The sequence below is a fragment of the Pinus tabuliformis genome, chromosome 8 (genome assembly GCF_031772625.1).
Source record: "Pinus tabuliformis cultivar Carrire ecotype Pingquan chromosome 8, CPIR1, whole genome shotgun sequence".
Taxonomy (NCBI): domain Eukaryota; kingdom Viridiplantae; phylum Streptophyta; class Pinopsida; order Pinales; family Pinaceae; genus Pinus; species Pinus tabuliformis.
The window spans coordinates 1,843,420,996-1,843,659,124 of NC_142294.1; the positions used below are offsets into that span (position 1 = coordinate 1,843,420,996).

At 39.9% G+C, this 238,129-nt stretch overlaps 1 protein-coding gene and 1 pseudogene across 1 annotated transcript; both read left to right on the plus strand.

Annotated features, from left to right (window-relative positions):
• Positions 1 to 567: 567 nt before the first annotated feature.
• Positions 568 to 122,001, plus strand: LOC149243633 (uncharacterized). Its single transcript, XM_089371265.1, has 3 exons — positions 568 to 781; positions 115,393 to 115,486; positions 121,290 to 122,001. The coding sequence occupies exons 1-3, from the start codon at positions 568 to 570 to the stop codon at positions 121,999 to 122,001; spliced, it is 1,020 nt and encodes a 339-aa protein (XP_089227391.1).
• LOC149243634 (SNARE-interacting protein KEULE pseudogene) lies at positions 119,069 to 121,088 on the plus strand (annotated as a pseudogene).
• Positions 122,002 to 238,129: the final 116,128 nt, after the last annotated feature.

Genomic DNA, 238,129 nt, shown 5'->3' on the forward strand with positions numbered 1-238,129 from the left:
GATCTTTTAACTTTATTTTTTCATCCTTATGATGGTCATCAATCTTATCTTGCTGAGATATGCCTATGGTTGAAGCCCTAGAATCTAACATGCAATTGTGCAATAACCGATCATTAACCATTGAATTCAATAAGAAAGGATGATTATCTTCATTCCTCATGTAACAATTTATATCTTTTAATTTTATTTTTTCATCCTTATGATGGCCATCAATCTTATCTGGTCCAAAATGGATTTTGGATAGATTCCTAAGTCAAGGTGTTCCTCACAGAGGAAAAATTAAAGTCCAAGGAAGTTCCTGGAACTAGCCCCATTGCAAATATCATCTCATTCTGAATCTGCTGCAACTCAAATGGGAAAAAATAGACTTAGGATGCAAAAGTTATTGCAGAAAGAAGATTCCTTTTTCCTTTGGAAAAGAGAGGCAAAATCCCCTAAGAATGGGTCCTAAAAACCCTCTAAGTCTTCAAAATCTTCTAAAAATCCAAAAGCAATCGCCAAAGGAGAAGCTTTGGAAATATCAGATTACACTATCGGAAGGCAAAACCATAGAGAAAACATTGAAAAATGGGCTTATCGGCAGTCAACAGAGCAATGAATAGGAGCCGTCGGATCTGGCTGATCAACAGTCCAGATCCGATTGGAAAATCACAATCGGCAGTGGCAGGCGGAGGATATTGGAATGGGTTATATGATTATTGCGATCATAATCGACGATTACAACAGAGTGATATTGCAATCAACGATAACAGTGGAGCACACCTTAAACGGTCTGGGGCATGTGCAATATGCAATTGCGACAAGTCACATTACAATATCGCACCGGAGCTATGCAACGACACAGGGCTATATGTTATATATGTGTGTGTGTGTGTGTGTGTGTGTGTGTGTGTGTGTGTGTGTGTGTGTGTGTGTATGTGTGTGTGTGTGTGTGATGCGATGGCCGAACCCGACGGGGCTATAAACAATAGTTGATATATTTTAAAATCCACCCAAAAGCATTTTCTATGTAATTTCACATATTTCGTTTAATAAACGAAAAGCGAAGGAATGCGCCGATGCAATGAATCCAGACCCGAAGGGGTTCCAAAATGCAAATGAATAATATTTCAAATCTGCCATAAGGTCGTTTTGCGAGAATTTTCAATGTTTTAATGTATTTTAAAATACAAAGGGGAAACCGTGAAACATGGGCATTGGGACTTGCGATAAACGATTTCAGGCAGACCCGATAGGGATATAGTGCGCATTTATGAAGGTTTGAAGCCTAGTGAATAGTGTTCTCTACATATTTTTCCTGTGTTTAGTGTATTTTCCTGTGTAAGCTGAGAATGCCAAAATTTGGGGATTTCAACGGCCCGATGGCCCCTTCGATTACAACATAGGTGGCCACCATCCCCGAGGGCATTTAGCAATGATGGCTAACGCTCAGAGAAGGGATTTGAGCGAATCAAAGCAGGAAGACAGAGAGCCCGAAAGGGAAAATGAATAGGCAGTGCTGATTGGCTTAAAAAGCCATGAATGTCAGAGACAGAGGGTTGCTGAGTTGCTGTTGTTGTTGAAGGTTGTTGGGGGTTGTTGCTGAAAGCGAAGCCAAAGCAGGAAGCTAAGGTGAAAAAGAGCTGAAAGAGGCAGCATAGAAGGAAAAAGAACAACTAAGGGAGTCACTTGGAAGTCAATTGAAAAGCCAAGAGAGTTGTAAATTGATAGAGGGCCAAAGGAGCCAGAGCCGAAGAGCTAGAGTTAGAGCCAAGAGCCAGAACCAAGAGCCAAGAGCCAGAGCTTCAAGAGCCAAGGAATGACATGGTGTCTGAACCCACTGTTTCTGTGTAAAACAGTAGGAGTTGAGCCAAGAGCTTGTAAAAGGACTTGCCATAATCCCAGAGAGCCTATTCAAGTTGACTAGAGCTCAAGGAGACGTAGCCCAAGAGTTTTGGGTGAACTCCAGATTAAATTGTTGTCTTATGTGCTTGTTTTGTTGCTGCATTATTTACTGTTGTATGTATTTATATATCAGTTTCAGCACATTAATTTACAGCACCTGAACAGTTTAAAACAAATACCAGCATACACCTTAATGTCAAGCACTTATTAATTCTACATTGGTTAATCAATAAATCTTGGGAATATTTAAAGCTTTGGAAGTGGGAGAAGTTCTTGTAAGTTAGACAAGAAGCCTAAGTGCCCCATTTGCAGATCAGGTGGTATCATAGCTTAAGTTTGGTTAAACCCACCTTCAAAGGATGTTATATCAGAATGCTTGATTGACAGAGCAAACACTGCTTGTCTAAAAGGTGTTTGAACAGCAAGAGGCTGATTGTATGCTTGTTTTGCAGACTGACTATTTTCTGAGTTTGCAGAGGTAAAGGGAAAGCTACTGATAGCTCAGTCCAGGAAGGACAAAGAGGAAGAAGGGCTAAAGGCATTCTTCTATCCCAAAGGACCTTGAGGCAGTCCTTAAAGCACAAGAGGTTTGTTGCAAAAGGTTGATGAAATAAGCTCTTTATTAATCTTGTTTGAAGTTCTTTGTTCATTGGCATAATGACAACTTCTTCAAGTGTATCCTCGAATTCGTCCTTCTTCATAACAAGACTCTTTGATGGAGACTTGAAGCAGGAATTGTTCATCATGATGGACAAGGTGAGAGAAATGTATGAGGATGGAAAAAAGAGCAACATACTTAGAGAGTAGTTGAACTCCATGAAGGAAGAGAAGCAGATGCTTTTTGACAAATTGCAGGAAATGGAGAGGCAACTTCATATTGCAAATATTAACCTGAAGAGGATGCATGATTTGGAGTCACAGCTCTTTGTTTCCCAAGAAGCCTTAGTCAAGTATCAGCTTGAAGAAGAGGTAAACCATTCCAGTTTGTCTTCAAATTCTTCTAAGAATGTTTATATTGGTTCTTTTGGAAAACATACTAGAGGCATAGGTTCCAAGCTAATGTCCAAGATGGGCTATGAAGGAAAGGGCTTGGGAAAGCATGCACACGGTATTGTTGAACCAATAATGGTTGAAGAAAGGCCTAAGTATTTGGGTCTTGGCTATGGACAATCTTATGGAGAGAGTTCCAAAGCTGCCATGAATGCCATTGAAATAGTCCCAAGAAGGAGTTTCATTTCATGTCCTCTACCTCGGGAGTGTGAAGGTTGTATTCAAGAGGAATGCAATGGCTTGAAACATCATTTGCAGGATGCAGGTGTTCAGAAGCAGACACTTGAACCAGAGAGTTGTGGAAACTCTGACAACCTTAAAGAGAGTGATGGTTTTCCAAAGGGAGCCACTTCTTCATTTGCTTCACCTCCTCATGAAGGCAATAAAGGTGAAAGAGGTAGGTATAAATCTAGTTCTAATCATATTCCTTTTGATTTTGTAAAGCATGATAAATTTCCACATAAGTATGGGGAAAGATTTGCATGTTCCTTTTGCGGTTTGGATAACCATAATGTTTCTAGATGTTGGAAGAGAATGTCCACATACAGGAAAATTTTGAAGGGTAAGAAGCAAGCAGCCAAAGGTCCCTTGGACAAGGAAAATCATGCTATCAAGAGGATGCACATGTGCTGCACTTACTACCATAAGCAAGGGCATCTTGTTGAAAGGTGTTGGACTCTGAATCCAACAATTCTTCCACAAAAGCTGAAGAAAGTGGAAAGAGAAGATGGCAGAAATGGAAAGGAAGTTTCCATGAATGATGTGCTTCAGAATGATTCACATGTTGATGCTGATGTGCAGACAAAGGAAAAAGATTTGAACTGGATTGGTAAGAAATGGTTAGAGTTCTTTTCCAATTAAGGATTACATGTCTATTGATGCATCTATTTGCATTTCTTGTTGATGAGATGCAAGTTGCATGTTTCTACCAAGATGATGAATGGAAAAAGGTTGAGTAGGAGACGCACTTTGTTGTTGCAACATTATATTTCATTTCATATTCAAAAGTACAGTGTGCTTAAGCGAAAGTTGAAGGATGAAATGCATCCATGAGCTTGCTGTGCATGAACACAGGGATACTGATGTTTTCCTTGTATTTGAACATGTGTGTGTAATTAACTTGAAGGGTTGATTTCTTTAAACATACATGTAATATTGACTTGAGAAAAGTTGATTTGGTCTCCAAGATGGAGATAGCGATGAAATTTTCATCTTTTGAAAAGAGTCCTAATGGTCTTTCTCTACATGCCTGACTTAAAGGGTCATTTGTTTTATAGGCATGTTTTGTGGGCTTGTTGTCTAGTCCATCCAATTGTTGTCTGTATTTCTGTTGAAACAGGTACAAATGAAAGTTTTGTGGAGCAGATGTACTTCACATTTGTTTGAGCCACCTTGGATCAATGATCAGGGCAGGGAAATTCAAACTACTTTCTGTGACCATTTCAGCAAAAGTTCTGTAGGAAGGCAAGGAGGAAGACAATTCTTCCCGGGAAGACCAACCCATCCAAGAAGGGAAGTGGTCAGAAACTTTGGTTCAGAGGCACTATGCATGGCAAGTGTAGGGAGGTTGAAAGAAGAGGGTGAGTCACTCTCATTCACTATTCAGATCAGTATATCAGTCTTTTGGAGACCAAAAGTTCTTTAGTGGGAAGGCGTGATCCAAAATGGATTTTGGATAGATTCCTAAGTCAAAATGTTCCTCACAGAGGAAAAATGAAATTCCAAGGAAGTCTTGGAACTAGCCCCATTGTAGAGATCGTCTCATTCTGAATCTGCTGCAACTCGAATGGGCAAAAATAGACTTAGGATGCAAAAGTTATTGCAGAAAGAAGATGCCTTTTTCCTTTGGAAAAGAGAGGCAAAATCCCCTAAGAATGGGTCCTAAAAACCCTCTAAGTCTTCAAAATCTTCTAAAAATCCAAAAACCATCGCCAAAGGAGAAGCTTTGGAAATATCGGATTACACTATCGGAAGGAAAAACCATAGGGAAAACATTGAAAAATGGGCTATCGGTGGTCAACAGAGCAATGAATAGGAGCCATCAGATCTGGCCGATCAACGGTCTAGATCCGAACAGAAAATCGCAATCGGCCATTTTGAAGGGGTTCTGAAATGCAAATGAATAATATTTCAAATATGCCATAAGGTCGTTTTACGAGAATTTGTAGTGTTTTAATGTATTTTAAAATACAAAGGGGAAATTGTGAAACATGGGCATTGCGACTTGCGATAAACGATTTTAGGTGGACTCGATAGGGATATAGTGTGAATTTATGAAGATTTGAAGTCCGATGAATAGTGTTCTCTACGGAGTTTTCCTGTGTTTAGTGTATTTTCATATGTAGGCCGAGAATGCCAAAATTTGGGGATTTCAAAGGCCCGATGGCCCCTTCCGTTACAACACAAGTGGCCACCATCCCCGAGGTTGTTTAGCAATGATGGCTAACGCTCAAAGAAGGGATTTGAGCATACCAAAGCAGGAAGATAGAGAGCCCGAAAGGGAAAATGAATAGGCAGTGCCGATTGGCTTAAAAAGCCATGAATGTCAGAGACAGAGGGTTGCTGAGTTGCTGTTGTTGTTGAAGGTTGTTGGGGGTTGTTACTGCAAGCGAAGCCAAAGCAGGAAGCTAAGGTGAAAAAGAGCCAAAAGAGGCAGCGCAAAAGGAAAAAGAACAGCCAAGGGAGTCACTTGGAAGTCAAGTGTAAAGCCAAGAGAGCTATAAACTAATAGAGGGCCAAAGAAGCTAGAGCTGAAGAGCCAGAGCCGAAGAGACAGAGTCAGAGCCAAGAGTTAGAACCAAGAGCCAAGAGCTAGAGCTTCAATAGCCAAGGAATGACATGGTGTCTAAACTCACTTTTTTTGTGTAAAATAGTAGGAGTTGAGCCAAGAGCTTATAAAAGGACCTGCCATAATCCCAGAGAGCCTAGTCAAGTTGATTAGAGCTCAAGGAGACGTAGCCCAAGAGTTTTGGGTGAACTCCAGATTAAATTGTTGTCTTATGTGCTTGTTTTATTGCTGCATTATTTACTGTTGTATGTATTTATATATCAGTTTTAGCACATTAATTTACAACACCTAAACAGTTTAAAACAAATACCAACATACATCTTAATATCAAGCACTTATTAATTCTACATTGGTCAATCAATAAGACTTGAGAATATTTAAAGCTTTGGAAGTGGGAGAGGTTCTTGTAAGTTAGACAAGAAGCATAAGTGCCCCATTTCTAGATCATTATCCTGCTGAGATATACCTATGGCTTTTAGGAATGCTACTCTTGGAGATAGAATCTTTAATATCTCAAGGATGGGGACAGAGATTTTTGCATTATTTATCCATGTGATGCCAATCAATCTTCAATCCTGACTGATACGTTTTGGATGCAACTTGTTGCTTATTCTGATCTTTACCTTTCTTTTGATAAGTATATCCCTTATTTCGAGCAATCTCTAAGATTTGTTCCTAATACGACTTCTCTCCATATATATGCATAATTGGATCCTATTCTTCACTGAAATTTTTTGATGGTAAAGGATGATGGGATCATTTCCATTCAAAAATCTTCTTCTTCTATAGACAAGTGAATCTCTTGACTAATTATATTTATTTGCTCACTTGTTCCCTCATCTAGGATTCTTCTGGAAAAGGCACAAGAGATTTCTTCGTGAAAACTCTCACATGGTATACATAATGGCATAGATGGATCAACAATATTGGTAGATTCCAGTGGATTAGGATGCCTTTGCTCATTTGGAGGATTCTTCTTTGGCCATGCAATATTATTACCCCTATTATTATTATTTCTAGGGTGAATATTCTGAGCTTGGGATCTTTACATCTAAATTAGCCTAGCTTGCATGGAATTCATTTCTTTAGCATGTTCAATCTCCATGTCATTAATCAACTGAGTTAACTCATTGATAGGATCATGGTCCACTTCCTTAACTTATTTTTCCTTAGCCTTAGTTGGACCTCTTTCAAAACCAAGAATTTCAGACTTCCCAAATGCTTTCTTACCTTTTTACAACTCTTTAGCTAAAGTTTGAGCAACCTTTAAATCATTCGGTTTAGCACACCTTAATTCATAAGAAGTATCAACCCTGAATGCATCTAGATAATATTCTAGCAGAAATTTATTAGTCGGTTTATAATCTTGATGCATTTCCTTGACAATGCCATTAAACTTCTTATTAAATTCATCAACAGTCTCATTTTCATTCTTCTTTATGTTGTTGATGGTTCTAAGAAAATACCTTCCTTCCCTTTTATCTCCATACTTATCTTTGAAAGCATTGATAATGGCTTGCAGAGAATCAAAGGAGTTGTTAGGCTTATCCAAAAACCAGTCCATTGCATCTTCTTCTAGAGAAAGAAGAAATAACTTCATCTTGATATCCTCATGTTTGTAGGCAACTTTGGTAGTATGCTTCACTAAGAAGGTTGCAAATGCTTTGACATGAGATTCAACACTAATTGCATTATTAACCTAGAAAGTAGGCATATTATCCATTAGGCCAACCTTGAATGTTGCCAAAGTTGCAAGGAGTGAACAAGTCCATGATGTCTTGCCTAAGAGGGCTAGGAAAAAGCAGATGGATATCAAGGAGGGATTCCTATTCGAGAAAAAATAAATTCTTACTAGAATGTAATTTATTTAACTGAGCTCTAAGAACCTTTTCAGGATCAAGTGTGGGGTTAACCAAGCCACCAAGATTTTTTCTAGTATAAGATCTTGTGAATGGATGAATAAGTGAAGTGGGCACCCAAACAGGAAACTAACCCAAATGTCCAAGTGCTAGAAAGAGTTGTGATAGTGAAGATGAAAAGATGAGATAAACTTATACTTGGCAACAACACCAAAAAATGTTATCGCCCAAATTGTACACTAGATTGTGACAACGCTTAGGGTAGGGGTTGTCACCCTGATCCCTGCCCTCTCCATTTAAGTTGTCTCCTAACTACAGACTAAGGGGGGTAATCCCTATGGATAAGATGATGAGCAACCCATTGGGAGTAAACAGGTTAAGGAGACACAACTAAATGGCCTAGAAACTTGTATGGTATTAAGAAGCAAGTATGATTATTAAGCACACTTTGATTAGATTTCTTAAGATTTTAAGTTAGAGACTAGTGCCTTAGGAGATTGATTACTTGCTCAATTAAAATTAGAGTCTAAGCTACTAGATGAACAATTGCTGCAGTATGCAATTTATATCCTATATGAAATGTAACACTTAAAGTTATGTGAGATGCAAGCTCTTGGTTATTTTTAATTATAGGCATAATCTAAGTGATTCCTTTTTCTAAATTCTTTTGAAGTTAGTCTGGAACACAAGTTGTAGAGATAATTCCAAAGGAAGGAGGCTAAGGCCTCATTAACAATACTGTCTAGTCAATTTAACGTCTTAAATTGCTCTACATAAATTATCAATCCGGGTATCGTAAACTGATGAAGTGTGGTGCACTGTATGTGCTTAGTTAACCTTCCTCTTACTTCATTGTTTTATAGTTTATGTTGTTTTTGGGGTTTTGTTCTTGTTTCTTTTCTAAAGTGTTTAATGCAACTAATTCAATCGAAATAAAATGCAATAATCAAATAATGAGAGAATGACCATGAGACCCAGTATCCTTGTTGCTTCAGCAAAAGGACAAGATGATTCTATCACGTCATTAGTTCATTAAAAGGCTATGTGCATCACTAATCTACAATCGACTTGAAAGAAATTTATGTACAATAATATACATGTTAAAAAGAAAATAAAATGCAGTAATTCAAACTGTACATTAATATACATGAAAATCAGAAAAAGAAATACAAGAAATTAAAGTGACAACTATACAAGGCAGGGGCCCCCTTCCACCTATGAAATCAAATGCTTAAAGGAAAATAAAAACATCAAATAAAGGACTAAATGACATCGGCCCAATATCTCTGTTGCTGATTTAAAATGAAAATGAAATGTGAAATCTAAGTGACACTACATAAAGGAGACAAATCACACTACTTTAACCTTTTCTTAACCTTTTTGCCTTTCAGCTAGTTATGAACAAGTCAGCAATGTGAGTCTTAAAGCAAACTAAACCAAGCTGTACTAAGTGATATTTTGGCTCCAATAAAGTTATTTGATTATGGAGAAAGAACCATCAATAGATGAACAACTTGATATCTAAGAGCAAAAAGTGAAGTGCAAGTTAAAGAAATGATACTAATGAAAATCAAACTACAGAAAAATAAAGGTCAGCAACATAGACAAGATGATCACACATGCCACTAGTCATGAAATCAAAGTAAAATTAAACACACTTGCATGAATGAAAAATCTAATCTACCTTACATTCTACAAAGCAATATTTACAAAATGAAATCTACTCTACTTACATCCTAATATGCTCCATGACATCTACTTCACATCTCCTTCCATGTTGAGAACATCAAAGCTTTATTCAATTTCTTCAAAAGTGCAAAGTACAACAAAGCTCTCCAAAGCTTTCAAAAGCCATGGGACTAACAAGCTAAAAGGACTAAAAAGACTAAAAAGAAAGACTAGCAAATGAAGGAGAGAGATCTCCTATTTATACAAAAAGATGAGAGCCATCTCATTAATGAGAATCCATGAATCTCTCCCTCTACCTCTAGAGTCCTAATCAAAATAGGAACTGATAAGACACATGTCTTCTTAGAGTTACAATACAATTAGGAGATGTGACACATATCCTCATGATCCCATGATTCTTTCCAACCAAATTCGAATTTGGCCTTGGGGTGCCACATAAGGGTCTTCTAGAAGTCTCCTTTCAACCTACACATGTCAACAACCTCAACCCATTTGTTAGGTATAAGCATATGCACATTATTTTCTAATGTTTAACCACAAATTCACTTAAAAGGCTTAGAAATAATAAATATTGGAAAAACATAAAGGTGGCCCGATGATAATGAAAGTGGGATGAATGTGGTGACATAGTAGTGAAATGGAGGTGAAATGGAAGTGATATAATGGACATAATAGTGAAAGTGTAATGCAAATGAATGACATTTTCAAGACTCAAAAAATACCTCCCTTGGAGTTCTAACCCCTCGAGTGCCTTTGTTCCTACAAGGGATTTCCCACAAGAGAATGCAAGGTCACCGTTTTGATTGTGAATGAGAGTCTAGACTTCACAAATTGTTTGAATAAGGTGGTTCTATCTTCTTACAACCCAACTTATGCTTGGAGTTATATTTTATATATGTTCAATTCTAACCTTGGATGAAATGAAAGATATGAGTGGTAGCTTCAATGATACTATTAAGATGATTAGGTACTCCAACTCGAAATCAAAATACTCACAATGATATTCAACGCAAGATAACAGAAAAGTAAATGAAGCACTTTAGAGAAACTTAGAAATGATTTCAATGAAGCAACCCAAGATTAAAAAATCCAATTATTAACAAGATTAACTCGAGAACAACATTTAGAGCACTTTATCACAATGAAATAAGGCTAACAATTTCAAATACTCATGATGATTATTAGATGTTCTCGATTTATTACTTATGATTAAATTTGATTATGCATTAGGCACAAGAAACAACGCTATATCACAATGATGATAACAACATCTATTTTCCACTTAGATCATAAATCAATTAGGCATAACATGACAAAATAGAGACAAGCACAATGAGAGATGAGATTGCTAACAATTATATGAAAGTGACAAGTGCATCTAATTAACAATGGATGTCAAAGAAAAACAATGCAATGATCCAAGATTTTATAGACAAGTTAATGAAAGACTTATATGGTCAATTCACTAATGGATCTCCCACAATGTCATCACTTTAAAAATGCACCAGACTTAAGCAAATCAGATCAACAAACTATATTTGTGAAGCAATCCCAAAAATGAAAATAAAACAATAGAGATTAAGCCCTTAAGAGACGAATATTACCTCTTATAGTTATTAGGATTATTTAGAATTGTTTTTAGGGTTCTTTAGAACAATTATTACTTGATTATGCCACTGCAATAGATTAGCTTCAAATCTGATATGTCATGACAATTAAAGGAATAGATGATGGGATGGAGGATCAAACTCTTAAGGCCTAGAGGCCTTCCTTCACTAGGAAGTTTGACAAGTTTAGGTAAACTTGAGGCACCAAATGAAGAGCCTTGATAATGATTCAACCTTTGAATACCTACAGCCACAAATTGTTAGCTTGTAAAGAAGGAAGAGGGTCGCCAAAACCCCACAACCAAGACAAGATGATCCTCTTAGGCTAGTCGCTAAACCAAATGATTTGAAAAAATGGTGACGTGAAACCTCCAACAAGTGGAATACTCTTGCAATCACAAGGATTACCCTCAAAAATATTTCAAATGCCAAGTTAAAAAAATGGCTAGGCATTAGAGGCCCTATATGACTGCGGCTAGGGCTAAGAGCCCTAGAAACCCTTGCAGCCAAGCCTGGTAGTATTAACGCTGACGACTAGGCTTTCAAGGCCTTTGGATGGTAAAATAAACAAACTTTGAGCCCTTGAAACCCTTTTTCTCTAGATAATAAGCTTTCAAAACCAAGATTAGTCCACTGGATGAAAAAAATACAATGAGAAATCACTATAAACCCTTGCCAAAAATTGTTTCAAACTCGTAAAACAAAGAATTAGCTCTAAAAATAACTTGCAAAGAAGGGAATATGCTACTTTAGGGTTGCGGCTAGGCCGATATAACTTCAAAACACCAAAAAATGCCCAAAGATTACCTCAAACTTGAAAATCCATGTGCAAAACTACTTCAGAAATCAATTTCTCAAAAAAAACCCCAGTTGCAGCAACAAAAAAGCCCTCTAGGGCTAGCGTCCTCTCTTATAGTCCAAGTGTCCAATTTTGGGTACTTGAGTCTTGTAGATCAATCCACCCTAAAATATCCAACACACTCCCTTGATAGGCTGGATGCCTTCTTCTAAGGTTGACGTTGGCCCTAAAACCCTAATATTTTGGGTTGAATGATGGCTAATCACTTTTGCTTCATATTTTCGTTTGAAATTTTGAGGTAAAGTACCTGGAAGTCAAATAAATAGAGCCAAAGAAACAAGATCTATAATATTTTCAAACAAAACCCCATAATTATTATTTACAGATTAGAAAAAATAATTTACAAGGGTTAGAAATAATCTACAAAAATATTTACAAATTATTTACAATAATCTAGAAGGAAAATTTAGCTCTAATTAGAAAATAATTCATTAATATCCCAAGGATAGATTTTGCAAGATAATTTGATGGAAATATTTACTTAATTTTAATGTACAAACCCAAACTCTACGAAACAGATTCATTAGATAAGCTCAGGGTCCAAACAAAATGTTGAGAAATCTAGGCGTAGCTATATTGGGTGATGTCTCTTACTTTGATAACTATTTGTAATGTTCTTTTATTGAACTTGATGTACTTTGTAGTTAGCTTCTTCTTTACTTGATTATCATTAGTTTTCTTATCATCAAACAACTACCAAATTATGGAGATCAATGAGACAATGTGGAAATTCCTACATTGTAGCAACTGGTGTTATTTCTCCTAATTGTTAGCTATTTAACAGTTTATCTGCTACGATAAATATCAAAATAAACACACTGTAACCTTCAAAAATAAATTATGTGGAAAAATAAAATGTTGGAAGATGATAAATGCTAGCACACCCACATACAATTAACAAAATTATATTTGGACAAATGTCCCTGGAAAAACCCAATGCGGGAAAACCGGTGCAATGGTAAAATTCTGAGTACAATCTGGATGCCTGAAACTAGCAATCCACAATAAGAAAATCTGGGAAAAATATTGAATTGATTTACCCTTTCTCCACAAGAAATCTCGACACAACTTGCCTTTACAAAACTCAGCCCTTTGAAGATTTCGTGTCACCCTTTACGCTGGACTACGCAGTCAATATGACATCAAGCCTCTGACTAGTCTCCAATGAAGTCGTTCTGCCTCCTGCTACTAAGGAATTCATCTCTCCGACCTTCTGGAACCTCTACCCGACCCCTGGATCTGAGAACGAATTTTCTCTCCAGCAAATCGAACTTCCCTCTGTGAAGCTACTGTGTAGAGCTCTACACTACCTCACTGGGATAACTTGACCCTCTTACTGCTGCATCTATGGATCTAGAAAACTTCCTCTGAATCAGTGTCCATACCCCTCACTCACTGCTTCGATCTCTGTCTCTCTCCGACAACTAATTTTTGCTACTCTAGGAATTGATCTACCAAGAAATCGAACTGCTCAAGTGTTTCTCCATCACCACATCGGTCTCCTCTTATAATCCTCTATTGGAGCACCAATGACAAAGATTAAAACATAATCGATGGATAGGATCATCTCTGGATTGATTTGTGTGAGTTTCCATTCTATTATCGCCTTATCTCAATTAATATTGATTAACTAACCGTATTCCCTAAGTTTAGAGATAAGAAACATTTAAAAATTCAGGTTAATAATCTAATTGAGACACTTCTAGCTGAATTTATAGAAACGATTTCTAGGTTTTGAAGATCTCAAGTATTTTAGCCTCTCCACCAAATTTCAAGGATAGAGCACATATGATGCTACAAAAACTAAGACTTCCTCTTAGAGAGGAATGTGTTCTAGTGTTGCACACCTTGCCACAACACCCTATCTCTACATCATCGCTTGGCACGTTGTTGATGTCTGGTTGTTGTTTCCCACCAACTATTGCACAACTCTGATATACGTTGCATATGTGCTACTGCTGATACTACCATATTACTGCCAACACAGCATCTGCACTGCAACTTTGTTGTTGTTGCTAATGCAACACCTGCAACTGAAAACTTCATAAATTATGAATCATCTGTGATTAGTATGATGCATTTGTCTCCTTGAGTCCTGACTGCTGCTAGCTACTACTCTGTCTACTGAAGACTCGCGCTACTGCTCAATATGCAATGTTAGTTTTTGTATAATCTGATGTGTTCTAACCTTGAAATTTTGTGGAGAGGCTAGAATACATGAGATCTCCAAAACCTAGAAATTATTTAAGGAAATTTCGCCTACAAATGACTTAATTAAATTATTAACTAGTTTTTAAATATTTCCTAAGTCTAAACTTGGGGAATATGGTTAATTAATTAGTATTAATTAATTCAAGGTGAGAATCATCTAGAAACTCACACGGATTGATCCAAAGATGATCCCAGCCATTGATTAAGTTTTAATCTTGGTCGTTGGTGCTCCAATAAAGGATTATAAAAGGAGGTTAATGTGGTGATGGAGAAGACACTTAAGAGGTTCTATTTCTAAGTAGATCGATTTCCAGAGTAGCAGAAGTTAGTTGTCAGAGAGAGAGCTAGATATTGAAGTAGTGTGAGAGGGGTAAGGACAATGATTTGGAGGAAATATTTCTAGATCTAGAGAGGCAGCAACAAGAGGGCCGAGTTATCCCAGAGAGGTAGCGTAGAGGCTCTGCGCAGTAGCTTCAGCATGCGGATCGAATTGCTGGTGAGAAAAAATGTTCTCAGTTCCAAAGGTTGGGCAAAGGTCCCAGAAGACCGGAGAGGTGATTTCCTCAACAGATGGAGAAAGAACAACTTCATCTGTGGTATTTTTGAGCCACACGTGTGGCATACAATGCAAAGGCAACGTAGGAGAGGCTCATGCTCAGGTTTGGAGGCTGTGTTTTCTGAAAGCAAGTCATGCTAGAGATTGCTTGTGGGAGAAGGGACATTCCCTTCAGTATTTTTCCTAGATTTTCTTATTGTGGATTTCAAGTTTGATGCATCTAGATTGTACTCATATTTTTCATTGCTACATAATATTAAAATCCTCATCTAGTGCATCAGTTTTCCCAAGTTGGGTTTTTTCAAGGGACTTTTGTCCAAAAAAATTTGTGTTATTTTTATTTGTGTGTGCTACCATTTTTTCTAGCTTTTATTCTTCTGCAGTTTTATTTGTGTAGATTGCAGTGTGTTTTATTCAGTATTTTCTGTAGAAAACAACAAATAAATTGTTAAATTAAATTAACAATTAGGAGAATAATTTCCAGTTACTGCATTAGGATTCCAGTTTGGAACTTTTACATGGTATCAGAGCATAGTTTATCAGCCAAAGAGCTTAGAGGAAAAGAGAGAAGGAATTTAATTTCTCTTTTTGGGAAGCATGCTGAAATTCCCAAGGGTAGCGCAGTTGTTCCGCCAGGAGGCTAAATTACCTATGGAGGTTCAATTTTTCTAAGTGAGGGACAAAAAAATTCAATATTTCTAGATCAAATGATTCCATAGGTAGAGGGAGCAACTCAGATTTTTTTCATTGAGCAGATCTCTAGCTAGACGTAGTGGTTTATGGAAAAATCACTAGAGCAGAGCCAACATTAGGTGGAAGGAAGAAGAGAGAACACACAGGGAAAATTTTCCTCAAGGAACCTCTAGTCTCAAGAAGTTCATTTCTCCCTTGCAGACTAACAGTCATTGTGAGAAGATCTTCTCACTCCAGAAAGCGAGTGCAAACAACAGAGCAACAACTAAGTAGAAGGAAAGAGGAGATTTTTGACATTTTGTTGAGATGGCCACCGCCTGGCTCTGTGATCAGGATAGGTTGGATGGGGCTTCCAACTACGTCATTTGGAAGGCAAGAATGTCCTTCCTTCTAGATGAGTTTGGCCTAAAAACATATATTTATGTAGTGGTAGAAGTTCCCCAAGATGGAGATTAGCTGAAGGAGTACAAAAAGGAGATGTCATGGGAAAAATGATTGATCCTAGATGGAGCCCAGGATCATTCTGTTTCACATATAGTTGGAAAATATACTGCCAAGTAGATTTGGGATGCTCTCGCCACATTGTATCAGGATACTTCTGAGCAGCGAAAGATGTACCTTGAGGAGAAGTTGAAGTTCATACAGATGCAGAAGGGGAAAGGTATAGACCCCTTCCTCACCAGGATTCAGGAGGTCTGGGACCAATTGTTAGTTTTTGGGGTAGCACCTCAACCAACAGAGCTTGTGAGATTGGCACTCAACAATGTCTCTGAGGACTGGTAGGTTTTTGTCCAAAGCATATTGGGAAGAGACAAGCTACCAGATTGGGATAGGATATGGGATGGCTTGCAACAGAAGGAATTGAGTTGAGCTCTTCTAAATAGCTCCATTAGTGGCACTAGCAGCGGACAGAAGCATGTGAAGGAGGAGGAGAATGTGGCCCTCACATCTAAGGGTCCCAATCAAGGACAGGGGGAGTAGAGGAAGAAGAACAAGGACATATCAAAGGTCAAGTTCTTTAGGTTTCGTGAAATCGATCACTACAGTATCCATTGTCCTCTCAAAAAGAAGGATAAAGAGGAGAAGCTGGACTAGGTTGCAACACATGCTGAGATCGATACGCTTTCCTCCAAGTTGGAGGAAGATTTCGCTATGATCATTGACATAACTCGAGGAGTGAAGTGGGGTGATTTGGAGTTGTAGCCCCAGAGTGCTACAGATGGGAAGGATCCTTGAGATGTCCACCTCTTGGATCAATACCTTGCTATGGGAGCCCACAATATTCAGTATCAGGATGGGCCAGTGATAGTTGATGCAGTCAGATGCCAGAGTGACAGTTTTAGAGACTAGTAGCAGTCAAATGCTAGGGAGCACAATGCATAGTTGGCAACCATGCAATTGGCACAGTGCAGAGTCAACAGTAGTGCAAATTCTTTAGTGACAGTGGAAATACTAGCAACAAATTGAGACTTGGATGACAGATGCATTATACTAATCACAATTGATTTAGTATTATGGATTCTTTTTAGTTGCCGATGTTTTAGTAGAAAAAACAACAAATGGGAGGGAGTTGTAGTGTTGGAAATAGTACAACAGGGTTAGTAGCAACACAAATGCAACATATATCATAGTTGAGCAGTAGTTGGTGGGCAGATGGCCAAACATCAACAGCTTGACAAGAGATGATACATAGATAGGGTGTTGCTATAGGGTGTGTAGTAGCACTAGAATACATTCCTTGCTAAGAGGGAGTGTTAGTTTTTGTAGCATAGGATGTGTTATAGCCTTGAAATTTTGTGGAGAGGCTAGAATACATGAGACCTCCAAAAGTGAGAAATCGTTTCTAGAAATTCTACCTGGAAATGACTTAATTACATTATTAACCAGTTTTTAAATATTTCCTAAGTCCAAACTTAGAGAATATGGTTAATTAATCAATATTAATTAAGTCAAGGTGAGAATCATCTAGAAACTCACACAGATCGATCCAAATATGATCCTAGCCATTGATTAAGTTCTAATCTTGGTTGTTGGTGCTCCAATAGAGGATTATAAGACGATGTCGATATAGTGATGGAGAAGACACTTGAGAGGTTTGATTTATGAGTAGATCGATTTCTAGAGTAGCAACAATCAATTTTCAGAGAGAGAGCTAGAGATCGAAGCAATGTGAGAGGGGCAGGGACAGTGATTCGGAGGAAAGATTTCCAGATTCGGAGAGGCAGCAGAAAGACAGTTGAGATATCCCAAAGAGGCAGCGTAGAGGCTCTGCACAGTAGCTTCAATAGGAAGATCAAATTGTTGGTGAGAAAAATCATTCTCAGTTCTAGAGGTTGGTCATAGGTTCTAGAAGGTGAGAGATATGATTTCCTCAGTAGATGGAGGACGAAAGACTTCATCAGTGGCAGTTTTGAGCCACATGTGTGGTAGACAGTACAGAGGCACCATAGGAGAGGCTCACGCTAGGGTTTGGAGGCCGAGTCTTCTGAAAGCGATCCGTGCCAGAGATTTCCTGTGGGAGAAGGGAAATGCCCTTCAATATTTTGCCCAAATTTTCTTGATGTGGATTTCCAATTTTAGGCATCCAGATTGTACTTATATTTTTCACCACTGCATAATATTAAAACCCTCATCCGTTGCACTGGTTTTCCCAAGTTTGGTTTTTTTGGGCACTTTTGTCCAAAAACAATTGTGTTATTTGTATGTGTGTGTGCTAGCATTTCTTCCAATGTTTATTATTCTGCAGTTTTATTTTTGTTTCTTGCAGTGTGATTTATTCAGTATTTGTCGTAGAAAACAACAAATAAATTGTTAAATTAAATTAAAAATTAGGAGAATAATTTCCAGTTGCTGCAATAGGATTCCAGTTTGGAATTTTCACATGCACTGTGACAACTGCACTGTTGTCAACTTTGCACTGCGCTCCCCAACGAAATTGTGCCAAGTCGGCCCACATCTTGTCCCACTCTGGTAACTTGTCTCTACCCAATATTCTTTGGACAAACACTTTCTAGTCCTTTGAGACATAGTTGAGTGCCAATGTCACTAGCTCCGTGGGTTGAGGTGCTGCCCAACAACTGACAAATGGTCCCGGACCTCCTAAATTCTGATAAGGAATGGATTTATACCTTAGCCTTTCTGCATCCGGATGCATCTCAACTTCTCCTCTAGGAACATCTTCCGCTGCTCGAAAGTTCTTTGGTATAACGTGGAGAGAGAATCCCACTTCTATTTGGTAGTATCTTTTCTAGCTATATGTGAGACTATATGATCCTAGACTCCATCCAGGATCAACCACTTCGCCCGCGCCATCTCCTTCCTATATTCCTTCAGCTAATCTGCATCCTGAGGAACTCCCACTACATTATTAATGTAGGCTTTCAGGCCATATTCATCTAGAAGGAAGGACATCCTAGCCTTCTAGATGACATAGTTGGAAGCTCCATCCAACTTATCCTAATCACGAAGCCCTGTGGTAGCCATCTTAAAGAACTGTCAAAAATTTCCTCTTTCCTTCTGCTTGACTACTGCTCTGCTACTCACACTCCTTTCTGGAGTGAGAAGATCTGCTCACAACTACTGCCAATCTGCAAGGAAAATTCAAAATTCTTGAGACTATAAGTTCCTTGGGAGATTTTTTCCCTTTGCTATGTGTGCTCTCCTCTCTTCCACCCAACACTAACTCTGCTCAAGAAAAATGTTGCAAAACCCTCTACATCTAGTTAGAGATTTGCCCAATGAAAAAATATGAGCTGCTCCCTTTGCCTATGGAATTACTCGACCTGGAAAATAAAATTTGTCTGCTCTGAAAAATGAGTTTCCTCAAGTAACTTCTTGGAAAAATACTGCGCTGCCCCTGGGAATTTTGACCTACTCCTCTTACTGAAAAATGATTCAGTTGTTGAAGTTTCTAAGTCTACCAATTAGAAACCCTCCATGCACTTTACTGATTTATTCCTACCTACCTGTTCTGTTACTTAACAAGTTATTTACAATGTAAATACTGAAATTAAACACTAGTGCATGCTCAACATATTACAAATCATCAACTGAAGGAAATAGATACAAGCACACAAAACGACACTGTTATTTTTGGAACAATGTCCCTAGAAAAGCCCAATGCGGGAAAATCGGTGCAGCTATTTGAGGGTTTTCTTATTAAGCAATTTCAGAGTACAATATAGGTGACAAATCCAGATTACCCAACAGAGAATGCCCTTGGCAGTAGTACCTCTTAGTCAGAGATAGATGTCTCAGCTGAAACTGTAGATAAACCCTCTAGCAGCGCCTCAGCTCCAATCTGCCACAGAAACCCCAGCATCTGCCTCTTCCTGGACTGCATCATCCTCTCTCTGCCCAGCGCTGGCCCTGCATCACCCTAAATGGGTCTATGTCAGACTCACGAGACCCTGCGTCAACCTTCTGGTTCTCTGGATCAGCAACACTGGCCTCTCTGAAGCATTGCCAGCTCTTGGCTGCCTCTGCGTGGCCCTGCGTGAGCCCTAGCTGCTACTGCATCACTCTCTCTAGATCCTGCGCTGATCTCCCAACACTATCTTTGCCTCTATTTCTATTTGTACTCACTACCCCTTAGCTGCAACTCCGATCACTAATTCTATCTCTCTTAGCAAACCCCGCTCTAGAGAATAGAATGACTGATCATCTGGTGTGTCCTCCAAGTGACCCTCAAGTCTCCTCTTATACTTTTCTCGTTGACATATCAACAGCTGAGATTAAGTCCATAACCGATGGCTAAGATTAGATCTGGCTTGATCCATGTCTTTTGGACCATTCTAACACATTTTTATATTAATCCACATTAATATTTTAATTTCCCTAAATTTAGACTTAGGGACTCCATTAAAAAATATTAATTATTTTAATATCTCCTAAACTATTTAGAATCTGTCCAAACCTTTTCTGAGTATTGGAGATCTCATTAGCCCCAACCTCTCCACCAAATTTCGTGGCTAGAGCACATCCGATGCTACCACAAATCAACACTCCCACTTAGCGAGAACTATGCTCTCGCAATACTCCTCACTAAGTATTTCTTTGATCATCTACCATCGGTCCCTGTGTTGATGCTAGGATTGCTACCAACCATCCTCTGCACTGCTTTATCCTATACTGCTGCCCATGGTTCTTCCAATGCCACTGTTGCATCTGTATGACATCTCCCTCTGCATCCATGTTGTTGTTGGTCCTTTCTCCCAACACTGCATCCGCACTGCAACTCCTCTCATCATGTTGCATTGTGCTGCACACTGCTGCGCTGCAACTCAGTTACTGAGAAGTAAGTAACTGATCTCCCAACACTGACCTCTCTATTGGGCTAGATACCCTCCTGATGTTGAAGCTCTCTCTACCACTGATAAGTGCTCCCTCTCTAACCTCTGCGTTGCTACAACAACTCTATGCATCTCGCATTGTTGCACACCTCTCTGTGCCATCCTTCACTGGTGAAACATTCTCTTGCCTCTTGCACTGCTATAGCCTGCTAGCCTCACTGTGTCTCAGGACTCCTGCATTGTAGCTCTCTCTACTGCTTCATCTGTGTCCGTCTCTACCCACATCAGCTAGTCCTGCTACTCCTCTTCGGGGCTCCCGTAGCAAGGTTTAATCCAAGAGGCTGGGTACCTCGAGGATACTTCCCCTCATCGCCTATAGTCCGTCAGACTACAACTCGATGTCTCCCCACTTCCGCTTAAGTCGTGTGTGTGCACTCATGGCACAATCATCGTCTGTCTCCACTTCCTTCTTTGCCCTTGTTGGTGCTACCTTAGTCTCGGAAGACTCTCCCTTACTCTTCTTCCTTGGATAGTGGGTCACATAATGACCTAGCTCCCCACAGTGGAAGAACTTGATCTTGGAGAGATCCTTCTTCTTTCGCTTTTCTTTCTTTCCCTCAGATGCTAGGGCAAAATCTTCCTCCTCTTCCTTTTTTACTCTAATCCCCTTACTGCTGCTTCCCAGCTCTTACTGCTGTTTGATCTCTTCTTCGCGAAGAGCGCCCACATCTCATCCCAAGGTGGAAGTGTCCCTCTGCCCAGTATACTTTGGAAAAATACCTCCCAGTCTTCTAAGACTACATTCAGGTTTGTCCTCACCATCAATTCCTGATCCTACGTAGCTTCTATGGCAGTCAACTAATCTCAGATCTTATTCAGTCCTCCGAGGAAGGTATCAATCAGTTCTCCCTTCTTCATCTGATATGACATCATTTGATTTTCTAGTAACATCCTTCTCTACACGGAAGTATGCTGGTACAATTTCTTTAGGGCCTCCCACATCTCATTTACCGCTTCCTTCTCGGTAATGTGTGGTACTACATGGTCCTTGACCCTGTCAAGGATGATGCTCTTGGCCCTTGCCATTGCCTCCTCGTACTTGTCGTTCTCAGCTAGGTCAACTCGGATAGCTATTGTCTTCAAGGCGAAGTGCTTGACACGATTTCTGTCAAGTACGAATAATATTTTGGCCTTCCACACTACAAAGTTTGACGCTCCATCCGGTCTGTCTTGGTCTCTTACTCTGTGTAGTGCCATGATGCTCTTCTACTTCCCTCCTGGAAGTTCTCGATGTGACTCCCTCTGTGTCTCGATTTCCCTCCTGGAAATCCTTCTGCCGATGTCGAGATGCCCCCTATTCTGATCGTCTGTGCAACCGCACCATTGATCTGGATTTCTCGGCTAGAAACCCTTGGTAGAAACTCCCTCCTCTTGGCCCTGCCCTGTCAGGTATTGTTCTGACTACAATACCTCACCAGCTCCACTCTGCAACTTTCCCATAGCCTCCTAAACCCCAACAACCTGAAGGTGAGAGCTCCTAGGCTCTACGCAATCCCGACACCAGCAACCCGGCCTCCTCAGCCAACTATGTCAACCCTCCTAGCTTCTGCGTGAGTCTCCCTTTTCCTCCCTTAGCCTCTGTGCTACCTCTTCTTAGCTCACCCTTGATGATGCAGGCACTGCATCACCCTTCCCTTGTTTATGCTCTGTTAGAAATAACTTCTGTCACTCGGGACAATTGTTTTCTGCTGCTATTGTTCCGTTCGGCTGATGTCCTTAGTTCTCTTGTGATCTGCAACCACCCTCTGATACCATGTTGAAGTTTCTAAGTATACCAGTGAGAAACCCTCCATGCACTTTACTAATTTATTCCTACCTACTTGCTCCATTACTAACAAGTTATTTACAATGTAAATACTGAAAATAAACACTAGTGCATGCTCAACATATTACAAATCATCAACTAAAGGAAACAGATATAAGCACACAAAATGACACCATTATTTTTGAACCAATGTCCTTGGAAAAACCCAATGCGGGAAAATCGGTGTAGCTATCTGAGGGTTTTCTTATTAAGCAATTTCATAGTACAATTTGGGTGCCAAATCTAGCTTTCCCAACAAAGAATGCCCTTGGCAGTAGTACCTCTCAGTCTAAGAAAGATGTCCTGGCTGAAACCCAAAATAAACCCTCCGGTAGCTCCTCAGCTCCAATCTGCCCCAGAAACCCCAACGTCTGCTTCTTCCTGGATTGGATCAACCTCTCTCTGCCCAGCGCTGGGCCTGCGTTAGCCTCAAGAGGCCCTGCATCAGCCATATGGCTCTCTGCGTCAACAACGCTGGCTTCTCTGAAGCACTGTGCAACTCCTGGCTACCTCTGCGTGGCCCTGTGTGAGCCCTGGCTGCTACTACGTCACTCTCTCTGGCTCTTACATTGATCTCTCGACACTATCTCTACCTCTCTGTCTCTCTTTACTCACTACCCCTTAGCTGCAACTCTGATCACTGATTCTATCTCTCTTAACAAACCTTGCTTTAGAGAATAGAATGACTGATCATCTGGTGTGTCCTTCAAGTGACCCTCAAGTCTCCTCTTATACTTTTTTCGTTGACATATCAACAACCAAGATTAAGTCCGTAATCGATGGCTAAGATTAGATCTGGCTTGATCCATGCCTTTTGGACCATTCTAACTCAATTTTATATTAATCCACATTAATATTTTAATTTCCCTAAGTTTATACTTAGGGACTCCATTAAAAATATTAATTATTTTAATATCTTCTAAAATGTTTAGAATCTGCCCAAACCCTTTCTCGGTATTGGATATCTCATGTGCCCCAAAGTCTCCACCAAATTTCGTGGCTAGAGCACATCCGATGCTACCACAAATCAACACTCCCTCTTAGCGAGGACTGTGCTCTAGCAATACTCCTCACTGAGTATTACTTTGATCATCCGGCATCAGTCCCTATGCTAATGCTAGGCCCAATACCCACCATCCTCTGCATTGCATTATCTTGTACTACTACCCATGGTTCTGCCACTGCCACTGTTGCATCTGTACAATAGCTCCCTCTACATCCGTGCTTCTGCTGGTCCTTTCTCCTAACACTGCATCCGCAACGCAACTCCTCTCATCATGATGCATCGTGCTCCCCACTATTGCACTGCAACTCAGTTATTGAGAAGTAAGTAACTGATCTCCCAACTCTGACCTCTTTGTTGGGCTAGAGACCCTCCTGATGTTGAAGCTCCCTCTGCCACTGATAAGTGCTCCCTCCCTGACCTCTGCACTGCTGCAACAACTCCTTGCATCTCACACCGTTGCACACCTCTCCGTGTCATCCTGCATTGGTGCAACACTCGCGTGCCTCTCGCATTGCTATAGCCTGCTAGCCTCGCGCTGTCTTGGGACTCTATCACTGTAGCTCTCTCTGTCGCTTCATCCACATCCGTCTCTACCCACATTAGCCAGTCCTACTACTCCTCTTCGGGGTTCCCGTAGAAAGGTCTAATCCAGGAGGTTGGGTACCTCAAGGATCCTACCGCTCATCGCCTGTAGTCCGTCAGACTACAACTCGATGTATCCCCACTTCCGCTCAAGTGGTGTGTGTGCACTCATGGCACAGTCATCATTTGTCTCCACTTCCTTCTTTGCCCTTGCTAGCGTTGCCTTAGTCTCGGAAGACTCTCTCTTACTCTTCTTCCTTGTACACTGGGTCACATAATGACCCAACTCCCCACAGTGGAAGCACTTGATCTTGGAGAGATCCTTCTTCTTCTGCTTTTCTTGATTTCCCTCATATGCTAGGGAAACATCTTCCTCCTCTTCCTTTTTGACTCTGATCCCCTTATTGCTGCTTCCCGTCTTTGACTTCCATTTGGTCACTTCCTGGTGAAGAGCGCCCACATCTCATCCCAAGTTGGAAGTGTCCCTCTACCCAGTATCAATTCCTGATCCGACGTGGCTTCCATGGTAGTCAATGGATCTCAGATCTTATTTAGCCCTTCGAGGAAGGTGTCAATCAGTTCTCCCTTCTTCATCTGATATGGCCTCAGCTGATTTTCTAGTAACATCCTTCTCTGCACAGAAGTATGCTAGTACAATTTCTTTAGGGCCACCCACATCTCATTTTTCATTTCCTTCTCGGCAATGTGTGGTACTACATGGTCCTTGACCCTGTCAAGGATGATGCTCTTAGCCCTTGCCATTGCGTCCTTGTACTTGTCGTTCTCAGCTGGGTCAACTAGGATAGCTATCGTCTTCAAGGCGAAGTGCTTAACATGATTTCTATCAAGTGCGGATAAGATTTTGACCTTCCACATCGTGAAGTTTGACACTCCATCTAGTCTGTCCTAGTCTCTTACTCCATGTAGTGCCATGATGCTCTTCTACTTCCCTCCTGGAAGTTCTCAATGTGACTCCCTCTCTATCCCCATTTCCATCCTGGAAATCCTTCTGTCGATGTCGAAATGCCCCCTACTCTGATTGTATGTGCAACTGCACCATTGATTCGGATTTCTTGGCTAGAAACCCTCGGTAGGAACTCCCACCTCTTGGCCTTGCCCTGTCAGGTAATGTTCTAACTACAGTACCTCATCAACTCCACTCTGCAACTTTCCTACAGCCTCCTAAACCCTAGCAACCTGAAGGTGAGAGCTCCTAGGCTTCACGCAATCCCAACACCAATAACCTAGCCTTCTCAGCCAACTGCGTCAGCCCTCCTAGCTTCTACGTGGCTCTGCGTGAGTCTCCCTTTGCCTTGTTGAGAATAGCAACAAGAAATGCTAAAAATAGCATTCAAAATATTCCAATTTTAATTTGTCCTTGAATTAAAATTGTGGATTAAAATTTGGATTTAGTCTCACCAGTGGCTTGGAAAATAATTAATTAATTCATCTTAAGTTAATTAGTTGGTGAAATTCAAGCTAGAAGTCTTTGTGAAGTCATGCAACAGTTATCCCTTAAACTAAGGAGATTAGCACTTAATTAAGGAGATAAGATTGAGTCATATTTGAGTTGTAATTAGTTAGCTCAGTTAACTGAGTTAAGTCTAGTTAAATTAGTTCCAAACTATTTGAGGAACTAATCGTGAGTCCAGTTAGTTAATGCATGCATGCATGCAACTAGTGTACTCCAGATAACTAAAGATTCTCTCATAAATAACTCATGCATGTCCGTTTAGACAAAGACCCAGTTGAGATTAAAGACAGGGACATTGTACTATCAGTTGGAGGAATTTTCCTATAAAGGAAACTCATTCATGCAGAAGGAATAAAGTTCCTTGAGGATTGTGCAGTTTTACAGGGTGTGAGATCAGTGTTACACTTGGTAACAGCTGGATCACCCAAGAGAAACTGCGCAAGGAAATAGGAGGCTTGGATGGCAGAGAAGAAGGTTTGTGAGAAGCCTTGTTTGCCTGTGAGCATCTAGGAGGATTGTACTGAGAGCTAGCTACCTGTGAGAGCTAAGGCTTTGTGTAATCTTTATGTATTTCCACCTTGTATGATAATACAGATAGCAGGTTTTTTAGCTAAGGCTTTCCCCAGAGTATTCTTCTGTGTTTCATGTGTATTGTTTCCTCTTCTGATTATATGTGTTATGTTTGATCTTGCTCAAATTGATTAAGCTTCTGCAAGTTTGATTGTAGAAGTAGATTATGTATTTTGCTTTAGTTATATTGCATAATCAGATTGATCTACAGTGAGATTTTTAGCATGGTATCAAAGCTAGGTTTATCGGAGCAAAGTTATCGGAGCTGTGAACAATATATAGAGAAAGGAAATTTGAAGTTTTGAAGTTCTTGGTTGCATGTGCAAAATCGAATTCTTATCATACTTCAAAGTTAATGAATGGCGTTCAATGGCTTGAGACTCAAGTATGCTCTGGATGGCAGCTTGAATTACATAGCATGGAAAGATTGCATGGAACCAGTATTAGAAGACAATGGTTTGCAGCGAATGCACAAGAATTGGTTGAATGGAAGAAGTGTGTGGCGAAGGCGAGATGGATTCTTCTGAAGGGAGTTTGAGACCATATTGTCTCGAGTCTCCATGGGAAGGAGAATCTGTTTTCAATGTAGAAGACATTGAAGGACCTATACCAAAACAGTAGTGACCAGAGGAAATTGGTGCTCAAGGACAAGCTTCGAAGAATCAATATGGAGAATGATGATACTATTTCCACATATCTGAACAAGCTCACCACTTGTAGAGATGAGCTTGGAAGTGTGGGAATAACTATTGTCGATGATGATATGGTGAGCCTTGCTCTCCTTGGCCTTCCAAAGAGCTGGCATAACTACCAGGACTCTGTGAATGGAAGGGAGAAACTGTCGGATTGGGAGCGACTATGGTCGGATCTCGTGCAGGAGGAGATTAGGAGGAGCACACGAGATGGTTCTTCATCCAAGGTTGATGATGAAGAAAATCTGGCCTTAGCAAGTAAGGCAGGGAAAGGGAAGGAGAAGGATTCTCATTCCAAATCGAATTCTTCTCATGGAGGGAAGAAGGTTGACAAATCTAAAGTGAGATGCTTTAATTTTCATTATGCGACTAATTGCCCATCGAAGAAGTCCAAGAAGGGATCCTCAGTTGGATCAAAAGGTGAGTCATTAGCCTCTCAGTTCGAGATGGAATTTACTGTTATGAAACCAGCTCAAGAAAAGATAGAAAAGATAGATCAACGCCTTAGAATTCAGCCTCTTCGAGGGGGCAACCTCCTTTACATTACATAAATGAACAATTCTTGGATGATACAAATGACAAAATCTCCTTTCTATATATAGGAGTCTAAGGAGTCACAATATAATCCAACCGACCTAACAATAATAATATAAAGCCACAAAAATAACAATAGAGGGATTCTATGGGGCACAAAAATAACAATATGGGGGTAATAGGGGCACAACAATATAAATAAGGGGTATAACTACAATAGTAATGGGGTAATCACTAGTATTATAGGGACCCAACATGCCCCTCTCCTTCAAAAAAGTGTTATCCTCAACGCTTGAGTAGTTTTGGATACTTCTGCATAAAATTCTCATCCTCCCATGTGGAATCTTCAGCGGATAAGTTCTTCCACTTGATAAGATACTCTGAAATTGATCGATTTCGTAGCTGTCGAGTTCTTGTTTCTGTGACTGCTTCCGGTTCCAATATAATTTTTCCTTCCTCGTCAAGTTCTGGCAATATTGTTTGAATTGGGAGCTTGTCACCTATAACCTTCTTTAAACATGAAACATGGAAAACTGGGTGCAATCGAGAAGCTGCAGGAAGCTCCAATTTGTATGCCATAGTACCAATCTTTTGCAACACCTTGTACGGACCATAATACTTTGGTGATAATTTATTATCCTTCTTAGCTTGCTTTAGGGACATTTGCTTATATGGTTGTAGCCGTAGGAATACCCAATCACCTACATCAAAACTTCTTTCACTGCGATGTTGATCTGCCTGTTGTTTCATTCTATTTTGTGCCAACACGAGGTTATCCTTTAAGAGTTGGAGGACTTGTTGTTGATGTTCGATGTGATGTTCCACTGCCTGAACCTTAGAATTTTCTCTTAAATATGATGTGATGGATGGTGGTTGATACCCATAAAGTGCCATAAATGGGGTCATTTTTGTTGCTGTATGGAAGGAAGTGTTATACCACCATTCAGCCAGAGGCAACCATTTGACCCATTGTGTCTGTTTATCAGATACAAAGCAACGAAGATATCCTTCCAAACATTTGTTTACTATCTCAGTTTGCCCATCAGATTGAGGATGATAAGATGAGCTATGAGCTAACTGAGTACCAAGACAAGAAAATAATTCTGTCCAAAAATTTCCAGTGAAAATGGGATCTCTGTCACTTACAATAATCTTTGGGTTTCCATGTAGCTTTTGAACTGTTTCCATAAATGCAGTAGAAACTGTACTGGCTTTAAATGGATGTGATAATGCACAAAAGTGTGCATACTTGGTAAGTCTGTCAACTACCACCATGATGACACTCTTTCCCTCAGACTTGGGTAAACCTGTGATAAAATCCATTGAAACCTCCTCCCAACGTTGGCTTGGAATGGATAAAGGTTGTAATAGACCCGGTGTCTTAATTGTTTCAACTTTATTTTGCTGGCAAACCAAACATTCCGCCACAAACTTTTGAATATCTGATTTAAGGCCATCCCAAAAAAATTCCTTCTTAACCCTGTGGTAAGTTTTTAAAAATCCTGAGTGCCCTCCTAAGGGAGAAGTGTGCAATTCCATAAGAATCTTTTGTTTTAGCTGGGAATTCTTACAGAGGTATAAGCGATCTTTGTACCATAACGAATCATTTTGCCAGCTAAATGTATCAGAAGTACTGGAATCTTGTTGTAGCTTTCGAATAAGTGCCCACACTTCTTCGTCATTCTTCCATTCCTCCCTTGCTTCGTTTATCCAATCTGGTTGGATAATAGAAATGGCACACAACAATGCTTCCACATCCTCATCCTTTCTTGAGAGTGCATCTGCCACCACATTTTGCTTCCCTTTTTTGTAGATGATTTCAAAGTCATAACCCAACATCTTTGTGACCCACTTTTGTTGCTCTTCAGAGGATAATCTTTGTTCTAAAAAGTATTTAAGGCTATCATGATCCGTTTTTACCTTGAAGTGTCTTCCCATTAGGTAGGGTCGCCATTTCTTAAGTGCATGGAGTATTGCCAACATTTCCTTCTCATAAATAGCTTTGCTTAAAAACTTTCCCTTGATTGGACGACTTTCAAAAGCAATGGGTCTTTCATCTTGCATTAGAACAGCACCAATTCCATTTCCTGAAGCATCACATTCCACAATAAAGGTTTTTGTGAAGTCCGGTGTAGCTAAGACCGGTGCTTGGCACATTGCCTCTTTAAGATGTTCAAAGGCCTTTGTTGCTTCCGGAGTCCATGAAAATGAATCTTTCTTCAATAATGTTGTTAGAGGTGCTGCTATTCTCCCATAATTCTTAACAAACTTGCGATAATACCCTGTCAACCCAAGAAATCCTCGCAGATGCTTTATGGATGTGGGGATTTTCCATTCCTTAATGGCTTTAATTTTGCTAGGGTCTACCTTAACTCCTTCATGAGATACAATATGACCCAAATATTCCACCTCCTGGACTCCAAAGAAACATTTGGATCTTTTTGCATATAATTGTTTCTCCTCCAATAGTTGTAGCACCCTGTCAACATGTTCAACATGATCCTTCCAAGACTTGCTGTAGATTAGTATATCATCAAAAAATACTAACACAAATTTTCTAAGGAATGGTTTGAAAATTGAATTCATCAAACCTTGAAATGTTGAAGGTGCATTGGTAAGGCCAAAAGGCATGACCAAAAATTCATAATGACCCTCATGAGTTCTAAATGCCGTTTTCGGAATGTCTTCAATCTTCATTCTGATTTGATGATATCCCGAACGAAGATCCAACTTGGTGAAGTAAATTGATCCATGCAATTCATCCAGTAATTCATCAATAACAGGAATGGGGAACTTATCTTTAATAGTGAGCTTGTTGAGCTCCCTATAATCTGGACACATGCGCCATGATCCATCCTTCTTGTGCACCAATACTACTGGAGCTGAGAAAGAACTTTGACTCGGTTGAATTATACCAGCCTCTAGCATTTCTGCAACCATACGTTCAATTTCACTTTTTTGGACATAGGGATATCTGTACGGCCTGATGTTTGGAGGAACACTTCCTGGAATCAGATGAATAGCATGATCATGATCACGCATAGGTGGGAGACCTTTGGGAGTCTCAAATACCTTGGAATGATTGTCCAGGACTTTTTGGAGATCTGGAGAAATAGATGATTCCAATGTGGAAACATCTAGCGAACATAATTGTGCAATTACACCTCTTTGCTCCTTTTTTAGAAGCTTTGTCATACCATTAGAGCTGATTATCTTTCCTGGTTTCCCTGCAATACCCCTTAATTCAACTTCCTTTCCTTCCGTAGAAAATTTGATGAAAAGTTCTTGAAAATTAAAAGCTATTGTACCCAAGGATTGTAGCCATTGGACTCCTAGTACAACATCAGCACCTCCCATTGGAATGGAAAGCATTGGGCTAGTCAATACATATTCTCCCATGGATAGCTTGATATTATGGCACTTTCCAGAGCAATTTATTGTTCCTCCATTTGCAATCATCACTTGACACTCTGGTGCTGGATATAGGAAGCAATTCAATTCTTTTGCTACCCTACAATGAATAAAATTGTGGGTGCTTCCTGAATCAATCAACACTATTACCTTTTTCTTCTTGATTTGTCCTTCTATCTTGATGGTTTGAGGAGTGGTAATTCCCGCCAATGCATTACAAGATATGGTCGGATTTATTTGTTCTTCATCTAGGCTTTGTTCCTGGAGTATATCTTCTTCTTTTGACCTTTCTTGCTCCTTTTCTTCTTCCTCTTCACAATCTATGTAGAATAATTTCTTCTCAGCACACTTATGACCTTTAGTGTATTTGCTATCACAACTGTAACAAAGCCCTTTTGCTCTTTTTTCTTCCAATTGTTGTGGTGTCAACCTTATAGGTTGTGGAAGACTAGGGGCAACAACACTTCCGTCTTTATAGTTGTGAGTGGTATGCTTCCTGGTTGCCATAATTTTGCTTTCCATTTTTCTTGCTAACCTGAATGCCTTCTCTAATGAATCAGGTTCCCAAAGGCGAACATCATGTTGGATATTATCCTTTAAAGACCCTATGAACACATCAATCCTATGCTCCTCTGGAATATCTTTTACCCTTATGTTCAATTTTTGGAACTCCTCAATGTGCTCCATTATTGAACCCTTTTGTTTGAGACTTATCAATTGGCTAAAAAAAGTGTTGCTTTTTGTATCTTCATAATGTGCTATCAATTCTTCCGTAAAAATTGCCCAAGTAATAAATTGTTTACGAGAACAAAGCCATTGATACCATACAAACTGATTTGGTTCCAAATATACAGTTGCCATACGTACCTTTTGTGTGTTTTGCACATTATTGAGATCGAAGAATTGCTCCATCTGTAATATCCATGTGGCGGGATCCTTGCCATCAAACTTCCTCATATCGATTTTTGGAATATGGTGATTCTTTGATCCAACATTAGCGTCTATGGAATCATGATTAACATTTCTTTTGTTCTCATCATGAGTTTCCTTTACTACCTTTTCACCATTAGTGACCCTTTCTTGTAGCAACTTCTTCAATTCTTCCATGTCTGTCTTCAAATCTATCTTCAAATCTGCCATGTCTCTCTTCAAATCTGTCTTCGAATCATCCATCTTAGCTTCCATGCCCTTTATCTTAGATTCCACGCCATTTACCTTAGATTCCACACCACTTATCTTAGCTTCCACGCCATTTATCTTAGCATCTGTTAACTTTTGTGAGCGTGACATTTGTTGCACTTGTTCTTGTAATTTTGATATATCATGTAGCATTTCTTCCTCTTCTTCATGAGTCATGCTAGAGCTTTCAGGTTCCTTACTAGGTGTTTGCATTTTCTTTCCTCGGGGCATCAGTTACCGATAATAATGCTTTACTATGCCCTTTGAATTCCGTTAAACCAAGCTTACACAAAAAAAAAAAAAAAAAAAAAAAAAAAACTACACACCTTTTTTCACTTTATAGAAGCCTGATATTGAATCTGATGTATCTCTGTAATTTCGGATCATCTAGTTCTGAAATTTCTACCTGTAGTAGCCTTCTGCGTCCTCTTTCCAATGCCACAAGTCTGAGCCAAATTGGATTCTCCAAGGAAGAGTTATGTGAAATCTCCCACAGTGACTTGCTTTTAGACTGGTTCAGTAGAGCGAACTTGTACGACGTGCCACGAGTCACTGTTTCAACCTTTGAATCTGAAACACACACAAAAGAAACTACAGTCCATCCTCTTTCTGTACCTTCTTATGAAATTTCAATCCGATCCCCAGAGAGAAAGTTATGACGATTTTCCCCAGGTCACCTGTTTTGAATGTAATTCAGGAGTCTGCAAAAAGACCAACTTCCTCAGATCATATCTCCACAAATATCGCGCGAAAAGCTCTGAAATTCGGACCCAAGGTTCAACGCGATTTCTTCTCAAATGGGTTTTTTTTGCGACTTCTGAAACGTCACAGAAAAAAATTTATAGCGAAAATTCCACGATGACCTGTTTGGAGCAGCGAAACCCTAGAATCCAAAGCTCTGATACCAAATGTTATGAAACCAGCTCAAGAAAAGATAGAAAAGATAGATCAACGCCTTAGAATTCAGCCTCTTCGAGGGGGCAACCTCCTTTACATTACATAAATGAACAATTCTTGGATGATACAAATGACAAAACCTCCTTTCTATATATAGGAGTCTAAGGAGTCACAATATAATCCAGCCGACCTAACAATAATAATATAAAGCCACAAAAATAACAATAGAGGGATTCTATGGGGCACAGAAATAACAATATGGGGGTAATAAGGGCACAACAATATAAATAAGGGGTATAACTACAATAGTAATGGGGTGATCACTAGTATTATAGGGACCCAACATTTACTCTCATCGCATGCATGGTGTCATCAATGATGGGTTGTGGTTGGTATCTTGACAGTGGAGCCTCATTCCACATGACCGACGATAAAAGTTTATTCAGTACCTTGGAGGAGAAATACCTCAAGATGCGCATAGAGATGGGTAATGATGAAAATTATAGTGTTTTAGGAGTTGGCACAGTTGCTTTTTAGAGGGAGCATGGAGCTCTTATTACCTTGATAGATGTGAAGTATGTGCCTGGACTGAAGAAGAACTTGGTATCGACCGCGGTGCTGGAGGACAAAGGCTATGATGTTATCTTTAGTAAGGGAAAGGTTTTCCTTAGACACATCACCACGAGATAGGTGAAGCAGACTGGTTCACAAGTCAAGAACTTATATGCTCTTGAGTTTCAAGATGCATGCAAAGCCTTGAGGAGCAAGGCAAATGTTGGAGACTTGGTGGTTGAGAGGGAGAGTACCTCTCAACATGCAGCCACAAAAGAAGTCTTAGAAAATTGTGGAGGAACCAAAATTGGAGATGCTGAGAGGAGACTGAGTGGAGGCATCCACTCATGCAGAGACCTCTAGTAGGGGGGAATTTCGAGCCAAGTGGGTAGAAGGATCACATGCAGCCATACTTCCAGGTGTGAGGTGGGGCGATGTGAAGTGATAGTCCCAAGAAGGCTGAAATTGGATAGAGTCCATTGGTAGGTTTTATCTCATGGATCGTACCTTGCTATGGGAGCCCAAAGTACAAATTAATGGGAGGAATCAGTGGGATTAATGCAATCAAAGATAAAAGTGATAGAGGCTAGAGCAGTCAGATACTAAAGAGTGCAGAGAAGGATTGAAAACGGTGCAGAAAGGATGAGTCAGCAGAAGCACAGAGTTTTTAGTTGATAGAGGCACTAACAGTCAGAGACTTTGATGACAGATGCATCATACTGATTCAAGTTGGATGTTTTTTTTTGTTTCTGGTGCTGCTAAAGAAACAACACCTAAGAGAAGTGTTGCATGCAAAACATTCCAAAGGTTCAGGATCGGGATCGAGTTGAATGCATTTCTTGTTGAGAGGGAGTGTTGAGAATAGAACCAAGAAATGCTAAAAATAAAATTCAGAATATTCCAATTTTAATTTGTCCTTAAATTAAAATTCGAATTTAGTCTCACCAGTTACTTGGAAAATGATTAATTAATTTGTCCTAAGTTAATTAGTTGGATAAATTCAAGCTAGAAGTCTTTTTGAAGTCATGCAACAGTTACCCTTAAATTAAGGAGATTATCCCCTAATTAAGGAGATAAGATTGATTTATATTTGAGTTGTAATTAGTTAGCTCAATTAACTAAGTTAAATCTAGTTAAATTAGTTCCAAACTGTTTGAGGAACTAATTGTGAGTCCAGTTAGTTAATGCATGCAAGCATGCAACTAGTGTACTCCAGATAACTGAAGATTCTCTCATAAATAACTCATGCATGTCAGTTCAGACAAAGACCCAGTTGAGATTAAAGACAAGGACAGTGTACTATCAGTTGGAGGAAATTTCCTATAAAGAAAACTCATTCATGCAGAAGGAATAAATTTCCTTAAGGATTGCGTAGTTTTACAGGTTGTGAGACCAGTGTTACACTTGGTAACATCTGGATCACCCAAGAGAAACTGTGAAAGGAAATAGGAGGCTTCGAGGGCAGAGGAGAAGGTTTGTGAGAAGTCGTGTTTGCCTGTGAGCATCTAGGAGGATTGTACTGAGAGCTAGCTAGTTGTGAGAGCTAAGGCTTTGTGTAATCTTGATGTATTTCCACCTTATATGATAATACAGATAGCGTTGTTTTTAGCTGAGGCTTTCCCCAGAGTATTCTTCTGTGTTTCATGTGTATTGTTTCCTCTTCTGGTTATATGTGCTCGATTTGATCTTTCTCAAATTGATTAAGCTTCCACAAGTTTGATTGTAGAAGTAGATTAAGTATTTTTCTTTAGTTATATTGCATAATCAGATTGATCTACAGTGAGAATTTCTACATGCCTCCCTTAGCCTCTGCGTTGCCTCTTCCTGGCTCACCCTTGATGACACAGGCACTACGTCACCCTTCCCTTGTTGCTGCTCTGCTAGAAACAGCTTCTATCACTGAGAAAACTGTTTTTTGCTACTATTGCTCCGCTCGGCTAATGTCCTTAGTTCTCCTCTGATCTGCAACCACCCTTCGAGACCATGTTGAAGTTTCTAAGTCTACCAGTTAGAAACCATCCATGCACTTTGTTATACTCCTATAGTAATAGGTGTCATATTTCATGCTTGACTGGTTGAGCTCTATAATATGTTCATACCTTTCCTTGCTGTAAAGGTTTCCATATTATTAAAAAAATATATATATATGTAAAGGGGGAATACCCTAAAAGAAAATTCAAGGGGTGAAAAAAATAAATGGTCAAAAGAAAAAATGAAAAGAAATGAACCCCAAATAAAAAAGACCAGAAAAGTGTGCAAGTCCAAATGCCACTACGATTTCATTTCCTATAAATAAAGCATCATGTATAGCTTGTTGAACTTCATGCCACAATTGATGAATGGCCAAGCAGCTTAATCTTGGCCAGTTCATGTTTGAATTTCATGTTTTAGAGACAGAGAATAAAATCTTTCCAAACTGTTTAAACTTGGCAGATAAGTAGATAGGTAGAGAAGCAAAGGAGCTCAACTGTTTAATCTGATCCCTTGGAAGAGATAAGTGCAGAATTAGATAGGCTTGTCATGCAAAGAAAAGAAAATTTGAAAAGGGTTTGCCAGTCCAAGTGCACCTAAAGAAAGAGAAGGAGAAAATGTTAGGCGAAATAGGCTGGGTAGGTAGATGATGTTGCAGAATGAGACTTGTGATGGATTCTGTTTTTCAAAATGTGTGTTAACTTACACTTCTATCACAAAGTACTATGGCAGACATTACTCTTGAAGCAGCTCAAGCGAGGCATGACTAACTCCCCTCATACTGTTTCCCAAATCATTTACTAATTTCCCCCAGAGATATTAAGATCTGCTTAATATGACCAAGCAACTCCTTCCATCCATTTCATTTCATAAAAATGCCTAAGTAAAACCCCTTTTACTTAGGAAAATGTACAAATATCACATATCCCTCAAAACCTCTTTTCCCCTTTAAGCCTAAGTTTCCTAACATTATGCTTAGCACTATCATTTGCATTTCTTCCATATTAACTTTAACATGTATTATATAACTCCCATGTAAAATTTACCCATTCCCATATTGTATAAATATATATAAAAACCCTAAATAATACATAGTTCCCGCCCCGGTTAATATATAAGCATAAATGCTTTTTTGGGAATTTACAAGGTTAATTGAAACTTGTTAAATAACCCTCTCCATTGCGTGCAAAATCATAGGATTAATTAACCCCTGATTAATTAATAACAAAGCCCCGCAACCAATAACATTGCGCCTGATGCCATTATAGAATACTGTTTAAATGCATCCCCCGCTCATTAACCTCCCACCGCCTCTGCTAAGCACCCACCGTCAGATCAATTGTCGCTCATTGGACGGCGGAGATCCATTTCGCAACCCATCTTTCTGCCGAACTTTACCTCTCGGGAAACGGTGATTTTTGGTCCCATACCAGGGAAACGTGTCGACTGCCTGTCGTATTCGCTGCCCCTCCGCCCGAAACCGCCTAAGCCCAAAAGTGGTGTGAGAAAAATAGCTTACCGCCCTCCCCCCACTGACGTCATCTGCTGACGTCAACTGTCCTTTGCTGATGTCACTTGCCATGTCACCATCCGTACTGCCATGTCACTTGCCACGTCATCTATCCCGTACCCCTCCGCTAACATCATCCGTTCTTCAAACCAAAATTTCCCGCCAAAAATCATTTTTGTTCAATAAAGGGTAAAAAGTCATTTTTTTGTTATGTTTTCGCTGCAAACAGTGTTCCGGGCGTAAAAGCATATGAGCTCTCAATTCAGGTTTTCGACCGCCACTGACTAGAAAAAAGCTCCATCGACGAGCTCAGCCTCAACAAACCCGCCAGTTACAGTTTTCTTCCTCTTTTTAACACAGTTGAACCAGCACAAAGGGTTTTTCAAAGCTTGCAGAAGAGAGAAACCGACATATACAGAGATATTTTGGGCTAAACACTAGACAGATATGAACAAAGAAAATAGGGTACGCAACAAGTCAAAGAGTATCAGATCAAGCTTTAAAGAGTATCAGGGCAGAATTAAAGACAAGTCAAGTTAGAATTTATGAATATCGAAGCCGACTAATAGAAGCAGATCAGAAGTTAAAGAACAGTTAATACAAACAGTCGGCACAGAGCTACAAAGGACACCTGCAAGCCGAACCCTAAAGAGCCAGCCTCCAACACAGCATAAGTTAGTTGTTTCTACTTTGCTTGTAAATTACTTTAGGTTAAAATCTAGATATTGTCTCACAGCTTTGATAAGATGCCTATTGTACATATTTTATTGTATAAATACCCCCTTCATCAGAGTTTTGTGAGGTTGGGTATGTGTAGATTTCCTTAGACTTTGCTATAATCTTGAACTTTTGGAATAAAAAAGCTGTTGGAAACAAACTGTTGTCTAGTCTACTGGATGAAGAATTGATGCAGAGGAATTGTTACAGAATTCTTGAATCAAATTCCGAATCAATAAGTCCCTTATACCTTGTGTTTTACAGTTTTGTTGTCTATTATGTCATCTATGTTTCATGATATGAATGATAAAGAGAAAGATTAATTCAGAATTTGCTTAATTGCACTCTATTTTCAGTCTTTATTATTCTATGTGTTTTCTTCAGAATTAGTATAAACAGTGAATTCTTAATTGCTCATGTTTCCTATTCTCTCATGTTGTTTATTGCTAAGGAATTTTTAACTGCTCCTTGTCAGTAAGCATCCAATTTCCCTTTTTCAATATGATGAAGGATTCTTAACTTCCCTTCACCCATTTGAGTCCATTCCATCTGATTCCAGCCTTTGAATTGTTCCATTTTTTACTACCTTGCTCTGTGATGCCATCCTCTGTTAGAAACTGAATCCAGGAAGCCTGTTTCTTTTGACTCCATCATACCCAATGGACTGAACTCTTCAGTTTTACCTCACTGTTCTATTCAATTTGACCACCCAAACTCAAAACAAAACCCTTGAACTTCATAACTAGCCTAATAACTTAAAAAAACAAAGCTAAATTATAAAGAGAGAGCCCTCTCTAGATGCAGATTGGCTAGAATCTGTATCTAAAAGATTGGTTTGTGGTTACCTCCTCCGTATTCCCTTTCTTACAACTTTTGGGAACAACCTGAGTGATAACATCATTGGCGACTCAACTGGGGATCTGAAAAATTGTCTGTTACTGTTGTTTATTTCATAAGCTACAGATGGAGCCTGAAGTTAGCCAGGTATCCTTTGAAACTACTTTTGCTTTGCAATTGCAGAAGTAAATAAAAGGTGCTTCAGTCTATCTCCGGTCTAGTTTATGTATTGAACAGTTGGTTTCAAATCTTTGTTTAGTTTCTCTTTTCAATAAATCTATAGGAAAGTTCAAAACTAACATATCCAAAACTTCCTAGAAGAGATTGTTAAAGTTGTACTGTTAAAACTGTTCCAAGAAAAAACCAAAAACATATCTAGAAACTGGCTCCAAAAAAGATTCATTACACCAGATCGAATCCTGATCCTTATCCTCCACCTGTGTTTGAAAATCCTAATTTGATTCCTAGGATCTTAGAAGCCAAGAAGCCAAGAAAATTTTGCTAGTTCACACCTTGACAGAAATTTGCAGAACTCCATTCAATCTGAGCTTACCTCTAAGAAAATACCAAACCTTTCTGTGATTACAACAGCTTCTCCAAGTTCCCCATCAACACCTCAAACCACCCTTTCCACTCCTCCATCTACAACATGCATTTCCATTGTTATCCCTACTCTTCCAGCTGTTACATTTATCTCTACAATCATGGCAAACCGATATACTCCCCTAAACTTACCTGCAAATCCAAGGGCTATGCCTCAAGACTATCAAAGCAAAATCACCTATTTTGACGGTACTGGCACTTACACAGCTCAACAACATACCAAGAAAATGACCGACTATTTTGAAAACTATGAGATTGATGATGATGATGTCAAGATGAAAGTATTTGTTCAAAGTTTAACTAGAGATATTAGAACCTGGTTTAGAGCCCTCCTTGCAAACAGTATCAATGACCCAAAAGCTCTTTATTAGACCTTCTTGAACAGATGGGAAAAGAAGAAAGATCATCTCCACATTTTATCAGAGTATGAAAACCTGAGTAGGGGCACACAAGAAACTGTCCAAGATTACTGTACCAGATTCAATAATATCTACAACGCTATTCCTCAGAATCTCAGACCTCCTCCAGATTTTTCCTTGATCAAATTCTTTGATGCATTTGATTCTAATATGGCATACCAACTTAGGGAAAGAGCTCCTAGAAAGTTAGAAGAAATACAGAGCATAGCTGTAAGCATTGAGGCCAACCTGATATCCAAACGGTTTAGAGCCAGCGCTGAAAGAAGGATACCTTTCAAAGAAGAACCATCTGCCTTTGAACAAAAATTAGATGCAATCATCAGAGGAATGGACAGACTTGGAGATAGAGTGGAAACAATTGAGAGAAAATCCCCGTGGGATGGTCAACCAAGTAACATTGGGAGAAATCCAAATTCCAGGAAGAATCAAAATCCTATCACTAGAAAGACAAGGCTTGACCAAAATATTAGGCCCCCATTTCAACAAAATTATGATGAAGCCTCAACATCTGATGGATCAGAAGAAGACACTCAAATTAATCTAATGGGACTCAACAATGAACAACAAGTTTTCTTGACCCATGAAGATCAAGAAGCTAACATCCTTTAACAATTCCGAACTCAGTCAGGTGAATCATTTGACTTTAGGGAGGGATATGATACATCCATTTATGACGTCCACAAACAATACAATCTGAGGAGCAAAAGGATAGATGTCCCTGAAATCAGAAAACTGAAAGACACCAAGCAGCCGAACAAAGGTAAGATCAATAACCCCCTTGTACATATTCTTGCTAAAACAGATCCTAACCTAAATAATCCAATTGTTGAAGATATATCAGACAATCAGCCACCTAACAGACAACCTTCCATTGCTATTCCTGCTAAAGAAAAAGAAGAACAACCTCTAGAACATGATTTGGAAAACAGTTCAGCACATAATCCCACACCTGAAGAAGAGAAAAACGAAGAAAGTTCAGCTGCCCGAAATACAAGAAGTTAGACTGAAAAACCTTTCAATCTTGAGACGGAAGTAGGGAAACTAAAGACAGTTGTTCCATTATAAAAATTAGCTAAACATAATGTCTACAGAAGTCAAATCAGCAGAACACTCAAAATTTCTGTGAACGAAGATTCAGTAAACGTTTTTGATGACCAACCTGAATTGATATTCGGCCCTGAAATAAATGGAAAAACAACAGAGGGACAAGTTCCTACTTTTTATGTGGCTTTAAAAATACATGATAAAATACTCCATAACACCATGTTCGATTTTGGTGCTTCCCATAACTTAATGCCTAAATCTATAATGGAGAAACTTGACCTTGACATCACCAGGCCATATAAAGATGTTTTCTCTTTTGATTCAAGTTAGGTCAAATGTTTGGCTTTAATCAAAGATCTATGTGTGTCACTAGTCCAATATCCTGCCAAAACCATTTTAATGGACATAGTAGTAGCTGATATTCCACCAAAGTATGGTATGTTATTGTCTAGATCTTGGGGTGCAAAGCTTCAAGGATATCTATAGTTAGACATGTCTTATACTACTATTTCAGTGTTTGGTCAACCATAGAGACTATATAGAGAAACCTTAATGAAGTATGTAGTAAGTAGTCAAGAGAAACCTCAAAATTTCCCTATCTACTGAGTGCATTCAGATATGGACTATTTTATCCTTTACAATGCTAAAATTGGTTCCCCACTTACAATAAAGGTTCTGGCAGTTGAAACAGAAAAAATTTCAAATGAAAAGATTAGTGTTTGAATCCAAGAAATTGCTGAAAATCATGAAAAATCAGAAGAAACTGAAAAACCAGACCTCCCTGCTAAACAAATCCTTGAAAGGCCAGATGCTAATCATAAACATGAAATCTTGTAGTACTTAGACTTTGATGGTTCTGTCAACAAGTTAGGAGCAGGGGTAGGGGTCTGGGTGCACAACCTTGAAAACAATCATGCTGAAGGTCATGCCTACAGGTTAAACTTTAGATGCACTAATAATATGGCTGAATATGAAGCTCTGTTGCTAGGTCTTAAACTGCTGAAGAAATTGGGAGCAACTAGAGTGTCAGTCTTGGGAGATTCTGATTTAATCATTCAACAAATAAAATGGAAGTTCTTGACAAATGGTCCTAGATTAAAAGAATACAAAGGAACAACCATAGAAATCCTCAACACATTTCGAGAAACTCAGCGTGCCAAAATCCCAAGAAAACAGAACTTGCAAGCTCATAGCCTAGCAATGTTTGCCAGCACCTGCAAATTTCCATTTGAACCAAATCATCAATTCACATCAGAACTCAGACACAGGCCAGCCATACCTGATAATTTGAAGAACTAGCAAGTCTTTGACAGTGATGCTCAGATCAACAATTTTCTAACCCTAGCAGAGGAATTTTCCAGCACTAACGCAGACGAAGACACAGTTAGTGAGTTTGATCCAGTAAATCAGACACAAACAGACATTTCAGCAGAAAACGCGACTCAAATGCTTCATCCAACAAAATTCACCAAAGAGGAAATACAAGAGCTTAAAGAAACAAATATTAATGAGATCATTGAAGGAGAATCTGAAATTATCAATCTGAAAGACAATCATTTACCCAAAGGATTAACTCCTTTGGAAGATCTCTTTTATTTTAACGACATTCCAAAGAAACCCCAGATGGAACCTCCAAAAGCAGAGATTGAAGACTACAACATAGGAACCAAAGACAATCAAAAAATGATAAACCTATCCAAATCTTTGCCCCCTGATAAAAAGCTTAAATATGTTGAATTGATCAAATAATTCTAGGATGTTTTTGCCAGGAGCTATGAAGACCTGAAATCTTATGACACCTCTGTAATTCAGCATACAATACCTCTCAAAGAAAATAAAAAACAATTCAAACAAAAACTCAGACGAATCAACCCTGTACTGCTTCCTTTAATTGAAAAAGAAATCAGAGGAATGCATGATGCAGGGATAATTGCCCCAATCAGATTTTCAGAGTGGGTGTCTAATTTAGTGCCTACCAGGAAGAAAATGGGAGAAATTAGATTATGTGTTGACTTAAGAAATTTAAACAAGGTTTCTTTGAAGGACAACTACCCTTTACCCAAGATGGATCATATTTTACAAAGGGTAGTAGGTGCTTCTAGGATCTCACTTCTGGATGGGTTTTTAGGTTTCAATCAGATTCTAGTTCACCCTGATGACCAAGAAAAGACTGCATTTACAACACCATGGGGTACATTCTAATATGTTAAAATGCATTTCAGACTTAAGAACGCGGGGGAAACCTTTCAACGAGCAATGGACATAGCATTTGCAAAAGAAATTCACGATTTTCTGGTTGTATACCTAGATGACCTCACTATATTTTCCAAATCAGATTAGCAACATTTAGATCATTTGAGACAAGTGTTTTTAAAATGCAGAAAATATGGTATTTCATTGAATCCTAAAAAATCTTTGTTTGGTCTAGAAGAAGGCAAACTCTTAGGCCATATCATCTCCAAATATGGCATCAGAATTGATCCTGCTAGAATTGAAGCTATTTTGCAAATAACCCACCCCAGAAATGTCAAAGAACTTCAAGCTTTCCTAGGGAAGATTAACTTTTTGAGGAGATTCATATATAATCTGGCTGAATTGATTAGATTGCTGAACAATATGTTGAGAAAAGATTCAAAGGTTAAATGGACAGTAGAAGTCAAACAAGCATTTGAAGAAATTAAATTGGCTTTGATCAGAACACCAGTCGTCACAAGTCCGAAATTCGACAGAGACTTCATAATTTTCTCATTTGCATCAAAACACACCATAGCAACTGTTTTACTTCAAAAAGATGATCAAGGATGTGAAAAACCCATAGCCTTTTTTAGTAAAGCACTTAGAGATGCACCTCTGAATTACAGAATCATGGAAAAACAGGCCTTTGCACTTGTGAAAGCCATTCAAGACTTCAGAATCTACATATTGTACTCACGTGTAAAAGCTTATGTACCAAATGTTGTCGTCAAAGACATCTTAACTCAGGACGGAATTGAAGGCAAACAAGGTAAATGGATAGCTAAAATATTGGAGTATGACATTGAGATAAAATCTACAAAGCTGATAAAAGGACATGAATTGGCTAAACTCATGACTGAAACAAACTTTCAAGCCCTAGACATTAATGAACTTGATAACGAACAGGAGATGGTGACTCCACAAATTAGCCAAGCATTTTTAGAATCACCTTGGTATGCTGACATAATTCATGTATTATTAAACCTGCAGGCTCCTATAGGGTTATCCAAAACAAAGAAAAGGTTTTTAAAGATGAAAGCTTCAAAATTCTGTATTTTAGATAATGCTCTTTTTTGGAAAAATCATGAATGTATTTTATTGAATTGTTTGATAAAATAGGAAGCTGACAAATTTCTCAAAGAATTTCATGCACGGGACTATGGTGGACACCTCTATTGGAAATCAACTGTAGATAAAATCCTAAAGGCTGGATTTTACTGGCCAACCTTGTTCGTTGATGTAAAGAAATTTGTCACTACTTGCCACAAATGCCAAATTTTTGAAGGAAAAAGGAAACTGTTGCCCTTACCCTTGAGACCAATTTCCACTGAAAGACCTATTAGCGCTTGAAATTTCACCTCAGGCTGAGAAAGGCAAACTCCAAGGCAACATCAAACCACTTAGCCTCGTAGCTAGCCCTACGGGGCAGGAGAGGGCTCTCTCAGGTATATCTCGGCAAAGATCTTCTGAGGGCGGAGATAACCAATAAAGAACACTGATTTTAGGCTAGTAAACTGATAAAAGGTTTGATTTTGGATTTTTAGGGTTTTGGTGGAAAATTGGGGAAAGGCAATTTTGGGTGTGGGGATTGGACACAGTTTTCACAGGGGGTTCTTTGGGGCAAGGTAGGAGACTGTATTGATGCCTTTGAAAGAGTCGGATGGATGAGAATGACTGGTGAGGAGCTAAGGAGAGCAAGTAATTCACCTTGATTTCTCCTTAAACAGATGAAAACATTGATATTAAGCAAACTTAAAAGCAGAGCATGGCAATCATGAATTCTACTTTAACACTTCATTTGCCTAATTTGCAGAAGGAAAAGTAAGAATATGATTCACATAACAAACTTACAAGTACAAAGAGAAACACACCATCAATACATGTAACCACAGGAATCCCAAAAAGGACTGCAAAACCCTGGTCTTTCTTCCTTTGCCAAAATTGCATAGATACAATGAGTAATACAATAGAAGCTTCTCCCTCAAGAGTCCAACCATGAAAATGACCAAGAAAGTACATAATATAGGAAATCTAACATCTTTCCTTGCCTCTAGGGGTCGAGCTCACTATCCTAGGAGCTGTTTCAACCAATTCCAAACTAAGCACTAAAATCTAGGCAGTCAAAACAACTTGCCTCTATAAGCTAGGAAACCAATTCATTCATTAAATTTTTGCCTATCTCATGAATGAATCTTCTAGAAGAGATAAATAAGTGTCAAAGTATCAAAAAATTACATCATTTACATCAAGGAGGATCAAAATTCACTCCAAAAAGTCAAATCCAGTCAAAACTGCGTTTTGCTGAGCTGTAGGTACATTTCTGTGAAAATTGCCCAACGCGTAGCGCCCTGATTCTGAACGCGTAGTGCGACTTTGGAGCCACTTTTGAGGCACTTCTAGGCGTCCAAATGAAGCAAAAGTGGGCTTGTTGGAAAGGCCTGGATGTCGACTTTCCAACCCAAGTCTAATTTCTGAATTTGGTGGTCATTTGCCCTTCCAAAATTGCAATCTCCCAAGACTGCTTCCTGTGTGTCAAAAAGGTGGCAGAAAGTCATTTTTTGCTTGTTTTTTGACCTTCTGGAGGCTCAAAACTTGATGAAATCTCTTGGTAATTGCTGAGAAGGTGTATATTTGCATGAAAAATCCAAAATTCTGAGTTTTCCTAAAATGGAGTTGCCCATCGAAAGGGTCGCGCGCGGTGCGCTACGCGTTGGTGAAGAAAACCTGTTTTTTGCCCAAAAATTCACAAGTGACCAAAAATGCTCAAATTTTTTTGAAATTTGTGCTGGAGTTGAGTCATTTAGCATCATGCTCCTTCAAGGAAGCCTCAGCCAAGATGTGGAGGGGATCGGGCCTTTTTCTTCGTTTTAGTGCTTTGGCCAACCGCCCTTGGAGCACCTTCATTTTCGCCTTGCATACGTGCATTCGGGCCCAATAGTGGTTCTTCATGTTCCGGAGTAGGTCCTTATCTTTATTGGCCTTGGCCAGCAACCTCTCCAAATGAGCATTGACCTGGAGAAGCATAGCCTCTCGCTCAACGGGTACCAAATCACCGGGTCTCTTGCGCGCCAAGTTGCGGTCTTCATGGATCCTCCGCAACTCATCAAGAGTGTGCTCATCTTCCAATTGCTTGTTGCGCTGCTCTAAGTAGGTGATTGTCCAATTTTCCATTTCCAACCTTTGCTGCAACGAGTCATTTTCAGCCCTTAGGTGCTGGATGATCTCCTTTGGCTCTAGGCTAGGAGAACTGATATCGAGGTCAACAACATCTATGCCTGGATCACCTGATGGCCCCTCATCAATTTTGGGCTGCTTGCCTCTCTCTGATACCTGTGCTGCTGTCGGAAACGAGGCCCCTTCCACCTGATGTGGAGATAACACTCGCGGTGCTGATGAAGAAGGCGAGACCCCTTCCACCTGGTGTGGAGAAAATACTCGCCTAGCTGATGCAAATAAGGCCCTGTGGCCTTTCTGATATGTGACCAATGGAGGAGAGCTGACATGTCTGGTCTCGGGGATATCATGCTGCTGTGAAGGTCCTCCCTCCTCATGAACAACCTCAGGGGGTGGTGATGCTGGCGCTGTGAAAAAATCTCGAGAGATAAAATCCTCCCATGGGATACCCTGCTGAGCCAACTAATGCATGACCACAAGCTTAATCAAACCATAATGAAAGATGCTCTGGTGTTGTTGTGCTGGGCTCTTTCTCTGCACCAAGGGCACCATCTTCTCAATATTCCGGCACATGAAAAATGGTATGTTCATCATCCGTACCCGTGTGAAATGCATCAACAAGCGAATATGGTACGAATACAAACGTGAAAATCTGCCCTCACAGGTGAAATAGCGAATGATGAGCCTCATCAAGGGAGCATACTCATCCCTCAAAAATCTGAAAGGAAATACACCAGTCATATACCTCATGTATGCAGGTTTAATGTAGGGCTCATACTGAAATCTGTCCAATAGTTTGCGCTTGTTCCACTCTTCTCCAACATTGGGTATCCCTGTTGCTTGAGCAACCATCTCAGGTGACAATATAAAATCCACCCCTGCCAGATTCACATGCCCGTCATGCAAATGCAAAACAAACAAGCGGACCAATTCCCTATGGTGCTGAATTTGAGAAATCCTCTCGCAAAATTCATAACATGACAGGTGGCGGAAACATGTGACTGCAAGTGGACAAGCCTGTAAATAGGTCAAAGAGGTGGGCTCCTCTCTCACATGGTGACCACCCTTACCACCCCTGTGAGGCCTCCTCTGTACCTCAACCTCTGGTGTTGACTCACGGTCATCACTTTGCTCATAGTCGGTTTCGGTTTCTGACATGGTTTCAAGAGCAAAGTGGCTGAAATGTACTGTTGCTTCTACTCAAATGACCTGCTGTTTTCACTGTTGAAATGCTGCTTCAAGGGGACAAATAACACAAGGGAGATGTTAGAGAAGGGAGACTTTAAGGGGAATTAGGGAAAATACATGAAAAAGGGAATTAAGGGAAGGAATCATGACATATACAACATCATACCATTATAATTTGCAAAGGTTTTATGGGAAGTAGAGTTTGAGGTTATATTATTGGATTTTAGGGATAGGGGTAGGGTTTTGGGCCTTTGATATTTTTGGTAGGGAGATTAGGTAAAAATGATAAGGGAGATGGTTGGGATGTCGGGGAAAAAATGGGAATGAAAGGGATGACCTTGAGAGCAGCAAAACAAAACCCTATCTCTACTTGCACTTTGACATTTTTTAAGCAAATATACATGAACTTCTCATTTCAACTTGATGGCATTAAAACACATTTCCCATGCTCATTTTTCTTTATCAAGCAAAATACTTTGATGATCAGAGGCCTACCTGCAATCTTGAAGAAATTTGGGGTCGTTTGAAGCTTTGAAGGTAATTTTTTCTTGTGTAAACCCCAACGCGTAGCGCGCGGGTCCTGACACGTAGCGCGCGCCCAACGCGTAGCGCCCGTGCCTTTTTCCACTGTGCTGACCGCCCCGATGCGTAGCGCTTGCCCAACGCGTAGCGCGTAGGTCCTGATGCGTAGCGCGCGGGCTCTGTCCACCAACTTGCACGGTTTTCTCACTAAATCGCCTTTTGCTCTTGCTTTGGAGTCTTGGAGGCAAATAATGATAAAATGAAGGGAGGGAGGGCTTTTATAAACTTGATTTGAATTAATTTCCCCTCAAACCCACTTTCTAATGTTTATAAAATGACACTTTTCAAAATTTAAATGCTGCTGATTTATGGTTTCCTTTTTGTCTTGAAATTGGTTGAAATGATGCTTTTTCTTGAAAATTTTTGCAGAGGTAGCTTCTGAAGAGTCTTGGCAAAGGAGACCAAGGCTGCATGCCAATTTTTGGAGAGTTTGAATTTTTACAAATTTTTACAAAACATGAGAAAACCTTGCCTTCAAAAACAGGGTTTTTGAACTCATGGTAGAAAAAATAGCTGTACAATATGAAATCCTCTGAAGTGATGCTTTGATAGACATCCCTCTGGCCTGTTGGGCATTTATTGACTTTTAAAGACATGACCTCAAAGACAAATTGGACCTGTTAGCGCTTGAAATTTCACCTCAGGCTGAGAAAGGTAAACCTCAAGGCTACATCAAACCATTTAGCCTCGTAGCTAGCCCTACGGGGCAGGAGAAGGCTCTCTCTGGTCAATCTCGGCAGATCTTCAAATGGGATGAGATGACCAACTAGGTAACACTGATATTAGGCTAGTAAACTGATAAAAAAGGTTGATTTGGGGTTTTTTGGGGTTTTGGTGGCAAATTGAGGAATTGCAATTTTGGGTGCGGGGATTTGACACAGTTTCTGCAGGGGTTCTTTGGGTCGAGGTAGGAGACCGTATTGATGCCTATGATTGAGGTGAGTGGATGGACAAGACCAGTGAGGAGCTAAGGAGAGAAAATAATACTTTTAATTCTCCTTCAACAGTAGAAAACATAGAAATTAAACAAATTTAAAAGTAGAGCATGGCAAGCATGAATTCTTACTTTAACACTTCATTTGTTTAATATGCAGAAGGAAAGAAAGGAGATGATCACATAAACACACTTACAAGAACATTTAGAAACACACCATCAACACATGAGTCCATAAGAATCCCAAAGATGACTGCAAAACCCTGGTCTTCCTTAGCCAAAAATTGCAGAGATACAGTGAAAATATACAATGATAGCTTCTCCCTCAAGAGTCCAACCATGAAAATGAGCAAGAAAGTACATAATATAGATGATCTAACCTTTTTCCCTGCCTCCATGGGTCGAACTCACTATCCTAGGAGCTGTTTCAACAACTTCTAAACTAGACAGTAGAAAATAGGCAGTCAAAACAACTTGCCTCTATAAACTTCGAAACCAGTTCATACATTCAATTTTTACCCTCTACATAAATGAATATTCTAGAAGTGTTAAACAAGAGTAAAAGTATCTAAAAAGTGTCACAATTACATCCAAGAGGACCATCATTAACCTCAAAAAGTCAAAAAGAGTCAAATCTGCGTTTTCTGGGCTGAACAAGTCAATTCTGGCAAAATCTGCTCAACGGGTCGCGCCCCCCTGCTCAAAGGGTCGTGCACCTTTGGAGCTCTGTTTGAGGCACTTGCAGGTGTCAGAATTGGGTGTAGGATAGCTCGTTGGAAAGCTATGTGAGTCTAATTTCCAACCCAACCGGAATTTTTGAATTTGGAGGTCCTTTGCCCTATCAAAACTTAGATCTCCCAAGACTGGTTTCTGCAACTCAAAAAAGGGGCAGAAAGTCAAATTTTGCATGTATTTTGACCTTTTGGAGGCCCAAAACTCCATAAAAACTCAAGTCCATCCATAGGCATATGTAATTTTGCATGAAAAATCTAGAAATGTCGAGTTTTTTCAAAAAGGAGTTGCCATGACAAAGGGTCTCACCGGGGGTGAGACCCGTTGAGGAGCTAAAACCTGTAAATTTCCAAAAAATGCCAAAATTACCCAAAATTCTCAAAAAAAATTTGGGATTTGTGCTGTGGCTGAGCTAGTGAGTGCCATGATCTTTGAGGGATGCCTTAGCCAAGATACGGAGTGGATTTGTCTTCTTCTTCCGCCTAAGAGCCTCGGACAACCTCCTTTGGAACATTTTCATTTTGGCCTTGCATACATGCATCCTTGCCCAATAGTGATTCTTCATGTTTCTCAGCAGTTTTTTCTGTTGGTTGGCCTTAGCCAACAGCCTCTCTAAGTGTGCATTCACCTGAATGAGCATAGACTCTCGGTCTGCAGGCAATGGATCACCGGGTCTTCTTCGGTTCAAGACTCGGTCACTACGAATCCTCCATAGCTCATCAAGTGCTTTCTCCTCCTCCAGCTGTTTGTTCCGCTACTCCAGGTAAGTGATAGCCCATTGGGCACCATCAAGTCTCCTCTGCAAAACATCATTTTCAGCCCTAAGATGCTGAATGATCTCGTTCGCCTCTTGGCTAGGAGAACTGGCCTCAAGATCAATCACCGGCCCCGCATGAATCATGAGCTCTTTGCCCCTCTGTAGTACCTGTGCTGGTGAAGAAAGCGAGGCCCCTTCCACCTGATGTGGAGATAACACTCGCTGAGCTGAAGATGAAGGCGAGACCCCTTCCACCTGCTGTGGAGATAGTACTCGCCTAGCTGCTGCAAATAAGGCCCTCGGGCCTTTCTGATATGTGAGCTGAGGTGAAGAAACAACATGTCTAGTGACCGAAATATCAGGCTGCTGAGATGGTCCACCCTCCTCATGAATGACCTCGGGATGTGGCTGGGGCGGTGCTGTGAAAAACTCACAGGAAATGAACTCCTCCCATGAGATGCCCTGCTGAGTCAACTGATGTGAGACTATGAGCTGAATCAAACCATAATGACATAAGCTCCTGTACTACTGGGCCGGGGTCTTCTTCTGCAACATGGGCACCATCCTCTGAATGTTATGAAAGAAGAAGACCGGGATGTTCATCATCCTCACTCGGGTGAAATGCATCAAAAGACGAATGTGATATGAGTACACCTGTGAAAATCTGCCCTCACAGGTAAAATAATGCATAATAAGCCTCATGATGGGAGCATACTCGCTCCGGAGAAATCTGAATGGAAAAACACCCGCCAAATGTCTCACGAATGGTGGCCGGACATAGGGCTCAAAGTGAACAAAATCTAGCAACCTGCGCTTAGGCCACACCTCACCCACATTTGGTATCCCTGTAGCCTGTGAGATCACCTCGGGTGTCAATGTAAAGTTCACCCCTGCCAGAGTGACATGTCCATCATGGAGGTGTAAAACAAACAAGCGGGCCAACTCTCTATGGTGCTGAATCCGAGAAATCCTCTCACAGAACTCATAACAAGACATGTATTGAAAACAAGTCACTGCCATGGGACAAGCCTGTAATTCTGCCAAAGAGGTGGGCTCCTCTCGCTTATGATGTCCACCCTTACCTCCCCTACGGGGCCTCCTCTGTACCTCAGCCTCTGTAGATGATGAATGGTCATCTCTTTGCTCATAAGTTTCAGTTTCTGACATGGTTTAGGAGCAAAGTGGACAAATTGAACTGCTGTCTCTACCTGCAAAAAGTGCTGAACTCTATGCTGTTTCAAGGGGAAAATGACATGAGGGAAATGTTAGGGGAGGGATCTTTTAACAAGGAATGGGAATATATAAATATTACAGGGAAATTTTAAGGGAAATTTTGCAAATCATTATGCATATAGGAACACATATTTGTAATTGGGAAATCATTTGCAAAGATCATTACATATGGGAAAAAACATGTATGAAAGTGAACGTGGGAATATGCATACATGTATAAATAGGGGAAATAGGGAAACCATACACAAAACCTGCTGATATATTCATCAACATTTTCTTTTGTTTTCACATGAATTTTTACACATGTATATGGTAGAGGGAAAATAGGGTTTTGTATGCTTTGGGAAAGGGGTAGGGTTTACATTTTTAGTCATTAAGGATGGGGAAAGATTTGCATTTTATTTGTAAAATACAATGGGAAAAGAGAAGAACATATAAATGTGAGTGAAAGGGAAAGGAGGGAAACAAACCAAAGGGAAAAATAACTTGAAACAACATAAACCCTAGCACCATTTGCTCATTAACATTTTAGCCATATAAGGAGTTCCACTTGCAAAATTTTAATCATTTTAACATGTTCATGACACCCACCATCATAACCAGCAATCAATCCATGTCTAGAGCACCTACCTCGAGCAAATTGATAGCTTGGAAAGAGTTTGAGGTAATTGGTTTCAAGTTTGCAGCAAGGCGGTTCAACGGGTCGCGCAGGTCGCCCAACGGGTCGCGCACCTGGTTCGACGGGTCGCGCCCCTCTCTGCTGCCCGAAATTGCTCCTTTTTCGCTCCTTTCTCTCAATCACTCTCTCTATCTCTCTTGCAAGCGTTAGAATGCACAATGAGAGTGAAAGGAGGGAATTTGGGCTTTTATAAGTCTCATTTGAAAAAATTTCATTTACAAACCCACTTTCTAATGTTTTTCTTTTGACACTTTATAACACTGATTTTTGGTTTCCTTTATCCTGAATTTGACTCATTGAGTGCTTTGACTTGATTCTTTTTGCAGGTAGATCATCTGAGGGACTTTGGCAAGGGGACCAGGGTTACTGCTGCCCTTTTGAAGACTTTTTGGAATTTCATTCTTTTTACAAAAAATTTAACATGACCTTGGCTTTAAAAACAGAGTTTTTAAATCCAAGGTTTAAAATGAACTGTACATGATGAAAATATCAAAGAAACATGTTTACAATCCTCCCTCTGGCTTGCTGGGCGCTCAAGGACTTTCAAAGACATGACCTTGCAGAGATAAATGACCAAAACCCTAGACCTAGGACCTTTGACCTCAAGACAAAACAAGACAAGCTTGAAAGAGAACTGATATGACCTGATCCAGCAAAACCAAGAGGGGTATAAATAAACCAGCTCCTCCATCAGGGTTATGGCATGCCTAACGGGATGCAAAATTTGACACTGATGAGACACCTACCTTTGCAAATGAAAAGAGCTTTGATCACTGATGGAGGGCTTCAAGACCGACACTAACATTGGCTCCAATGTGGATGGTAGCTCCTTGGAGGTACCAAGAACCTCAGGCCTCTGGGAGAGCAGACCAGTGCTTTTGACCATTGGGCGATGGAGTCATTATTTACACCTTTGACACAAAACTTTGACACATTTATTGAATGAAAACTTGACTGAAACTTAACCGACTCGATGGCAAACTGAAATAACTTGAAAAAACTCACTCAATAGACCAAACACAAATGACTCATGACCGACTTAAAATAAAACTTTACAAAGCTTTTGGAAAAACGGCAGCAATCCATCAAGATTTGGAATCATGATGACAACCACCTGCATACTAATGAAATATGTACAATCATGTATAATGAGCTTTCCAATGTAGCCAATCCAGCAGATGGCTACATACCAAATTTCTGCTCTTGCTTATCTCGAGCAGGTGAAACGATGAACCTGTAGGCAACTCAAAATAACCACTGAAACCAAAGCTTATGATAATGAAATAGGCAACATTTATCTTTTCTAATGCTTGCAGAAGAATGCCAAAGGGATCTTGATAATCCTGAAGCACTACCTTGTTTGGAGATCTAGCTGCAAAAATATAAGTACTCGCTTCATTCTGATCTGAAAGAACAGTGATTTGCTGATTGACAGGAAGGCACAGAGAAGTATAAGCTTCTGCCATATGAGTGTTGGCTGTAAATTCCTTGACCGTGAGAAATTTTGACATATTGTCTCTCTCAAGCTTATATTCCTCAATTTCATTGTCTAAGTCATTCTTAAACAGAAAACAATCCTCAAGATCATCAAACATGACAGCCTCATCATCTTCATGAAAGAAAATATTATCTGTTTGCTGATCTATAAAACTAATTACAAGACTGTCATCATTTTCAAAAGAGGAAGAAGTTTCACCAACACTTTCGTGACCATGTGCACACTGCCGATTTGCTTTAGCTTGGGTTGTAGCATGACATTTCAAAAGCTGATCTATCTCCTCTTCAGACAAAGGAGATAAGACTTTCTATTTCCCTTTGCTCAAACAAGTCTTGTCTTCTTGAAATAACATTTCAAAACATGAAAAATTTGAATGACAGTCCTGATCTTCTGAAACTTGGAAACATTGCTGATCATCTTCATATGACATGGCAATCAAACTATCCAAATTATGATTGAAAGAAGAGTTTTCACTTACTTGAACAAAGATCTCATCTTGATGTTCATGAGCTGGCTGAATTACCTCCTCATGCAGGCTTTGTTCTGATGGCATAAGGACATTTGGATCAAGAACTTTGTCCATGATCTCAACAACAAAACTCTCCTTTTCAGGATTCGGCACAAGGTATTCTTGGTCACCATGATCTGAATTTTGATCTGAAATAGCTGAGTTGACTACATTACATTCTAAAATTGAATCTTGGCTATCTTGCACGCTGTCTTCTTCTATAGGCAGATCTGAAACAAGCTCTTCTCTTTCATCAATTACAGCCATATGGCCATCTTCAACCTGCTGGTCTTGACAAGTATCCTCTAAGATTTCTATGTGCTGTGGAAACGGCTTTTCATACAGGGCTTCCATGATCTCTTCATCCATGAAATTATCATCTTCATAAAACTTCTCAAGGCTTTCAATAAAACTATAGGCATGCTTGCAACAGTCTTGAACTAAATTCAATGATGGATAAGAGTCCTTATATCATTCAATGAACATAGCATGAAAATCCTTTAAACAGTAAATACAAGCAAGCGGCAAACTTTCATACCATGATTGAGCTGTACCTTCCATAGTGGCCAAGAATATCTTCATCAAGCAATCTTCAGGAAAATCGACCTTGAATTTGCGAATATGCATATGAAATCTAACTAGATGTAAAGCAGCATCCTTCTTACCATCATCATTAAATATAGGCAGATTCCTTGACCAATATACCTTTGGAATTTTATTTGGAAAACCTGGAATGTGATCTCGGCTCAAGGGAGCATATCTTCTTGTGATTCGATCCATCTTGAAAATCTCACAGCTACTGATCTCTCTGTAGTGAAGTCACCATGAAGCATTGATCTCTGGAGTTTCCAGTGAAGGAGTTGCCAGTGAATGATTTCAGCCTTGTCAGTGTCTGATCGTTGTACACTATCAACAATCAGATCTGAACTTGATACATGTACTGGGGTAAAATGCAATCGAAGTGCTGTATTCACAAGCTCACGGAGATTGATTGAAGCAGCGTTTATCTACTAACGCTGATGTAAAACAAGAGCGTTTTCGAAGGCTACCTGGCGTAACTTCAGGCTCCGTCTAAGACTTATGAAATAACACGTCAATGAGCAAACGATTAGTTTTTTCTCCCCAGTATGGTCGCCAGTATGTTAGCGCTTGAAATTTCACCTCAGGCTGAGAAAGGTAAACCTCAAGGCTACATCAAACCATTTAGCCTCGTAGCTAGCCCTACGGGGCAGGAGAAGGCTCTCTCCGGTCAATCTCGGCAGATCTTCAAATGGGATGAGATGACCAACTAGGTAACACTGATATTAGGCTATTAAACTGATAAAAAAGGTTGATTTGGGGTTTTTTGGGGTTTTGGTGGCAAATTGAGGAATTGTAATTTTGGGTGCGGGGATTTGACACAGTTTCTACAGGGGGTTCTTTAGGGCGAGGTAGGAGACCGTATTGATGCCTATGACTGAGGTGAGTGGATGGAAAAGACCGGTGAGGAGCTAAGGAGAGAAAATAATACTTTGAATTCTCCTTCAACAGTAGAAAACATAGAAATTAAACAAATTTAAAAGCAGAGCATGGCAAGCATGAATTCTTACTTTAACACTTCATTTGTTTAATATGCAGAAGGAAAGAAAGGAGATGATCACATAAACACACTTACAAGAACATTTAGAAACACACCATCAACACATGAGTCCACAAGAATCCCAAAGATGACTGCAAAACCCGGTCTTCCTTAGCCAAAAATTGCAGAGATACAGTGAAAATATACAATGATAACTTCTCCCTCAAGAGTCCAACCATGAAAATGAGCAAGAAAGTACATAATATAGATTATCTAACCTCTTTCCCTGCCTCCATGGGTCGAGCTCACTATCCTAGGAGCTGTTTCAGCAACTTCTAAACTAGACAGTAGAAAATAGGCAGTCAAAACAACTTGCCTCTATAAACTTGTAAACCAGTTCATACATTCAATTTTTACCCTTTACATAAATGAATCTTCTAGAAGTGTTAAACAAGAGTAAAAGTATCTAAAAAGTGTCACAATTACATCCAAGAGGACCATCATTAACCTCAAAAAGTCAAAAAGAGTCAAATCTGCGTTTTCTGGGCTGAACAAGTCAATTCTAGCAAAATCTGCTCAACGGGTCGCGCCCCCCTGCTCAACGGGTCGCGCACCTTTGGATCTCTGTTTGAGGCACTTGCAGGTGTCAGAATTGAGTGCAGGATAGCTCATTGGAAAGGTCTGTGAGTCTACTTTCCAACCCAACCAGAATTTTTGAATTTGGAGGTCCTTTGCCCTGTCAAAACTTAATTCTCCCAAGACTATTTTCTGCAACTCAAAAAAGGGGCAGAAAGTCAAATTTTGCATGTATTTTGACCTTTTGGAGGCCCAAAACTCCATAAAAACTCAAGTCCATCCATAGGCATATGTAATTTTGCATGAAAAATCTAGAAATGTTGAGTTTTTGCAAAAAGGAGTTGCCATGACAAAGGGTCTCACCGGGGGTGAGACCCGTTGAGGAGACAAAACCTGTAAATTTCCAAAAAATGCCAAAATTACCCAAAATTCTCAAAAAATATTTGGGATTTGTGCTGTGGCTGAGCTAGTGAGTGCCATGATCTTTGAGGGATGCCTCAGCCAAGATACGGAGTGGATTGGTCTTCTTCCTCCGCCTAAGAGCCTCGGACAACCTCCTTTGGAACATTTTCATTTTGGCCTTGCATACATGCATCCTTGCCCAATAGTGATTCTTCATGTTTCTCAGCAGCTTTTTCTCTTGGTTGGCCTTAGCCAACAGCCTCTCTAAGTGTGCATTCACCTGAATGAGCATAGACTCTCGGTCTGCAGGCAATGGATCACCGGGTCTTCTTCGGTTCAAGACTCGGTCACTACGAATCCTCCATAGCTCATCAAGTGCTTTCTCCTCCTCCAGCTGTTTGTTCCGCTGCTCCAGGTAAGTGATAGTCCATTGGGCACCATCAAGTCTCCTCTGCAAAACATCATTTTCAGCCCTAAGATGCTGAATGATCTCCTTCGCCTCTTGGCTAGGAGAACTGGCCTCAAGATCAATCACCGACCCCTCATGAATCATGGGCTCTTTGCCCCTCTGTAGTACCTGTGCTGGTGAAGAAAGCGAGGCCCCTTCCACCCGATGTGGAGATAACACTCGCTGAGCTGAAGATGAAGGCGAGACCCCTTCCACCTGCTGTGGAGATAGTACTCGCCTAGCTGCTGCAAATAAGGCCCTCGGGCCTTTCTGATATGTGAGCTGAGGTGAAGAAACAACATGTCTAGTGACCGGAATATCAGGTTGCTGAGACGGTCCACCCTCCTCATGAATGACCTCGGGATGTGGCTGGGGTGGTGCTGTGAAAAACTCACGGGAAATGAACTCCTCCCATGAGATGCCCTGCTGAGTCAACTGATGTGAGACTATGAGTTGAATCAAACCATAATGACATAAGCTCCTGTACTGCTGGGCCAGGGTCTTCTTCTGCAACATGGGCACCATCCTCTGAATGTTATGAAAGAAGAAGACCGGGATGTTCATCATCCTCACTCGGGTGAAATGCATCAAAAGGCGAATGTGATATGAGTACACCTGTGAAAATCTGCCCTCACAGGTAAAATAATGCATAATAAGCCTCATGATGGGAGCATACTCGCTCCGGAGAAATCTGAATGGAAAAAACACCCGCCAAATGTCTCACGAATGGTGGCCGGACATAGGGCTCAAAGTGAACAAAATCTAGCAACCTGCACTTAGGCCACACCTCACCCACATTTGGTATCCCTGTAGCCTGTGAGATCACCTCGGGTGTCAATGTAAAGTTCACCCCTGCCAGAGTGACATGTCCATCATGGAGGTGTAAAACAAACAAGCGGGCCAACTCTCTATGGTGCTGAATCCGAGAAATCCTCTCACAGAACTCATAACAAGACATGTACTGAAAACAAGTCACTGCCATGGGACAAGCCTGTAATTCTGCCAAAGAGGTGGGCTCCTCTCGCTTATGATGTCCACCCTTACCTCCCCTACAGGGCCTCCTCTATACCTCAGCCTCTGTAGATGATGAATGGTCATCACTTTGCTCATAAGTTTCAGTTTCTGACATGGTTTAGGAGCAAAGTGGACAAATTGAACTGCTGTCTCTGCCTGGAAAAAGTGCTGAACTCTATGCTGTTTCAAGGGGAAAATGACATGAGGGAAATGTTAGGGGAGGGATCTTTTAACAAGGAATGGGAATATATAAATATTACAGGGAATTTTTAAGGGAAAATTTTCAAATCATTATGCATATAGGAACTCATATTTGTAATTGGGAAATCATTTGCAAAGATCATTACATATGGGAAAAAACATGTATGAAAGTGAACGTGGGAATATGCATACATGTATAAATAGGGGAAATAAGGAAACCATACACAAAACCTGTTGATATATTCATCAACATTTTCTTTTGTTTTCACATGAATTTTTACACATGTATATGGTAGAGGGAAATTAGGGTTTTGTATGCTTTGGGAAAGGGGTAGGGTTTACATTTTTAGTCATTAAGGATGGGGAAAGATTTGCATTTTATTTGTAAAATACAATGGGAAAAGAGAAGAACATATAAATGTGAGTGAAAGGGAAAGGAGGGAAACAAACCAAAGGGAAAAATAACTTGAAACAACATAAACCCTAGCACCATTTGCTCATTAACATTGTAGCCATATAAGGAGTTCCACTTGCAAAATTTTAATCATTTTAACATGTTCATGACACCCACCATCATAACCAGCAATCAATCCATGTCTAGAGCACCTACCTCGAGCAAATTGATAACTTGGAAAGAGTTTGAGGTAATTGGTTTGAAGTTTGCAGCAAGGCGGTTCAACGGGTCGTGCAGGTCACCCAATGGGTCGCGCACCACCCAACGGGTCGCGCACATTGCTTTTTTGAACTGCAGAAGAGCTCTCAACGGGTCGCGCACCACCCAACGGGTCGCGCACCTGGTTTGACGGGTCGCGCCCCTCTCTGCTGCCCGAAATTGCTCCTTTTTCACTCCTTTCTCTCAATCACTCTCTCTATCTCTCTTGCAAGCGTTAGAATGCACAATGAGAGTGAAAGGAGGGAATTTGGGCTTTTATAAGTCTCATTTGAAAAAATTTCATTTACAAACCCACTTTCTAATGTTTTTCTTTTGACACTTTATAACACTGATTTTTGGTTTCCTTTATCCTGAATTTGACTCATTGAGTGCTTTGACTTGATTCTTTTTGCAGGTAGATCATCTGAGGGACTTTGGCAAGGGGACCAGGGTTACTGCTGCCCTTTTGAAGACTTTTTGGAATTTCATTCTTTTTACAAAAAATTTAACATGACCTTGCCTTTAAAAACAGAGTTTTTAAATCCAAGGTTTAAAATGAACTGTACATGATGAAAATATCAAAGAAACATGTTTACAATCCTCCCTCTGGCTTGCTGGGAGCTCAAGGACTTTCAAAGACATGACCTTGCAGAGATAAACGACCAAAACCCTAGACCTAGGACCTTTGACCTCAAGACAAAACAAGACAAGCTTGAAAGAGAGCTGATATGACCTGATCCAGCAAAACCAAGAGGGGTATAAATAAACCAGCTCCTCCATCAGGGTTATGGCATGCCTAACGGGATGCAAAATTTGACACTGATGAGACACCTACCTATGCAAATGCAAAGAGCTTTGATCATTGATGGAGGGCTTCAAGACCGACACTAACAGGACCTAAACCCTAGACCTAGGACTTTTGACCTCAAGACAAGACAAGTAACCTTGAAAGAGTTTATTGACTGAAACAACTTGATCCAGCAGTGCCAAGAGGGTAATAAAGACACCAGCTCCTCCATCAGGGTTATGGCATGCCTAATGGAATGCAATGAGATGACACTGATGAGACACCTACTTATGCAAATGCAAAGAGCTTTGATCGCTGATGGAGGGCTACTAGATCGACTCTAACATTGGCTCCAATGGGGATGGTAGCTCCTTGGAGGTACCAATAAACTTAGACCTCTGGGAGAGCAGACCAGTGCTTTTCAATCATTGGGAAATGGAGTCATTATTTACATATGTGACCCAAACCGAGACAGATTTATTGACTTTAAAAACTGACTGAAAATTGGACTAACTTTGACCCAAACTAACTCAACTTTTGGACAGAAAATGGACTGATAAAAACAACATGAAAAACTCACACCAACTAATCTCCATCTTCAGAATTATAGCCTTCACCGCGGGCCCCAGACTAAAGATGAAAGATCAGTGCACACTTGCAGTGAAATAAAAGTAAAATGGTAATTACAATGATAATGGCTAGAGCAGAAAATGCTCAGACATGGTACCTTTTAAGCAGCCGGCCATTGACCGACCCTCCAAGACAATCATCACCATTCATTTCTTTGAGAAGAAAGGCATTTGGACCACGGTATGCTGCAATTTTGTAAGGACCTTTCCATAAGTTGTCAAATTTTCCATGTTTCCCTTTGTCTTCATTTCGGGCATCCCACCTCAAAACAACATCATCTATCTGGAAATCATCCGGCTTTGATTTTCTGTCATACATTTTCTTTATGCGCTCTTGCAACTTAAGAGTATTTTGAAGAACCTCCTCCCGTGTCTGCTGTAAATGAATCATTTGACTAATCTGCCTTTGCATTGGATCCTCCTCGCCACTAGTTTCTTGAAGCAACTTTGCCACCGGAATACTAAGTGAAGTAGGAAACACCGCATCTGTCCCATAAACTAGTTCAAAAGGTGACATACCAAGTGACTTTTCTTACTTACACGATCAACCCATAATGCATTTACTAACTTTGTGTGCCAACTCTTCTTATTGTTTTCCAGTAATTTCTTTATGATGTTTACCAAAGATTTATTCGAAGATTCAACCAGCCCATTTCCTTGCAGATGATAGGTGGTTGAATGCCCCAAGTTGATGTTATATTTGTAGCAAAAATCAACCATCCTTTTTTATTTAAATGCTGCTGCATTATCTGTAATCAACTTATGTGGACAGCCGAAACGTGACAATATGTTATTTTCAAGGAAAGAAATAATTACCAAGTTCGTGGCCTGCCGGGTGGGAATGGCTTCAATCCATTTCATGAAGTAATCGGTGGCTGTCAATATCCATCGATGCTGTCCGGAAGATGTTGGATGAATTTCGCCGATGAAATCTAAGCCCCACTGCCGAAATGGTACGCTGACTTCAATGGGCTTGAGAGGCAAGGGCTGTAATTTCTACTTTCCTTGAAAAATTTGACATTCATGACAACTCTTGACTGCTTTATATACATCTGAAAACAACGAAGGCCAATAGAAACCTGTGCTTAGGATCTTGTTTGCCGTGGTCTTCCAAAACAAGTGACCCCTGCAGTCACCTTTGTGAAAATCCTCTACAACTCTCTTAGCTTCCTCCTCGACCAAACAATTCAGCAATATGCCACTGGGGTCTTTCCAATATAGTGCAGATTTGATGATGCAAAATTTAGCAGCCTTTAACTTCAATGTCCTAGCTTTGTTTCGAGGCATCCCGGGAGGTGAAGACAAATTTTGAAGCACATATACAATATCAACATACCAAGGAGAAGAAATAAAGATGTCAGATACCTGTAGCGCTGAATTTTCTTCATCTTCGTCGGACAAGGCAGCAATCAAATTAATGTCTAGGACATGGAGATTTGTTTCAACCATCAATTTAGCGAGACCTTGGCCCTTGATCAGCTTGGTAGGCTTAATTTCCACATCATACTCCAATAGTGCAGCAATCCACTTACCCCGCTTTCCTTCCGATTCCGCTTGTACCAAAACATCTTTAACAGCCGCGTTAGGAACATATGCCAAAATGTGGGAATTCAGTATGTACACACCGAAATCTTTCAAGGCTTTTACCAGCGCCAATGCTTGTTTTTCAATGATATTATACTCCAGCACTCCATCCCTTATAATACGACTGAAAAAATAAATGGGCTTCTCAACTCCATCTCTCTTTTGCATCAGCACAGCTGCCAATGTATGCTCAGAAGCAAATGAAAATAAAATAAAATCTTGTGTATAATCCGGGCTGATTAGAGTTGGGGCTGAAGATAAAATTAACTTTACCAAATTGAAAGACTTTACCGCCTCTTCGGTCCACTTGAGCTGGCTGTCCTTTTTAAGCATGTTAGTGATTTATCTAAGGTGTTCGGCAAGATTCGGAATAAAGCGACGCAGAAAATTCAACTTGCCATTAAAGGACTGAATCTCTTTCTTGTTTCAGGGCTGCTCTAATTGCTGAATGGCTTCCACACGTGCAGGATCTATACAAATGCCATCTTTGGAAATGATGTGGCCCAACAACTTGCCTTCACTCATGGCGAAAAGGCTCTTCTTCGGATTCAATGAGATACCATATTTTCTGCACTTTTGAAACACCATTGTTAAATGATACAAATGTTCTTCATCAGATTTAGAAAACACAGTTAAATCATCAAGATAAACTACCAAAAAGACATCCTTCTCGTTAGCAAAGTCCATGTCCATCGCCCGCTGAAAGGTGGCACCTGCATTTTTCAATCCAAATGGCATCTTTGCATAATGAAATGTTCCCCATGGAGTAGTGAATGCATTCTTGTCGTGGTCATCCTCTTGCACCAAAATCTGATTATACCCGGAATAACCATCAAGTAGCGACATCCTTGATGCCCCAACTACCCGCTGCAATATATGATCCATCTTGGGCAGCGGATAATTGTCCTTTAGCGACACCTTATTCAGATTTCTAAAGTCTATACACAAGCGGATCTCACCGGTCTTCTTTCTCACGGGCACCAAGTTGGAAATCCAATCGGAAAATCTGATTGGCACTATAATTCCAAATTTGTACAACCGGTTAACTTCCTTCTCGATCAATGGCAGCAACTTAGGATTAATTCTTCTCAACTTTTGTCGGAAAGGCTTTTGATTTGGCTTTATGGGAATGGTATGCTGAATGATACTTGTGTCATAAGTTTTCAAATCTGAATAATCCCATGCAAAAACATTAGAAAATGAAGACAACAATCTGATATACTCTTTCTTTACCTTTGGCGACAATGCTTTCGATAGTTTCACCATCTTTGGATTTTCAGCTGTTCCGAGATTCACTTCTTCGACACCTTCTTCCGTTGGCCTCAAGGTTGGTTTGCGGGCCACATCATCTTGATCGAACAGCTCTTCCAAAGGAATTAATCCTTTAGGAATGAAATTGTCTTTAAGCTGCAATACATCCATTTGATTTACTTCCTCAGGTTCTGTGTCTATGGAGATGTCTTTAAACTCACCTTCAATTTGCAGAAAATCCTTGATTTCCTCATCATCTTGGAAAACTTGCCAACATCTTTGATTGTCTAGGACTGTAGGACGGTGCTTCACATAAATCTCAAACTTATTGCTGGAATTCATGGGGATTTTTAGATTACTTGCTGCCTTAGCCAATGCATCCGCAACACCATTTTGGATACGGGGCACACATGTCAAAGTATGTTCAGAAAACAGCTTCAAGATATCTAGGACAACATTTCGATATGCTCGCATACAAGGATGCTTGGCCTGAAACTCACCTTTCACTTGCTTTATAACCAGCTCGGAGTCGCCATATACTACTATCTTCTTTGCCTTCAACTTCCGAAGGATTTTCAGGCCAGCAATGAGAGCCTCATATTCCGCCTCATTGTTTGAACAATTGAATGACAATTTGTAAGAACATACTCGTACCTTACTTGGGACTTTGTTTCGGACAGAAAATGGACTTCGAATCCACACACCTATACCAGCACCATCGCTGCCCACAGCGCCATCAAAATCCATGGTCCAAAGACCATCCTCATCGTCTTCTAAGTGCTGAAAATGTGATGTCTCTGCATTTTCTGTTTGTTGTCCATTGATGTCAGCTGTTGGCTCCATGACAGCGGTCCTTTCTTCACTTTCTTTTCTCAAAATTTCTCTAAAATTTTCTGTAATGTCTGGTATATCTTCTACTTGAACTAACTGACTACTTATCTCGTTAAAATTATCAGCAAACAAAACAAACGATTCCAAATCTGTATGTACATAATTTACAGGATGATTAACTAGCTTTTCCTTACTAGTGATCATGTATTTCATCTTTTGCTCCCTATATAACTTCCTCATCTGACCAAAGACCGGGATTGTAGCATAAGAAAAATCAAGCTGAAGTGTACCTTTGAGCTTGGCTCCCCAAGATCTCGAAAGCAACATGCCGAACCGCGGAGGAATATCCGCCACCACCACATCCATCAAAACATTCTTTGCTGGGATTTGATCTAGGCTCACCACCAAGTCCTTGATCAAACCAATACATTTCAACCGGCTGGAATCAAACGAATACAAATCATGATATTTCCTTATGATGTCTAGTCCCAACTTTTCCATAATTGCTTTCGGCATCAAATTATGCGAAGCTCCCGAGTCAAACATGGCATTATGTAAAACATACTCATGCAATCGCAAATTGATATAGAATGGAGGAACATCACTTTCGGGAGACTCACCATTTAAAGCAGGCCCAAAAATCAATTCCGGCTGATCATCTTCTACATTCACCGTGTCTAGCATTGGATCAAAATTCAGCATCTTGGAGATTTGGCCTCGGTAAGTGCTGTTCTTCATGATTTCCGTCAAAGGAATGGACACTTTCAACTTTGAAATTTCATTCTCCAAACTGAAAGCTGAAACCTTCTCACCTTCTTTGACCGAAACTTCTCTTTTTTCCACTTTATCTCTCGGTGTACTTGCTGGCTGATCTAACTTGCTTGCTGATGATGATTGACCTGCTGAAGGATCGCTTATGTCTTTTCCTTTTGTCTGTGGGGAAGCTGAATCATGTTTTACTGAAGCATCTCTCCTTTTCTGAATGGGATTTATGGGAACAGCTCGGTTTCTTAATTGCCTCTGCTAAGCGGACAAAGCATTGAGATATCCTCTTTGGTATTCCTCCGATTCTTCCTCAAGTACTGCCTCATTTGATAAGATATAGTTCTCATCCTGATGTATGACTGAATTTCTCACAAATTCTTCTTCTTCTGTAATATAGGTAGGCAGATCATCAGGAGTGAAAAAGTGATTTTCCTCTCCCACCGTATCACCTTCATCCTCGGATTCTTGGCTAACAAAATTCTGCTGAAAAGGAGGTTTAATTTGCTGCTGAACTGCTGCCTCTTGTGCTCTTGTTTCACGTTGTTTGATTCTATATTGCGGCTGTTGTGGACCTCGGAAATTAGGATTACGGATCTGAGGTTCCGGCTTGCTGAGATGAGTTTGTTCAAGTGCCCTTTCAATCTTTTCAACCTTACGGAGGAGCTGATCTGATGTAGAAGCTTCCTCTTTGATTGTGACTCGCTTTTCCGCCTTCATCCTTGCTCTTTTATCATTCAAATTCGCTTCAACACTAACAGCAATTTTCTGCATATCCTCCAAGGTAGGCGGATCTCTATCTCACAATGAATAAGCCATCTCCGGATCGAAACCATCCGGGAATTTGAGAAGTGCTGATTTTCTTGACGGTCTCAAATCATCGGGAATAGCATTGTAAACTGTATTAAATCTGATTATGTAATCTTGAATGGACTCACCATGATTACGCTTGAGGTTGTTGTATTCGGCATTAATCTGAAGTGGATCCTTTCTGATTTCCCATCGATCTAGAAACTGCCTCTGAAGTGCTTCCAAGGTAGGTATGCTTCTAGCTGTCAAACCTCTGAACCACTTTCTTACTTCTCCATCAAATATTTGTACAAACAAACGCATAGTTACATCCTCTTCATCTATTTCATATAGATCAAAGAAAGTCGTCATTTTGTCTATATGTTGCTGAGCAGAGATACTTTGTGGAGTGCCATCAAACATGGGAATTTTACTCTGATAATCTGCTGGCATATCATGCAGATTTTGGGGAAGAGCAAGAGGAGCAAATCGGGCAGCCATTGCTTTAGGTAGATTGGGTCTAGGAGTAGCAGGTGGAGTAAGTGTAGCTGTAGTATGAGGAGTATGAGGAGGAGAAGTGGTATTGGATGTAGAGGGCGAACCAACTGTAGATTCTGGATAAGTGATTATAGGAGAAACAGAAATAAAAGGAGGATTGGACTGCTCATGCGTCGTGATAGTGGATCCAATATGAACGGATATAGTTTCAACGAACTCAGCAAGATTAGTAGTGTGAATATCTGACTGAAGAGATCTTAGGATGAAATTTTCAACCAATTTATTGTGTCTCTCAACTTCAAGGGCAGCTGCAAAATCAGGGTTGGGAACTAGAAAATCAAGTGCACTTTCAGATTTAGTTTTGAACAAGGACAACTCAAAACTCTCGACAAAATCAATGTCTTCAAGATACTCAAAAACAGCTGGACATGAATGAGATTTGATGTATGTACCTAGGGGGGATAATATGGGGTACCAAGGGAGGTACCCAAGGTAATAATGTAATAATGGGATGGGCCATAGTAATAAATAAGGTGGTTAACCCATGTCATGTAAGGGACCACAAGTAGTTAATAATAACGTAAGGGGCCCATGGTATTAGTTGATGGTATGAGGAAACCATGGTAATGATACATGGTATTGTATATATGAGGCCTATATAAAGGCTAGAGACTCCACATGAAGAGGAAGAGAAGTATTATTGTATGAACAAGCATATGGCTTGTGGAGTGCCCGAAATCCTGCAAAAAATAAAAAAAAAAATCTCCACTTTTGTGCCCAAGAAAGTGCTCTGATTCCGCTTGTTGTAGATCTAACCCAGAATATTATAGATCTGATAAGAAAATATAAGATAATGCAAAGAAACCCAGAAATAATATGAAATGATTCTTTATTGATCAAACCCTTAAGGTAGGGCAACACCATACATTCACTCCTTAAGGAAGGAGAGCACTCCACAAGCCATATGCTTGTTCATACAATAATACTTCTCTTCATATCTTCCATGTGGAGTCTCTAGCCTCTATATAGGCCTCATACATACAATACCATGGGTCATTACCATGGTTCCCTCATACCATCAACTAATACCATGGGCCCATTACATTATTATTAACTACTTGTGGTCCCTTACATGACATGGGTTAACCACCTTATTTATTACTATGGCCCATCCCATTATTACATTATTACCTTGAGTACCTCCCTTGGTACCCCATATTATCCCCCCTAGATATATAACATTCCACCCCCCTAAGCATGTTTTGTCCCCGAAACATGGGAAGAACATAAATAATAAGATCTACTCAAAAGAGTAGTCCACTGATACCATGCACGTGCATCTAGCCATCCAAGAGAAAGGTGAACCCTCGATCTCGCTGGTGCCTCGCTCGCTTGAAATGGAAGTTGACCGTGGCAGCTCTTTTGTGTGTAGTAGGTGGATCGTCTCTCCTTTCTATCCGTCATGTGACTACTTGGTTTCCATCTTGATGGTTGTCTTGCGGGGTGATGTGGGTGATGATATGTTGAAGTTTTAGCCCACGATGGCTTTTGCTTGACTTCACCCTGCTGTGGTGCCTGTTGTGGTGCCTTATTTTTTAATATGACTTCAACCACTGAGCCCTCCTCTGATGTATCATCACCTGTAACCTTTTCTTCTGCAGCCTCTGTTTGTGTTTGATTGTCGATCATCAAAGGCTCATCATCTGATATGTCAGTCTCTTGAACATCTTCTGCTTCAGCCTCCATGTGCTCTACCTGTTTATGGATGGAAATATCCTGTAATGTAATTTTCTTCTTTTTATACCATAGCTTTAGGAATTTCTTCTGCACATTAATATTGATAGTACCCACGGATTCCATCCAAGGATATCCCAAAACAACATCCATATTATCCATCTCTAAAGCATAAAAATCACCATGCAACACATATTTATCCATAGAAATCTTCAAATCCTTGTACACTTGAACATCCTCATTATCAACCTGTGTATGTTCAATTTGTTTTGGTGGGACTTGCAATTTTTTTGCCAAACTAACACTGATAAAATTATGTTTACAACTAGGATTGATAGAAACAATGATTTTCTCTTTCTGAATCAATCCATGAACCTGCAATAAGGAGACACCCGTAGCAATTAACCCTTTATGTGTCTTATTCTCCTTTTTTCTAGTCCGAGACCATTTGTCCAGAAAGACTTTTTCATATTCTGCATCTGAAAGTTTGGTCATCTGCTGGTGGTCAAGTGATAACCACCAATTTTTAGCCTCATCTCTCACATTACATATTACTGGAATCCTCCAATATTTCCCATGTGTAGACTTGGATCTTTGTATAAATTCTTCAATAGTAGGACCATCATCTTTCCCTGTAAAATATAGTATCTCCATGAAGAGGGTTTGAGAAAAATTCCTCACTTGGCGAAAATTTAAAGTGGCCACAGTTTAGTCAATATTGCTCAGAATCTTTATTATGACATATTTTCGGAAATGGAGTGACCATTCTGCATCTACCCATGTGATAGAAATCCTGATCCAGGCACTAGAATTCCAGATCTGCGCTGCAACTCTCTCGCCATCACCAAAATTTCTCCAAAAATAGCTGATTTTAAATCAGCGATATCTCCCTCATCCGGACTCCGATTCGACTGATTTTTTTTTTGAAATTGGGTAATTTTTCTCAAAAAATTCAGATCTACAATTATATTTTGTAGATATTGCACCAGGACGTCTAGATCTGCGCCGCAAACTCGCTGCCCTGAAAATTGTCTGCAACCCCACTGATTTTTAAATCAGCAATATCTCCATCCGAACTCCGATTCGACCGATATTTTTTTTGAAATCGGGTATTTTTTCCCAAAGAATACAGATCTACAATTAGATTTTTCAGATCTTGTGCCAAGACGTCCAGATCTGATCTGCAAACTCGCCGCCCCAGAAACCCTGCAAAAATGAAAAAAAAAATCTCCACTTTTGTGCCCAAGAAAGTGCTCTGATTCCACTTGTTGTAGATCTAACCCAGAATATTATAGATCTGATAAGAAAATATAAGATAATGCAAAGAAACCCAGAAATAATATGAAATGATTCTTTATTGATCAAACCCTTAAGGTAGGGCAACACCATACATTCACTCCTTAAGGAAGGAGAGCACTCCACAAGCCATATGCTTGTTCATACAATAATACTTCTCTTCCTCTTCATGTGGAGTCTCTAGCCTTTATATAGGCCTCATACATACAATACCATGTATCATTACCATGGTTTCCTCATACCATCAACTAATACCATGGGCCCCTTACATTATTATTAACTACTTGTGGTCCCTTACATGACATGGGTTAACCACCTTATTTATTACTATGGCCCATCCCATTATTACATTATTACCTTGGGTACCTCCCTTGGTACCCCATATTAAAAAAAAAAAAATCTCCACTTTTGTGCCCAAGAAAGTGCTCTGATTCCACTTGTTGTAGATCTAACCCAGAATATTATAGATCTGATAAGAAAATATAAGATAATGCAAAGAAACCTAGAAATAATATGAAATGATTCTTTATTGATCAAACCCTTAAGGTAGGGCAACACCACATATTCACTCCTTAAGGAAGGAGAGCACTCCACAAGCCATATGCTTGTTCATACAATAATACTTCTCTTCCTCTTCATGTGGAGTCTCTAGCCTTTATATAGGCCTCATACATACAATACCATGTATCATTACCATGGTTTCCTCATACCATCAACTAATACCATGGGCCCCTTACATTATTATTAACTACTTGTGGTCCCTTACATGACATGGGTTAACCACCTTATTTATTACTATGGCCCATCCCATTATTACATTATTACCTTGGGTACCTCCCTTGGTACCCCATATTATCCCCCCTAGGTACATAACATTTGAATATATGACCAGAATCTGAAGCCAGTTTGGATATCAAGGAACAAATAACGAATCAGCCTGTGAAAACTCTTAACCAATCATCCAAAAGTTCAGAGTTTGCAAATATACTGGGGTGAAATGCACATGAAGTGTTACATTCACTAGCTCACGGAGGTCAACTGAAGCAACGTTTATCTACTTGCGCTGATGCAAAGCAAGAGCGTTTTCGAAGGCTACCTGGCGTATCTTCAGACTCCATCTAAGACTTATGAAATAAACACATCAATTGGCAAATAATTTGTTCTCCCCAGTATGGTCGCCAATATGTTAGCGCTTGAAATTTCACCTCAGGCTGAGAAAGGCAAACTCCAAGGCAACATCAAACCACTTAGCCTCGTAGCTAGCCCTACGGGGCAGGAGAGGGCTCTCTCTGGTATATCTCAGCAAAGATCTTCTGAGGGCGGAGATAACCAATAAATAACACTGATTTTAGGCTAGTAAACTGATAAAAGGTTTGATTTGGGATTTTTAGGGTTTTGGTGGAAAATTGGGGAAAGGCAATTTTGGGTGCGGGGATTGGACATAGTTTTCGCAGGGGGTTCTTTGAGGCAAGGTAGGAGACTATATTGATGCCTTTGAAAGAGTCGTATGGATGAGAATGACTGGTGAGGAGCTAAGGAGAGCAAGCAATTCACCTTGAGTTCTCCTTAAACAGACTCCCTCCTCATGAACAACCTCAGGGGGTGGTGATGCTGGCGCTGTGAAAAAATCTCGAGAGATAAAATCCTCCCATGGGATACCCTGCTGAGCCAATTGATGCATGACCACAAGCTTAATCAAACCATAATGAAAGATGCTCTGGTGTTGTTGTTCTGGGCTCTTTCTCTGCACCAAGGGCACCATCTTCTCAATATTCCGGCACATGAAAAATGGTATGTTCATCATCTGTACCCGTGTGAAATGCATCAACAAGCGGATATGGTACGAATACAAACGTGAAAATCTGCCCTCACAGGTGAAATAGCGAATGATGAGCCTCATCAAGGGAGCATACTCATCCCTCAAAAATCTGAAAGGAAATACACCAGTCATATACCTCATGTATGTAGGTTTAATGTAGGGCTCATACTGAAATATGTCCAATAGTTTGCGCTTCTTCCACTCTTCTCCAACATTGGGTATCCCTGTTGCTTGAGCAACCATCTCAGGTGACAATATAAAATCCACCCCTGCCAGATTCACATGCCCGTCATGCAAATGCAAAACAAACAAGCGGACCAATTCCCTATGGTGCTGAATTTGAGAAATCCTCTCGCAAAATTCATAACATGACAGGTGGCGGAAACATGTGACTTCAAGTGGACAAGCCTGTAAAAAGGTCAAAGAGGTGGGCTCCTCTCTCACATGGTGACCACCCTTACCACCCCTGTGAGGCCTCCTCTGTACCTCAACCTCTGGTGTTGACTCACGGTCATCACTTTGCTCATAGTCGGTTTCGGTTTCTGACATGGTTTCAAGAGCAAAGTGGCTGAAATGTATTGCTGCTTCTGCTCAAATGACCTGCTGTTTTCACTGTTGAAATTCTGCTTCAAGGGGACAAATAACACAAGGGAGATGTTAGGGAAGGGAGACTTTAAGGGGAATTAGGGAAAATACATGAAAAAGGGAATTAAGGGAAGGAATCTTGACATATACAACATCATACCATTATAATTTGCAAAGGTTTTATGGGAAGTAGGGTTTAAGGTTATATTATTAGATTTTAGGGATAGGGGTAGGGTTTTGGGCCTTTGATATTTTTGGTAGGGAGATTAGGTAAAAATGATAAGGGAGATGGTTGGGATGTGGGGGAAAAAATGGGAGTGAAAGGGATGACCTTGAGAGCAGCAAAACAAAACCCTATCTCTACTTGCACTTTGACATTTTTTAAGCAAATATACATGAACTTCTCATTTCAACTTGATGGCATTAAAACACATTTCCCATGCTCATTTTTCTTTATCAAGCAAAATACTTTGATGATCAGAGGCCTACCTGCAATCTTGAAGAAATTTGGGGTCGTTTGAAGCTTTGAAGGTAATTTTTTCTTGTGTAAACCCCAACGCGTAGCGCGCGGGTCCTGACGCATAGCGCGCGCCCAACGCGTAGCGCCCGTGCCTTTTTCCCACTGTGCTGACCGCCCCGACGCGTAGCGCCTGCCCAACGCGTAGTGCGCAGGTCCTGATGCGTAGCGCGCGGGCTCTGTCCACCAACTTGCATGGTTTTCTCACTAAATCGCCTTTTGCTCTTGCTTTGGAGTCTTGGAGGCAAATAATGATAAAATGAAGGGAGGGAGGGCTTTTATAAACTTGATTTGAATTAATTTCCCCTCAAACCGACTTTCTAATGTTTATAAAATGACAATTTTCAAAATTTAAATGCTGCTGATTTATGGTTTCCTTTTTGTCATGAAATTGGTTGAAATGATGCTTTTTCTCGAAAATTTTTGCAGAGGTAGCTTCTGAAGAGTCTTGGCAAAGGAGACGAGGGCTGCATGCCAATTTCTGGAGAGTTTGAATTTTTACAAATTTTTACAAAACATGAGAAAACCTTGCCTTCAAAAACAGGGTTTTTGAACTCAAGGTAGAAAAAATAGCTGTACAATATGAAATCCTCTGAAGTGATGCTTTGATAGACATCCCTCTAGCCTGCTAGGCATTTATTGACTTTTAAAGACATGACCTCAAAGACAAATTGGACCTAAACCCTAGACCTAGGACTTTTGACCTCAAGACAAGACAAGTAACCTTGAAAGAGTTTATTGACTGAAACAACTTGATCTAGCAGTGCCAAGAGGGGAATAAAGACACCAGCTCCTCCATCAGGGTTATGGCATGCCTAATGGAATGCAATGAGATGACACTGATGAGACACCTACTTATGCAAATGCAAAGAGCTTTGATCGCTGATGGAGGGCTACTAGACCGACTCTAACAAGACCTTTTCAACAATGGGTTTAGAATTCATTGGAGAAATACATCCTCCCTCTTCTGGCCAACATAAATGGATCCTTACTACCACAGACTATTTTACCAAATGGATAGAAGCCATCCCTGCTAGACAAACCAATGATACAGTGATCATAAGATTCTTAGAGACCAACATCTTGTCTAGATTTGGCTGTCCTGAAAAGATCATAACTGAAAATGTTGCTGCCTTCAAATCCAAGAAACTGATAAATTTCTACAGCAAATACCATATCACTTTAGGCCATTCCACAGCCTATTACCCCCAAGGTAATGGTCTAGCTGAGTCCTCCAATAAAAGCCTGATCAATATCATTAAGAAACTACTGGAAGATAACAAGAAAAACTGGCACAAGAAATTCACGAATGCACTATGGGCAGACAGACTTACTACAAAAAGATCAATTGGAACCAGCCCTTATGAGTTAGTTTATGGCATGGAGGCTGTGTTTCCTTCATCTTTAGGAATTCCTGTGATGAAATTGCTGCAAGAAGCTCAGGTGGAACCCAATGCCACTCAAAGAAGAATAAATCAGACCATCCATTTGCAGCAGACCAAAGAAGAAGTGCACCAAAGATCCCAAGTGTTATAAGAAAAACTCAAGAAAATATTTGATAAAAGGACCAAAGCTGAAGATTTCTACATTGGAGAAAAATTTCTAAGGTGGGATTCTAGGAGAGAAGACAAAGGAAAACATGGGAAGTTTGACTTCCTGTGGAAATGGCCATTTATCATCCAACCATTGCAAGGGAACAATACTTACTTTCTGAAGAGCCTGGATGGTACAAAAACAGAAGAAGGACCAGGGAATGGTTGAATGCTGAAACATTACTTTGATCTTGTTTTTTGGTGAATTCTGACTTTAACATGTACATAAGAAAATTCAGGTTCAAATAGCTTGAAGGAAGGGATCAGCTTGTTCATTTCAGCCAAGAGAATGAGGAGGAAAGTGCAGAAAATTTTGGAAACAGTGAAGTAACTTCATCATTTTTGTTTAGCCTCATTTCAGTTTATCAAAGATTGCAGAAGAAGACTTGGGAGTAGGAACATAAGATCAAATAATCCAAGCAGACTATCTAATACAGATATGTAGCTGTTTGAATCAACTCTAGAATAGTGTATGTATTTTACAACATCCTTTTATACAGTTTCTACATTCAGCAAAGGAATATTTCAGAGCACAGTAAAAGGTATTCATAAGGCCATATGACCTACTGTTCTTGACTTTCCACAAGGGAAAGCCATCCCCAAGTGGAGCCAGTGTTATACTCCTATAGTAATAGGTGTCATATTTCATGATTGACTGGTTGAGATTTGTAATATGTTCATACCTTTCCTTGCAGTAAAGGTTTCCATATTATCAAAAAAAAAAAATGTAAAGAGGGTATACCCTAAAAGAAAGTCAAAGGGTGAAAAAAATAAATGGTCAAAAGAAAAAATGAAAAGAAATGAACCCCAAATAAAAAAGACCAGAAAAGTGTGCAAGTCCAAATGCCACTACTATTTCATTTTCTATAAATAAATCATCATGTACAGCTTGTTGAACTTCATGCCACAATTGATGAATGGCCAAACAGCTTAATCTTGGCTAGTTCATGTTTGAATTTCATGTTTTAGAGATAGAGAATAAAATCTGTCCAAACTATTTAAACTTGGCAGATAAGTAGATAGGTAGAGAAGCACAGGAGCTCAACTATTTAATTTAAGCCCTTAGAAGAGATAAGTGCATACTTAGATAGGCTTGTCATGCAAAGGAAAGAAAAGTTGAAAAGGGTTTGCTAGTCCAAGTGCACCCAAAGAAAGAGAAGGAAAAAATGTTAGGCAAAATAGGCTGGGTAGGTAGATGATGTTTCAGAATGAGACTTGTGATGGCTTCTGTTTTTCAAAATGTGTGTTAACTTACACTTCTATCACAAAGTACTATGGCGGACATTACTCTTGAAGCAGCTCAAGTGAGGCATGACTAACTCTCCTCATACTATTTCCCAAATCATTTACTAATTTACCCCAAAGATATTAAGATATGCTTAATATCACCAAGCAACTCCTTCCATCCATTTCATTTCATAAAAAAGCCTAAGTAAAACCCCTTTTACTTAGGAAAAGGTACAAATATCACATATCCCTCAAAACCTCTTTTCCCCTTTAAGCCTAAGTTTCTTAACATTATGCTTAGCGCTATCATTTGCATTTCTTCCATATTAAATTTAACATGTATTATATAACTCCCATGTAAAAGTTACCCATTCCCATATTGTATAAATATATATAAAAGTCCCAAATAATACATAATTCCCACCCCAGTTAGTATATAAGCATAAACGTGTTTTTGGGAATTTACAAGGTTAATTGAAACTTGTTAAATAACCCTTTCCACCGCACGCAAAATCATAGGATTAATTAACCCATGGTTAATTAATAACAAAGCCCCGCAACCAATAACATTGCACCCGATGCCATTATAAAACACTGTTTAAATGCATCCCCCGTGCATTAGCCTCCCACCGCCTCCGCTAAGTGCCCATCGTTAGATCAACTGTCGCTCAATGGACGGCAGAGATCCATTTCGCAACCCATCTTTCTGCCGAACTTTACCTCCTGGGAAACGGTGGTTTTTTGTCCCGTACCAGGGACACGTGTCGATCGCCCGCCGTGTTCGCTGCCCCTCCACCCGAAACCGCCTAAGCCCAAAAGCGGTGCGGGCAAAACAGCTTACCACCCTCCCCTCGCTGATGTCATTTGTTACCTTAGTTGTCCTTTGCTGACATCACTTGCCATGTCACCATCCATACTGCCATGTCACTTGCCACATCATCCATCCCGTACCCCCTACTGACGTCATGCTAACGTCATACATCCTTCAAACCAAAATTTCCTGCCAAAAATCATTTTTGTTCAATAAAGGGTAAAAAGTCATTTTTTGTTATGTTTTCGCTACAAACAACGTTCCGGGCGTAAAAGCGTCTGAGCTCTCAGTTCAGAGGGTTTTTCAAAGCTTGCAGAAGAGAAAACCGACATATACAGAGATATTTTGGGCTAAACACCGAACATATATGAATAAAGAAAACAGGGTACGCAACAAGTCAAAGAGTATCAGATCAAGCTTTAAAGAGTATCAGAGCAGAATTAAAGACAAGTCAAGTCAGAATTTATGAATATTGGAGCCGACTAAGAGAAGCAGATCAGAAGTTAAAGAACAATTAATACAAACAGTCGGCACAGAGCTACAAAGGACACCTGCAAGCTGAACCCTAAAGAGCCAGCCTCCAACACAGCATAAGTTAGTTGTTTCTACTTTGCTTGTAAATTACTTTAGGTTAAAATCTAGATATTATCTCACAGCTTCGATAATACGCCTGTTGTACATATTTTATTGTATAAATACCCCCTTCATCAGAGTTTTGTGAGGTTGGGTATGTGTAGATTTCCTTAGACTTTGTTGTAATCTTGAACTTTTGGAATAAAAAAACTGTTGGAAACAAATTTTTGTCTGGTCTACTAGATGAAGAATTGATGCAGAGAACTTGTTATAGAATTCTTGAATCAAACTCCAGATCAATAAGTCCCTTATACCTTGTGTTTTACAGTTTTCTTGTCTATTATGTCATCTATGTTTTTTTGAAAAGTGTGCAACAAGAAATGCTTGTTAAGAATGCAACAAGATGATGGAGCTTAGTGAAAAGAGTTGCCTTCACTAAGTGGGCCCACAGGCAAATTATGGCGCAAGTTCTATTTTTGATCCCATCAGGGATGATCACAGTATGGGTGATCATAGTATGGGTGACCACAGTATGGGTGACCACAGTATGGGTGACCACGGTATGAGTGATCACAGTATGAGTGATCAAAGTCTATTTTTAGACAGGCTGTCAAAAATAGAAAAGTCAAATATTATTGTCTCATAATAATATTTGGACTATAAACTTGATCTTATTCTCTTAGAGCACTTCAGGATGAGCTATGGATGTGGTACATGCAGATCCCAGAAGGAAATACGTGGTTACCTATGGGATGACTAATATTTTCATGCAGGACTTCAGTTAGAACTCAAGTGAGTTGAGTTTAGTGGACTGGAGGTGCAGTTGATGGAGTTGTGTTCAGTTTAACTTTGTTAAACTAGTTTTATTTAGTCTAACTGATCAATAGACTAGAGATGAGTTGGGTGAATTAGTTATTAATTAATTCACAAGTTATTAACTCATAATGCAACTATAGAATACATCAGTTAACTTAGTTGCATGTTAGTGCATGTTTAGTTCAGCAGGGACAGGTGTTAGAGGATTAGATTGCTATCAGTTGTGACTATAGCTGTGCATGATGATTTGCACAATCAGAGGGATTGAGTATGCCAATGAATTGGCCAATACCAAGAATTGTAGCCTGTGCTCACGTCCAACACAGTGTGAGTGATTATTTTCAGGTCAAATACGAGTTTGGTAAACCATTCTCATCAAAATTCTTGAGCAGGTATTGAGCTGGAGAGGCAAGAAAGCAGCGGGGGAGATTTGAAGATCAAATCTGAGCTGTATTGTGTGTAACAGGTGGAGCTGGTACTAGATTGCTTGTGATAAGCATTATACTTTGTATTGTTACATGATTCAATCAATATAATATACAGATAGTTGGGGTTTTTAGTGAGATGCTTTCCCTGGGATACATACTGTGTTAATGAGTTTGATTGATGCTTCTATGTGCGCCTGTGAATGTTTCTGCTTCTGTAAATTGATGATCAACGTAGAGGAGGTTATGTATTATGCATGTTCTGCTTATAAGTGTATAATCAGGATAATCTCTGTGAATATGTGTCATATTATTCAAAATTTCTACATGTGTCATGATCTGAATAATAAAGAGAAAGATTAATTCAGAATTTGCTTAACTGCACTCTGTTTTCAGTCTTTATTATTCTCTGTGTTTTCTTCAGAATTAGTATAAACAGTGAATTCTTAATTGCTCCTATTTCCTGATTCTCTCATGTTGTTTATTTGCTAAGGAATTCTTAACTGCTCCTTGTCGGTAAGCATCCATTTTCCGTCTTTCAATATGATGAAGGATTCTTAACTGCCTTTCACCCATTTAAGTCCATTCTATCTGATTCCAACCTTTGAATTGTTCCATGTTTGACTACCTTGCTCTATGATGCCATCCTTTGTTAGAAACCGAATCGAGGAAGCCTATTTCTTTTGACTCCATCATGCCCAATGGATTGAACTCTTTAGTTTTACCTCACTGTTCTATTGAATCTCACCACCCAAACTCAAAACAAAACCCTTGAACTTCATAACTAGCCTAATACCTTTAAAAAAAAAAGCTAAATCATAAAGAGAGATCCCTCTCTGGATGCAGATTGGCTAGAATCTGTATCTAAAAGATTGTTCTATGGTTACCTCAGTCGTATTCCCTTTCTTACAACTTTTGGGAACAACCTGAGTGATAACACACTTTACTGATTTATTCCTACCTACTTGTTCCGTTACTTAACAAGTTATTTACAATGTAAATACTGAAAATAAACACTAGTGCATGCTCGACATATTACAAATCATCAACTGAAGGAAACAGATACAAGCACACAAAACAACACTGTTATTTTTGGACCAATGTCCATGGAAAAACCTAATGAGGGAAAACCGGTGCAACTATCTGAGGGTTTTCTTATTAAGCAATTTCAGAGTACAATCTAGGTGCCAAATCCAGCTTACCCAACGGAGAATTCCCTTGGCAATAGTACCTCTTAGTCTGAGACAAATGTCCCGATTGAAACCCCGGATAAACCCTCTGGCAGCTCCTCAGCTCCAATCTTCCCCAGAAACCCTAGCGTCCTCCTCTTCCTGGACTGTGTTAGCCTCTCTCTTCCCAGCGCTGGCCTTGCATCACCTTGAATGGGTCTGCGTCATCCTAAGGAGGTCCTACATCATCCTTCTGGCCCTCTGTGTCATAAACGCTAGCCTCTTTGAAGCACTGCCAGCTCCTGGATGCCTCTGCGTGGCACTGCATGAGCCCTGGTTGCTACTGCATCACTCTCTCTGGCTCCTGCTTTAATCTACCAACACTATCTTTGCCTCTTTGTCTCTCTGTACTCATTGCCCCTTAGCTGCAACTCCAATCACTAATTCTATCTCTCTTAGCAAACCCTGCTCTAGATAATAGAATGACTGATCATCTGGTGTGTCCTTTAAGTGACCCTCAAGCCTCCTCTTATACTTTTCTTGTTGACATATCAACGATCGAGATTAAATCCGTAATCGATGGCTAAGATTAGATTTGGATTGATCCATGTCTTTTGAACCATTCTAACACAGTTTTACATTAATCCACATTAATATTTTAATTTTCCTAAGTTTAGACTTAGGGACTCCATTAAAATATTAATTATTTTAATATCTCCTAAACTGTTTAGAATCTTTCCAAACCCTTTCTAGGTATTGGAGATCTCGTTTTCCCTAACCTCTCCTTCAAATTTCATGGCTAGAGTACATCCGATGCTACCACAAATCAACACTCCCTCTTAGCGAGAATTGTGATCTAGCAATACTCCTCACTAAGTATTACTCTGATCATCTGGCATCGGTCCCTGTGTTGATGCTAGGCTTGCTACCCACCATCCTCTGCACTGCTTTATCCTTTACTAATTCCCAATGTTCTACCACTGCCACTGTTGCATCTATACGACATCTCCCTCTGCATCCATGCTACTGCTGGTCCTTTCTCCCAACACTACATCTGCACTGCAACTCCTCTCATCATGCTGCATCGTGCTGCACACCGCTGCACTGAAACTCAGTTACTGAGAAGTAAGTAACTCATCTCCCAACACTGACCTCTTGTTTCTGGAAAAATAGTGTCTTTTCAATCTGCTAGTCCCACTATGATTGGTAGCTATCCTAGAAACAAACAATCAAAGAAATTTGTGATTTCCTTTATGTATGATAGATAAGACAAGAGCAAAGGGACCAACCTGGATCTTCCTCTTGACTCCTTAGTTGATTTCTCTCTCCCTTGATAGAGCTTGCACCTCTTCTCCCACTTATCCTGCTCAATGAATACCTATAGAGACAAAGTGACAAAACACCATTAAAGCATCTCGATCTATTATATCATAAACAATGCAGAATCAGAAATACATTGATCATACAATGCTATTCACAAATAACAACATTTACAAATACACGATTGTATGGAGGAAAATTCAAAGAACTTTATTAATAGTAAAAGGGAGAATTACAACCCAGCTGTCTGATCCACCATCATCCTCCCAGCATCAAAGCCCTCTTCACCTCATGAAAAGCAAGATCACCCAACAATACAATGTCTTTTCTCAAAGACAAGCTATCAACACTTCCTTGCAAATTACCAAATTCCAGCCTCTAGATCTCTCAGATGAGGGATCCATTTATAGATGTCTGCAAAGGTGTGAGTCATCTCTGGGTTTTTGATTAGTGTCATTCCACTTGTTGTTTATGGTTCCACTTGGAGATTTATTGGATCTCTTACTCATCCCTGGGCGAATTCAGAGAGGAAAGTGTCATAGGAGAAGTTTATGGATTATTCCATGAACATCCACTTAGAAAACTGTCTCTGAAATTTGTCCATTCTCACTCATTGCACCCCACAGAAGGCCTCTTCATTATGCATCACACCTGGCTAGTGTAGGAGTCAATATGTATCGCACCTTGACAGTGGAGCAGTCAGTATGGTCCAGTTTTGGCCAGTTCTGAGTGGTTTTTCAGGTGGAACTTTTTGGGAATGATGTAATCAATTGACCATTATATTTTAGGGGTTAAAGAGGCCTTGGTTTATCAACATATAAGATTGGGGTTGCAGTGCCCAAATATGTCTATAACACCTCTTTTTTGGGCTAGATACCCTCCTGATGTTGAAGCTCTCTTTGCCACTGATAAGTGCTCCCTCTGTGATCTCTGCGCTTCTGCAACAACTCTGTGCATCTCGCACTGTTGCACACCTCTCTGTGTCATCCTGCACTGGTGCAACACTTTGGTGCCTCTCGCACTGTTGTAGCCTGCTAGCCTTGTAGTGTCTCGGGACTCCTGCATTGTAGCTCTCTCTACCGCTTCATCTGCATTCGTCTCTACCCACATCAGCCAGTCCTGCTACTCCTCTTCAGGGCTTCCGTTGCAAGGTCTAATCCAAGAGGCTGGGTACCTCAAGGATGTTGTCCCTCATCGCCTGTAGTCCGTCAGATTACAGCTTGATGTCTCACCACTTCCGCTCAAGTGGTGTGTGTGCACTCATGGCACAGTCATCGTCTGTCTCCACTTCCTTCTTTGCCCTTGCTGGCGCTGCTTTAGTCTCGGAAGACTCTCCCTTACTCTTCTTCCTTGGACACTGGGTCGCATAATGACCCAGATCCCTACAGTGGAAGCACTTGATCTTGGAGAGATCCTTCTTCTTCTGCTTTTCTTGCCTTCCCTTAGATGCTAGGGCAACATCTTCCTCCTCTTCCTTTTTGACTTTGATACCCTTACAGTTGCTTCCTATCTTTGACTATCGTTTGGTCTCTTCTTGGCGAAGAATGCCCACATCTCATCCCAAGGTGGAAGTGTCCCTTTTCCTAGTATACTTTGGACAAATACCTCCCAGTCTTCTAGGACTGCATTCAAGGTTGTCCTCACCATCAATTCCTGATTCGGCGTCGCTTCTATGGAAATCAACTAATCTCATATCTTATTCAGTCCTCTAAGGAAGGTGTCAACCAGTTCTCCCTTCTTCATCTGATATGACCTCGATTGATTTTCTAGTAACATCCTTCTCTGCACAGAAGTATGCTGGTACAATTTCTCTAGGGTCTCCCACATCTCATTTGTCGTTTCCTTCTCGGCAATGTGTGGTACTACATGGTCCTTGACCCCGTCAAGGATGATGCTCTTGGCCCTTGCCATTTCCTCCTCGTACATGGTGTTCTCGGCTGGGATAACTATTGTCTTCAAGGCAAAGTGCTTGACATGATTTCTGTCAAGTACGGATAATATTTTGGCCTTCCAGACTGTGGAGTTTGACACTTCGTCCAGTATGTCCTAGTCTCTTACTCCGTGTAGTGCCATGATGCTCTTCTACTTCCCTCCTGGAAGTTCTTGATGTGACTCCCTTTGTGTCTCGATTTCCCTCCTGGAAATCCTTCTGCCAATGTCGAGATGCCCCCTACTCTGATCGTTTGTGCAACTGCACCATTGATCCGGATTTCTCAGCTAGAAATCCTCGGTAGCAACTCCCTCCTCTTGGCCTTGCCTTGTCAGGTACTGTTCTGACTACAGTACCTCACCAAATCCACTCTGCAATTTTCCCATAGCCTCCTAAACCCCAGCAACCTGAAGGTGAGAGCTCCTAGGCTCTGCGCAATCCCAACACCAACAACCTGGCCTCCTCAACCAACTACATCAGCCCTCCTAGCTTCTTCGTGGCTGTGCATGAGTCTCCCTTTACCTCCCTTAGCCTTTGCACTGCCTCTTCCTGGCTCACCCTTGATGAAGTAAGCACTGCGTCACCCTTCCCTTATTGCTTCTTTGCTAGAAATAGCTTTTGTCACTCGGGACAGCTGTTTTCTGTTGCTATTGCTCCACTCGGCTGATGTCCTTAGTTCTCCTATGATATGCAACCACCCTTTGATACCATGTTGAAGTTTCTAAGTCTACCAGTTAGAAACCCTCCATGCACTTTACTGATTTATTCCTACCTACTTGTTCCGTTACGTAACAAGTTATTTACAATGTAAATACTAAAAATAAACACTAGTGCATGCTCAACATATTACAAATCATCAATTGAAGGAAATAGATATAAGAACACAAAACGACACCTTTATTTTTGGACCAATGTCCCTGGGAAAACCCAATGCGGGAAAATCGGTGCAGCTATTTTAGGGTTTTCTTATTAAGCAATTTCAGAGTACAATCTGGGTGCCAAATCCAGCTTACCCAACAGAGAATGCCCTTGGTAGTAGTACCTTTTAGTCTGAGATAGATGTCCCGGTTGAAACCCTGGACAAACACTCTGGTAATTTCTCAGCTCCAATATGCCCCAAAAACCCCAGCTTCTACCTCTTCTTGGACTGCGTCAGCCTTCTAGCCATTTGCGTCAACAACGCTGACCTCTCTGAAGCCTACACAGCTCTTAGCTGCCTCTGCATGGCCCTGCGTGAGCCTTGGCTACTACTGCATCACTCTCTCTGGCTCCTGCGCTGATCTCCCAACACTATCTCTGCCTCTCTATCTCTCTGTACTCACTGCTCATCAGCTGCAACTCCGATCACTGATTCTATCTCTCTTAGCAAACCTTGCTCTAGAGAATAGAGTGGCTGATCATCTGGTGTGTCCTCCAAGTTACCCTCAAGCCTCCTCTTATGCTTTTCTCATTGACATATCAACGGCCGAGATTAAGTCTGTAATCGATGGCTAAGATTAGATCTGGCTTGATCCATGTCTTTTGGACCATTCTAACATAGTTTTATATTAATCCACATTAATATTTTAATTTCCCTAAGTTTAGACTTAGGGACTCCATTAAAAATATTAATTATTTTAATATCTCCTAAACTGTTTAGAATCTGTGCAAATCCTTTCCGGGTATTGGATATCTCATGTGCCCCAACCTCTCCACCAAATTTCATGGCTAGAGCACATCCGATGCTACCACAAATCAACATCAGTGAAGTTATTTCTTTTGCTTCTGAGCTCTCTGACTAATCAAATGTGCTCTGATACCATATGAAAATTCCTATTGTAGCAACTGGTATTATTTCTCCTAATTGTTAACTATTTAACAATTTATCTGCTATGACAAATATTGAAATAAACACATTGTAACCTTCACAACTAAATTCTACGAGAAAATAAAACATTGGAAGCTGAGAAATGCTAGCACACACATAAAGTTAACACAATTATTTTTGGACAAATGTCCCTGGAAAAACCCAATGCGAGAAAACTGATGCAACAATGAGGGTTTTTATTATTATGCAGCATTGAAATTCTGAGTACAATCTAGATGCCTAAAACTGGAAATCCACAACAAGAAAATCTGGGAAAAATTATTGAAGGGATTTACCCTTCCTCCACAAGCAATCCTGACACAACTTGCCTTCAGAAAACTTGGCCCTCTGAAGCTTTTGCGTCACCCTTTGCACTGGATTGCATAGTCACTATGATGTTAAGCCTCTGACTGCTCTTTGATGAAGTCGTTCTGCCTTCTGCTACTATGGAATTCATCTCTCTAGCCTTATGGAACCTCTACCCGACCTCTGGATCTGAGAACGAATTTTCTCTCCAGCAAATCAAATTTCCCTCTCTGAAGCTACTGCGCAGAGCTTTGCGCTACCTCACTAGGATAAATCAGCCCTCTTACTACTATCTCTCCAGATCTTGAAAACTTCCTCCGGATAATTGTCCCTGCCCCTCACTCTCTGCTTTGATCTTTGGCTCTCTCTGACAATTGATTGTTGCTACCCTAGAAATTGATCTGCCAAGAAATCAAACTGCTCAAGTGTTTCTCCATCACCACATCGATCTCCTCTTATAATATATTGTTGGAGCATCAGTGACCAAGATTAAAACATAATCTATGTCTAGGATCATCTCTGGATCAATCTATGTGAGTTTCTAGACTAGTATCGCCTTATCTCAATTAATACTAATTAATTAATCACATTACCTAAGTTTAGAGTTAGGAAATATTTAAAAATTGGTTAATAATCTAATTAAGACACTTCTAAATGAAATTTCCATAAAAAATTTATGGGTTTTGGATATCTCATGTATTCTAGCCTCTCCACCAAATTTCAAGGCTATAACACATCTGATGCTACAAAAACTCACACTCCCTCTTAGTGAGGAATGTGTTCTAGTGTTGCACACCCTGCCGTAACAACCTGTCTCTACATTATCTCCTGTCACGTTGTTTTTGCCCACCAAATATTGCACAACTCTGATATATGTTGTGTTTGTGCTATTGTTGACACTGCATTTACAGTACAATTTTGTTGTTACTGCTACTGCAGGATCTGCAACTGAAAAACATCCAACATACTGAATCATATGTGATCAGTATGCTGCATTTTTCTCCCAAGTCCTGACTTCTACTAGCTATTTCTCTGTCTACTGAAGACTTTGCACTGCTACTGACTCTGCACTATGCTCCCCAACATTTGACTGCTACTAGCCTTTGCAACTGTCACTATGGTATCTCACTGAATCAATTGTCACTGATCCATCCTACTACTGAATATTGTGGGCCCTCGTAGCCAGGTAATGATCCATGAGTTGGACTCCTCAAGGACCTTGCTCATCTGTAGCTCTCTAGGGCTATAACTCCAAATCATCCCACCTCACCCTTATGTGAAAATTCGAAAACCCTGAATCCTACTACAACAACTAATTAAGTTTTTTCTTTTTGTTAAATAAACTGAACAAATTATTTACTGCATCCTACAGTAAATATCGAAACTAATACATTGTGGCCTTCACAAATAAAATATTGCGGAAGAAAAATAATGTTGGAAGAATAGATGCACACAAACAATAATACACCGTTATTTTTGGACCAATGTCCCTGAGAAACCCAACTTGGGAAAACAGGTGAAACAGTCGAGGGTTGTATTGTTCTGCAGTAGTAAATATGAGTACAAATCTATGGAATCTCAAATTTATCTTTCCATACAGAGGAATAACTGACAGGGGATCTAGTGAGAAAAATCTCACTCCCACCAGTGATCCGACACTGATCTTGGATCAAGATGAGCTACCTCTTACTGCCTCTGCGTCAGCTTACACAGATTTGCGTCACCTAGCTTAGACCAGTGTCTCTCTTGCTAACTGATCAACTGCTATCTGGAAAATTGATCTTCTTGGCCTCCGGGCTCCCACTATGGCTTCTAGCACTGAATTTCAACTTCTCCTTAGCAAAATGAAAATCACCCTCTGAAGCTCTGCACTGCCTCTTTGCGGCACTCACTGTCTCTATGCTATGCACTCACCAGACTAGAGAAAATTCCTTCCAACCTTACTATCCCTACCCCTCTCTGACTACTTCAACTTCACTGAATTACTTCCAACAACACATAACTTCTACTCTGGAAATCAATTTCCGAGCGAAATCAAACGACACAAGTGTGTTCTCCAACCCTCATCAAATTTCTTCTTATAAGCTCTCATTGAGGCTTCGACGACGAAGATTAAAACATAATCGATGGGTAATATTAACTATAACTCGATCCATGTCTTCTTCTAGAAGATTCTCACCATGAATTAATTAATAACCTTTAATTAATCAGTTTTCCTAAGTTTACATTTAGGTACCATTAAAAAAATATTAATTATTTTAATTAAGTCGTCTCTATGTGGAATTTCTAGAAACGATTTTTGGGTTTTGGAGAATACATGTATTCTAGTCTCTTCACAAAGTTTCGTGGCTAGAACACATCCAATGCTACAAAAATAAACACTCCCTCTTAGCGAGGAATGTGTTCTAGCATTGCAACCCACTGAAGCAAAACCCTGTCTTTGCACCACCTTTTGTTACTCTGTTGATGTCTGGTTGTTGCTGCCCACCAACTAATGTGCAAATTTGAAAAAAAAATTGCATTTGTGCTGCTGCTGGCCCTGCTGAACTACTGCCAACACTGCATCTGCACTGCAACTCCCTTTCCAGCTGTTGTTGCTGAAACTGCAACAACTACAACTGAAAAGCATCCAAAATACTAAATAAACTGTGATTAGTATGATGCATTTGTCACCTGAGTTATAACTATTGCTAGACTCTACATTGTCACTAAGGCCTCTGTGCTGATGTTGACTTTGCTCTGTGCCAACTGCATTGCTACCAAATCTGCATGACGCTACCTAGTATCTGACCTACTACTAGCTACAACATCTGTCACTTGACTACACTACTGCAATCTCTACACGACGCTGCCTAGTATCTAACCTGCTACTAGCTACTGCATCTGCCACTTTGGCACCTGACTGCACCAATTGCCATTGATCCATCCTACTACTGCATGTTATGGGATCTCATAGTAGGTATTGATTCATGAGGTGCTCCTCCTCAATATTCTTTCCCATCTTGTAGCTCTTTGGGGCTACAAAGCCAAATCATCCCAACTCACTCCTAGAGGTATCTCGATGATCATGGCAAAATATTCCTCCAATCTGGAGGACAACTTGTCAATCTCTGCAAATGTAGCCTAGTGATCCTACTTCTCCTCCTTGTCCTTCTTTCTGAGAGGACAGTGAGTGTTGTAGTGGCCAAGCTCACCACATCTAAAGCATTTCACCTTGGAAATTTCCTTCTTCCTCCTGCGATGCTCTTGTTGCCCCTTTGATGCAAGTGCCACATCTTCCTCTTCCTTTACTTGATTCGTCCCATTGCTGCTGCTTCTGCCAGTGATGGTGGTATTCACCAAATCTCACCTCATCTCCTCCTGCTGTAGATCAGCCCACATACGATCCCAGTCTGGCAATTTTTCTCTTCCCATTATACTCTAGATGAAGACATCCCACTCTTCGGAAACATTTTTTAGAGAAAACTACACCAACTCAGTAGGTCAAGGCACCGACCCTACTTTATACAACTAATCCTAGATATCCTAAAGCCTAGTAAGGAAGGGGTCTATGCGCTCCCCTTTCTACATCCTCGCGCATCTCAGCTTCTCCTCAAGATACATTTTTTGTTGCTCGTAAGATCCCTCGTATAGCGTAACAAGTGATTCCCACATTTTTCGGGTAATATCTTTGCCAACTATGTGAGACACTACGTGATCTCAAACCCCATTGAGAATCAATCTCTTTGCCTTTGCCATCCCCTTCTTGTAGGCCTTAAGTTGATCTACATTTGCAGATATAGCTACCACACCATTGATATAATATTTGAGATTGTACTCATCTAGAAGACAAGAAATTCTTGCCTTCTATATCACGCAATTAAAGGTTCCATCCAATCGATCCTGTTCTCTTAACCCCGTTGATGCCATCTCTACAAAAATTTTAGATTCCTCCTCTTCTCCTCTATGTAGCTGCTGACTGGATTTTCACACTCCCTGCTGGAGTGATCAAATCTGCTCACAACTATTGCTACTATGCTAGGAAAATTTTAACTTTTGGGCTAGAAGTCCCCTGAGGAGAGAATTCCCTCAGTGTGTGCTCTTCCTTCCTCCCAACGTTGTTTGCACTAGTACATTGTTGCAAAATCCGTGTCCCAACTGAAGATATGCTCTGCAAGAAAAATTACTGTGTCTCCCTCTGCCTCTGGTAACCTATGATCTTGGAAAATCTATTCTCTGCCAACTCTCTCAGAGAAATAAATTTTCCTCAGAAACTGACCCTCTTGGCGCAAGGACTCTGCTTCCTCTTGAGGGTTTCAAACTGCTGCCTACGTAGAAATTCAAACTCCTTCTCCTCTTCTGCTACTGAGCTCTTCGGTTTCTATATGTGCTTTGATACCATGTGAAAATTTAAAAACCCTAAATCCTACTACAACAACTGATTAAATTTCTTCTATTTGTTAAATAAAATCAACAAACTATTTACTGCATCCCACAGTAAATATCGAAACTAATACACTACAAGCTTCACAAATACAATATTGCGGAAAAAAAATAATTTTGGAATAATAGATGCACTCACACAATAATATACCATTATTTTTGGACCATTGTCCCCGAAAAAACCCAACTTGGGAAAATCGGTGCAACAACTGAGGGTTTTATTATTATACAGTAGTAAATATGAGTACAAGTCTATGGAAGCTCAAATGTAGCTTTCCTTATAGATAAATAATTGACAGGATATCGAGTGGAAAAAATCTCACTCCCACCGATCATCTGACACTGACCTTGGCTCTAGATGAGTTGCCTTTTGCTGCCTCTACACTACCTCTGCATTAGCCTACATAGATCTACGTCACCCAACTCAGACCAACGTCTCTCGTGCTAACTGATCAGTTGTTATCTAGAAAATCGATCTTCCTAGCCTTCGGGCTCCCACTCCGGCTTCTGACACTGAATATCCCTTTGAATCTCTGTGCTGCCTCTCTGTGGCACTCATTGCCTCCATGCTATGCACTCACCAGACTGGAGAAACTTCCTTTTGGCCTTACTATCCCTGCCCCTCTCTCATTGCTTCGACTTCACTGAATCACTTTCGGAAACACACAAATGCTACTCTGGAAATCGATTTCCCAACAAAATCGAATTACACAAGTGTGTTCTCCAACCCCCATTGAATTTCTTCTTATAATGTCTCATTGAGGCTTCAACGACCAAGATTAAAATGTAATCAATGGTTGAGATTAACTAGAATTCAAAACATGTCTTCTTCTAGAAGATTCTCACCATGACTTAATTAATACACTTTAATTAATTAGTTTTCCTAAGTTTAGACTTAGGTACCATTAAAAACAAATTAATTATTTTAATTAAGTCATCTCTAGGTGGAATTTCAAAAAACAATTTCTGGGTTTTTTAGAATAGATGTATTTTATCCTTTCCACAAAGTTTCATGGCTAGAGCACATCCGATGCTACAAAAATCAACACCCTAGAAGTATATGGGAAGTCATAGTGGAGTCTTCCTCCAACCTGGAGGACAGCCAATCAATCTCTGTTGAAGCTGCCTGTTGATCCTGCTTCTCCTCCTTGTCCTTCTTCTTCAGAGGACACTGGTACTGTAGTGACTGAGTTCACCACAGCAGAAGCATTTGACCTTTGATAGGGCCTTATTTTTCTTTATTTTCTCCCCATTCCCCTGACTGACACCCTTAGATGTGAGGGCCACATTCTCCTCCTCCTTCACCATCTTCGATCCGCTGTTGTTGCCGCTGCCGCTGATGGAGCTCTCTAATAGAGCTCGCCTAAATTCCTCCTGCCACAAGTCGACCCACATCCTATCCCACTATGGTAACTTGTCTTTGCCCAATATGCTTTTGACAAAGACCTAGCAATCCTCTGAGACACTGTTGAGTGTCAATCTCACTATCTCTATGGGTTGAGGCACTGCCCCAACAACTGACAACGGGTCTTAGGCCTTTTGAATTCTGGTAAGGAATGGATGTATGACTTCCCCTTTTTGCATCCAGATGCATCTTAACTTCTCCTCTAGTAACATCTTCCATTGCTCGGAAGTTCCTTTGTATAACATGGAGAGAGCATCCCACATCTATTTGGCAGTATATTTTCTAGCTATATGTGAGACTAGTTGATCTCTGACTCCATCCAGGATCAACTGCTTCGCTCGCTCCATCTCCTTCTTATATTTCTTCAGCTGATCTTAATCATGAGGAAATGCCACTACATTATCAATGTAAGCTTTTAGGCCATATTCATCTAGAAGGAAGGATGTCCTAGCCTTCTAGATGTAGAAATTTTGAATAATATAACACTTATTCACAGAGATTGTCCTGATTATACACTATTTGCGGAATGCATGCATAATACATAACCTCCTCTACATTGATCATCAATTTGCGGAATCAAAAACAATCGCATGTGCACATTGAAACATCAACACAAGTACTTAGTACTATCTCCACCTGCTACACACAAACTAGCTCAGATCTGAATCAAGTCACAGGTTCAAATCTCCTCCGCTGTCTGCCTGCCTCTACTGTGCAATCCAATGTGAGAATAGGAATGATCCAAGCTCGTTTTCCTTGGCTTGTACTACGAAATCCTCATTGGCAATCTCAATCACTGATTGTGCAAATCTCATGCACAGCTATAGTCACAACTGATAGTAGTCTCCACCTCTAACACCTGTCTCCACTGAACTGTCCATGCACTGAGTTAACTGATTTATTATTTAGTTGATTTATGAGTTAATAATTAGTGAATTAATTAATAATTAATTCACATCACTCATCACTAGTGTATTTGGCAGTTAGACTAAATACAACTAGTTCAACTAAGTCAAACTGAACACAACTCCATCAACTCCTCAATCAACTCCACCAAACTCAATCACTTGAGTTCTAACTGAAGTCCATCATGCAGTAGCTCAACTAACCCATAAGAAAAGCGTATTTATTTCTCGCAGTTGCATGTGCCACATCCGTAGCTCGAACTAAAGTGCTCCAAGAGGATAATATAATGTTTATAGTCCAAATATTATTAAGAGCTAATAATATTCGACTGTTATATTTTTAGCCTGGCAGTCTAAAAATAGACTCCACCCATATGTCTAAAAATAGAAGTCCATCTATTTTTACCAACATGACCAATCATCCACAAATAGCATCCTGCAACTCATAGACCATGATCCATATGTCTAAAAGACTTTGTGCCAAAAATAGCCTGCGAGCCCATTTAGTGAAGGCAACTTCTTTTCACTAAGCTCCATCATCTTGTTGCATTTTCAACACTCCCTCTCAACAATATATGGATTATCTGCAACCCCTATCCTGCAACTCTGGAATGTTCTGCATGCAACGCATTTGCCTGGTCCACTTGCTCCAACAACACTTGGAACAAAAACACTCCCAACCGACAACTCTGTTGGGCTAGGAACATACTCTGATGCTGAAGCTCTACCTGTTGCTGACAAGTGCTCCCTCTTTGACATCTACGCTACTGCAACATCTCCATGCATCTCGCACCATTGCATACTTCTCTGTGCCACCTAGCACTGTGCAAAACACTTGTGCCTCTCGCATTGCTGCAGCCTACTAGCTATGCATTGTCCTGGGATTCCCTACACTGTCGCTCTCTCTTCTGCTCCATCCGCATCTGTCTCTACCCAATCAGTCAGTTCGTTCTACTCTACATCGGGGCTTCCATAGCAAGGTCTCATCCAAGAGGTTGGGTACCTCAAGGATCATGCCCCTCCTCCTTGGGACGATCACTCTATATCGCCCCACCTCCTACCTGGAGGTATGGATGCATGTGATCCCTCAGCCCACCTGGCTCGAAGTTTCCCCCTATTGGAGGTCTCTGCATGAGTAGATGTCTCTACTTGATCTCCTCTCAGCTTCCCCTGTTGTGGCTGCTCCAAAACCTCCTGAAGTTCTTGCACCAATCGTGGCTCCTCCACAGTCGTCTGAGACTTCTTCTGGCTCTGCATGTTGAGAGGTAATATACGCTCCCTCTCAAACACCAAGTCTCCATCAGTTTCCTCGCTGCTCAAGGCTTTGCATGCATCTTGAAACTCAAGAGCATACAGGTTCTTGACCTGTGAACCAATCTGCTTCACCTGTCTAGTGATGATGTGTCGAAGTAAAACCTTTCCCTTACTAAAGACTACATCATAGCCTCTATCTTCCAGCATTGCGATCGAAACCAAGTTTCTCTTCAGTCCTGGTACATACATGACATTGGTCAAGGTAAGGTGAGCTCCATGCTACCTTTGAAAAATAACCATGCCTACACCTGAGACACTATACTTCTCATCATTACCCATTGCTATGAGTATCTGGAGATCTTTCTCCTCCAAAGTACTGAAAAAACTCTTGTCACCGGTCATGTGGAAAGAAACTCCACTGTCAAGAAACCAACCACTTCCCACCATGGATGAAACCATGCATGCAAAGAGTGTGAAATCCAACTCAAACTATGATGCAAGTGCCTCACCTTCAGAACCTTCCCCGGATCCCTTCTTGGATTTCCTCCATGGACAATTTGCAACATAATGGCCCACCTCATGACAACGAAAGCATCGCACTTTCGATTTGTCAACCTTCTTCCCATCATTGGAATAACTGGATTCGGAAAGAGAACCCTTCTCCTTCCCTTTCTTTGCTTTGGTAGCCAAAGCGCAATTTTCTTCATCAGATGCCTTTGATGAAGATCCGTCCTTGGTATTCCGCCTGATCTCCTCTTGCACAAGATCCGACCAAAGTCTCTCCCATCCTGGAAATTTCTCCTGACCATTGACAGAGTCCTGATAGGAATGCCAACTATTCAGAAGACCAAGGAGAGCCAAGCTCACCAAGTCCTCATCATCGACAGTCACCCCCACACTTCCCAGCTCATCTCGGCATTGGGTGAACTTCGTGAGATACTTGGGCATATTGTCTCCTTTCTCACACTTAATGTTTTTGAGTTTATCCTTGAGCGCCAACTTCCTTTGGTCACTCTTGCTTTGGAATAAATCTGTCAACGCTTTCTACATCAAGTATGGAGAAGCCTTTCCATGTAGGTTGGATACAATGTGATCCTTCACGCCCTCCAACAGAATCTTTCAACACTTTGCTATCTTCTTTTGCCAAGCCTCAATGTGAGCAGCATTAGTAGGCTTTGGGACCTCAGCCTCTATGAACTCCTTCAACCCATTTTCATCTAACACCGCCTCCATCCTGTCTTTCCATGCAATATAATTCGAGTTACCTTCAAGGGCATACTCCAATCGCAATCCGTTGAAAGACATTTCAACTTCGACACCAAGAAAACACTGCTGCAAATTCGAATTCCACCAGCTCAAAACTCAACCACTTCTGATCTAAAATTCGTGAGAACAAAGTATTTCTCTTATAGAGATTGACTATATGGGCATTTATCGGATATCTCACCTTCCAAAAGAAGGATGAATCCAGAAGCTACCTGGCCCGATTACAGACTCTAGCTGAAGAAATAAAATGTAATCACTTTCTGAATAACATATCTGATGATCAACTTCTCTCCGATACCATGTAGAAATTTTGAATAATATAACACTTATTCACAGAGATTATCCTGATTATACACTATTTGCGGAATGCATGCATAATACATAACCTCCTCTACGCTGATCATCAATTTGTGGAATCAAAAACAATCGCATGCGCACATTGAAACATCAATCACACATATCAACACAGTATGTACTGGGGAAAGAATATAGCTGAAAACCCCCAACTATTTGTATATTATAATGATAGAGAACATGTAACAATACATAGTACAATACTCCTCACAAGTACTCAGTACTATCTCCACCTGCTACACAAAAAATAGCTCAGATCTAAATCAACTCACAGGTTCAAATCTCCTCCGCTGTCTGCCTGCCTCTACTGCGCAATCCAATGTGAGATAGGAATGACCCAAGCTCGTTTTCCTTGGCTTGTACTGCGCAATCCTCATTGGCAATCTCAATCACTGATTGTGAAAATCTCATGCACAACTATAGTCACAACTGATAGTAGTCTCCACCTCTAACACCTGTCTCCACTGAACTGTCCATGCATTGAGTTAACTGATGTATTCTTTAGTTGATTTATGAGTTAATAATTAGTGAATTAACTAATAATTAATTCACATCACTCATCACTAGTGTATTTGGCAATTAGACTAAAAACAACTAGTTCAACTAAGTCAAACTGAACACAACTCCATCAACTCCTCAATCAACTCCACCAAACTCAATCACTTGAGTTCTAACTGAAGTCCATCATGCAATAGCTCAACTAACCCATAAGAAAAGCGTATTTCCTTCTGGCAGTTGCATGTGCCACATCCGTAGCTCGAACTGAAGTGCTCCAAGAGGATAAGATAATGTTTATAGTCCAAATATTATTAAGAGCTAATAATATTCGACTGTTCTATTTTTAGCCTGGCAGTCTAAAAATAGACTCCGCCCATATGTCTAAAAATAGAAGTCCATCTATTTTTACCAACATGACCAATCATCCACAAATAGCATCCTGCAACTCATAGACCATGATCCATATGTCTAAAAATAGACATAGTCTAAAAATAGACTTTGCGCCAAAAATAGCCTATGAGCCCACTTAGTGAAGGCGACTTCTTTTCACTAAGCTCCATCATCTTGTTGCATTTTCAACACTAGATGAGACAATTGGAAGCTTTATCCAACCTATCTTGATCATGAAGCCCTGCAGTGGTCATCTCAAAGAACTATTGAAGACTCCCTCTTTCCTTCTGCTTGGATGCTACTCTGCTACTCACACTCCCTTCTATAGTGACAATATATGATCACAATTACTGCCAATATGAAAGGAAAAATTGAACTTCTTAAGACTAGAAGTTCCTTGAGAGAAGTTTTCTCTCTATTGCATGTGCTCTTCTCTCTTCTACCCGACGTTGGCTCTACTCTAGCAAGCTACTACAAAACCCTCTTTGTCTAGCTAGAGATATTCCCAACGAAAAAATCTGAGCTTCTTCCTCTGCCTCTAGAATCACTCAATCTAGAAAATAAAAATGTTATGCTCTGAAAAATTGAGTGTCCTTAAGTAACTCGACTTCCTAGCAAATGATTGCATTTCCCCTGGGAATTTTGGTCTGCTACTCTTACTGAAGAATGAAATTCTTTCTTTTGCTTCTGAGCCCTCTAGTTGATCAACTGCGCTTTGATACCATGTGAAAATTCCTACACTGGAATCCTATTGTAGCAACTGGTATTATTTCTCCAAATTGCTAACTATTTAGCAATTTATCTTCTACGACAAATATCGAAATAAACACGCTTCCACCTTCACAAATAAATTTTGTGGAAAAAAAAAACGCTGGAAGCTGAGAAATGCTAGCACACACACATAAAATTAACACAATTATTTTTGGACAAATGTCCCCATAAAAACCCAATGTGGGAAAACCAGTGCAGCTGTGAGTGTTTTTATTATTATGCAGCGGTGAAATTCTGAGTACAATCTGGATGCCTAAAAATGGTAATCCATAACAAGAAAAGCTGGGAAAAATTATTAAAGGGATTTGCCCTTCCTCCAAAAGCAATCCCTACAGAACTTGCCTTCAGAATACTCGGCCCTCGAGGTTTCTTCGTCACCCTTTGTGCTGGATTGCACAGTCACTATGAGGTCAAGCCTCTCATTGGTCTCTGATGAAGTCGTTATGCCTTCTGTTGCTGAAGAATTCATCTCTCTAGCCTTCTAGAACCTTTGCCCGTCTTCAGGATCTGAGAACGTATTTTCTCTCCACCAAATCGAACTACCCTTTCTGAAGCTACTGCGTAGAGCTATCGCTGCCTCACTGGGATAACTCGTGCCTCTTGCTGCTACCTCTCCGAATCTGGAAAACTTCCTCCGGATCACTATCCCTACCCCTCACTCATGGCTTCGATCTCTAGCTCTCTCTGGCAACTGACTGCTACTACTCTGGAAATCGATTTGCCAAGAAATCAAACTACTCAAGTGTTTCTCCATCACCACACTGATCTCCTCTTATAATCCTCTGTTGGAGCAAAAACAACCAAGATTAAAACATAATCAATGGCTAGGATCATCTCTGGATCGATCCGTGTGAGTTTCTAGACTATTCTCGCTTTATCTCAATTAATATTGATTAATTAACCATATTCCCTAAGTTTAGAGTTAGGAAATATTTAAAAATCGGTTAATAATGTAATTGAGACACTTCTAGGTAGAATTTCAAAAACGATTTATGAGTTTTGGAGATCTCATGTATTCTAGCATATCCACCAAATTTCAAGGCTAGAACACATTTGATGCTACAAAACAACCCGACAGAGGACACAAAATGTAGGTTGCAAGCTGTTGATTTGTGGTAGCATCGGATGTGTTCTAGTCATGCAAATTGGTGGAGAGGCTAAGGCACATAAGATCTCCAAGACCCAAAAATGGTTTGGGGAAGTTCCACCCGGTTGGAGAGATATTAAAATAATTAATATTTTTAATGGGGTTCCTAAGTCTAAACTTACGAAAAATAAAATATTAATGGGTATTAATATAAAACTAGGTGAGAATGTTCTAAATGACATGGATCAAGCCAAATCTAATCTTAGCCATTGATTAGGGACTTAATATCGATTTTTGAAGACTTAACAGGAAAAGTATAAGAGGAGGCTTGAGGGTCAGTTGGAGATACACCAAAATTGATCAGTCAGTTCGATTTTTTAGAGTGGAGTTTGCTGAGAGAATCGAACCAGTGATTGATTGCAGTGAGGGCAAGTTTGGCACGAGGCCATGAATACATAGAAGAGAGGTAGAAATAGTGCTAGAGAGACAACGCAGAGCCTGAAGAGGCTGACATAGATGCAGTTGGGACTTACGCAGAGGCTGAGGAGGCTAGCATGGGTGATGCAGAGGGCCAAAGGGTTGACGCAGAGAGCCAAGGGGTTGACGCAGAGAGCCAAGGGGCTGACGCAGAGGCATCGGTAGCTGTGTAGAGGCTAGCAGAGCTGACACAGGGCCAAGAGGCAACGCTAGGTGATTTCTCGTGGGGCAGATTGAGTGCTGGTGAGCTGAGAGGGTGACGCAGTCCCTAGAAGAGTGACACAGAGCAGTGGAGAAGCTTGGAGTAGCTTTCGCTGTCCAACTAAGGAGCTACCATAGTTGTTGTGGGATCATTCATCCGGTGATAGATCAAATGGAATATCTGTCTCTGAGGAGAGGTATTATTGTCGAGGACATTCTCTGTTGGGTGAGCCATTTCTAGCACACTAGTTGTATTCAGAAACTGCATAATAATAAAACCCTCATATCTATTGCACTGGTTTTCCCGCATTGGTTTTTCTAGGGACAATTGTCCAAAAATAACGGTGTCCTTGTGTGTTTGTCTCGGTTATTTCAGTTTTTGATATGTATATGTGTTAAGGTTGCATTTGTGTTTATTTGCGTTATTTATATTTATAAATAACTTGCTAATGAAAAGAACAAGTAGGAGAAAATAAACCAGATAATGCAGTAGGGATTTGTGACATGTGAGACTTAGAAATTTCAACATGGTATCAGAGGATTGCAAACCATAGGAGAACTGAAGGCACCAGTAGGAGAAATATGAATAATTTGCAGCAGTAGTAACTATCTCGAGAAGACAACATTGCTCCAGAGCGGAAGCAACAGAGAAGAAGTGACGTAGAGGGTCTGCGTCATCATTTTGAGCTAGGAGGAAGGTCAGCGCAAAAGCAGAGAGGGGAAGATTAGACCTACACAGTGCCCAATCATCTTTCTCAGCCAGGAAGGATCGATGCTATGGCTAGGAGGAGCAGATTTTGTCGTTGTTGGGATTGTGTAGAGCCTGAAAGGATCAGTTTCTTCAGTTGATAGAGCTTGGGGAGTTGTGGGAATATTGTGATTAAGAAGTTGGTGGGGTGTTGGTTATGTCAGAATAGAACAATACCTAAGGAGATAGAACCAAAGTAGAGGGAGTCACTACCTTGACGGATTTCTAGCCAAGAAATCCAAATTTGAGTTGCAGTTGCAAGGAGGATTGGAGAGGAGTGGTTCGACAGCTAGCCATAGGATTTCCAGGAGGGAAATCAGGACCTAGAGGGAGATTTCCAAGAGGGAATTTGAATCTTAGAGGGAGTCTAGAAGAGAAGCTGAAATGGCAGTGAACGGACTGAGGGATCAAGATAGGTTGGATGGGGCTTCCAACTTTGTCATCTGAAGGCCAGGATCCTAGCAGTCTTGGATCAACATCACATCAAGAACTTTGCCGTGACATTCGTGGCTATCCTAGTCGACCTAGCTGAGAATGAGAAGTATGAGGATGAAATGGCGAGGGAGAAGTGCATGATCCTAGACGAGGTCAAAGATCATGTCATACCAAATATTGTTGAAACGAACATAACAAAAATGATGTGGGATATTTTGATGACCTTTTATCAGGGCACTTCCGTGCAGTAGAAGATGTTATTGGAAAATCAGTTGCAATTGTATAAGATGTAGAAGGGAGAGCAGATAGATCCATTCCTTCTCAGGTTGAAGGAGATTCACGACCAACTTACTTACATGGGGTCTACACTAGATCTAGAATTTATGGTCAAGACTGCGCTGAATGCAGTCTCCTAGGAATGGGAGACATTTGTCCAAGGTATTTTGGGTAGGGCTACTCTTCTAGGTTGGGAGGAGATGTGGGCATCTCTTCACCAAGAAGAGATAAGGAGGTTGACCAAGGCGGGGAGTTGTGGCAAGGGAAGTCGAATCAAGAAAGAGGAGGAGGAGGATGCGGCTCTAGCATCTGTGGGACAACAAGGGAAGAGGAAGAAGAAGGAAATCTCCAAGGTGAAGTGCTTCCATTGTGGGGATCTGGGAAATTATGCATCCTAGTGTCCCAAGAAGAAAAATAAGGGAGAGGATTCTGATTCTAAGTCATCTCTAGCTAAGGCGAAGAAAGAAGTCGAGACTGATGACGACTGTGCCATGAGTGCTCATGCACCTCTAGAGAAGAGGTGGGGAGACATCGAGTTGTAGTCAGGAGGACTACATACTATGGGCAGGATCCTTGAGATGCCCAAACTCTTGGATCATATCTGACTATGCGAGCCATTAATGAAAATAGCAGAATGATAGATGTTGGGTGGAGCAAGGTGTAGTGCAGTAGTGAGGCAGTGCTTGGGTGTAGAAATATGAGGCAGCGAAATGGAGGTTGCAACAGTGCGAGAGGCACAAAGGTGTATGCAACAACATAGTAGCAGCAGAGGCAACTTCAGTTTCATGAGGCTTCTAGACTGACTGGGATGTCAATATTTGGGAGAAGTCAGTTACTTACCTCTCAGTAAATGAGTTGCAGTGCAAAAATTAGCAGTGGAAGTGTTAGGGGCAACATGGGAACCATATTGAGAGAGAGCTGCAGTAAAAATGTGGTAATGACAGTGATAGTGTCATGGGAAACAATACAGGGAGCAGCAGTGTAGATGATGTGAGGTAGTAGGCCAAGCATCAACACAGGTACTGGTGTGGAGGATCTGTGTGATGTTTCCATGGTGGAGTATTACTAGAGAACATTCCTCTCTAAGAGGGAGTGTTAATTTGTGGTAGCATCAGATATGATCTAGCCATGAAAATGGGTGGAGAGGCTAAGACACATAATATCTCCAAGACCCAGAAATAGTTTGGGGAAATTCCACCCGGTTGGAGAGATATTAAAATAATTAATATTTTTAATGGGGTTCCTAAATCTAAACTTAGGAAAATTAAAATATTAATGGGTATTACTATAAAACTAGGTGAGAATGTTCTAAATGGAATGGATCAAGACAAATCTAATCTTATCCATATATTAGGGTCTTAATCTCCATCATTGAGGACTCAATAGGAAAAGTATAAGAGGGGGCTTGAGGGTCAGTTAGAGATACACCAAAATTGATCAGCTAGTTCAATTTTATTGAGGGGAGTTTGCCGAGAGAATCGAACCAATGATCTGTTGCAGTGAGGGGAAGTTCGACATGAGGCCAAGAACACATAGGAGAGAGGCAGAGATAGTGCCAGAGAGACAACGCAGAGCCTAGAGAGGCTGAAGCAAAGGTAGTTGGGACTTACATAGAGGCTGAGGAGGCTAGCGTGGGTGATGCAAAGGGCTAGAGGGATGACGAAGAGAGCCAAGGGGCTGATGCAGATGCAACAGTAGCTGCGTAGAGGTTAGGAGAGATGATGCAGGGCCAAGAGGCAGTGCTGGGTGATTTTTCATGGGGCAGACTGAGTGTTGGTGAGCTGAGAGGGTGACGCAGTCCCTAGTAGAGTGACACAAAGTAGTGGAGAAGCTTGGAGAAACTTTCACTGTCCAACTAAGGAGCTACCGTAGTTACTGTGGGATCATTCATCCAGTGACTAATCAACTGCAATATCTGTCTCCGAGGAGAGGTATTACTTTCGAGGACATTCTTTGTTGGGTGATTCATTTCTAGCACCCTAGTTGTATTCATAAACAACATAAAATAAAACCCTCATATCTGTTGCACCGATTTTCCCACATTGGGTTTTTTTGGGGACGATTGTCCAAAAATAATGGTGTCGCTTGTGTGTTTGTCTCTGATCCAAAATGGATCTTGTATCAAACCTCTAAGTCTACAGTCTTCATATATATTAACTATCAGAAAACACTATCACAGAAGAAAAACACTAAGAATGGCGGAAAACAGAGCTAAGTGGAACGTAAAGTCTTGTTGCATAGGAGCAGTCAAATCGGACAGATCAATGGTCCAGATTAAATCGAGATATCGCATTGGGAGAGGCCAGTGGAGTATATCAGAGGCAGCCCTAAGGGAAATGCGACTACGATTGATGACTTAACGTGGACCATTGATCGAGCGCGCAGATCAACGACGGAGATTACAGATATCACATCGCAGATTCCTAAAGGGAGGACTTAACACAGGCGGACCGGGAGGAGTTATGAATTAAAAAACGAAGGATTTGAGTTCTGTGGTAAATGGTAATTCGGGTAGGCTACAGGTGATAAGTGGTATTGGAAGGGCTTCACTCGATTCCATACACTGGCCAACACGTAGCACGCCGTAGGAGAGAGAAAACCGCTTTTCGGGCAGGTAATCTCCGTGCAAGTGGGCCACCCGAAATGGCTGATAGTTGTTGGATTGGAGATCGTGGATCAACGATGGAGATTAAGCAAACTAATTGATGTTTCGGGTTGGATGCGAATCGTCGGATCGAAGGCAGATCAACAGTGTGGAATTCAAAGGGATTATGACCTGTAGCCAATACGACTTGCGATTGTGATCAAGGCGGACCTGAGAGGATTATAGGGCAGACTTTATATCGTTTGAAGTCCGGCTTTGGAATTTTGGTCAAATTTTCCATTGTTTTAGTGTATTTCTCTGTGTAAACGAAAATTGTATTTTCGGGGATTTTCACCCGTGCCCAAAGATCCTTCCATTTGTAAACAGCTACCCTGTGCCTTAAGCATTTTACAATGATCGTTTAAACGCTTAGCAGGGAGATGAAGGGACAACGCCAGGAGACAGAAAGCCTGAAATGGAGGCAAACAGACAGCACCAAAAGGCTTAAAAGCCATCCAATGGCAGAATAGAGGAAGAGAAGTCAGTTGAAGACAGTCACAGAAAGATAGTCAGTCAGTCAGATTGAGGCAGATTGAATAGAGGAACATGACAGAGGGAGAGTCTGTGCACTCTTTTAGACTCGAGGTTTTCGAGCAGATCCCTCTTTGATGTCACTATTGGTTGAGACTCCGTTTTTTAGCTCACTCTTGAAATAATCTGTTCTTGAAGACTTAATATAGAGGTCGACACTAAAAGCTGGACTAGGAGACGTAGCCAGGGAGTCTGGTGAACTCCTTGATTATTTGTTGTGTTGATGTGTGTTTCTATTATGTTTTCTAACTACTAATTTTCTATATTATTTGCAATCTTTTCGATCCATTGCACTAAGTAATATAGGAATTTTCCTGTACATGAGTTTGTGATACCTTTTCTTCTTGATTTAGTATCCATTTCAGATCAAGTGGTATCAAAGCTTTCGGTTTTGGTTTTGTTAAGGTTAGACAAGATTGTGTTGGATTTTGAATGTTAACTAGATTAAATCTCAGACTAGGAGAAGGAGAACTTTTTGAGGCTAATCCAGAGATTGGAAGAGTCTTTTCTTAGAGGAGAATGATAGAAGAAGCTCCATTTGGATTAGAATCTCAATTTATAGAAATTTTTAAGACACTCCAAGCCATGGTGGAAGAGATGTATCTGGATTTTAAGAAGGGTCGAGGTGAAAGCATTACAACACCCAAACTAGACAAAGGAGCAGATGAACCTTTTCTAGTTGCCTCTCCAGAAGGCAAAGGAAAAGGAGGAATGACTCCTCCACCATCTCCTCCATCGTCATCCTCGTCATCATCTTCTTCGGATAACACTAGCTCTTCTAAGAAGAAGAAGAAAACTTCCTTAATCAAATTAGATGTGAAGTTTGATTTGCTAATTTATGATGGAGAGCTCAATGCAGAAAAGCTAGATAATTGGATAAGAAAAATTGATGTATATTGCAGGGTATAGAGCATTGATTCAGAAAGGAAGAAGATTCATCTAGCTAGCCTTCGACTTGGTGGAACTGCACTAGTATGGTGGGAAGGAAAGACGCAAGCTGATCTGCAAAAACATGGTAAATCATTTCTACCTTGAATGAATTTGTTTTTGCTATCAAAAAGCAATTCTATCCTTTAGCTTACATGCAGTAGGCAATGATGAGTTGGCAAACTCTTTGTCAATTAAAGGGTCAAAGTGTACAAAGTTATACTCAGGAATTCAGGAAAAGAGCTTTAACTCTAGGTATATCATTAGATTCTCCTGAGACTTTATTAAAGTATATAGGTGGTCTTCGTAGCTATTTAAAGCATACTATTCTCATGTTTAATCCCACTAGCTTAGATGATGTATCAATTCAAGCCACACATCTAGAAGCTAGAGGTAAGAATGTAAACCCAGAGGTTGGGAAATCATATAAATATTCTGTAGGAAAGAATAAGGAAAAGAAGAAACTGAAATGGAAGGAGAGGAAAGCAAACACAGTAAAGAAGGATAAACCTTCATGCACTCATTGTCAGAAAGAAGGACATGATGAGGCACACTACTGGTCTTTGCATCCAGAATGAAAACCTAAGAAGTTCGGTGGAAAGGAGAGAAAGAATGTTGTTGCTATTCAGGAGGTCTTGGGATCATATTCAAGCGATGAAACAACAGTTACAGCCACAGGTTATCAGCTTTAGAGAATATAGAGATAAAGAAGCAGGTATAGGAGTTGCTCGATAAAGGGTTTATACTACCAAGCACATCACCATGTGGATCTCCAATCATGTTGGTGAGAAAGAAAGATGGTTCATGGAGAATGTGCATTGATTATAGAGCACTAAATAAAATAACGATCAAGAATTGTTATCCTCTTCCCCGTATTTATGATTTATTAGATCAATTGAAAGAAGCAGTTTACTTTTCTAAGTTAGACTTGCGAAGTGGTTATCATCAGGTCAGAGTTGCAGAACAGGATGCATGGAAGACTACTTTCAAGACAAATCAAGGACTGTATGAATGGTTGGTTATGCCTTTTGGCTTAACTAATGCTCCTGCTACATTTATGAGAGTTATGAATGATGTACTCAGAACATTTATTGATGATTTTGTCATTGTTTATTTAGATGACATTCTTGTTTTTAGTAAGACATGGGAAGACCATGTAAAGCATGTGAAGTAGACTTTAGATGTTTTAAAAAGAGAAAATATCTATGTAAAATTGTCAAAATGTGAATTTGGCAGAACATCTTTAAATTATTTGGGTTATATTGTAGGGGGTGGTGAATTGAAGATAGATCCCTCTAAGGTTGAAGTCATTGTGAACTGGCCTAAACCCAAATCTGCTACAGAGGTTAGGAGTTTCCTAGGGGCAACACAATACTAGAGAAAGTTTATTGCTAACTTTTCTTTGATTGCAGCTCCATTACATGCTTTAACAGGATTGAAACATGTGTTTAAGTGGGGAGGCAAACAACAGAAAGCCTTCGACACCTTAAAGAAAAAAATTAGTACAACACCAGTACTAGCACTGCCAGATCTTCAACATCCATTTGAAATTGAGATAGATGCTAGTGACTATGCCATGGGAGCAGTGTTGATGCAACATGGAAAACCCATACGCATTCTGAGACCTTTACTTCTACAGTAGTTAATTATCCCACATATGATAAAGAATTGTATGCATTAGTACAAAGTGTGAAAAAGTGGAAACATTACCTAATGGGTAAAGAAACAATCATACATACAGATCATCAAACACTTCAATATTTGCACTCACAAACTAAATTGCAGCGATTAAGACATTATAGGTGGATGGGTTTTCTACAAAATTTCATCTTGTCATCAGATATAAGAAGGGCATACACAATAAGGTTGCAGACATGTTATCTAGACCAATCATAAATGCATCTACTATACTTAAGCATAACTCAGTGATGCATGAAAGTTACATTGAACAATATGCTCAAGATGTAGATTTTAAAGATGTATATGCAACTTTAAGTCATGGAAAGCCAGTAGAATTGGATTATTATGTAAAGGACCAACTCTTATATCATTTTGGAAGGTTATGCATTCCACAAACTGAAAGAGTTAACATAATCCGAGAAGCACATACTTCTCTCATATCATGTCATTTTGGTGTAAGTAAAACAGTTGCACAATTGCAAAGGTTCTGTTATTGGCCAAGAATGCATGAGACAATTTCTAGATATATCAAAATATGTACTATGTGTGCTACAAGCAAGCCCAATAATAGGAAATTAGGCTTGTACACACCACTTCCAATTCCTTCTTGTCCTTGGGAAAGTGTTTCCATGGATTTTGTTGGGGGATTGCCAAAATCTAGGAAAGGTCATGATTATTTGTATGTTGTTGTGGATAGGTTTAGTAAAATGTGTATTTTGATACCATGTAACAAGCAGGTTACATCTGAACAAACAGCAAAGTTGTTCTTTCAGAATGTATGGGTTCATTTTGGGTTACCCACTTCTATTATATTTGATCAATATTCTTGATTTCTTGGGAAGTTTTGGTCAAATCTATGGGAGTTAATGGACACCAGATTGAAGAAAAGCACAACATTTCATCCACAAACAGATGGTTAGAGATAAGTGGTCAACAGGACAGTGATCAAGTTGCTCAAAGGCTATTGCAGCAAGCATCCCAAGCTTTGGGATGAGCATTTGTGTTATGTGCAGCATGCTTACAACCGTACTAAGCACTCTTCTACTCAGAGATCTCCTTTTGAGACTTGTTTTGGTTTTATACCAAAACCTCCCTTGGATTTTGTCTTTGGTAAAGACATAGCAGTTGATGGACACAGTGATGCGGACAAAGCAACCAAGTTCATTGAACAAATCCAGGAAATTCACCAGGTAGTACAGGAACAGTTGGAAAGAAGTCAAGCCAAGTACAAGGCAAGACATGACAAGCATCGAGCTAAACATAGTTTTCAAGTTGGTGATCAAGTCTGGCTGTACATCAACAAAGACAGAATGCAAGGGGAAGTCGTTAATGCAAAAAACTTGAGATTGTATGAACCTTCATTGATTGAAGATCCTAAAGAGAAAAGTCAGTTGCCTTCTATTGGGGATTTGTTGCCTAAGTATCTCAATGAGTTACAGGAGGACACAGTTCTGGACAGGAAGGTAATAACTACGCGTCAAGGGGATGTTGAGTATATGAGAGTGGGACTCAAAGGTTCAAATCCAAGCAAAGCATGATGGATAGAAGTTAGACAGGTGAAGGAGTAGTATCCTCACTTGATCGATGCTGAAAACCAACTTTTGGTGGTCCAAAAGCTTTTCAGTGGGAAGGCGTGATCCAAAATGGATCTTGTATCAAACCTATAAGTCTATAGTCTTCATATATAGTAACTATCAGAAAACACTATTGCAGAAGAAAAACACTAAGAATGGCAAAAAACAGAGCTAAGCGGAACGTAAAGTCTCATTTCATAGGAGCCGTCGGATCGGACAGATAAACGACCCAGATTAAATCAGGATATCGCATCGGGAGAGGCCAGTAGAGTATATCGGAGGTGGCCCTAAGGGAAATGCGACTACGATCAGTGACTTAACATGGACCGTTGATCGAGCGCGTAGATCAATGGTGGAGATTATAGATATTTCATCACAGATTCCTAAAGGGAGGACTTAACACAGGTGGACCCGAAGGAGTTATGAATTAAATAGCAAAGGATTTGAGTTTTGTGGTAAACAGTAATTTAGGCATGCTACAAGCGGTAAGTGGTATTGGAAGGGCTTCACCTGATTCCATACACTGGCTGACACGTAGCACGTCGTAGGAGAGAGAAAACTGCTTTTTCGAGCGGGTAATCTCCATGCAAGTGGGCCACTTGAAATGGCTGACAACCGTTGGATTGGAGATTGTGGATCAACTGTGGAGATTGAGTAAACTACTTGATGTTTCGGGTTGGATGCGAACTGTCGGATCGAAGGCAAATCAATGGTGTGGAATACAAAGAGATTATGACCCGTAGCCAATACGACTTGTGATTGCGATCAAGGCAGACCTGAGAGGATTATAGGGCGGAATTTATATTGTTTAAAGTCTAGCTTTGGCATTTCGGTCGAATTTTCCACTGTTTAAGTGTATTTCTCTATGTAAACGAAAATTGTATCTTCGGGGATTTTCACCCGCACCCAAAGATCCTTCCGTTTTTAAACAGTTTCCCTGTGCCTTAAGTGTTTGACAATGATCATTTGAACGCTCAACAGGAGATGAAGGTACAATGCTAGGAGCTAGAAAGCCCGAAATGGAGGCGAACAGACAACGCCAAAAGGCTTAAAAGCCATCCAATGGCATAAAAAATGAAGAGAAGTTAGTTGAAGATAGTCACAAAAGGGCAGTCAATCAGTCAGATTGAGGCAAATTGAATAGAGGAACAGGACAGAGGGAGAGTTTGTGCACTCTCTTAGACTTGAGTTTTTCAAGAAGATCCCTCTTTGATGTGGTTGAGACTCTGTTTTTGAGCTCACTCTTGTAATAATCTGTTCTTGAAGACTTAATATAGAGGTCGACACTAAAAGCTGGACCAGGAGACGTAGCCAGGAATTTTGGTGAACTCCTTGATTATTTGCTATGTTGATGTGTGTGTCTGTTATGTTTTCTGAATGTTAATTGTCTATATTATTTACAATTTTTTTGATATGTTGCACTAAGTAATATAGGCATTTTCCTACACATGAGTCTGTAATACCTTTTCTTCTTAATTTAGTATCCATTCCGGATCAGTCTCAGTATTTTAGTTGCTGATATGTATATGTGTTAAGGTTGCATTTGTGTTTATTTTCGGTATTTATATTTATAAATAACTTGTTAATGAAAAGAACAAGTAGGAGAAAATAAACCAGATAATGGAGTAGGGATTTTTGACGTGTCAGACTTAGAAATTTCAACACAAGCAAGGGCCAAAACCTCTCCTTTTGAGAGGAAGACCCACAAGAAATTTTCTCTTTTATAGAATGTTCAAGTGAATAATTCCAAGACCTATGACCCTTTTCAAAGACCCCTCCAGGTCCAAGTCAATCTCTCCTTTGATCAACATTTCCTTCACAAAGTACACCCAATTCAATGTTGCTTCAAACCTTCTAATTTCAGCCTCACTTTAGGATTTCAGTCGCTACAACAAGTCTGAAATTTTCGGCCCTTCTACACTCATTGTAATTTCACACTGACTATTTTGGTGCAGAATTTTAACCTTTTTCTCCTTCACTTGGGGTGCTTCCACTTCCTTAGCAACTCCACCTCTTTCCTTGATTCGTTGGATCCAAACTTTGAATTCACTTTGGTAGGTTTGAAATCTGATCTTGCTGCAACAATAATGATGCCCTAGATCTCGCACGTGTGGGAAGATATAGCCCAAAATAGTTCTTCAAAATTTGGTTTCTTTCTCTCCTTTTTATCCTCTTCTTCACTCACATTCTAGGTCTTTTTCTTCTTTTCAATGAACTTGGATGTTTTTCAAATGAGTTCAAACATCTTATATATATAAGCTTCTTGTCACTGTTTGTAGGTCGACTTGCCATTGCTTATAGGCCAACCTGTTTTGGAGGGATCTTTGACATATTGTATGACTCAAATAAATTTATTTTACATAATACAAAATGCCCAAATAAGGTCTTTACATATGACAATGACTTATTTGACTCCTAGACTTTATGATAAATCCCTGGAAGCACTCAATGGGTTCTTGACCTACTAAATAAAATAAACTTAAGCATGAAACCCATGCTACAAAATATTAATTATAAAATTTATTTTTCTATTTACATAAAATACATAAAATCATGATTATATTATGAATACCGAACCTAGTTACACATTTCAACACTCCCTCTTAACTAGGGAGGTATTCATAATCATACAAGGTACTTGGACATTCTGATATTAAATAATTCTCATAAGAAGAGTCAGGTTGGTAAGCCATCTCATAAGATATTTATTCATCTTATATCAGTGCATCTCATCATATCGACCAACATTGTCATATAGCAAGGCCTTGACTAACAACTATATCTCTCCACAAGAATAGAGCACATTGCTAGGGATACAAATGATTTATGGACACCATCATTCTCTCAAGGCACATACCCCATCCATATGTTCAATATATGTACTTCTAGGACCATTCCCATCTTGGATTAACACATCTTCATGGAATTTTCCTCTTTGACTAATCTTATCTAGGATTCCCTACCTCCCTCAAAGAGTATCAAAAGCAATCTCAGATGCTTACCCAATCCTCCATTCTTTCTTCATAACATGAACAAAAGAATGTTGTGTCTATCTCTGCCTCTCAACTAGGGAGGGTCTACTTATTCCTATGAAACAAATATACCCAAGCACCCTCTTAACAAGGGACTTGTTACCAATAGTAGCTCTCTTTGGTGGAGATCATTGTACTATCAGCTGCCTGTAGGGATCCTTCTTTTGGCATCATTTCATGAACTTCAACTTTTTCATTATGGAGCCTTCTTCTTCGTAGGGCATCAACCATCTCCTTCATCACTTCCATTCAATGAAACAACATGTTGAACTAATAGTCATGTCATCCCTCTCTTCATCTGGAATTGATCTTCTAGTCCACATCTAGTTATCTTTCATACAACTATCTCTTCCAAGTCATGCTTCTTTCAAGATATTCCATATAATCTCATGAATACTAGTTGTAGGTGAAATTCTACAACCCTCTTTTGGTAGCCTTGTTACAACCCAAACAGATGTTTTCGAAAACCAAAATGAACATCAAATCAAAGTTACCTTTTTATGATGGCCTTTCATCATGACATCAACTTCCTACAAGATCAACATCATTTCTCTACTATATGAATTCATCTTCAAGTCATGCATTACCAAGGTTCTCCTTCTCCAACATACATATCAGGCTCTTCGTACCTTCTTCATGGAGATGTTATAGCTATTCCTTTCTTTCATTAGATTTTGATCATTTGTCTTATGTGACTATAGATGCATCTTTCATGAACTCTTCCTTCACCTCCTTCACATATTTCTTCCTCAAGATCGTTTATACATAGTTCTTTCATCATAGTAACCATAGTTGCTAACCACCTCATATTCTCCATGAGGTCATATTATGTTGATTTCACCTTGTCAATATGTAGAAGAGTTCAGGGCACATTGTCTACATGCCCTCATGCATCATTTTAATGGAAGATTTTATTATTCTTTCATCATTCTCATGAGATAGAGAATTTTACCCATTCTATCAATAATCATACAATGACACAACTTAACCTATCTATTACCAGATACATACATACCTCATCCTTCTTTTGGTCATCTATACTTCATTTGGAAGCTTCCTTTTCTTGCTTGAAGATGAGAGTACTTCAACCAACTCGACATGCTATATATCTTTGTCACCATACCTTTGTCCTTCTTAACCAGTGGATCCCACATAAGGTGGAATGTAGACTATCAAATAGACACTTGCTTCTTCTAAGTAGTGGTGAACCTTCTAATGAATATTCCAATGGAGGATCTCGATGATCCTCATTCTGCAAATTCTTCTTCCTAATGATGATTATGATATAAGATGATCTCTTTATCTTCTATCTTTCTAGATGACTTTTTCCAACCATATATACTGCTACTTCGATTATCCTAATATGCTTTCAATGAAGATTCCATGAGCTACTTCCTGTCTATCATGATGACCGATTCAACCATGTAGACTTTTACTTTATCTATCCTTCCATGATTGTATGATCATGTCATCTGTTAAGTTATGGTATGTTCTATGCTTATAGCAGTTTACTTATCTTTCTTATTATTATCCACAGATTAGTAATCACATGTTCATAAAGTAAAGTGCAGATAGAACATTAAACGATCGATAGAAAACAAGCCAAGACAAGAGACACAAGATGTGGTGGCTAGCGAGGGACAAACCCCAATGTGGGGAAACCCTTTGATCAAATCTTCCTTTATCTTCAATAATTCAGCAAAGAGAAATAGTACATAAATCTGATTTACATCAGCAGCAACAAACCCTAGATCAGCAGCATCAGCATCAGCATCATTGGCATCGCCAGCATCATCGGCATCACCGACATCATCGAAATTATCGGCATCATCAGCATCACCAGCATCATCGGCATCATCGGCATCACTGGCATCATCAGCACCATCGGCATCACTGGCATCATCGGCATCACCGGCTTCAGCATTAAACTAGGGCAGACAATATCTTGCAAACCGATCGTCAGATCGGCTTGATTCCTTCACAAAAAAATGTGGTCTTCTGAGGAGAGTCAGATCCCCCTACAGCATAGTTTAGAGAGGGAGAAAGATGGTCAATGCTCGTCAAACTTCCGATCTGCAGTTGCAACCTTAAATCTGTGTCCTTCCTTCCACACATGTGAGAGAAGAGTCTCTTTCTGCGCAGTAGGAGAAGAGCCTCTTTTCTGCGCAGGAGAGAGAGAGAGATGTGATGAGATAAGTGAGTCCAAATGAGGAAAAGGCCTCCTGTATTTATAAACAACTGTTGATGATTGAATAGATGCGACTGTTGGGCTTCTGAGCCTACATGAGTTGCTAGTCGGCTTGATAATTATTCCATAATCAAAATAAATTCATATCTCCATAAATACTTATCGAGGTCAGATGATCTTTAGATCAATCCTACACCTCTTGATGAGAGGAATCTAATAAAAATATTATCAGCCATGAATAAGATGACCCACATGGAGTTTGGCCCTAGTTTCCAATTTTAACACTCCCTTTGAACTAGGGAGAACTCCATCTGTAATCTGTCTGTCGGTCGCTACTATTCATCCATCAAATGCACTACCCTGTACAGCTTAACCCCTGCTCTACTTTGCTCTATCCTACTTGCTTTTCTCTGTTCTGTTCTGCCCTATTCTGATCTGCCCTATTCTACTCTGCTCTGTTCTGCTCTACTCTGCTTTGTCCAAATTATGAAGAAGAAGAAATGATCGAGTATGTATCATACTGACTCAAAGTCAGTCTCAGAGTGTGTACCACTGGTCCCAGACCAGTATCAACCAACCTGAAGTCAGTGTCATAGTGGGTACAACTCCTACCATTGGTCTCAGGCCAGTATCATCCTCCACTGACTCAAAGTCAGTCTTAGAGTGTGTACCACTAGTCCCAGGTCAGTATCATCCTCCACTGACTCAAAGTCAGTCTCAGAGTGTGTACCACTGGTCCCAGACCAGTCTCAACCAACCTGAAGTTAGTGTCATAGTAGGTACCACTCCTACCACTGGTCCCGAACTAGTCCTCCACTGACCCAAAGTTAGTCTCAGAGTGTGTACGACTGGTCCTAGACCAGTCTCAACCGACCTGAAGTCAGCGTCATAGTAGGTTCCAGTCCTACCATTGGTCCCAAACCAATCCTCCACTGACCCGAAGTCAGTCTCAGAGTATGTACCACTGGTCCCAGACCAATCTCAACTGACCCGAAGTCAGCATCATAGTGGGTACAACTCCTACCACTGGTCCCAGACCAGTATCATTGATCCCAGATCAATGAAGGTCATCCTAACATAGGGAGTACGGTAGATACAACGATGCATCCATCGGTACTACTATGGTCCTTATCCTCATTTCCCTACTCATTGATCAGATGGGAGGTACTTCCCATGAGTCCTAGACTGCATGGGTAGGATGCCTCGACAGGAGAACTAATCAATCCTGTCCACAGGAGAGCGAATCATCCTATCCCACAAGAGATCGAATCATCTTGTCCCACAAGAGAGCGAATCATCTTGTCCACGGGAGAGCGAATCATCCTATCCATAGGAGAGCAAATCATCTTGTCCACAATCACCATGGAGGACACATCATCCAGGCCTTATAGGAGAACTAATCATCCTGCTACACAACTGTCATGGAGAACACATTATCTAGACCTCACAAGAGAACTAATCATCCTGTTACATAATCGTCATAGAAAACACATCACCCAGACCTCACAGGAGAACTAATCATCTTGCTACATAATCGTCATGGAGAACACATCATCCAGACCTCACAGGAGAACTAATCATCCTGCTACATAATCGCCACGGGGTATCATAGGAAAAGTTTGATTCTTTTTCCCTGTACACGTACACCACCAGGGGATGGTGAGTCACCTTATGGTCATATGTCGCTCTAAGAAGTACCTCGTGCCCCCCAGAGCTCCCAGAGCTCAATACATCATACAGGACCCTCATCAAAGGGTCTTTGAACAACACTAAGTCGTTCTCAGAAAGTCAGGAATTTGACTTTTCCTATGGGATTTGTCAGAATGTCGGTGATCTGTTCACCTATATCGATATGATGGAGCCTTATAGCTCCCCGCTACACCATATCTTGAATATAATGGCACCTGATATCAATATGCTTGGATCAATCATGAATTATGGTATTCTCTGATAAACGAATCCCACATTGGTTATCACACAGGATCACAGTGGTATCCAATGTAAAGCCAAACAGCTCACTGAAGAGCTTTTGTTACTAGACTACCTCACAGGTGGTCATGCTAGTAGCAATATACTCTGCCTCGGCGGTGCTCAAAACCACCAACTTCTGCTTCCTACTCATCCAGGATATCAAAGCAGATCCCAAGGAGAAACAACACCCGAAAGTGCTCTTACGATACACCACACTGCCTGCCCAATAAGCATCAGTATATCCAACAAGTCTCACATTTTCGGCAGTGTATCTTAATCCATGAGTGATTGTGCCACGAAGATCTCTCAGCAGATTCTTGGCACCAATCCAATGTGAGTGACGAGGCTTAACCATATGTTGTCTCAAAGTGTTGACTGCAAATCATATATCCGGACAGGAGTTCACCAAGAAAATCAATGCTCCAACGAGCTGTCAATACTCGGTAGAATTTTGTAAAACGGGTCCAACAACACTACTGCTTAAATTCTTAAAGTTAAGCTCCATCGGGGTTGTTACGGGTTTGCAGTCCACATACCGAATCTTTCCAGTATCTTCACCACATATTTTCCTTGAGATAGGAAAATTTCCCTTGGCTTCTGCCAGACTTCAAGTCCTACGAAATAGTGCATTAGTCCTAGGTCCTTCATTTCAAATTCAGAAGCCAACTCCCTCTTACATTTGTGAATGAGAGGGTCTGCACCTGTTAGAAAGAGGTTGTCAACATACAACACCAGTATGAGAGGTTTGTCATCTTCAACCTTAAAGTAAAGGTTGGGATTGGCTTCACTCCTAATGAATCCAGACTTCATCAAGTAGCTATCGATCCTCTCATACCATGCTCAGGGTGCTTGCTTTAGCCCATAGAGGGCCTTCTTCAACCTTCACACATGAGATTTTTTATCATAAATCTCAAATCCTTCGGGTTGCTCCATGTAGACCTCTTCTTTTATCGAACCATGCAATAATGCGCCCTTAACATCCATCTGATGTAGTTTCCATCCTAGTGAAGCCGCAAGGGCTATGATCGATCGGATGGTGGTATATCTGGCAACAGGTGCAAATATATCGTCATACTCTTTTTCTTTCGGTTCCCTGGTGTCAGCTTCTTGAGATTGCCTCACTGTAGGAAGATTGTTCATCTTGCTAAGAGCCATACCTTCGTCAAAGGTGACATCATGACTAATCACGACTTCTCTTTGATCTGCTACATAGATTCTATAGCCCTTAGTATTTTCACCATAGCCCACGAAGATTCCTTTCTTTCCAGATGCACCCAATTTATTCCTTTTCTCTTTTAGGACATAAAAATATATATGGCTTCCAAAAATTCTAAAATGAGATATGTCAGGTTTCTTACTGGTGAACATTTCTTCAGGAGTCTTGGAACCCAATGCTTGAGGAGGACATCAGTTTTGTACATATACGGTGGTGTTTGCAGCTTCGGCCCATAGAAACTTCAGAAGTCTTTGATCATGGAGCATGGCACAGACAACTTCCACAATCGTACAGTTCTTCCTTTCCGCCACACCATTATGTTTAGGAGTATATAGTGTAGTAGTCTCCCTCTTAATGCCAACCTATTTACAAAATTCATGAAACTCGTTAGATTCATATTCAGTCCCATTATCAGTCTTTAAGATCTTGATCTTATTTTTGGTTTGATTCTCGATCAAGGCTTTGAAGTGTTGAAACCAAGAGAACACTTCATCCTTCTTTTTCAAGAAGTATATCCAAGTCTTTCGAGAATAGTCATCTGTAAAAGTATAATATGACTATCCTCCCAAGGAGTTCACAGGCATCATACCAGATATCTCTGAGCGAACCAACTGTAAATATCGGAGGTCTTGCTTTTGCTTGAGGGGAATGATCCCCTTTTGAGCTTTCCTTTGGCACATCCCAGACATACACCTTCTTTCTCTACGCAGAATTCGAGCATCCCTGTCACCCTTTGTCTTACATCGGGTAGAGATTTATAATGAAGGTGGGCAAACTTCTAATGCCAAAGTTCGGACTGAAGAGATGTGTCACAAGACATTACACCTAGCAGACTTCCACCGACCTAATATAATGAATCAACTTGAAACCCAAGAGTAAAGGCATCTTTAACATTGTTTTTCCATACACGTACCTTGCCATCACTGAAGGTCACCTTGTAGCCTTTGTCTTCCATTGCCAAGATGAACACAAAGTTCTTTTAGGATAGCCTTGCCAATCTTCTCTTCGGTTATTTCTCTTGCTCTTTCTCGGGCTTTGTCTTCACCTCAACTCTAATACCATGTTAAGTTATGGTATGTTCTATGCTTATAGCAATTTACTTATCTTTCTTATTATTATCCACAGATTAGCAATCACATGTACATAAAGTAAAGTGCAGATAGAACATTAAACGATCGACAGAAAACAAGCCAAGACAAGAGACACAAGATGTGGTGGCTAGCCAGGGACAAACCCCAATGTGGGGAAACCCTTTGATCAAATCTTCCTTTATCTTCAATAATTCAGCAGAGAGAAATAGTACATAAATCTGATTTACATCAGCGACAGCAAACCCTAGATCAGCAGCATCAGCATCATCGGCATCACCAGAATCATCAACATCATCGACATCATCAGCATCACCGGAATCATCGACATCACCACCATCATCAGCATCATCAACATCACTGGCATCAACACTAAACTAGGGCAGACAATATCTTACAAACCGACTGTCGGATCGGCTTGATTCCTTCACCAAAAAATGCAGCCTTCTAAGGAGAGTCAAATCCACCTACAACACAGTTCAGAGAGGGAGAAAGATGGTCAATGCTGGTCAAACTTCTGATCTACAGTTGCAGCCTTAAATCTATGTCCTTCCTTCCACACATGTGAGAGAAGAGTCTCTTTCTGTGCAGTAGGAGAAGAGCCTCTTTTCTGCGCAGGAGAGAGAGAGAGAGATGTGATGAGATGAGTGAGTCCAAATGAGGAAAAGGCCTTCTGTATTTATACACAACTGTTGATTATTGAATAGATGCGACTGTTGGGCTTCTAAGCCTACATGAGTTGCTTGTCAGCGTGATAATTATTCCATAATCAAAATAAATTCATATATCCATAAATACTTATTGGAATCGGATGATCTTTAGATCAATCCTACACCTCTCGACGAGAGGAATATAATAAAAATATTATCAGCCATGAATAAGATGACCCACATGGAGTTTGGCCCTAGTTTCCAATTTTAACATCAACTCTATTTCTGCTATAATTCATCCTATCATATTTTTTATGCTTTCCATCATGATTGCTAGCTAAAATGAACTAAGTGAAGGAGGTTATCTCAATCATAATAAATATCTTTAACTTCCTCCTCCTTTGATTTCTTCTTTTATGATTCTTCTACTTCTTCGGCAACATGAGCTTCATTTATTTCCTTTCTCTTTTTGTTTTCCTTCTTGAGTTTAGGAAAATTTCTTTTGAAATGCCCATATCGTTACATTAATAACATTGGATCTTTGACATGTTGATTTTCTTTTGAAACTTCTTTCGAGGCTCAAACTTACCAAATTTTCCTTTCTTCTTTATGGATGATGCATAAGCTTGTGTTTGTTCATTTGATCCAACATAGTTTTACGCCTTTAATCTAAATTATTCAATTTTTCACAATGACAATAGATCATTGAATGGAGTGGTTTCCTTCTTCCCATAAATACTTGACATAAAGTTTCCCCATTCATCATGTAGTGCATTGAGCACAATAGTGGTCATCTCTTGATCAATTATTACTTCTCCAAGTTCTTGCAGTTGGTCTTTAATATGAGATACCTTCATGAAATATGAATCTATCCCTTCTTCGCTTAAGACTTTCATCTTGTATAATTTGGTCCTTAAATATATGATTTTTCCTTCAGTGCTCACAAAAAATAACTCCACCAATTTTTCATAGATCCCTTTAGATGTCTTCAACTTTGCTACATAAGGGATGAGAGAATCCTTGATTGAATTTGTGAGGATCCTTTGAACCCTTATTTCTCCTTTCATGAATTTTGATAGTGCATGAGATTGCTCTTGTGATGGTTTGGTGATTGAACCCTTAACATTTTCAATAACTTCATTCTCCATGAGAATTAAATCAATTCTCTTCTTCCATGCAAAGTAGTTCAAGGTCCCAACCAATTTATTTTTCTCCTTGTAGAATGAAGTAATTTGGTTTATAGATTGAGACATAAAATATAGAATACTTACTTTCCAAGTGAAGATGCTCCTTGATAATCATATCTTCAACTTTATTGATCATGTTGTCTTCCACTATTAAAGATGCTTCCTTGATGATGATTTCTTGATGATCTTCTTCAAGGATGATTGTGATATTTTCTTCAAGGAGAGGGAGAGTGACTTGATTCCTTTGATGATGTTGATAATGCTTCAATGTTGAGTTCTTCTTTGAATGGATGTATGTTTTTGAGGTCTTCTTCTTCTTCCATGGGCTGTGATGATGTGATCCTTTTGATGTGATAGATAGGCCTCCTTGATGCTCTTTGTTTTCCTTGATGCTCGACTCTTATGTGTCCTTATTCAATTGGATGATATTCAAGATGCCTCTTCTTCTTGATGTTGTCACCTTAGCTTTGATACCATGTTGAGAAATCTAGGGGCAACTAGATTAGGTGATTTCTCTTACTTAGATAACTTCTTGTGATGTTCTTTTACTTAACATGATGTACCTTTTAGTTAGCTTCTTCTCTACTTGATTATTGTTAGTGTTCTTATCATTAAACAACTACCAAATTATGAAGATTAATGAGACAATAGGACACAAAATGTAGGCTATAAGCTGTTGTAGAATATAACCAGGTTCGGTCTTCATAATTACATGATCTTTGTAAATGATGAAATAAAAGAAATACAATTATTTTTGTACACCTTGCTACATGGGTTTCATGAGCAAGAATTTTATTTTTTAGTGGCTCCCATTGAGAGCCTTAGGATTTATTATTGAGTCAAAGATTCAAAGTCATGTATGAATAAGCTCTTCTTAAGCCTATGTTCAATATATAAAATCCTATAGAAATGTCAAGAAGTTGTCCAATTGAAAAGCACAATCTTCTTCTTTATGTTGGCCCGCAAAAATGAATAAAAAAAAATCATATCGGCTCAAATAAGATGACACATATCTTCGTTGGTTCATGTTGTTTATTTATGGAGAACCAACCACTATTTATATTCATCTAGGGTCATCACAAAATGACATAATTTTAGACAAGGATTTCTGCAACTTCAGATGAGGACAAAATCTCGGATACCTCTGCACCTTTGTAGGTAATCACAGTGAGTAAGAACAGTCTCATGACCTCGCAATATCAGAGATCTCTTTTCTTCAAATAGGTAACACAGAGATGAATTTCTTTGGCCTCTTCACATATTACACTCTCAAGCTTCACGACATAATTATGATGATGAAGACCTCAGTGAAGGGAAAGAACATAGTCACAATCTCGGTATAGTTGGGATGATGAAGATGTAGGTGATCTCTCTGTTATACACTCTTGGCACAGTCACAGTCTTGGAATAATACACTCTCGGCATACTTCTAAATACTGTCATGATCTTGGTATATTTGTGATGAGGAGATCTTGTAGTGACACACTCTGTCTCATAATTGTTACAAGATGAAGATCTCAGTGAAGGTGGAGCTATGGTACAATAGTAATGATTTCATTGTTATGATTAATATCTAAATGAAGGTGCCATAATGATGACCTCGGTGAAGGAGCAATGATGATGATGATCTCAGTAGTGGCAAAGAAGAGGATTGGTGTCTTGGTCTTGGAGTGGCCTAATAGGTCAAGGGTCATGGTCTTGGTATTCATCAATTGGAATCTCTATAAGAAGAATTTTGTGTGGGTTTTCCTCTCAAAGAGTGAGAGGTTTTGGCCCTGTTAGACTCCGTCTCATGTCAGAGATTGATTCTTCTTTAAAACAGGGTTTTGAAGAAGAAATCATTTAAATGTTGCTTTTTTGGATTATGTAATTTGTTCTTTAGCTCTTCAAATGGCAGCGAATTTGGTCAAGTTTTATCGTCATATGGTTTCAACTATCATGGCACAGAGGTTCTCTATAGTGGCACCCTTGATACAGAGCTTACTTGTGAAATAGTCATTGGTCCGTTTAGTATGTGCACTTCCTGGCTGGAGTGAAAAGAATGTGCAGGTTCAACAGAAGGTAATTGAGGTTCTTATCATGGACAAAGTAACAACCAAAGTGATGTCTTATACATGCAAAATGGCTGACATTACAGAGGAGGGCATCTCAGTGGTGGAGGACCTCAACAGGCGGAGGCAACCATTCCCTGCAATGGAGGCTGTCTACTTTATTCAGCCGTCAAAGGAGAAGTAACCAATATCTCTACCTATGTGATCACGTTCATGTCTGATATGTCAGGAAATTCTCCTTTATACAAAAAGGCCTATGTTTTCTTCAGTTCGCCTATCCCTAAAGATCTGGTTGGCCCTATTAAAAGGGATATAAGTATTCTATCACGAATAGCTGCTTTAAGAGAGATGAACTTGGAGTACTTTTGTATTGATTCACAGGGATTTTCTACAGATCATGAGATGGCATTGGAACAACTTTTTGGAGAGCACAATGAGAATAGTCGAGATTATGAAGTTTGTCTTAATACTATGGCTTCTCGACTTGCAACAGTTTTTGCATCTCAAAAGGAGTTTCCAGTTGTAAGATTTCGTGCTGCCAGGTCAGCCATGGATTGCAACAACAACAACTACCTTTCGGGATTTAATGCCAACAAAACTTGCAGCAGCACTCTGGGATTGTCTTGTCAAGTATAGATCAACAGTACCAAAGTTTCCTCAGACAGAAACTTGTGATCTGCTCATTGTTGACAGATCAATTGATCAAATTGCTCCAGTGATACATGAATGGACATATGATGCAATGTGCCACGACTTACTGAACATGGAAGGCAACAAGTATGTTTATGAGATTACAACACAGTCAGGAAAAATGGAAAAGAAGGAGGTTCTTTTAGAGGAGCATGACCCAGTCTGGTCTGAACTGCGTGACCTACATTTTGGAGATGCAAGCATGCGATTGCACGATAAAATGTCTCAATTTGGGTCGAAGAACAAAGCTGCTCAAATTCGCCTTGGAAGATAGCTGCAAAATTAAATCAAAAGATCAAGGAGCAAGGATTAAGTGATATTGGCCACTTAGAGCAAGATTTGGTTTTTGGGGATGCAGGGGCCAAGGAATTGATCAATATGTTAAAGACAAAGGAGGATATGACTGCTGAGAACAAGTTACGTTAACTAATGATTTATGCTGCAATCCACCCAGAAAAAATTGATGGTGTGAAATCCCTTCAGTGGACGCAGCTTGCACGGCTCTCCTCAGATGACATGAATGCAGTGAAAATATGGAATATATAGGTGCTCCCATATCCAAAAAACAATCTGGAGGATTCCCCCTTAAATTTGGGACCCATAAGAAAAAACATGGAATTAGAAAGGAGAGAAACCAGGACGAGGAAACTCGCCAATTGTCACGTTTCTATCCAATGATTGAGGAATTAATTGAAAGCCTGCACAATGGTGAGTATGAATGAACCAGGCTCTACTTTTCAGTCTAATGGGACAAATGGTGCAAGTGTGCGGTCCACCAACTCATTGGTCCACTCTGTGAGAACATCAAAGCCATCTTCTACATGGGCTAGACCTCGCCATTCTGATGATGGTTATTCAAGTGACTCCACGTTGAGGCATGCTACTAGTGATCCCATGATACTAGGGAAGCGAATATATGTGTTTATCATTGGTGGAGTCACTCGCTCTGAGCTGCGTGTTGCACATAAGCTTACAAGGAAATTGAAGCGGGAGGTTGTATTGGGTTCAACTAGTGTGGATGATCCTCATCAGTTTATCACGAAGCTGAAGTTGCTAAATGCATTTGCAGATCTCTCCTTGGATGATCTTGAGATTTAGTTTGACAAAGAATCTTCTGCTCGCTAACAAATCTTTTGCAGGGAAGTAGTGCTGCATTTGTTGATTTAAAACCACATGATGTGGTTTTATTGACTGAGTAGATCATCAGATTTCCCTCTACTCTTGCAAGGAAAAAGGACCCAAAGTGGTAGTGTCTTTCAGTCTCAGAAATTGACTAGTGGGCTATTCGAGACTGAATTGTAACAACAATATATTGAATATATTCTTTCTGCTAGGGCTATCCATTGTCCTTCAGTCAGAGATACAATTGATTTGGCACTATGGTGATAATCGCTCTCAGTTGGTTTTAATTTACACAGGTTTGCAGGGTTCTCATTAGATGTATCGAGCTTCACTGTTAAAACTAGAAATATTCCTTTGTGGGTCATCCTGCTAATCCATGACCGGTGGCCCTGTCGAAGACCAAGACAGCTCGGAATGCTCTCTTGGCCCGACTGTTACGGGCACAATTTTCGGGTTCAGGAAAGGGCGAGTCAGTTTCTGTATTCAAGAAGATCGACGCGGACCTACGCTTCTCCTTCTGGAATTTGCCATTCCGACCTACCTGTTGGCGAAGGAAATGCAGTACGGTCTGCTGAGGATTGCTCTGGAGTGTGACAAGGACAGCACCCACGATGGGTCTTTGTTTTCTGTTCCTGTATGGACCATGTATTGCAATGGGCGCAAGGTGGGTTTTGCCATAAAACGCAATGTTACAGAGAACGACCAAGCCGTATTGAAGATGATGCAGTCCATATCGGTTGGGGCTGGAGTTTTGCCCACTGTGACTAAGGGAGATGAAGGCGAGCTCATGTATATGAGAGCAACTTATGAACGAGTTGTTGGGTCTTCAGATTCAGAGTCCTTTCATATGATCAATCCCGATGGGAGCACCGGGCAGCAGCTCAGCGTTTTTCTTCTCAGATATGCCCATTATTATCGGATAAGAAAGATTGTAGGGGGGTCGATTTCCATCCGATATATGCGGTGGATTTATTCCAGATTTTCAAAATCTTCTCCTAATTGCGGTAAAATGGCCAACGCATTTCCGGACATTTGGGGAGCAGTTGCAAAGTGGCAGGGAACAAGATTCGATTGCCCATATTTGTCTTCACCAATGGGATTGACACCTGTAATGCCACCGCTTCATCAGTTTTCAACAGTTTGAGTAGAAGAAGGAGCGCATTTTTATTTTCAGAAGAGCTGATTGTTTTCTGTTAGTTTATTTATTAATAATGAGAAAAACAAATTCCTGGTCTTGGGGTCGAGTTGTTTTCCCCCAGCTGTGTTTATTTCATATATTAAAAACAAAAACATTTGTAAGAGAGAGAGGAGAGAGGAGAGAGGGGGGAGATTTTCTGAGTGCCGAGCGCTGGAGGAGAACTGAGCTCCATTGTACATTCTTTGACAGAGGGATTTTTAATGAAAATTTCACAGCTCTGATTTCTGAGATTCATGTGGTATGTTAATTTAGCATAAGTTTTCCCTTTGTCTCATATGTAAACTGTTATGTTTCATTCACCTCATGATCATTTCTAATTGAGAAAATGAAGTGTTTAGGTAGAATTCATAGTATTATATGCTCTGCCTATAAGTTTGTTCAATTCAATGTTTTCTTCTGTTTGACAAGGATTCAGTTCTATGCCCTTGTCAGCTCCTCACCAGTCTTGCCATCCCATTTAAAATCTAGATTTGATGCTAAATTCCTTGCTTACCTTGCCTCAGTCGTCAACCTGTGTTGTTCATTATATTTCTCTGTTTGAAGCTGTGATTTTGCCCATGCAGCCCAGAAAAACCCCATTATTTAATTAAAAACCCCAAATCAATCTTTCTGATCAGTTTACTAGCCTAATATCAGTGTTACCTAGTTGGTCATCTCCCTAATTGAAAATTTGCCGAGATTGACCGGAGAGAGCCTTCTCATACCCCGTAGGGCTAGCTACGAGGTGAAATGGTTTGATGTAGCTTTGAGATTTGCCTTTTCAGCCTGAGGTGAAATTTCAAACGCTAACAGGCCCTAGAAGAAAGCCAGCATCTTGTGTTATTGTCCCTTTGTTTTGGTAGCTATTTTATGAACTAAGAAGACACACTCTAATATTAAACATTGTGCTCATAAGAAAAAATAAAAACACCTCACAAATAGCTATCATGACTAGAAGATCTCATTAAATTCATTTGCCCTAGATTCTTTAACATGGTATTAGAGATAAGGTACTGAAGTCAAAAGAATGGCAACAAAGAGACATTCAAGGATCAAGCTTCAAGAAGGACATCAAAGAAAGTTGAAGGATATCAAAGAAAAAGGATCAAGATCTACATTGAAGGATCAAACTCTAGATCAAAGAAACAATTTACAACAACAAGAACTTTTGTCTCCATAGTCATCATCAAAAGGCCACCAATAATCTCATCAAGTTGTCTACAAAGAGGTAGCTTGAAGGACCTTAGAAATGAAGATCACATCATCTTGCAGAAAGTTGAAACCCTAGAAACAATCTTGATCTACACTACAAAAGAAGGAAGTGTCATCTTCACAAGCAAGGATCATCTCCTTACCCTAGAATAAGATCATCCGAAGAAGCAACAAATGATCCTCATCATAAGGAGAAATATTTTCTATTGAAGAAAGGATTTTTTCATTTGAAAGAAGATCATCCAAGAGGAGGCTCTAATGCATATTCTTCAACCATCATCAAAGTTATCAAGTAGAAGAGTTCATATTCACTTTTCATGTAAGTATCTTTCATTTTATAATCAATTTGGTAAAATGACTTCATGATTGCAAGGAGATCTATATGTTGGATGGGTCATCAAAGGTCCTTGCATGGAATAAGGAGGATTGTCATAATCATCATAGATAAGAGAAGTCAGTGAACATATCAAAGAAAAAGGTCTCCTTTGAATTCATGGGAGGGAACTCTTAAGGTCCTCTCATCCCTATGTAGCAAGAAACAAGACATAAAAGAGATATATGAAATGCTAGAAGATATACTCTCTAAAATACAGTGAAGAAGGTCATATCACTTAGACCTGATTGAAGGTATAAAATAATGAAGTAATATCTTCCTGATATCTCAATTGAGATATATGGAAGAGATGATAAGAAGATAATCATGATTAACTGATAAGCAAGGCAACAAATGTCCATGCACAAAAATGTTACCTCATTCGACAATTTGTGGTCTATATGTTAGATAGAGAAAGACAAGTTGATGGAAAAAGTGTTGAAGGCTAAAAGACTCAAACATTTGCTAAAAGGAAAGGAAAATTTGGTCCTCAAACAAGACAGAAAAGTGCTATGGAAAGATTATGGAAAGAAATCTCATATCGTTGGAAAGATGGAGGGAGCTAAAGAAAAGGCCCAAGGAAAGAAGGAGTAACATATCTCTACTATGATTGAGATGGTATTCCTCACAAAAGGGTCCTATTATAAGCTCCTAAATCCTATGTTATATATATGACCATGATAATAAGATGCATAATGGCATCATGAAAGCATTAGAAACAAGAGCTCGTGACATCACCATGGGAATCATGAAGGAAAAAATCAATGGCAGACAAACATGAAGGATATAGCTCATGGGAACCTCATTGGACATTGAAGGAAAGGAAGATGTCATCCTAGACAAGGCTCGTCATACATCAAGACAAAAAGGAAACATATGCCAGATGGGGATATGCAATATCCTCAAGATTCTCTGATGGAATCCTCATCGAAGGATTCACTAATCTAGAGAGGAAGCAAGTGTTTCATCAAGAACTCCATCTTGTGGAATTCATGGATGATGTTATGGTGACATAAGAGAAGAAGTAGATCAAGGGGTTGAAGACACTTCAATCAAGGAAGCTACTGGAAGAAGTTTAGATGACCTAAAGGTAAAATGAGGTATGTATGCTTGTGTTTAATATTATAATGTCATGTCGTATGGTTGCAGATAACAAGGATCATTACTTATATCTTAAGAAGCATGATCAAAAGAAAAAGGATCTCCTCCTCTGAAAATATGTAGGAATACATAAGTCACACTCGATAAAATCAACATAATATGTCCTCATATGAAATATAAGGTGGTTGACTACAATCAAGAAACTCTAATTGAAAGCTCCTGGGAACGGAATGTGTGAGGAAGGAAGAGATCGTGAGATATGCAACCATGATAAAGGAAATAAACATCCAAAAGACCAAGAATATTTGACTAGGAAATCTCCTAGAAAGATATAAAGACTCTGATGAATGTCTGAAAAGGATGGAGACCCTTAACAATGGATATCTTTGGGAGATGTGTCAACATGTATGCAAGATGCTGATACCTACAAGAATATGTCATGATGAAGAGCCATCTTGTAAGGTACTATTTGACGTAATGTTATGTTTTGATTTATTGAATAATATCTAGATGAGTTCATGCAGGGCTACTGGAACGAGAACAAGTACAACTAGAATTCATGTGGTGGATGGCAATTCCTAAAAGAAACATGATGATGAAGAAGTAGCCATATGACGAAGGTTACATATATGTATCAAGAAGGCAACTTTCCATGAAGAAGGAAATGACATGACAGACTAAGAAGGAAATTGATCGATTGTTGCAGCCCTACGAGAAAGAAGCTCGACCAAATTTCTTGACATCAAGGAAAGAAATTGATTAAGAAGTTGAAGGACCCACGAAGAAGAAGCTGCTGATGAAAAGGAGAGTCCCTAGTTAAGAGGGAGCTTTGACAAGTCCCTAATTGAGAGGGAGCTTGGGCAACTTCTTGGTCAGAGGGAACTTGGGTACATTCCTTTAACAGGAATGGGCATATCTTCCCTAGTTGAGAGGGAGAGATAAACACAACATCTTGTCTTCATTTGGGAAGAAATAATGGAGGTTTGGGTAATCATCTAGCATCTGATGCTCTGTGGATGTGTAGGGAATCCAAGATAAGAGTATGCAAGAGGACCCATATTCTTTGAGGGTTGGGAACCCAAGATAAGAATAGTCCTAAAGTTCATATTTAGTGAACACCCGGGTGGGTATGTACCTTGAGAGACAATGATGAAGGTGTCTATAGTCATTGGTCTCACCAACATTGTGCTCTGATCTGATGAGAGATAGAGTTGTCAGTCAAGGCCTTGCTGTGGAAACAATCTTGGTTACTATGATGCTATACAGATGGGTTACCAATCCAATTCTTCTTATTTGAAATTCTTCAGATTGAGAATGACCAAGTACCATTATGAATACCTCCCTAGTTAAGAGGGAGTTTTGTAGAATGTAATTAGGTTTAGTCTTCATAATGGCGTGATCTTTGTAAATGATGAAATAAAAGAAATAAAACGATTTGTGTATGCCTTACTACATGGGTTTCATAAGAAAGAAGTTTATTTGTTAGTGGCTCCCATTGAGAGACTTAGGATTTATTATTGAGTCAAAGAGTCAAAATCACATATGAAGAAGCTCTTCTTGAGCCTATGTTCAATTATTTACAAGTATTTAGAAATGTCAAGAAGCCCTCCAATTGACAAGCACAATCCTCTTCTTTATGTCATCCTACAAAAACAAATAAAAAATAGTCATGTCAGCTCAAATAAGGTGACACATCTCTTCATTGGTTCATGTCATATATTTATGGAGGAAAAACCACTATTTATATGTGGATAGGGTCATCACAGAATGAAAAAATTTCGGACAAGCATATATGCAACTTCGGATGAGGATGGAATCTCGGATACCTCTGCACCTTCGTAGGTAATAACAGTTAGTAAGAATAGTCTCATGACCTTTCAATCTTGGAGATATTTGTTCTTCGAATAGGTAATATAGAGATGAAGTTCTTCCACCTCTTCACATATTATAGTCTCAACCTTCTCAACATAATTGTGATGATGAAAACCTCGGTGAAGGGAAAGAAGACAATCAATCTCGGTATAGTCGTGATGATGAAGATTTAGGTGATCTCTCTATTATACACTCTTGGCATAGTCACAGTCTTGGCATAATACATTGTCGGCATACTTCTAAATACTATCATGATCTCGGTATATTTGTGATGAGGAGATATCACAATGACACACTTTGTCTCGACATAGTTACAAGATGAAGATCTCAGTGAAGGTGGAGCTATGGTACAATAGTAAGGATTTCATTGTTATGATGAAGTTGTAGTAATGATGGCCTCGATGAAGCAGCAATGATGATGATGATCTTAGCAGTGACAAAGAGAGGATTGGTGTCTTGGTCTTGGAGTGGCCTAATAGGTCAAGGGTCATGGTCTTAGTATTCGTCAATTGGAATCTCTATAAGAAGAATTTTGTGTGGGTTTTCCTCTCAAAGAGTGAGAGATTTTGGCCCTGGCAGAAAGCCAACATCTTGTGTTCTTGTCTCTTTGTTTTGGTAGCTATTTGATGAACTAAGTAGACACACTCTAATATTAAAGATTGTGTGAATAAGAAAAATTAAAAACACCTCAAAAATAGTTATCATGACTAGAAGAATATTATTAAATTCATTTGCCCTAGATTATTCAACATAATCTAAGGCCAAAACCTCTCCTCTTGAGAGGAAAACCCACGAGAATTCTTCTCTTCTTATAGAATTTTCAGATGACGAATTCCAAAGCCTAAGACCCTTGTCAAATACCCCTCCAAGACCAATTCAATCTCTCATTTGATCAGCTTTTCCTTCATAAAATCAACCCAAGACAATTCTTCTTCAAATCCTCTGATTTAGGCCTCACTTAAGGATTTTAGTTACTGCAACATGTCTGCAATTTTTGGCCCTTCTGCACTCAATGTAATTTCGCACGTGTGATTTTTTTGGGGAAATTTTTAACCATTTTCTCCTTCTCTTTGGGTGCTTCCACTTCCTTAGCAACTCGACTTCTTTCCTTGATTCTTTGGCTCCAAACTTTGGCTAGTCTGAAATTCGGTCTTGTTGCAACAATGATGATGATCTATATCTCGCACGTGTGGAAAGATATATCCCAAATCAGTTCTTCAAAATTCGGTTTCTTTCTCTCCTTTTTGTCCTCTTCTTCGCTCTCCTTTTAGGTTTTTTTCTTCTCTTCAACGAACTTCTTGGATGTTCTTCAAATGCGGTTGAACCTATTATATATATATGCTTCTTGTCACTATTTGTAAGTTGGCTTGTCACTGCTTGTAGGCCGACTTGTCCTTTGCTTAGGTCGACTTGTCTTGGATGGATATTTGACATACTTTATGACTCAAAAAAAATTATTTTACATAATACCAAATTCCCAAATAGGGTCTTTACATATGACAATGACTTCTTGGATTCCTAGACTTTATGACAAAGCCTTAAAAGCACTCAATGGGTACTTGACTTACTAAATAAAATAAACATGAGCATGAAAACCATGCTACAAAATAATAATAATAAACTTTATTTTTCTCTTTACATCAAATACATAAAATCATGATTACATTATAAATATCGAACCTAGTTACACATTTCAACACATAATGCAGTCACCTTGAAGTCCATGTACTTGGGTCATACCCAAGGGATGAATATTTGAAGGTCTCCACACATAAGATAGATTATTAGTTCCAAAGGGGTTCAATTAAAACAAGAAGTCTAGAAACCTAGAGATACCTACTAGATATGCTAGATTCAATGTGCTTACTCTACCCAAATACCTATGTTGTCACCTACTCTACATCTCCTCATAGTCATGTTTCAAAAGCCCATTTTTGCAAAGGCCAAGCAACAGGGTTCATACTTGGGAAGGAGGACCTAAGAAGAAGATTAAATATTAAATTGAAGGGAAATAGGTTGCATATTGAAGGCAAGGGACAAACTCTCAAGGACCTGGAGATCATCCTTCTCTATCTGTTCACCTTGCGACACTTGGCAGAAAATGATAGGTGCACTAAGCCACTATCACACCTCGATACCTTGGAGAAAACCTAATGGTAAAAAGTGCACAACTTTTGGGCGAATCATCGTTCATCTCCACCTTGACGATCTCCGGAAGCAGTTCGGGGGGGCAAACCTGCAGAAACGATAAATATCTCTGCCCCTCCGTATTTGAATAGTCAACTCCCAATCCAATGATGGAGATTCGTTCCAGGGGGACTGAAGATATCCTTGTCCCACCACTACTCAACCTCTGGAAGCAAGTGGGGACCATGCTAGCTGTCGGGGTTTCATTCGCCGACACAATAAATGGTAAATTCAAAAGTTGTAACGGTAACCCCCATCCCCTCCCCCATTCATGTCTGCCACGCCATCCCTTGCCATCGAATCCGTTGTGACACATGACGTCATCATGACGTCACTCGATCAATGGCCCCCATTGGCTATTAAAATGACTTCTCCCACTCAAATTTAAAAATTCTTCCATTGTTTTCCAGTGCTCCTCCCACTTGTGACCTACTCAAAACACTGTTAGCATACCCCCATTGGCCCGACAGCCTGTCTCAGTGTAGTTTTCTTCCTCCTCTGCGGCAACCAAGTAATCTGCTAAGCTATACTCTATTTTTTCCACAAGGTAAAAGTCTAAAAAACCCAGAAATGACAACCTCAAAGTCTTCCAACCCCCTAACCTGCGAACCTAAACCCTCGTCAAACCTTGATCCCCTCATGGATATGGAAGCGTAAATCACTGACTCAGCCTGCTCCTATGACCTGGAAAGCCTCTGAGCTGACCTTTTTGACCAATATGTCATGGTATAAGACCCTTTCCAGTGGTGGATTTGGGCCTGTACTAACAGATTTCTCTCGTCGTGCACTACTTCCCATAGTTTGACTCTCATGCTGGTCACTTGGAGAGTCGGACCCGGCAGTCACCCCGGGGTTGACTCCCCTCAAAAATTGTGCAGGGGCCACTGACCTCAACCACTGAACTGACTGAGGAAATTTCACAGACAAGCCGGACAGACACCAAGTTCCCGTCCCTATCTCCCTAAGAAAATTTCAAAGTTGTCCCAGTTAGTCATCCCGATAGTAGACCAACTATTCATATTAGAAATTGCACAGTGTCCATGAGCAGGCCTTCTGCTGCCCATCAGTCAGCTCAGCTCAGAAATTGCATAGAGATGATTAGTAGGTCAGCCTCTCGGCCTCAGTGTGGTTTTCCTTGCCAGCAACCCCTAGCAGTAGACTGCCAGTTCCCTCTGGGAATTGTGCAGTTTCTGTTGCCAATGTTCTGGGAAGCCAACTAGAAGTTCCCTCTAGGAATTGCATAATTCTGGCTGCCAGTGACCCCAACAACCAACTGGAAGTTCCCTCTAGGAATTGCGTAGTTATGGCTACTAATGACCCAGGCAGTCCCCCAAAAAAACTGCAAAATCCCTCCTTGATGACCCTTCATGCAGCCCGGCCCGTTCCTCTAGAAAATTACACAAATATGGCTATCTAGCCCCATTGCCTGTTCGTTCTAAAAAATGCACAGAGCATTCCTACCTTGCCTTCCAGTAGCCTGGACTGTTACTCCCAAAATTTGTGCAATTTTGCCTCCCAGCTAAGCCAAACCTTGCAGATAGTCATTGTTGACTCAGATCGCCTGCCTCCATCTCTGAGTGACTCTTGTGCAGTTTTCATCAGGATTTTCCTGGAGCCATCATCCCGCATCACAACCCTGCTACCTCTCCTGGTCACCTGCATTCGAATGATCATGTGTCATGGTAGACTAGGAGGTTTTGGATTTGATGTCATCTTGTCATGAGTGACTGCAGGTACAGGTACACCAACCAACATGGCAAGATGACGAACGTGATGAACGAAGGTAGCACATGCAAAAGGACAGGTTCACCAATAGACAAATGAACAAAGCATGTGAAACAGACGAACGTGACGAACATGAACCTTCACGAACAGATGAGCCTGTCAAGCCTTCTAGCATGCAAGCAAGGAACTATTGATCTAGGTGGTCATTGATGTCAATATGGCAATCATTCTTTGATAAAGATCATTTCTCAGGAGTACTCCATTGAAGAACATGATCATGTAACCATTCTTTGGACTATTGTTAAAGATGCTTTCTGTTAGCGCTTGAAATTTCACCTCAGGCTGAGAAAGGTAAACCTCAACGCTACATCAAACCATTTAGCCTCGTAGCTAGCCCTACGGGGCAGGAGAAGGCTCTCTCCGGTCAATCTCGGCAGATCTTCAATGGGATGAGATGACCAACAAGGTAACACTGATATTAGGCTAGTAAACTGATTAAAAAGGTTTATTTGGGGTTTCTTGGGTTTTTGGTGGCAAATTGAGGAATTGCAATTTTGGGTGCGGGGATTTGACACAGTTTCTGCAGGGGGTTCTTTGGGGTGAGGTAGGATACCGTATTGATGCCTTTGATTGAGGTAAGTGGATGGAAAAGACCGGTGAGGAGCTAAGGAGAGCAAATAATACTTTGAATTCTCCTTAAACAGTAGAAAACATAGAAATTAAACAAATTTAAAAGCAGAGCATGGCAAGCATGAATTCTTACTTTAACACTTCATTTGTTTAATATGCAGAAGGAAAGAAAGGAGATGAATCACATAACACACTTACAAGAACACTAAGAAGCACTCCATCAATACATGAAACCACAAGAATCCCAAAAAGGACTGCAAAACCCTGGTCTTCCTTAGCCAAAAATTGCAGAGATACAAGTGAAATAATACAATGATAACTTCTCCCTCAAGAGTCCAACCATGAAAATGAGCAATAAAGTACATAATATAGATGATCTAACCTCTTTCCCTGCCTCCATGGGTCGAGTTCACTATCCTAGAAGCTGTTTCAACCACTTCTAAACTAAGCACTACAAACTAGGCAGTCAAAACAACTTGCCTCTATAAGCTAGGAAACCAATTCATTCATTTAATATTTACCTTTTTCATGAATGAATCTTCTAGAAGTGTTACATAAGAGTAAAAGTGTCTCAAAAGTACAATAATTACATCAAACAGAATCATAATTCACCCCAAAAAGTCAAACTGAGTCAAATCTGCGTTTTCTGAGCTGTACAGTGCATTTTTGAAAAAACTGCCTGACGGGTCGCACGCCCCTGCCTGACGGGTCGCGCGCCTTTGGCACCATTTGTGGGGCACTTTCAGGTGTCCAAATTGGGCAAGAGTAGGCTTGTTGGAAAGGTCTGTGAGTCTACTTTCCAACCCAACTGGAATTTTTGAATTTGGAGTTCATTTGCCCTATCAAAAATCAAATCTCCCAAGACTGCTTTATGCAATTCAAAAAAGTGGCAGAAAGTCACTTTTTGCTAGTTTTTTGACTTTTTGGAGGCCCAAAACTTTACCAAATCTCAAGTCCATCCATGAGCATGTGTAACTTTGCATGAAAAATCTAGAAATGCTGAGTTTTTTCCAAACTGAGTTGCCATGATGTAGGGTCGCGCGCGGGGTGAGACCCATTAATGGGAAAAACCTGCAAATTGCTAAAAATTGCCAAAATTCACCCAAAATTCTCAAAAAATTTTGGGATTTGTGCTGTGGTTGAGCTAATTAGTGCCTTGATCTTTTAGGGAAGCCTCAGCCAAGATACGGAGTGGATTGGTCTTCTTTTTCCGTTTTAGGGCCTCGGACAACCGCCTTTGAAACATTTTCATCTTGGCCTTGCACACATGCATTCTTGCCCAGTAATGGTTTTTCATGTTCCTCAGCAATTTCTTCTCTTGGTTGGCCTTAGCCAACAGCCTCTCCAAGTGTGCGTTCTCCTGGATGAGCATGGACTCTCGGTCAGCGGGCAATGGATCACCGGGTCCTCTTCGGTTCAAGACTCGGTCACTACGAATCCTCCATAACTCATCAAGTGCCTGCTCATCTTCCAACTGTTTGTTGCATTGCTCAAGGTAGGTGATGGTCCATTGTGCCCCCTCTAATCTCCTCTGCAAGGCATCATTTTCAGCTCTGAGATGCTGAATGATCTCCTTTGCCTCTTGGCTAGGAGAACTGGCCTCAAGGTCAACAAACTCAATATCGGGAACTCCTGATGGACCCTCATCAATCATGGGTTGTTTGCCCCTCTCTGGTACCTGTGCTGGTGAAGAAAGTGAGCCCCCTTCCACCTGATGTGGAGATAACACTCGCTGAGCCGATGATGAAGGCGAGACCCTTTCCACCTGCTGTGGAGATAGTACTCGCCGAGCTGCTACAAACAAGGCCCTCTGGCCTCTCTGATAAGTGAGCTGAGATGAGGAACTAACATGTCGAGTGACCGGAATATCAGGCTACTGAGATGGTCCTCCCTCCTCCTGAATGACCTCAGGATGTGGCTGGGGTGGTGCTGTGAAAAACTCACGGGAAATGAACTCCTCCCATGAGATGCCCTGCTGAGTCAACTGATGCAGTACCACTAGCTGAATCAAACCATAATGATAAAGGCTCCTGTACTGCTGTGCCGGGCTCTTCCTCTGCATCATGGACACCATCTTCTCAATGTTCTGATAAAAGAAGACCGGGATGTTCATCATCCGCACTCGAGTGAAGTGCATCAAGAGGCGAATGTGATATGAGTATACCTGGGAAAATCTGCCCTCACAGGTGAAATAAAGCATAATGAGTCTCATCATGGGGGTATACTGACTCCGGAGGAACCTGAAAGGAAACACACCAGCCAAATGTCTCATGAATGGTGGCCGGACAAAAGGCTCAAAGTGAACTGTATCCAATACCTTGCGTTTATTCCAAATCTCCCCGACATTTGGAATCCCTGTAGCCTGTGCAATGATCTCGGGTGTCAAAATGAAATCCACCCCAGCAAGGTTAACATGACCCTCATGCAAGTGCAAGACAAAGAGGCGGGCCAATTCTCGGTGATGCTGAATCCGAGAGATCCTCTCACAAAACTCATAACAGGACATGTACTGAAAGCAAGAAACTGCCATAGGACAAGCTTGTAGACCTGCCAAAGAAGTAGGTTCCTCTCTCCTGTGATGGCCACCTTTTCCACCCCTATGTGGCCTCCTCTATACCTCAACCTCAGACACTGATGCTTGGTCATCACTCTGCTCATATGTTTCGGTTTCTGACATGTTTGAGGAGCAGAGTGGTCAAAATGTACTGTTGTTTCTGCTTGTAAAAGTGTTGAAATCTATGTTGTTTCAAGGGGACAATGACATGAGGGAAATGTTAGGGGAGGGACCTCTTGCACAAGGAATTGGGAATATATGAATAACAGGGAATTTAGGGAATACATTGCAAACAAATATTTGCATATATACAGGCATACATGTACATAACAAGGATATAGGGAATCATTTACAAAATCACTGCATATAGGAATACATGTATAAACAGTGAACATAAGGGAATACATGTATGCAACAAGGGGACATTTGGAAACTTATTTACAAAACCTTTTCACATATTCACCAAGAAATTTTTATGTTTATAGCATGCATATGGTGAAGCAAGAGTAGGGTTTGAGTTTTGATGCTTTGGGAGGGGGGTAGGGTTTGCAATTATTTACAACATAGCATGGGGAAAATAGATATGAATGCAAATATGAGTACAAAGGGAAGGAGGGAAACAATTTACCAAGGGAAATACCTTGAAACAACACAAACCCTAGCACATTTAAACATTAACATTACAGTCATTTGAAATTTCATCCACTTGCACAATTTAACTTTTAAACACAAGCATGAGGTTCATCAATCATAACCAACCACCAAACTGAAGTGTAGAGGGCCTACCTCGAACAATCTTGAAGATCTGAGGGAGTTTGAGCGATTTTATTTCGAGTTTGGAGGGGAAACCTTGACGGGTCGCGCACCATGCCCAATGGGTCGCGCGCACTTGACGGGTCGCGCCCGTTCAAAAACTGAACTGCTGGATGGTCTCTGACGGGTCGCGCCCTCCTGACGGGTCACGCACCTGTCTTGACGGGTCGCACGCCTGTGCTGAGCCCGAAATTCGACCAGTTTTCGCCTAACACTCTTGATGCTTGCTCACTCTCTCTCAACAATGCCTTGGATGCATAATAAGAATAATAGGAGGGAAATTGAGCTTTTGTAACCTCCATTTGAAAAAATTTCATGCTCAAACCCACTTTCTAAAGTTTATCTTTGACACTTTATAAAACTGACTTTTTGGCTTCCTTTGTCCTGAAATTGACTCTTTTAGTGCTTTTTCTTGATTCTTTTTGCAGGTAGATCATTTGAGGGATCTTGGCAAGGGGACCAGGGTTTCATGATGTCTGTTGCAGTCTTTTGAAAATTTCATCACTTTTTACAAAAATTAAAAAAAAATGACCTTGGCTTTAAAAACAAAGTTTTTAAATCCAAGGTGAAAATTCACTGTACAAGATAAAAATATCGAAGAAACATGTTTACAATCCTCCCTCTGGCTTGCTGAGCACTCATGGACTTTCAAAGACATGACCTTGCAGAGATAAATGACCAAAACCCTAGACCTAGGACTTTGACCTCAAGACAAAACAAGACAAGCTTGAAAGAGCTTAATGACTGATATGACTGATCCAGCAAAGCCAAGAGGGGTATAAATACACTAGCTCCTCCATCAGGGTTATGGCATGCCTAACGGGATGCAAAAATTGACACTGATGAGACACCTACCTATGCAAATGCAAAGAGTTTTGATCGCTGATGGAGGGCTTCAAGACCGACACTAACATTGGCTCCAATGGGGATGGTAGCTCCTTGGAGGTACCAAGAACCTTAGACCTCTGGGAGAGCAGACCAGTGCTTTATTAACATTGGGCAATGGAGTCAACTTTTACACATGTGACCAAACTTGAACAACTTTATTTGACTTGGACAATTGACTGAAATCTTAGACTTACTTTGACACTAACTTGACTCACTTTATGCAGAAAATTGACTGACTAAAACAACTTTCAAAAAAAATCCACACCAACTAATCACCATTTTCAGAATTATAGCCTTCACCTCGGGCCCCAAACTGAAGATGAGAGATCAGTTTCACACTTGCTGCAGAATGAAAGTAAAATGGTAATTACAATGAGAGTGATTAGAGTAGAAAATGCTCAAGCATGATACCTTTTGAGCAGCCGGCCATTCACCGACCCACCAAGACATTCATCACCGTTCATTTCTTTGAGAAGAAAAGCATTTGGACCACGGTATGCTGCAATTTTGTAGGGACCTTTCCACAAATTTTCGAACTTACCATGTTTCCCTTTATCTTCATTTCGGGCATCCCATCTCAAAACAACATCATCGATTTGAAAATCATCTGATTTGGCCTTTTTGTCATAGATTTTCTTGATGTGCTCTTGCAACTTCAAGGAGTTTTGATGAACCTCCTCTCGTGTCTGCTGTAAATGAATCATTTGACTGATTCGCCGTTGCATAGGATCCTCCTCGCCAACAGCTTCTTGAAACAACTTGGCTACTGGAACACTAAGTGAAGTAGGAAACACTGCATCGACTCCATAAACCAGTTCAAATGGCGACATACCAATTGACTTCTTTTGACTTACCCGATCAGCCCATAATGCATTTACCAACTTTTTATGCCAGCTCTTCTTGTTGATTTCCAGCAATTTCTTTATGATGTTCACTAGAGATTTGTTCGAAGATTCAGCCAGCCCATTACCTTGAGGATGGTAGGCGGTCGAATGCCCCAAGCTGATGTTATATTTATAGCAAAAATCAACCATTTTCTTCGATTTGAATGCTGCTGCATTATCTGTAATCAACTTATGTGGACAGCCGAAACGTGACAAGATATTACTTTCAAGAAAAGAGATAATTACCGAGTCCGTGGCTTGCCGGGTGGGAATGGCTTCAATCCACTTCGTGAAGTAATCTGTGGCGGTCAAGATCCATCGATGTTGCCCGGAAGATGCTGGGTGGATTTCGCCAATAAAATCCAAGCCCCATTGCTGAAATGGTGCACTGATTTCTATGGGCTTGAGAGGCAACGGCTGTAATTTTTGCTTTCCTTGAAAAATTTGACATTCATGACAGCTCTTTACCGCTTTATACACATCAGAAAATAAAGAAGGCCAATAGAAACCAGCTCTCAAAATCTTATTAGCCGTGGTCTTCCAAAACAAGTGACCCCCACAGTCACCTTTATGAAAATCTTCAACTGTTGCCTTAGCTTCTTCTTCGACTAAACAATTCAGCAATATGCCACCAGGATCTTTCCAATAAAGTGCAGATTTAATGATGCAAAATTTGGCAGCCTTTAGCTTTAATGTTCTAGCTTTGTTTCTAGGCATCCCAGGGGGTGAAGACAAATTTTGAAGTACATAAACTATATCAGCATACCAAGGAGAAGACACAAAGATATCGGATACCTGTAGAGTTGAATTTTCTTCGTCTTCATCGGACAAGGCAGCAATCAAATTGATGTCAAGGACGTGGAGATTTGTTTCAGCCATCAACTTAGCAAGACCTTGACCTTTAATCAACTTGGTAGGCTTAATTTCTACATCATACTCTAATAGTGCAGCAATCCACTTACCCCTCCTTCCTTCCGGTTCCGTTTGTACTAAAACATCCTTTACAGCTGCATTGGGAACATATGCTAAAACATGAGAATTCAATATGTATACTCGGAAATCTTTCAAGGCCTTGATCAGTGCCAAGGCTTGCTTCTCAATAATATTATAATTCAGAGCTCCATCCCTTATGATACGGCTGAAAAAAGCGATGGGCCTCTCAACCCCATCCCTCTTTTGCATCAACACAGCTGCCAACATATGCTCAGAAGAAAATGAAAATAAAATAAAATCCTGTGTATAATCTGGGCTGATCAAATTTGGGGCTGAAGATAAGATTACTTTTACCAAATTAAAAGACTTTACCGCCTCTTCAGTCCATTTGAGCTTGCTGTCCTTCTTGAGCATGTTGGTTATCTCTCTAAGATGTTCGGCAAGATTGGGAATGAAGCGACGCAAAAAATTCAATTTGCCATTGAAGGACTGAATTTCTTTCTTGCTACGGGGCTGCTCTAATTGCTGAATTGCTTCTACTCGTGCAGGATCTATACGAATGCCATCCTTAGAAATTATGTGGCCCAACAGCTTACCTTCGCTCATAGCAAAAAGACTCTTCTTCGGATTCAATGAGATACCATACTTTCTGCACTTTTGAAACACCTTAGTCAAATGGAACAAATGCTCCTCATCTGATTTAGAAAACACGGTCAAATCATCAAGATAAACAACTAAAAAGACATCCTTCTCATTAGCAAATGCCATGTCCATGGCCCGCTGAAAAGTGGCACCCGCGTTCTTCAATCCAAACGGCATCTTGGCATAATGGAATGTTCCCCATGGAGTAGTAAATGCTGTCTTGTCACGGTCATCTTCGTGCACCAAAATCTAATTATACCCGGAATAACCATCAAGCAATGACATCCTTGATGCCCCCACTACCCACTGCAATATATGGTCCATTTTGGGCAGCGGATAATTGTCCTTTAATGATACCTTGTTCAGATTTCTAAAGTCTATGCACAAGCGAATCTCACCGGTCTTCTTTCTCACGGGCACCAAGTTAGAAATCCAATCAGAAAATCTAATTGGCACTATGATTCCAGACTGATACAACGTGTTGACTTCCTTCTCGATTAATGGCAGCAATTTAGGATTAATTCTTCTCAACTTTTGTCGAAAATGCTTTTGATTTGGCTTTATGGGAATGGTATGTTGAATGATACTCGTGTCATAAGTTTTCAAATCTGAGTAGTCCCATGCAAAAACATTAGAAAACGAAGACAATAATCTGATATACTCTTTCTTTACCTTTGGCGGCAATGATTTCGAGAGCTTCACCATCTTTGGATTTTCGGCTGTCCCAAGATTCACATCTTCAACTCCTTCATCCATTGGTCTCAAAGTTGGCTTGCGAGCGACATCATCTTGATCGAACAATTCTTCCAAAGAAATTAATCCTTTAGGAATGTAATTGTCCTTGAGCTGCAATACATCCATCTGATTTACTCCTTCAGCTTCCGTGTCTATTGAAATGTCTTCGAATTTACCCTCAATTTGTAGAAAATCTTTGATTTCTTCGTCATCTTGGAAAACTTGCCAACACCTTTAATTATCTGGAACTGTAGGATGATGCTTCACATATATCTCAAACTTATTGCTGGAATTCATGGGTATTTTCAGATTACTTGCTGCTTTTGCTAATGCATCCGCAACACCATTTTGAATCCGGGGCACACATGTCAAAGTATGTTCTGTAAATCACTTTAAAATATCTAGGACAGCATTCCGATATGCTCGCATACGAGGATGTTTGGCCTAAAATTCACCTTTCACTTGCTTGATAACCAACTCGGAGTCGCCATATACCGCTATCTTCTTTGCCTTCAACTTCCGAAGGATTTTCAGACCAGCAATAAGAGCTTCATATTCCACCTCATTATTTGAACAATCAAATGCCAATTTATAAGAACATACCCGTACCTTGCTTGGAGCTTGGTTTTGGACTGAAAATGGGCTTCGAATCCACACACCTATACCAGCACCATCGCTGCCCACTGCGCCATCAAAATCCATGGTCCAAAGACCATCCTCATCATCTTCTAAGTGCTGCAAATGTGATGTTGATGCATTTTCTGTTTGCTGCCCATTTGTATCAGCAATTGGCTTTATGACAGCAGACCTCTCTTCACTTTCCTTTCTCAAAACTTCTCTAAAATTTTCTGAAATGTCTGGTATATCTTCTACTTGAACTAACTGACTATCTACCTCATTGAAATTATCCGCAAACAAAACAAAGGATTCTAAATCTATTTGTACATAATTTACAGGATGATTGACTGGCTTTTCCTTACTGGTGATCATGTATTTCATCTTTTGTTCTCGATATAACTTCCTCATTTGACCGAAAACTGGAATTGTGGCATATGAAAAATCAAGCTGAAGTGTACCTTTGAGCTTGGCTCCCCATGATCTCGAAAGCAACATGCCGAACCGTGGAGAAATATCCACCACCACCACATCCATCAAAACATTCTTTGCTGGAATTTGATCTAGACTCACCACCAAGTCTTTGATCAAACCAATACATCTTACCCGACTGGAATCAAACAAATACAAATCATGATACTTCCTTGTGATGTCAAGTCCCAGCTTCTCCATGATTGTTTTTGGCATCAAATTATGCGAGGCTCCCGAGTCAAACATGGCATTGTGCAACACAAACTCATGCAATCGCAAACTGATATAAAATGGAGGAACATCACTTTCAGGAGACTCACCATTTAAAGCTGGCCCAAAAATCAACTTCGGCTGATCATCTTGTACATTCACCGTGTCTAGCATTGGATCAAAATTCAACATCTTGGAGAGCTGGCCTCAATAGGTGCTATTCTTCATGATTTCTGTCAAAGGAATGGGCACTTTCAACTTTGCAATCTCATTCTCCAAACTGAAAACTGAAACCTTCTCACCTTCTTTAGCCGTATTATCTCTTTTTTCAGCTTTATCTTTTGGTGCATTTGATGGCTGATCTGTCTTAGCTGCTGGTGATGATTGACTTGTTGAAGGACCGACTATGTCTTTTCCTTTTGCGTGTGAGGAAGCTGAATCATTCTTTGCTGATGTATCTTTCCTTTTCTGAATGGGATTTATGGGAATAGCTCGGTTTCTCAATTGTCTTTGCTGGCCTTGCTGGGCTGATAAAGCATGCAAATACCCTCTTTGATACTCCTCGGATTCTTCTTCAAGTATTGCATCGTTTGACAAAATATAATGCTCATCTTGGGGAATGATGGAATTACACACCAGCTCATCTTCTTCGGTAATATAAGTGGGCATGTCATCAGGAGTGAAGAAGTGATTTTCCTCTCCAACATTATCACCTTCATCCTCTGATTCTTGGCTAACAAAATTCTGCTGAAAAGGAGGTTTCATTTGCTGCTGAACTGCTGCCTCTTGTGCCTTTGTTTCACGCTGCTTGATCCTATATTGTTGTTGCTGTTGACCTCTGAAATTTGGATTACGAATCTGAGGCTCCGGCTTGTCAATTGTAACCTTTTCAAGTGCCCTCTTTATCTGTTCAACATCACGAAGTAGCTGATTTGAAGTGGAAGCTTCCTCTTTGATTGTGACTCGCTTTTCTGCCTTCATCCTTGCTCTTTTGTCATTCATATTCGCTTCAACACTAACAGCAATTTTCTGCATATCTTCCAAGGTGGGTGGATCTCTGTCTCTCAATGAGTAGGCCATCTCCGGATCAAAACCATCCGGGAACTTAAGAAGTGCTGATTTTCTAGACGGTCTCAAGTCATCGAGAATAGCATTGTAAACTGTGTTGAATCTGATTATGTAATCTTGAACAGACTCACCCGGATTACGCTTGAGGTTGTTGTATTCGGCGTTAATCTGAAGCGGATCCTTTTTTATTTCCCACCGATCTAAAAATTGATTCTGGAGTGCTTCCAAAGTGGCAATGCTGTTAGCTGTCAACCCTCTGAACCATTTTCTAACTTCTCCTGCAAATGTTTGCACGAACAACCGCATGGTAACATCTTCTTCATCTAACTCATATAGATCAAAGAAAGTGGTCATTTTGTCGATATGTTGCTGAGCAGTAATACTTTGTGGAGTGCCATCAAACATGGGAATTTTGCTTTGATAATCAGCTGGCATATCATGAAGATTTGCAGGCAAAGCAAGTGGGGCAAACCGAGCAGCCATTGCTCTAGGAGGGGGAGTAGGATGAGTATGAAGAGGAGGAGCTGTGATAGCAGGGAGTATAATAAGAGGAGGTTGTGGAGTCGGGGGAGTCGGAGAGGTAGGAGAAGTGGGAGGGGTATGGGGTGTAGGAGGAGAACCGACTGTGGATTCGGGATATGTGATTATAGGCGAAACTGAAACATAAGGAGGATAAGATTCTTCGTGAGCCGTGATAGTGGATCCAATATGATCAGAGATATTCTCAACAAAATCAGCAAGGGTGGTAGCTTGAACACGTGACTGAAGATGTCTCAAGATAAAATTTTCAACCAATTTGTTATGTCTCTCAAATTCAATAGCAGCTGCAAAGTCAGGGTCAAGGACTAGAGAATCGAGCGCACTTTCAGACTTGGCTTTAAACAGAGACAACTCAAAGCTTTCGTCGAAATCTAAATCTTCAAGATAATCAAAAATAGCTGGGCATGAATGAGATCTGAAAATGGGTCTAGGATCTGTAGCCAGCTTGTTTTTCTCAAAAAGACTAGGAAAGAAAAACCATTCAGCCTGTGAAAACTCTCAACCTATCATCCACGGCTCAGAGTTCACAATTATACTGGGATAAAGTGTCAATGAAGCGCTACGTCCACAAGCTCACGGAGATTGACTGAAGCAGCGTTTATCTACTAACGCTGATGTAAAACAAGAGCGTTTTCGAAGGCTACCTGGTGTAACTTCAGGCTCCGTCTAAGACTTATGAAATAACACGTCAATGAGCAAAGATCAGTTTTTTCTCCCCAGTATGGTCGCCGGTATGTTAGCGCTTGAAATTTCACCTCAGGCTGAGAAAGGTAAACCTCAAGGCTACATCAAACCATTTAGCCTCGTAGCTAGCCCTATGGGGCAGGAGAAGGCTCTCTCTGGTCAATCTCGACAGATATTCAATGGGATGAGATGACCAACAAGGTAACACTGATATTAGGCTAGTAAACTGATTAAAAAGGTTGATTTGGGGTTTTTTGGGTTTTTGGTGGCAAATTGAGGAATTGCAATTTTGGGTGCGGGGATTTGACACAGTTTCTGCAGGGGGTTCTTTGGGGCGAGGTAGGAGACCGTATTGATGCCTTTGATTGAGGTGAGTGGATGGAAAATACCGGTGAGGAGCTAAGGAGAGAAAATAATACTTTGAATCTCCTTAGACAGTAGAAAACATAGAAATTAAACAAATTTAAAAGCAGAGCATGGCAAGCATGAATTCTTACTTTAACACTTCATTTGTTTAATATGCAGAAGGAAAGAAAGGAGATGAATCACATAACACACTTACAAGAACATTAAGAAGCACTCCATCAATACATGAAACCACAAGAATCCAAAAAAGGACTGCAAAACCCTGGTCTTCCTTAGCCAAAAATTACAGAGATGCAAGTGAAATAATACAATGATAGCTTCTCCCTCAAGAGTCCAACCATGAAAATGAGTAAGAAAGTACATAATATAGATGATCTAACCTCTTTCCCTGCCTCCATGGGTCGAGCTCACTATCCTAGGAGCTGTTTCAACCACTTCTAAACTAAACACTACAAACTACGCAGTCAAAACAACTTGCCTCTATAAGCTAGGAAACCAATTCATTCATTTAATATTTACCCTTTTCATGAATGAATCTTCTAGAAGTGTTACATAAGAGTAAAATTGTCTCAAAAGTACAATAATTACATCAAACAGAATCATAATTCACCCCAAAAAGTCAAACTGAGTCAAATCTGCGTTTTCTGAGCTGTACAGTGCATTTTTGAAAAAACTGCCTGACGGGTCGCGCGCCTTTGGCACCATTTTTGGGGCACTTTCAGGTGTCCAAATTGGGCAAGAGTAGGCTTGTTGGAAGGGTCTGTGAGTCTACTTTCCAACCCAACTGGAATTTTTGAATTTGGAGTTCATTTTCTCTGTCAAAAATCAAATCTCCCAAGACTGCTTTCTGCAATTCAAAAAAGTGGCAGAAAGTCATTTTTTGCTAGTTTTTTGACTTTTTGGAGGCCCAAAACTTTACCAAATCTCAAGCCCATCCATGAGCATGTGTAACTTTGCATGAAAAATCTAGAAATGCTGAGTTTTTTCCAAACTGAGTTGCCATGATGTAGGGTTGCGCGCGGGGTGAGACCCGTTAATGGGAAAAACCTGCAAATTGCTAAAAATTGCCAAAATTCACCCAAAATTCTCAAAAAATTTTGGGATTTGTGCTGTGGTTGAGCTAATTAGTGCCTTGATCTTTGAGGGAAGCCTCAGCCAAGATACGGAGTGGATTGGTCTTCTTTTTCCGTTTTAGGGCCTCGGACAACCGCCTTTGAAACATTTTCATCTTGGCCTTGCACACATGCATTCTTGCCCAGTAATGGTTTTTCATGTTCCTCAGCAATTTCTTCTCTTGGTTGGCCTTAGCCAGCATCCTCTCCAAGTGTGCATTCTCCTGGATGAGCATGGACTCTCGGTCAGCGGGCAATGAATCACCGGGTCTTCTTCGGTTCAAGACTCGGTCACTACGAATCCTCCATAACTCATCAAGTGCCTACTCATCTTCCAACTGTTTGTTGTGCTGCTCAAGGTAGGTGATGGTCCATTTTTCCCCCTCTAATCTCCTCTGCAAGGCATCATTTTCAGCTCTGAGATGCTGAATGATCTCCTTTGCCTCTTGGCTAGGAGAACTGGCCTCAAGGTCAACAAACTCAATATCGGGAACTCCTGATGGACCCTCATCAATCATGGGCTATTTTCCCCTCTCTGGTACCTGTGCTGGTGAAGAAAACGAGGCCCCTTCCACCTGATGTGGAGATAACACTCGCTGAGCCGATGATGAAGGCGAGACCCTTTCCACCTGCTGTGGAGATAGTACTCGCCGAGCTGCTGCAAACAAGGCCCTCTGGCCTCTCTGATAAGTGAGCTGAGATGAGGAACTAACATGTCGAGTGACAGGAATATCAAGCTGCTGAGATGGTCCTCCCTCCTCCTGAATGACCTCAGGATGTGGCTGGGGTGGTGCTGTGAAAAACTCACGGGAAATGAACTCCTCCCATGAGATGCCCTGCTGAGTCAACTGATGCAGTACCACTAGCTGAATCAAACCATAATGATAAAGGCTCCTGTACTGCTGTGCCGGGCTCTTCCTCTGCATCATGGACACCATCTTCTCAATGTTCTGATAAAAGAAGACCGGGATGTTCATCATCCGCACTCGAGTGAAGTGCATCAAGAGGCGAATGTGATATGAGTATACCTGGGAAAATCTGCCCTCACAGGTGAAATAAAGCATAATGAGTCTCATCATGGGGGTATACTGACTCCGGAGGAACCTGAAAGGAAACACACCGGCCAAATGTCTCATGAATGGTGGCCGGACAAAAGGCTCAAAGTGAACTGTATCCAATACCTTGTGTTTATTCCAAATCTCCCCGACATTTGGAATCCCTGTAGCCTGTGCAATGATCTCGGGTGTCAAAATGAAATCCACCCCAGCAAGGTTAACATGACCCTCATGCAAGTGCAAGACAAAGAGGCGGGCCAATTCGCGGTGATGCTGAATCCGGGAGATCCTCTCACAAAATTCATAACAGGACATGTACTAAAAGCAAGAAACTGCCATAGGACAAGCTTGTAGACCTGCCAAAGAAGTAGGTTCCTCTCTCCTGTGATGGCCACCTTTTCCACCCCTATGTGGCCTCCTCTGTACCTCAACCTCGGACACTGATGCTTGGTCATCACTCTGCTCATATGTTTCGGTTTCTGACATGTTTGAGGAGCAGAGTGGACAAAATGTACTGCTGTTTCTGCTTGTAAAAGTGTTGAACTCTATGTTGTTTCAAGGGGACAATGACATGAGGGAAATGTTAGGGGAGGGACCTCTTGCACAAGGAATTGGGAATATATGAATAACAGGGAATTTAGGGAATACATTGCAAACAAATATTTGCATATATACAGGCATACATGTACATAACAAGGATATAGGGAATCATTTACAAAATCTCCGCATATAGGAATACATGTATAAACAGTGAACACAAGGGAATACATGTATGCGACAAGGGGACATTTGGAAACTTATTTACAAAACCTTTTCACATATTCACCAAGAAATTTTTATGTTTATAGCATGCATATGGTGAAGCAAGAGTAGGGTTTGATTTTTGATGCTTTGGGAGGGGGGTAGGGTTTGCAATTATTTACAACATAGCATGGGGAAAATAGATATGAATGCAAATATGAGTACAAAGGGAAGGAGGGAAACAATTTACCAAGGGAAATACCTTGAAACAACACAAACCCTAGCACATTTAAACATTAACATTACAGTCATTTGAAATTTCATCCACTTGCACAATTTAACTTTTAAACACAAGCATGAGGGTCATCAATCATAACCAACCACCAAACTGAAGTGTAGAGGGCCTACCTCGAACAATCTTGAAGATCTGAGGGAGTTTGAGCGATTTTATTTCGAGTTTTCAGGGGAAACCTTGACGGGTCGCGCGCGCTTGACGGGTCGCGCCCGTTCAAAAACTGAATTGCTGGATGGTCTCTGATGGGTCGCGCCCTCCTGACGGGTCGCGTGCCTGTCTTGACGGGTCGCGCACCTGTGCTGAGCCCGAAATTCGACCAGTTTTCGCCTAACACTCTTGATGCTTGCTCACTCTCTCTCAACAATGCCTTGGATGCATAATAAGAATAATAGGAGGGAAATTGAGCTTTTGTAACCTCCATTTGAAAAAATTTCATGCTCAAACCCACTTTCTAAAGTTTATCTTTGACACTTTATAAAACTGACTTTTTGGCTTCCTTTGTCCTGAAATTGACTCTTTTAGTGCTTTTTCTTGATTCTTTTTGCAGGTAGATCATCTGATGGATCTTGGCAAGGGGACCAAGGTTTCATGATGTCTGTTGCAGTCTTTTGAAAATTTCATCACTTTTTACAAAAATTCAAAAAAATGACCTTGGCTTTAAAAACAAAGTTTTTAAATCCAAGGTGAAAATTCACTGTACAAGATAAAAATATCGAAGAAACATGTTTACAATCCTCCCTCTAGCTTGCTGAGCACTCATGGACTTTCAAAGACATGACCTTGCAGAGATAAATGACCAAAACCCTAGACCTAGGACTTTGACCTCGAGACAAAACAAGACAAGCTTGAAAGAGCTTAATGACTGATATGACTGATCCAACAAAGCCAAGAGGGGTATAAATACACTAGCTCCTCCATCAGGGTTATGGCATGCCTAACGGGATGCAAAACTTGACACTGATGAGACACCTACCTATGCAAATGCAAAGAGTTTTGATCGCTGATGGAGGGCTTCAAGACCGACACTAACACTTTCCACTTAATCACTAAGTAGTATTTGGAGCAACAGAGAAGGTCATTGCAAAGCCAAAGGAAGACATTAGAGAAAGAGGAGCCACATCGGAGGAGCATTGCATGTAATACATGCCCAAGAAGAACCGAGAGGAAGAATTCATGAAAAGAGGAGTTAACATGCCAGAGGAGGCAAAACAGAGCTATCGAAGGCATATCAGCCATATCGGGAGTAATATATGCAAAGGAGTCTTCTTGGGAGTAATACATGCCAAAGTGCCAAAGAGCGGAATACATACATACATACATACATACATACATACATACATACATACATACATACATACATATATATATATATATATATATATATATATATATATATATATATATATATATATATATATATATATCGGTGATATGATAATCGGCGGGTTCGGTTATGTGCCACTACCCAAAACCCCCTATTGCGATATATATATATATATATATATATATATATATATATATATATATATATATATATATATATATATATATATATATATACATATATGTGGACCCACGGACCATTACATTGTGATGTAACATAATATTGGTAGGAATCAAGTTATGGGTTAACTTATGAGCGGAGGAGTATATACTCGGACCCGAACGGGTTAGAGCAACAACCCTTAATAACATCGTGTCTGCCCATCGGGACTCTCACATCGCAATGTATAAAGGGCTGTCACCCCCAAACCACTGATTGCGATATATATGTATGGACTCGACAGAGGCACTAAAGACAACCTATAATAATATCGTGTCCGTCATATCGGGAGTTATGTATTGCATATATTGCAAAGCCTTGTCACTCTATAAAGCGCTGGTTGCGATATATGTTGCAGACCTTCAGAAGCTGCAACTGCTGATTGCGATAACACTACGGACCTAATGCAAGTATAGATGCGGGTGTAATAAATTTGAAGTCTGGACTTTAGCGTTTCAGTTTTTTTTTCATATATTCTTGTGTATTTCAAAAATTGTATTGCGCGGGGTTTGAAGTCCAAAATGCATAAAAACACACTTGATACTTCAGGAGGCTTGAACGATGGCAATTGTGAATTGTGATGATGACGTGGTAGGTGGGGCCTCCTTGTTGGTATTGTTTCTCCAATGAATTCTCTCCGTAAACAATAAAGACCTATGTTTGCATATTCTTACAAAAAAAGGGGGCCTCTATTACAGTTTTTTATGCAGCAGTTTTTCTCTGTGTATTCGGTCCTCGTCATTGAATCAACATGTCCCAGGAGTGTTGGTGAGCACGAAGAGACTGAGGAAGCTGAAAATCCAGGAAGCTGAAGGACAAGCTAGTGCAGAGGAAGCCAAAGTGCTGAAGAGGACAAGCCAGCGCAGAGGAAGCTGAAGCGAGCATTGAGGAAGTCGAAGGGGTAGTGGAAAGAGGAAACCGACGGTCAGAGGCATCAAGAAGAGACAAAACAAAGAACAAGGAAAGTGGAATCATTGTGGAAAAGGCTGGAGGAAATAGAGGCAGTTGTAGGGTCCAGCAGAACAGAAAAGGGCCGAAGGACCAATAGGATAGGAGGCATTCGAAGAGTGAGCTTCTCAGCTAATCATGTTACCCTGTGAAAGAATTAATCAGGTATACAATGCAGTCTGAAGAATAATTCTGTGATGTAATGAATAAAGTTTTATCTAACATATTTTGAAGGGAGAAGTAGCCAACAGAGAAGTAGTCATGTTGAAGCACTTATTGTGACAACTAGAATAGATGCTTGAACAGAAATTTGGTTATTATGCAGAGATTAATGCAGCTAATTGTAGACTCACTAAAGTTGTGTGGAGATATCATCAGAGCTCATGAAGGCTATTGGAGACTCTGTGTGGACAATATGAAGAGTTGTAAAGACTCCTTCATAAGAAGACTGGTTGTCATTGATGTTGTAGCATGGAGACTACAGTGAAGGTGTAAACAGAAAGAACTCAGTAAAGAAGAGTTCTGAGAGTAGAACATTACTATCAAAGATGCCTTGACAATATTGGGTTGGAATCCTTGGGGTTGGTGCCTCAAAAGTAAGAAGGATTGGAGTCCTTGGGGTTGATGCCTCAGAAGTAAGAAGGATTGGAGTCCTGGTGCCTCAGAAGTAGGAAGGATTGATGTCCTTAAGACTGGCATCTCAGGAACTGGAAGGATTGAAGTCCTTGGGAGTTGGTGCTCCTAAGTCCAAGGTTGTTGCCTTGGTGAAATAGAGTTGGAGCTCTAAGGTTGGAGCCTCACAAAAGTCCAAGTTGGTGCTTGGAAACTGATTGCAACCATTTATATATTGTATCTATTTTATTGCAAAGATTATATTAATAAAAGCATTGATACTTGTTTTTCATCTTATGTTCTGAATATAAATGTTTTAATTGGTAAGATAATAGTTGAAAAAGAAATATTGATTCACCCCCCCCCCCTCTCAATATTTCCAACAATTGGTATCAGAGCCAGTACCTTCATTCAAAACCTAATAGCTTGAATTTTGATCTTTAGAACACAAATGGTGAATTCAAGGAAGAAAGTCTCCAATCCTCCTAGGGATGTGTCTCCCTCTACTACTAAAATGGAAGACAATCAATTTGAGGAGGCTACATGATTCAATGGGAACTTGAAGATATGGGAAGCAAGAATGAGGAATTTATTACAGACTCAAGGCATTGAAATCTAGAAATTAGTGATTGTTGATAGCAGGATGGATGAAGAATCCAAGGAGTACAATGCAAAAGCAATGAAGGCAATCTTGAATGGGCTACCTATTCTATAAAGAACAATCTAGGAAAATATTTATCAGCAAAGGGTATATGGGACAAACTTCATGACCTTCACTCAAAAGGAGCATTGACCATTACCATTAGTCAAGAAGATGATGGAAATCAAGAAGGAAATCCAGAACCCATCATAGAAGCTGAAAATGAGAATGATGACATCAAGGCTAAAGCAGACCTAGAAGATGAAGAGAATGAAAAAGATTTTGTAGAAGATCTCCTCGCTCAACTTATGGATGCCATGGAAGAGATTAACAATTTGAAAAAGGAAAATGAGGAACTTAAGAAGATAGCACTAGCTGGTGACCAAGATCAAACAAGGGAGAAAGTTGACCTTGTAAAGTTTCAAGTACAAGAAAGGGATGAAGAGCTTGCCAAGCTTAAGAAGGAATTTCATCAAAGCAAAAGAAAGCATCATGAAGAAGTCATATCCATGACAAATCAATTGGATAAAGCAAAGAAATGGGAAGATACCTTGTCAAGTCAAATTGAACAAAGGCACAAGAGCTTGAACAAACTTGAAGAAGAGATTGGTCAGTACAAGGTAGAGGTCTGCTCTCTCAAATCTCAACTACAAGAAGCAAGGAAACAAGCACAAGGATCTGAGAAGACAATGGAAGCATTGGAAATCATAGAAGGACAGGTTGATGAAGCAAGAAATGAAATACACACCATGAAATGTCAACCAAAAATAAAGGATGAAGAAATATTCAAAATGAAGTCAGATTTCATCTCCCTTAAAATAGAAGCAAATGAAGCTACTCATATCAAGGAAGAAATTGAGAAACAACTTTCTAAGAAGAATAATGAGTGTGAAAGATTGGAAGAAGAGATTGTCTTCCTTAGAAAAAAGGTTGAAGGGATGAACAAAATCTTGAAGAGCTCTCAGGCCTTGGATGACGTGCTCAATTATCACAGATGTCCATTTGATAAATCAGGTCTCAGGTATGCAGGTGAATCCTCAAACAAGAATTATAATGCTTCAAACAAAAGGGATGTGAATAAGCTAGAAAGAAATGGTGATGCTCCTAGTTCCAGTAAAGGCAAAATGAAACATCAAGTCTACAATGGAAGAAATATTGCTCCAAGAAGAAATGTAGATGATGCCAAAGATGTGACAGGCAATGGTTATCATCAAAGGATCTCAAGGCAAAAAGGCTTCAGAAATACATCAGGGAAATATCCATCTCCCAAGTACCAAAGTTCATTTTTTGGTTATTGTTATTCTTGTACAAACTTTGGTCACATGGCAAAAGATTGTAAAGCATATCATAAAGATAGATTTTATGGTCCCCAACAATATCTTAGGAACAATTTTGTAGGAAGAAATCATGAATTCTTATTCATGAACAATGTAGAATGCATCAAGTGCCATAACATTGGTCATATGGCACATGATTGTAACTTAACCTGGGCTCTTACACAAGCTAGAACCATGCAAAATAAGAAAGTTACACAAGTATGGAGAAGGAAGCAAATACAATCCGAAACTCCCTTAAACTCTCCAACCAACAACATAGGTCATTGGCCAGAATTTTGACAATCTAAGCATTTGATGGGAAGATTATGCCAAAAGAGATGATGCATATAGTTAGGGGGAGCCTGTGATTCTTGATCATTATTGTAGAAGCATTAGTGAAAGGGTCCTTATGAAATCCTTGTTGAGCTACATCAACAATCATTCTTTGATAAAGATCATTTCTCAAGAGTACTCCATTGAAGAACATGATCTTGTAACCATTCTTTGGACTGTTGTTAAAGATGCTTTCCAATTAATCACTAAGTAGTATTTGGAGCAACAAAGAAGGTCATTGCAAAGCCAAAGGAAGACATTGGAGTAAGAGGAGCCACATCGGAGGAGCATTGCATGTAATACATGCCCAAGAAGAACCAAGAGGAAGAAGTCATCAAAAGAGGAGTTAACATGCCAAAGGAGGAAAAACAGAGCTATCGGTGCTACAAAAGGAGCCATATCTATATATATATATATATATATATATATATATATATATATAGATAGATATATATATATATATATATATATATATATATATATACCAAAGAAGAACATATTGTAGGAGCAAACAGAGCTATCAGAGGAGCAAACAAAGCCATCGGAGGAGCAAAACAAAGCTATCGGAGGCATATCAGCCATATCGGGAGTAATACATGCCAAAGTTCCAAAGAGCAGAATACATATACATACATACATATATATATATATATATATATATATATATATATATATATATATATAGATAGATAGATAGATAGATATATGCAGAAGAGTTAAAGGCAGAGGCGGAGCAGCATATAACATGTATATGCAATTTACACTATCGGAGGCAGAAAACATAGTTATATCGAAATACACTATCAGAGCGAAAAGATATATATATATATATATATGTGTGTGTGTGTGTGTGTGTGTGTGTGTGTGTGTGTGTGGACCCACGGACCATTACAATGTGATGTAACATAATATAGGCAGAAATCAAGTTATGGGTTAAGTTAAGAGCGGAGGAGTATATACATGGACCCGAACAGGTTATAGAAACAACCCTTAATAACATCGTGTCCACCCATCGGGACTCTCACATCGCAATGTATAAAGGGCTGTCACCCCCAAATTCGTTCTAGGGGGGCTGAAGATATCCTCGTCCCGTCACAACTCAACCTCTGGAAGCAGATGGGGACCGCGCCAACTGTCGGGGTTTCATTTGCCGATGCAATAAATGGTAAATTCCAAAGTTGTAATGGTAACCCCCATCCTCCCCCCCACTCATGTCTGCCATTTCATCCCTCATCATCGAATCCATCGTGACACGTGATGTCACTCGACCATTGGCCCCCACTGCCTATTAAAATGACTTCTCCCGCTCAAATTTAAAAATTATTTCATTGTTTTCCAGTGCTCCTCCCACTTGTGACCTACTCAAAACACTGTTAGCATACCCCCATTGCCCTGGAAACCCATCCCGGTGTCGTTTTCTTCCTCCTCTACGACAACCAGGTAATCCGCTAAACTGTACTCCATTTTTTCCACAAGGTAAAAGTCTAAAAAACCTAGAAATGACAACCTCGAAGTCTTTCAAACCCCCTAAGGCTCCAAAAACCCGCGAACCTAAACCCTCATCGAACCTTGACCCCCTCATGGATATGGAAGCACAAATCACTGACTCAGCCTGCTCCTATGACCTAGCAAGCCTCCAAGCTAACCTTTTTGACCAATATGTCAGGGTATAAGACACTTTCCAGTGGTGGATTTGGGCCTGTACTAACAGATTTCTCTCGTCGTGCACTACTTCCCATAGTTTGACTCTCATGCTGGTCACCCGGAGATTCAGACTCGACAGTCACCCCGAGATTGACTCCCCTCAAAAATTGTGCAGGGGCCACTGACCTCAACCGCTCAACTAACTAAGGAAATTGTGTAGACAGGTTGGACAGACACCAAGTGCGCGTCCTTGTCTCCCTAAGAAAATTGCATAGTTTTCCTAATTAGTCATCCCGACAGTAGACCAACTGTTCATATCAAAAATTGCGCAATGTTCATGAGTAGGCCTTCCACTGCCCATCAGTCAGCTTAGCTCAGAAATTGCATAGAGATGATCAACATGTCAGCCTCCTGGCCTCATTGCAGTTTTCCTTGCCAGCAGCCCCTAGCAGTAGAATTCCAGTTCCCTCTGGGAATTGCGTGGTTTCTGTTGTCAATGTCCTGGGCAGCCAATTGGAAGTTCCCTCTAGGAATTGCATAGTTCTGGTTGCCAGTGACCCCAACAGCCAACTGGAAGTTCCCTATGGGAATTGTGTAGTTCTGGCTACCAGTGACCCCGGCAGTCCCCCAGAAAAACTGCACAATCCCTGCCTGATGACCCTTCATGCAGCCTGGCCCGTTCCTCTGGAAAATTGCACAAATATGGCTATCCAGCCCCACTGCCCGTTTGTTTTGAAAAATGCGCAGAACATTCCTACCTTGCCTTCCAGCAGCCCGGACCGTTCCTCCAAAAATTTGTACAATTTTGCCTCCTAGCTGAGCCAAACCTTGCAGATAGTCATTGTCAACTCAAATCGCCTATCTCCATCTCTGAGTGACTCTTGCACAGTTTTCATCAGCAGTTGCTTGAAGCCATCATCCCGCATCACAACGAGTAAGGGTAGAGACAAGGAAGCAACTGATATTGAGACCCTCACTCGCCTTGTTAAGAACTTGGCCACCGAAATGTCCAAACTCAAGCAATGGAAAACGAACACATTCGCAAGCAGCCATCTGCCCAGATAGAGATGGGCAAGCAGTTCATCAACCGACTCATCAAGCAACAACCGGTTCGCTTCCAAATTTGTGCAGAAGCCAGTGTTCCAACTCGATCAGTGCGTTGATCCTAATTTTTGTTCATTCCACAAAGAGTTCCACCCCAAGAACCCTTGTTCAGATTTGAAGCAAGTCGTTACCTCAGTCTGCAGTCATACACCCGATGCGGAAGGCAATATGCAGGAGCATCTAGAGACACTAATGATATTGAAGAGGTTGCACCTAATGAAACACCAAGTTCTAGGCATGTGGTGAATTCTTATCAGTGCTCGAAAGTAATCTCGAAGATGAACACCGAGAAGCAGCCCCAAAAGAGAAATGATCTTTACAATCTTAGGAGTAAAGGGGCTCCCCATACACTTGGGGAAATGCAAGAGAAGGTGAGCCAGCTAATAAAGAAGGCTAATCCATCAGCTTCCTTGAAGCAACAGACAAAAAGCAAGTCCAAGAAGGCAGCGACGGATAAGAGTACATCCATGAGTAGCAAGTTGCAGAACACTACGCCGCACAGCATGAACATCTGTTCCACCCGGGACACCTCAGTGAGTATACCACCTTTGTATTACAATGTAGTCGATGACATGAAGAAAACTCGAGTGAAAATCAGTTTGTTTGAGTTAGAAAAATTCCAAAGTCAGTGATATATCCTGCTGCGCACATTGAGACAAACAACAACAGACAGCGCGGCTTCCACCAACAAGGGAGAAAGCACACCTCCCGGATCACTATCTACTATGCTCAATACACTTCAGATGGAAGAAGAAAACTCAGGTTGCCCCCCATTCCTACTTTCATTCAAATTTTTCAACTACAATGTTCACAACTACTTGGTTGATTCTGGCATGGCAGCCAATGTCATGCCACTCTCCATTGCTAAGAATATCAATGCATGATGGAGCGAAACATCCATGAGAATCATCCAACTTGACAAAACATTAGTACCAACCATTGGTGAACTTCGAGATGTGATCATCTGATTATCTCACGACAGTCGAGTTCACCAATGCATCAACATAGTTGTTGTGGACATACCGGAAGCATATGGCCTACTACTCAGTAGAGACTGGTCCAGCAAGCTAGATGGATATTTTGCTATGGACTGGTCTCACATGTGGCTTCCATACAAGGGCAGATGAAACCAAATCCAAGTGTTATCTGAGAGGTATATGAAACATAATGTCACTCCCCTTAATGGCGAGAACGAACCATTGGCCTTCGCAGAACTCATGTTTGGCAACTGCCTCCTGGAAAAGACATTGGAGTGTTATCTTGCATGGCCAACTCCAACCTCATCAGACAAGCAGTTGGGACTCCTTCCTCGCCCAACTGATGATAATGAAACTTGTATAGTTTGTTTTTTCGATAGTAGCAGTAGTAGCAACAACGGTAGTAGCAGCAGTACTAGTACACTAAACGGTCCATGTACAGAAGAGTTGTGGTCTATGAGCCTTTAAAAGTCGAGGACACATAATGGCCCAAAGACCGAGTGTATCTTAGCCATCCAAACAATGGACAATGCATGATTTTGAGCCTTCTGAAGTTTGAAGGCACAAACAACGATGTTGATTATGAAGCACTAATATTGAACACACAAAGGACCAACACTACGAACGAACAAAGAAACCTAGGAACCCACCACAATCCGAAGATGGCCAATATCGGTACAAGTTACACACTACAGCAGTAACAAATTATCGACCGCTTGATTGAACAGTACTGGGATGGGTCTGCATGAGTAGATGATGACCTGAGTACACACTGCACACGAGAAATCCAACATGAGATTCCAGGTAAAGGAGGAGACAAGCTATTGCATCAAGGAACAGGTAACACATACATGTTGTTTGCACTCCTTTCACCGAAAAGATTGATTAACAATTTAAGTGTTTGGATTACTTGTAAAGTTTGTCATCATATTTGGTTTTCTAATGTAAATCCTGCATGTAAGAAATTTGGGAAAATTCACTTACGCATTGACTTCATAAACTTGAACCCTTCCCGGAATAAAAACAACTACCCCGTGCCATCATCTGAGCCCATGTTGTACACAGTACTTGAAACAATGGTGTTGTATTCACTTGAAGGTCTTCTAGAATTCCACCAGGATCCGGTAGCAGAGCCCGGTGAATTGGCATTGGTCCATGAGAAGCTTGGCTCACACGTATCATTTGCAATCACTTGATGGGAGGATTGATAATCTTCCTGTCAACAACCAAGTCCTCAAATGTTATTTTCAGATGGTCGAGTCGCACCCGTGCCATGTACATAGTTTGCTTGCTGCTTGTTGTTTCATTTGGTTTGTTTTTCTTATTATCTTTGCTTTCACTTTGTTTGACTCTGCTTACTATTTTTTTTCATGTTCATTTTGTTTGTTTGATATATTACGATTTTTGTTTCCAGAAAAAGTGCTGCCAACTACTACGTCTTGGCTTTTGAATAGTGTGTGGATGAAATTTGAGGAAACTCGTGACACTACAGCACTTGGCCAATCTTGTGTCCACCTTCTCTATGCTTGATTGTAACTTTTGGCGGATGAATTCTTGATGGAAAATATGAACCGTTTGCATGGGAAGTTTGGGTCCAGCATGAACCTATGTCCACATTGGGAAGCCCCATGCCTGTACTCAACCTTCTGCTCCGTGTGTTCAAGATCATCCAACTAGTAGAAATGGAAAAGGGGAAAATCTAAACGAGCAAACCTATGTCAGAGGCCTTACCTGCTTCTCTGAAGGAACAAACTCTTCTACTCTCAATAAGTCGGGATCCCTCTTTCGCTGAAAAAATAAGTAAGTGCCTATGCACAGTCCTCTTGAAAAATACAAAGGTGAAAGAAGAGAAAAGCTTCCTGCGTAGAGAGGTGAAGCATGCAACTCCACCGGGGTACTAACTAGGCTCGCTAGAAGTGGAGCAATGTGTGTGTTCCTGCGTTACTCTGCCAAGGTAGTTTCCAGGCCTGCTGGCAGCAAAGCAACACCAGGGATGAAATCTTATACTCTAAAAATCTTCAACTCGCGAGCTAAACTGCCCTTCCCAGATTCGAAACACTGAGATCTAAGCTGAACTTTTGATTGTGTTCGACTGAGTTGGCAAAAGGTGAACCATGTATGTCCATGGGGTAAGTGGGGAAACTGAAGTAACCTACATAACGATTCAATACTCCTCAAAAGACCAAGGCACTGTGCTAGCAATGAATCAAAATAGAGAAGCTGGAGTTCTACCAGTGTGTCGCCAAGTGTTGTAGTGGCTACAACCACCCTCCAAAATTTTGGCCTGCACCAATTTCGAAGCCTCCCTTGAAGAGTTCACTTGATGAATACACACACTCGGGTTCACTCCATGAGCTCGCGTGAGTCCTTATATCCGCCTTGCTTGCTCATTGCATTCAAGTCTCTGCATGTTGATGTTTAAGTCATGCTTGCGACCATGTTCTGGTGATCTGATATTCACCCTATGAGTGACATCAGTTAAAGATTTATTATTTAAAGGTATTACAGACTCATGTGCTAGTGTGTGTTCTGTGTTATTGAAGCAACAGATCAATCAGATTGCCAATACACAGACAATAAAATGGAAAGACAACAGAGAAATACAGTAAGAAAACACAAAGACATAAGAAATTTTAATAAGGAGTTCACCCTATTCTCCAAGGCTACATCTCCGGTCCAGCTTTCAGTGGTGGCCTTATTTTATTATGCCTTTAAGCAGAGAATTACAATATAGGGACTCAATGTGAGTTCTCCTGAAGTAGGTTTTTCTTGGCAGGGTGGTTCTTGGATTCCCCAAGCCACTGGAGTGCACAGACTCTTCTTCTTCCTACTAGCTTTGTGACCTTCTGGTCTACAATGGAAAGAGCCAAATGCGGTGCTCAGTCCGAACAGATCCTCTATGGGATGGCTTGAGTCTTCAAGCTCTCTGGTGCTCGATGCTGCCTTTGGTCAGCTCGTCCCTCTATCTCTTCTGCTTTGCTTTACTGTTCTCTGTGTTCCATCCTCCTCTTGGGATTCTGGTCTCTCTGTCTTCGTCTCTCAGACTGACTCCCTCAGTAACAGTCTAACTGTGTATTCTTTCCCTGTTCATGGATTTTAGCCATTCGTTCCAATGCCTGTTTAGTTCCTCTTCTGCCTCTGTCGATTCACCTTCTGCAGTTGCGTTTGGAGTTCCCTGTTTGGTGTCATCATCAGTGCTCAGGGAGTGGCCACATGTCCTCCTCTAAACGGCGCCAGCATGCTTCGTCGATTCGTTTCTTCAGTTACGTCGTGGATGAGTCTTTCCTCCACCGTGGGAGTCTATTAGGTCCCTATAATACTAGTGATTACCCCATTACTGTTGTATTTGTATCCCTTATTAATATTGTTGCACCCCTATTGTCTCCATATTTTTATGACTGTGCCCCATAGAATCCCTCTATTGTTATTTTTGTGGCTTTATATTATTATTGTTAGGTCGAATGGGTTATATTATGACTCCTTAGACTCCTATATATATAAAGGAGGTTTTGTCATTTTAATCATCTAAGAATTGTTCATTTGTGTAATGTAAAGGAGGTTGCCCCCCCGAAGAGGCTAAATTCTAAGACGTTCAACTATCTTTTCTATCTTTTTGTGAGCTGGTTTCATAACATTTGGTATCAGAGCTTTGGATTCTAGGGTTTCGTTGCTCCAAATAGGTCGTCATGGAATTTTCGCTATAACATTTTTTCTGCGAAGTTTCAGAAGTGAAAAAAAAACCCACTTGAGAATAAATTGCACTAAACCTTTGGTCCGAATTTCAGAGCTTTTCGCGCTATATTTGTGGAGATATGATCTGAGGAAGTTGGTCTTTTTGCAGACTCCTAAATTACATTCCAAACAGGTGACCTAGGGAAAATTGTCATAACTTTCTCTCTGAGCATCGGATTGAAGTTTTGTAAGAAGCTACAGAAAGAGGACGGACTGTAGTTTTGTGTATATATTTTTTAGATCCAAAGGTCGAAACAGGGAGACGTGGCATGTCGTACAAGTTTGCTCTACTGAAGTAGTCTATAATCAGGTCACTATGGGAGGCTTGGCATAACTCTTCCTTGGAGAATCCAACTTGGATCAAACTGGTGGCATTGGAAAGAGGACACAGAGGGCTACTGTAGATCACAATTTCAGAACTAGGTGATCCGAATTTACAGAGATACATCAGAGGCAATATCAAGCTCCTTCAAAGTGAAAAAAGGTGTGTAGATTTTTTTAAATTTTTTCTTAAGCTTGGTTTGAAAAATTATTTTGAAGAATTCAAAAGGCATAGTAGAGCATTATTATCAGTAACTGATGCCTCGAGGAAAGAAAATGCAAACACCTAGTAAGCAACCTGAAAGCGCTAGCATGAATCATGAAGAAGAGGAAGAAATGCTACATGATATATCAAAATTACAAGACCAAGTGCAACAAATGTCACTGTCACAAAAGCTAACAGAAGCTAAGATAAACGGCGAGGAATCTAAGATAAAGGGCGTGGAAGCTAAGATGAATGGCATGGAAGCTAATATGGATGATTTGAAGGCAGATTTGAAGACATACATGGAAGAATTGAAGATAAATATGAATAAGTTGCTATAAGAAATGGTCAGTAATGGTGAAAGGGTAGTAAAGGAAACTCATGATGAGAACAAAAGAAATGTTAATCATGATTCCATAGACTCTAATGTTGGATCTAAGACCCATCATATTCCAAAAATCGATATGAGGAAGTTTGATGGCAAGGACCCCGCAACATGGATATTACAGATGGAGCAATTTTTCAATCTCAATAATGTGCAAAACACACAAAAGGTACGTATTGCAACTTTATATTTGGAACCAAATCAGTTTGTATGGTATCAATGGTTTTTCTCTCGTAAACAAATTATCACTTGGGCAATTTTTACGGAAGAATTGACAACACATTATGAGGACACAAAAAGCAACACTTTTTTTAGTCAATTGATAAGTCTCAAACAAAAGGGTTCAATAATGGAGCACATTGAGGAGTTCCAAAAATTAAACATAAGAGTAAAAAATATTACAAAGGAGAATAGGATTGATGGTTCATAGGGACTTTAAAGGATAATATCCAACATGATGTTCACCTTTGGGAACCTAATTCATTAGAGAAGGCATTCAGGTTAGCAAGAAAAATGGAAAGCAAAATTATGGCAACCAGGAAGCATACTAGTCACAACTATAAAGATGGAAGTGTTGTTACCCCTAGCCTTCCACAACCTATAAGGTTGACACCACAACAATTGGAAGAAAAAAGAGAAAAAGGGCTTTGTTATAGTTGTGATAGAAAATACACTAAAGGTCATAAGTGTGCTGAGAAGAAATTATTCTACATAGATAGTGAAGAGGAAGAACAAAAGGAGCAAGAAAGGTCAAAAGAAGAGGATATACTCCAAGAATAAAGCCTAGATAAAGAAGAAATGAATCTGACCATATCTTGTAATGCATTGGCTAGAATTACCACTCCTCAAACCATCAATATAGAAGGACAAATCAAGAAGAAAAAGGTAATAGTGTTGATTGATTCAGGAAGTACCCACAATTTTATTCATTGTAAGGTAGCAAAAGAATTTAATTGCTTCCTATATCCAACACCAGAGTGTCAAGTGATGGTTGCAAATGGAGGAACGATAAATTGCTCTGGAAAGTGCCATAATATCAAGCTATCCATGGGAGAATATGTATTGACAAGCCCAATGCTTTCCATTCCAATGGGAGGTGCTGATGTTGTACTAGGAGTCCAATGGTTACAGTTCTTGGGTACAATAGCTTTTAATTTTCAAGAACTTTTCATGAAATTTTCTGTGGAAGGAAAGGAAGTTGAATTAAGGGGTATTGCAGGGAAACTGGGAAAGATAATCAGCTCTAATGGTATGAAAAAGCTTCTAAAAAAGGAACAAAGAGGTGTAATTGCACAATTATGTTCGCTAGATGTTTCCACATCAGAATCATATATTTCTCCAGATCCCCAAAAAGTCTTGGACAATCATTCCAAGGTATTTGAGACTCCCAAAGGTCTCCCACCTATTTGTGATCATGATCATTCTACTCATCTAATTCCAAGAAGTGTTCCTCCAAACATCAGGCCGTACAGATATCCCTATGCCTAAAAGAGTGAAATTGAACGTATGGTTGCAAAAATGCTAGAGGCTGGTATAATTCAACCTAGTCAAAGTTCTTTCTCTGCTCCAGCAGTATTGGTGCACAAGAAGGATGGATCATGGCACATGTGTCTGGATTATAGGGAGCTCAACAAGCTCACCATTAAAGATAAGTTTCCCATTCCTGTCATTGATGAATTACTAGATGAATTGCAAGGATCAATTTACTTCACCAAGTTGGATCTTCATTCAAGATATCATCAAACTAGAATGAAGACTAAAGACATTCCGAAAATAGCATTTAGAACTCATGAGGGTCATTATGAATTTTTGGTCATGCCTTTTGGCCTTACCAATGCACCTTCTACATTTCAAGGTTTGATGAATTCCATTTTCAAACCCTTCCTTAGAAAATTTGTGTTGGTATTTTTTGATGATATATTAATCTACATCAAGTCTTGGAAGGATCATGTTGAATATGTTGACAGGGTGCTACAAATATTGGAGGAGAAACAATTATATGCAAAAAATCCAAATGCTTCTTTGGAGTACAAGAGGTGGAATATTTGGGTCATATTGTATCTCATGAAGGAGTTAAGGTAGACCTTAGAAAAATTAAAGCCATTAAGATATGGAAAATCCCCACATCCATAAAGCATCTGCGAGGATTTCTCAGGTTGACAAGGTATTATCGCAAGTTTGTTAAGAATTATGGGAGAATAGCAACACCTCTAACAACATTATTGAAGAAATATGCATTTTCATGGACTCCATAAGCAACAAAGGCCTTCGAACATCTTAAAGAGACAATGTGCCAAGCACTGGTCTTAGCTACATCGGACTTCACAAAAACCTTTATTATGGAATGTGATGCTTCAAGAAATGGAATTGGTGCTATTTCAATGCAAGATGAAAGACCCATTTCTTTTGAAAGTCATCCAATCAAGGGAAAGTTTTTACACAAAGCAATTTATGAGAAGGAAATGTTGGCAATACTACATGCACTTAAGAAATGGCGACCCTACCTAATGGGAAGACACTTAAAGGTAAAAACGGATCATGATAGCCTTAAATACTTTTTAGAACAAAGATTATCCTCTGAAGAGAAACAAAAGTGGGTCACAAATATGTTGGGTTATGACTTTGAAATCATCTACAAAAAAGGGAAGCAAAATGTGGTGACAGATGCACTCTCAAGAAAGGATGAAGATGTGGAAGCATTGTTGTGCGCCATTTCTATTATCCAACCAGATTGGATAAACGATGCAAGGGAGGAATGGAAGAATGATGAAGAAGTGTGGGCACTTATTCGAAAGTTACAACAAGATTCCATTACATATGATACATTTAGCTAGCAAAATGATTTGTTATGGTACAAAGATCGCTTATACCTTTGTAAGATTTCGCAACTCAAACAAAATATTCTTATGGAATTGCACACTTCTCCCTTAGGAGGGCACTCAGGATTTTTAAAAACTTACCACAGGGTTAAGAAGGAATTTTTTTGGGATGGCCTTAAAGCAGATATTCAAAATTTTGTGGTGGAATGTTTGGTTTTCCAAAAAAATAAATTTGAAACAATTAAGACCCCGAGTCTATTACAACCTTTATCCATTCCAAGCCAACATTAGGAGGAGGTTTCAATGGATTTTATCACAGGTTTACCCAAGTCTAAGGGAAAGAGTGTCATCATGGTGGTAGTTGACAGACTTACCAAGTATGCACACTTTTGTGCATTGTCACACCCATTTAAAGCCAATACAGTTTCTACTACATTTATGGAAACAATTCAAAAGCTACATGGAAACCCAAAGATTATTGTAAGTGACAGAGATCCCATTTTCACTGGAATTTTTTGGACAGAATTATTTTCTTGTCTTGGTACTCAGTTAGCTCATAGCTCATCTTATCATCCTCAATCTGATGGGCAAACTGAGATAATAAACAAATGGTTGAAAGGATATCTTCATTGCTTTGTATCTGATAAACAGACACAATGGGTCAAATGGTCGCCTCTGGCTGAATGGTGGTATAACACTTCCTTCCATACAACAACAAAAATGACCCCATTTATGGCACTTTATGGATATCAGCCACCATCCATCACATCATATTTAAGAGAAAATTCTAAGGTTCAAACAGTGGAACATCACATCTAACATCAACAACAAGTCCTCCAACTCTTAAAGGATAACCTCGTGTTGGCACAGAATAGAATGAAACAACAGGAAGATCAACATCGCAGCGAAAGAAGTTTTGATGTAGGTGATTTGGTATTCCTACGGCTACAACCATATAAACAAATGTCCCTCAAGCAAGCTAAGAAGGATAATAAATTATCACCAAAGTATTATGGTCCATACAAGGTATTGCAAAAGATTGGTACTATGGCATACAAATTGGAGCTTCCTGTAACATCTCAAGTGCACCCGGTTTTCCATGTTTCATGTTTAAAGAAGGTTATAGGCGACAAGCTCCCAGTTCAAACAATATTGCCAGAACTTGACGAGGAAGGAAAAATCATATTGGAACTGGAAGCAGTCACAGAAACAAGAACTCGACAGCTACAAAATTGATCAATTTCAGAGTATCTCAACAAGTGGAAGAACTTATCCACTGAAGATTCCACATGGGAGGATGAGAATTTTATACAGAAGCATCCAGAACTACTCAAGCATTGAGGACAACACTATTTTGAAGGAGAGGGGCATGTTAGGTCCCTATAATACTAGTGATTACCCCATTACTGTTGTAGTTGTATCCCTTATTAATATTGTTGCGCCCCTATTGTCCCCATATTTTTATTACTGTGCCCCATAGAATCCCTCTATTGTTATTTTTGTGGCTTTATATTATTATTGTTAGGTCTGCCAGGTTATATTGTGACTCTTTAGACTCCTATATATAGAAAGGAGGTTTTGTCATTTGAATCATCCAAGAATTTTTCATTTGTGTAATGTAAAGGAGGTTGCCCCTCAAAAAGGCTGAATTCTAAGGTGTTCAACTATCTTTTCTATCTTTTTGTGGGCTGGTTTCATAACACATTCAAATGGATTCCAAATCCTTCTAAGACGCGGTGCATTTCCTTGTCGATTCTGCTTCCTCCATCAGGCGCAATCTCAGCCATCCGATCTGGGGCCTCCAAATCCAACGCCATACGCACGTTTCGCGCGGTTGACTTGCTTGACCGATAGCGCGTGATCAACAGCGGTTTTCTCTCACCTCCAATTGCCACGCATCAATCGATGTATGGAATCGCTCCACTCTCGTCCAAAACCTCTTACCGTTTGAGGGCACCCCGATCAATACCGCTAGTTTCCAGAGCACGAGTCCCACCTTTGTACATTCAGTGCTTTTCACTTTTCCGCCTGCGGTTCCCCCACGCGACCAAGTGCTTGAGCTTCCTCCTTCATGGCCCTGTTCGCCCAGTAATGCACGATTAATTGTGCATCAAAAACCACCTTATTTTCCTGATCCGGGGCTCCTAGGGGCTACTTTGACCTCCTTCGTAGTTTCCATGGGCATTCCACACTGGCTGGCATTGCCACTGGTTCAGGGTGTTTTGATCATTGTTTTGGAATTCTTTAAAGATTTGCTCCAACCTGATACAGTCATGGTTCTTTGACAATGTTTTATGGATCCAATTCGGATCACGGCCTTCGCATTGAAAAAGCTTTTGGACAACCAAAAGTTGGTTTTCAAGCATCGACTAAGTGAGGGTATTGTTTTCTCACTTGTCCAATCTCAATCCACTTGGCACTTCTTGGCTTCGAACCTTTGAGCCCAATCCTGAGGTACTCAACATCTCCCCAATGCATCGTCCTCACCTTCCTGTCCAGCACTGCGTCTTCCTGCAACTCATTAAGATATTCAGGTAGTAGGTCATCACTAGAAGGAAATTGAATTTTCTCTTCAGGGTCCTCAACCATTGAAGGTTCAAACAATCTCAAGCAATCTGCATTTACGACTGAGTAGATGTGCATGTAAGTTGGTAGGTCAAGGCGAAAAGAATTTTCACCAATCTTCTCAAGTATCCTAAAAGGTCCATACCTGATAGGCTTTAGCTTTTTACCTTCACCTTGCATCCTGTCCTTGCTGATATATAGCCAGAATTGGTCTCCAACTTGAAAATGATGCTCCATTCGATGCTTATCATGCCTAGCCTTATACTTGGCCTGGCTTTTTTCCAGCTATTCCTGTACTTCCTGGTGGATCTCCTAGATCTGTTCAATGAACCTAGTTGCCTTGTCCACATCACTGTGTCCATCAACCATGATATCTTTACTAAAGACAAAATCCAAAGGAGACCTTGGTGTGAAACCAAAACAGGTCTCAAAAGGAGATCTCTGTGTAAAAGAGTGTTTGGCTCTATTGTAAGCATGCTGCACATAACATAAGTGTTCATCCCAAAGCTTAGGATGTTTGTTGCAATATCCTCTCAATAACTGGATCATTGTCCTATTTACTACTTCTATCTGGCCATCTGTTTGTGGATGAAAAGCTGTGCTTTTCTTCAGTTTGGTGTCCATCAGTTTCCACAGACTCGACCAAAACTTCCCCACAAATCGGGTGTCTCGATCAGATACAATGGAAGTGGGTAATCCAAAATGAACCCATACATGTTCAAAGAACAATTTTGCAGTCTGTTCAGCTATGATATGTCTATTACAAGGTATCAAAATACACATTTTGCTGAACCTATCCACAACAACATATAGATAATCATGACCTTTCCTAGATTTAGGTAGTCCTCCAACAAAATCCATAGAAATACTTTCCCAAGGGTGCGAAGGAACTGGCAATGGAGTGTACAAGCCTAGTTTTCTATTACTGGGCTTTCTCTTAGCACACATGGCACACCCTCTTACATATCTAGACACTGTCTCATTCATTTTCGGCCAATAGCAGAATCTTTGCAGTTGTGCAACTGTTTTACTTACCCCAAAGTGACCTGATATCAGAGAAGTGTGTGCTTCCATAATTATCTTTATCCTCTCAGTTTGTGGAATGCAGAGTTTCCCACAATGGTATAAGAGTCGGTCCTTCACATGATAGTCCAATTCTTATACTCTTTTGCCTTGACTCAAAGTTGCATATACATCTTTAAAGTCCATATCTTGAGCATATTGTTCTATGTAGCTTTCATGCAGCACAGAATTATGCTTAAGTACGGTAGATGCATTTATAATGGGTCTAGATAACATGTCTACAGCCTTGTTATGTATGTCTTTTTTATATCTGATGACTAAATGAAGCTGTTGTAGAAAACCCATCCATCTGTATTGTCTTGATTGCTGCAACTTAGTTTGGGAGTGTAGATATTGAAGTGGCTGATGATCAGTATGTATTACTGTCTCTTTTCCCATTAAGTAATGTTTCCACTTTTTCACACTCTGAACTAACACATACAATTCTTTATCATATGTAGGATAGTTAACTACTGCAGGATTAAAAGTCTCAGAATGATAACATATGGGTTTACCGTGCTATGTCAACACTGCTCCCATGGCATAGTCACTAGCATCAGTTTGGATCTCAAATGGTCTTTGTAGATCTGGCAGTGCTATTACATGTGTTGTACTAATCTTTTCTTTCAAGGTGTCGAAGGCTTTCTGATGTTTTCCTTCCCACTGAAACACCTTATTCATTCCTGTTAAAGCATGTAAGGGAGCTACAATTGAGGAGAAGTTAGAAATGAACTTCCTCCAATATTGTGCTGCTCCTAAGAAGCTTCTCACTTCTGTAGTAGACCTGGGTTTAGGCCAGTTCACAATCACTGCCACTTTAGAGGGATCTATTTTTAATTCACCTCCCCCTACTGACCCAAGTAGTTTAGAGATGTTTTGCCAAATTCACATTTTGAGAGTTTAACATAAAGTTTTTCTCTTTTCAAAACATCTAATGTCTGCTTAACATGCTTTAAATTTTCTTCCCACGTTTTACTAAAAATCATAATTTCATCCAAATACACAATAACAAAATCATCAAGAAAAGGTTTGAGTACATCATTCATTAATCTCATGAAAGTAGCAGGAGCATTAGTTAAGCAAAAAGGCATAACCAGCCATTCATACAATCCCTGCTTTGTTTTGAAAGCAGTCTTCCATGCATCTTGCTCTGCAACTCTGACCTAATGGTATCCACTGTGCAAATCCAGCTCGGTGAAATAAACAGCTTCCTTTAATTTATCTAAAAGATAATCTATGCGAGGAAGGGAATAATGATTTTTTATTGTTATCTTATTCAATGCTCGGTAGTCAATGCACATTCTCCATGAGCCATCTGTTAGAGTCAGTCTAGTAGCCCTCCATCAGCGATCAAAACTCTTTGCATTTGCATATGTAGGTGTCTCATCAGTGTCAATTTTTTGCATCCCATTAGGCATGCCATAACCCTGATGGAGGAGCTGGTGTGTTTATACCCCTCTTGGCATTGTTGGTTCAGTTCATTTCAGTCATTAAGCTCTTTTAAGCTTGTCTTGTCTTGTCTTGAGGTCAAATCTCCTAGGTCTAGGGTTTTGGTCAAAAAATGTCTACAAGGTCATGTTTTGAAGGTCAATAAGTGCTCAGCAAGCCAGAGGGATGATTGTAAAGATGTTTATTCGAGATTTTTAATCCTGTACAGTTAATTTTCACCTTGGATTTAAAAACTCTGTTTTTAAAGCCAAGGTCATTTTTCAAATGTTTGTAAAAAGTGATGAAATTTCAAAAGACTTCAGTGGATAGTATGCAACCCTGGTCCCCTTGCCAAGATCCCTCAGATGATCTACCTACAAAAATAATCAAGTCAAAGCACTAGAAGAATCAATTTCAGGACAAAGGAAGCCAAAAAGTCAGTTTTATAAAAGTGTCAAAGAGAAACATTAGAAAGTGGGTTTGAGCATGAAATTTTTTCAAATGGAGTTTATAAAAACCCAATCTCCCTCCTTTTACTCTCATTGTGCATCCAAGGCATTGGCAAGTGAGAGTGAGCAAGTATCCAAGAGCTTTGGGCAAAATCTGGTCAAATTCGGGCTCAAGACAGGCGCGCGACCCGTTAGGCCAGGCGCGCGACCCGTCAACGTTTCCCCTGCAAGATCAATTCAAAATCGCTCAAACTCCCTCCAAATATTCAAATTGTTTGAGGTAGGCCCTCTACACTTCAATTTGGTTGTTGGTTATGATTGAAGGCCCTCATGCTTGTGTTTAAGAATCAAATTGTGCAAGTGGAAGAGGCTTCATATGACTGCAATATTAATGGTTAAAATGTGCTAGGGTTTGTGTTGTTTCAAGGTTTTTTCCCTTTGTAATTGTTTCCCTCCTTCCCCTTTCCACTCACATTTGTATTTATATCTATTTTCCCATACTATTTTATAAATAAAATGCAAACCCTCCCCTCTCCCTAATCACTAAAAATGCAAATCCTACCCCTCTCCCAAAGCATAAAAAAACTCAAACCCTAATCTTGCTGCACCATATGCATGTGTCAACACAAGAATTTGTTGATGAATATGTAAAGAGTCTTGTAAATATGTTTCCCTATCTTCCCCTGTTAGTGCATGTATTCATATTCCCATATGTTCACTTTCTATACATGTATTCCCATATGCAGTGATTTTTGCAAATGATTTCCCAATATTCCTGATTAAAAACATGTATTCCTATATGCAATAATTGTTTGCAATGTGTTCCTTAAGTTCCCTGTTATATTCATATATTCCCAATTCCTTGTAAAAAGGTCCCTTCCCTAACATTTCCCTCATGTCCTTGTCCCCTTGAAACAACATAGAATTCAGCATTTTTAAAGCAGAAGCAGCAGTACATTTTGTCCACTTTGCTCTTTTAAACATGTCAGAAACCGAAACCTATGAGCAAAGTGATGACCAGTCATCAGCTTCAGAGATTGAGGTACAGAGGAGGCCTCACAAAGGTGGTAAGGGTGGACATCATAAGCGAGAGGAGCCCACCTCTTTAGCAGAGTTACAGGCTTGTCCTATGGCAGTCACATGTTTTCAGTATATGTCTTGCTATGAGTTTTGTGAGAGGATCTCTCGGATTCAGCACCACAGAGAGTTGGCTCGCCTTTTTGTTTTACATTTGCATGATGGACATGTCAACCTTGCAGGGGTGGACTTTACATTGACACCCGAGGTAATCTCACATGCCACAGGGATACCTAATGTTGGGGAGGTGTGGAATAAGCGCAAGGTGCTGGATAATGTTCACTTTGAGCCTTTTGTCCGGCCACCATTCATGAGACATTTGGCAGGTGTGTTTCCATTCAGGTTTCTCAGGAGCGAGTATGCTCCCATGATGAGGCTCATCATGCACTATTTTACCTGTGAGGGCAGATTTTCACAAGTATATTCATATCATATTCGCCTCTTGATGCACTTCACCCAAGTGAGGATGATGAACATCCCTGTTTTCTTCTATCAGAACATTCAGAGGATGGTGCCCATGTTGCAGAGGAAGAGCCCGGCACAGCAGTACAGGAGCCTTTATCATTATGGTTTGATTCAGCTAGTGGTATTGCATCAGTTGGCTCAGCAGAGCATCTCTTGGGAGGAGTTCATCTCTCGAGAGTTTTTCACAGCACCACCTTCACCACATCATGAGATTGTTCACGAGGAGGGATGACCATCACATTAGCATGACATCCCCGTCACTAGACATGTCAGCTCCTCACCTTTGGTTACCTATCAGAAAGGCCCGAGGGCCTTATTTGCAGCAGCTCGGCGAGTACTATCTCCACAGCAGGTGGAAGGGGTCTCGCCTTCTTCATCGGCTCAGCGAGTGTTATCTCCACATCAGGTGGAAGGGACCTCGCTTTCTTCACCAGCACAGGTACCAGAGAGGGACAAACAGCCCATGATTGATGAGGGGCCATCAGGAGTTCCAGATATTGAGCTTGTTGATCTTGAGGCCATTTCTCCGAGCCAAGAGGCAAAGGAGGTCATTCAGCATCTTAGAGCTGAAAATGATGCCTTACAGAGGATATTAGAGGGTGCACAATGGACCATTACATACCTGGAGCAGCGCAACAAACAGTTGGAGGAGGAGAAAGCACTTGATGAGCTATGGAGGATTCGTAGTGACCGAATCTTGAACCGAAGAAGACCCGGTGACCCATTGCCCGCTGACCGAGAGTCCATGCTCATCCGGGTAAATGCACACTTGGAGAGGCTGTTGGCTAAGGCCAACCAAGAAAAGAAATTGCTAAGGAACATGAAGAACCACTACTGGGCAAGGATGCATGTGTGCAAGGCAAAAATGAAGATGTTTCAAAGGCGGTTGACCGAGGCACTGAAACGGAGAAAGAGGCCAAATCCCCTCAGTATCTTGGCTTAGGCTTCACTCAAAGATCAAGGCACTAAATAGCCCAGCCACAGCACAAATCCCAAGAAATTTTGAGAATTTTGGGTGAATTTTGGCATTTTTTGGCAATTTGCATGTTTTTCCCATTAACGGGTCTCACCCCCTGCGCGACCCTACATCAGGGCAACTCCTTTTGACCAAAACTCAGCATTTCCAGATTTTTCATGCAAAGTTACATATGCTCATGGATGGACTTGAGATTTGGTGAAGTTTTAGGCCTCCAGAAAGTCAAAATACATGCAAAAATTGACTTTCTGCCACTTTTTTGAATTGCAGAAAGCAGTCTTGGGAGATTTGCGTTTTGACAGGGAAAATGAACTCCAAATTCAGAAATTCCAATTGGGTTGGAAATTAGACTCATATACCTTTCCAACAAGCCCACTTTTGCTCAATTTGGCCACCTGAAAGTGCCCCAAAAGTGGCCCCAAAGGCGCGCGACCCGTCAGGCAAATTTCTCCAAATTTCACTGTACAGCTCAGAAAAACGCAGATTTGACCATGTTTGACTTTTTGGAGTGGATTGTTATCCTCCTTGATGTAAATAATGTAATTTTTTGATACTTTTACACTTATGTATCTCTTCTAGAAGATTCATTCATGAGATAGGTGAAAATTAAATGAATGAATTGGTTTCCTAGCTTATAGAGGCAAGTTGTTTTGACTGCCTAAATTTTAGTGCTCAGTTTAGAATTGGTTGAAACAGCTCCTAGAAGGATGAGCTCGACCCCTAGAGGCAAGGAAAGATGTTATATTGCCTATATTATGTACTTTCTTGGTCATTTTCATGGTTGGACTCTTGAGGGATAAGCTTTCATTGTATTATTCACTGTATCTCTGCAATTTTTGGCTAAGGAAGACCAGGGTTTTGCAGTCCTCTTTGGGATTCTTATGGACTCATGTGTTGATGGTGTGTTTCTCAATGTTCTTATAAGATTGTTATGTGATTCATTTCCTTTCTTTTACTTCTGTACATTAAACAAATGAAGTGTTAAAGTAAGAATTCATGCTTTCCATGCTCTGCTTTTAAGTTTGTTTAATTTCAATGTTTTCTTATGTCTAAAGAGAATTCAAAGTTATTGTTTGCTCTCTTTAGCTCTTCATCTTTCATTCCTGACCATACACCTCAGTTAAAGGCATCAGCACTGTCTCCTACCTCGCCCCAAGGAACCCCCTGCAGAAACTGTGTCCAATCCCCGCACCCAAAATTGCCGTCTCCTCAATTTGCCACCAAAAACCCAAAAAACCCCAAATCAAACTTTTTATCAGTTTACTAGCCTAATATCAGTGTTACCTTATTGGTAATCTCATATATTGAAGATTTTACCGAGATAGACCGGAGAGAGCCTTCTCCTGCCCCGTAGGGCTAGCTACGAGGCTAAATGGTTTGATGTTGCCTTGAGGTTTACCTTTCTCAGCCTGAGGTGAAATTTCAAGCGCTAACACCATCTTTCTTTCTCATCAAAACGATTGGTGACCCACATGGTGATGTGCTAGGCCTGATGAACCCTTTTTTGAGCAACTCCTGCACCTGCTTCTTGATTTCAGCATTCTCTAAAGCAGAAAACCTTTTATACCTGTGGCTGCTATAGTTGTTTCATCTCCTGAGTCTGACCCCAAATCTTTCTGAATAGCTGCAGCAATCTTCTTCTTCTTTCCCTCGAACTTCTTAGGTCTCAGCTCTGGATGCAGAATCCAACAATGCTCATCATCATGCCCCTCCTTTTTACAGTGACTGCATGAGGCTTTGGCTTTATGTGCAATGTTAGCCTTCCTTGCTTTCCACTTCTACTTTCTTTTCTCCTTGCTCTTGCTTACAGTGGGTTGGGATGGTCCCCCAACTTCTGGATTTCCATTCTTTCCTCTAGCTTCTAGATGAGTAGCTTGTATAGATACCTCATCTATACTAGTGGGATTAAACATGAGGATGGTATGCCTCATGTAGTTGTGTAGACCACCAATGTACTTCAAAAGAGTCTTTGGTGAGTCTAGTGAGATACCCAACATCAATGCTCTCTTTCTGAATTCTTGAGTATACCCTTGCACACTTTGACCTTTCAACTGTCGAAGAGTTTGTCAACTTATCATGGCTTGTTGCATGTAGGCCAATGGATAGAACTGCTTTTTTATTGCAGCAACAAATTCACTCCAGATAGAGATGGTCTTACCATGTCTTTTCATATCAGCTTGGGTTTTGCCTTCCCACCAAACCAAGGCAGTGCCTCCTAGGCATAGGCTTGCCAACTGAATCTTACTCTTGTCTGAGTCTATGTTCTGTACTATGTAATACACATCAGTTTGTCTAATCCAATTGTCCAACTTTTCAGCATTTAGCTCTCCATCATATATAGGAAAATCAAATTTAACATCTAGCTTAATCAAAGATGATTTCTTATTATGCACAGGGCTATTAGGAGGTGTGAGAAAGCTTTCCTCTTTCCCCTTTCCTTTGGAGTGGTCCTAGAAGTGAGACTCATCTTCTTCTTTATCTTTTTTAGAACCTGATGAATCTTCAACCTTTTGCTTTCTAAAGTCTCTGTACATTTTTTCAACCATAGACTTTATAGCTAGGAAACTTTCTATGAATTGAGGGTCTGGTCCTGCAAAACCTTCCTCTAACATTGTCTTTCAATAATAGACTCTCCCAATTTCAAGATCAGTTTCCACCAACTCTCCTTATCTTAATTTGAGCTTTGATCTTGTGAGCATTCACAGACAAACCAACACAAGCTTGTCTAACCTTACAGCCTAAAGCTCTGATACCACTTGATCTGATATTCACCCTATGAGTGACATCAGTTAAAGATTTATTGTTTAAAGGTATTACAGAGTCATGTGTTGGTGTGTGTTTTGTGTTATTGAAGCAATGGATCGATTCGATTGCTAATACACAGACAATAAAATGGAAATACAACATAGAAACACAGTAAGAAAACACAAAGACATAAGATATTTTAATAAGGAGTTCACCCTATTCCCCAGGGCTACATCTCCGGTCCAGATTTTAGTGGTGGCCTTATTTTATTGTGCCTTTAAGCAGAGAATTACAATGCAGGGACTCAATGTGAGTTCTCCTAAAGCAGGTTTTGCTTGGAAAGGTGGTTCTTGCCTTCTCCAAGCCACTGGAGTGCACAAACTCTTCTTCTTCCTACCAGCTCTGTGACCTTCTGGTCCACAGTGGAAAGAGCCAAATGTAGTGCTAAGTCCAGACAGATCCTCTATGGGATGGCTTGAGTCTTCAAGCTCTTTGGTGCTCGATGCTTCCTTTGGTCAACTCAGCCCTCTATCTCTTCTGCTTTGCTTTACTGTTCTCTGTGTTCCGTCCTCCTCTCGAGATTCTGGTCTCTTTATCTTCGTCTCTCGGACTGACTCCCTCAGTAATTGTCTAAATGCGTATTATATCCCTATTCATGGCTTTTAGCCATTCGTTCCTGTTAGTTTTAGTCTTTCCAGCCTTCCTCCAGTGATCAAATATGCTCTTACAAAGTGGTCTCAGAGTGTTCAGGTCAAATTTTGTCATTTCAGTGAGTCTTCAAGCAAAATTTGGTCACTAGGCATTAGGTCTAGGGTTTGCTTTCACTCTTTTCAAAATTGTCCAAATGGCAGTCCATGTCATCATTCAGCTGAGTCTATCATCATTCATAGGGTTGTCATTATCATGTCAAGTTCCATTGTGTCATTTTACATCTTGTTCATGCTTCAGTTGCGCCTAGGCAAGGTCATTTCCCTCTCCTAGGGTTTTAAAGGCAATTTCTCTTGGATGGTCAAATCATTGGCAAAACTTGTTTCCTGATGTTCATACACCTTCCCCTATCCTTAAAGTACCTTATCAAATGCTTCCCATCACTGAGATCCCCCAAATTCCTCATTTTTGCACAAACCCTAGTTTCTTGCCACAACTTGGCAATTTTCTAGGCTAGGCCTGTGTTTTTCCCTTTTGGACCCCTTCCCCTCACTCAATCTCTAAGATTCCACTTTCCCCTGCTTCCTAACATCCCTCCCTACTTCCAAAAATTTCCCCAAGAATTTAGAAGCCCCTTATCCCCTTCATTTCACTTCATTTCCACAAAATTCCTTGTTTCACACATCGGGATAAGTTTCACTCAAAAGATGTTTCAGAGCAATCAAAGATGAATTTGGAAACATTGAGAGAGGTTTTTGTCCACAAAAGGCCAAGGAAGAAAAACCTCCTTCATGTTTTACACAGCTATCATGGTTTTAGAGAAATGTCAAAAATATCGTTGCCTCAGGAGAATCGAATGCACCTCTGAAGTGACCTTGGGAAAATAAAGTTTTCTCCTAGTTTTCTTAGTCAAATGAATTTCTTGATGAGTCAAATGATAACTAGACACAAAGATATTTCCAATGAGCTATCATGAGCTCAATTTGGAGTTGAGGAAGGCATTCAAAAGTTGACTGCAACAGCACTCTGCCTTGAGGCAGCCTCATTTGGCACATTTTGACCAGTCTCGGGAGATTTAATTTTTGACAGGGAAAATGAACTCCAAATTGAAAAATTCTAGTTGTGCTAGAAATTAAACTCAAATACCTTTCCAACAAGCTATCTTGAGCCCGATTTCGACACCAGGAAGGCCTCCAAACACCTCCTGCAAAATGCCCTATGTAGCTGGGTGCGCGCTACGCATCAGGGAGGGCGCGCTACGTGTCAGGGGTGTGCTACGCGTCAGGCAGACTTTTCCAGTGTTAATTTACAAGTGCGCTACGCGTCAAAGGTGCACTACGCATTGGGCAGGGTGCGCTACGCGTTGGGGATTCAGCTCAAAAACCTGCCAACAAATCATCAAAATGACTTTTCTCTCAAGCAAATTGCAGGTAGGCCTCTCCTCCATGGCTAGATTTGGTTTTGCAAGATAAATGAGGATGGGCCGAAATATAGAGAGGATGGTGCCCTTAGTGCAAAGGAAGAACCCCGCATAGCAACCCAAAAGTATATATCATTATGCACTGATCGAGATCATAGTGATGCATCAGTTGGCACAGCAGGGTATTGCTTGGGAGGATTTCATTTCTCGCGACTTCTTCATGGTGCCATAGCCACCTCCTGAGATTGTCCATGATGAGGGGGGGCCTTCACAACAGTTTCACATTCCAGAGCCCGAGCACGTCAGCACTCTAGCATGTGTTACATATCAGAGAGGCCACAGGGCCTTATTTGCATCTGCATGGCGAGTATTATCTCCACACCAGGTGGAAGGGGTCTCGCCTTCTTCATCAGCACAGCGAGTGTTATCTCCACATCGGTGGAAGGGGCCTCGCTTTCGACAGCAGCATAGGTACCAGAGAGAGGCAAGCAGCCCAAGATTGATGAGGGGCCATCAGGTGTTCCAGGCATAGATGTTGTTGACCTTGATATCATTTCTCCTAGCCTAGAGTCAAAGGAGATCATCCAGCAGCTAAGGGCTGAAAATGACTTGTTGCAGCAAAAGTTGGAGATGGAAAATTGGACAATTAATTATTTAGAGCAGCGCAACAAGCAATTAGAGGATGAACACTCTCTTGATGAGTTGCAGAGGATCCGAGAAGACCGGAACTTGGCTCGCAAGACACCCGGTGATTTGACACCTAAGGAGCAAAGCTCTATGCTCATTCGGGTGAACACTTATTTAGAGAGGTTGATAGCCAAGGCAAACAGGGACAAAGACATGCTCCGCCACATGAAGAATCATTATTGGGCCCGCATGCATGTGTGCAAAGCGAAAATGAAGGTACTCAAAGCACGCTTGGCCAAGGCATTAAAATGGAGGAAAAGGCCCGATCCGCTTCAGATTTTGGCTGAATCCACCTTGAAGGAGCATGGTTCTCAATGATATACCTCCAGCTCAAAATTCAGGAAATTTGGAGCAATTTTGGTCAATTTTGAATTTTTTGTGCCAAAAACAGGTTTTTGCCCTCAACGCGTAGCGCGCCGCGCGCTACCCTGAAGATGGGAAAGTCCATTTCTCAAAAACTCAGCATTTTTGGATTTTTCATGACAAATTACACTTGCTCAGCAATTGCCAAGACATTTCATCAGGTTTTGAGCCCTCAGAAGGTCAAAAAACATGCAAAAAATGACTTTTTGCCACTTTTTGGACACACAGGAAGCAGTCTTGGGAGATTGCAATTTTGGAGGGGCAAATGGACACCAAATTGAGAAATTCTACTTGGGTTGGAAAGTAGACATCCAGACCGTTCTAATACGCCTACTTTTGCCTCATTTGGATGCCGGGAAGTGCTTCAAAAGTTGGCTCAAAGGTGTGCTACGCGTAGAGAATTGGGGCGCTACGCATCAAGGAAATTTGCCAGATTTTCACCTACAGCTCAGCAAAACGCAGATTTGACTAGTTTTGACTTTTTGGAGTGATTTTTCATCCTCCTTGATGTAATTTATGTAATTTTATGATGTCATGGCACTTATTTATCTCTTCTAGAAGATTCATTCATAAAAAGTCAAAAATTTAATGAATGAATTGGTTTCTTAGATTATAGAGGCAAGTTGTTTTGACTGCCTAGATTTTAGTGCTCAGTTTAGAATTGGTTGAAACAGCTCCTAGAAGGATGAGCTCGACCCTAGAGGCAAGCAAAGGTGTTAGCTTGCCTATATTATGTATTTTCTTAGTCATTTTCATGGTTGGACTCTTGAGGGATAAGCTTAGACTGTATTACTCTTTGTATCTCTGCAATTTTGGCCAAGGAAAGACCAGGGTTTTGCAGAACTATTTGGGATTCCTATGGTTATTTGTGTTGATGGTGTGCTTCTCTCATGTACTTGTAAGTGTGTTATGTGTATCATTTTCCAACTTCTCTTTTTTGCACATTAAGTAAATGAAGTGTTAAGGTAGAATTCATAATTTATATGCTCTGCCTTTAAGTTTGCTTAATATCTGTTTTTCTCTGTCTAAAGAGAACTCTCGAAAGTTTTTTGCTCTCTTTAGCTCCTCACCGGTCATTTCTATCCATTCAGTTAATTCAAAGGCATCAAGACAATCTCCTACCTTGCCCCAAAAAGACCTCTGCAAAAACTGTGTCTCATCCCCGCACCCAAAATTGTTGTGCTCAGTTTTCCACCAAAACTCTAAAAATTTAAAATCAAACTTTTCCTATCAGTTTACTAGCCTAAAATCAGTGTTCTTAATTGGTCATCTCCGCCCTTTGAAGACCTTTCGCCGAGATAGACCTGGAGAGAGCCCTCTCCTGCCCCGTAGGGCTAGCTACGAGGCTAAGTGGTTTGATGTTGCCTTGGATTCTGTCCTTTTCAGCCTGAGGCCAAATTCAAGCGCTAACATATTGACGACCATACTGGGGAAGAACAAATGGTTTACTTGTTTATGTCATTTGTTTTATAAGCTACAGACGGAGCCTGAAGTTATGCCAGGTAGCCTTCGAAACGCTTTTACTTTGCATTAGCGGAAGTAGATAAACGCTGCTTCAGTCAATCTCCGGTCTAGCTTGTAAACGTGACATTTAACTTGTTAATTACCCCAGTACATGCATCAAGTTCAAATCTGATTGTTGATGGTGAACAACGATCAGACACTTGAAAGGCTGAAATCATTCACCTGGCGACTCTAAATCATTTTCGAGATCAGATCCAAAGACTCCACTGGAGGATGATCCCAACCAGCAAAAACATGAAAGGACAACATGGACAAACCGGGTATTCAAGTTGGAATTTCATCCAAGACAGTTTGTTCTTTGTCATAAATTATTTCTTCTCTTTTCCCAAGAATGTCAAGAAGGCTTTGCAACGTATATTGTATTTGAGAAGAGATCCTCGGCCTGCAGTTGATTCTTTCCCTTTGAAGATCGTGAATACCAAAGATTTGCATGCCTTTGAGCTTGATCAAGATCCTTTTTCCGAATTTTGTGATGACCATATTCAAATTGATGAATCTCAAGAGACCAAGACTGATTCTATACCTGCTGTACATATCCCTACACCTTGTAAAATTCCAGATCGGTATAAACCTCTTGTTTTACCTTCTGTTCTCCATGCTTTCCCCAAAAACTATGATCTATACTTGCCGAGGTTTGATGGTGAATGTAAGAATGTCAACGCTGAGCAACATGTGCAGAATTTTGAGTCTTTTCTAGACCTTTTTGAAGTTGATAGCGAAGATGTTAGTATAAGGCTTTTTGCTCTTTCTTTGCAAGCCAAAGTGAAGAGTTGGTTCAAAGCCTTGCCTGATGCAAGCATTTCAGATTTCCAGCAGTTTTTCAAAGTTTTTCTCGACAGGTGGATGATCGGGCAGAACCTTTTCTTGATTGTAGAAGAGTATAACCAGCTGAAAAGATTGCCAGGGGAGACAGTACAACAGTTTTCAGCCAGATTTAACCAAGTTTATTATTCGATGCCAGTTGATATAAGGCCTACTCCTAGATCGGCTCTCTTGCACTATCCGGGTGCCTTTGATCCGGAGATGGAGTTTCAGCTGAGAGAAAGGGATATTGCAACACTTCACGAGATGCAAAACAGTGCAGTAAATGTAGAAGCTCATCTGCTGATCCGAAGGGCAAGGTTGAAAGAAGAAGAGATGAAAAACATAGATCCGGAAGAATCAACATCTCTAGAGGTGAAGCTTGACATTTTGGTAAGTGCAGTGGAAAAGATGATGGAGAAGGTCACCGCAAGAAATGCTTATGATGTTCAAGCTCATGGCTCGCTGATTGAAGAAGAACAAGTTGTTGATCCAAAACATTTTGTTTCTTATCCTAGTTGTCATAGATCTGATAATGATTGTTTTGTAGATCACCTTGGAGAAGAGAGATCTGTTGATATGACCTGCATGCTTGATGATATGTTTTATACCGATGATTTGCCTCAGTTTGATCAGTATGATGATGATTATGTTCTCCAAAAAGAAGCTAATCTTGCAGACGAATCAGCAGCTAGTTTGTGGGAGGAAGAAGTTCATTTTCAGCAGCTTGAATACAATGTTCAGCCCTCACATACCAGCTATGACAATGATGAGGAAAGTGCAGCAAATTTTGAAGTAAGTGAAGGATCTTTGCCTTTTTGTTTTGATTCGTTTCAGTTCATCAGAGATAACTACCATGCAATCAGAAATCAAATGTCAACAAGTCTTGATTTGAATCATCTTGAGAGAAATGAAAATTTTGTTCAAGACTTCTCATATTCAGATTTGCAACCCCCGAAAGCCATTGATTGTCAAGTTGCAGCTGAAGACTTGGAAGTGGACACACATGATTTAATGATTCAAGGTGACTCCGTACCATTCTGTTTTGAATCATTTCAGTTTTTGAAGGGTAGATTGCATAGTAAATCTTCAAATGAACAACCTATAACAAATCAGCAATCTCTCAGTGTTAATGTTGAGGATGAGATAGATAACAAAATTCTTGAGCAGCCTGTAGCATCAGATTTGCAGCCACCAAATGAAATTGAAGGGTAGATTACAGATGAAGCTGTGGAAGACGAAATACATGATTTGATGATGCAGGAAGATTCTATACCCTTTTGTTTCGAAGCATTTCAGTTTATAAGGTAGAATCTTCGTAAAATATCTCAAGAAAAAGATGAACAGCTAGAAGGATGTCATACATTTTCAATGGATACATTACAGCAGTCTTTTCAAGTTTTTCATGATCCAATAGCTGATGTTTTGGATGAGGTTTGCAGTCAAAGTCTTTCTCCATTAACTACATGTGAGTTTGAAACATGTGCTGATATGAATTTGATCCGGCAGTCGGTTTCTTTCTCATTTTCAGCAGAGGTCTCGTCACAAGGCTCAGATCAAAGTTTGCATTCATGGTATGAGGAAAAGAGAAGTAATCCATTGGATGAGCTAAGTTCCAGTGTGCTTGAATTTCAAGATCCTTATGCAGTGTTTTTAGAGGCAGATAGAGAATTCATATCATTCAACGGATCTGTTTCCAAATTGTCATGGGAGTTGCCTTTCAGTAGTTCTCTCTTGTTATTCATACGCGAGAACTTGTGGAGAATTCAACCAGCAGACGGGCTACTTACTTGGTTGCATTGGTTGTTTCATTTCACTTGATCAGGTGATTAATGAAACTGTTAGAGTAGGTTGTGATGAATAAAGCTCCCCTTTGAGCATCATTTCCAGTTTGTCGGTTGTGTTTAAGTATTGAGTCAGTTTTTAGTTGAGTGAGAGTCAATTTGTGTCATCTGAGTCATCAGTTTTCAGTCATGCATTTTAGCTTGAGTTTTTGACTCCATTGCCCAATGGATGAAGGCACTGTCTAGCTCTTCCAGAGATCTGTCGTTCTTGGCACCCCCAAGGAGCTACCATCCCCATTGGAGCCAATGTTAGTGTCAGTCATTCCAGCCTTCCTCCAGTGATCAAATATGCTCTTACAAAGTGGTCTCAGAGTGTTCAGGTCAAATTTTGTCATTTCAGTGAGTCTTCAAGCAAAATTTGGTCACTAGGCATTAGGTCTAGGGTTTGCTTTCACTCTTTTCAAAATTGTCCAAATGGCAGTCCATGTCATCATTCAGCTGAGTCTATCATCATTCATAGGGTTGTCATTATCATGTCAAGTTCCATTGTGTCATTTTACATCTTGTTCATGCTTTAGTTGCGCCTAGGCAAGGTCATTTCCCTCTCCTAGGGTTTTGAAGGCAATTTCTCTTGGATGGTCAAATCATCGGCAAAACTTGTTTCCTGATGTTCATACACCTTCCCCTATCCTTAAAGTACCTTATCAAATGCTTCCCATCACTGAGATCCCCCAAATTCCTCATTTTTGCACAAACCCTAGTTTCTTGCCACAACTTGGCAATTTTCTAGGCTAGGCCTGTGTTTTTCCCTTTTGGACCCCTTCCCCTTGCTCGATCTCTGAGATTCCACTTTCTCCTGCTTCCTAACATCCCTCCCTACTTCCAAAAATTTTCCCAAGAATTTAGAAGCCCCTTATCCCCTTCATTTCGCTTCATTTCCACAAAATTCCTTGTTTCACACATCGGGATAAGTTTCACTCAAAAGATGTTTAAGAGAAATAAAAGATGAATTTGGAAAAACTGAGAGAGGTTTTTGTCCACAACAGGCCAAGGAAGAAAAAACACCTTTACTTTTTACACAGGTGTCATGGTTTTATAGAAATGTCAAAAATACCGTTGCCTCAGGAGAGTCGAATGCACCTCTGAAGTGACCTTGGGAAAATCAAGTTTTATCCTAGCTTGCTTAGTCAAATGAATTTATTGATGATTCAAATGATAACTATACACAAAGAGCTTTCCAATGAGATATCATGAGCTCAATTTGGAGTTGAGGAAGGCACTCAAAAGTTGACTGCAACAGCACTCTGCCTTGAGGCAGCCTCATTTGGCACATTTTGACCAGTCTTGGGAGATTTGATTTTTGACAGGTAAAATGAACTCCAAATTGAAAAATTTCAGTTGTGTTGGAAATTAGACTCAAATACCTTTCCAACGAGCTATCCTGCGCCCAATTTTGACACCGGGAAGGCCTCTAAAAGCCTCCTGCAAAATTCCCTATGTAGCTGGGTGCGCGCTACGTATCAGGGAGGGCGCGCTACGCGTCAAGGGCGCGTTACGCGTCAGGCAGACTTTTCCAGTGTTAATTTACAAGTGCGCTACGCGTCAGAGGCATGCTACGCATTGGGTAGGGTGCGCTACGCGTTGGGGATTCAGCTCAAAAACCTGCCAACAAGTCATCAAAACGACTTTTCTCTCAAGCAAATTGCAGGTAGGCCTCTCCTCCATGGCTAGATTTGGTTTTGCAAGATAAATGAGGATGGGCCGAAATATAGAGAGGGTGGTGCCCTTAGTGCAAAGGAAGAACCCCGCACAGAAACCCAAAATTATATATCATTATGCACTGATTGAGATCATAGTGATGCATCAGTTGGCACAGCAGGGTATTGCTTGGGAGGATTTCATTTCTCGCGACTTCTTCATGGTGCCACAACCACCTCCTGAGATTGTCCATGATGAGGGGGGGCCTTCACAACAGTTTCACATTCCAGAGCCCGAGCACGTCAGCACTCCAGCATGTGTTACATATCAGAGAGGCCACAGGGCCTTATTTGCATCTGCACGGCGAGTATTATCTCCACACCAGGTGGAAGGGGTCTCGCCTTCTTCATCAGCACAACGAGTGTTATCTCCACATCAGGTGGAAGGGGCCTCGCTTTCGATAGCAGCACAGGTACTAGAGAGAGGCAAGCAGCCCAAGATTGATGAGGGGCCATCAGGTGTTCCAGGCATAGATGTTGTTGACCTTGATATCATTTCTCCTAGCCTAGAGTCAAAGGAGATCATCCAGCAGCTAAGGGCTGAAAATGACTTGTTGCAGCAAAAGTTGGAGATGGAAAATTGGACAATTACTTATTTAGAGCAGTGCAACAAGCAATTAGAGGATGAACACTCTCTTGATGAGTTGCGGAGGATCCGAGAAGACCGGAACTTGGCTCGCAAGACACCCGGTGATTTGACACCTAAGGAGCAAAGCTCTATGCTCATTCGGGTGAACACTTATTTAGAGAGGTTGATAGCCAAGGCAAATAGGGACAAAGACATGCTCTGCCACATGAAGAATCATTATTGGGCCCGCATGCATGTGTGCAAAGCGAAAATGAAGGTACTCAAAGCACGCTTGGCCAAGGCACTAAAACGGAGGAAAAGGCCCGATCCGCTTCAGATTTTGGCTGAAGCCACCTTGAAGGAGCATGGTGCTCAATGATATACCTCCAGCTCAAAATTCAGGAAATTTGGAGCAATTTTGGTCAATTTTGAATTTTTTGTGCCAAAAACAGGTTTTTGCCCTCAACCCGTAGCGCGCCGTGCGCTACCCTAAAGATGGGCAAGTCCATTTCTCAAAAACTCATCATTTTTGGATTTTTCATGAAAAATTACACTTTCTCAGCAATTGCCAAGACATTTCATCAGGTTTTGAGCCCTCAAAAGGTCAAAAAACATGCAAAAAATGACTTTCTGCCACTTTTTGGACACACAGGAAGCAGTCTTGGGAGATTGCAATTTTGGAGGGGCAAATGGACACCAAATTGAGAAATTACACTTGGGTGGGAAAGTAGACATCTAGACCTTTCCAACAAGCCTACTTTTGCCTCATTTGGATGCCAGGAAGTGCCTCAAAAGTTGGCTCAAAGGCACGCTACGCGTAGAGAATTGGGGTGCTACGCATCAGGGAAATTTGCCAGATTTTCACCTACAGCTCAGCAAAACACGGATTTGACTAGTTTTGACTTTTTGGAGTGATTTTTCATCCTCCTTGATGTAATTGATGTAATTTTATGATGTCATGGCACTTATTTATCTCTTCTAGAAGATTCATTCATAAAAAGTCAAAAATTTAATGAATGAATTGGTTTCCTAGTTTATAGAGGCAAGTTGTTTTGACTGCCTAGATTTTAGTGCTCAGTTTAGAATTGGTTGAAACAGCTCCTAGAAGGATGAGCTCGACCCCTAGAGGAAAGGAAAGGTGTTAGCTTGCCTATATTATGTATTTTCTTAGTCATTTTCATGGTTGGACTCTTGAGGGATAAGCTTAGACTGTATTACTCTTTGTATCTCTCCAATTTTGGCCAAGGAAAGACCAGGGTTTTGTGGCACTATTTGGGATTCCTGTGGTAATTTGTGTTGATGGTGTGCTTCTCTCATGTACTTGTAAGTGTGTTATGTGTATCATTTTCCAACTTCTCTTTTCTGCACATTAAGTAAATGAAGTGTTAAGGTAGAATTCATAATTTATATGCTCTGCCTTTAAGTTTGCTTAATATCTATGTTTTCCTCTGTCTAAAGAGAACTCTCGAAAGTTTCTTGCTCTCTTTAGCTCCTCACCGGTCATTTCTATCCATTCACTTAATTCAAAGGCATCAAGACAATCTCCTACCTTGCCCCAAAAAGACCTCTGCAAAAACTGTGTCTCATCCCCGCACCCAAAATTGCTGTGCTCAGTTTTCCACCAAAACTCTAAAAATTTAAAATCAAACTTTCCCTATCAGTTTACTAGCCTAAAATCAGTGTTCTTAATTGGTCATCTCCGCCCTTTGAAGACCTTTCGCCGAGATAGACCCGGAGAGAGCCCTCTCCTGCCCCGTAGGGCTAGCTACGAGGCTAAGTGGTTTGATGTTGCCTTGGATTCTGTCCTTTTTAGCCTGAGGCCAAATTCAAGCGCTAACAGTTCCAATGCCTATTTGGTTCCTCTTCCTTCTCTATCGATTCACCTTCTGCAGTTGCGCTTGGAGTTCCCTGTTCGGCGTCATCATCAACGCTAAGGGAGTGGCCACATGTCCTCCTCTAAACGATACCAGCATGCCTCGCCGGTTCGTTTCTTCAGTTACGTTGTGGATGAGTCTTTCCTCCACCATGGTGGTCAAACAGATTCCAAATCCTTCTAAAACGTGGCACATTCCTTTGTCGATTCTGCTTCCTCCATTAGGCGCGATCTCAACCGTATGATCTGGGGCCTCCAGATCCAACGCCATACGCACGTTTCACGCGGTTGACTTGCTCGACCGATAGTGCGCGATCAATGGCAGTTTTCTCTCACCTCCACTTGCCACGCGTCGATCGATGTATGGAATCGCTTCGCTCTCGTCCAAAACTTCTTACCGTTTGAGGGCGCCCCAATCAATACTGTTGGTTTCCAGAGTGTGGGTCTCGCCTTTGTATGTTCAGTGCTTTTCGCTTTTCCACCCGTGGTTCTCCGGTTCCCCCACGCAACCGAGTGCTTGGGCTTCCTCCTTCACGGCCCTGTTCATCCAGCTAATCGCGCATCAAAAACCACCTTCTTTTCCCGATCCGGGGCTCCCAGGGGCTACATTGACCTCCTCTGCAGTCTCCATGGGCCTCGGTTAGTGCGCTTTGACCGAGGTCCTCGTCATTCCACGTTGGCTGCCATTGCCACTAGTTCAGGGTGTTTTTGATCGTTGTTTTGGAATTCTTTAGAGATTTGCTCCAACCTGATACAGTCATGGTTCTTTGACAGTCTTTTATGGATCCAATTCGGATCATCTGGTTATGCTTAAAGTCTTTGCTTCGTATGTGCTTATTGTATTCGCTATGAAAGCATCTGCCGCACTCACACACAAAGTCACATTCACTGTTGCACAAGCATCATCTTGATCAATGAATGAGCAATCATGAGTGTCATGCTTTTCGCTTACACCATCAATCAGTCTTGTTGAACATATGTGTCTAGATGGTTTGGTTGTTTCATCGTCAAGTTGCAAGTGTGTGTCGTATGATCACCAATGTATCTTTCAATTGTTCATACACTTATCCATTTTTGCTAAAGGTTATCATGACCTGCTCCCATCTGACAGTCGGACCATCACCCTGCCATCGACTCAATCAACTATCAACTAGAACAACGCAAAAGTACCAAGCTAGTCTTTTCAAATTGCATTTCCCGCAAGAAATCAAATCAACTCTCATGCTAGTCACCCAGACAGTCGGACCCGACAGTCACCCCGGGACTAACTCCCCTCAAAAATTGTACAGAGGCCACTAACCTCACCTACTCAACTGACTGAGTAAATTGTGCAGATAGGCCGGATAGATACCAAGTGCCCATCCCTATCTCCCTCAGAAAATTGTGCAGTTTTCCTAGTCAGTCATCTTGACAGTTGACCAACTGTTCATCTTAGAAATTGCACAGTGTTCATGAGCAGGCCTTCCGCTGCCCATCAATCAACTCAACTTAGAAATTTCACATAGATGATCAGCAAGCTGGCCTCCCGGCCTCAATGCAATTTTCCTTGCCCACAGTCCCTAGCAGTAGACTACCTATTCCCTCTGGGAATTGCACAGTTTCTACTGCCAGTATCCCAGGTAGCCAACTGGCATTTCCCTCTGGGAATTGTGCAGTTATGGCTGCTAGTGACCCTAGCAGCCAACTGGTAGTTCCCTCTGGGAATTGCATAGTTTTGGCTGCCAGTGACCTGGGCAATCTTCCAGAAAAATTGCACAACCCCTGCCTGCTGACCCTTCATGCAGCCCAACCCATTCCTCTGGAAATTTGCGCAAATCTGGTTGTCTAGCCCCACTATTCATTCGTTCTGAAAAAATCTTAGAGCATGCCTGCCTTGCCTTCCAGCAGCCCGGACTGTTCCTCCCAAAATTTGTGTAATTTTCCTCTGAGCCGAGCCATACCTTGCAAACAGTCACTATCGACTCAGATCGCCTGTCTCCATCTCTGAGTGACTCTTGCACAATTTTCATCAGCAGTTGCTTGGAGCCATCATCCCGCATCACAACCCTACTGCCTCTCCGGGTCACCTGCATCCGAATGATCATGTGTTATGGTAGACTAGGAGGTTTTTGATTTGATGTCATCTCGTCATGAGTGACTGCAGGTACAGGTATACCAACCAACATGGCAAGACGATGAACGGGATGAACAAAGGGAGCACATGTAGAAGGACAGGTTCACCAATAGACAAATGAATAAAGCATGCATAGCAGACGAACGTGACGAGCATGCACCTTCATGAACAGATAAGCCTATCAAGCCTTCCAGCATGCAAGCAAGGAACAACATGCTAAAGCTTCACAAGAGAACTAAGTACCATCGAATACTCTGCGCACTTCGCCATGCGGATATGAAGCTATGATACACCATGAAGACATCCATCACTCAACAACATTGTAGCTTGACATGCACTTCAGCAGTAACATGAGTGTACCAACATTGTCATGTCAAGTCATGATTCATGTCGCCCACATCTCCACTATGGGCTTGTTGTCAATCAATGTGATGTAATGTGGAAATCCAAGAGACCCACTTGTTGAACATAGAGTCATGTAAGTCGAACAGCCATGAGGGTGGTCAAATAGCCACAAGGGTTAGTTTCACCCTTGGCTATAAATACCCCCTCATTTGTACATGTAAAGAAATTTTCACCTCAGCTCCTCCCACATAGCCAAGAGAGTCTGTAATATTTTCTTTGAGGAGTAAGTAGTGGCTCCAACGCCCCACTGATGGGGTTAGTGATGTATGGTGTAACGATGTGTCTTGGAACTTTCACTTAATTCAGAAGCTTGTTAACATGCCAACACGTTTTCACACATGTATTGTATTTGTTGTAAGACTGATCTTTAACACTTGTAATGCATGTTTCTTTAACATGTGTTCTACATCTGAACTGATTCATTTGTTGTAATGCATAATCTATTAATGGAAATGTGTTGTATATGCTGTTAATGATGTCTCGTCCATGTCGACTACTCTACTGGACATCAGACAGACCTTTCACATGAAACTTTCTTGTAACAACCGTTGCACTCGTTCGGACTAATCCGTGAGTGTTGTACGTGTTATCTTACCTTGTACGTTGTGATTGCCACATCCGAGTGGACTGCTCCACCGAAAGCTGTGTATGTCCTTTTGTGTTGTGTGTTCCTAGCCGAGTTGGGACTGATCCCTTTCAACCTAGAACTCACCTTCACTTTCTTCCCCTCACAGTGAAAGAACCATTGACACAAGTACACTTACACTCACCAGGCACACAAACCTCACTTCCCGAAGACAAAGCAAACCACTCGCCTGTGCTGACAAGCAAGAGTTGAAGAAAATCATTAGGACAATGGAATTCGGGCCATCATACCAGATGGGACTCCCACACCAAACGGTGTGAGTTCTAGTTGGGACTTCATACCAGGGTGATCCCCTAAATGTTGGCAGGTCCAACACTGTCAATAGCACAATACACTTGGCAAATGTTCCAGGGTCCAAAGGAACTCTCCCGCTATAGAGGGAGGGATTATGTCATCATCCTAGCCCTTATAGTTGGTCTACAGGAATTTTTGACCCACTTGGAGACCCATGAGGATGTCCTTGTGCCCCCAAACTCACTTGGGAGAACCACAGGTTCTTGCTTGGAAAATAAGGGGCCAACCCCTTGTCCACTATGCTTGGAGTCTAGTTCTGCATGATGGCACCCCTTGGACTTCATTACACCTACTCAAAAGCCCAACAACTCACTATATTTATCATTCTACCCACTTGAGAGGCTTATTCTTATGCTATTGAGCTATCTTGGTGGGCTTGTCACCAAAAGTATTGTTATTATGAACATTATTTTATTTTAGGAGCATTATTAGTCCAAATTATGCCATTCAAATCCCTTAGAGGATTGTATAAATATAAGTGATATGATTCATGTTCATTATCATCACTTGGATTGGATTAGTATCTCTTATGAGATTTTCACGCTTTTTGTTGGGATAAATTTTTGGAGTCATTCTTGATGCACTATGATATTTGGATTTTTGCTATTATCTTTGGAGCTTTTCTAATGCGAAGTTGATAAATGGATATATTCTCTCTCTCATGTGAGTCAAAATTTTGATGTTATTCTTCTTATATTACTTGTTAACTGCATGTATGTTATTATATCTATACTTGTATTGGTTAAATGTAATGAGAAATTCTTTCGGGACCTTGAATAAGTGATTAAATGCATGCGTTGACCTTTGCGAGATTGTGTGAATGTTCCTATAGGCACCTATTAGGTTAAATACCTCGAAACTTGTCTCCTTCGCAAATTTGAAGTATAAATATCTATTGATCTAGTTGCTTCCCTTAAAGAGGTTAGCAAATATCAATTAGGGCTCTTTATCTCATGAAAATTCATGATCTATGTGTATCTTGTCTCCATTAAACCTAAGCAGTAAGGCACTGATCCTCATATCCTTTGGTGGTCAAAATTACCCCTATTTCCTTCACCTCTCCAAATTCTAGGCCTAACCCTAGTAGGTCACTTAGGGAATCACATAAATTACATTGTAGCCATCCAAACTCCTTGATTTTTGGTTCACTACTATGCTGATATTTTCTCTAGATGTCCTCCAAATTTCAAGTAATTCTGATGGTGGAATCTCGAGATATAGCAAGCCCTTTCTGCAAGACAAAACCTTGGATTCTTGCCCTAGGCTGATTTTGGTTTAATGTCCTCATTGGGATCATTGTATTAAAATCTCAAGGAAATTAGGCCTTTGATCCTCTTCTCTTCCCCAATTAGGTCAAGCCCCTCCTTGAGTGATCAACTCCATTCCATTGACATAGTTTGGGTCCACTTGGCTTCTCTATGGTCCCACAACTTTGAAACTCATATTCTACAAGTATTAGATAGAAGCCATTTCTCCACAAGGATCCTTAAACCTAGGAAGCCTCTTGTCAAGAGATATTCTCAAACCATAGGCTTAAGTATCCTCTTAGCCTTTCCTACAGATCCCATCACCTTGCTTCTTAAGCAAGTAAGCCACATAATTGAGTCTCTCTTGCAAATAGGCTCTAGGAATCACCCTTTGTCCACTCATTGATCTACTCGATCTTGTGATTCCTCTTATACTGGGTCTCCTCCCATTGGTGAAAGTTAGTAAAGTGTAGGGAGTTGTTTGATAATTTAATTGATCTTAAATTGTTGACATAAATTATCGACCAAGGCTAGTAAGTTGATGAAGTGTAAGTGCATTGTATGTGCTAGAAGCCTTTTATTATAAATTAAATTGATTTATTGAGATGCACATGTCTTCAATGAGTAAATTAGTTATTCCTAGAAAATAAGATTAACTCTACAATGATGATCACACTCTCTTTCTTAAAACTACTTTTTCTTATAGAAATCTCACACTCTATTTTGAAATAAAGAAAATCTCACACTCCTATAAATGAAAATTAATTCCACACTTTGCATAAATAAGAATTATATACACACACTCAATTGCAGAAGAAAAAATTGCTATTTAATCTCATCACACATCTATATAAACAACAATTGTACTTGTCTGAAAAAAAATGAAACAAACTCATGCTTAAAATACATTCCACTTGCTTGAATTATAGATCACACATGCTTGAAATTTGACATCCAATTCTGCAAATAAATCCTCTGTCTATAAGAAATATAAAATTTTGTATAATTGATTAAAGTATAACACTAAGTCATTGTTGCTAAACTCTAATCACATGCATCTAGAATCTATGAACAAATGAAATGATTAGTAGAATTAAATTAATTCAAATTTGGAAGAAATCAGAATGCAATTACTTAATCAAAGAAACAGAAAGCTATGAGAATATAAAGACAATTTCTATCTATTGAAAATGAAACAGAAATCCTTACTGCTTGAGGGGGGCCTCCCCGAGAAGCAGGAATCATGCTATTGATCAAACACTTAACCACACATGAGAAAACGAGATGATTCTTTTATAAATAGAGAAGTAAAAACGGAGTTTAAATCTCACTACTATTTTCACATCTCCAATTTTTGCCTCAACTCCATCAAATGCTCGGGAAAAGGACTTTGTTACTTCTTTGTCATAGTCATTAATTTATTCTACAAATTCCAACCATTGTACTTGTTGTAACATTTGTCTGACTTGTGGATAACCCTCCATGAATTTCTTCCCATCCAACTCTGTCCTCACAATAACCCCCATGTTGGCAAAGTCTCCACCTGCAATTTCTTCTTTTAACAAGGTTATGGAGCTAAAATGGCTTTGGAAAACTGAGTATGGATGAGAGTGAAATCGTTAATGGAAATGAGTGAAATTTTTTTCAAGAAAATAGATTATGAATGAGAGCAGAATTATTAGGGTTTATGGAGTGGAGTATTTGCGCAATGATGAGTGATGAATGGGCTTACGGCCAACTTCGTTGATAGGACATAGTATTTATAGTTAAATCTGAAGTTGAATATTAATGATTACTTCAAATGGCAGTAGCAACGTCTATTCTATTTCATAATCTAATGTTTCTTACCTTTATTATTCAATCTAATATTTACATATCTTTGGATTTATGATTCTAATGCTTTGGTTGACCTTTGTAGATTGTCCTTGGATGCCTTCAATTGCAAACTTGATCATTTTGTTATGCCAAGATCTTCAATTTTCCTGGTTGATCCATGTCAGTATCAATTGCATAATTTTGTTAAAGTTGTTGATTCTCAACAATTCCGTAGCTACTTATTTTGAAAATAAAAAGAGGGTTACATAGAAAATGGGATTAGAACAGGGTTTAAAAAGAAAATATAGGGTGCCAAGAGTACTTGGTTTTCATCCTAAATATTTTGTATAAACATGACAATAGTGTTGATTTTCATGTTTATACCATTTTTTATTTTTTATTTTATTTTTTAGAGAAAAAAAGGCTTTGCGAGTCAAGTTGGAGAGGAAGGGAAATCCTTCCTAACCACCTTCAAATCAATATTGTCTTGCAGATTTTTAACAAATTCTTCCCTTGTCAATGGTTTATGATAAATTCTCAATCAATGACCATTTACAAGGAAGGTCACTTTTTCTTCATCAATGGTTCTAATCCTGACTACACCATTATCAAAGATAGTTTCAATCTCATAAGGCCCAAGCCAATGAGTTTGAAATTTTCCTTGAAAATATTTAAATTTTGAGTCAAAAAGTAATGCCCAATCTCCTGGATGAAATTTCCTTTCTTTTATGAATTTGTCATGCCACCTGGATCTTTGTTGTTGAACTATGTTGGTTCTTTGAATAACATCCTATCTCATCTCATCTAGTTCATTCAGTTGCTCTATTCTTTGTTTTTGTGCTTCAGATAGATCAAGACCCAATTTGACTATTGTCTTGAAGGTCTTTACCTGGAACTCAATAGGAAATAAGACTTGCTTCCCATAAACAAGTTCATAGGGAGTATGTCCTGTGGTATTTCTCCATGTGGTACAGTATGCCCATAAAGCTTCTAGAAGATTTTTTTCCTTGTCTCTTCTATGCAGGTGCATAGTCTTGGTAAAAATTGCTTCAATTACTTTATTAATGGATTCCACCTGTCCATTTGTCTGTGGATGCTATGGAGTGGATTTTCAATGTTTGATTTTGTATTCCTCCATTATTTTTTGTACCAACTTGGATGTAAATTGAGTACCTTGATCTATCACAATTTCCCTCGGGACACAAAAATGGGTAAAGATATCCTAAAAAATAAATGAAACTACAACATTTTCAGTAGTAGAAGGAAGTGCTTTAGCTTCTACCCATTTTGTAGCATAATCAGTGCAAACAAGAATGTACCTTTTTTGTCTTGATGGTGGATTAATTGGACCAACAAAATCCAGAGCCCATTTCTCAAAAGATTCAATGAGTACTTGAGGCTATAAATACATTTCATCTGAAGGAACAGGTTTCCCCATCCTTTGACAACTATCACGTTTCTTAACATATTCTTTGGAATCCTTAAAAATGGAAGGCCAATAATATCGTAAGAGAAGGACTTTGTAAGCAGTTATTTTATCAGCAAAGTGTCCTCCACATGGTTCATCATGACAAGCCTTTAATATCTTTGGTGCTTCATCTTCTCTGACACATTTTCAAATGATCAAATATGGCACTTTTTTGTATAATTCTCCATTTATCCATGAGTAAGATGCACTAATTTGAATTACTTTTATTTTCTCTCGAGGAAATAAATATAATGGTAACTTTCTTGTAGCCAAATAATTAGCAATATTTGCAAACCAAGGAGATTTAATAGATACTACAAAAATATATTCATCAAGAAAATTGTCTTCTACAGGTACATCGTTATTATCATTTTGAATCCTAGATAGAAAGTTAACAATTGTATTGGTTTTCCAGGTCGATCCAAAATAGTAATATTGAATTCTTGTAACAACAATAACCATATTGTAATTATGTTATTAGTGATTGGTTTATTCATTAAATACCTAATTTCATAATGATATGTATGTACAAAGGTTTCATAACCAGTGATGTAATGTTTGAATTTATTGATGGCATGGACAACCTAAAAACTCATTTTCTGTTAAAGCATAATTTAACTATGTAGGAGTCAAATTTTTACTAGTGTATTAAATGGCATAAGGAGTTAAATATTTTTGTCCTAATACAACTCCTAATGTTGTATTTGAAGCATCAATTGAAATGTGAAAAGGTAGTTTCCAATTTGGTCCTCTTAGAATGGGTGCTTCAGAAATATTTTCTTTCAATGTTTCAAAAGATTTTTGGCAGTCAGAATTCCAAATGAATTCAAAATCTTTTGTGAGCAATTTGAAAAGTGGAGAAGCAATTTTTGTAAAGTTTTCTATGAATCTTCTATAGTAACTAGTAAAGCCAAAAAAAACTTCTAACATCTCTTTGATAAGTTGGAATTGATAATTTAGAAATAACTTTTACTTTAGATGTATCCACTATAATTCCATTCCCTGAAATATGGTGTCCTAAAATAATATCCTCAGTAAACATCATAAAACATTTTTCATGGCTTAATGAGAGATTTTCTTCCTTACATCTAATGAGAATTTTTTCCAAATTTTTAAGATATTTTTCAAAGGAATTTCCATAGACATTAAAATCATCCATATAAACTTCCACGCAATCATGTATTAAATCAGAAAAAATGCCTAAAACTGCCCTTTGGAATTTTACAGGTGCATTACATATTCTGAAAGGAAGTACTCTGTAGGAAGAGGTTCCCCATGGACAGGTAAAATTGGTTTTATCTTGATCTTCTCAAGCTACTTGGATTTGGTTATATCCACTAAAACCATTCAAGAATGAGAAATATTTCGTTCCTGTCAACGTGTCTAAAACTTGATCTATGAAAGGAAGTAGAAAATGATATTTTAAAGTGGCTTTATTCAATTCCCTATAGTCAATGCATATTCTGAATTTTCCATTATTTTTAGGAACAATTACCAATGGTGAAACCCACTGGCTATCTGATATTGGATAAATTAAATTCACATTCAACAATTTTGTAGTTCCTCTTTAACAATTCCCCTTAAATTTGGATTCATTCTCCTCTAAGGTTGTCGAATTGGTTTGGCATTTTCTTCAATGTAAATATGATATATACAAGCGTTGGGATCAATTCCTTTCATGTCAGTGTATACCCATGCATAAGAAGAGGAATGTTCTTGTAACATTTTTATTAAATCTTTCTTTTGAAATTCTTTCATATTATTATTGATATTCAAGGTTTTTTCTGGAAAGATTTATATTGAAGAATTTCCAAATTGTTCCATAAAATGTAAAGATAATTGACGAGATAATAAATATTCAATATTACATTGTTCTTGAAAACTTTGATTAGATTCACAATATGAGGAAGACTCATTATTTTCCATTAAATCTAAAATCTGATCTTCTTCATCTATTTGTGAAGTAACAAAGATTGGTCATATATCAATATCATCATCTATCCATTTTTCACTTTCTACCTCTATTGTTGTTTTTGTAGGAGGATATAATGTGAATTTATTTGTTGAACTTCCATCGGAAATAAACATATCACTAGATTTAAAACTTATAAAAGCATCAGTTGTAGCTAACCATGGTCTTCCTAGAATCAATGGATGTCCTCATAAATTACTCTTGGGTGTTAGAATCATAAAATCAACGGGATACTCCCAAGAATCTAAGGATACAAATATGTCTTATAATACACCATCAGGTTTAATAACATATATGTTCGCTAATTGCAACTATGTAGGTGTATATTAACAATTGGGAAGTTTCAATTGATTCATAGTTTGTTTACTCATGATGTTTATAGCTGCTCCTAAATCAATCAATGTGTTTGGAATTTGGATACCATTGATATGTGTTTTCACAATGGAACTTCCTGTATCAGGATATTTATGAATTGTTGTTTTTCCCATCATGATATCTGTAATTTTTCCAACTAATTGAATTCTTTTGACATCTTTTCTCTTTCTTCCTGGTCTTTTAATACTTAACTCCCTGATTGTCTTTGAAAATATTGGTATTTCTTTGATAGCTTGTAACAAAGGAATTTTTATATAAACATTCTTCAGTTCATCTATCATATCATGATCAGGAAATAAGATATGTTTTTCTACCCCTTTATCAATGTTCAATCTCTCAGGAAAATGTGGTGTTTGAACAGATACTGAAAGTTGTTCCATGACGGGAGTTGATTTTATTGGAATATCATCAGAATGTGTAGGGGTGGTTTGTTTTTGAGATTTTTCTTCTTGATTATGAGATTTCTCTTTTTCAAAGAGATTCTCCTTTTCAGATTCATGAATAACAACTTATGGGAATTCTTTTCCAATACTCTACCAGATCTAAGTTGGACATTGTTTAGATCTAATTGAGTTATCATGTAGGTTTGGAAATTTTGTCCTTCCATATTGTAAACAAGTTGTGAATTTTTTATATTATTTGGATTGGGAAGTGGTTGGGTAGGCAATTGATTTGGTCTTTGAGGAAATGGTAATGAAAGTTGTGGATTTGGATTTTGAGGTTGAGTTGGTTGAACATGTTGAGGAAAATATTATGGTGGAAAAACAAAGTAAGGTTGTTGATATTGAGGATATTGAGGATATTTGTCATAAGGATTTTTCCATCCTTGTGCCCAAGGTTGAGGCCAATATTGCCAAGACATGGGTGCAGTCCAATTCTTTTGTGATAGTTATGTAAATTCTTGAGTGTTAAAACCTTGGGTCATATTTGGTTATAAATTTTGCCACTGTCTCTTAGCAATAAAACAAAGGGGATCTACTTGATTTAGTATTACTTCCTCTTGATAAACAACTTTACGACCTGGTATTGAAGCACATTCCTTTGTATCATGATTTTCTGCACATATAACACATGTTTCTAAACCTTTTAAGTCAAGAGGGAATTCTCTCAAAACATGCTTTTTTCTACATTTGGGACAAAAGATTGATAATGCAACATTTTCAATGTTTTTCTTATTTTTCACTTTAAGGGTATCTATTTTTTCACAAAGACTCCCCAAAATGTATGTTTTAAAGTTATCAAGAAAATTGCCTAATTCAACCCTACTTACTGTCCCAGTTGCAGATTTATGAATCCTAGACATGAGAGGGTCTCTTGGATTTTTCCCAATTCTTTCCTTACCTCTTGAAATGTGTATGCATAACTGAAAAATTTCTCCAAATGATAACTAAGAAATATCTCCCTTACCCATCAAATTGAGAAGATCAATCCACTCATCTCTATTGGATTTTAATAAGGGAGCTTTCAAAGTTTCTTCCTCTAATTCATGCATTTGATCCCTTTTAACATTATAAGCAAATATTTCAATGAAATCTTCAATATTTTCATCTTCCTTGTTCATAATTTTAAAGACTTCATCCTTAAGATTATGGGGCATACAATAGTCCTTATATTTCTCTAAGAATGTAGTTTTCATTTCTTCCCATGTTCTTATAGAATTTACTCCTAAGCCTCTGAACCATTTTAATGCTACATCCTTAAGAGTTGTTGGAAACAATTTCAAATTTTGGGTGTCAAGCCAGTAATCATAAGATCTACACAAGACTTTGAACTCAAAGAGAAATGTTTCAGGATCTTCACTTTTTAATCCATGAAAATTTGGAAGGATGGAGGATGATGTTTTCTTCACTGTAGTTGTTGTATCTTCATCGAGGATAGGAAATCCAAAAGGTTATGGATCTACTCTACCTCCTGATCTCTCTCTTCCTCTGCCTCTTCCACGTCCCCTATTTCCTCCTCTTCCTCCTCCAATCCTAGGTTGTTCACCATTGATATTATGCACCTCTCCTTCCCCTTCTCCAACCATTGTATATTCTTCAAAACTAATATAGGGTTCCAAAATTGGGTTTTCTAATTCCTCTTCTAGTTCTTCTAGTTCTTTTATCAATAGTAAGTTAAAACAAGTTTCTTCCTCCTCTTCTTCACTAGGGATTTTTAGTTCTTGTCCTAGGAGTTGCTCTCCAGTTGAAGATAGGAAAATTACTTCTTCTGTTGGGGATGTAGGATCCTCTTCTTTTATTATTGCTTTAGTGGATGAGGTTGGTGAATCTCTAGGTTGGATTTCATATCTGAGCACCTTAGGAAGTATGTTTTCCTACAAATGATGGAATATGGATTTTAGTGGGTGGTGTGGCGCTACGAGGTCGTGGCAGGGTGAGTGATGATGTTGGAATTAAGTTTTTACCTCTACCTACAAATCTACCTCTAGAATCTCTTTTCCTATGCATATCATTTTTGTTTTTTTTTTAAGTAAGAACAAAAGACTCCTGTATACAATTCCCCAACAATAACGCCAAAATGTTTGACAATTTAATTGACCTTAAATTGTTGACATAAATTATTGACCATGGCTAGTAAGTTGATGAATTGTAAGTGCATTGTATGTGCCAGAAGCCTTTTATCCTAAATTAAATTGAGTTATTGAGATTCACATGTCTTCTATGAGTAAATTAGTTATTCCTAGAAAATAAGATTAACTCTATAATGATTATCACACTCTCTTGCTTAAAACTACTTTTGCTTATAGAAATCTCACACTCTACTTTGAAATAAAGAAAATCTCACACTTCTGTAAATGAAAATTAATTCCACACTTTGCATAAATAAGAATTATATCCACACACTCAATTGCAGAAGAAAAAACTATTATTTAATCTCATCACGCATCTATATAAACAACAATCATACTTGTATGAAAACAAAAATGAAACAAACTCCTACTTAAAATACATTCCACTTACTTGAATTATAGATTTGTTGACGATGTCAAGGGGATCTCCCCAGTAAGAAGTCCCAAATAGACCTCAGACCATTTGGTGTAGGAGTCCCAACAATGCGTCGTAAGGTAATGCCTTGACCGCAATGTCGCACAAAGGAAAGTAAGATAACTCTGTCAGTAGCAAGGGTGTGACTGATGCAGTGAGTCAAGGAATGAGTATGAGAGGTTCCAACACTTCAAAGGGAGAGGAAGGTGAAGGGGAGTTCCAGGTTGAAAGGGATCAGTCCCAACTCGGCTAGTAACACACAACAAAAAAGACCTGCACAACTTCTGGTAGAGCAGTCGACACAGATGCGGCAGTCCCAACATACAAGGTAAGATTACACGAACATCACTCATGGATCAGTCGGAGACGAGTGTGACAATTGATATAACAAGGTTCAGAGAAAGGTTTGCTTGATGTTCGGCAGAGCAGTCGGCACAGACGGTGACAACATTAACAACATATGCAAGACATTAACAACAAGATTCATATAATTGCCTGTAATTCAGTTCATATACAAGTACATAAGTTAAACAACATATATCATTAAGGCAACCGGAGCAGTCCAACTACAATAACAATATATGCATGAAAATGTGTTTCCTTTTACTATATAAAGAAGTGTAAGTCACAATCATACAATACACCATGTAAACCTGCTAGCCCCATCAGTGGAACGTTATAGCCACATCCACCTGCTCCTCCATAGAGATGTACTAGCTTCGTGTAGTGTAGAATCCAAGGCGCATTACAATACTGTCCAAGCATTCTTCAAGATAGTCTTAGTAGAAGCTTGGCTAACCAAAAGCCTATATAATGAGTTATCAGGGACTACTTATAGCAAAGGGTGGGGTGACCCTTGACATTCCCCTTTGTGATCGTTCAACTACCCTCATGACTATTCACCTACTCTATGACTGTTACATTCACTCTTGAGACTTGAATTACACTTGACATGACTCAACATTACAATGCACATGTACCCATGTGAACAATGTCTTGAACAAGCCAAACTAGACACCACTCTAACTTAGACAACTATAGAAGTCCAACTGCTTGACATCCTCATGTTGATCAATAGTAACATATTGGTGCCAAGATTGGTAATCTCTAATAGTGTCTATGCGTTTCGCTGTGACATTCATCTGGAACCTGAACCTTGCCTCCATGGCATACGAGTACACTGCTTGGGATCCTCTGTCCAAATCATCTAAAAGCACGTGCATCATTGTCCTCAATGTGGCCGGACCAGCAACATACTTGCACATGGTGTCTACACTGATAGGAAAGTATGGACTCCTGGCGACGCACATCAACTCCTCGAAGTACGAGTCAAGCTCTTGTTGGACCTGCTTCTTGGTATTCGCTCAGGTGAGAGTCCAAGTGATGGAATCGCATATGTGTGCACAACATACTCCATGCTCTTGAATACTCATGAATGGGAAGCATGTATGCCAGCGATGAGTTGAGGTAGGTCTTCATAGTTCCATATCTAACTCCGGATACGTGCTTGTAGCTCAACCGCATTAGCCTTCATCATCTTTGGCAAATGAAGTGGGGATCCTTTATACTTCATCGTCCATGCTTGCATGCTATCAATGGCAGCATGTACGTTCTTCAAGATGCAAGATCTTCTCACACATGGATGCTACCATCTGTGAAGATGAATGACTGATTGATGCATAGTATTGAACTTGGAGTACAATTCTCACATAACCGTGTCCAAGGACAAACTTCCTCCCGTATTTCCTTCTTCAATTCAGCTCAGGCAGACATTGTCACCAAGTCTCCTCCCTACTTAGCCAATTGTATTTCCTTCGCCATTCGCTCATTCTCAGCTATAAGGAATCCAACAGTGGAGCTAGTGGCTTCAGCATACACTCTAGTTGCATCGGCCAAAGCAGATGGGTCCTTGTGCACATCGGTCATGATCACTTGTTCTTCAACTTGCGCAGAGGATGTTTGGTCCTCTGAAGTTGGTACTCTATCAGGATGCACAACTCTATGTTGAGATTCATCAAAGGAGTTGTCACACATCTCTACTTCCAGCTGACCACCAAGGATCTCAATGCATTCTTGGTCATTCGAGACTTGCTCATCATTTGGATGCATTGCAATGGGCGAGTCGACCTCTCTGTGGTGAGGCATGAGGTCAGTGTCCTATTCCAATTCTAGTTGCTCCATGTATGCATCCAACTGTTCGAAAGCCTATTCTATCTCATGAGAAAAGTCTTCCCCCTGCAAGGTCTCACCCTGTTCGCATGATGCCAATTGTTCAGAAGAATCAACTACTTGTATGGCGTTGCTTCGTCTGTTTGAACGTGGTGCGACCCCTGCTTAATCTGTTTCTGCTACTGCACTTCCTTCTTCTATTGGTGTATCTCTTCTTCTTTCAAGAGTTTCTCCCTTAGCTCATGCAACTCCTTCTCTTCTTCTTCCATTCTCTTCTTATCTCTTTGCCTTCACGCGATTCGCTTTTCCCACTGCTGCCTCTTCTGTTGAATAACCATAGCTACTTGTTCTACAAGTGGATTTGCTTGAAACTTGTAGCTTTGTTCCTCCTCCATGCAGTCGACAATATTTCGCTTCCTTTTGTCGTGCACATGTATGCTTGGCTTTGCTTCCTTTGTTGTTGCTGCTACTGCAGGTGTTCTCCGTGGTGCTGCTTCATGCTGCCATGCTAACCATTCTACGATGAAACCGACCTATTCATTGGGTCTGGAATGATGGTAACAATACCTCCATGAGTCTTCCTCGGCCCAATGAAATGCCCCATGGATCCAATTGAATTAAACTCTCATGTAGTGATCCTTCACAATGTAATGTGGGTCATACGGGTTGAAGCTTTGGAGGTCGAATGGGTACTTCTTCATTTGTTTAGCTTTGACATCCGCTTTCTTGATGCTCTTGATCTCATATAACCCAATCCGCAATGGAAGAGTGGGCCAAGGTGCCTTCTTCTTCCGCTGCAACCTAGCTATTAATCCTGCTAAGATATGATACACTACTTCCTGCATGACAAGCACATCCAAAGCAAACTTTGGCAGAACATGCAGAGGCTTCTCCGCACTGAACACTCAGATGAACGTGTCGTCCAGTGAGGCATACCAATCTACAATGCCTAACAATGCCTTCATCGCTTCTTCTATCATGCAGGGTGGATCTTGTTCGAATATTAACTTGTAGATTGGGGCAACAAGATGGTCGGACAATCGTTTGATCACTCCTCTGAAGCTGCACTCGAAGAATAGCTTGAAATATGTGCTCACAACAATATCTGTCGTTGACCATGCCCACTCTAAGCCCGGGAACTCATGTCGGGCATAGACTGCATCTAGAATGCAAACGGACATACAAATCTTTGCATGCATGCCTGCAAGCAACTTTCGAGCCTTCGTGACTTGCTCCTTCAGCTGATGAGCCAGTATGCTAGACCAATTGTATGGTCTTCCTTCTCTAGCCAGTTGGTCTAGCGCGACCACCCAACTCTGACGGAAGGTCTCAATGCTCACTTGGCCACTCAATTGACATGCGAATATGACCAAGTATTGGTATGCCTTCCTCAATATCTTCATCTTATAGATCCGGTTAGGAGTCATCTTGAAATGAGCTGGCTCCTTTACCCAATCCTTCAGAATATCTCTGGAGTGGCCTCTGCTGTTGGGAAAGCTGAACGGAGGGGTCATGACAATCATGGGCTCATCCATTTGATACATCTCATCGTAGTCTCGTGCCCAGAAGGTTGCAAGCTTCGTCCCACTGAGTCTCGGGCTCAGTGTGGGAGACGATCTAGTGAATCATATCTACACATGGGAACGTGGGGTATCTGCATGCGATCTGGTATAGGCCAGACTTATGAATGTTCATGTACACTCGATGGTCTTTAAGGTCTTCCCCAAAAGTACTTGTGAATGTTTCATTCACCCCTTTCCACTTCAGTTTGATGTCCTTGTCTAGATACAACTTCGTATCTTCTTAGATCGGCATGCTAGAGGAGACATGTTCAACTGTTATTCCAACTGCAACACCATTAGTGTCCTGGGATCCTGTTCTCTTGGAATCCATTGAGATAGATGAACACCTGAAATATCTGGAAAAAAGTAGCATGCATGGAAAGAAATATGTCAGTGAAAACAAAGCAAATCCGAGGAAGGTCACAACACATACTTGGGAACTGATGAGCAAGATTACGCAAATTTCACTGGGAGGCTGAGTGACTCGCTGCCAGAACTGCGCGAAAGGAAGTCTGGACTAACTGGGAGGCTAAACTAGTTGCTGGGTCTGCAAAATGCGCAATCCAGTTGGGCAGTTCACTACTGGGATTGCACAATGCATGATTCCAACTGGGAAAGATTGCTGGCCCGAGGACAATTTTCCGCAAATTTTTTGGCCAAGCAGCCAATGACCTCCAGAAATGCGCAATTCAATCCAGGAGGTTAGTGTTGGGCTAGAATGCCCAAATTAGGAGTGTTAGGTCCTTATAATACTAGTGACTACCCCATTACTATTGTAGTTGTATCCCTTATTAATATTGTTGTGCCCCTATTGTCCCCATATTGTTATTAATGTGCCCCATAGAATCCCTCTAGTGTTATTTTTGTGGCTTTAAATTATTATTGTTAGGTCGGCTGGGTTATATTGTGACTCCTTAGACTCCTATATATAGAAAGGAGGTTTTGTCATTTGAATCATCCAAGAATTGTTCATTTATGTAATGTAAAGGAGGTTGCCCCCTCGAAGAGGTTGAATTCTAAGGCGTTGATCTATCCATTCTATCTTTTTTTGAGCTAGTTTCATAACATTTAGTATCAGAGATTTGGATTCTAGGGTTTCGCTGCTCCAAATAGGTGATCATGAAATTTTCGCTATAAATTTTTTTCTGCGACTTTTCAGAACCTAAAAAAAACCTAGTTGCGAAGAAATTTCACTAAACCTCGGGTCCAAATTTCAGAGCTTTTCGCGCTATGTTTGTGGAGATATGATCTGAGGAAGTTGGTCTTTTTGCAGACTCCTGAATTACATTCCAAATAGGTGACCTGGGGAAAATCGTCATAACTTTCTCTCTAAGCATTGGATTGAAATTTCGTAAGAAGATATAGAAAGAGAATAGACTGTAGTTTCTTCTAAAAATTTTTCAGAGAAAAAGATTGAAATAGTGATTCGTGGAATGTCGTACAAGTTCGCTCTACTGAACTAGTCTATAATCAAGTCACTGTGGGATATTTGGCATAACTCTTCCTTGGAGAATCCAATTTGGATCAGACTAGTGGCATTGGAAAGAGGACATAGAGGACTACTATAGGTCGCAATTTCAAAACTGGATGATCTGAAATTACAGAGATACATCAGAGGCAATATCAAGCTCCTACAAAGTGAAAAAAGGTGTGTAGATTTTTTTAAATTTTTTCTTAAGCTTGGTTTGAAAAATTATTTTGAAGAATTCAAAGGGCATAGTAGAGCATTATTATCAGCAATCGATGCCCCAAGGAAAGAAAATGAAAACACCTAGTAAGCAACCTGAAAGCGCTAGCATGACTCATGAAGAAGAGGACGAAATGCTACATGATATATCAAAATTACAAGACCAAGTGCAACAAATGTCACTCTCACACAAGCTAACAGAAGCTAAGATAAATGGCATGGAATATAAGATAAAGGGTGTGGAAGCTAAGATGAATGGCATGGAAGCTAATATGGATGATTTGAAGATAGATTTGAAGACAGATTTGACAAAGTTTCTACAAGAAATGCTTACTAATGGGGAAAGGGTAGTAAAGGAAACTCATGATGAGAACAAAAGAAATGTTAATCATGATTTCATAGACTCTAATGTTGGATCGAAGACCCACCATATTCCAAAAATCGATATGAGGAAGTTTGATGGCAAGGATCCCGCAACATGGATATTACAAATGGAGCAATTTTTCGATCTCAATAATGTGCAAAACACACAAAAGGTACGTATTGCAACTTTATATTTGGAACCAAATCAATTTGTATGGTATCAATGGCTTTGCTCTCGTAAACAAATTATCACTTGGGCAATTTTTATGGAAGAATTTGTTGGCATTATGGCACAGGTGTTGTCCTTGATGGCAACTCTATCTCAGTGCAGGCTTTCAGAATGAAGGAAAAGACATATACGCAGGTTCACCTAGACTAAAGCGCGTATACACGTGGGTTAGACGTTACAAAGGCATGTATGTGTATACACACACTTTCACGCAAGGAAAAGCGCGTATATGTTGGAGAACTTACTTTTGGTCCATGGTAGTTAGTCCTTGGTATTTGAACCTATGGTTTTGGACCATGGTATCTCGTCAGAAGTATTGATCCTGAGTATTGGGTCCATGGTATTGTTTTATTATGGTTTTGGACTGTGGTATTGTGAAAAGCCTAAGACTATAAAAGAGGAAGGAGATCATTTGGCAAAGGATCATCTGAATTAATTGAATATCTAATAAGTGATAGATCTGAAATATTGGTGATTGAGGTTATGGTGCAGATCTAGATCTGAATGAAGGAGGAACCTTAGCGCAAAGAAAAGGATAAGTTCTATTGATGGGTCATAATCTTTAGGCTTGAATGATAATATCTTTGCATTATTTTGATCTGTTATATGTGGCGCATGCTTGATCCATAAATCTGATAATCTGGGTTAATTAGTCTCTGAACATTTGAAAGAGTGAATTATCTTTTATAGATCTGTACACAGGTTCAGTGAAGCGAAGGCACGTATACACACTAGTTCAGTGAATAAAAACAGCGTATACGCAGGTTTCTCCAAACACAGAAGTGTATGCACGCAGGTTTCAGGTTATTGAAGTAGCGTATATCTTTTGAGTTGTGATCTAGCTACTTCTGTTTATTGCTGCAGTGTTCTGGGTTCAGTATTTGGTGTGTGGTTACTGTTACTGTGTTTTGGGTACAGCTGCCAGAGAAGTATCTACTTGATTCAGTTCTAATTGGTGAAAAGGAGATTGTTTGATGCAGAAATTCTTGATGATTGATTAATGTTCATGGATCCAGTTTGGAAATTTATGAAACGTGGTCCCTGAAAGAAAGAGAAGGTTGTAGCCTTCTGTAGGCCAGCACCTACGTACTAGTATCTTGGCTAGTGCAAGAGCTAAGGGGGTTGTAGCTCCCTTCCAGGAGAAGCTGGAGAACTAGAGAGGGTTGTAGCTCTCTGCAGGTTGCAGCATGCGTACTGGTAAAGGACTGCACCAGTACATTGTAAAAATAAGTTTCTAATTAAAGAATATAGAGACGAATTGCAGTAGGTGGTTTTCACCCACATTGGGTTTCCACCTTATATCTTGTGTTCTTGTGTGTGATTGTCTTCAGATCTATTTTACTGTTACTGTTTATTTGATCCTAATCCATAGATTAATGATCAACATCAGTAAGATAAATTAATTTATAAGTCTGCATTGCATACGCGGGTTTCCTTCTCTGTAGTTGCGTATATACGCGGTTTTATCTAACTGAAGTAACGTATATGATTTGGGTTTGAAAAAGAAAATAAATGACTTGATAATACTGATTCACCCCCCCTCTCAATATTATTTCCAACAATTGGAATCAGAGCAGGTCCTTCTGAAGAAGCTTGATCGCTTGAAGGAAGATCCATCATCATGAGCAACTACGAGAGAGAAGCATCTATCAGGCCACCAATTTTTGATGGGACAAACTTCGTATATTGGAAGGTAAGAGTTACTGCCTATCTTCAATCACTTGGTACAGAAGTCTGGGATATCATAGATACAGGGTACACTTTTCCATCAGCAACTCCTACAGATCCGGCTGAGAAGAAGAAATATGAAACAAATGCAAAGGCTGTCAATACTCTATTAGGATTTCTATCTCAATCAGAATTCGTGAAGGTTATGTAGTATAAATCCGCAAAAGAAATATGGGACAAGATTGTTCTGAGCTATGAAGGAGATGAATAGGTAAAACGAGCAAAACTTCAAACCCTCATAATTCAGTATGAAAATCTCATAATGCACAATGATGAAAGTGTGGCTAACTATTTCCTTCGTGTAGATGAGATTTTTAATTGTATGAAAAATTTGGGTAAAGAAATAAAAGAGGTTGTTGTGGTTGAAAAGGTTCTAAGATCTTTGTCCCCTAGGTTTGAATCTAAAGTTTCTGCAATAGAAGAAAAAGAGAATCTACGAAACCTTACCATGTCACAGCTACACGGAATTCTGACTGCTTATGAAATGAGGAAAGGAGGACCATCAGACAGGAGAGAAGCTACCTTCAAGGCTTCAGGCAAAGGAGATTACTATGAGTCAGGACACGTGTCAGAAGAAGAAGAAGAATCAAATTTTGTCAAAAACCTTCAACGGGGTGCTGGACGATTCCGAGGTAAGTTACCTTTCAAATGCTTTGCTTGTGGAAGAGTCGGTCACTATGCTGGCAAATGTCCTCATAAGCATAATATTGACAAGGGGAAGGAACCTGTTAGATGGAACAAGAAACAGAATGCAAATAAGAAAAGCTATTACACTCATGAAGATAGTGATGGACTTTCAAATAGTGACGAAGATGAACAAGGTAACAAATATAAACTCTTAATGGCTTTTGAAGATGATGATTTTGTGGATGCTATAGATGAAGAAAGTCTTTATGAAGAGATTTCTAGACTCAAAATTTGTTTAGAAGAGAAGAATGTGATCATAGATACTCTACAATTCCAACTTGCTGAAAAGGAAAAACATCATGAAAAGTTAGAATGTGAAATTGTGGGACTAAGAAAAGAGATTGAGAAAACAAAAGCTCTTAATCTTAGATTTGTTAAAGGATCTGACACGCTAGATGAGATTATCAAAGTGCAGCGCTCTCCACTAATCAAGACAGGTCTGGGATATAATGAAGAAACAACTCAAGCTCAGAAACCATCTACCTCCAAGAGTTATCTTGATGCTACAAGGAGAAGTGAACAAAGACCCAATGGAAATCACCAAGTAAATTAGGGACAATTTACCTCAAGAATGAACAAAGACTACCAGGTAAATCGGGGGCAATCTACTTTAAGGACAAACAGAAGCTACAACCAGCCACAGGTAAAACCCTCTCAATTTGCCTCAAGAATGGATGTCAATAGGAACTACAATCAATTGGCTGGTAGATTTGATAATCACAGGAGTTTCTTCAATGGCCAATGTTTTTCTTGTCATAACTTTGGTCACAAAGCAACTCAATGTGTTTCCTATAAGACAATCATGACTAGAGAAGCTCATAAACAGAGGAGTATGACTGGGATCATGAAAAGGACTTACAACAACTTCTTTGCTCTTGAAAATGAAATAGAATGTTCTATTTGTAACAATTTCGGTCATGAAGATTCTGAATGCAGGAGCAGGTTTTGGCAGACAACTCAGAAGGAGCAAGCCTCAAGTGTCAAATCATGGAGAATAAAAGAACCCCAACCAGAAATATGTGGTATAATCTTATATGCGGAAGGGCAGGAAAATCAATGGTACATCAACAGTGGATGTTCGAAACATATGACAGGTGATAAAGAAAAACTTCAGTCATATAGTGCCTTACAGAAGGAGAAGAAGGTTTCTTTTGGAAATGACACCCCTGCTCTCATAAAAGGTAAAGGTTCTGTTCAGTTGAAAGAAAGGGTCAAAGCTGGAAATGTCATGTATGTTGATGGCTTAAAGCATAATCTATTAAGTGTCAGCCATATGTGTGATTAAGGAACTGAGGTAATATTTCGATCAAATGGATGTAGTGTTCGTGATCTTGATACAGGAAAATCAGTGATCAAAGGCGTAAGGACTCCAAATAATTTATACATATTCAAAGAAGGACAACATCAATGTTATCTAAGCAAGAACGATGAACACTGGTTATGGCACAGAAGATTGGGGCATCTTAGTTTCTCACAGATAAGGAAGGCATGTAAATACCAGGCAGTTCGTGGACTTCCAGATATCAGAATCCCAGATAATACAATATGCAAATCATGTCAGTTTGGTAAGCAAACCAGAACTAACTTCCCTGAGAAGGAAGGATTAGCCAGCAGGCCGCTTAAACTTGTCCATACTGATGTATGTGGTCCAACTAGGAAAAGGTCTCCTCGAGGAGAAGAATGCTTTATATTATTCATTGATGACTATTCCAGGATGTGTTGGATAGGACTTATGAAGCACAAAGACGAAGCCTTTGAAAAGTTAAAATCATTCAAAGCCTTGGTGGAGAACGAATCAGATCTCAGAATCAAATGCCTCAGGTCTGATCGAGGAGGAGAATTTACCTTGAATGAATTTTTCGATTTTTGTGAAGAACATGGAATAAGAAGGGAATTCTCTACAGCTAGGACTCCTCAGCAAAATGGAGTAGTGGAAAGGATGAACAGAACGGTTCAACAAATGGCTCGTGCAATGCTTGATGAGTCTAGAACTCCCGCAACTTTCCGGGGTGAAGCCGTATTTGCTGCAGTTGTCATTCTCAACAAGACAAATGTCCGGGTAAACAGCACTCAAAATCCTCATGAGCTCTGGTATGGTGAGACTCCTTCGGTAAAACACTTCAAAATTTTTGGAAGTAAATGCTATATCAAAATAATGATGAAAATCTTGGCAAGTTTGAACCTAGAGCAGATGAAGGCATTCTCCTTGGTTATTCTCCCCATAGCAAAGCATATAAGTGTTACAACAAAAGATTTGGAAGAATTGTTGACAACATTGATGTAGTGGTTGATGAAGAAGGAAACATTCCTAGGCAAGTAAATTCCGAAGATCTCGAAGATGATGACTATCCTTCAACATCAAATCAGAACTATGATGAAGAAGAAGCTCAAGAGGCACCAGAAGAACAGATAAGTATAGAAGATAAGACTCCATCCAGGTACGTTCAGAAGAATCATCCAGAATCTCAAATTTTGGGGCAAAAAGAGGCAGGTATACAAACAAGAAGAACAATTGCAGAAGCCTCAAGCTATTTGGCTTTGCTCTCCTCCACTGAACCAAAAAATGTAAAAGAAGCATGCAAGGATGAATGTTGGTGTTGGAAATAATACTGAGAGGTGGGGGGTGAATCAGTATTATCAAATTCTTATCAATCTATCTTCCTTATTTATACTTTGAATAATTCTTCAAATATTGATCATTACTTTGTATGTTAGTATCATAAAATAATGAGCAAGAACAAGAAAAGCAAGTAGTCACACAAAAGAACACCAGATATAAGGTGGAAACCCAATGTGGGTGAAAACCACCTGCTGCAATATGTCTCTATATTCTTTCAATTAGAAACTCCTTTTACAATGATTTTGTACTGGTGTAGTCCTTTACCAGTACGTAGGTTACAACCTGCAGAGAGCTACAACCCTCTCTCGTTCTCCAGCTTCTTCTGGAAGGGAGCTACAACCCCCTTAGCTCTTGTACTAGCCAAGATACTAGTACGTAGGTGCTGGCCTACTGAAGGCTACAACCTTCTCTTTCTTCCAGGGACCACGTTTCATAAATTTTCAGACTGGATCCATGAACATCAATCAATCATCAAGTATATCTGCATCAAACAATCTCCTTTTCCCAATTAGCACTGAATCAAGTAAACACTTCTCTGACAGCTGTACCCAGAACACAGTAACAGTAACCACACACCAAATTCTGAACCCAGAATACTGCAGCAATAGACAGAGGTAGCTAGATCATAATTTAAAGATATACGCTACTTCAACAACCTGAAACCTGCGTGCAGATCTATAAAGGATAATTCCTTCTTTCAAATATTCAGACACTAATTAACCCGGATTGTCAGATTTATAGATCAAGCATGCGCCTCATATAACAGATCAAAATCATGCAAAGATACTATTATTCAAGCATAAAGATTATGACCCATCAAAAGAACTTATCCTTCTTTATGCACTAAGGTTCCTACTTCATTCAGATCCAGATCTGCACCATAACCCAATCACAAATATTTCAGATCTAGCACTTATTAGATATTCAATTCATTCGATGATGCTTTTCCAAATGATCTCCTTCCTCTTTTATAGTCTTAGGCCTTCCACAATACCACGGTCGAAAACCATAGGATCAAAAAAACTGTTGGACTAATACCATGAACCAACCATGAAAGAGCGTGAGATCAATACTTTTGGATGCAATACCATGAGCCAAAACCATAGGATCAAAAACTATAGGACTAATACCATGAACCAACCATGAAAGTGTGTGAGATCAAAACTTTTGGATGCAATACCACGGACCAAAACCATAGGATCAAAAACTGTTGGACTAATACCATGAGCCAACCATGAAAGTGCGTGAAATTTTCTCTTCATGAAAGGAACTTTTCTCTGCATGAAAGTGCGTGAAATTTTTCTCTACATGAAATAAACTTTTCTCTGCATAAAAGTGCGTGAACTTTTCTCTACATGAAATAAACTTTTCTCTGCATAAAAGTGCGTGAACTTTTCTGCACTATAATTTATCATCTGAGATGAGTGGGTTGCCATCAAGTACAACATATGTATCATAATGCCAACAATTGGGTCAAGGCAATGGATGAAGAACTTGAGCAGATCGAAAAGAATAACACTTGGGAGTTGGTTCCTAGACCAAAAGATAAGAATGTCATAGGAACAAAATGGATCTTTAAAAACAAGTTGAATGAAAATGGGGAAGTGATTAGAAACAAGGCCAGACTTGTCTGTAAAGGGTATGCTCAACAAGAAGGAATAGACTTTGAAGAAACTTTTGCTCCCATTGCTAGACTTGAGGCCATCAGAATGTTCCTTACTCTCTCTAGCTTTCAGAAGTTCAAAGTATTTCAAATGGACGTGAAATCAGCCTTTTTGAATGGAGACTTAGAAGAAGAAGTGTACATTGAGCAACCAGATGGTTTCATTCTTGGGAATGATCCAAATCTTGTATACAGACTAAAAAAGGCTCTCTATGGTCTTAAACAGTCTCCAAGGGCTTGGTACTACCATTTGGACAAATATCTTCATCAACAAGGTTTTTCAAAAGGATCAGCAGATAGCAATCTTTATATAAAAATTGAAAATGACAAATTGCTAATACTTGTTGTGTATGTAGATGATATTATCTTTGGCAGCAATGAAGAAGCTATGAGTCAAAGCTTTGCCTTGGTGATGCAGAAAGAATTCAAAATATCTTTGCTTGGAGAACTGACATATTTTCTTGGATTGCAAATCCAACAAAATGAAGGCGGTATCTTTTTGTCTCAAACCAAGTATCTCAAGCAGATCTTGAAGAAATATGGCATGGAAGATGCAAAACCAGTATGTACCCCTATGGTTACAGGATGCAGCCTCAGAGCAAATGATGAATCAACAGTAGTGCATCAACTAACCTATAGATCCATGATTGGAAGTCTGCTTTATTTGACAGGTACCCGACCAAACATCATGCATGCAGTGGGAAAAGTTGCAAGATTTCAGGCAAATCCAAAGGAAACTCATCTTCAGGTAGTAAAGAGAATTTTCAAGTACCTTCAAGGAACTCAAAACTATGGCTTATTGTATCCTAGAGATACAGATCTCACTCTTCATGCATATACAGATGAAAATTGGGCTGGAAGCATGGATGACAGAAAGAGCACAAGTGGTGGTGCATTCTTTATGGGTTCCAGATTAGTATCTTGGTTCAGCAAGAAATAGAGTTCGATTGCTTTATCTACAGCTAAAGCGGAATATGTGGCTGCTCCACCTTGTTGCACTCAACTTCTTTGGATGATGCAAACCTTGCAGGATTTTCAAATCACTTGTACACCACCTATCTCCATCTTATGTGATAATACAAGCGCAATTAGCATTTCAAAGAACCCATTCATGCATTCAAAGACCAAGCACATACCTATCAAATATCATTTTCTCCGGGAACAAGTGCTGGAACAAAAGGTCAAGCTGGAGTATGTTCCCTCTAAGGAACAAGTTGCTGATATACTCACCAAACCACTGCCCAGGGAAACTTTTGAATACCTCAGACAGAAGCTGGGAGTAGTTGATGCATCATCTTGCTATTAAATCTTGTCTGTTTCAGAGAAAAATGGGTGTACGCGAGTTGCCTGAGGAGGATCTGCGTACATACGCCGGTTTATTCAGAGACAATCGCATATATGGAGGCTTGATGGATATCTGTAGGGACAGGCTCTGGTTGAAGATATTATGATATGGGTCTGACAGAGACCATCTGGCACAGATAAACTTCTAATGATGCATTGTTGACATTATCTTAGAAGCTTTTGATTCTAAGCTATTGTTGGTTTCAGGTGGAACAGAGGCAGAGGGAGAACAAAAGGAAATCTTGGTTGCTGATCTGAATGGTTATTGACAAATGCTGCTGATATCAGTTATTGGTGACTTTCATAAGTCTTTCTCTAGTTATTTCATCTCTATGTCATGTATCTCTTTTAAGGTGTCAAGGTCATGTAACGGCCTATTTTGGTTTCCCCACTATGCCTGGGATGAAGATGTAATGTACTTGGTTGTAATATGTAAATTTTTGATGTATCCCCACTTGGTTGGCTAGATGATCCTCACTTAGTTGGATGATGTATTTTTTGAGTCTTTTGGTGATAGGAAGGTATTTTATGATGTATATGTCATGGCTCTTCTTGAAGAACATCTTTTTGCAGAACTTGCCTACAATCGGGGGAGCATGGTCAGCACAGCAGGGCAGAGATTTTAGCATGTAATCAAGGGGAGCACAACCCTTTGCCCTTGATGACAAAGGGGGAGAATGACTTTGAGGATCTTGGGGTTGCCATCAAGTCCAAAGGGGGAGATTGTTGGCATTATGGCACAGGTTTGGAGCTATGGCACAGGTGTTGTCCTTGATGGCAACTCTATCTCAGTTCAGGCTTTCAGAATGAAGGAAAAGACATATACGCAGGTTCACCTAGACTAAAGCGCGTATACATGGGGGTTAGACGCTACAAAGGCGTGTATGCGTATACACACACTTTCACACAAGGAAAAGCGCGTATATGTTGGAGAACTTACTTTTGGTCCGTGGTAGTTAGTCCTTGGTATTTGAACCTATGGTTTTAGACCATGGTATCTCGTCAAAAGTATTGGGTCCATGGTATTGTTTTATTATGGTTTTGGACTGTGGTATTGTGAAAAGCCTAAGACTATAAAAGAGGAAGGAGATCATTTGGCAAAGGATCATCTGAATTAATTGAATATCTAATAAGTGCTAGATCTGAAATATTGGTGATAGAGGTTATGGTGCATATTTGGATCTGAATGAAGGAGGAACCTTAGCGCAAAGAAAAGGATAAGTTCTATTGATGGGTCATAATCTTTAGGCTTGAATGATAATATCTTTGCATGATTTTGATCTGTTTTATGTGGCGCATGCTTGATCCATAAATCTGATAATCTGGGTTAATTAGTGTCTGAACATTTGAAAGAGTGAATTATCTTTTATAGATCTGTACGCAGGTTCAGTGAAGCGAAGGCGCGTATACACGCTGGTTCAGTGAATAAAAATAACATATATGCAGGTTTCTCCAAACACAGAAGCGTATGCACGCAGGTTTCAGGTTATTGAAGTAGCGTATATCTTTTGAGTTATGATCTAGTTGCTTTTGTTTATTGCTGCAGAGTTCTGGGTTCAGTATTTGGTGTGTGGTTACTGTTACTGTGTTTTGGGTACAGCTGTCAGAGAAGTATCTACTTGATTCAGTTCTAATTGGTGAAAAGGAGATTGTTTGATGCAGAAATTCTTGATGATTGATTGATGTTCATAGATCCAGTTTGAAAATTTATGAAACGTGGTCCCTGGAATAAAGAGAAGGTTGTAGCCTTCTGTAGGCCAGCACCTACGTACTAGTATCTTGGCTAGTGCAAGAGCTAAGGGGGTTGTAGCTCCCTTCCAGGAGAAGCTAGAGAACTAGAGAGGGTTGTAGCTCTCTGCAGGTTGCAACCTACGTATTGGTAAAGGACTGCACTAGTACATTGTAAAAAGAAGTTTCTAATTAAAGAAGATAGAGACGAATTGCAGCAGGTGGTTTTCACCCACATTGGGTTTCCACCTTATATCTTGTGTTCTTATATGTGTGATTGTCTTCAAATCTGTTTTACTGTTACTTTTTATTTGATCCTAATGCACAGATTAATGATCAACATCAGTGAGATAAATTAATTTATAAGTCTGCATTGCAAACGCGGGTTACCTTCTCTGTAGTTGCGTATATACGCAGTTTTATCTAACTGAAGTAGCGTACATGATCTGGGTTTGAAAAAGAAAATAAGTGACTTGATAATACTGATTCACCCCCCCTCTCAGTATTATTTCCAACAGAATTGACAACACATTATGAGGATACAAAAAGCAACACCCTTTTTAGCCAATTGATAAGTCTCAAACAAAAGGGTTCAATAATGGAGCACATTGAGGAGTTCCAAAAATTGAACATAAGGGTAAAAAATATTCCAGAGGAGCATAGGATTGATGTGTTCATAGGGACTTTAAAGGATAATATCCAACATGATGTTCGCCTTTGGGAACCTGATTCATTAGAGAAGGCATTCAGGTTAGCAAGAAAAATGGAAAGCAAAATTATGGCAACCAAGAAGCATACCACTCACAACTATAAAGATGGAAGTGTTGTTGCCCTAATCTTCCACAACCTATAAGGTTGACACCACAACAATTGGAATAAAAAAGAGCAAAAGGTCTTTGTTACAGTTGTGATAGCAAATACACTAAAGGTCATAAGTGTGCTGAGAAGAAATTATTCTACATAGATTGTGAAGAGGAAGAAGAAAAGGAGCAAGAAAGGTCAAAAGAAAAGGATATACTCCAAGAACAAAACCTAGATAAGAAGAAATGAATCTGACCATATCTTGTAATGCATTGGCTGGAATTACCACTCCTCAAACCATCAAGATAGAAGGACAAATCAAGAAGAAAAAGGTAATAGTGTTGATTGATTCAGGAAGTACCCACAATTTTATTCATTGTAAGGTAGCAAAAGAATTGAATTGCTTCCTATATCCAGCACCAGAGTGTCAAGTGATGGTTGCAAATGGAGGAACAATAAATTGCTCTGAAAAGTGCCATAATATCAAGCCATCCATGGGAGAATATGTATTGACTAGCCCAATGCTTTCAATTCCAATGGGAGGTGCTGATGTTGTACTAGGAGTCCAATGGCTACAATCCTTGGGTACAATAGCTTTTAATTTTCAAGAACTTTTCATGAAATTTTCTATGGAAGGAAAGGAAGTTGAATTAAGGGGTATTGCAGGGAAACCGGAAAGATAATCAGCTCTAATGGTATGACAAAGCTTCTAAAAAAGGAACAAAGAGGTGTAATTGCACAATTATTTCGCTATATGTTTCCACATTGGAATCATCTATTTCTCTAGATCTCCAAAAAGTCTTGGACAATCATTCCAAGGTATTTGAGACTCCCAAAGGTCTCCCACCTATTCGTGATCATGATCATGCTATTCATCTGATTCCAGGAAGTGTTCCTCCAAACATCAGGCCGTACAGATATCCCTATGCCAAAAAGAGTGAAATTGAACGTATGGTTGCAGAAATGCTAGAGGCGGGTATAATTCAACCTAGTCAAAGTTCTTTCTCTGCTCCAGTAGTATTGGTGCACAAGAAGGATGGATCATGGCGCATGTGTCCGAATTATAGGGAGCTCAACAAGCTCACTATTAAAGATAAGTTTCCCATTCATGTCATTGATGAATTACTGGATGAATTGCATGGATCAATTTACTTCACCAAGTTGGATCTTCGTTCAGGATATCATCAAATCAGAATGAAGATTGAAGACATTCTCAAAACAGCATTTAGAACTCATGAGGGTCATTATGAATTTTTGGTCATGCCTTTTGGCCTTACCAATGCACCTTCTACATTTCAAGGTTTGATGAATTCCATTTTTCAAACCCTTCCTTAGAAAATTTGTGTTAGTATTTTTTGATGATATACTAATCTACAGCAAGTCTTGGAAGGATCATGTTGAACATGTTGACAGGGTGCTACAACTATTGGAGGAGAAACAATTATATGAAAAAAGATCCAAATGTTTCTTTGGAGTACAAGAGGTGGAATATTTGGGTCATATTGTATCTCATGAAGGAGTTAAGGTAGACCCTAGCAAAATTAAAGCCATTAAGGAATGGAAAATCCCCACATCCATAAAGCATCTACAAGGATTTCTCAGGTTGACAGGGTATTATCGCAAGTTTGTTAAGAATTATGGGAGAATAGCAGCACCTCTAACAACATTATTGAAGAAAGATGCATTTTCATGGACTCCAGAAGCAACAAAGGCCTTCGAACATCTTAAAGAGGCAATGTGCCAAGCACCGGTCTTAGCTACACCAGACTTCACAAAAACCTTTATTGTGGAATGTGATGCTTCAGGAAATGGAATTGGTGTTGTTTTAATGCAAGATGAAAGACCCATTGCTTTTGAAAGTTGTCCAATCAAGGGAAAGTTTTTACACAAAGCTATTTATGAGAAGGAAATGTTGGCAATACTCCATGCACTTAAGAAATGGCGACCCTACCTAATGGGAAGACACTTCAAGGTAAAAACGGATCATGATAGCCTTAAATACTTTTTAGAACAAAGATTATCCTCTGAAGAGCAACAAAAGTGGGTCACAAAGATGTTGGGTTATGACTTTGAAATCATCTACAAAAAGGGGAAGCAAAATGTGGTGGCAGATGCACTCTCAAGAAAGGATGAGGATGTGGAAGCATTGTTGTGCGCCATTTCTATTATCCAACCAGATTGGATAAATGAAGCAAGGGAGAATGGAAGAATGATGAAGAAGTGTGGGCACTTATTCGAAAGTTACAACAAGATTCCAGTACATCTGATACATTTAGCTAGAAAAATGATTCGTTATGGTACAAATATCGCTTATACCTCTGTAAGAATTCCCAACTAAAACAAAAGATTCTTATGGAATTGCACACTTCTCCTTTAGGAGGGCACTCAGGATTTTTAAAAACTTACCACAGGGTTAAGAAGGAATTTTTTTGGGATGGCCTTAAATTGGATATTCAAAAGTTTGTGGCGGAATGTTTGGTTTGCCAACAAAATAAAGTTGAAACAATTAAGACATTGGGTCTATTACAACCTTTATCCATTCCAAGCCAACGATGGGAGGAGGTTTCAATGGATTTTATCACAGGTTTACCCAAGTCTGAGGGAAAGAGTGTCATCATGGTGGTAGTTGACAGACTTACCAAGTATGCACACTTTTGTGCATTATCACATCCATTTAAAGCTAGTACAGTTTCTACTGCATTTATGGAAACAATTCAAAAGCTACATGGAAACCCAAAGATTATTGTAAGTGACAGAGATCCCATTTTCACTGGAAATTTTTGGACAGAATTATTTTCTTGTCTTGGTACTCAGTTAGCTCATAGCTCATCTTATCATCCTCAATCTGATGGGAAAACTGAGATAGTAAACAAATGTTTGGAAGGATATCTTCGTTGCTTTGTATCTGATAAACAGACACAATGGGTCAAATGGTTGCCTCTGGTTGAATGGTGGTATAACACTTCCTTCCATACAGCAACAAAAATGACCCCATTTATGGATATCATCCACCATCCATCACATCATATTTAAGAGAAAATTCTAAGGTTCAAGCAGTGGAACATCACATCGAACATCAACAACAAGTCGTCCAACTCTTAAAGGATAACCTCGTGTTGGCACAGAATAGAATGAAACAACAAACAGATCAACATTATAGCGAAAGAAGTTTTGATGTATGGGATTGGGTATTCCTACGGCTACAACCATATAAGCAAATGTCCCTCAAGCAAGCTAAGAAGGATAATAAATTATCACCAAAGTATTATGGTCCGTACAAGGTGTTGCAAAATATTGGTACTATGGCATACAAATTGGAGCTTCCTGCAACTTCTCGATTGCACCCAGTTTTCCATGTTTCATGTTTAAAGAAGGTTATAGGCGATAAGCTCCCAATTCAAAAAATAGTGCCAGAACTTAACGAGGAAGGAAAAAATATATTGGAACCAGAAGCAGTCACAGAAACAAGAACTCGACAGCTACGAAATCAATCAATTTTGAAGTATCTTATCAAGTGGAAGAACTTATCCGCTGAAGATTCCACATGGGAGGATCAAAATTTTATACAGAAGCATCCAGAACTACTCAAGCGCTGAGGACAACACTTTTTTGAAGGAGAGGGGCATGTTAGGTCCCTATAATACTAGTGATTACCCCATTACTATTGTAGTTGTATCTCTTATTAATATTGTTGTGCCCCTATTGTCCCCATATTGTTATTACTGTGCCCCATAGAATCCCTCTATTGTTATTTTTGTGGCTTTATATTATTATTGTTAGGTCGGCTGGGTTATATTGTGACTCCTTAGACTCCTATATATAGAAAGGAGGTTTTGTCATTTGAATCATCCAAGAATTGTTCATTTATGTAATGTAAAGGAGGTTGCCCCTCGAAGAGGCTGAATTCTAAGGCGTTGATCTATCCATTCTATCTTTTTTTGAGCTGGTTTCATAACAAGGAGAGGAAGGTGAGCCTTCCTTCTCCAGATTGCGCAATGCAAGCTTGGTAAAGGCAAAGACCGGGTCAAGGTTGGCTCGACTCGCCAGTGGGCAACTGAAAGCAAGCAAGCCGATGAAATGCATGGTGACACTAAGTGATAGCAGAAGTGATAAATAGTGCATGAAAAACATGAATGGAAGATTAAGAAAATAGATGAACACGCATGTGGGTGAGGTCGTTCATCGGTTGGCCGAACGTCCGTGAAAAACAGTTTCATGCATGCAACAACAATGAGATAGCAACAAAAATTGAAACAGAGCTAGGATAACCTGGAATATATGTAAATGACACGACAAGTTAAGGCCACTTACTCATTAATAGTTGAGTCAGATGTGTCAAAGAGTCCTGGATGTGCTGTGGGATTTCAGTGCTCTAAGATCTATGTGAATGAATGAGCTCTGATGCATTGAATAAATAAATTCGATCTCAAGAACGCATGCAACAAATCTAGGAAAAAGCGACACTTGGAGGGAAACTTCTAAAACAACTTTGCATGTAGCCCCCGGCTACTAAAAATAGCTACCTGAATCATGGGATACCTTTTACATGTTGCCCCTTGCTATTCCGGGATGATCAAGTCATGCATGTATGCAAGTCAAGTTTCCTCGATCCCAGGTGGAACTGGTAAACTACACTGTCTAGGCATGCCAGTGCTCAACTGCTTGGGAAAAATGCACATTCCTAACTGTATGTTGGGTTGACTACCCAAGGGGATTGAGCAATTTCTGGGCCTAGCAGCTCACTGTTTCCCAGATTTGCGCAAATCCTAGGCTGAACTGCTTGTTCATGGGAAAATTTGTGCAATTCCTACTGGCAGGGTTGCTGGCAGGATTGCACAATCCAGAAGACCAGCAGGCTGTCAGAGAGGATTGCGCAATTCCTGGAGGGAAAGGCTAGTTTCCCTCCAAGAATGCGCAATTTTCAAGGGGAAGCTTCTCAGCCTACAGCTGGACCAAGTCCGGGTAAACAACCTGTGAGGGGTGTTGTAGCATTCATTTTCTCTTGAGGTTACTTGATAATATTTAAAAAGAAAAATAAATAAATAACACGAAATCAAATATTATGTAAGTAATTATTTAAAAAAAATAAACCAAAAGACAATGGTCCTGACCCATTGTCTAAAGGTCATGCAGGTTCAAGAGGCGTGATCAAGCAATAACTTGATAAGTACGTTGAGGTGTACTGCGAGGAAGCAATGAGCACGAAGATCAATTAAAGCTCAACCCCCGCAGTTGACCATGACGTTAGCATGGTTGATCGCAATGTGTGGCCTGAAATTACTGCAAGGGTTCAACCTCATTGAAGCTCCCATACATTCTTTACTCCCACGGTGAGCTCCCAAAGCCTTCCACCCTACGTCACTCATTCCACATCTTCCACCGCTTTCATCTGTTAATTGTCCACGTCACTCACCATAACCCACCACTTCATCCACTACTCCATTAATGCTCAGAATTTATTTCACAGCATTTATTACAGTTTTTCCCCCCCGTTCAGTTATTGTACATAAATAAAGAAAAAGAGAATGTTGTATTGATCGTTTGCTTGTAAAATGGAGCAGTTTTCTTTTCTAATTTGATATTCCGAGTCAGCAATTGTCTTCAACAACTATATTCTGAGTCAACCACTGTCACCCACTAGACGCCATGACTAAGCAAGTAAGTTATTCCTCAATCATTCATACCCCATTAGTGGATGTCAAGCACGATATTTCTGATACCCTATGTACCATTAAACACCTTCCATTATATCAAGGGGTCATGTTGAACCAAAAGAAATCTCCTATAGCCATGGCAATGGTTAGGTCAGGTGTCCTAACCGCTTTTGTTCCCAGAACTCATTTATTTCCTGAATTTGTCCAATGGTTAGCCTTAGCAATATACCGTAAGAAATATTTTGTAATGAACCAGTCAGGGGAAAATGTTTCCTGGGTAACTTCACAGCTAATACACCAAGCCTTGATTATCTTGTATCAGGAAATTACACTGCTTTTACTGAAGAATCCCTAATTTCTTAGTATGAAAACATGTCTCCTGAGGAGCTTTCCCATGTCACTTCTTTTTTAGCTCCTAAATCTAGTCAATTCTCCCTTGATGGCAATCTTTTCTCTTTAGGAATGTTTGCAGTTGATATAAGACATGTGTTGCAAATAATTGCTAAAATTATAGGAAAGGAAGACTCCAAGCAAGTAGACAAAGTTGTGTTGGGATTCTTCTCCTTAATGATGAGGCCTGAGATAGTGGCAGGCATCCCAACTTTTAGGGTAGTGGCTATCAATACTCAATTTATGACTTTACCTCTCACTGGTTCTTTCAAATTTCCTTCAGTCATCACTTATTTATTTTTGTATCAGAATGCTGATCATTTCTTTGGTTTAGGGTTGAATGTGGTTGATATCAATAAAAAGAAGCAGTCAGTAGTGTTCTGGACAAACCTAATAAGAGGTGATTCAAAAGATGGTCGTTTATTTGAGTTTGTTTTTTTATTTCTTCGGTGGCTTATAAGATTCTGAATGGAAGCATACCCCCAACTTTCTTTCCTAAAGCTCAGGAGTATCTCCAGTTGAGTAAGGATGTGAGATGTGGAGATTGGTTTATTTTTTAAGAATATGCAGAGATTAGGCTTTATGGGGCCTCTGTCAAGCCATACAGGTTACCTAAGTTCGTGCCAATGAGGCTTTTTTCTCTTGAATTCATAAGGCAGAGCTTAGATGTTGATCAAGTTCATTTTGTTCCTATGAAGAAAGGCTTCTTTTTCAAGTTGCCTAAATCAGTGGGACCCTTCATTGTAAATACTAGACAAGCCACTCTAGAAGTTGAAAAATTGTTGAATGATATGGGTTTTCTACAGGAGGTTGTGTGGGCTTATGACCCTCACCAAATTATTTCAAAGAGAAGATTGGAGAATGGATATTCAACTTTTCTACATGAAAGCAAACCTGAAACTGAATAATTGGCAAATGGAGGTTTTCAAAACATTCAGGGAACAGAGGTTGAAACCCCTATCATTACAGAAGAAGGGGTCAAGAGAGCTAGAGAAGAAGTCATTGATATGGATGAGGAAGAGTCTGAAACAACAAAGAGGATCAAGCTGTAGAATGCAATGTCTTTGTCACAACCTAGTTTGGTCATTTAGTTGAGAGAGACGGAAGGTGCTCCTGCTTCCCCATCTTCTAGAGAACCTGTTCATGATTAGGTTCCTTTAATACAAAATATGTTTGCTCAAATAGCTGAAAGAAATTTGAAGATAAAGATGAATATGGAGGCTCAAGCTGAGTATCGAGTAACCCCTGAGAAAACCATATTGTTATCCGCCATGGATTTGGAGAAGAGCCAACTAAAAATTGCTTTCTCTCACCCTACAAAAATATCAATGGGATCTTCAATTTGTTTTAAGACTGTGAATTTGACTATTGACACTCATAATCTCCCAATGCTTGACAAGGTCAATCTACATATGCAAACTGGACAGTTAATTGTAAATGATCTATATAAGACAAATGCAGCAACAGCTAAGGCAGAAAAAATGCTTAATAAGGTAATTCCGCAGTTGAAATAGGAAAAGGCCAGCTCTAGAGATTTGAATGCTGAGGTTGAAGAGTTAAAGAAGATCATCATTAAAGTAGGGGTCAATCCTGATGACCAACCTGCTTTTCAAAAGCTATTGCAATATGCTAAGTCAGAGACTGGGATCCTGAAAAAGAAATTGAATTTACCTATAGGTGAGCTTTCCATAGCTGCAGGGATAGCTAAAGTGGAAAATGAAAAAGAAAAGCTTTTGCAGGATGTGTTACAAAAAACTGATGAAGTTTCTTTACTTAAAGAAACTCTTGACAAGTTGCAAAAATAGTTGGGCACTCATGTTTGTATGGTAGTAATGCCATCCAACACAAATGATCCAGTAGCACAGGTTTTACAACTGGGAACAGAGCTTAAAACGGCTGAGCTTGATGCTAAGAAAGCCCAAAGAGAGATGGAAACAACTTGTAAACTATTGAGTTTAAGTGAAGAGGAATCAAGAAGGGAAAAAGATAATGCAAAGAAGTACAGAGAGGATCTCTTGAGGGCTGAAGATGAAATCAAAAGATTAAAAGAGAAAATTAAAGGTAATGTATCCTTAATTCAAGCCAAAGAAATTTTATGGGATAAGATTATTGAAGTTATCAAAGGCATATGGGGATTTCTGGTGATTATTTCAGAAGAAAATACACTCATTCGGGATATGGAAAAGGTGGTCACTAAAAATAAGCAGAAGGATATAGATAGATCAAATTTTGCAAAGAAAATGATATATTTCATTAATTCTAAGTTTACTGTAGAATTGAAGGAAGATGAAATGTCTGACAGAATATTATGTGCTATTGATTTTAATAAAATGATTGTCAGATATATCTATAGGGTTACTGCTGAGAAGAAGATAAAGCAGATAAAGGAGGCAGTTTCAAAGTTTAACATCTTGTTTGATAAAAGGGTTAGGGCTAGACTTCCTTCTTGTTGGGATCTACAAGGAAGCTTGCTACCATGGAACACATATGAGACCTTGCTAGTTGAGGCAAAGAGAAAAGTTGAGAATGCTCATGAAAGGACGACGGTGTTAAAGGGAGCTACCATAGTGAATTTCCTGAATAAGGATTTTAATCTTCTCCGGAAGGTAAAGACCCTATTTACTGACAAGCCCACTTACAGCAGGATTACAACTTGCAGGATAGCACTTGAGAAGTGAGAAGAAGCACCAAAATCAAATGTGCCATTATGGAGAAAGTGCAAGGAATGGATGATAGAGCAACACAAAGATACATTAGCAGAACCAGGGCTCAAGCTATAGATTCTAATAGCGAGAAGTAATCTCCCATCATTCTCTGATTTCTATTAATTCTTATATCTTGTTTTCTTGAAATGAATGAGGTGTTTTTACCCTCAAATGTAATATTTTGTAATGATATTTACTTCAAAGCAGTTAGAGGATAGTTAGGTAGTTTGACAGTTTTGGGTGGTTATTAACTATCCTATGATGTATAAAGAGGCAATATTATAGAAAAAAAAGGGGCTGAATTTTGGAGAACCTGGAGACAACACTATTTTGTACTTAATGAATTGATGATTAATAAAAGAATCAAGAGTTTCCATACATGCTGGGTACGATTTTGTTATTTCTCAATTGTGTGTCATTTCTGTTTATTCATCCTTTCAAATATGGTAATGAAGCAGCTGGTCTTTATTCACTGATGTAAATGAAGTTAAAATCCTTAAAGGCGCTCCCATATTTAAAACCTCTTTTCATATGTTTCCTCTAGATTACAAAGAATAGTTCCTGTTAAACACAACATATTGTCTTTATTTTCCTTACATATTCTTCTCATCACATTCATATTCAACATCTCATGGCATTTTGAAACTTTCCAAGTCATCCAAATATTGAGAATTTAAGGTCGAGTCCTTCAGATTCTTCAATTAAGGAATTGAATAGAGATATAAGTGACAAGCATAATAAATTATTATTGTCTTAGGCACAATTTCTACACAGCCAGGAAATTGGTTTCCTAAGGGACAACATTAATTGGTGTAGTTGCCGAGGAGAGAAGACAAGAACTCTTTTCCCTGGTTTTTCAATAGTTTCCTTTGGTTGTTCAGTAAGGAGGAAATTTTTGGTTGTTTTGGATAAAAGCAATAACTCTAGCTCCAATAAGACTCCACAAAAAATCAGACACCTCACAACAGAAACTTCAAGCCCTTTCAGATCCTGAAATGTTAGTTTCTAAGAAGTTTGTAAGGTCTAAAACCCCACTTACATCGATCCCTACACTGTCTGCATCAGGCAAAAATTCATCACATCACTTACCCAAACATTCATCTGATCAAGAGTCACTTTTTACATCATCTTCATTTCAAGAACCCAACTGTCAAGAGCAGTCTTTAGAGTCTGTTACTTTTTCATTATCTACTATAGTTATTCAACCTAAACCTATAACTACATTACCACCTCTACACACTCCATTTACCCCTCAGTCAAGTTCCACATCTATTGGTAATCAAAGTTTAATAAATTTGGGAGAAAGCATGGCAGTGCCTGCATTCTTGATGAATAGGTATGCACCTCTTCAATTGCCACAACCATTGAATCAAATGCCACAAGAATACCTCAAGATTCTTCCTCGTTTTACAGGGGAAGATGAACAAACAGCAGAGAATCATGTATCAATATTTTGTAATTTTGCAGAAAACCTAAATGTTGAACATTTGGATTTTGTTCTAAAACTTTTTGTTCAATCCTGGGATGGAGAAGCAAGAAAATGGTTTAAATGGATTCCTAATAACTCTATTCCTTCTTGGGAAGAGATGGAACACCTATTTACCCAGAGATGGGGAGAAAAAGGATACCATGGGTATTCACTCACAGAGCTTAATGCTATAAAGAATAAATTTGATGAAACTGTAGTTGAATTTGTCAGAATATTTAATAAAGTGTACAATAGTCTTCCAATGGATATTAAGCCCCCTCCTGCTGGTGCAAAAATAACTTTTGCAGGGGCTTTTGAGTCAAATTTTGGATTCACATTAGGGGAAAGAAGATCCCCAACCCTTGATTAGATCCAAATAGATGCATTAGAGATAGAAGCAAATCTGGTGGCTGCAGACAAAGCACCAGAGACATGGCCTATTCAAGATAAGGGAAAGGCAAAGATAGAATCCTATAAAAGTCAAACATTAGAGGATATGAGTAATGTAATTAAAACTTTGTCAGATAAATTGATTAAGCTAGAGTTGGAAAATAAGAATTCTCAGAGGCAAACACAATTTAATAAGAACTTTAATCCCCAATAAAGAAGACAACCTTTACAAATCTTGCAAAAGGAGAGAAAAGAACAAGATCAGATTCAAGCACCATTGTATATAGAGGCAGATCCTGATGAAGTACTAGAGCACCCCAGGGACCATGAAGATCAAATTTCTATGTTGTATGCAGTAGATGAAGATGAACTTGGTGTTGAAGGAGAAGAGCATGAATATGCCGAAACAGATGCCATTTATGATGAAAATAAAATTGATGAGTGTTGGAAGCAATTATCTAATTTTATGTAGGCAGAATTACATAAGAAATATGATTTAAGGTCAAGGAAAAGATCAAGAAGTTAGGAAAATGAAAGTGAGCAGCAAGTTCCAGCTTCCTCACCAAAGGCGACTCCACAAGAATCTCAGCCTGCAAAACAAGTAAATAAAGGAAAGCAACAACATAATGCAAATGGCAAGGCACAAATACTTCAAGGTGAGTCTTCTCAAGACAAAAGTGGAAAATTTCCTTTGGAGAAACTTGTTTCCATTCCCCAAGTAATTTCAATCATGAACAAAGGTGAAGATGAAAATGAAAAGAATGCTAAACAGGGTCATTTGCTTAATCTTACTAAAGAGTTGGGAAAAGTTAGAATTCAAGTTCCCCTTACAGAATTAGCAAAACACCAGTTTATCAAAGGGAGATTGTTGAGTTTATTAATTTAAAAGAGAATGTGAATATAAATGACACTGTGTATCTGCAGGATGATAAACCAATAGTGGTTTTTGGTCCACATGTGGAGGAAGTAGATCCTTCAACACCTCCTTTTTATATTTCCTTATTGATCCATGATTTCCTCCTGCATAATTGTATGTTTGATTCAGGAGCTTCACACAACCTTATGCCATTGTCAATGATGAAACAACTAAACCTGAAAGTTACCAAACACTATAGAGACCTGTACTCTTTTGATTCAAACAAGGTCAAGTGTCTGGGGGTCATTAAGGATTTGGTAGTGTCACTAGCCCAAATCCCAACTAGAAGCTTGGTCATGGATGTAGTAGTAGCAGATATCCCTGCTAGGTTTGGAATGCTACTATCTAGGTCATGGGGGGTTAAATTGGGTGGCGTTCTGAAACTAGATTTTACATACGTTGTTATACTAACTTTTGGTGGAGAAGGGAGAAGATTGTACTGAGAAACTAGATTTGTAAAAACAATTACAAAAATGGAGCAAGTAATTCACCTGTATATAGCCAGGAGAAAGATGACTTTGCTTGCTTCATGCTGCATGATAAAGCAGAGTTGGCTGAAGATAATCAGAAGCAGCTTACTTCAGCCAATGTAATTACAAAGCTGCAAACTGAAGGGGTGTGGAAATGCTTCTTTGATGGAACCTATTCTAAGGAAGGAACGGGTGTTGGTTTCCTTCTAATTGCACCTGGAGGTAATATGTTCCCTTTTTCTTTTAAATTGGAGTTTGAAGCAACAAACAATGGGGCGGAATATGAGTCCTTGATTATTGCTCTGCAAGCAGCTAAACAGATGGGAATTAAGTCAATCTCTACTTTTGGAGATTCAGAGCTAATTATAAAACAAATAAAAAATCATTGTTAGACAAAACACCCTAGGCTTAGGGCATATAGAAATGAAGTATGGGATTTGGTTGAGAACTTTTTTGAAGCTTTCAACATTCAATTTATTCCAAGGAATGGGAACATATTAGCAGATTCATTGGTTATGGCTGCTAGTACTTTCGGGCCTCCTATTAATCCAAAACTAAGATATGAGGTAGATATGAGGTAGAAATGAGGCATAGACCCTCTGTTCCTGATAATGTTAAATATTGGAAAATTTTTGAAGATGATCAGCAAATTAAAGAAATTTTTACTATGGTTGAAGAGTTTCAGGGCACAAAAATTGATCAGGATGAAGATGAAATAGCAGAAGTTGCAGAGGTTAGTGGTTTAAAAATTCCATAGCTAATATAAAAAAAATTCAATTGAAAGATAATATTCTGACAAAGGGACTTGTCCCTCTTGAAAGGCTTTTTAACCCCAATGATGTGGCTATCAACTCAGGGAAAAATTCACAGGATGAACACATTCAAGATCATAATATTGGAACTCAGGAGGAGCCCAGGCTAGTCAAATTATTCAATGGAGTTTCACCTAATTACCAGGAGAGATACATTAAACTTTTCAATGACTATGTTGATGTCTTTGCTTGGTCCTATGAGGATCTCAAAAGATACGATGTAAATATTATTCAACACAAGATTCCCTTGACAGAGGGAATTAAACCATTTAAACATAAGCTTAGACAAATAAATCCTCTGCTTCTACCATCAATTGAAAAAGAGGTAAAAAAGTTGCTTGATGCCAAAATAATAGTTCCACTCAAGTACTCTGATTGGGTGGCTAATTTAGTGCCTGTAAGAAAAAAAAATGGAGAGATAAGGTTACGTGTGGACTTCAGAAATCTCAACAGGGCTTCCTTGAAAGATAATTATCCATTGCCTAAAATGGATCATGTGCTGCAGAAGGTAACATGATCTTTTAGAATGTTAATGCTGGATGGATTCTCTAGGTATAACCAGGTGACTGTGGATAGAGAGTATCAGAAGAAGACGACATTCACAACTCTCGAGGGAACCTTTATGTATGCCATAATGCCTTTTGGATTGATGAACGCAGGTGCTACATTTCAGAGGGATATGGAAATTGCTTTTGTGGGAGATAAGTTTGTAGTAATATATTTGGATGATATTACTATTTTCTCAAAGTCTAATGAAGAACATCTGGACCATCTAAAAAAGACTTTTGAAAAATGTAGAATATTTGGGCTTTCCTTAAATCCCAAGAAATCCATTTTTGCTCTAGAAGAGGGCAAACTGTTAGGGCACATTGTTTCTAGAGATGGAGTGAAGATAGATCCAGCAAGAGTACAAGCTGTGCAAAAAATACCATTGCCTAGGAGTAAAAAGGATATTCAAAAGTTTCTGGGAAAAATAAACTTCTTAAGGAGATTTGTCTCCAATTATGTAGAAATTGTAAAAGAGATTACTAATATGTTGAAGAAGGAGAATGAAGTGCATTGGACTAGGGAAGCCAAAGAATCATTTTCCAGGATTAAAGAAGCATTGCAGGAAACTCCAGTCCTAATCAGCTCTGATTATCAAAAGCATTTTTCAAGTTTTTTCATTCGCATCACCAAACTCAATAGTTTTTGTCTTCTTACAAAAGAATGATGAAGAGAAGAAGCATCCTGTTGCATTCTTTAGCAAGATTCTCAGGGATGCTGAGCTAAAGTATAATATTCTTGAAAAGAAGGTGTATGCTTTGGTAAAAGCCCTAAAAGCCTTTAGAAATTATGTGCTGCAGTCACAGATCATTGCTTATGTGCCAAATGCTGCAGTACAAGATGTAGTAGAACAGGGTGATGTAGAAGGCAAAATAGGAAAATGGATAGCCAAGATCCAAGAGTATGACTTCGACATAAAACCCACAAAGTTGGTGAAAGGGCAAGGACTGGAAAAAATGTTGACAGAGTCGAACTTTCAGGTATTGGGAATCAACTTGCTGACACCTGTGGATGAAGAAACAACTGAAGAAAGTGAGGAAAAGCCAGATCTAGGAATGAAGACCAGGTATAAATTTTTATGTTCAGAATGGTACAAGCATATAATCCATTATTTGTGTTTTATCTCCTGTCCCCAATCCTTGGATAGAACAAAGTATAAAGCATTAAAGATCAAAGCACAGCCATATGTGATTATGAAAGGCATATTATATTGGAAGGATCCTGTAGGAATTTTGTTGCTATGTTTAACAGAGGCAATCAAAGATTATCATGAGGGGTTATGTGGAGGAAATCATAGTTGGAAGGTTACTACACATAAAATCCTTCAGGTAGGATTTTATTGGCCCACTCTATTCAGTGATACCTATAAATTTGTCATAAGTTGTCAGAAATGTCAGCTTTTTGCTGAGAAGAAGAGGCTAGCTCCCTTGCCTTTGATCCCAGTCTTCATAGAAGAACCATTCAGACAATGGGGTCTAGATTTTGTTGGGGAGATTAACCCACCTTCAAGTGGACAACACAGATGGATTCTTATAGCTACTGACTATTTCACCAAGTGGGTAGAAGTTATTCCTACTAAAAGGGAAAATGACCAAGTGGTGATGAATTTCTTAGAAGAAAATATTTTTAGCAGATTTAGATGCCCCATCAAAATCATAACAGATAATAATCAAGCTATTAATTTAAACAAGTTTAATGTTTTTTGTCAAAAGTACAATGTTATTTTATCCCATTCAACGACTTATCATCCATAAGGAAATGGTCTGGATGAATCAACAAATAAAACATTGATGAGGATCCTTAAGAAAACCATTGCAAAGAATCAGAAACATTGGGATTCTAAGTTGAAGTTTTCTCTTTGGGTTGCTAGAGTAACTACAAGGAGATCTATAGGAAAATCACCTTTTGAATTAGTATATGAACTCAAGCTCTGTTTCCAATTCAACTTGTGAAGCTTGTGATTTCAATGATTTAGGAGGCGAAAGAAGAACCCAATGCTCTGATAAGAAGAATGAATAAATTAGTGGAGCTAATTGAGAACAAGGACAAGGTAAGAGACAACTTGATTATGTATCAATCAAATATGAAAAGTATTTTTGACAGAAATCCAAGGAGATTGACTTTAAAGTTGCAGACCTAGTATTAAGATGGGATACCAGAAGAGAAGATAAGGGTAAGCATGGGAAGTTTGATCCTCTCTGGTATGGCCCTTTTAGAATTGTTGAAGCAAGGTCCAATAACACTTTTCTTCTTGAGAATCTTGATGGTGAAACCTTACAGCTACCTATTAATGGGCAATATCTTAAACATTACTTCCAGTTCTGAAAGCACAAGAGTCTTGTCACTGTAGTTATCAGAGTGGATTCGTTGTACAAATTTCCACATAGTTGAGTTTGGCAAAGCAATATATGACTCCATGCCCGAGGAGAAGGCACTAATCTGCGGTTCTTAGTGCTCCTGAGGTAGAAGCATTATCCCCAGGTGGAGCCAGATGTTGTAGCATTCATTGTCACTTGAGCTTACTTGATAATATTTAGAAAGAAAAATAAATAAAAAACACAAAATCAAATATTATGTATGTAATTATTTAAAAAAAAAAAAAAATCAAAAGACAATGGGCCCGACCCATTTTCTAAAGGTCATGCAGGTTCAAGAGGCACGATGAAGCGATAGCTTGATAAGTACGTTGAGGTGTGCTGCGGGGAAGCAATGAGCATGAAGATTAATTAAAGCTAAACCCCCGCAGTTGACCGTGACGTTAGCATGGTTGACCGCAATGTGTGGCCTGAAATTACTGCAAGGGTTCAACCTCGTTAAAGCTCTCGTACATTCTTTACCCCCGCGGCGAGCTCCCAAAGCTTTCCGCCCCACGTTGCTCATTCCACATCTTCCACCACTTTCATCTGTTAATTGGACACATCACTCACCATACCCCGCCACTTCATCCACTACTCCATTAATGCTCAGCATTTATTTCACAACATTTATTACAGTTTTTGCCCCCCATTTAGTTATTATATATAAATAAAGAAAAAGAGAACGTTGTATTGATAATTTTCTTGTAAAATGGAGCGGTTGTCTTTGCTAATTTGATATTCCAAGTCAGCAACTGTATTCTGAGTCAACAACTATCACCCACCAGATGCCATGACTAAGCAAGTAAGTTCTTCCTCAATCATTCACACCCCATTAATGGATGTCGAGCATGATATTTATGATACCCTTTGTACCATTAAACACCTTCCATTGTATCAAGAGGTCATGCTAAACCACAAGAAATCTCCTTTAGCCATGGCAATGGTTAGGTCAAGTTTCCTAGCCACTTTTGTTCCCAGAACTCGTTTATTTCCTGAATTTGTCCAATGGTTAGCCTCAGCAATGTACCCTAAGAAATGTTTTGTAATGAACCAGTCAAGGGAAAATGTTTTCTAGGTAACTTCACAACGAATACACCAACCCTTGAATTATCCTGTATCAGGAAATTACACTGATTTTACTGAAGAATCCATAATTTCTTATTATGAAAACATGTCTCCTCAGGAGCTTTCCCATGTCATTTCTTTTTTAGCTCATAAATTTGGTCAATTCTTCCTTGATGGCAATATTTTCTCTTTAGGAATTTTTGCAGTTGATATAAGACCTGTGTTGCAAATAATTACTAAAATTCTAGGAAAGGAAGACTCCAAGCAAGTAGACAAAGTTGTGCTGGGATTCTTCTCCTTAATGATGAGGCCTGAGATAGTGCTATACATCCCAGCTTTCTGGGTAGAGGTTATCAATACTCAATTTATGACTTTACCTCTCACTGGTTCTTTCAAATTTCCTTCAGTCATCGCTTATTTATTTTTGTATAAGAATGCTGATCATTTCTTTGGTTTAGGGTTGAATGTGGTTGATATCAATAAAAAGAAGCAGTCAGAAGTGTTCTGGACAGACCTAATCAGAGGTGATCTAGAAGATGGTGGTTTATTTGAGTTTGTTTCTTTATTTCTTCCAGTGGCTTATAAGATTCTGAATGGAAGCTTACCCCAACTTTCTTTCCTAAAGCTCAAGAGTATCTCCAGTTGAGTAAGGATGTGAGATGTGGAGATTGGTTTATTTTTTAAGAACATGCAGAGATTATGCTTTATGGGGTCTCTGTCAAGCCATACAGGTTACCTAAGTTCATTCGAATGAGGATGTTTTCTCTTGAATTCATAAGGCAAAGCTTAGATGTTGATCAAGTTCATTTTGTTCCTATGAAGAAAAGCTTATTTTTCAAGTTGCCTAAAGCAGTGGGACCCTTCATTGTAAATACTAGACAAGTCGCTCTAGAAGTTGAAAAATTGTTGAATGATATTAGTTTTCTACAGGAGGTTGAGTGGGCCTAAGACCCTCACCAAATTATTTCAAAGAGAAGACTGGAGAATGGCTATTCAGCTTTTCTACATTAAAGAATATCTAAAATTGAACAATTGGCAAATGGAGGTTTGCAAAACATTCAGGGAACAAAGGTTGAAACCCCTAGCATTACAGAAAAAGGGGTCAAGAGAGCTAGAGAAGAAGTCATTGATATGGATGAGGAAGAGTCTGAAACAGCAAAGAGGATCAAGCTACAGGATGCAGTGTCTTTGTCACAACCTGGTTTGGTCATTCAGTTGGGAGAGACAAAAGGTGCTCCTGCTTCCCCATCTTCTAGAGAACCTGTTCATGATCAGGTTCCTTTAATACAAAATATGTTTTCTCAAATATCTAAAAGAAATTTGAAGATAAAGTTGAATATGGAGGTTCAAGCTGAGTCTCAAGCAACCCCTGAGCAAACCAGATTGCTATCCGCCATGGATTTGGAGAAGAGACAACTAAAAATTGCTCTCACCCTACAGAAATATCAATGGGATCTTCAAGCAGTTTTAAGACTGTGAATTTGACTGTTGACACTCACAAGCTCCCAATGCTTGACAAGGTCAATCTACATATGCAAAATGGACAGTTAATTGTAAATGATCTATATAAGACAAATGCAGCAGCAGCTAAGGAAGAAAAAATGCTTAATAAGGTAATTCAACAGTTGAAATTGGAAAAGGCCAACTCTAGAGCTTTGAATGCTCAGGTTGAAGAGTTAAATAAGATTATCATTAAAGTAGGGGTCAATCCTGATGACCAACCTGCTGTTCAAAAGCTATTGCAATCTGATAAGTTGTAGATTGGGATCCTGAAAAAGAAATTGAATTTACCTACAGGTGAGCATCCCATAGCTGCAGGGATAGCTGAAGTGGAAAATGAAAAAGAAAAGCTTTTGCAGGATGTGTTACAAAAAACTGAGGAAGTTTCTTTACTTAAAGAAACTCTTGACAAGTTGCAAAAATAGCTGGACACTCATGTTTGTATGGTAGTAATGCCATCCAACACAGATGATCCAGCAGCACAGGTTTTACAACTGGGAACAGAGCTTAAAATGGTTGAGCTTGATGCTAAGAAAGCCCAAAGAGAGCTGGAAACAGCTTGTAAACTATTGAATTTAAGTGAAGAGGAATCAAGAAGGGAAAAATATAATACAAAGAAGTACAAAGAGGATCTCTTGAGGGCTGAAGATGAAATCAAAATATTAAAAAAGAAAATGAAAGGTAATGTATCCTTAATTCAAGCCAAAGAAATTTTATGGGATAAGATTATTGAAGTTATCAAAGGAATCTGGGGATTTCTAGTGATTATTTCAGAAGAAAAGACACTCATTCAGGATATGGAAAATGTGGTCACTAAAAATAAGCATAAGGATCTAGATAGATCAAATTTTGCAAAGAAAATGATAGATTTCATTAATTCTAAGTCTACTGCAGAATTGAAGGAACATGAAATGCCTAGTAGAATATCATGTGCTATTGATTTTAATAAAATGATTGTCAGAAATATCTGCAGGGTTACTCTAAGAAGGAGATAAAGAAGATAAAGGAGGCAATTTCAAAGTTTAACATCTTGTTTGATAACAGGGTTAGGGTTGGACTTCCTTCTTGCTGGGATCTACAAGGAAACTTGCTACCATTGAATACATATGAGACCTTGTTGGTTGAGGCAAAGAGAAAAGTTGACAACACTCATGAAAGGACAACAGTGTTAAAGGGAGATACCATAGTGAATTTCCTGAATAATTATTTTAAGCTTCTCTGGATGGTAAAGACTCTATTTACTGACAAGCCCACTTACATCAGGATCACAGCTTGCAGGATAACACTTGACAAGTTAGAAGAAGCACCAAAATCAAATGTGCCATTATGGAGAAAGTGCAAGGAATGGATGAAAGAGCAACACAAAGATACATCAGTGGAACCATAGGCTCAAGCTATAGATTCTAATAGTGAGTAGCAATCTCCCATCATTCTCTGATTTCTATTACTTCTTATTATCTTGTTTTCTTGAAATGAATGAGGTGTTTTTACCCTCAAATGTAATATTTTGTAATTATCTTTACTTCAAAGTAGTTAGAGGATAGTTAGGTAGTTTGACAGTTTTGGGTGGTTATTAACTATCCTATGATGTATAAAGGGGCAAGATTATAGAAAAAAAAGGGGCCGAATTTTGGAGAACCTGGAGACAACACTATTTTGTATTTAAAGAATTGATGATTAATAAAAGAATCAAGAGTTTCCATACATGATGGGTACGATTTTGTTATTTCTCAATTATGTGTCATTTATGTTTATTCATCTTTTTAAATATGGTAATGAAGCTTCTAGTCTTTATTTTTTGATGTAAATGAAATTAAAATCCTTAAAGGAACTCCCATATTTAAAACCTATTTTCATATGTTTCCTCTAGATTACAGAGAATAGTTCCTATTAAACACAGCATATTGTCTTTAATTTCCTTACATATTCTTCTCATCACATTCATATTCAACATCTCATGGCATTTTGAAACTTTCCAAGTCATCTAAATATTGAGAATTTAAGGTCAAGTCCTTCAGACTCTTCAAATAAGGAATTGAATAGAGATATAAGTGACAAGCATAATAAATTATTATTGTCTTAGGCACAATTTCTACACAGCCAGGAAATTGGTTTCCTAAGGGACAACAAAGGGAATGGATCGATTGTGTTCGATAGGCTGCCTTTGTGCAAGGAAAACACTAAATCTTGAGTACTTGACGAAGTAAGACAAAGTGTCACGTAAGGTTGGTAGGGAGGCTCCAAAACAGGATAAGAAAAAATTTTGGAGGGTGGTTGTAGCCGCTACAACATTTGGCGACACACTGGTAGAACTCCAGCTCTCTGCATAGACATTTCTTGTGAAAAGCAAGTCTAAAACCTCCGAAAGTAGTTCTTAGCTCATCTTGGTTCCACACTAACTTGATTGTAAGATGTATCATCTGCCAAGCCCTTGGTCGATTGAAACACATTCCAAGCCAAGGAAACACATTTGTTTCAATTGGGGTTGAGGGGTAAATAGTGCACAAGCAGTATAGTTGTTAGAGTCTTAGTTTCACCTCTGGTTTTGCTCCACTGCTAGCAGGCCCAGACAGTACCCCAGTGGAGTCACATAGGAACACAAGCATGGCTCCGCTGCTAGCGAGCCTGGTGAGTACCCCAATGGAGTTACTTGCATCACCTCCCTGCCTAGGAAGCCTTTCTCTTCTTTTGCCTTATTCATTTTGAATTTTGAATTTTTTGAATTTTCATTTTCACTGTGCATATCGCTTATTCATTTCAGAGGCAGAAGAGGGATCCCGACATATTGATTGCAGAGGAGGTTGTTCCAGTGGAGAATTATTTTATTATATCTATGATGTTCCTGTTAAGGCTTTCCCCCTCACCTTACTCTACTTGATTGAGCTGACAAGGGTTAACCCAAAAAAAATTGACTAGAGAAGGTGACACTAATTAGCGTGCAAGCGTTGTGTTTACACCAAGGTTCACTTCGAAGAGTACATATTTTACTTTGACATATCATGGACTATGAGTAACAATTTCATCATACATAGGCAAGATGACAGATAACCAAGTAGCGATAGTTGTACAAACCCTCTTGTAATTTACACATGTCGTCTCATGATTCACACGTGGTTTCATGCAAACTAACCTATGAATGAACGAAACAAACAACAAAGCAAAGCAAGAGCAGAAGTAAAAGTGAAAGTAGAACAAGTAAGCAAACAAGCAAGCACACAAACAAGTAAGCAAATCATGTAAGAAAACAAGCATGCAAGCAAACAATTGAAAGAAAACACTACTCCTACTCCTATACTAATAGTGCATGGTCTTGATCATGTGAAGTGATACTTCCAATGTAGCCACTGGCGCATTGGTAGACCCATGCGGGTGAAGGCTTGGTCCGCTAGTAACCCAGTTGTGCGGACCAGCATACAAGAAAGATATGACAGTGAGGATAGCCACACTTCGTGTTTCAAAGTGCCCATGGGACATAAGTGAGTGCATGTGCATGATGGACAGTTCGTCGAATTATCATGTTATTGTGTGAAACTACGTACAACTTTGAAGCAAAAGCACACTCTTGACTAAGACATGCAAGCAAACGAAATAAACAAAGATAACTTGCGTCGCGCATGATTTTTTGCAATGTAAGACTCCTCCAATGCATAAGCAATGGGATCGTGCAGTTTGAGTGGAGGAAGTGTGATATGTGTGTAAGATGGATCTTCAATGCATACAGACGAGTGATGAGGAGCCTAGGGTTATTGAACAGTTTCATGATCGGAAGCGAGACTGACCCCATGAGAGCGAGGACCTGACATAACCATCGTCTCAGGTTGAAGTTCCTCAACAGTCTTGGATGTCTCAACTTCATCATCAGGTTGATCATCATAAACCGGTGGCTTCGAAAGATCAATTGCAATAGATTCATGATCATGATAAAAAAATGGAATAACATGAATCACGACTGCTACAATCAGAAAAATCAATGAATTCTTCGGCATTTTCATGATCAGATGAATCAAACAGATGGGTAGATGAAAAGTGAACGAACTCATCCTCTGTGTTTCTGGAAAATACAGATGAAGGATCAAGTGGATCTTCAATGAATAACTTATCCTCTCCATTATCGAATGATGGACTAGCATCTGGTGAGTCCTACGAGTGATCAACAATGGGTGCATCCGTAGATGAATACACACATACAAAATCATGGATGGCAAGTTCACCAAAGAAGCTAGGAAGGAACAAAGGGGGCTTGGATGGAAGGGAGTCATCCTTCACCAAGTGTTGATGTTCAAGCTCTCATTCATACTCTTCATGAATGACAGCGCATGTTGGTTGTGCAACACCAACTCTGTCAGTGGGTTGTTCCTCATTCACAACAAGTGAAGAGTCCGGAATGGATGAACACAAGACAACATCATTGAGAGGAACACCTAAGTGCGAAGACGAAGCTCGAAGAAAATAATGCATATGGGAAATCGAAGGACTCACAACCAACTCTACACGAAATTTAAGTGGAGTGATGTTGGGAGGGTGTGAAGGTTGAATAGATGTGTGAACATGATCCTCAACATCACAGGGCGATGGTGGAACTATTGAATGAGAGGGAGGCGGAGAGTCCATTGAGATAGTGCCTACTCCCACATGAGATTGTGCAGTTCCATCAATGAAGAATGTTGAGTGAGGCTTGACATCAAGCTTCCTCTTGGGACGGGAAGATTTCTTAAGACAGTACTCGAACCGGTCCCATAGATAAGCGAACTTCATCTGACTCCTCGGAGCTTAAAACTGTAATTCACAAAAGCGTTGTAAAAAATCAACAACGGATTCATGTGGAGCCCTCCGTTGTTGTAACAGTTTCTGCTCAAGATGTTCTGGATCGAAATGATGGAACATGTCTTCAATAAGATCACAAATGTGCTCAAATGAGTGCACAGGGTCAGCCGCTAGGCTGAGCACACCCAAAAAAATGGGGATTCGTGAAGTGTGAATGCAAGCATCAGACCGACCTATTCATCAATCAATTCATCTTCCTCATAAATCATGGAAAGGAAGTTATGTAAGTGCTCAGCCAGGCCCCTTCACCTTCACCATCATACGTGTGAGTGGAAAAGAGATTGAAAAGCTTCCTTGAGATGGAAACACCTTCACGATTTGAAAAACACCTTGGGGGAAGAAGAATGCAAGATTCCATGAAAGATATGCAAAGGTTTAAAACTGGATGAGAGGACACTACTTGTAATCAGGCCCTCCTTCTAGCGCCAGAAATGTTGACGGTGCTGGATCCGCCAACATGGCAAGGAGATCTCCCCAGTAATAAGTCCCAATTAAACCTCTGACCATTTGGTTTAGGAGTCCCAGCAGTGGGTCGTAAGGTAATGCCTTGATCACGATGTCGAACAGAGGCAAGTAAGATAACTCTATCAGTAGCAAAGGTATGACTGATGCAGTGAGTCA

What these genes read in the sequence shown, in the direction of transcription:
- LOC149243633 (XM_089371265.1), top strand. Translation starts at nt 568, where the DNA reads ATGGGCTTATCGGCAGTCAACAGAGCAATGAATAGGAGCCGTCGGATC. An exon ending in CCTTAAACGGTCTGGGGCAT is followed by an intron (nt 782 to 115,392) that starts GTGCAATATGCA and finishes GATTTACATCAG; the next exon opens with CGACAGCAAACCCTAGATCA. An exon ending in GCATCACCGGAATCATCGAC is followed by an intron (nt 115,487 to 121,289) that starts ATCACCACCATC and finishes TCTTGGCCCGAC; the next exon opens with TGTTACGGGCACAATTTTCG.